The 205,733-nt window shown below is 36.5% G+C and overlaps 1 protein-coding gene and 1 long non-coding RNA gene across 15 annotated transcripts; both read left to right on the top strand.

Moving 5' to 3' along the window:
* Nucleotides 1-52,705: 52,705 nt before the first annotated feature.
* On the top strand, nucleotides 52,706-193,823 carry LOC105396474 (small conductance calcium-activated potassium channel protein). Of its 14 annotated transcripts, none has more exons than XM_048628783.1 (18): nucleotides 52,706-53,240; nucleotides 76,090-76,118; nucleotides 93,379-94,135; nucleotides 95,414-95,509; nucleotides 179,478-179,683; nucleotides 183,129-183,258; nucleotides 183,566-183,661; nucleotides 184,111-184,284; nucleotides 184,460-184,483; nucleotides 185,002-185,144; nucleotides 185,228-185,332; nucleotides 187,266-187,401; nucleotides 188,896-189,006; nucleotides 189,626-189,753; nucleotides 189,990-190,059; nucleotides 190,497-190,616; nucleotides 191,064-191,206; nucleotides 192,045-193,823. In XM_048628783.1, the coding sequence occupies exons 3-18, from the start codon at nucleotides 93,392-93,394 to the stop codon at nucleotides 192,208-192,210; spliced, it is 2,592 nt and encodes an 863-aa protein (XP_048484740.1). In that variant the 5' UTR covers nucleotides 52,706-53,240; nucleotides 76,090-76,118; nucleotides 93,379-93,391; the 3' UTR covers nucleotides 192,211-193,823. The 14 variants fall into 14 exon arrangements, with proteins under 14 accessions (XP_048484740.1, XP_048484736.1, XP_048484741.1 ...); XM_048628779.1 differs by having other exon boundaries at nucleotides 95,414-95,518; XM_048628784.1 differs by lacking the exon at nucleotides 188,896-189,006 and adding an exon at nucleotides 188,731-188,841 and having other exon boundaries at nucleotides 95,414-95,518; nucleotides 190,515-190,616.
* LOC125490230 lies at nucleotides 165,738-166,363 on the top strand. Its single transcript, XR_007267554.1, has 2 exons — nucleotides 165,738-166,084; nucleotides 166,259-166,363. It is a non-coding gene; the product is annotated as an uncharacterized LOC125490230 (long non-coding RNA).
* Nucleotides 193,824-205,733: the final 11,910 nt, after the last annotated feature.

Here is a 205,733-nt window from a genome sequence, read left to right as displayed (position 1 = left end):
GGCGGAAAGTGCGATTAAAGTGCTAGTTAATACCTAGTGAATCAAATGTAAACAAAATAAGTCCCTGTCTACCCTCAATTTTTATTTTGTGTGGTTTGTGAATTTAAAGTCTAGAATTTTTACACAAATCGCTACTGTTCCGCTTCCTTTGTTTATATCGGGAGTTTGAGTTAGTATTAATGTAATTAGATAGAGTCGTAGTTAGCAGTTTTGTTATTCCTAAGCTTCGGAGTATACCATTGCATCTATCCATTACCCTATCTCATTTTATTGCGTGACAATTTTTGTTCGTAATTTCGTTGATTTAGAGAGTGACCCTCAGACGTAACCTGGAAGAGGACTCCATCACCGTCGCGCTGGTCACAGGCCCTCGGAGGGATTAAGCCGCTCGAACTGCATCAAGGTATGTAATACTTTCTATTTTAATTATCTCTCCTCTGAAGATTATATTAAATTACTCACCTTCTGAACATTCACAAGTCCGAATTGACTAAATTTACTTTTAAATCATTTAACACAAATAAATCAAAAGCAATATTAGCTTACTAAAGTAAAATTCGGTTGTAATATTTATTGATCCGTAGGTATACGAGTACGGTACACACAAGCGACGGACACAAAGCATTTGAATGAATATTTTATTGAAAATCTGCCGGGGTACAGGAAAAACGACCTGAACCAACTTTATTTAAAAAGCAGAGCTCACTTTTTACGACCATCGTCATATTTTGACAATTATGCAACATACAGGGTGTTCAAATTGTGTTTGTATGAAAATAAATATATTAAAATAGTTCTATTGATAACATACAAAAATAACAATTTATTCTATAGTTTAAAAAAAAACATACATGTACGGTGGCCTGCGCCTAAAAGTATACAGGCGGAGTTTTTAAAATAGCGATCTCAAGCTCACATGCTGCTCAAACACATCCACATAAACACCACTGCTACACACATCACACACAACACGTCCCCGGATTTATAACAGATGTAGCTGGCCCCTTCATCATCAGGGATCGCTATTTTAAAAACTCCGCCTGTATACTTTTAGGCGCAGGCCACCGTACCTAGGTGATAGATTAGTAAAAATTTAAACTTCGGTTTGTTAGCGCTATAATAAACATAATATAAGTATACCTACATACACTTAAAGTCGTGGCACTGGGTGATACGGCTTTGTCCGCCGTCGTAAGTGGGTCAAACAACCTCTTTAAACTAGTGTCAAAAATGAATCCCTCGCGAGAACCCTGCTAGGTAACGAAGTAATGTAAAAGTTACAGCTTTCCAAGAAGTTTTCCAAACTTGAAGACTATCTTGATTGTTTGAAGCAGTGTTAGTCTTTATAGAAAGAACTTTTCATAGTTTGTATATAAGCAGTTAAAACTCAAATTCAATAATTAATTAAATGTGAATCTTCCCAGTCGTCGTTCGTGGTTCTCAACGCACCCACAACGCAATCATATAGGTACAAACAGGTTCATCACTAAACGACCGATCCCTTAAGGAATTATTTAAGTGCCATTAGTGATTGGTTGAGTATTGGTTAGAATAATTCGTGAACGGGTAAATATGCACATGGGACATATACATAAGTAAATAATATGACACGTCCTTATTTTCTTGATGTGTCCACGTGTTTTTTCTTTCAAAACACTGTATATGTATACATAAGTAAGTACCTAGAATAATTGGGAAGCTTGAATGATGTTTACGGCTGGGTGGTCAAAGTAGACATAACGAAAGGTTCATAAAGGGTATAGGGTCCCAAGTCCCATCCCATACAAAGGGTAACTTTGTATAGCGACATAATAAACAAAAGTCTGACTTTGTAAACATTGTACAAAAATAAATAGGTTGAAACTTGGGCACGCTTAGAACGTTTTCTTGTCAACAAATCTATCGAACAATATAATTATGTAGTATCTAAATAACATCCCTAAATTTAAGTATGAAGAGTCTACATATTTCTGTAAAATAAAAATATGATAAATTTCTATACTTCCGGATTATTCCGGAACGAATGTGACTGCCGTCGTTTAGGTAGCATAATGATAGTAATGTCGCAGGCATCTGGTTTAATCTCCTTTTTGATTGAACCACTAGCCCGTTCATTGGATGGCGCTATTTAGTTGTATGACTAAAGGACAACTCGTCAAGTCGTTGATTGTAACGTTCGACGTCTTGACTGAACGTCATTCAGCGAAGTCGTTGAATGGGATATAGTATAGCAACTTTGTAATGTCCGGTTAGGGTGAACATGACCAGACAAGAGTAAACAAAAGACTATGTTACAAAACTCTTATCTCACAAATTAACGAAACAATAGCAATAAACATACCTTCATATTCGTAGACGACCGAACGGCGTAGTGGTTAGTGTCCTGACTACTGAGCCGAAGGTCCCGGGTTCGATTCCCGGCTAGGGCAGATATTTGTTTAAACACAGATATTTGTTCTCGGGTCTTGGATGTGCCCGTAAAATGGCAATAGGCCCGCCCCCTATTACATTTATTTATTTATTTATAAACACTTTATTGTATAATAATAAAAACAGTTACAAAAATGGACTTAAAAGTAGTAAGTATATACAGAGGCGGGCTTATTGCCAAGAAGCAATTTCTTCCAACCAACCTTTGTTAGGTGGAAAACTAAAGTTTTTAAACTCCTTTAATACAATAAAAAGCTATACAAAAACAATGTGGAAAGAACCTAAACTAAAACATATCTAAGATAAAAACGAAAAATACAAACTAACTACCTATTTAACTTACATAAATAATAATAATACAAATACACATAATACCTAAATGACAAAATAGACTTAATATATATCCGCTATATTTATATAAATACATATATGACTATATAATATAATACATATTATTTACCAACCTAAGGTTTTATAATAGTGATCCTTTACGCTCTTTTTAAAGGTAGCAAGTGAAGGTGAAAGTCGCACGTCTACGGGCAAGGTGTTCCACAAACACGCCGCCTTCACAGCGAACGAGTCACTGTAAGAAGCAGCGTTGCGGTCAGGCACACTCAACATCTTGTTCTCTGTAGATCTCAACGCTCGGCCGTGGGAACATTGGAATGAAAACTTAGATCGGAGATATTGGGGGGAAGTAGGGTTATTCAAAACATTGAATAACATGTTGAGAATGTGGGTATTCCGGCGAAGGCGAATTGGGAGCCACTTCAATTGAGCACGATACTCTGAAATGTGATCATACTTACGTAATCCAAAAATAAATCGGATACATAAGTTCTGGAGACGTTCGAGTCTGTTGAGTAGCTCTTCAGTGAGGTCAAGATAGCTTACGTCAGCGTAGTCGAGAATTGGGAGCAGTAGAGACTGTGCCAGCGTAATTTTAGTGGAAAACGGTAGGAAATACTGCAAGCGTTTAAGGGAGTGGAAAGATGCAAAAAGCTTCCTGCTCACAGCGTCAACTTGCGGGATCCAAGAGAGAGTGCTGTCCATGACCACGCCGAGATTTTTTACTGAGGCTACATATGGTATGTCTGATTGGTCGTACCTGACTTTCCTCACAGCTGAAAAGTTAATTTTATTTAACATTCTGGAGCTGCCGAAAACAATCGCTTGAGACTTCCTGGGATTAAGCAGCAAACCAAAAGATTTCACCCACTTGGAGATAATCTCCAGGTTGGTGTTAATGAGGCTAACAGCAGAGTTGAGGTTTTCGGGAAGTGCACTAGTGTAGAGCTGAAGGTCATCCGCATAGAGGTGGTAGAGAGAAGTCAGTTTATTGGCTAAAATGTTTATAAACAAAGAGAAAAGCAGAGGAGAAAGAACGCCACCTTGAGGGACGCCCGCAAGTACTGGACACCAAGTGGAACTCTCACTGTCGGTACGTACACACTGCTTGCGTCCCTTGAGATAAGACTCGAACCAACTGGTGACTGCCGGAGATACATTAAGAGAGCGTAAAATTCCAAGGAGTAGATCAAAATCGACTGTATTGAATGCGTTACTGAAGTCCAGCAACGCCAGGACAGTAACGTGTTGTTTATCTATGTTGCTGCGAATGTCGTCAGTAACTTTGATCAGAGCGGTAACAGTACTGTGGTCTGGACGAAAGCCGGATTGGAGAGGATTAAGGAGATCGTTGTTGGAGAGGAAACTGGAAAACTGTTCAAAGACAAGACGTTCGAGGACTTTTGAGAGGAAGGGTAAAATAGAAATTGGGCGAAATTGCGACAACGATGTAGGATTCGGGACTTTTATTTATATTGACTTACATTGGGACTAACATAACACTCAGGCGAAAAGTGGGTGCAGCAATGCACCTCTGCCTACCCCGCAAGAGAGTACATTAGTACAAGGCGTGAGTGTGTGTGTGTGTGTGTGTGTACCTTCATATTGATGTTCATAATTATCCAGTTTCGCCACCATTTTTTTTTTGAAACTATCCGCCCGCGGCGTAACAAAAGGTAAATCCATGTTGTCACACTATTTTAACACAAATAACGCACTTTAAAGCTAATTTATTTGCAAAATACTAACAATATAGGTGCAGCACAAAATGTCAGCTGTTAGACGCCATAATTGTTTTATTCACCACCTGACTCATTTTAAGTCAGCTAACTAGTTGGATGTTTTGTGATGCTTGTACAATCAACGTTCGGCCTAGTCATACAATTGAGTAGCGCCATCCAATTATATAGTGATTCAAACAAAAAGGAGATTCAACCAGATGCCTGCGACAGTAATGTGACAATAAATGAAATCAATCTTTAAATTGAACACAAACTCTTTAGACACCGTCGAAACTAAAAAAGGTTAAGTAGGTATTCGTGAAATAAATAAACTAAATTATTATAAATCAGCTGTACTTACATAATATACCCGTATACCTTAAATCCTTTTGTAGATTCAATATCGTATGTTCCTTTCTACAAAAGAGTCAAATAAGCATGTAAGTGAAAGGGTAGGAAAAATAGATTGCTATATCTGTTATATCCCGTACAAAATTGGGTTGAGTGCCCAAGCGAGATTAATCCTGGAAAATCTTCAGCCTGCAAATATACCGAATATGGTTTTAAAATTTGTCTTGAGTACCTATAAACATACATGTTATTTATTACGAAAAACAGCTTAAAGTAATAATAATAAATATGTATAGTAGTAGAGTAGCAAATATTACCTATATAATTTTATATATTTTATTTGGTGTCTATAAATAAATTGCTATATATTTTTTGGACACCCATGCCAATTTTTATGATATAAAAGGGTCATTATTAAATTATGATGTAAAATTTATTGCAACATAAATATCAATCAAATATATATATAGCTGGATTACCACTGACACACTGACTGACATGATTGTTCTCCCAGAAGGAGCCATTTTTTGATATGAAAATGTTTTAGGGAAATGTACAGGGTGCTCGGGTGAGTAGAGAAAAACCTCGACTTTTTAAAAAAAGTTGTAAAAAAAAAAAAATTTTTTTGTTCCTCCATTTTGGTGACCATACATTTTTTCATATTTCGAGGGTGTATTTAGAATGTCTGACAGATTATAAAAAAAATATAAAAAAATAAAAAAACAAAATGGCGGCCGAGTTGCAGTCAAGTAAAGTTTAGGGCGTGTCAGACCCGACTTGAGGTGAATTGATCTCCCGGAAGGGGGGGAGGTGGGGGGATGGTGTTTTTTGTAAACGGTGGGGCACATGATGAAATTTATGAGAAAATTCCAAAAAATGTTTTTTTTTCATTTGCGGGGGGAGAGGAGATTTTTTTATAAAAACGTGTTTTTTCGGGGATTTTCAAAGCATTTTTTTATTGTGTTCGAGGCATTTGACAGGTTTGACTTGTATGGAGCGGTTGTGTAGTTTGACGAGTAGAGTTGCCATGTGAAATAATTTTCCCCATTTTTAGGGTAAATTTCGAGATTTTCCCCAAAAACATGAAAAGTAGAAATAACAACTTTTTATTTTAAAATTTGATGCAGTTTTGTCGGAAAGACCCGCACTAATGACATTTGACCATTTTTATTACTTTCGACTGGCAACCCTGGGCGATAGGCGAGAATATATTTTTTCCCATTTTTTTACGTCGACCCAACTTGAGGTGAATTGATCTCCCAGAAGGGAGGCAGGTGGGGTGATGATTTTTTTTGTACACGGTCTGATGTATGGTGCAGTTTATGGGAAAATTCCGAAAAGTTGAAAAAACAAAATGGCGGACTGCTTTGGCGGCCATTTTGTAAAAGTGACTTTTTTTCACGATTTTTGATTGGATTTTTGACCTATTTAGAGTGGTTGGGGAGATTTGTCTTGTATAGCGCATTTGTGTAGTTTGTTAAGTAGACTATACCTACTAAATAAAATTTCCCCATTTTTAGGGAAAATTTTGAGATTTTCCCCAAAAACATAAAAAATAGAAATAACCGTTTTGGATTTTAAAAAATGATGCAGTTTAGTCAGAAAGGCTCATACTAATGACATTTGACTATTTTTATTACTTTCGGCTGGCAACCCTGAGAAATACGGGAGATTACATTTTTGAAAAAGTTCGACGGCGATTCAAGTTGAGGTGAATTGATCTCCCAGAAGGGGGGGAGGTGGGGTGATGTTTTTCTTTGTACATGGTTGGATATATGGTGAAATTCATGGGAAAATTCCGAAAACTGCAAAAATCAAAATGGCGGATGAAGTGGTAGCCATTTTGTAAAAGAGAAATTTTACATGTTTTATGGCTATTTCACCTGTATTGAGTGGTCTGACAGTTTTGACTTGTATGGCGCGTTTGTGTAGGAGGATGCATTTAGTTTGCTTATGAAATAAAAACTCCCCATTTTTAGGGAAATAAACCAAAGTTCCCTAAAAACATGGGAAATTTTACATAAATATCCAATTTTATCGTTTTGTGATGGTCTGAGGGGATTCGAATGTATGGCGCGTTTGTGTAGTTAAATGCAAAGATTTTTAATTAAAAATAAAAACTCCCCCCTTATAGGAAAAAAAAACAAAATTTCCCTAAAAACATGGGAAAAATTACATAAATATGCAATTTTGTCGTTTTGTGATGGTCTGAGGAGATTCGAATGTATGGCGCGTTTGTGTAGTTAAATGCACACAATTTTAATTTAAAATAAAAACTCTCCACTTTTAGGAAAAAAATAATAATTTCCCTAAAATCGTATAAAAAATTACCAACATTAGCAATTTCACCCCGTTGAAGTGGTCAGACAGATTTATGGTATATGGCGCATTTGTGTAGATAAATACAAACAATAAATATTTAAAATAAAAACTCCCCACTTGTAGGAAAAAAATCAAAATTTTCCTAAAAACGTTGAAAAAGTTACTTACATTAGCAATTTAACCCCTTTGAAGTGGTCAGACAGATTTGTGGTATATGGCGCATTTGTGTAGATAAATACAAAGAATTCTTTTTTAAAATAAAAACTCCCCACTTCTAGGGAAAAAATCTAAATTTCCCTAAAAACATTGAAAAAAATTACCTACATTAGCAATTTAACCCCTTTGAAGTGGTCAGACAGATTTGTGGTATATCGCGCATTTGTGTAGATAAATACAAAGAATTATTTTTTAAATAAAAACTCCCCACTTTTGGAGAAAAAAATATTTTCCCTAAAAATATACAAAATGTGAATCAACTTTACCACAGTGTAAGTGCCGAGCGCAGCGAGGCCATAGTCCTTCTACAAGCTATACCAAAATAAAACTAGCCGAGCGCAGCGAGGCATCCGACAAGTAACCCTCCCATAAAAGAAAGAAATCCGAGCGAAGCGAGGCATTACGTATCATAATTATCAATATCAATAAAGAAAAACTACGGGAAAAGTCCCGTTTAAGAAGTGGAAAGCCGAGCGAAGCGAGGCAAAACAACCTAAACCATCAATCTAAAACCTAGAGAGCCGAGCGGAGCGAGGCAAAACTACTGAAACCAACATCCGAAAACCCGAAGAGCCGAGCGAAGCGAGGCTAAAGTACAATAAACAGCAAGTGCCTATGTAACTGCAGAGCCGAGCGAAGCGAGGCAAAACAACCGAGACTACCATTCCGAGACCTGGAGAGGAGCCGAGCGCAGCGAGGCAAAACAACCGAAACCATAATTCCATGACCTGGAGAGAAGCCGAGCGAAGCGAGGATAGACTACTTTAATCATCAACTGCCTGTTTAACTGGAGAGCCGAGCGCAGCGAGGCAAAACAATCCAAGCCATCATACCACACACCTTGGAGAGCCAAGCGCAGCGAGGCAAAACAATCCAAGCCATCATACAACAAACCTTGGAAAGCCGAGCGCAGCGAGGCAAAACATTTCAAAACATTATACCACAACCACTGAAGAGCCGAGCGCAGCGAGGCAATACAACTTAAGTATTACCTTACTGTAAAAGAGGAGCCGAGCGAAGCGAGGCAACACAATGAAAACCACCATACCGCAAACCCTGGAGCGCCGAGCGAAGCGAGACAACAATACTCAAACCCTCGTCAACACAACTATAATATAACCTGAGAGCCGATTGTGGCAAAGAAATACCTTGAATTAATGAAAAAGAAAGACAAAGGTTTGAACGCGTTTATAAAGTTCCAATTATGGATTAAATTGAAGTAAAACGTAGTTCTGTAAAAATAGTCTTAAACAGCGAACTCAAGTAAGAAATTTATGAATAAAAAAAAACCTGTGCATTGCGTTTCTATGAAAAAGTTTTTCTTTAGGACAGAGTAAACTAATAATCGAGACGCTAGAAAAACGCGCGAATGGAGGTGACTCAGATTTATGAGGTGTTAAAGAACCCAATATTTGTACACAAAACGATGTCGGCTCGATACTAGGTAAAGTTTACGAAACCAAAAAATGTTCATATAGATCAGTTTCTCTACTGTATTTGTGTGAGACAATCCGTAACAGGAACCAATTTTTTTGAGTACGGGTACGGGATGGAGTGTTGGGAAATGGTCCAAATTTTGGATCCGTCTTTAACTTGAACACCAGAAAGATCCGTTACGTCATTGTAAAGTATATCTACCTGAATTTTCCTACTGGTATTTTAAAGGCGAAACGAATACCACTAAGGTAATTATAATAGGAAAATCATAGGCATAAAGCCATAAGTATTCTTAACTCAAATTTGAATACAAAGCCAGAAGTTATAATATAAGTAAAATAAAGCCAGCTGACCGATTATTATACTTAAAAAACTTTGTTGAAAACAAAAGCAAAAGCATCAATACCGACGTGATATCTAAATTCATAATGAAAATAGTTTTAAAGCAAATATTTCCTGTCAAGTTTTTTTTTTATGTAAAGCCAAATGCCAGAAATATCCGTTGTATTATGGCAAAGTCATCTGTTACCATATTTAATACTGAAATTATTTTTCAGCTACGTTAAATGCTTCCATATCTACATTATACCCATAGCCGTACTGAAATTTGATTTCATGGGAAAACGAAACCCCATGAAATGTTCCATACGTTATGGTAAAGTTAATAAACTTTATCCCACCTGAAACAAAATTATCAGGTACCCCTTTAATAAAGAAATTCATAGTGGAAACAGTGTTTATATCATAACAAAATACAAGAAAGATTTGCTACGGTATGGTCAAGTCAATACTGAAACCTGCTGAAACCGAAATTCATATTGAAAACTATATCACCCCCTGAAATAAAATCATCAGTACCCCTTTTATAACGAAATTCATACTGAAGACACTTTTTAATCCAAAACAAAACATGACAAAGACTTGCTACGGTTTGTTCAAGTCAATACCCTGCTGAAACCGAAATTCATACTGAAAACTAATCCCACCTGAAATAAAATAATCAGTATCCCTTTAATATAGAAATTTATAGTGAAAACCGTTTTTAAGGCCTATAAAAACGCAAGATAGATTTGCTACGCTATGTTCAAGTCAATACCCTGCTGAAACCAAAATTCAAAGGCATCAAAGCCCCGCGCGGCTGCTTGCAGCCCGCGCCACAACGCAACCTCTAGTATCAAATATATAGCCCGATAGTCGTGTTGACAATTAACCAATATCGATGTCAAATTGGGTCCATGTTTCGGGGTCATTGGTTTGTGCGGGTTGATAATTCGCAAGTTCGCCTCGTTGAGCAATCATTATATTCCATTTTGTTTGAACATTTTGATGCAAAAGCATTTCCGTAATCGTAGATGCACCGAGGAATTCAAGGATAAGCTCAGCTAAGCTTGTTGGATAAAATCGATCTCACGATCGCTTCCAAGCAAAGAGCTCGTGGTATCGGGACTTGCAACAGGTTAGAATTTTATTAGTGAGCATGACTGATATTTGCAAGCTGAACACTGATAAATGTACCCGTGAATAATATTTTCTTAGAAAGTATGAACAGTTATCGTATAACTTATTTTAAGTAAAACGGTACCCTGTTTCATTATTTAGTCCGATTCTCTTCAGAGGGTCTAGTATAGGTTTGATACTTTGTCAAAAACTATAAAAGTTTACATTTTCTCGCATACTTAGTGGCGCCTCTAATGGAAAATATAATGAAACTTTCGACAGATAATGTATGTAGGATGATGAAAGGAAAAAACGTAAACTTAAATATAAATAGCAAAACCCGTACTAGAGGGTCAGGTTGTTCGCCGATTTATGTCTAGTTTTGACTAAAAAGATTCATATAGTATTCCGATTTTTGTTATTTTTATGCACTTCAATTCCTAAATTGTAAATAACAAGGAGTAATTACTGCTAGTCAATCTAGCGAACGACGGCTGACCCAGTTCAATTGTGCTAACTGACAAGTTAAGAGAAATAGCGAGCCTAAAAGCAGAGCTTTTTGCTTCAAAAATTTAACATGAATTTCAGTTGATTCTTCTTTTTATACACGTGTTGGGTTTTTTTTAACATGGTAGATACTAAAACTGCTACCATGATGAAAGGATTATCTACTAAGTCAGATGACCGTCAGTCGTTGACTCTGAAGAAACTTAACCCCAGAAAAGCGCTTTCCTTTCGATCTGCAGAAATAAGTTGGATATACTTATACTTTTAAATTCTTACTATAGTTTTATTTTTTATCATGCTAATATTATGTTTACCTTCACACCTAAGTTCAGCCGTAAAAAACACACGATTAGTACCAAATGAAAGTTCTATACAGAACCGAGCCATATCGGTGCATTTCAAGTATTATACGTAAACATCGTTATGTAGAAGAGCAAACAGAACAACAGTGGGTTCAAACGAATGTTGACAAAGCTTTCCACGGGATTATTTCCAGAGCTCAAGCTGACGTCGGAACATGTTGCATGGAACAGATATGTATATCTGTCCGAATACAGGCACCAGCCAGGCTTTGAGTTAAATGCATGCGGCAGTATGGAATTTGATACAGGAAAACGGGCAAACATTGATTTTGACTCACGTTCGTTACGGACAAAGACAGTCACTAGTTAGTGGTTTGACGAGGAAAGCCGCGAGCCGATCATTTTGATCAGATCTTGAAAGAGGTAATTTTATCATAAAATAAAAATAGTGTAAAATTAGTATTGGTAGCAGGATATTAAAAAAAACAAATTCAGTAAGTTTTTTTTTAATACCTATAAATAAAACATGCGTATATTTTATTTCCATGTTCTTTATGAAATAGTTCGTGGGGAGGCCTATCGACAACTGAAAACGATAAAACTCATTAAAGTTTTCTTCATCATCAGCCCGCTATGCTTCACTACTGGACATAGGCCTCACCCAACGGGCGCAACTGTCCTCGGCCTTTCTCATTTAGCAACAATTATTTTGCCTATTTAAAATCGTCGTCGGTCGGTATCGAAGGAGTTCGCGGCACCTTTGCCTATTCTATTCTATTCTACTCTCTGTGGGGGTGTAAGTATTTGCACCTGGCTCTCTCGAGTGGAACCTCTGTGCATATCCCCAAGGTCTAAACTGCCTTCCTAAGCTTGTACCATTTCCCACCACGCTTGTCCACTGCGGGTTGGTGGGTTCACATATCTAGATGTGCTATATCTAGATATGCAGGTTAAGGCAGGTTTCCTCACGATGTTTTCCTTCACCGTAAGAGCGATGGCACCTTTGCCTATATTTTATTATTATTTTCTAACTAGTAATACGTTTCTGCTACTAAGTGGAAATGCCAGAGCGAACTGTAGTTAATGTCTATCAAAAATGTTTTATTACGCCATATTTATTTTCGTGTATAGCCAAACCAGGAATATAAAAACCCTGTATTAAGAGCGCCACATTCGCGTTGAGGACTGCAACACTAAGTATAGTTATACCAATGTGAATTGGCCATGCTCAAATTTATAATAGTTTTTTTATGATTTATTTTGAAAAGAGTGTCAGTAGCTCAGTGAGAAGATATATTCTATGGGTTCTTTGGAACTTAAGTAACATGACATGTACTAACAGTCTAACGGTGAAGGAAAACATCGTGCAAAATCAGTCAAAATTTGAACCTAAATATTCAACCGATTGTATGTAGGTATTCATATGATATATATTTCAGATGTCTCGGATTCGCCGTCCCTTGATTTATTTATTTATTTATTAAAGATACACCAACAGCATACATACAGCGTCCCTTGATGAGTCGCTTTTACTGCCACCAAGATTAATAATAAATTTTTAAATTTCTGTTTCAATTATTATAATGTAGTTAATAAAAACTACAGTAATAATAGCTTAAAAAATTGCCAATTCATTTGCTCATACTATACTATATACCTACAAGTCATTTTGACAATAGCATCAGTTATGTTATCAAGAGAAATAAAGTCCCACGGACTTTTACTCCGACAAATACTCGTGGATGTGGTCAATTAGTTTCCTTTCACGGCTATGGATAGTTTTCGGCATTTTGAAACACAAAAAACTCACAAAAGCTATAATAAACACTACGCATTGACAGCACCACAGTTTGACAGCAATAGACAAATGATATTTTGAGTTTATGACACTTTGTGATACCAGTGCAAGAAAAAAGTTCTATTGCTTTTCCGCAATATGGCGAGGGTTTTTATATTCCTGGTTTTTGTATTCGATATCTTTTTAAACATCGAACATAACTTATGCATTGCATAAAGAGACAGCGCGGCCGCTGTAATTATTTCGACGTCTGCCATTGCCGACACTTGAAAGTGAAGTGAGTGGTAGGGCAGTATGTAAACACACACTCCTCTCAATCCTGCCACAGGAGTATTTAGGGAATTATTGCCGGCAGCGTGAGGGGCAGCGGCAGGGGCTGAATGTAAATGAGGCATAAGTAATGTTACAGTTTAAACATGGCCTCCATGCTCCTTACTTCGCCGTAGTGAGTATCGTAGGTATCTCTAAAAGTTTTTTAAGACATTGCACCTACAATGGTACTTATTAATGGGGTCGAGATTATAGAGAATTAGAGTTGAAAAACGTGCTGTTTTTTTTTTATTATTTTATCTTAACACGTTCACGGACAATCCGTCGAGGGCCGTAATTAAGTATCCTTGTAATATGACTACGCGCCTGTGGCCGTCCAACTTCTATTGATTGAAACGGACGAACCGTCAACAGCCGTATCATTTCCGTATTCTTAACAGGAGATGCATGATTTAGTGTCGTATTGTGCTAATTCATTTGTTTCTAGGTGTCATAACAAAGAACTTGTCGGGGTTTCTTTTGCACACACATAAGTGAACTTTATAGTGACATACCGCCTGTCGCCGTAACCGTTACAAATAAAAATAACCTTCCAGAAGTTTAGTGTCACGGCGCGCGCGTCGCGGAAATGTTGTGTAGTACGGGTGGTAGTCTGGTAATTTTTGTGGCAAATTACGAGGTGAAGTTTTGCATATAGGATACCTACCTATTCGATTCAAATACTATAATTACTTAAATGGAACAAAGAAAAGCAAAGATATAACTGTAATGAGGAACTAGAAAATTTTAGCTTTTGTCGATGAACCCCTTTGTTTAATCTTACTATATCAGCTTTATTTATTGTAAATAGCATGCTAAAAGTGGAACTTTGTATCTGAAAAACTTCCAAACCTATTTGAAAATGAAACGGTCCTTGAAAAAAACTGGCGGCTGCCGCCTGTAGCCGTAGATGTCACTATACGCATTGTTGGATATGCATGATGTGGCGGACCGCTTGTAGACGATACCGTCTATGGCCGTAACTGTCACATTACGTAAATAAAATATGTTGAGATACGGCAATACGTTTCAAGGCGGAACGATAAAATGTATGGGATTTTTAGGTGTCATATCAAAATATTTTCCAACAATCAATTGTCCGTGAACGTGTTAAGTAATAATTTTCCCCTACAAAGGTTGTCTGGTAGAGATTGCATTAAGAGAATGGAAGTTGTTAACTTTATATATTAGTTTATTGGTTGTCTCCAAAATTATGAACAGTACTCTACCTTTCTATCTAATAATCTTAGAGTAAGTTCACAAGTACGGATAAGTTGGATTGTTTAACTATGACTCAACTACTGCACAAGTCTCAAGTGTTATTACGAAATCGATCATAACTTGGATATAGAAATTGGTTTTAGTAATTCAACGGATTGGAGTGCGAGTACAGTATGAGACTCAGTTAGGTTAGGTTAGAATTTGAGCGCTCTTATTGGAATGCACTAAGCATGATAGTTTTTTTATTATTGATTTGTTTTAAAAAACATTGGGTGCCTTTTTGACGGTAGGTGACGTACCTGTAATAATGAGTGAATTCATAAACAATTCTGAAATCGCGAAAAAAAAAGTTTCCAACAAACCAGTTTTTTTCGTACACTAGCATTGAGTGGGTCTTATCTGTATCTTAATATTAACTGGGTAATACCAAGCATATAACATCGAGCTGAAACACTCCTTTTCCGCAACCGTCGTTTGTTTCTGAGTAATAAATTTCCTCTCCAGTTGCCATATGTATTGTCATTATAAGTAACGTCCTATCTATTATTTACCGCACTTAAGTTGCGTCGTAACTCGCAACCTCTGCCCTCGTGTGGTAATTTGGATCGGGCTCACTAATATTTAAGTAACAAACAGATTCGTACTACCATAATACTCTAGTGGTTGAGATAAGAAAATATAGGTTGTATGTATGTATACTTTACACGTAAACCCAGCAAGTTATATGAAAAATATGACATAAAATTTAGAGAAATACCATACAATTGTATCAATTGTATGAGGGAAATGAAACGCATTTTTCCTTAAAAGAAAGGGTAAAATTCCATACTCAAGTAACGTCAAATAAACGCTGACCTTACTCAAAAAGTCTTGTTCCTAAAACAAGGGCCCTGTTATCTCAATCCACAGTCTTTGTTCAAAATTGTCACAAAAACTTCCTCCGAGCGAAACGACACTTGAAAGCTGGAGAAATTTCAAAGAATAGGTTATCACATCCGAGGAACCACAGATGAATTTGATACAAAACACTGAATTTCCTAGCTGGTGCTTAGTGTCGCGGAATTCAAAGTATTTTTTTATACTGTGACGCTGGGATTTAGGTTAGTAGGTACATGCCTCTGAGCGTGGACTCAAGTTTTGTAGACTTCTATTGTTTTCTGTATACTTTAGCTTTTACAGCGCGGTGTTCCTCGCTACACTTAATGACTTGCATAAAATCAGCATTAATTATTATATAAATTATCATTAACTAGGTTAGTATTAACTTGCATTTACAAAATACTACCTTAAGAAGTTGCAATTAAAATCAAAATGCACCATTATTTTTATTACTGCGTAACAACCAATGAACCATTTTTTACTCTGCTTCATTCAATTGAATCTATCAATGAACTCCAGATTTATTGGATTAAGTATTTATACTCAATCAAGTACGTCGGGGCAGTGAGATGTGAGTAATACAAGATTCATCACGCGAGTCTCTCACTGAACCAGCCAGGCGCTTGATTTCACGCCTTTGATCCTTTTCAGAAGATGATAAGCCAATTAGAAGTGCCTGCCTATGGCAATTGTATTTAGGTACTTAGAATGTCATGAGCACCACTTAAAAGTAACTATCGGTGATAGGTGTTTCTTGCAAGTGCATGTTAAACGAAAATCGGACTTACAGAATATAAATTCAATAGGTTAATTTCAACATAATATAACTAAATATTCATTTTTGTTGATGTGTATTAGAATTCCTATTCTGTTAGAAGATATATTTTAATTTATATGCTATGTTTTACCTAAAATGTAACTGCCAAAAAAAATACTTCAACCGAAAACATTTCGCTTTAGCTAAAATGGACAGCTGGAAATAGGAAAACCACGAAATGGGCTCATTAAAGACTCATTACCCTGATAGTTTCAGTAGAGAAATTGTTTGTACATTTTCCGAAGACTTCATCATCACGACCCATTACGTCCCCACTGCTGGGGCACGGGTCTCCTTCCAATGAAGGAAGGGTTTAGGCCTTGTCCACCACGCTGGCCAAGTGCGGGTTGGTGGACAGACTTATAAACTGACATAATAAGGACTACCTTAAATTGAATTTTCCCCAATACATTCGCAAAATTACTAACTTGAAACGTGCTCAAGACTGAATCTAGGTCTTTAATAAGATGTTGTAGCTCTTTAAAAATCGCTATTACTCAATGGCCAAAGTATCTATTGAGTAATTTCGTTTCTACCATAAGCTCTTTGCAACAGAATCCTATATTGAGAGCGCCGTAAATATTAACAGTACAAAGGTTATATTTGCAAGTATTTCCCCCCATTATTTTCTTAAACGTTGATATCATTATCTTGTCATTAGTGAGGGATATTTGGTTCTCATCTTTCTGTATGTAGGTGTATATTTTTGAAACATTTCTTTAATTACGCCCACAATTTGAAAGGCCTCAAAGGGAATATTTCATTTATGAAATTCTTATTAACACTAGGTAGCTTTTATAATAATTCACTTTTGCTTATAAAATAAATGTTTCTTCTCAAAATTAAATATTACGAAAGTCTTGGTCAGTAAAACTTACTCATTGATGATGATGATGAAATCCTCTTATCCCTCATCAGGGACATAGGGCTCGAAGAAAGGATTTCCACTTCTCCCGATCCTGCGCGGCCGCTTCCAGGTCGTCCCAGCCGAGACCAGTTGATGCAGCCTCCTTTTCAACTGACCGCCTCCAGGTGGTACGGGGGCGGCCCGGCCTTCTCTTCCCCTTCGCTTGCCATTTCAACCCTTGTTTGGACAGGTGATTGTCTGGTCTCCGCAGCACATGCCCAATCCAGCGCCATTTCCTGAGTAGGATCTCCTTGTCAATGGGTGTCTGGTCAGTCATCTCCCACAGTCTTGCGTTAGATATGGTTCGTGGCCAGTAGATCCCCAGTATGCGCCTCAGACATTTGTTCACGAACACCTGAAGTCTACTGGTTACTTCATTCTTAACGAGCCATGTCTCGCACCCGTACAGGAGGACTGACTTGACATTGGAGTTAAAAACTCTGATCTTGGTACGCCGAGTGATGATGCGAGACGTCCAAACAGGCTTCAGTTGCGCATATGCAGCTCGGGCTTTGTTGATGCGTGCTTCTACATCCGCCTCCGCTCCGCCCAGTGGGTCCACGACGCTCCCCAGGTAGGTAAAACGCTGCACTTGTTCGACAACGTCGCCGTTCACATATATGGGGGCTGAATCGGAGGTATTTAGGCGCATATCTTTGGTCTTGCTACAGTTGATGCGCAGGCCTTCCTCAGCAGCAACGTTTGCGAGGTCATCGGTCTTGGACTGAAGATCGTCACGAGCTGTCGCGAGTAAGCAGAGATCGTCGGCGAAGTCTATGTCTTCGAGGGTCTTATCCTGCAACCATTGTAGTCCCCTCTCTTCTTTACTACTCACTCTGCACATCACGTCATCCAAGACTACAAGAAAGAGAAGCGGGGACAGCAAACAGCCCTGTTTGACTCCGGCAGTGACTGTTATCGGTTCTGTTAGTTGGCCTTTGTGCATCACTCGGCAAGAGGAACCCTCATAAAGGCATTTGATTATTTGTATAACCTTGGCCGGTATACCTCTTCGCCTAAGGATTCGCCAAATGCTAGACCATTTCACCCGATCGAAAGCTTTTTCGAAGTCTACGAACAGAGTATAGAGTTCTTTCCGCATTTCATTGCACTGCTCCAGAATCACTCGCAGTACGTTGATCTGGTCGGTGCAAGATCGCCCCGCTCTGAATCCACTCTGTTCGTCCCTCAGCGTGTAGTCAACTGCGCTTCTCATTCTGTCTAGCAGGACTTTGCTCAGAATCTTGGAGCACACCGGCAACAGGTTGATTCCTCGCCAGTTGGAGCATTGGGACAGGTCACCTTTCTTCGGTAGCTTAATTATAATGCCCTCCTTCCAGCTGTCAGGTATTTGGCCCGTTTCCCAGACCGCTGTCATCAGGGGCAACAGTATATCAGCTGTTACGTCCGCGTTTGCCTTTAATGCTTCCACTGGGATGCCATCATTTCCAGGAGCTTTACCACACTTTAGGCCATTGATGGCACGTGCAATTTCAGCCTTGTCCGGAGGATCAACTTTTATGTCTAGAACATTACATTCTAGGTCGACATCGCTGTCAGCCTCTGCTGCGGCTTCATTGTCCAGAGTGTGGAAGACCTCGTTGAAGTGCTCATGCCATCTGCGCAATTGTTCTTCCAGCGTAGTGAGCACCTTTCCTGCTTTATCTACTACTGGCCGCGTTGTCGGTGATTTATTGCAAAGCTCTCTTCCGGCACGGTACAGCTCTCTGGTGTGTCCTGCGTGCGCCGCCAGTTCCGCTCTTCGGGCTATCGATGCAGCTCTCACTCGTTTGTCCCTCTTAGCACTGCGCTTTATGTCGCTTTCACATACAAAATATTCATAGGCAAGGATCTCTTTGATGTTCTGGTCGTTTTCCGCATTAAGTTTCTCTTTGATGGATTTTCGGTGTAATATTTTATTCCATGTTTCAGCGGATATCCATTCCTTCTTCTGCGGGTTACTGTGGCCTAAGAACATTTCGCAGCAATTGAGCAGCACACCTTTAACAGCGCTCCACTGTTCCTCCACTGAAGCTTCTTCAACCCTCTGCGTGTGGTACTGGTTGTGTAATTCCACACTAAATTCATGCTTCCTGTCAGGATTCTGGAGTTTGGAAACATCGAAACGCCGAGATAATGTGGTTGTCTTACTCTGCACCTTTGCTATCTTCAGGCGGATTTTTGCCACTATGAGATGGTGGTCACTGTTCACGTCTGCTCCTCTTCGGTTGCGCACATCTAATAAAGAGTGTCGCCATTTCCTACTTATCATGACGTGATCTATTTGATTTTCAGTACGTCTATCAGGAGAGACCCAGGATACCTTATGGCAGTCTTTATGTGGAAATATCGATCCTCCAATCACCAAATCAAATTCACAGCAGAAGTCTACGAGCATGTTGCCATTTTCCGTTCGTGTTCCTAACGCATGCTTCCCTACCCACGACTCTATGTTGTGATTGTCGTCCCCAATCTGCGCGTTATAGTCGCCCATGCAAATCACAATATCGCCTTTCGGAATAGTTCGCAATGCTTGCGAGAGTTGATCATAGAACGCTTCCTTCTTGTCCAGTTTCGCTGCGTTAGTAGGCGCGTAACATTGTACTACTGTGATATTTCTCACTTTGGACTTGAAGCGTGCTGTGATTATTCTGTCCGACACCGGTTCCCAGCCAAGCAGACTGTTTCGGGCATTTCTGGACAGCAGGATACCAACACCGTATTCGTGTTTCTCTTCCTATCCCGAGTATAGCAGGGTATAATCTTCAATTTTTTTGTTCCCCAAAGTCTTTCCATCTCGTTTCAGAAATGCCAAGTATCTCTAACTGGTAGTCCCGCATATATTTGACAACTTGGTGTCCTCTACTTTCTTCGCGCATCGTGCGAACATTCCAACATCCAATCAGAGTCCTTAATTTCATGCCAAAAGTCGTTTGTTGAAAATCGGTCCGTGTATTCCTTCTTTGAGTTTCAATAATTTTAAGTTTCAGATATACAGGTAATTAGCCCATAGTATCCTAGACGGCTAGCAGGGCTGCTGCTTCAAAGCGTGCCGTCACACTCGGTTTGTTCTCGAAGTACCTTCTTCTATCGTCCTTTCTGGAGGCATTTGGACCTCCAAGGCCGCCGAGAGCCTCTTCCAGCCGAAGCCAGGTGAAACTTACTCATTATACAAAAATATTTTTTTTTTGTGTAGCTTACCCACCGCAAGCTTCGCTTTGTTTTCCTTCCCGTGAAGGAAGTTCTCTCGTCCCTTATAATTTTCTTATTACCTATTATATTTTGAAAAGATTTTGACACTGACAACTGAATTCGACATGTTTTTTGAGGAGCCTAGAGCTCTCCTAGAGCTAGAGATAGCGTTTCATCAAATAAGACATCTGACACAAACAAAAACTACCCTTATTCGAATGTACCTAGTAAGGCAGCGTTCCCACTACGCCGGACCGGCAGATCTGCCGCGCCGGTAAATCTGCCGGAAGAGCTAGTGGCTGTACAATTTATATGAAGCTATTCACATTATCCCGGGTCCGGCATTTTTGCCGAGCCCGGCATTTCTACCGAACGTTTTGTCACTACGAATTGCCGGTAGAACGACCGGGCCCGGAGTAATGTGAACGAGTTTGTGCCGGTATCTGTCCCCCGCTCGCCCCGCTCGTGCTCCCCTCGCCCCTGGATGTAAAATGAAAAGAATGGAAAATCTTTCCCGTAAAATAGGGTGTACCCAATGTTTTCTTTTATTTTGCCTTCTATTAAGATACCACCACAACACAACAATTTCGTCGTCCATTGTGCGCGCAGGTCCAAATTCAACTGAGGACTGTCTGAATTTCTTCCGGGATCCGATGTAATGTGAACACTCTGTCCGGTGTCCGGTTTTCGGCAGATCTGCCGGTCCGGCGTAGTGGGAACGCTGCCTAAGGGTTTTGTCAGTCGTCTTATTCGGTGAAACGATCTGTAGACAGTACGAAGCTGTGCTGCGATAATGTGAAAGAAACCCGTTCCCACCAGAAGGGCTAGCATGCGGTGCATTTAAGACGTGACAAAAGTTTTGTATCGCGCTCACTCACACCACGCAGCCTCAAGAGTGAGCGCGATGGAGAACTTTTGTCACGTCTTAATAGCGCCCCATGCTACAGGGCCAGTTATCTGCTATGTGGACTCAATTATCATGATTGTTCGATACCAAACGCATCCATAGGAACAAGCCTTGCATATCTCTAGTGGAAAAGCACCCTAGTTTTTGCGTTAATAAACTTTTTTAAATGCTGGCACTTGTTTCTTTTAATTCTTTTGCAAAAGTTAGCGTTATAAACACGGTGCAATACAGGTGCGATGAAAAACAAAGTGAATACGCTGTTTCTGTTAACAAAGACTGGAGGTTTTCAGGTGGATTCCTCAAAAGGCGGTAATTTAGTCAGTCCAGCGAGTGTCTAGACACTAGTATCTGCCGGATATCCGGTATCTATAAATTAGCTGCGGTTCAACCAAGAAATTTTACCGTGCTCTGTCAGGACTGGATACGATATTTTTTTTTTATAATTGCTGATTAACGCTGCTTACTGCTTTTTTGCCGGAAATCAATCCCGGGACCTTCGGTACAGCAGTCGGGGTCAGTAACCACTATACACCATTCTGTCCCAATATAATAATTACTTATACACCTATATATGTAGGTAAAACCTGAATAACCAAATAACCAAAACAAAAAATATTTAATTATGTTCCATATTACCCACTGTCTACTTAGTTTTACAATAGCAAGTATTTATTCAGGAAAGCTAAATATTTTGTATTATAACTTCCAGTTGAATGTGGAAATGGATTTGTAGATTATCTTCTCTTATTTTTATCGCATAGAAGACATTCGGCATTCATGACCTCAGAATTGCCTGAAAAGAGGCATGAAAATAAATCTTTTCATCCCTAAACAAAAATACTTTCTTGCAAACACTGTTTCATAAAATCCAAAAGAATGCAGGTTTCATCCCTAGGGTAACAATGTACTGTTACCGTGTAAACCTTTTCATACCGAGTATGCCACATCTATGCACTTCGTACTTGCATGTACCTGCAGTTGCCGGGTTATATCCGAACAACACGCGATGCAAGTTCAGTGACCTTCGACCCGGTACGCCAATCCATTTGGATTATCCCTCACCGAATGCGGTGTTTGTCAAATTTGATGTACAAACGATAACTTATTGATCGGTTTTTTATGTAGCAATCAAGGGTATATGGGGCGAATGGTCAAGGTAGTCTTCCATCATGTTATGGAAAAGCCACGGGTGTCCCGGTTAAAATAGGTTAAACTATGAAGACTTAGCAAATTGATCACTGCAGGGTTCGTTAGCCAAAAAGGGTATGATTAGGTACATGGATTCTTGAAAAAATCCTACCCAGTAAAAAGTCACATGAGCATAACGTTACTATAGAGTAGCACTTTTTGGGAATTTTCATTTGGTACAGAAGAACCCCTGAGTCACCCCCTTTTTAAGATCCTGTACTATAGGTTGGTATCTTTTTTTTAAATCTGGAAATCAATCTACTTGGTTAAAGCTTTTCAACTTATATGGAAAATTCTATTCTTAAAACAAAAGCTTTCTTAGGATTCTCTAGTTAGGCACATAATACATTATTATATCTCGTGGTCATTTTGTTTAAACTTTTCATAAATTGTAATAACATTATTCGATCCCACATAATATCATTATTATTAGGTACGTTATCCCTCATGCGAATTTACTTCTGCAGAACTTTTAAAGTGATTACTCATACTCAGCAGTGGAAGTTATTATTACAAAGTAGGTAAAATTTACGGTATATTTGGAAAAGGATGTGATGAAATCAACCACTTCCTTCATATTTATAGCTTTTTCATTATTATACTAACTTTTGCCGGTAATGTTCGCGTCGCTAATTTTTGTGTGAACAATCACCAACTGAGGATACTTCGAGAAAAAGTTTTTATGATGCTTAGAGTTTGATGACAATTTTAATTTCAGCCAACAGTATCGAGGGCACGTGTGATAGACAGACAATCATCATAGTCGCCCCGTAGTCGACCACTGCTGGAAATAGGCCTCTCTAGCGCCACAATACTCTGTCCTCGGCCTTCCTCATCCAGCAACTGCAGGTCATCTGTCTAAGATCGTCGTTCCAGCGGGCTGGAGGGCGTCCCACGCTACTCTTGCCTGTTCGTGATCTTCACTCGATAACTCGTTTGCCCCCCCCTATGTTTTATTTGTCTTTGGCTTATTTATTTATTTATTTATTTATTTTATTTTAGGAAAACTTACAGCACAATTTAAAGGTATAACAATAGAATGAGCAGTAAAAGGCCTTTTACAAGTTTCCACTGATAGAAATAACTTAATAATATTTACGCTAATACAAAGTAGCAAACTAAAGTAGGTACATTAACATATTATCTACGCCTAATCAAACGTACTAAACTGTATATATACAAAGATGTTTAATAACAATTACACTGTGAAATTATATTATACCTAAACTCTTAGACATCAAAAAAGGTACAACTTAGAATATTTCTCGCCTTATTAATGCTTGTATTAAATATATCAATGTCCAAATTATTCGATACGTGGTTAAAGTTGTTGCAAGCACGCCATAGATACGAATTCTGTCGGTAATTGGTAGACACTGTGGTGTTACTGAAAGTCGGATTGAGGCGACGGGAACGATTCGGAACATAAAATTTTAATTTTTCCAATAATTGAGGACAATCAATTTGGCTGGTGGCAATTCTTAGGAGGAATAATAAATCACAAATTTCACGCCGGTTTATTAATGGTAGAATATGAAACTGGCGGCAACCTTCCTTATAGTTTTGTAAGGGATACCTAACACGATAACTTAAATACCTCATGAACCTTTTTTGTATACGTTCGATGCGATCAATGTATACCGTATATCTGGGGTTCCACACCTGTGATGCATACTCTAAGTTACTTCTGACATAGGTGCAGTACAAGATTTTAAAGGTTTTTGCCTGTTTGAAGTTAGTTGAAAGCCGCATTATAAATCCAAGAGCCTTGCTTGCTTTAGCCGTAATCGCATCAATGTGGGCATCAAACAACAGCTTCGAGTCATGGATTACACCAAGGTCTTTGATTTTACTGTCTCTTCCGATGGCATGACCTTTTAAGAAGTAAGTAGTTAAAGTAGGTTGTCTTTTTCTAGTGAAGGTGATGGTAGAACATTTTGATGGATTTAAATCTAATTTATTGTCGTTACAGTATTTATCTAGGTTATTTAAGTCATTTTGTAATAATATAATATCATTTTCATTAATAATAGGTTTAACAATTTTCATATCGTCTGCAAATATGTAAATACTAGAGTTACTAAAGCACGAATCAATGTCGGAAATAAACAATAAAAATAGCAAAGGCCCTAATATAGAGCCTTGTGGCACACCACTTGGTATTTTAACCCAGTCAGACTGAAAGTTACTGGCCACGACAGCCTGGGTGCGGTTACTGACATAAGACGAAAACCATCTGAAGAGATTGCCACGAATTCCCACCTTGAAGAGCTTGATCAGCAAGAGCGAGTGGTCAATACGATCAAACGCCTTGCTATAATCTGTGTATACGACGTCAGCCTGGTAACCTTGGTCCATTGTTTCCGTAAGTAACTCATTATACAGCAAGAGATTTGTAACCGTAGACCTACCTCTTAGAAACCCGTGCTGAGTAGATTTAAAAACCGTCTTAAGCGCCACATTAAGGTCACGTTGTACAATTTTTTCAAAAACTTTTGCTATTATGCAAAGCTTGGAAATAGGTCGATAGTTTTTTACATCATTTTTTGGCCCCTTTTTATGGATAGGTGACACAAAAGCTGCTTTCCAAATATCTGGAACCTTGCCCTCTTTAAGTGACTTTTCAAAGAGGAGGTATATGGGAAACGAAAGTTGTTCAGCACACTTTACCAAGTAAATAGGAGGGATTTTATCAGGACCGGCGGACTTACAGGTATCAAGTCTTTTGAGATGGTTATGTATAATTGATTGATCTAGTTGAATTGAGGATATATGACAATCATGGTAGAGGTTCTCAACTTCACCAGGAGAATCAGATGGATTTAGTATATCAGGCTCTAGAAAAGTGGAATAAAAGTAATCCGAGAATAATTTACAAATTTCATCACCCGAGGAAGTTATGTTGCCTTCAAAGGTCATACAACTGGGCAAGGAGTTCGTTTTGGCTTTGGATTTTGCGAATGACCAGAATGTTTTTGGGTTGAGTTTGATTGACTCCTCAACTCGGGTGATATAAGCGTCGTAACATTCGGTTTCCAACATTTTAGCTCTACTTCGTAATATACAGTATGAATTAAAATCCGATTTATTACCATAGTTTTTAAATTTTAAAAAGTATTTATTTTTCTCTTTAAGAATTTTTATTAGTGCCGGTGAATACCATGGTGGATGTGATGTACTTTTTAAAACTTTAGATGGTACAAATTGATCTCGTAGTGAGTACAATTTGTCATAAAAAATTTCAACACACTCATGTAATAGTTTATCGTGAAATGCCTTGTTCCAGTCGAAATTTTGGATTCCCGTGTTAATAGAGTCCCAGTCCGACTTAGAATAGAGGTGCACAGTGCGTGGAGGTGATTTAAGGGGGTTGAAATCAGAACATTTATAAGTAATACATAAGGCTTTATGATGCGGATCTAATGGTACCAGGGGACTCTGACACTCTTCTACCGAAACATCACTGTTTGACACTACTAAATCCAGAAAACGGCTGTACTGGTTACTAATACCATTATACTGGCTAAAACCAAATGTGTCTAGATGGTCAACAAAATTTAACTCATCATGGTCACTGTAATTTGACGGTAATTTTAATAATGTGACAATTTAATATGCTTAGTCCAATTAATGTTACCTAAATTAAAATCGCCTAGAACTAGAAATTTGTCGGAAGGATGTGATAATATTATGTTATTTAGCTTCAATAAGAAGTTAGATAGTTGTTGTGATTTGGTATAGCCCTGGTTTTGCTTACATAAATAAATTATTCCTATATGTAGTACAGATTTCCTACTCAAGTTAATCGAGATCCAAAGGTCTTCCGCTGAGGAATTCCAATTTGGTCTTGGAGTTACCGATAGATGTTTACGTGTGGCCAAGAGTACTCCACCACCCAGCTCCTGATTCGTGAGGTTGTAGTCCCGGTCCCGCCTCCAAACACAATATCGGCCGTCGAACAGCTCACTGTCATATATGCTATCATTAAGCCATGATTCCGTCACCGCTATCAAATCAAATGAGTGTAAACATATATTTCGATAAAATTGATTAGTTTTAGTTCTAAGTCCCCTAACGTTCTGATAATAGACACTCAACATTTTACTATTCATTATTAAAAATGTTTAACTATACAAAAATAAAGTAATCGGAACATAAAAGTATTCAAAAAGTCTGTTATCAGAACGCAGAGGACCCATAACGCATAGGCAGCAACGTTAAAATTGGCTTGGCTGATAGTTATAGGTAAATTAGATAAGAACATAGGACAGCGAGTTTGTAGGTAACTGTGGTAACTTATCAGCAGCGAGATGCGGACTTTATAAGCAGCATGAATAGAAGCTAGTTTCATACCGATCCCGTCCAAGCGGCCCGGCCGGCTTGCAACAACAACAGGTACACGGACTGAGAATAAAAATAAGCGAGCGATAGGCAAATAGCAAATAAGGCGAGAACAAGTTATTACGATAAGTAATATGAATGCAAGGGTGGTTAACATGTAGTAAATAGCGAAGTTATCTGAGTTAGGCAATTTTACGATGACAATGAAGTGAGTTTTTTTATGAAAAAAGTTTAAGCTATTTAGGCATATAAAATTGATTAAATTATTTTGTTTAAATCATTAGCAGAGTTTATGGTAATTACATGTGTCGTGTCGCTTTTACGCATGTGGATTTTTGCGAACTTTACCCAAACGTATTTATAGTTCTTCTCCTTCGCCAGAGATTTAGCCCTAGTAAGTAGGTTTTTGTACATAGGCGACAGATGGTCGTTCACGTAAATACGTTGATCTGCTGGACCCAGATCCATATCTGAAGCGGTTATCTTCTTAGATCTTGCTGTTGAGATAAACTCTTCTTTCACATATCTATTTAAGAAGCTAATCAAGATTGATTTCTACTTGGAGTTATGTATCGGGATCCGGGATATATAGTTGATTTGGGAATTTTCAATAGGATAACCCACATGGTTGCTCAGCAATTTAGCCACGGTAAAAAGGTTCTCATTCTTCTTAATAGGTATGCCCTTTATCTCGACATTATTAAGTCGGGACCACTGGTCCTTTTGGGCAAAATCTTCCTTAAGGGACTCGAATGATGCCTTAATTGTAGAAACTTCATCTTTAAGGAGTTCTAAAGACATAATGCGTTTGTCGATACCATCCAGCTTAGCGGCAAACTCGTCAATTTTACTGCAGCTCTGCTTAACTTCATCCATGTTGGACTTAAGCGCCCCCACTTCGAGCATTAGCTTCGGAAGATCGTCCAGCTTGGCTGTCACTTCGGCCAGTTTCTGCAGGACTTCCTCCATATTGCCAGTGATCTGGCGGGTGCTAGTTGGCGCAGCAGGTGAAGAGATGCGGCAGCTAGGGCATTTCCATGTTGCCCTTCGATCGACACCTAATTTACGAAACCCAGCTTCGGTGACATTAGCGCAGCGAAAACAGAGGTTTTTATGACATTGCGAACACTTAGCACTATCATTCACTTCGTTATCGCAACTCGCGCACAACATTTTTTAAAAAAGGTTGAGAACCACTGATAGCCGAGAGGACGCGAAGAGACGTTAGACAACGGCGACTATTTGAGCGAGACTGACAATGTTGTTATACAACACTATACATTTAAATCCAGTGACCCCTTTTTCAGTATCAGAACTACTAAACCGAAAATGCAGGACCAGGGGATAATTTAACAAACAAAAACTTGAAAATTTAAAACAACGACATGTTCAGAATGATCCCATGGGTCACCCCCTTTCAGCTTACTATATCACTTTTCTAACACTCTGTTGATAGCCGAGTCAAAAGACCGTAAAAAAGCCGAGCGAAACATGGCCATACATCAGAATCTCAACCATGCTTTCCCTGAAGCCGAGTGAAGCGAGACAATACAAACCATACCGGTTTTTTTAACCGCAAAGAGGCGAACGAAGCGAGGCCATACCAACCAATCTTGTATAACCTAGAGAGCCAAGCAAAGCGAGGCAATACAAACCTAATAAGTATTTCCTTGACTGTAAAGGGCCACAGACGTAAGTTTAAACTTTAATTATATTAAATCAGATACTTAAAACTTGCCTAGCTACGCAACACTGTTGGACTAAGTGCAAAAACAAGTTAGCTAACTCCAATTTGCTACCTACGGGAAGTGACATCATGCGCAAATACGAGTAGCTATGTCACAAGAGTATAACTAAAACAACTTTGTTTACTCCTTTACTTAATATTAAGATAAATAATTTAATTAAAAAAAAACATTGCGGCGTGGCTTTTTGTAGGTAGGTATAATTCAGCGAATAAATTAATATTAACACTAGAATTAACTAAAAGTTTCATTTAATATTTGTGAATACAAAAGAAATAAATTAAGAATAGAAATTGATACAAACAAGAGATGTCTGGTAAAATTATAACAGAGAACACTGAAAAAAATTAACTCTACGAGTGCTACGTACGATAAACCTGCTACGCTAAGATGCTACGAAATGCTACGAGAAACGTTTCCTTGCTATTATAAAATTAAAACAGATAATATTTCATTTTAAACAATAAAATATATGTCTACAAATGCGAGTGCACGTAACTAGTAAATTCTTTTCTTACCGATAATTCAATAAATAAAAATAAACAAAACTGCCTCTTTTCATACTTGCATAAAAATTAAACAATCTTAGTGTGTTGATCGTAGTGTAGTGATCTCCTAAGATTATCCTATTAACATGAGAAAAATAAATTATACAAATACTTATCGAATATTCAGCCAACAACATAGAACAACGCGGACTCGGGTGTACCCTCGGGAAGCGTCATAGCGATCTTTCTTGATACAAAAAAGTCTGCCAATTTTTGCGGGGGGAAATTTTACCGTTTACCATCATTATGTCTCATGGGACATATCATTATGAGTTTTAATTCCCAGCAATAAGGGTTACGTGAAGTGACATTTAATAATGAACACAGTGTCTTCATTTTTCTTGCCAATGGATGTAACAATTATCGATAAGTGTTATCGATGAATTGGAGAACATGGGTTAGAAATACTAATTTCAAATTAATTAGGTATAGTTAAATTTAATTAGGAATGATTAATAAACGAAGTCGCTTTTCGCTGTACATTTATACTCACGTGATAGGTCGCGAGCCGTATCGCCGTTTTTGAATGAGTATAATGCACTGAAGTTGTCGAGTAAGTGGGCAACCCGACGGTCAGATGCTTTCAAGTCGCCCCTTCGGGCGGCCTCTGACTAGGCTTAACGACTGCTGCCGAAGCAGCGACCGGGACCCACGGCTTAACGTCCCGTCCGAAGCACGGAAGCGTCCAGAAAAGAACCATTTGAAATCGGTAACTCATGCTGTACCTACCAATGGCTGACCGTGTCAGTTGTTGCTTAACCTCAGTGATCAGTTACGATTACTGAAGCCAATTCGACTAAGGACGCTTCCCAACTATGACCTTTTTTGTCGATTAATACATATCTACATACCGGTACATCACTATTGCATTTTTTTGACATTGGTTGCTAGGAAACAGCTCATAACAATAAACCATGACCAAATCTGTGATCAAATCCGGAATCCGGATATTCTATGAATTGAAGCTGTCATTTTAGTATGTAAACAAATCATTTTCTATGAAACGAACGCTTACAACTAGATTGAGTCTAGTGAAAATTGAGACTGCAACTAGTTTTTATAAATCGGTGGACCTTTCTGGCCTACCACCCCGCCAGAGGGGAACGTCTGCCTATTTCGTCTCCAGACCATTCATACTCAATGGCCAACAACGATACAAATAACATAGTCATTTGCAATGATTATGACAGGTAAATAATGTAGGGATATAAAATTAAAAGTCCGTCACGCTTTCCCTAGTCCCACTCTATCAACTTGTTTACTTCAGAAGTTGTTGACTTTGACTTTGATTGTGTGTCTTGTAAATTTATGTAGAGAATTGTACTTCCAAGCACACAATTATGATAATTTCATGTAATTTAACATAGCTGTCTCATTATGATTTAAGATTTGTAAATTAACTTGGCTATTTTGGTATTGGGGCCATTTATTTTATTATTTTTTTATAACATTTACATCACTTACTTCTGAATTTGACATTCATTTTTACTAAAAATTTAATTTATTCAATAGGTAGGTATTTAATTTAAAATCCAAAAAGCACTTTTAGAAAATTACTATGTATTTTTTATAAATATCTTTCAAACTTGTTTATTTATTAGTGAAATATTAGGTGAAGATGAATCGTGGAAGAGGAAAAGGTCCTAACGATATTTCGTGATGCTTAAAAATTATACTAACATTTACTTTTGTAAAAATTTTGCTGCTGCTCATGTTTGATTGATTACGTATGTCTATCTAAAATAAAACTGAAGAACACAGCTCAATTATCAATTGGTACATGCCAGAAATTCAATATTAGAAACAATGTGAATTACTAAGCGTCAATTCACACGTACCACAACCACACCACGTCGCAGCGACATAATGTGGTCAAGCTGTGGTTACGTGTGAATTGTGTGACAGCGGCTTTTTGCAGTTGCGTTGTGGCAGCGACAAAATGTCGATGTGGTTGTGTTGTCGCTGTCTTTGCGATGTGGTACCCACGTGGTCGTATGCAGTTAATAGGGAGAGGAGGTGGCCGCGGTGCCGCCGCCGCGTGGCAGCGTTGCCGACGCGATGTGGTTGCGATGTGGTCGTATTACACAGGTGGTCGATGACAACGGCAAAATGTGGCACGTGTGAATTGGATTATTCATTGTCAATACAAAATATACGCCGGCAATATACAAATACACGGCGTGGTTGTCGTGTGGTTGTGGTGTGGTTGTGGTACGTCTGAATTGACCCTAAGACTGAAGGTTAGTATGAATATAAAAATGCCAAAAATAAATTCCAACTAAACTAAAATAGGAAATAGAAGGTACTCGTATATTTTAACTGTTGTACAGCTAAATATTTTGCATTCGTATGAAGAGCCGCCCTATATTCCGAGCGCATTGTGGTATTTCTAGTTAATTTAATATTCTTGCACCAAAATAACTAAAAAAGTTACTAACAAACTGGATTCTTTGGAGTTTTTATTTTTGTACTCGAATGTGGGTACAAAGAGGTATAGCCGAAGAGAAATACTCGTTCATTTGCGGATTTATTTTACCACCGTATCGAGAACAGTTGGGAGGTTAGTTGATTAACAGGCTTTAGAATAAAACGAATTGTTTATAGGTCTACGCAGCTCACCTGCGGTTTATTGTAAGATATAGAGCAGGATTTCTGGTAAATAATGGAAGGACTTACGGCATTTTCTTGTTCTGTACGGATTCAAGTATATTTTTAGAGAATGATTTAGAATGCGATTGTGATGTTTAAGTAGTATTTAAATTTACATCACATGCACAACACTTGTACGGGTACACTACATAATTCCGAATTACTTTTTTACGAATATGAAAATAACGATTTTTAAAATTTCGAATTTCATAGTTCCGAATAATTCAAAATCCCGAATTTTAAGTTTCCGAATAACGAAAATCACGAATAGTTTATAAACGAAATTTCAAACAACATATTTATTAAAATGACGAAAGTAATTTTTCCGAATATTATTATTTCGATGTTTCAAAAGTACGATTTTTTATTATATCGAGTTGTTAAAATTACGAATCCCGAAGTTTTAATATTCCGAAAATACAAATTCCCGAATGTTTCTTAGTTAATAAGAAATGGTTATATATTATGAATAGTGGGTTAATTAACAGCATAATCCGTATAAAAACAATATTTTTTAAGCTATATTATGTGTAACGCTCCGCTCCGCTTCGCTGCGCTCCGCTTTGTTTTTCGATATCTATGTGCACCTAACACGCTCCTCCTCTCTTTGCTCGTCGTCGCACCTATCTTTAGGTTTAGGTCCTAAGGTTTTTAAGTTTAAACACCATAAAAATCCTAGCAATTGTTTTGCTCTATATTTGAAACGCTCCGCTCCGCTCCGCTCCGCTTCGCTGCGCTCCGCTTTGTTTTTCAATATCTATGTGCACCTAACACGCTCCTCCTCGCTTTGCTCGTCGTCGCACCTATTTTTTGGTTTTGGTTCTAAAGTTTTAAAGACGTTTATGTTTTTTTTTCCAAATCACGAATTATCATATTTCCGATCGGGATTTGACTTTTTCGTGATTATAATAAATCGGTATTTTATTTTTCGTATTTTTTAACATTCGTATATTTAACAATCGTAATAACAATATTCGTGATTATAATATTCGAAATTATAATTTTCGTGATTATTATAATTCGGTATTTAAAAAAATCGGTATTGCAATATTTCGTAAATTACATATTCGGGGTTATCAAATTCGGAAAAAAGTTTTTCGGAATATTTGGGTGTTCCCCACTTGTACATACAAAATTATAATATGTGAAAAATCTGCTTTTTGGGTAACAGTTATGAGATAAAGTTTTCATTAAAACACATTTTGGAACGTCAAAGGTTAAACTTGTAAATCTATATTTGTATACCTAAAATAAACAGAGTATACCTACTGATAATTGAGCGAAAAAAGACCATGAATGTTTCAACACACACTATTCCACTTCAGAGATCCCTCCGTTAATATTTTATCGAGCGAACCGTAGGAAACCACAATGGCTCTCTCTAATTCGTCTATACATATTTTACTACCGGCCGGTCTAACTTAACTAGGTCAGAATGTCTTTAGTAAAAATTGGGGCCATCTCACATATCACCCGTGCTTCAATATAAACAAATATCCCTTTTTGAATGAATATATAAATATATGAGTAACTTAAGCTTTTTTTTATATGTAGACAACATTACACATCACGTCATTTAAGTAAGTATCCATCTTAAAATCCGTTATATCTTTCAGAAAGAGATAGCAGCAAGGAACACATAAGGAACATAATAATACTTCTTTATAAATAGCAATGGCAAAATAATGCCAAGTAGGTATATTGACATGCTTAAAATATAAAATGACAATTTTTATTATACACTTAACTTCCAAACAAAAAAAATGCTCTACGTGGCTGGTCTGAAAATGAAGCCGGCGTACTTTAACATTTTTCAACAAGTTGTTAAGAGATCGTTAGTGCTTATTATGTTGTTACTGTTTCAGCAAAGTAATACTCAGCTTCATTTTTAAAATTTTAGTTGTAAAAAAAGTTGAATTGTGTTCTATTCAGAGTGGTTGAACCAGGAAACGTCCACAGCAAGTCATGACCTCTCATGAGGATGTGGTATTCCTTGTCAGTCCTTGTCAGTCCTCACTGAGGTACTATGAATTTTATGTTGAACTTTAAATGTTTTAAGATATTGTCACATATTTTTTCTACGTAATGGTGAAGATAGAACTACCTGACGGTACAACTCGGGAGTCCATTGGTAATGTCTTTTCATCATTGTTACAGTAATTTAACAGTGTAACAAAAATCCAGACGATATTTCCTAGGAGCAAAGTAACGGGCTCTAGAGCTATTAGGTACTAATGTAAAGAAATGGGTAGTATCCTACTACGATACGGAATTAAAAGTAAGTACTTTTACTAAAAAAAAAATCTATTCGTATCTGAAAAAAATATTGCTTTATTTACAGTAATTTCGGTTTTAATTCATGTTACTTTATTTTAGGATTCAGCTAAATATGGTACAATCTCCTTTAGTTCAAAGTGTTTGATGACGTGACGGTGCCAACTGTCGTACCAGTGTCGCCTAGTATCAGCCGAGAGTTCACTATTAGTTTAGTGGCCGGCGCGGTGAGGCTGCGGGAAGGAAATCGATTTTCTTAATTATACCTCGGAAGGTGAATGTCCCGACAACGGGGTCACTATTCTGAGCATCGCCGGGTTTTCTAAAGCAAATATTTGCATGTGCATTCTTTTGTGTCTTCAAGGGCCCTTCGAGAACCGTGTACAGTCGACTCGTCCATAAATATGTGCACACTTTTGTACCTGTCATAACCCACAGAAAGATTTTGTCCTTGCCTAAGCAAACTACAGCTGCCGCTACACGGGTTCGTTATCGACGTAGATAAACGTCACTATATCGCGATTCGCCATAAATACATCGCTGTGATTGGCACGTTTAATACAACGTGATAGAGTCGTGGCTCGCGTAGTAGCGCTCCGAGCCTTAGTTTTTCGTCATATACAGGGTGTTGCAAAAAGGGTATACTAAGCCGAAAGGGGTCATCCCCTCAGGGGGCTATTCTGAACAACTTTTCTTCTACAAGTTTTGGAAATTCACGAAAATAAAAAAAATCTCAACATTCAACTATGTTGGTCACGTGACTTTTTACTATGGAGAACGATAGTATACTCTTGACCCCCCAGAATTGAATACGTGTTTATAGTACTGACTGTGCTATATACCTAAGAGCCTACTGTAGGCTCTAACTAAGCATTGTATGTTGAGTTGAGAGCCGCGCGACGGAGGGTGTGTTGCAGACAAATTTCAGCATTGTTCAAAGATTAATGGCTTCCATTTCTCCATATTTCAATGTTAGTTCAAAGTTAGAAACTAGGCTTTATTTATTTCACGGTAGGTCTGTTTGGTTCTAGATTGTAGAGGGAAATGAGTCTGGTATTTTAATGTGAAACTATATATTATTCGTATTTTTTAAATACTTTAGGAAGTTACAACAAGTTTTCGCTGGATTTACATCATCTCAAAAACAAACCCATTGGAAATCTGAGAAAAAACTACTACCTATTAATAAATATTTGTCAAAATCGATTAATCTCCACCAAATTTAGCGCGTATACTTAGGTATAACATCACATATACAGTTGGTAAATAAAACAACCATTATTGTATTTAACCAAAACCAATAAATATAATATTGTAATGTTAACCCACCGTCCATTTTTGTTTCGGGGATTAATAATGTAAATAAATTCAATAAGGATTACTAACCGCAGTCCACATAATCCTTAAGAGCGTATACACCTCGGTTATTTAAGTAAATATATTTATTGTTATGTATGTGGATTTGAAGCACCTGAGCACCAATGAGGTCGTTTATACATAATAATATTATTAATGTTGTATTTTTCCTATTAATAATTGTAATAGGAAACTCATTATACAGAATGTAGCAAAGGTGGTGGTGTTGGACAAAAGTTGTTCAGATTGGCCCCTGAGTCATCACCTTTGGCTTAGTATACGGCTATTGCAACACCCTGCTGTATACACATTTACTACAAATATGTATACACATTTTACTCGAAATATGTAAATTATAAAAAGTGTACTTTACACGTATAAATTATAAATATATTCAATACGCTAAATAGGACATGCTTGTTATGATTTTCCGCCCCAATACTAAAATTTAGGTCGTCATGGCGCAAACATCAAATATTTAAAGCACTAATGGTCACATAATTACGGTGTTAACAATCTCTGCAGTGTTATGCTATGGGCTGGAATAATTTTCCACTTTTCCACTGGCCGCACTTTATAGGCATATTTTTTCATACAAATTCTCTACAGATGGTTTAGGTGAGATTTAGATTTAGGTGCCTTACAGATAATAATAATATAGTACTTAATAAATATTTTGTGGTCATAATGCATTTTCTGGTGTTAATACGTGCTAATTTAAATTATAAAAAAGTCTATAGGTACAACAATAAAAATTGTATTTTGACATCATTATGCATTTTCTGCTGTGAATAATAATGTAATTTATAAAAGTTTGAACAATAATAAAATAGGTATCGAATAATTTACCCAAAACTTTATACAAGTTTGATTTATTTGAAAGGTATTCAAAGGCACATCGACAGAGTATTTTACGAGTTAGACTGAAAATAATACCAATGATACGTGATAAATCTTACTTTTCTGTGAAACTTAAAGAATACTTTGAGAGGTGTTATCGGTACAATTGTACTTAATTTGAGAGGGAGTTTGTGATGTTTCTGAAATTTTCAGAAATATTTTTGTACAATTCATTTTGGCATCTATTAAGCTGAAAAACTTCCAGATAAAATAATAAGAATTTAACAGGGTGATTATTATACTAATATTAAATTTGTTGAGTTAAATATATAGAATTATTTTAGATGATATTCTTGTCTGTTTCGAAACTTATCTGACAGGTAGTTTAATAGACACTTATTAGTAATTCGCAAAGCAAGCCACGTTTCTTGCACCGTAAAAAAAACATCAAAAATCATTACACACATAAAATCTAACACATTTCTGCCAAATCAGTTGTTTCATAACAAAATGTTTCTTTTGTAGCTGCATTTCGACTGAAATCGGACCGCTGTCGGTATAATTGGCATTCGGAATAGCCTGGAATGGGTCGGAGGCTCGGTGCGGGTAACTTACCCACGGAATGCTCTGCCATTTGAACCGTTTCATAGACGCGTGTTGGATTCACTGTCGAATTAGAATTCTATCATACAACCATACCATGTTGTTCTAATTCTCCTTTGGACTGGCTCTTTAAGCTCATGTAGGTACCTACAATGTTAAATTTAATAAGAATCATCATACACTCACGGGCAATGAAATAGTTCCTTGAGAAAAGCATCAAATTACTCATAGGTGGAAAAAGCTAGCTTAATGACGCCGTTTGCAATATTGCATTCAAAAGCACGCCAGAATATTGCCAATGGACAACATTTCATTTTCTTTACCCTATATTTTTATTAGCTATTCGGAAAGTTTATAGAAAATTAGTGGACCCGTATTTTTTAATTTTGTATATACATTAATTCTTGCATGCTATTTTTAACTTTAAAGTTAATTATTTTAAAACCGGAAGTGACGTCACATATTAGGCTAAATTTTTATTTTTGTCTATTGCCTGAGTCTCGAAAAAAAACATAAATGACACTGACAAGTGACATTTAAACTTTGTTTACATGCCAATCAACAAATGGGTCATTTTCAAATGACATTGATATTTCTGATGATGAAAAGTAGGTACTTATCATGTAAAAAAATAAGCAGAAGCATTTTTTCAACTGTGTAGGCGGTGGCATGCTCTGGGACATATTATATAGAGGTCATCTCTAAATAATAAATAAAAAAAATAGTCAGAAAGTGTCAGAACAGAATTAATGAAAATGACCCAAATAAACAACAACGTCACGATAAAACGTCAACGTCAATCAAAAATGAAAGTGACAGTTACTTTGTTTTTAAATCTATGGGCTTTGATCATCAAAATGCATCGCACCTGATGCATGAAGTCATCAACCCCTTTTTCTATTTTATGATTTTCTCGAAAATGATACATACAAAAAATACAAAAACATTTTTTTTGTGGCCTTTAGAGCTAAATCTCGAAATGGTTTTCGATTTATAGCAGCTTTAGTTTTTTGAAATGTTGTCCATTGAAAACGTATACCTAATCATTTTCAAATTGCCTATTAATGTTTAAAAAAATGAGGCTGTTTTGTGACGGAATATTGTAAATGGAACTGTTTTATTGCCCGTAAGTGTATAAGAGCAGCTTCACTTAAATTTTTAAATTTATTCCGTATGTAGGTAATTTCAAAATTTACTAATGATAATATCATTAGTGGTCATTACGTTTGACTATTACTAATATACCAAATATTTAATAATATGCTATGGAGCCTATCTTTTGAAGGACATAGCCCTTAGGATACACCACATTATAATACGAAGAAGAATATTATAAAGTCGTTCGACAGCTAGTCACTCGTATCCTATCATTTAATGGTGACGAGTTGTACATTCCCTACGCAGAAGAGGCCCTGGAATTGTGGCGGGCACGGTGTCCTAGCGGCACGGAGCCGGAGCAACCGCAGCGTCAACGGGATTGGGATGAGGAGATGTGCCGGGTCGCGGTGGATGCGCTTCTGGCACAGACTACATGCGCGGAGCTCGCACGCCTGCGAGCGGTGTCACAACCGGAGTCGGGTCTTTGGCTGCACGCATTGCCATCGCCGCAAATGGGGACGTTGCTGGATGACGATTCTCTGCGTGTGGCGGTGGCGCTGCGCCTGGGCTGCAATATCTGTGAGCCACACTCGTGCGCCTGTGGAGCGACGGTGGACCGGCTAGGCCGGCACGGCTTCCATTGTGTTCGCAGCGCGGGGAGGCTCTCCCGGCATCAAGCCATCAACGACATCGTCCGTAGAGCTCTCGTCACAGCTGGCGTTCCAACGGTTTTAGAACCGCCGGGTTTATGCCGTAGTGACGGGAAGCGCCCGGACGGTCTCACTCTGATTCCGTGGGAGCGGGGCCGGTCCGTGCTATGGGATGCGACGTGCGTCTGCACATTTGCCCCATCCCACGTAGGCCTAACCGCAGTAACCGCTGGTGCCGCTGCAGAGGCAGCTGCAAGGCAGAAATGCAACAAGTACAGACAGTTGATGGCCACCTACATCTTTGTCCCGTTGGCGTTGGAGACCGCGGGGGTCTGGGGTGAACAGGGAAAGGCCTTCGTAAGGGCGATCGGTCACCGCTTGAGGAGTCGAGGCTACGACAACCGCTCTCTCTGGGGCATACCTGATGCAAAGAATATCCCTGGCTGTGCAGCGAGGCAATGCTGCGAGCATCATGGGCACATTTTCGTCAGTTATGTCTCGGGGCGGTTTATTCACTTAATATCTAAGCCTCGTAAGTTTTATTTTCTTTTATTGTTGTAATTAGTTTATTTTATTTGTATATAGAGAATAAAGTTTATAAAAAAAGTTATTAAAAATTTAAAAAGTTGAGTTTAAGAATTTAATATCTAAAGCGTGCTTAAAATATTTGCATGTAATTTTAAGGTGATGCAATCAGGTGGACTTCATGTTAATTTCCGTTTGCTAATGGCTACTGTTGCTCAAGTAAGACTTATTAGTCGAGTTCTTGGGACGTCTTCCAGTCCATTGAGCCGATAACCTTAGACAGATGGGCTATAGTTGTTTGATGAGAAACACAGTATTGTGACGCTATACAGGACTTACGAAAGACCTATATCCAGCAGTGGACTATGACTGGTGATGGAATTGGTGGCATAGAACCATAAGAACATCTATATCCAATTTGAATAAAGATTCAACAGTTGTGTGGCTGTGATCATGATGAAGATTAAAGCTAAAACCAATTTTCTCCTCCATCTGATAAAACACTGGTTGTAAAATTAAAAAGAAATTTCGTTTTGCGAGAGATAAGTAGTAACATTCTTTCAAGCGAATACGATAAGCAGTGCTCAGTTGAGTTCATGAATTATGCATGTAACCATCTAGAATCTAGAGCTTTGCCTCCGGCAAAAAAGGCAGTAATCCCCGAAAATGCGACTTACATTCTTACGACTATCTCTCAAATTGAAGGGTTGAATTTTTGAACGATTCTATGTCAGACTGATGATCGTATTTGTGGTTCGTTAATTTATACACACGTAATCGTTTTATTTTCAGTTACATATATTATGAAGCTTATTTAATTATATTAGTTATGCTATTCCGTATCAACAATCAACATTTTAGATATAATACACTCACAGGCAAAAAAAAAGTTCCAGTGTGAAAAGCACCAAATAACTCATATGCGAAAAAGGCGTATCATATTGAACTACATATATATTTAAAGGCGCACCAGAATATTACCAACTAAAACATAAACTTTCTGCTATTATAAAAATATGGGCCATTTAGTGTCGGTATTTTGTAAGTGGAACTGTTTCTTTGCTCGTGAGTGTATTTAATCAATCTACTAAAGATAACCTGTTTAGGTATTTTATCTTGACAAGCCCTACTTCCTCACTTATACTTTTCCATACCTAATTACTTTGTATTCTGAAGCGGAAACCATTAGTTCTCGTGGAAAAATGTGACCGTATCAGGGGGTCACTCTATACTGGTTATATATTGGTTGTAGTAAACATGCTGACTGCACGAAAGCTCTACTCTAGATAACATAGAGTAGCCTTTCGGGGCGAAAAATAATTTCCTCTTGATTTTCCTGATTTATCCCCTTAGTCGTCGCGGCTGTTGGAATGGAACGTAATTAACGTAATACAACCACGTTTTGGGAATTAGGGCATGTCGAGTTACCCAGTGGAGAGCGCGTAAGTCCTTTCAAGATATATGAGAGAGTTTCACGTGAAGAAATGGGAAAAGTCATCATTATGGTGTATTGGTCATAAAGTTTCAGAGTATTATTACTTCTATTTAAAAAAAAAACTTTTAAAAGGTTAACAACAGAACGTAGGTATTTATGCAGTAAAATTTATGTGTCTCGTATGATGCTAACTGACTGGCAACCTTTGCCTGACCACCATGAAAATAAACATATTTTTCTGTATACTTAATATATATTTTTTATTCTTAATTTGTCGACGAGTTATGGCTTTTTTTAATCTCATTATGTACACGTAATTAAAAAATAACACACACACGCACTCACGCCTTGTACTAATGTACTCCCTTGCGGGGTAGGCAGAGGTGCAGAGGTGCATTGCTGCACCCACTTTTCGCCAGAGTGTTATGTTAGTCCCAATGTAATAGGGGGCGGGCCTATAGCCATTTTACGGGCACATCCAAGACCCGAGAACAAATATCTGTGTTTAAACAAATATCTGCCCCAGCCGGGAATCGAACCCGGGACCATCGGCTCAGTAGTCAGGGTCACCAACCACTACGCCATTCGGTAAAAAATAACTGATAATTCTTTATTTGTTCAATATGCTCTTCAATATGCAATTGATTTCAATAAAAATACACTATTTTCAAAAACACTGAAGCGATCTGAAATTAATGAATCTATTTATTTAATTCCCACTTAATTCAAACTTAAACTTTACGAACCTAAAGTACAATAGTGGAAAATCAACTGAACACTTCAGTTTAATAAAATGAACGTACATATGAATGTGATGGTGACTTGTGCAATTTTCCCTAGTGTACACTGAAAATATGTTTGCATCTGATTTCCCTGCAGAGGCAATGGGAGTGGATGAGGCTTTTGCTATTTCAGTTGCATATTCAATTTTACGTTTACAGCTGAAGTACGTAGAGTGTAACATGAACGTATGCAACAATTTGTCACACTGTTAGTATTTAAGTCTTTATTGTAAAAATATGTTTGATTAATAAATAATAATAATAAAAAGAAAAAAATTCAACATTTACAACTTTGTTTTGGAAGATTTGTTGAATATACACGCTTATGCATAGTGCATCTCGCATTCTTCGAAATTGGATGATAATGTGATACTTTTTAAGATGCATTATCAATTAGAGAAACCCTTTGTAGTTATAGGTATACGACTATAATAATTATAATCCACTCACGGGCAATGAAAAAGTTCATTTGACAAATTCACCAAATTACTTCTAAACGGAAAAAGCTAAGTTAATGACGCCTTCTGCAATGTTCAAGTACATTTTACGGCGCACCAGAATATTACCAAAAAAAAATCCTATTCAATGTATAAAAGAAATTGAGTAATTTGGTGTCTGCATTTTGTAAGAGGAACTGTTTCTTTGCAGGTGAGTGTATAATAGAATAAACCTCAACAGCTTATTAATAATATTCAAAACAAGATTGACTTTGATGTAAACGACTTGAGTCACGTTTAAATTAATATTTGATGTCGTCAAGGTTACAGATCGAGGCCTCTTATCTCTATCAGCCATAATTAGACGGAGTTAATTGTGTAGCTTAGTAGTTATGCCTACTATGTCTGGTTTGAGAGTGAAGATGTCGCAGGCTGAATCACTAGCTCGTTCACTGAATGACGCTATTCAGTTGTATAACTAGGCCGAACGTTGATTGAATAAGCGTCATAAAACGTCCAACTAGTTAGCGGATTTTAACTTAGCCGTTTGAAAAGCGCGAACGTAAAATCACAATAGCGTCATTCAGTGAACGAGCTAGGGATTCAACCAGATGCCTACGACAGAGACATTATTTAATTGATTTCTATTCGTTAATATGAGCTACCGGTAAGCTTTCTACCCGATAGAAATGTTATTAGTATTGCGTTTTTTGCGTATACCGTGATAAGTTTTATTTATATGATTAAATTGGAGTTACGAATACCTAAGTAATTAGCGGTTTCGCTAAATAAATTATTAATATTTGTAAATTTTTAGCTGCCTATTTAAACTCAATTTAGGTTAGGTTAGTATCACTGTAGAGATTGCTTAAATACCTATATATATGTAAAAAGAGAAGTTGTACTTCTACTTACTTGTGGAATCTAAGTAAAAGTTATTTAAAGTTAAGAAATTGAATTAAAACCAAACTTTTATCTTACTCAATAAAAAAGTACACTCAGACGAGACTCAATTTTGTACCTAAACATTTAATTTTTTGCATCCAGTTCATTGTCTTTGCTATCGTCTGTACCATCGAGAACTTTGGTCGCGATTCGACTTGTTGAACCATAATCTCAGTTTAACTACAAATTGAAATAAGGAGTTTCACAGCTTAGCTGACTGGTCTAGAATGTAATGGAAAAATGGAAAATGTACAGTTTTCACTCGTTTGAGGTCGTTGGGTTCAAGTCCCGTGTAATAAATTCCGGTTCGTCAGACGCACTTATATTCGAAAATGGCCGAACCGATTTGACTACTTTTAGTTTTGAATTATTTTTGGGAACCCATGAAAGGTTTGAAAGATAAGTGATGAGAAAAAAGTATTGCCTAAAGCTAGTGTGAACATCTCATACGTTAATACGTGTTTTAATATTTCTGATAAATCATACTTTATACGGACGACTTTTTATTTTTTCATAAATGAACTGTATGGCCAACCAAAACGGTCTACCTGAATCGTTACAGAATTTATCGCTGTTATCAAGGCTACTCGCCCGATACTGTTAGATTACACATAGAACCATTACGTGTAATTAATGTTCAGAAGGGCGTTACTAATTGCTAATTAAATTGGTATATTAGAACACTTTGTCGGTTTATTTTTATAGTTACAACAAAAATCATTCGTTCTGGGAATGGAAAAAAAGCATATGTAGTCGAACTAACCGTATGTACCTAAATCTTCTTCATACTGTACTTGCATATTCCTTTGTTTTGTGAAAATAAACAATATGTAAATGACATGCTCACAAACAAAATCACGTAATTACCTTATTGTTGTGGATATACTTTTTCGGATATTCCATATAAGATTTCATAGTAGGTACCTACTAAAACCTTGTAACTAAGGGAGAACGTAAAGAAAAAGTACACGGTATTTTTAACCGACTTCAAAAAAAGAAGGAGGTTCTCAATTCGTCGGGTTTTTTTTTTATGTATGTTCACCGATTACTCCGCCGTTTATGAACCGATTTTGAAAAATTCTTTTTTTGTTGTATTGGGTTGAGCTCCCAGGTGGTCCCATTTTTTTTTTTTAATTTTATCTCACCCTTAAAGGTGGGTAAAGGGGTAAAAACAGGGTATGAATTTCCATTTTGGACACATATTAACCGATTCTAATGAAATTAAGAACGTAAATATAGTTCTTATAACAAAAAAATATGATGGTGACCTTGAGCTGATCTGATGATGGAAACGGAAGGCAGTTAAGGGAACTCCTCAACGGTATATAGCAACTACCTCGTGTTTAGGCTTGAATGATTCGTATTGATAAGTAGGACTTTTTGGTATCATTTGCATCTTACTTTTGATTAAAAATTCTTTAAAATAAACTAAAAACTATAAAATAAAATAATAATTAAAAAAATTAAAAAACCGACTTCAAAAAACCACTAAAATGTAAGAAATAATTTAAGGTTTACACAAATTATATGTGACAGTACAAATATACCTAAGCAGGAACTGTTCTTTTTTGAAGTTGGTGCTATATTTCTTCAGATTACTTTGTAACCGCACATACGTGCCATATTTCTTCAGATTACGTGGGTGGTCTGAAAAGTTTCCGACCTAACATAGATACAAGTTTTTTTTTCTTAAAATTTATTTTTATTCTTCTACAGTCTCTCATATAGTAATTAGGCGGCGCCAAAACTCGGATTTATTGCGCCTAAACTGCGCCAACAGAGCATTGGAAATGTTCATTCGAACACGTCGTTGGTCTGACGTTAGCAAACACGGCAGCCAACGCGCGGACAGCCTTCTCATGCCTAAATCTTGATTTAATATGTGACAAACATGTTCTCTGGACATTTTCATTGCCTCTGCTATCTCTCTCACTTTAATTCGGCGGTCGTCTAATACCATTTGGTGAACTTTAGCGATGTTATCGTCAGTAGTTGCAGTTTTTGGACGTCCCGAACGTTCATCATCTCCGAAGCTCTTACGGCCACGTTTAAATTCGGCTGCCCAAAATTTTACTGTGGTAAATGACGGAGAAGAGTCCCCGTACACAGAATCTAACTCATCTTTGATTTGCGTAGGGGCATTCCCTTTAAAAAACAAATATTTTAAGACAGCTCGATACTCGATTTTTTCAATTTTCTCAGAAATGCTCACATCGACTCACTCAAACGACTGTAAAATAAAAACCGCGCGTCAAAAATGGCTGAAACTTTGAAGTGTTGCTGTCAAAAGATGCACAATTACATTCCCTGACTTTAATTGATGTGTGCTACCATCTTCACGTTGAGGTCGGAAACTTTTCAGACCACCTAAGTACTTTGTAACCGCATCAACATAAAAAAAGAACAGTTCCTGCTTAGGTATATTTGTACTGTCACATATAATTTGTGTAAACCTTAAATTATTTCTTACATTTTAGTGGTTTTTTGAAGTCGGTTTTTTAATTTTTAGAGACTTTGTTAGTTTGTCATCTACACGCTAATAAGACCATATTAAGCAAAAGTATTAAAATCAACAACTTATAATAACATTATTATCTATAAGAGTAGAACCACGATTTCTCAGACTTGACCGTTTTGTTTTTTTTTTTTATGGACACATTATCATAGACTAATTAGCTGTGATAGTCCATGATAGCCAATAATGTCAGTATTTTGTAAACAAAAAAAAATCTTCAACAATAAGGGCCCCTTGCACCAACAAATTAAATCTAGATTTAGTGTCAAATGTCGATTTAAGAAACGTCAGTCCATATAAAATTTGACACTAAATCGAGATTTAACACTAAATCTAGATTTAATATGTTTCTGCAAGTGGCCCTTATAGTTTATAATATCACGTGCCCGTAATGTCCGTAAAAACTACCTACATGAGCAGCAAATGTCAAGTTTCCCAGAAAATGGAGTCAGCCACTGAAGAACGTATTATTATTTTGCCTTTTCAAGATGGCTTCTTTTCTCTATTCACAATATTATTATTTGTATACCGTGTTATTTCAGCATTAATTTCGTACATTAAGACCGATAAAATGGTTTTAATATACGAAATTAATGTAGAAATAACACAGTCTCTATGTATACTTGGTTTATTTTGTGATTTTAATATAAATTTAACAAATGATGACCTGAAATAAATGATTATTATTATACAAAGTATACAATAACGGATACCCGATATGAATAAAAAAAGCTGACTTGCCTGGGTTTTATTCTATCTGTATTTTAAATATAACATATAAGGAAACTAAGGACTTTATTTAATGGTTTACGGGTACATTAAAATAAGTACGTGTATCTTAGATTATCAGGTATTATTAAAGTTCAATTATATATTTCTATTATTAATGCTCATAGATCGCTGAATATTTTACAGTTTTATTTTCAAAACCAGATATGAATTTTCATGATATGAATTAAGTATCATAAGTATTAAGTTTAGATTTCGCCGCGGGCTTTGCATGAAACTTTTTCTTTTATCTTTACTGCTATACATGATGTTGCAACAATGCCAAACTAAGCCGAAGGGAGTTCATAACAGGAGGCTTTTTCTACGACGAAATAAAATTTAGTTTTTCCATAGAAACCTTGTTGTTCACGTGACTTTTTACTATGGCGGACCGAAAATTTTGAGACAACAGCGATATGCTCCTCACTTATAGAGCGAGGGAAATGGACCTACTGACATTAGCACTAAAGTTTAATGAGTTAAGCACCAACTGCAAGTTATTCGCTCACGACACTAGTGAGGCACAAAGTGGACTGGGTCACTCTAAAGTGGTTGTTTTTACGAGTTTTACAGAAATAAGATAAGTTACTACATACGGCACCTACTACCGTCCTACATGTCCAAGTTCAGGACCACTAAACATGACCTATTCAATAGAAATAATGAGTTAGACGTGGAATGTAATATATCCGACACTTTTTAAGTGCATTACAAGTATTGCAAAGTTACCATGAAAGAATCCTCCTCCAGTGACGTTCATGTAGCACATTGCATTGCAAAAGCTCTACGGCAATTCTGTGATATGCTTTCAACGTTTACGTTACCAGCCCTTTAGGGGTCGAAGTGGTCGCCATGGCCGAAATCGGTCGGACCAATCATCATCATCATCATCATCATCAGGGATAGGTATACACTTGGGTAAACAAAATTTATGTTCAATTGATCACATTAAAAGGATGCGTTGCCCCCCAGACCTCTCTAAACTGATAGCCAGATCAGTGGTTGGATGAGGAAGGCCGAAGACAGACTGTTGTGGCGTTACTTGGGATAAGATATGTCCAGCACTAAGTGATTACTGGCCGATGATGTACAGTCTAACCCCTTTATTCATAAAAAAGTTACTGGACGCTTTTGTTATTGAACTGTTTTGTCACTCTCTGCCAAAGAACAAATTGTTCTCTGTCAGAGAGTGACAAAACAGTTCATTAGCTAAAGAGTCCAGTAACTTTTTTATGAATAAGGGGGTAAATAAATAATTCAGTTTAGTAAAAAGAAAACAATCCTGAAATTAAGAAAACTTACTAGACGTGAATTAGTCAAGTCATGCCCTGAAATGTTTGCCAATTAATTGTAGGACCTAATTCAGGAAATAAAACTATTAGGTCGGTCGTTTAGTAGATTACAACTCTGCGAGTCTAGCAATTTGCTCTATCTAGAGACAGACGTGTGATGTACCTAATTTGTTTAACGTTTCCTAACTTCCTGAAATTGTTGGCTGGAACAAAATGGAAACATTTGATCTAAATATACACACACTCAGTATGTATTTAACTCATGATTAGCATCTAAATTAACATTTAGATAGCAGTGAATACTTACAAAAATAAAACTATAGGTAATAAGTACAGCAAAATAACTAAAGTAGCAAAGTTTTAATTAATACAGATTGTTCGCTTCGCAAAACCTAAAATATGAGCATTTTATAGAAATATATATACAAACATATATTTTTAAATAAATAAAGGTTGATACGTAGATAATACACAATTACACAAGTGTTCCGAACAGCTTCGTGGTTACAATTATAAACTTAGTTTGATGAACTTAGTAGAAGATACTTTCATCACAAATCAGGTAAATAGTTACGAAACGAGAAATAGTTTGTGCAAACACAACTAGAGGAAAGTTACGAAACTTATCTGGATAGATAGAAAGCATTAATGACATATAAAAGTACCTATAAGAGTCCACTTAATAGAGCGAATTGAATGAAGTAAGTTTTTATAAAGTAACCGAATGTAAGTTACATGTCAATATTATTATCATTGCTATCTATTTCTTATAGAAACTGTCATGTTCCTTATATTCTTTTGTATAATTCTTGCGTAGCAGTCTTTGCAACATATAAAGCATCATAATATTATTATTATTTAATTGGAGTCTATATATGGAATATGTCTTATACGGAATATTTGCAAAGGACCAGCGGCTAACGCTTTTTACGCTTTGCAGGTGTCTGACCTCATTATAAAATTAATTACTAAGCAAAGTTTCTAACAACCGTCAAATTAAGGTTTAAATTTTAAACGTCATTGTTCGTCAAATTGACTGAACCAAATGGGAGCCAAGCGTGGGCGGGCTCATAAATAATTATCACTTTGTGCCGCATTCACAGCCCAACAATGAAAAGGATGAAATGAAAAACTGAAGCATTATTCCTGAAATTTTGCGAGTTTCTAATAAAAGAGTACAAAATTATTAGCAACCAAGCGCTAATAATTTTGTACTCTTTTATTAGAAACTCGTGTATAATATACCTACATACAATACATATAAAATTAAAAGAAACTCATGTCGGCAAGCGACAGAACCCGGGACTTTTAGCCCAAAAGTCAGAGTAAAATTGGCGCAATGTGTCTAATTTAGTTAATCTCGTTTTGAAAACTCTCATAGTTATCAGAATTGGCTGTGCCTGTTACAGTGACACGACGTATTTTTAACAAGCCTTTATTTGAAACTCGAGGTTACATGATCATTTATTAAAAAATTATGTGTATCTTTAGGTCTTTTTTGTACCTATACCTATATTCGTGTATTTGTGAGAGGATTTTTGTGTAGGTACCTATACATAAAATATAGTATGATAAGATAGCTGTAATATGAACAAAGATATTACAAGTTTTCAGAAAATACTTGATTATGCCATCTTATGTTTTATAATTTTGTTAATGCCCATATAACAAATACGAAAAACATAAAAAAAAACTCGTACTGTAGAGGAAGTTTTCAATACAAATTAATAATAAAGGTACTGAATAAAAAAATGATTGAACCTTTATTAAGCTGAAACTTTTTTCACATACATAGGTACGTGTATAAATGTTATCATTGCTTGTAGGTATTTTACTCAAATATTATTTTGATTAAAAAATTCTAAATTCTGGATGCAAATGCATAACTTTTTCAGTCTACATAGCCTTGTGTGTACTCCCAATCAGGCAGAGTTGTCTCTTGTAGATAGAGAGGTAACAGACGAGCCAACTCTGAAACGTGTCACTGAACTGAATACCAGTTCAGAATACTAATAAGGAATCCACAATGGAGACAGTAAACGCAAATTAGGCAAAGATTTTCAGCTAATGGAGCGGGGACTCCGGGATTTCGTACTCCGTTTAGCAGAGTGGCCTTCTTTGCGTGTCGTTGACAATATTAAATACTATCGGTGAAGTAAGGGTTTGTTACCGTAGTGAGAGGATTAGTGCCAATTTCTCCATATTCGGTTATCTAACCAACAGGGATTGATATATAAATTAAACGTCATCTCCATATAAAATTCATGACAGATGTGTCAAAAGTCAACCACTACTCCCTGGTTATGCTCTAACCGACTATGTAGAAATTGGCACTTGTCTAATCAGTTGTCAGTCTTTGATTGTACAGTAGTAGTACTCACACATTGAGCTATACATAGTAGTACACTTATCCTAAACTGCTGAGCTAGTCGGCATCTTCACCATAAAATACAGTTTACAAACTTACAAAGAACGTCATTGGCGTACTAAGTTACATTATAATTATGTTGTACATTAGCTGTAGTCTAAGTAGGTTTTTGTATGTCTGATTTATGTGGTGTTCAATAAAGCAATATTCTATTCTATTCTAAGTAAAATGAAAGTCTCAAGGTAGCTTTAAAAAAAACTGAAGCATTATCCACACATATATGGTTTAACACATGTGACCTAAGAGTTTAATTTGACCAGTACGTGTTTGCATTAGGCAGTTTGTGCTACCTTTTTGCCACTTCATCACCATTATGAAGTCCCTGGACGATCGTAACCGGAAAGTATATCTCGTGTTAACACAAAATTACATTGGTCTACATAATCTGCAATGATGATGTAAAAAGTAAAACTTTACTGTATTTTAGGACATTAAGAATTTAGATATAATATATATATTTTTAGTAATTTAAATATAATATATATATTTTTTTGCGTACCTACTATAAATACGTATTCTAATCATCTGTCATTTCATACGATACATTAAGTACAACCTAAATGCTATTCAGTTAAAATCAGAATGACAAGTTGTTAAACTAAAACTGCCGAGTAACGCCAAAACAGGTCATTAGAATAATTTTCGTCTGAAGTGTTTCTAACAAGATCTCGCTAATACGAGCAAATTCCCATAGCGGCCTATTAAAACCATTCCGCGAATCAAAGCCACGGCTCAGAGCAGCTGAAACAGCTTCAAACGCCTGAATTATTCAATATTCATGCGCACATACAAGTGATTTAGCAGGGCGCACCTTTATGAAAAATTTAAATGTGTTTTATCACTCTTAGCTCGTCTTTATTTATGAACTTAAGTGCCTGCCTGATTTTTTACAAAAAGCTCACGTCTTTAATCCCTGAAGCGGCATGTAAACGGAAATAAATAAAATAAAATAAAGGACTTGCTTTTTCAAAAGTTATCAAGCTCTCATTTTTTCAAAGTCTAAAAAATATTTATTGGAATGTGAACACGGCCTTAAGTACTTATTATTGATACAGTATGTTAGATACCAGCTATTTTGGTGAAATAGATTTTGGGTTTCGGTTTGATACTATTTATTTCCCAATGGACCGACTGTGATCAAGAAATTCCAATATGGACAGCAGTCGCATAACTAAATCACAATGTTTGTTAACACTAGGTATGAAATAGGTAAAACTATTTAGTTGAGAGGATCTTTCTTAAACTTAAGGCTTTCCAATCACAGCAAAAGAGTGGAGACGGAGTTGCGGCGCCGGCGGCGGCGGCGACACAGACCCCTTAGCATGAATTATCATCGTGAACGTGAAGTAAAATTCAACGAGAAAATATGAACAGCGCCCCTGGCGGTCGGTAGCAGAACTAAAATTTCCTACAAAATTCATCGAGTAAGTTTACTTCACGTTCACGATGAAAATTCATGCTAAGGGAGCGTGCCCACTACCCACCCTACGTTTTCTATGTGCGAGCCTAGTTCGACGCTCACTAAAGAAGTTAAGGCGGAGGCGCGACGAAAAGTCGACATTATAAGTGAGGCATAATTCCCTGCATCTTAAAGCCACCACCGCCGACATAAAAAACTAGTTTTTGAAATGAGGCTCAAAGCGCAGCAGTAATCAAGCCACTTTATTTTAATTGCAAAGTTTTACAAGTTACAAAGGATTTCATGACGATAATTAAATTAGGTATTTAATTTATGTAATATTATGTGTTAAATATTGTGCCTTAATATTTAATACGCTAGTTATATACCTCTAGATATTATTTAGTCCCATGCTTAATAATTTCGGCGTTAGCCCTGGAATCCTTGTCAAAATCAAATCTAATCGATATTTTATTCCCTACTGGTAATGAATTTACCTTATATTTTATTGAAGATATAGCCCAGTTTCAAAAATCAGAAAAATTACAGATCTGCATTTCATACTTATTTTCTGTTTAATATAAAGTTCTGAGTTGGTAAACAGGCAATAAGAAGCACTTAAATGTAAAAAATAATTATTCGAAAAGCAATCGGAAGAGTCTAACAAAAGGAAAGTCGATGAGAATGAAAGTTCCAGATAGTTGGCTTCCTTTCCAATTTAATTCTAGTAAATTCAAGCTAAATTCTATTTGTCTTTTAGTTCGACGGTAAAATAGTTAGGTAGGTACTTGTAAAAAAAGAAATTGTTTTATATTTTTGAAAAGAAATTGTTTTCTCGAATCTTTGGTGTAGCGCGATTGGCGGATCCAAAAAATATATAGGTACCTATGTATGAAAAATCTACCTATAGTGTGAAATATCTCATTAGTATAATATAATTATTATCTTATCATTATATGATTATGTTTATTGTGGCTTACTGCTTGAAATAGGAGCCAACATTCAACATAAAATATTGGAAATCAAAAACTGGAACACCATCTAACCTAGGGTTTATTCAAGAAATGCAAACATAATTTAGACTTAAGAAAGCTTATTGTAAATTGGGTAGAAGAGAAAGGTACAAACCATTAATAATGGTTATATTAGTAAGAAAATATATTTTCTTTTCTAAATAAAGAAATTCCAAATGTCAAAATAATGCCTCCGTTTTGAACGGATTTAACTAAATTTCACAATATTGCATGGCGAAAAAAGTATTGCTATTAGTTATCTCTAAATTGTATTTTTCACTGTCTATTATTTTCGACGTATACTTTGTTTTTTCCTCTCTTTTTTTTCCACCGTGGGCAAGTGACTTAGGAAAGAAAAAACGGTATGATTGCCACGCTGACGATTGTGCCACAAATAATGCAATCACTTTGCATAATTTGACCTACCAAATCCAGACGGCTCGCTGCATGTTTATTTTGATACGACCACCTTCCGTATTTCCTTGATATACGCCAGTCAAGCGTAGTTTTCAGGTGGAAGCTGCAGAAATATGTTTATCTCGCTCTCACCCACTGGAACGATGGCGGGATTTTTGAATGTGGAACACTGGTTTCAGAGAAAGGTAGGAAAGCTTTCAGTCCGCGCTCGTGCGGCGGGGCAGCGAGACGTCCTCAGCGCCGCTCTGCGAAACGCTCGTAATATTTTATACATCGCCGCTGCAACGAACGTATTAATTATTTTGCATGTTAATAACAGAACTGGATGTCCAAACGTGGTCTGGACGAACTTTCAAAGCTTATTCATAAACTTTAGCCGTAATCGAACTTTAATTAGATTTCAATAATTCTGATTCTATACATAATGATTATGTGGATGTGTTAGTGCCGGATATTCAGTAGAAGACTTAAATGATTTAGTTTAGTGTCAATTCGCTTACAAAACCCGCTTTATATCCTTGAAAAAAAACCCCCAAACTTTTTCAAACATTATCCCAACCCGTTGGTCCAAAACCGTGACTTAATGTAATCCAATATCAATTTATATCAATAAATATATTCCATATCTCTACTTCGTAGTGTTTAATAGTTCTTATAATATACCTAATAACTAACTATATCACTGGTGCGAGGACCAAAGCTGTGCTAAGTACTTTAACTCAACTATCGATTAGTTTGAACCTTTCCTAAACAATCGAAAACTTCAGTAGTGTCTGTAAATAGTGGCCAACAGTGTGTGTAGTGCCTAGTGATATTGGAAAACTCCTGAAAGTAACAAAGAAGTTTCTAACTACGTTGGTGGCGAGGAATATTGATTGCCGGTTGAAAAAGGTACATATTGTATCATTAATCTTACTACTCATAACATTATCTACAAAATGTAACTTTATTGCATTTTACCATCAAATGCCGAACTTGGGATAGTTTGCAGTTTTTTAGGTAAGGTACTTGGAATGAAATTATCTCAAACTTTGTCTATGGAAAATAGCTATAGTGCATACCTTTAGGGATAGCTTTAAGATAATGGCCTAATTCAGGTGATTTTGAAAATTTGAATTGTTTAGCTCACTGTTTTTAATTGTTTAATTGTTTTTTTATACTGAATAAGTATATCATATAAGTTTACAATCTTCAATGTAGGATTAATTATTAATGATTGATAAATTAACATTCATGGATTAGTTAACTATGAATTTATAACAAATTCATGTTGAAGACTCTTTTTTTATTACTCAATATTTTGTGGATTGTACGTAGATTAGGTATGCCCGATCTGAATCGATCTTTTGGAAGATCGATTCAGATCGGGCAATACGATCTAGCGATTTACTGAATCGATTCAATGGCATGCGATCTTTAGGAAAAACGAATCGTATGCAGAGAAGATCGTATGAAAAAATCGTATCATCAGAAAACGAAACTCTCCAGATCTTATTGGTTGGTTCAGACACTGTTTTATTGTTTCGTTCTCCAATAAGTTGATTAGTCAGATACACTCGATTATGATAGTAATTTCACTCGGTTTTCTTCCCCATTGAGGGGCTGAATCGTATAGGCTAGCTCCAGCGCGCAGTCAAATGCAGAGGTTGAAATCATACATGACTTTTAGTGAAAAAAAAATAAAAATCTTGCATGCTTAGTGCTTACTGTGTCTTATTTTTTTTATATATAACGATCTTTCGATATCGATTCAAAGCCATACGATTTATATCAAGAATCTATTAAATACTTTTTTATGATACGATCTTCCAAGATCGATTTAATCGATTCAAAGCCATACGATCTAGATCGAGAATCGATTCACGAATCACGATTACGATCCAAAAGATCGATTCAAGACAGAAAATCGGGCATCCCTAACGTAGATCCAATGTTAGTACATAAGGTACAGTAGGTGGTCTACATACTTTCCTGCAAATGTCAAAGTAGTTGAAGATTTACGTTCCTGTTCACGAGGTAATATTACCTATTTGATTACATTCGGTTTGCTATTTTTAAGCCAACAATGTTTCAATACGCATTCTGAGACGTATAAAATTAGAAGCCATTACTAAAACTTAAGTAGTTAGGTACTACCTATAAATATTTTGAAAAAATCGACATTTAAATTTCTTAGCATTTACTTACAGGTATTACGGAAGTTAACCAAAAAAATAAAACGATACAGTATATGACTACATTTGCCTGATTTTATTAATGCGATTCGTATAATACCAGTCATTCATCATCACGACCATAGACAAGTAAACAACATCACGACTCATCACGTCTCCACTGCTGGGGCACGGGTCACGGAAGGGATTTTTAGGCCTTGTATACTACTGTATACAGTATACAGAATGTTGCAAAAAGGGTATGCTAAGCCGAAAGGGGGTGACTCAGGGGGTCATACTGAACAACTTTTGTTCTACGAGTTTTGAAAATTCACGAAAAAATTTTTTTTTTTTCATTGAAAACTTTTTGGTGACTTTTTACTATGGAGAACGAATATATTTTAGAACAAAAGTTGTTCAGTATGACCCCCTGAGTCACCCACTTTCGGCTTAGTACCCTTTTTGCAACACCTTGTATAGTGGTTATATATTTGTTTTACAATAATTAAACTTTCCAATCTCAAGGATTTCAGGTTAATAGTTCTTCTATACGCCCACTTTACTACTTGTAGTAAGAAAGAAGGCATAATAAAAGTTGAAGGCGCGTGCAAAAGTAACATTAAACTGGATAGTATTGTATCTAGACACGAAAAGGTTTGTCAAAGGTTTTTTTATGTTATTTCTTAGGGAAGTTGAATTGATTTTAAAATTGTGTATCCATCACTAACTGTGTCAGTTATGTACCTAACCTAGGTGTGTTACTAGGATATGTAATAACGGGGGTAAAAAAAAAACTATAATGTTGGAGCGATGAAAAAATTGTCTGAAAATTGCATTATGGGATTTAAAAAAAAGTAGGTAGGTAATTGTATAAGGGAACCGATATATTTTTCACATACATATTACATTTCCAACAGTCGAACAAATGTTGGTTAGAATTCACTATACCAGTTTTGCAACACCCTATATATTGTGCGCTTAAACTGAGTCCAAACATCACTTAGTGGCAATGAAGACAGATACGTTGTCTTGGAATGTCTGATGAAGAACAATTATTTATGTCTGAAATGTGGAGAATCCTGCCCGACTTGAGATTAATTTATAGTGTCCACTGTCCAATAAGACCCTTTCCTCGGTTCACAAAAAAAGTCAAAGGTAAAACGAGCTTCAGCGCTTCTACATTGTTTCGTTCTGCAAAAATGTTAAGGAGCGAACCGTATCGCCGCTACAGTGTGTGATGGGTACACAGGCACAGACTTTCCAGAAGTTACGAACATGTGCAATTTCACGATTAATTTATTAACCGACTTCAAAAAAAGGAGGAGGTTCTCAATTCGTCGGGATCTTTTTCACCAATCATTTAAAGTTTGGTACAAAAAATACGCTTCAGTATTGATTTAAAATTATGGACACCAAAATAGAATTTTTTCTGACCTAACCCTCTCGTCTTCTTAGTCCTGTCCCAAACACTTAAATGTGATACACAAAGGTTCTATTCATGTTGGCCAGGTGCAGGAACTACCTCTAACACCTCCATGAATAACAGAATAGAATAGAATAGATTATTTGCCGGCGTCCCGTTCTATGTCATTTCAATTTGAGGTGTATAATAATAATAAGCACTCTTTATTGTGTGTGAGACGATACTACTTAGATACGATACAATATGGTTTTAAATATCTTGCTATTCCTAGGGTCTTACACGAAAGGGTCGCTGGGTCGGCTTTGTGGTTCATGTCATACCAATTTCCCTATCTTCTATAAAATAAGTATATAAGTTAACTAGATCATGTTTAACGTTTTCAATACCAAATGCTAAAACGAATTATTCTCAGAATTCTTTTCTTATCAGAGCTAGTAAATTATGTAATAAAGTTTGTAAAGATTTAGATTTATTTATGCTATCAAGCAATGTTCTCAAAAATATATTAAATAACTCACGTACTGACTGACATACCTTATTTAAAAATAGATAAAATAACTTACATACTGACTGACATACCTAATTTAAGTTATTCTTAATGTTTTTTTTTTGTATATCGGTAGGTTAATTAAAATTAAAATATACTTATATATATGTTTTAAACTGTCTTAACTATCTAAGTTATATTATAAGTGGAAACTGTTTTTGGTTTAAGTTATAATTTTCTGTCTAAATTAATTTTTTATATGTAACTGTTGGTTTTCCATAAATAAATAATAAATAAAATAAATAAAATTCTCATTAGGTAACTCAATCATATATGTTTTACGCAGTCTAGCCAAGTCTTTCTCGGTCTTCCTCTCTTACGCTTTCATTCAGGTCTCATGTTTTTTTTTATGTAGCCATTTCAGTGTCCCACTGCTGGACAAAGGCCTCCCCATGTTTACTCCACACATCTCTATTGTCGACCACCTGACGCCAATCCGGCAAAAATCTGTAAATAAAATTTTAAGATAATAATTATGTACTTACTTATAGGTCTTTTTATACAAAATATCTAGCTCCTAATAAACAAGTATTTCCAATAGAATCCCATCTGTTCTCCTCAATTACGCTCATAGCAGGCCATCACTCAAAAACACTTTCTGTAATTGATAAATTAAGAAGGAATATTACTGAAAGCTCCCTTTTATCAATCAATGTAATGGATCTCAGATAAAAGGCAACAGTGTTTGGACAGAAAATGGGCGCAAGGAAAATGAACTAAACTACTCTTTTAATAAGTATGATTACATTTTATACCTTGCCACTCCAGTGAGATACTTTCTTTAACAAAATACACGAATTAGAGCAAACTTAATTTAATAAAATTGATATTTCTCTTTTAAACCTAAAAAGTACACAGAAATACTAAAATATACACCCTACATAATAATTACTAATTAAATTACTTTTATCAATTACAACCAATTACTAATTAATATTTTAGGAATATAATAAAACATATTACATACTTACGTAAGTGTATTATAAAATCACTCTAACATTATTTTATTTAAGATTACGTGCACAAAGGGTGCCAAAGGGTCACTGTTACTAAACCTCTTATATTCAGATTTATTTAAAAAAATACCTTATCGGTTAGTACAGCTGTACCCCTAAACTTCATAAGGGACTCCGAATGGCACTTGGCATTTTTTACTGCTTAGTCTTTTCGTTTGAAGCTTGCTGAAAGAAAATCTCAATTTTATATGTTATCCTAAAGTTCAATTTATGTTATGTTGTAAAATAAAGGTAGCTGTGAAGATAGGGGATAGGTTCGTAAATCGCCTGTCAGACAATTTCGGTGAGTTTCGTGTAAAATCGTCTGGGCTGTAACCGTAGTCAATAAATACGATTTTATCTTTCAGATTTAGCGGAAAATCCGCGCTAGGGAATACATTATTCACGATTAGCGTAAGTACTTATTTAAATCCTGAAAGCAGTGTCACGGCCACTTTTACCAAACAATCGACGTATTTAAAATTGCATTTAAGTCAAGTTTTAAACACTTTGTATTGACAGACGTTTGACAAGCGACTAAATACGCTTAACATTAAAATAATTAAATAATTTGGTGAAAACCCACCTTAATCTGAGATGTTGTAAATCTATCAGTGACAGTGTACTTCATTACATGATTTGAATGATTTGATGAAAACGTACCTCAAAAACATTTTTTTTTAAATCCACTGTAATATTCCAATAAGAATGTACCTGTATTTATAAATATAGGTCTATTACATTACACTAATAGGTATATTATTAAAATATAGGTAGCTACTCATAGAGGTGAAACCAAGTCTAGTCACATCTGTTAGGTACCTACTTGCGGTCTATAAGGCAAACAGATATAAGTAGATAACAATTAATTATGTGTTGTTTAACTCTTAAATGTTAATTACTTTACAGAAAAAAAAGTAGGCTACTACAAAAAATAACTGGCACATTTTATTTATTACTCCATCTGCCTTGAACTTATAAATAACTATTTTCACACTAGTTACGGTACTATAAGGTGAAATAACCACATAAAGTATGTGTCATTAATTCATTATGGAAGTATGACGTATTGCCTGTGACAAATGTTATCGATTTGACGTCACTTTGAATGTAAATGAATAAATAAAATAGCACTTGTGGCAAATTTCTATATTTCTATATATCTTTATCTACATCATCATTTAACAGCATAATTTGTGTTAATTATATTATTATTATACAATAATATGTTTAGCTCTAGATATCCTCCGTTTGTTAATATAAATAACGGAGACATTTATTAGAACAGACTACTAGAGAGCGGTATTGAAGAACCGTTACAGTCATTCGTAATTAGATTCAATTTAAGTAGTTTTATTTCGTTTTTATCACCGGTTTTATGGTTATCTTGGTAGTTATTTTATTGATAGTGCCATTTCATATAATAATAATGTCCTCCTAGCCGAATTTCGACTACGGCGGCCAATCTCATTTGAGATCAGCCATCTACGCAGGAGTAGATTATAGTGCCCAAGTGTGTGCGCAGTACACAGGAGCACTCTCTGTTCCATCACTCTCATAACCCAATGGGACGGATTGACCGACACGACTGGAGAGAGCTAGGCGTAGGACCGACTGCTTTACATGCCCATCCGACAGCATGGATCGTTTCACTATTTCGGACATCAGGTGATCAGCCTTCTATGTCCTAACCAAACTTAGAACCACAATTTAGAAACACAAATTGATGGTCCCACCCGGGAATCGAACCCGGGACCTCTGGGCCATGAAGCGAAGCTTCTACCACTAGACCACAGAGGCAGTTTCATATAGGTAGGATATGGATAATAAACACTTCACTACCAACCAGATATTGATTTTTCGGTAAAAACTTTTGAACTTACGATCACGCAATCTAACAGTTTTGAATGGAGTATTTCACTCTAACTTTGGTAACTTTATTTAGTGCTTTATATTTTAAAAAACAGGTCGTTTCAATTTGTAATCTAATAGAAGAGCCGTTGGGTTTGCTCGTAGACCTCCAGCTCCTCCAGCACAATCGACATGTGCTGAAAAAAACGCTTCACTTTTGTACTACCCTGTAGGTATAATCTCACTATTACCAATATTTTATGAGTTGTGTGGTGCAGCATAAATCTTACATTAACTAATAATTATGGTTCTATATAGTTATAAATAAATAACCATAACGATAAAATCTTATGAGAAATGCTTAGTTCAGTGAATAAATATATGCTATAGTGTGTAGTCGTACGTAGTTATAAATAAATAATCACTATATATATCGTTATGGTTATTTATTTATAACTATGTAGAACCATAATTTTATTATTAGTTAATGTAAGATTTATGCTGTACCACACTACTCATAAATTATTGGTAATAGTACTCTTGTATACTGCACTCCAAGTAAACTAAGACATCGTACGTTGTGTACACCACAGTGTTAAGTTGCATTACACTTCAGAGCACAAAGTGTCTATCTTGCGAGGGACTAATATTAACACAGGACTGAATATTGCAATGTTTGCAATATCCCTGGAATATCTCATTTCCGTGTTACCAGTACAATTAATAGAAATATTTAGATAGATATTTGATGCAATATGTTTTGAGTGTAGCATTAGGTAAACATCTAGGTATATTGTCCAAAAAGTTATTCTATGCAAGGTCGCAGACGTCAAAATTGATCTCTGTCAGAGAGGGACAAAACAGTTCATTAGCTAAAATGTTCTGTAACTTCTCTATCAATTAGGGGGTAATGCTATAATCTGTTTTATTTATAATTACTTATTCAAAATCCCCACGGAAAAAAAGCTTTCGAAAAGCGGTCAGAATACTAACTAAGAGTACTTATATGATTGGTGGTTTTGTGTAATGTGGTCAAGACAAGCTCAGGTTGATCCACGATTTAAAACGTGAAAATTCATCAGCTATATGCATATGCTTACCTTGGCTGGACAAAATCTTTTCCGACCTGGCTTAAGAGGGACAGTCCTCAGAATTCATCGCCACGGTCAAGGGGCGACCCTTGTTAAAGTCCCGTATCTAAGCCTCGCAGTGAGTGTTCTTAAATTTAGAACGACCTGTCAGCCCTCAAAGAAAAAAATGTTTTTAAAGAACGTCGATTTACTGAAGCGGCGTCGTTGTAACTTTTCATTTTATGTGTTTTTAGCTTATTCCTGATTTACCGCTCGCGCACTGTACTATATCTATACTCAAGTTGCAGCCTGAATGTGCTTTATTTCCTAAACTTTGCTATTAAAATAACAAGGGAAAATTAGGTACCACATGAAATGCTCGCAAGAAAGTCACCCGCTTTTCGCTGTACATAATTTTGTACTCACGTGAATGAGTACAATGCACTAGAATCTAGATGTTCAGGTTTCCTCATGATGTTTTCCTTCATTGTAAGAGCACGTGGTATAAATTGAACTGACTAAATATCACAAATATCGAGCAAACAATAACCTAAGAACGAAAAATCATAAACGTTAAACTTCACTACGCTCCAAGTTTCTAACAATCGAAATAGGGCATCGCCACGCCCTAACCCGTTTAAATTTCATAATAAATTTCCATATTCATATACTGAACGCCATTGTTTCCCCTTGTCTGCCCGTCAGTCACCACTTTCATACATAAAGCTTCCATTTAAGGGAAACAGTTAAGTAGTACAATATGTCGACTTATAAAACATGAAAGGTGGCGTGTCAAAAATCAATAGAACCAACCGTTTTTAGGGTTCCGTAGCCAAAATGGCAAAAACGGAACCCTTATAGTTTCGTCATGTCCGTCTGTCCGTCTGTCCGTCTGTCCGTCTGTCACAGCCGATTTACTCGGAAACTATAAGTACTACAGTGATGAAATTTGATGGGAATATGTGTTGTATGAACCGCTACAAAAATATGACACTAAATAGTAAAAAAAAGAATTGGGGGTGGGGCCCCCCATACATGTAACTGAGGGATGAATTTTTTTTTTTCGATGTACATACCCGTGTGGGGTATCAATGGAAAGGTCTTTTAAAATGATATAAAGTTTTCTAAAAAACATTTTTCTTAAAGTGAACGGTTTTTGAGATATCAGCTCTCAAAGTCGTAAAAAGTATGTCCCCCCCCCTCTATTTTTATAACTACGGGGTATAAAATTCTAAAAAAATAGAGGTGATGCATGCTAATTAACTCTTTCAACGATTTTTGGTTTGATCAAAGTATCTCTTATAGTTTTTGAGATAGGTTGATTTAACTGTAAACGGAACCCTTTGTGCGCGAGCCCGACTCGCACTTGGCCGGTTTTTCTTCTTTATTCTAACCTCCCTTTTGTCCTATATACAATTAATTGAGTTACAGTTGACCTATTACTCGTGTGTCAACTGGTGATTATTTTTTTCTATTTTTAAACGAGTATTCTCAAAAGTGGGTTGAGATTCGAAAGTGGAGCGCGAAACTGAATACTGTAATAAGTTAACAGATTTTGCCTTCCAAATAAGCCTTTGGTAAAACTCTCGACGGAAAACTTACAGTCTCGGTGCAAGAGTTCTAGGAAAACTAGCTGTTTGCATAAACAACTTTATAACAGCTCTATTGTAATTCAATGTAATAAAATGTATTGTAAAATGTTGTAGCCCCTCACGTATATTTGAAACTAGCTGTTCCCGCGCGCTTCGCTTCGCCTTAAAAAGTTTTCCCGTGGGAATTCCGGGATAAAAAGTAGCCTATGTTCTTTCCCAGGGTCTAGACCATATGTATACCAAATTTCATTCAAATCCGTTCTGTAGTTTTGGCGTGAAAGAGTAACAGACAGACAGACAGACAGACAGATAGACACAGTTACTTTCACATTTATAATATTATAGTTAGGATGCGGCCGCCGAGTTCAGTTTAATCAATGTTCATTAATTTCATTATACAGACATACTGTTAATATAATGACGTAGATATTGGAATTAAAATATAAGTATTTATAAAAAAGTTCCGTATACGTGTACCATTCTAAACTAGAAAACAAAAATATGTACTTAGGTACATTTTATAGCTATTCATTAATAACTTAGTACTTATAATACCTAATAATTTATTACGTAGTTACAAAACGTACCTGTTACAGATTCATAAAGAATAAAAAACCCTTAAAATACCTTTTTGTACAGACACCGCTGTTCTAAAGGACCTTTTGCTTACAGAAAAGCTTACTTGATAAATAGTCCCATCTTTTTAAGCACGTTTTCAGGATATTCGGGGGAAATTACACGTAAACCTTTTGCGCGTGTGTAAACGAAGCAGGAACGAAAGCCGATTTGTCTTCATTAATTTACCGAGAGCCGAAACATCCGCCGTCGTAATTACATACTTGCGTCACTGTCCCGCCCTGTGACATTCGATAATCATTCATTTTACGCCAAATAAAACAGATGTTGCATGACGATCATTGCCAAAATACCTAATGTATGTATGAGCTTAGATTAGGAATACCTGTAGTAGAAAAATTCATCATAAGTTCACGGCAGGGGATAATTATGTATATTGTATATGCAGGCTACTATAGGCTTTTGGCAATAAAACACTTTGTCCGCCGAGTTCCTCATCCAGCCACTACCGTTGCTACCGTCCTGTCTAAGGTTGTCGGTTCTGTTCGTCCCACCGAACACTGGTCTTTTCATAGTCTCCACTGATAAAATCCGTTTAACCCAACTTTTAAAGAATAGGTTTATGGCTGGCTTGTAGATATCTGCACAATATACATAAGTAGGACTTTTCCAAATATTTCCACTTTTCCGAAACCTGCCTCATGTAACTGCTGTGGCTACCTCGTTCATAAGTAAAGGTAAGGTAAGGGTTCAGTTTATTATTTTGTATGATACCTATAATTAACGTGACTCTTTAAGAAGAAGCAATAACTAGTATTCGTAGCTATAAGAATTTGTGTGTCGGCCAATACCCGTACATACGTCAACAACAGCTTGTCTTAATATTTTATAGCGCCTGTTAATATTATTTTTATAGGGGCATTTGGCACATTTTCCCCGCGTGACATAAAAGAAGCCGACAGTTATAAATTAATCCCCGGGCAGGAAGTAAAACGAACAGCAATTTTAAACAAAACTGTGGCACATTGTTTGTCGTAAACATGGCTTTTGACGGGTGCTTATTTGTTATTCAAATTTTCTACATAGAAACACTATAAAATTACATTATTATAATAACATTGAAATGGCTAAAGAATTATTGATGAAACATACTAACCCCCTTATTCATAGAAAAGTTACAATACGTTTTAACTAATAAACTGTTTTGTCCCTCTCTGTCAAAGAACAGATTGTTCTTTGTCGGAGAGGGACAAAACAGTTTATTAGTTAAAACGTTCTGTAACTTCTCTATGAATAAGGGGGTAAGTCTATGGATGAAACAGCACTAAGAAGTCTGTGTCAATTATAATTTCAATTGGATATATGAAAAACAATTGAAAGTATTGAAAGTTATTTCAAAATTCATTAATATCAACACTCTGTTTTGGCTTCTACTACGTGTACAATACAATAAGTAAGGCCAGATTGTCCAAAACTCAGATACTTAAATGTAATGAGAGGAATAAACTTGTTGCTGGGACTAAAACATAATACAATAATATAAGTTATATAGTTTAGTATAAGTAGATTTAAATTGTATATTTATGAATACTTAGTTGTATAATTTTACTTGACTGGAAAGTTTATTATACCCATAATATATATCATACTTGCAGACTGTCATGAAAGCATCAAAACTAACATAGAATATGCAACATTGTTACTAACAAATTATGGCTCTTGTTGGCTGAAATAAATGGTTTAATAATAAAATAAAAATATCCTTATTCTATTGGACTATTGAAAAATCGGTTCTTAACCGTCGAAACATGTCATGTAGGGAGTGAAACAAAGTAATTTGACTAAGCTAACAGCGTGAGGCCGGTCGATATGGCAACGTATGATCAATACACGTTTTGTTTGTTCTATGGCGCGCGAGGCCGACACTGGATTAGGGCTCGGAGGGTTCCGTCATTATCACCCGTTTATCCTTCACACAATTAGGTTTACTGAAGCGTTAGTATGGAAACCCAAAAAGATTGTAAGTGGCTTTAAGCGCCGCTCTATCGTTGAGCGCCGGTTTCGAAACGTTAGATTAACCGTAGATTAATTAATCGATTATTGGTACTGCTGTGCTACTAAGCGACTGAGAATTATGGATATGACCGAAAAATAGCCATGCATAGTACATTGGGATAATCATAACAACGGAAAAAATTGGGTTCGTAAGGGACTAAGAAAGTGTTTGTATTATATAAGATAGGAGAAAAACGCAAAGATTTTCCATCAGAATATTAATAACACTCTATCTATATACCTGTATAAGTCGAGACTCCACTATCGCGATTTCACGATAATCTGTGTTTTAATCAATGTGGTTAATTAATATCGTTGTCAACTGAAACAGTAGGTCGGTTTCTATGGCAAGTTATTTACTCTGGCGGCGTGGTTAATATCAGTGACGCCCACAACACGCGCCTAAATTGCTTCGTCTGGTTAACATGGGGATCTAAGTGTATGATGACATCATTGTTTTCGGTAGCAAAGCTTTACTTGGGGTGAAATTTCAGATTTATCAGCTATAAATAATATCGCAATGTGTTCTAGACTTGCCTTTAGATATGGGTCAGAGGAAGCCACTTTGAAACAATAACAACTTTATTTTTTGACGTAGCGCGGTTTAAAAATACAATTCTGGCTATTTTCGGGTTGTCGCACTTTCAACATAAAGTAATTTCATCACGATAAAAAGTTATATTCAAACAAAACATATAAGTAAATGTTCACTAATATGACTAATTTACTTTATATATTATTTAGCAAAAGTTATGATTTAATTCAACACTAACCCGACTACGATTATAACACGTAAAGTGCAGCGAATAAAAGTTTATTAAATTGGAACTGGTATGCCAAAATATAATTAGACCAACTGGATCGTAAGCGCTTTTAAAACAAGTGAACTCGTTAAAATGTTTGTGGATAAAGTAATCGAACCTGCGGTGTTTTATTTACGTTTTCAAGAAATGTATTTAATTTGAATTCGTATGATGAATACAGGGATGATTATTTTGTACTATCTTTTCTGCGGAGGGTTTTGGGTTCGATCCCTGCTGGGCACATATTTGGTCTCGGATCGTCTTTGGTTGCACGCAATTAGGCACGCTTTACACTAAAAGCAATTTTGTTCAGAAAACCCAATCCGAGCCACCCAAATTAGAGCAGCGTTTAGGTATTCACTTTATCCTCTAAGTAGCCTACTCTGTACGCTGTACAGACATTATGTAAATAGTAGCTTAGTGGTAAATTGGTGGAATAGATTTTAATGCAGTACTATTCCGAACTTACACACTAAACGAGAGGCTTGTGTGTGTGTAGAGTGGCTACTCTGTCGCATCATCTTCAGTATTTAACGAGTGTTAGGTACAATGAAAATAGTACTAGAAATAGTAGTAGTAGAACTGTAAAATTTATCTTTAAAGAACATAACTAATTTATTTAAAAAAAAATCAACACTATCCCCGAATATATAGTTACAAAGTAGATCCCAGATTGAAAGTGGATCGTGACGGAAGTGACGTGGGAATTTTCTACATTCTTTCATGACTACTGAATTACGTGCCCTGGGGCGTATGGATTCAATATAGATTTCTTGGGATCGTGCACTAGGATCGAACAATAGAGCGAATGTCGGAACGTATTAATAGACTTCAATTGTTTTATAGGCAACAAAAGAAGAGAATTACGTCGATGCTCACATGTTTAACTCATACTACTCACCCGAGCTCGTAGGTTTCAGGAGGTAAATGCTTATTTAACTGGCTTCTTCTTCCATCACAGCGAAAAATCATAGTCTAGTCAGTATAGATTTGGTCAGAGACTAAGTCATTAGAAAGAAGATAAGTATCTACTGTATTATCACAAAATTGAAAAATTCAGGTCTAACCTAGTATATTTTTATCACACTACCATATTAGCCTTTACAAATAGAGTATGACATTTGAGAGAGAAATCCAATGTCATCTTAAATATCTGATGGATATCTGACATTGACGTTGTCCGTCTAACTCTCCTTCATTCATTACAGTGCCACAAACTTATGTGTTCCGGTGACAGCTCACGTAAATGTGTAATATTTCTTCATTCTATAAGATTTTAAGTTTGCAAGTAGTGGTAATTCGCTCTTGTGGTTTCAATAAACCCATCTAATCTATATCAATATTTAATTCATTAGTAAATAATGAGATATGGATCAATTTAGTTCGCTCTCATCGGAACAGACAAGTTTGTCGCACTATATCTATTTATCTACTTATATTTAAAAAAAACTGCCTACTTTTACCGATTGCAAAGTTATAGCGTTGTCAGTTACCCACTGTCTCACATAAAAAGTACTGCATCAATAATCCATACTTGTCACGTCAAGTCTATTATCGTTGAGAAACCTGCCAAGTGGGGTAGAGTGATCCACGACATATACAACTTCAAAGAGACATATTCAAAGGCTCGTATGTCAAAAGGAGTAAGGTTTGAAATGCTTTGAATAAACTGTAAATGTGTTGTCTGGTCACGTGATCTAAGGCTGACATAGGAATAGCCATGTGTTTGAATAGAGGATCTTATACATACTATACTATAATGTGGTTTTAATTTTACCCTCAAATGCATAGACCATATTTTATTCTAAATTTACAACAGGGTTAAAATTAACTTCAAAACACACGAGTTTCGACTCTTTACGTCAGTCAAAAAGTTGAAATTCGTATACCACAATGTCAATTTTAAGCCAATTGTAAAGTGTCAAAAAGCTGTATCAATTTGGGGGTTAGATTTTAAATGTTATGATTGCCCTGAATACCTGTAACATAATAACTAACTAAGAAACCGTCCTAAATTCAAATTGCAATTTTTAAAACCTTTAAATAAGTACAGCAAGATAATTCAGATGAAGCATTCACTCCATTAAAAAACTCGACTTTGCAGTCTCCAAAAAAAGGTAAGTCCATTATTGTCCACGGTGAAACTTCATTTCCTCGTGTATAAAGAAGGCAATATTGGAGCAAAAAGACTTATTTTTAGCAAAAACCTTGTTTTAATTAAGTTTTCTAATTAATAACGATTCAGTTCATAATTATTTTTAAATCCTGCGGCTTTTGGCTTCTAATGGGATGATACGAGGATCTCGTTATTATTTTTTTGACAGTGACAGCATGTAGGTAATTTATCTCACCGGTAGCCACAAACTAGACATTATGAAACAGAGACTAAAATCTATTTATATTCATGACTTCGCAGTGGGATGCATACACTATTTTATTTGTTGATGATATTAATCTTAGTACCATTTGTTATGATAACTTTATTAGAAATATTTGGGTAATTGTACAATAACCTGTCTTTTTTCCTAAATTTAAATCGGATCGGATCGGATTTTGAACCCTGGGACTAGGAATGTAGAACGATTGCCACAGGCAGCGTAGGTACATGTAAGCAAACCCTTGACATTTGTATTCTGTAGGCCAACGCTTCTGTGTGGGTCGGTCAATTACGAGTGTATACTTAGCGTTATTTTTATATGTACAAACAGGGTGAAATTTTATTAGTAGTCTACCATGACATGTCAAAATATCCATTATATTGTCAAGTAAGACGTTTCTTCCCTTTATAAAAAATATCGATGAATGTTTCGGCTCTAAAAAGGAGGATCTCAGTTTGATGTATATTTGTTCGCGATTATCTTTACTTTTTTCTACATATTACATGCGATTTTTAGGGGACATTTATATTCTTATTATAGGACTTGAACTTCGAACACTGAAAATAAGTATGTTTTATGAAGCTATTCAAAAGCTAAACAAAGCATTATACAAATAATTAAACAGTGCTTAATTTAAAATTAATGCCTTCTGAATCGATCCATTGTTCCAGCTTATTGAGGGGAAATACAATTAGATAAATAAAGTGTGCTTAATAAATGATAAAATTCTACATCATATTGTTCAGGTAAAAAGTCCTTCCTATTTACCGGAGAAGTGTAACCTTTTCACTGGAGAAACGTGATGACCTAACTCTACGTGACTATTTCAAGCCACATTCAGTTACTTATGTAGAAATGTTTACAATTTTACATTGTACGATCTCCATTCAATAAATTGTAATTCGTATTTTTTGTAGATATTTTATTTTTAGAAAACCCAGACTTTTCCGACAGTCTGTGTCTCCACTGCCTCCTTCAAGACTCATTGCTGCTATAATCGCCAGCTTTGGCAGGCAAGATGGACGTATCACCCAATGCATTTTTTTAACACACATGATCCGAGAACCAATATTGAATTTGGGAACCTCAGCAGTCACTTTACCGCTGCATTATTCGGCAGTCAGCGACTGACATTTATTCTGACAGTTGAATCCTTCCATCCGGTTGAGATGTTCAATTTTCGTTATCTAGATGGCTTTGTCACCACCTAGGATGATAATAAATTTTAATTCGTTTCACTTATTCTATCACAATATCATTTTATTTTTAACTTAGTATTATTGCTTAGGGAATATACCTACCTGTGTTTCAATCACAATATTGTATTTATACTCTCATCCTGAAAGTTATATGAAATCTCTGACGTGGCACTAAAGTTTTCTGGGAAAATATTGAAAATTTAATTGAGATATTCACCTGAGACGTGGCTCGAATCTCGACAAGAAATCAGGTTTCGTCAGTCAAAGTTTAGATTTTGCTGTACACTCATGGGACTTTATTGGAAAGATAACTTTATAACATCAAACTAATCACATTAATATTATATAGGCCAGATTTTGAGATTATAACTAATGTATGTTTGACTCTATCGTTATACATAAAAAATCTTAACCAATTTATTCACTGGATTAAAGAATGAGCTACCTTTTATTCCACAAGCAATACCATTCAAGATGAAGCAAGGTTCAGATATCTAAAAAAGACAAGCAAAAAAGCGCACCGAATTATAAAAACCTCATTCAGTGGCGTAGCAAGAGGTGCAAAATTTGTAAAGCAACCTTGTCGCATTACTTGTACGAGTGTAGATTACTCTCTGCCGCCTTTTCATACTCGTATGAAAAGTCACGTATGTGTGTCACTTTCAGACTAATGAAGACTTAGACACGGGCCGCCGCCGCCGGTTCTATGTTGTAACAAGGCCGCAACTTGTTTGGTTTCTTAATTGAAGGTTTACGTTTTTAATTAGGATGCGTACTTTCCCGTTGTCAATGGGGACTACCGTTTTTTTGCTCACCAGTTGGCGCCACTGTCGACTGAGGTAAAGAGGTACCATAGCTGTCAAATTTATCAAAGGCGACTTTATCAAATTGGCGCCAAATAAAGTTTTTAAGTCTTGAATCTTATAAGCTTATTAATTATAAAATAACTATCATCATATCGAGTTACTATGCCGCAATGTTGTTCAGATCCGTTATATTGGGAAAGAAAAGGAGGACATATGTTACCAAGTGATAAAACTGTTCTAAAACAGTGGCTTGTGAAATAATTATTATCCGATAATCTCGTGTTTGTGAAAATCATTATAACCAATTTCAGAAAGAACATAATGTAAATAAGGATTAGGCATTTAATAAATACACTAAAAATAAAAGAATTACACACTGATTTAACTTTTATTTATCCTCTCCGTTTAAACACACTGCTATACAAAAAATATAACACATTAGTAATCCACACAATGAATGCTGGTTGAGTTGTTAGTTGAAACTTAATAATGGTAGTATAGTATACTAAGTATTCTATTATTTGTGGGGGTGTCAGTACCTGCACCTGGCTCACTCGAATGGAGCCTTTGTCCATGTCCGCCTTAAGGTCTAAACTCCACTCCTAAGCTTGGACCATTTCCTACCACACTGGTCCTCTGCAGGTTGGTGGGTTCGAAAATCTAGATATGCAGGTTTTATCACGATGTTTTCATTCACCGTAAGAGCGATAGTATGTACGGTGGCCTGCGCCTAAAAGTATACAGGCGGCGATTTTAAAATAGCGATCTCAAGCTCACATGCTGCTCAAGCACATCCACATAAACACCACTGCTACACACATCACACACAACACATCCCCGGATTTATAACAGATGTAGCTGGTCCCTTCATCATCAGGGATCGCTATTTTAAAAACTCCGCCTGTATACTTTTAGGCGCAGGCCACCGTACACTGTACATAAATTCCAAAGTAGTTACTCATTGGTGACAATATCTAGATCTGGAGTTTCATTTTTAGTGTTTACACTGCTATACAAAGTTTCTTAAGGCCACTCAACAGTATACACTGAATCATTTTGTTGTATGATGCTGTCCTCTACGTTAACAACCAAGTTACTGTTACGGTCATAGTCTTGGTGTCTGTAAAAAGCAAAAACATAGCTGTTACCTAAGCAAACAAGCATACATTTCGTAAAAAATAAGTTTGTAAACAGTAAACAAACTAACCTCTGAATTAGCTGCTCTTTGAGACCGCTTATTTATACGCCTCTTTTCCTTAATTCAGCTTTCAATGCGTGCACATTCATCGATAAATAATCCATATTTGCGATAATTTCGCGAAAAGAGATCACTTTTCAACAGGGAAATGAACGAAAATATAATTTATCACGAAGCCCGCCAAACAAATTATATGAAAAGTAAAATGTCACTTAACCTCAGTCGACACCAGCGCCCCTAGCGGCAAATTCACACGCGTTACTCCCCATTGGTTTATTTAGCCATTTGACGTTAAAGCGGAACTTTTATTTATAGGTTCACTCTGTTGATCCGTTTGTCTGTCTGCCTGTCAAAATAGCAAGTTATTTGAACCTGTCTTTTGAAGCAGTGAAAAAATCAACCTTCTATGTGAACGTAAAAAAACATATAGGCATGTATTTTTCTTAAAGCTAAGCGTCCAACTATCGGTATCGTACGTACCGAACCAAACGGATTGTGATAAATGTATGTGAGACCTTTGATCGCCGTTTCTTACAGTACAAAAGACATAAAAACGTCCCACAATTAGAATTTCTTCAAGCGCTTATTTCCACACTTAATTGGCCGATAGCCAATGGCAGTGCAGGTTCTATTTTTATCATTCAACCATTTTTATCGCTTGTAGATTGCATACTAGTCCTATGTTCATTACCTAATCGATAAATAACTTCATAGTAGTATTATTTTTCATAATTTCACAATAATGTCAATGTGCAAAAATAGTAATGTGTCGGTGGTGGTACGGTAGCTGGTCGTCTCACACAAACCGCGATAAGGCAGCAACTGCTGTTAGAAAGAAAGAAAGAAATTTTATTTGTGATAAAAACTAAACTACATAGCTCTAGCTTTCCTAAGATTATGTGCCCAATATACGGCAATAACACATCTCTTTGTATGGCAATACAAACCTGCCTACCCTTGTAGGGATTACAGCCGCTTGATCGTTCAAGTTTTATCCTTTATACTCTCAACCAAGTACTTTGAAAGGTAAATGGTACCGTCTATTAGACCCCAGTTTAATAAAGCGGGGTTAAGAGGAATTTGTCAGATTTATTGGAGACACTTTATACAATGCTCGGTGCTTTAGAAAGGGGTACCTGAAGGTGGCACCAGTTCTTGATCTGTGGATTTATTAAGTTTAATACTCTAGGTTCGCTGAAAAGCGTTAGAATAAGGCATATTAATACATATTATCGATACTATATGTATAATACTTATTATATTATAAAGGTGTTACCTACCAGGCCGAAAGGGGGTGATTCGGGTGGTCAATCTGGACAACTTTTGTTCGACAAGCTTTGGCACTTTAAGAATAGAAACTTTGTTGGTCACGCGACTTTGTATGAACTAAATTATTATTTTTGCAATCTTTCTAAACTCGTAGAATAAAAGTTGTTCAGAATCACCCCCTGACTCTTTTAGTTATAGGTATTACGTTTAAAGTAATCTATACTTTACAGTACTGGCTCTATAAATAAATAAATAAATAATCACAATGACAATATTTCCATACCAGGCAACTAACATTACTTTCAGCCAAGGTTTGACCTCGTTTCCGATTATACAAACAAATAAAACAAATCATATTGCAACCACTTTGCATAACGGGTGAGTTCATGCACAAATAATCTATGAATCTATGTAGCTAAATAAATACAAAGGAAATACTATTCAAAAATACACAACAGCGTACTATGAAAGAGGGATTACTGTGGCATTCGTTCCAATTCTTCCATCCTCAAATACCACGCAACCGGATTCACATTTGACATTTAACAAAACCGCCCACATTTTCACGGTAATGGCACCGAAAATTGTGAAAGAAACGAACAAGAAAAACGTTGAATACGCAAACCCCTCGGGACTTAGCATGGAAACACGTATAGTGCCACAAACTTATCTGTTCCGGTGAGAGCGAACTAAATTGGTCCATACCTCATTACTTACTGTACTAATGAATTTCATATTGACATGACATAGATTATATGGACCAATTTAGTTCGCTCTCACCGGAACAGATAAGTTTGTGGCACTATATCTGCGAATGACATTCGAATCTTGCAAAAATATAGAGATAAATTTAAAAAATAGAACTTTTTCATTCCTCGTGAGTACATTGTGTGTGTTTCATATAATAATTAATATTTTGACTAAAACCATAAGAAAAGTACCATACGAAAAAATATCCATATGCATTAGGTATTGTGTGCCTATGTACCTATGTAACTGTAAAAGGTCCAGTGATCGATAAATATATAGGCCAGGACTGCCAGGAGCGTAGGGCATTATTTATTTTTAAAGAAAGGTGTTTCAATACTCGTATATGAATATAAATGTACTCTCACTCATACTCACTTCAAATTTGTTTGGGACACGTTTTGACGGTAAATTTATCTTACAAAATCACTCATATAGCTAAACTTTTGTCAATTTGAAATTCGTGATAGGTTTAAAAATAGATTGCTGAATTCCGAAACATTCTTAGGGCTGAATATTTTTTTCTGCAATCTGTTAGTTTAATTCTAGTACTTATGTATCAGGAGAAATTTAAATAATATGTAGATACCTAGTACTTAAATGGATTACTACCCAAACTCTCATTCAGAAGTTTAACAATCCTGAACAAGAAATAGAGTTATTGGGGTAATAGTTTAAGGATGATCCCTCTAAGGGTCTTACAATTTGTGTTGCGCTAACAAGTAACGCAGAAATGGTTTTTGCCACAAAATTGTTCCTTGTATGGCCATAAACTATGTCCTAGACCTTCGTTATTCAACCGCTGCTGGAGACGGTAAAGTGGAGGGTGTCCCACTTCTTAATCGATGGTATGATAATTATTCTTGACAATCCACAACGAGCTTTCTTAAGTTTTGAGGCAAGCACCTTAAACAAGTAATTATTGTTTGAGTGAGGTATAATATCAACATTCGACTACTGAAGTATTCTTGAACTTTCTCAATTATAAACTTAATTCGTTGTTTGAAAGGAAACTGATCTCGTAATTAAAAGTTAAACACAGCCTTGTAAAGAAACAATACTGCGTAGTTTTTAAAGGATTTGTAGCTCAATTGCTAGATAATTTACTACGTTTCCCCGTATTAACACAATTCGTTATTCTGAACAACTTTTATGCTACGACTGAAATTCGTGAAAAAAAAATTACTCTCTATAGAGACTATTTTTTTACTAGGTACAATAAAAAATCACATTACCAACAAAGTTTATATGAATTAGCAAAAATAAAATTCGAAAATATTCAAAAGTCTTAGTAGAAAAGTTTTTTAGTATTACGAGTTGTGTCACTATGATTCGGATGTGCACTTTAACCTGGGACACCCTGTATATAAAGAGTTGGCTAGTTTGATTATCGTTTTCGTCATCGTTAGCCGATGGTAATTCTCTAGGAACGCCACAATACTCTGTCTAGTGGTCAACGACGACGATCCAAAAGCGGCCTTCACTACTTTTGCTGGTTTTTGCTCTCCAAATCGAGAGTTCAAATAGTACCAATATAATTTAGGGCTGATTTTTCAATAGCTAAATAAAAGTTATCCGGGGTCGCGTCTGAGTGTTTGTTTTAGACAGTGACAGCAACAATTTTATTCATCAGATAATATTTATCTGACTATTGAATAATGAGTCCTAAAATGTAATTATTTAACAGATAGGTAATATGAGAGTTCTGAAGAAATAATAAACAAGATTAGCCTTCCAGCGCAGTCGTAATGACAGGTCTACAACTGAAGTTTAGTTGCTTCACAATTTGGTAGCAATAAAGTTCCATTAAGTTGTCATCGTTACGTGGTTACGTTGACGTTACCTGTAATCCAAAAGGTCAATTTATATCGAAAAAAAACTTTAAATTTGGTATCAGGCGCTCGTGCAAGTCATGACACGTGCTACTGAAAGTTTCTCCTTCCAGTCTTAAGAAAAAAAAAACAATTTTCTGGTTCAAAGGCACCTGAACTCTATGGCGAAATGAAAACGAAATGACATTGAATAGTGTACTAGTCGACAGAACGTGTAATAAAGAACTTCGGCACACGTATTGATGTCGTACCTAGCTGATTTTGGACAACGGGCGATAATTCAAAGACGGCCGCCGATGGCATGACATGGTTTATTTTTGTCCAGCAAGAGTAACTCTCGTATCTGCTTCCGTATCCACTTTTTGCTTTTCCTGAAACAATATTTTCAGTAACAGAAGTATTAGTGAACTAATGAAATTAAGTTAAATACAGTACAGTAAATTGATGGTTCCTCCTTAATTACGAGTAGCAAAGAAACAAAAATAGCAGACTAAAGTACATAAAAGATTATTCAAAAACTTTTAATTGGTAGAGTCGTGGTGGTGTAACTGATAAGGTTTCGGGTCTCATTCATGAGGCCGTGACTTCGAATTCTGCCATGTACCAATGAATTCTTTAGAAATTAGAAATTTAGGTACAATCATGCCACGTACTCTTATAAGTATAAGTAATTATACGGTGAAAGAAAACCTGTACATCTACATACTCGTATATTGTAGATGTGTACCCTAAGTGCATTGTACTCATTCAAAAACAGCGATACGGTTCGCGATTTATCAAAGTGAATACAAAATTTACGGTAAAAATTGGGTGGCGCTTACGATTCACCTCTGACCACGCCTTCCGGGATTACAATTGTGAGCATTGTGTATGTATGTTATTGGTAAATAATGGAAAAATATGATAGCATCATTAATATTACAAATTAGTTCTCGGGTCTTGGATGTGCCCGCAAAATGGCAATAGGCTCGCCCCCTATTACAGTGGGACTAACATAAACACTGGCTAAAAGTGGGTACAGCAATGCACCTCTGCCTACCCCGCAAGGGAGTACATTAGTACAAGGTGTGAGTGTTTATATTTATATTATTATTTATAAATTAGGAAATTCAATGTTTAACTTTACTATTTCCGACCAAAACAATGGACTATTAATTTTGACAGAGTATAGACGTAGTTAATTAAAAATTTCGACTGATTTATATTGTTTTTATCATTGTGATCAATAATATTTTGTTTGTTTCAGGTCACCTAAGTCTTACAGCTAGACCAAAAGTAAGTTGCTGTTATGAAACCTATAAATCTATACATGTGTTTGTTGAAAATACAGTCAGTTAAAGGAAAATCACAATTTAAATAATACTCAACCCCAATCAAATTATTGTCATGTTATGACACGATCTGTCAGTTTCACTTCAGAGTTCGTAAAATTAGGTAGAAATTTAGTATTGAATGCACCGCTCTGATTGGCTAAAATGTCATTGAGTGGGCTTAGCTAAATACTCAAGTAAGCAATTGGGTTTTCATAACTTAGGTACCTATACATAAAGCTATTAACTGCTAATAGTGCTCCACATAATGAGCAAGTATATACTATAGACATATTATATTGTTAATAGAACCATATTGTTTCCATTTGAACTTACGTATAATACCTAATATGTAGCTCAGTGCTTGGCTGAATTATTATTGTTGTGGGAAACTTTAGTCAATTATGGTAGGTAGATATATATAGTCAAATGATGAACTGGAAAATAGAATCTAGATTATGCGAGTTTCTCACTGTTTACTCTCCCAGAATATCTCGTCTGGCTGGTTGACGGAACAATATGCAAATGAGGCATTCTCTGTCTGTTCAATATTTCACTGGATTCAACATTTCTTCACCCTTTGTGTCCGTAAATGTATGCTAATGGCTTCCGATCATTGCTTAGATCAGCGTGGTTATTCTTCACTTAGATTTTGGGTTTGCTTTGATTTCCGGCCGGGCTATATACATATTACATATATTTTATACAATAATACGCATATATACAAAGTACACTGGAGTCCACAGCAATGGAAAGGTTCCAGTTACAAAATGCCGACACCAAAAGACCTACATTTTTCACATCATTTATATTTTGATTATATTCTGATGTTTTTTGACTACTTTACCTATGTTATTTCAATATTACCGTTTAAGAGTAATTTGATGCTATTATTGACACGAACTTTTTCATTGCCCGTGAGTGTATAATTCAAGAGTATTCCTTTTCATCAATAGGAGTAATCATGTATGGATTAACAGACCTGCCAGCCCAGTCAGTAATAAAAATTGCGTAGGATCATTTTTGAATATATTTTAATACAGAAATTTAAATTTTATGAAAAAAGTGAACGGTGTGTTTGGCCTTTTTCCATAATGTAGGTATAATAACTTAATAAAAATACCTACCAAAAAAAATATCATGAACTGAATTATACACTATAATAATAACGATAAAAGCAGAACATTTTAAGTAACTTCCACCTACACAAATAAATTGTTGGAAAGCACTCTAAGCGGTAGGTAATTGAATTTGCAAAGGTAACTATTTCTTACGTTATTTGCTCAGCTAGCAAGAATTATGGCCCGAGCTAAATTAAACTACCATACATTTAAACAGAATTCTAAACCATATGGAAATTTCTGGGACCTAATTACTGTTTAAGCTGTAGATTTAGGTAAACAAATTATATTTTAATATTTAGTTACATTTAGAGGTTTAAAAGCGATGCAAAAAGCAGCACGTATTCACTATAAATTGTGTATTGCTGAAATAGTTTAGTAAGCTAAATTCAGTGAAAAATTGTAAAAAGGCATACTAAACAAAACCAGTAACAAGCCATACCTACTGAATTTTTTGTTATTGTTCCGATTGTGTTATCGGTCAGCTAATACGATGACGACCTGATGCTGAAAGGAAACAAATTGGTTCAGTGCTTTCATTCAGTTCAATACCCCTACTCTTGAAAGGTAATGTATTGCGTCTGTCTTGCGTTCCCAAAATGAAAACAATCATAATAGACATAGACCGTGCTTCACTTAATATAAGTAAATGGATACTCACGATTAACTTATTAAGGCATTGGATAATATTATTCATATTTTTATTTTTATTTTTAGATTTATAATATGACGACCTACATTTTTATAATATGACGACCTACATTTTTATAATATGACGACCTACATTTTTATAATATGACGACCTACATTTTTATTAGATTTTCATTTGGAAAATACCACGTATTCTTTCCTTAACGGCCTCTTTGTACTCATAACGTACCTACACGATTAGATTTGGGGATCAAGGAAATCTTTTCATGTTACCTATGTATGTACTTACCTACAAAAATACAGTAAAGATAAGTAAATAATTGTGATTTTCCTTCTACAATAACCTTTTAGGTTACAAGGTATTACCTACTAACTTTATCGCATATAATAAGATTACATAGGGTGTTGCAAAAAGGGTATACTAAGCCGAAACCTACATGTGCACGTGCAGCATAGTAAATCTTAGCCCAAAAATGAAAACAGAATTTCAGAATTCGCGAAAAAAATTATCATTTTCCATAGAAACTATGTTGGTCACGTGATGACTATGGAGATTGACTCAATGAACATCCTGTATTATTTTAGGTAAGCTAGCCTTAATGTTTATACAAATATGACTTGCATTAACTCCTGAACCACTTCAATTTACTTAACAGGTCCAAATGCGGGCACTTATTTAATTAAAAGTTGTAGAGTGTATAGATATTTCTATGTCCCTAGTAATTAAAACCTAAATGCTAGGTAAAACATCATTTATAATTAATAATGAACGCACGTGACAATTTTAATCAGTGAAGTGGTTTTAGCCCGTGAAAATATAATTCAATTATTACGGAAAATACAAATGTTATAGTATACATGGTGACAGAAGACATCATTAGCATCAATATGATTTGAGACGATTCGCCAACATTTTATTTTCATAAAATCAAATTGACAAACAAGTTTAGGTAAGCATATTTTTTTTTAAATGGCAAGTTGTATCTACCACCATTTTTGGCTTACCTACAGTACCTTAAAGTATCTAATTTGCACCTAGCAAATAACACAGTTCATAAAAAACGAATTCGTTCATCATACCTAGACTAAAAACTACACAATAGCCATTCTCATAAATATTATTTCATGGAGTGGGGAACCTCAAATTACTACAAAGCACCGGAAATTAGCCGCCATACTTCTTTCATTCATTTTATTTAAAAGGCTTTAAATAGGAATTTGCTATCGGCTGCGGTGGAAATTTCCTGTTCATCAACTGATATCTTTAATCTTCACGTCAAAGAGGAATAAGTAACTAAGTAAAATACAGAGTGACGTTTTATTAGTGAGCTCCCAATCATGTAAATACAATACTGCAAAACAAATTTTACTGCTGACCTATCTATATTTGCCTAGAATAGAATAGAATACTACTTTATTGACTTAAAAACAATTTACACAAATATAAATTTACAATAGAACGCAATAGGCGGCCTTATCGCTAAAAGCGATCTCTTCAAACTTTGGGTGGAGGAAAGACTTAAAGAATAAATGAGGAAGGTGTACAAAATGCTATAGTAAACATTCATGTTTAAAAATAAATACTTAAATACATACATACATAATATAATCAAAGGTAGGGGAAATAGTTATATAGATTTATATAATATAGGTAGGTACTATTGCCTTGTAGCAGAATTTTTGCTTGTAGTATGTAGAATATAGTATTCGACGTCTAGAAATTCATCTCGTAGAATACAATACCAGTACCTACTGTTTTAAACTTTTTAAGTAGCAGCTATGCTTATACCTCATAATATTAACACTGGTTATAGGTACTCAAATTATTCCACCTGTATTATTTACTGAAATCGTCTTACTTCTGAAATAGGAAAAAAAAGGATTCATTTATTTCGTAAGCACAGGTTCGGTTTTTTAATAAACCGAGAAAGGCAGCAAATACAAAATTTATGTCATACAATAAAAGTGTGGAGTTCAATATAATACTTACGTGGAGTAAATTATGTAACATTTCTGCGACTTCATTTTGTGATCAAGACGACGCTGCGACTCCAAGTTTGAATTGTGTATTGTAATGTATTATTATGTATTGTGTATTATACGGTAGGAGGTATGCGTATATTTATTTATACTCGGCTGAAACTTACAGGAGGAGATAATAATGTTCTTCCGCTGAAATGTGTAATGAAATCACTAACTATCTTCAAAATGCTGCTTTTGCAAAAATAAACTGCTGTTCCATACTTGTACTATTCAAGTATTACAGGCAATGCTTAGTTTTTTCAAGATTTAAGAGTTAATTCTGTTCAGAAAGTGGACTATAGAATAAATAATTACGTGATCTATTTTAGGGAATTAGGTAAATAAAAATAGCGATGGTAACAAGACTCTTAGCCAATCTATTTTCAGAGCTGAAAGTGCGATGCACTCTGTAAACTCAATGACATCACGACGAGTGGAGTAAAAATACTCGCGGAAATAATAATACCAAACGAGAATTCACACCCTACAGAATTTAGAAATTGAAATAATAATAAAAAGTGTTGAAAATAACAACTATCTGCCAGCGTCACATTTGTTTTGCATTGGGAGAGTTCGGTTTCAGCGATAGGACAGCTTAAAAATGCGATTTAAGAACATCAGCAAATAAGCGCCAGAACATCAATGTTTTAGTTTAAAATAAGGTATTGTACACATACGTTATTATTTATGACTGAACAAAATCGTAAACAATATTCAACAACCCAAATTGAAAAGTAAATTGGGGCCTATTGTCATTGTTCCGAACACGTTTAACGGCAACACAATACAATAAAGGTATAAAACGAGCAAGTTTTCCCGCCATTTAGAGCCTTTTCGTCGTAAATAACATTTTACCCGTACACGTTTCGTTCCTATTTCGCTCCTAGAAAGATCTCTTGTGGCGGAAAAACCTTGTAATGAACTTGATATCCACGAAACGGCTGCAGACGTCCCGTCTCGGTTGATGCGATGTTTCTTTTATTTTCTTTTTACGCTCCTTCAAGTTTCGGAAACGTGTGTTGTGTGTATCATTCGGAATACAACTTTGGTTTTCTTGTAAAAGTTAGTTTCTTTGATTAAGTAAGACTTAAGGCTCGTTGACACAGTGCGAGCTGCTGCCTGGCCAGTAGACAGCTACTCGGTTTGTGTGCTCGTACGCCAGTAGCTCGGCACGCCTTTGCTGTCTACACGACACCCAGTCCCAGGCCGAGTCGAGTCGCGGCGTAGTACACAAAAAATACGGGTTCCACTGACAACTGTCCAGCTGGCACTGGCGAGCTACTGCCGAACGCGTCCAAACGATGCGAGCGACGGCCGAGCCGCTGTCATGGCGAGTTGCTGCCGGGCGAGCAGGCGAGTTAAAACAAAAAATGTTGAAGTAACTCGGATGCGAGCTACTGACCAACTTGCACGTACGATCTCGTAAGTTACGTCCAAACAGTGCGAGTTACTGCAGTGCAGCTACTCGGAAGGCTGACTCGTACGCTAGCTCGCACTGTGTAAACTAGCCATTAGTGAATTTCTTGTACAGGGTGGAATTTTATGAGTAAACTTCCCATCGGCAGGTCAATGTACGCAACAATTTATGTTTATCTATACTACCTCATAATTATATCTCATACTACCATGTAGACGACTCATTTTTGAAATGGTACTAAAGAGCATGCAATGCGACTCTAATAATACTGTACAGTAATCTAGAAAGGGGTACAAAGGACTGTAAATTTACTATGCAAATGAATATAACCCTGCCCTGCAATTCCGCCCTATATGTATTTCTTCTTATCCATACCTTCTACTACGATAACGGCAGTAGTTGTAAAATATGCATTAGGTATAATTGCAGGAGCAGCAAATTGTGGTGTTGTAGGCAATCGTCCACATAATGGTACAGTAAAGTGCAGATAAACCTGACCCCTTTCAGGAGCATTGTTACTATGAGAGGGGGGTCAGGTTTCTCTGCACCTGACCGTACCTTAAGGTAACCTATCGGTATCGTAGGTAATTATCGGACCAAACGGATTTTCATAAATGTATGGAAAAATGGATTCAGCAATGCCGATGAAGTGGAAGCACTTGTGTAAATTTCCTTACAAAGAATACTTTCATAACGGACATCAGTCGGAATCCCAGTTTGAGGATCCAGTAGGTAGGTATAACTATTAGTTTTTCAGGTTGCTAGCTGAGAACTTGTATAGATCTAACCTACTAGCAAGTTGTTGTACAGGGAAATCTAATCGAATTGAGTGAAGTCCCAAGATTCGATTTAGTTTGAGTGCAATCTAGACGACAATTTGTGAAGACTTGTACAGTCTGTGAACACATAGAATTGGTTTCGTCTTCATGCTAACTCAATTTTATTTATCTTTTATGTACAAACTTAGTGTAGCATTCGTTTTTTTCTTCTTTCATACACACTCTGGAGCAATGAAAAAGTTCCACCGCTGACACCAAATAAATATTTCACAATTTGAAAAAAATACATAATTAAAATTTTGAACACTATTTACGTTTATAGTTTGTAATATTCTGATGAGCTTTTCATTTAGAAGTAATTTGGTGCTATGTTATTACTGGAACTTTTTCATTGTTCTCTAGTGTATTATCTTCAAAGAAAGATTCTTGGTAGCTTGAATTGATATTAAGGATACAGTTATCGTTATAAAAGTTAAGGTTAATTAATTGATTTATTTAAACACTTTATTGTATACCAAAATAAACATTTACAAAAAATGGACTTAAAAGTAGTTTATACAAAGGCGAGCTTATTGCCAAGAAGCAATTTCTTCCATCAACCTTTGTTTGGTGGTTTCTTAATACACATTTTAAAATAATTCATGTCAATTTGATATTTATATCGCGTGGCCGACCTTGGCATACAGACATACATCCATGAAGCCGTCCGTACACCCCCGTATTTTAGATTTGATATTTCAACGTCAGTAAAATAATCAATACTAATTTATCTGTATATTTAAGTACGTATACTGCATCTAACTGGTAATATTACTGATTTGTGGACGTGAATGCCAAAGAAATAACAATATGACTTATGCCTAGAGGCTGCAAGGGACTGAAAGCTAATTAATATAAAAAAATACCACAATAAATCTATATCTTTCTGTCCATATACTGTAAGAGCAAGGCAGCAATATGCTTTAAGTTATACATTAGCTTACAGTTCTCCTCTGCAAGAATATCATTTTATTGGACGTAAAATTTTACAATTATTTGTCAATTTTCATAATGTTACTCTACCACCATTTCAAAGGCTCAGTCACTGAGGAGAAGAAATGGCGAAAGAAACAAACAATGTGAATATGAAGGTAGGTCAATAAAAGCTTGACACATACATAGTTTTACTAAAGCCATTAAACATTTTTTAACCTAGATCAAAGATAAATGTTTTCTAGCCTACCAAAATAAAATTTCACTATTGGCTGACATGACAAACATCCGTAGTTAGGAATCAGCGTGCATATCGGGTGGAAAGGGCCTCTAGCGATCTGGACTGGACCATACACAACTATGTAGGCCTATAAGCAACGGCCATTGAAGAGTTCAGTAGCCTTTCGCATACACATATCATCACCCACCCCAGTTACTGTCGTATCTACACTCACGAGCAATGAAAAGTTCCAGTGACATTTTTGAACGGCAATACTGTTGCCCGAGCACAGGATTCGAAACCTCCGTTTACGTTGCGTATTGGTTGCGTATCGTCAAATGTCACTGTCAAAATGTAAGGAAAATTTGTTAGTTTCAAAAGTGGCATTTGTTTTTTCCATGTTAGGTGGAATTTCACCAAACGCTAAACGTATTTAGTACCCTGTCATACGTCTGTCAGTTAGTACAAAATGTATTTAAAATTCGATTTAAATACGTTTAGCGTTTGGTAAAAGCGACCCTTCGTGTAGATTCGAAAATAGTATCGAATCCTATGCTCGCGCCTCTGGTAACTTTTTCATTGCATGCGAGTGTAAATTACTGACGTATCTGGAGTAGGTATCTGCATCAACTTTGTAAACGTATTCATAACGTTATTTTCACAAAGTTATACCTAAAGTCACAGCCTTACCGTGCTTAAGTTATTCGATAATTTGTATAATCGATAGATATACGGTAGAGTACCAGATAATAGTTGCAACTACAGGAATACCATTCAACGATTTATTAACAGTAAAATGAATGGACAAAAACTTTCTATATGCCAATTTGTTCTAACGACTTAAAGACAAAACTATATTTATCAGACAAACTGTGGCTCTATTATTTATAACATAAAAACCTGCAGACATTTAAAAAAACTACAACGTGTCCGGAAAAACTATGAATGTGTAGATACGTCAGATAGCGCCGAGGGTGTCGATCACAGATAGAGTGAAGGTATGAGATAGCTAGGAATATATACCACCTATCTTCTACACTACACGTTTGTACAGGACATTGGTTCACAATTTGTGCTCACTGCTAGGTAGTGCTGCAGCAAGATGGTTAATGTCCTATTCAGGGAATCTAAGCCTCTGTTTGACAATAATTCTAATTCTAAAACTAAATAATAATTTATCTTTCACCCAATCGAAGGTTGGCTGGAATAAATTGCTTTTGGCAATAAGCCTAAAATAAGTTGTGAATTAAGATGGGTAGTGGAGAGTAAACCAATTTATTCAAAAAAATATATATACACATTTATGTATAATGAATTAGATGACCTATGTATTTATTTTAAACCTAGAATAACGCTTCGCGCTTATTTGAGAACATCAAAGAATGAGATTCTGTCTGTAATATTCCTATTCAAAAATACCGACCTGCTTATCTAGCACTAAATTATTTATTCCATTACCGGCTATTATAGAATAAAATAATATGAAGGTCTAGACTACTCTACCATATAATACCAACATTAAATTACACGTTAACGACGTCTAATAGCATCATTTTTTGTGCTATTTATGGTCTAAGCGTAAAGCGATACGAAAATAGACTAGACTCTTTTATCAATATTAAACCCACATACATATTTAGGTCACGGTAAATAATGAATAATGAATTTGAACAAGGAACCATCCAACAGATATAAACCTAAGCATTAGTCTATGCTTAGCTCCAATTTCTCCATAGTCGGTTAGATCGTAACCAGGGAAAGGTTGATCAATTATATGTCATATCCATATTAAATTCTTGACAGATTGCTTCCTTGCTTTCACAGATTATGAACAGAACGAGATAGACACAAACTTAATGCTGACATTAGCTCAATGTTCTTTTTTGCAACTCGGCATTAACATTTTTTTTTTATTTACTGTAGGTACATAAAAAAAAGTTTTTACGCAAACATGGTTGAGGGAAAAATAGTTTCAACGAAAGGAATTTAGAGCAATAGGTAGGTATATCTTTTTAGACTATTTGTTTAACGGCCCACTTAAAAAATCGTAAACTGCCCCATGTTTTACCGTCTTTAAATCTGAGGCTGTTATTGGACAATCATAACGTTAGTTTTCTTTTGTACGTTTTGAAACATAACTATATCCTTAGTATTAAAAAAAAACAGATTTGTTAAACAAATGTATTTGATCCTCTATATCTGAAATTATTCGAACTTGTCAGGCAAACATTGTGGTAGGCTCCGAGAACATTACCTTGTAGTACATCTCACTATCAAAGCTGTCCCCCGACATACAGAGCACCTCACGTGCTCACCCTACATCCACAATGCATCGACATGCATGTTGACTAGCCATAACCCTTATTCTACACGTTAGGGGCACTCAGCTCTACATTGAAATCTGAAGATAGTGTTTCTATTGTTCTTAGTATGCCATGTGGAACTGATATCCTTCATCGCAGCATTGTTATGAAGAGTACGTTTTCCTTTGATGGTTATTTTCAGAGGTGCTTTCGGTAAAAATATTTGTTTTTGTCCTTTAGTATCTATGTTGCTCTGTATTCAAGTAATGTCATCAAAACATGAACATGTTTTTAAAATGTTAATTGGTGATTTCCTAATAAAAGATTATGAAATATAGAAAACTAAACTGTGGTAGGTAAATATGTATTGTAATTTACCTAATTATATAATCATTTTATTAAACAATTCTTTGTGCTTTAAGATAAGTACATGAACTTTTTTTTACATTACTTACGTGCTAAGCTATGACTATTTTATCAGCTTTTGTACTCGTAGTGAAAGTACATTTTACGCCAAGCAATAACAGTCAAATTTGTCAAAGAGCGCCGTAACGGACATTGTAGCAACATTTACGTAATAAGTTCTTTGAATTTTACTACTTGACCGTAAAAAGAAGATTTGGTAGATCTATTCTTCTAGAATCAACGTCATGTGTTTCTTTGTGAGCAAGAAATAAGTATATAGGTAATTAAAAAAGTTGTGAGATTCTGTAAATTAGTGAAAAATTATGTTAAACGTTTTATTAAATTATTGAGAATGCCTAACTAAAACTAACTAATATAAAATTAAAATTAAACTAAAAAGAAGATGAAAACGTTTTATTGAAATTAAAAAATGGGATGGTAAATTTTTATGTGAGTGTATGTGATGAAGGTATGAAAACGTACTGATATTAATATAAATTCCAAATAAGCAGAGCCAAAAGGAAAGAAAATGTTAATAAAATTGAAAAGTTGAAGATCCGTCAAGACACACCAACTTAAAACTTTTTCCTTTTTTGGGCGCAGAAAATTGAAGCAATATTTTTGTTCTACTTATTTTACCATCCATTACATTCCATTACGTTAGAAAAGTTTGAAAATACAATTATTTTTTGTGAGTAACTGTCGGTTTTGTAACGAATTTAATGTTTCATACATGTTTGCTCACAGTATAATTATGGAATTGTGACCATTAGGAAATTGAACGTTACTTTGAAGATAAAAATATGGTCTACGTTTTAATCCAGGTTGTCAGTTTCCTGCATGATAGTATTCCATATAAATCCGTAACTGTTTGATTTTCGCGTGAAAGAGTAATAAAACATCCAAATAGAGTTTCACGTCTATAATATTAGTAGATTTTACAAGCCAATATGTCACAAATAAAAAATGGCACTTATAGTGCCACAATCTTATCTGTTCCGGTGGTCAAAATGTGCAACAACGAGACGTCATTGTCAAACGTCATTTCATACTCTGTGCGTTATTTGAGTTGTCAATTTCTGTGAAGAGTTATTTAATTTGTTTTGTGATTTTCTGGGTGAAATAATGAAAAAAGCGCTGTAATGTGATGCGAGAAAAGTAGTACTATATATATTGGCTTTTATGCAGGAAGAATAACATATTCAGGCGCCTTTAATTCCGTTTGAAAAATTGGAAGAACGAGTTGCAGCGGCTACAGGTTAGTGTTGCCAAATATGACGAATAATTTTACCCATATACTCCATGTATGTAATTTTATTAAATATTTTCCCGAGAGGCACGTGCCCCAGCAGTGGCGACGGGATGGGTCGTGATACTCGTGATGAAAAGTATATAATCTTTATTTTTCTTTGATTACAGGTGTGAGGACATGACATGATACTTTAAATCTAAGGCAGTATACCAAGAAGAATTTCGCGCACCTGCAGCGATTTTAGACGAAATAATGATGATTTATGACATGTCATTGTTTGACATTGACATGTCTTGTTTCTTGTTACTTTAGAAAATGTAAAATAAAGTGTTCAAAAATAATAATTAATAGTTTTTTTAAGTCGTATCTCGATATTCTCACGACCCACATAATTATATTACCTACACCATGTAATCTAGATTTAATCTCTTATATCAGAACATAATCAGAACTAGTTTTATTTCTGTTCGCCGTGGACAAATTTTCCATACAACAAATGTCGTTTGATATATTATATCCTCTTTCATTTACTATCGATCGACCCTATATTTTGATTTATCTATACTTATGAATGTACCTAATTATAACAATAGGTAATAGCAGAAATCGCATTGTCGTTTAAACCAGAAATAGGCAAAATTTAATCGAAAGCAACACTGGATTCGATCACAGCGATGTCGCCACCGGAACAGATAAGATTGTGGCACTATACATTATAACATGTAAAGCCTACCTCAAAACCATATGTCAACGTCAGTTAGTATTGGTTCAACCCTCATGTTGACCTTATTATAGAGAGTCACGTTTCAGCTTCATCAATCATAAGCTGAGAAGTATTCTGACATTAATGAGATTCAATGATCAACAGACCATTGAGATTTTCATTGTTTCGAGACTCTTGATGAACAGTACAGTTCTGAATTTTATTGTATTAACATTAATTATATTTGTGTATCCGGAAAAATAAATTTCCGCCTCCATCTGCCAATGAATAGCAAATTTCCTGAAGTATGTACCTGAAACGTTGATAAAATACCAATACAATCACGAAATTGTAATAACAAAACTAAATTTTAGAAAAAGAAATATTATTGCACTATGGATGAATTGAAATCTTGAATCATAAAAAAACGGTGAAATGTTAACCGTCTGATTTTATCGTGTATAAGTTTGTGATTTTATTACACACACAGACACTCATGTACATTGCCCAATTACAACACTTACAAAGGTAGGCGTACGTATTGAACTATATCGTTTATTTGAAAGGCAGTATGCATTTTGCAGTCGTATTATTTTTCTTTTTCATGTCATTAAGATGGCAGCCTGTAACATGATCGCCGCGAAAGCCTCACGCTGCGCCAGTGAAGTCAAGCTTAAAAGGCTAAGTCCATTAGGCAAAAAGCTAGTTTAATGGAAATGGAACTGCTAAGGTTATGCATGTGGACATGACACAGTTCAGTTTATCGCCTCGTTTGTGGGACAAAGAAAATGGAGGGAGTTTTTGCAGTTCCTGTTTTTTACTGTAAAAAAAGTTTTTTCTATTGTTTTTAGGATTTTGTATTTTGTAGCAACGATTCTTCTTTTCTCGGTTCGTTCTATGTGTAAAAGTTGTTAAGTGCTTTCTCAAAGTAATTTAATGAGCTTATTATTTTTGACGACTGAATGGCGTAGTGGTTAGTGACCCTGACTACTGAGCCGAAGGTCCCGGGTTCGATTCCCGGCTGGGGCAGATATTTGTTTAAACACAGATATTTGTTCTCGGGTCTTGGGTGTGCCCGTAAAATGGCAATAGGCCCGCCCCCTATTACATTGGGACTAACATAACACTCTGGCGAGAAGTGGGTGCAGCAATGCAACTGTGCCTACCCCGCAAGGGAGTACATTAGTACAAGGCGTGAGTGTGTGTGTTTTTATTTTTTGTTTTTTTAGGTATATTTACTTAATATTTAACGTTTTCATATTATATCTTATCTACGAATATCTAAAACTAGTTATTCTTGCTCCGAATTCCGAATATTATTGCATCAGAAATTTGCGTTTTTTATAATAAAAAAAATCTGCAATACGTTTCCGGTGCAAGAGCGTATCGCTGTTGGCTTTTTGATTTCATTTTTTAGACTGCCAAAATGTTTTTTGTTGAGGAAACTCGCGAAATTGCATTTTGGTGATGGTGAGCAATCGTAAATATCTAGATGGGATTTTTATTCCTATTGCATACAGCTTTTGCGATAGAACGCTTTTAGTTGTTTTATTTTTAGTTATGATGAGTTAGTTCATTTAGGGCGTCTTGCACAACAAAGTTAAATAAAATTAAATCTATGACCTCTTGCTCTGACATTATACTGTCAGAGCAAGAGACAAACTATTTAATTTTATTTAACTTTGTTGTGCAAGACGCTCTTAATGTAGACCGTAACATTTTTAAAGCCAAACTAAATTTATTTTAAAAGTCCATGCACGACAAGATTTATCACTTGTTACTTCTATCGTACATACCTTTTGTTTACAAAATACTTTTATTATGTTTATACAACTACCATATCTATGTACTTACTACAGTAACTATCAGCTAACGGGTCACTTCACTTGCTAACACAGATAGCTTCACAAAATCTATCTATGTAATTAAAAATGCGGAAAGTGCCAGAGCATTATGCAGTGGCCTATCGAGTGTAAATGACACTTGACCGAGTTTTATTGCTTAGTCTGCCACAGCAGTGTATAAAATAAAATGCTTCGCTGGACCGACGACTTTAGATAAGTAGCTGGTATTAGTTGGTTGAGGAAGGCCGAGGACCTTAGATAAGTAGCCAGTAATAGCTGTCTGAGGAAGGCCGAGGAGAGAGCGTTTAGTTGAAGACGACGTTGGGATGTTGGTGATGATGATAAGTTCATCTAGCGAGCGATGGTAGACAAAATGGAATTCACAAACCGGCAAAAGCAGCCCTTCGGCATCCTCTGGTCATACTAAAGTTCGTGATCTACGATATCACTTACCTACTTCTCTACGGTTGATAGATAAAAAAGGCTTTGACTTCTTAATTATTCATTGTCCTTTTCCATACACACCTATTAAGTATTTTCGATTATAAATACAGTAATGAATCATTTGTAATCTACTTACAGAAACAACTCATCTATAAATGTTTATAGGAGATCTCGAAACTCCCGGCTTTATTACAGTTCAGCACCTCAAGGGCAATAAATTTGCCAGTTTGTCCTGTATTCGGTGTCTTCTCATACCCTCAGAAGCCCTGTGTAATCTGGACTGACCCTCGGGAATGCAAGAAAAATGGTTCCTTGTGCGGAATGTCCCGTAGACAATATTAATATAAAATACAACACAAAAAGGAAAATATAAGGTGGCATGTGAAAAAATAAATGTATGAGCTTGACGTTAAAGTGACGTGGGATTAGGTACCTTTGTTGGTTTGGTTTAATAAAATACGAAACGTTATTATTCTTATAAATATAATAATAGTATCATTTTGAGTAAAACCGTATGTAAATAACCGTATCTATCTTGCCGGGTACCTAGCCTACTATTCTGTTATTGTTATTGTTTTGTAATTATCTCAAGATCCGAAATCCGCAATCTCAGATAAACCCTGCGGGTTTTTGTGATTGTTGCATGACTGTAATAGAATAAGCTTATGGAAATAAAAAAACTAAAAAGAAAACTTTTAACCTGCTCATGGGTGTTTTATACTACTAAAATGAATTTGCCCTACTGTAATATAATAGAAAGAAAGCTTATCTAAATATCATCATTCTAGTTTCTTATTTTAGTTGGTAAATATCTTAAAATGAGAAAATTCACAAAAAAATGTTACGGAATTTAATGAAACTGTGCAAAATAATGTTATAAAGTGGAACAGTAAAACATAATTTGCTGGAATGATAGCGAGGTCGATAAATTGTTCGCAATGTCCCAAAATGTTTTATGGGCAATCCATTGTAACAAGAAAGATCGCAATGTATTCTAATATCTAAAATTATTATTTACGCTATTTGAACAAAATATGTATTTATAGCATAGTAAAACTGTAGGACGAGTGGGTATATTTATAAATTAAAAATGTATTACTTGATCAAGTGAAGGATATAATGTTACTTGTAATAGTTTAGTGAATTTCATTTAGTACTGTAGGTATTTAACATTAGAAAATGTAAAAGCTTCATTTTCGTGTCCAACAGCTTCCGGAATTTTATTTGAAATAATAAATAAATAATATAAAATAAATATGTGGGGACATCTCACACACGGCCATCCGACCCCAAGCTAGGCAGAACCTGTGTTATGGGTGTCGGACAGCTGATATATCTACACAAATACATAGATAGATAGATACTAAATATAAATATCAACACCCAAGACTCGAGTACAAATATCTGTCTTTAAACAAATATCTGCCCCAGCCGGGAATCGAACCCGGGACCTTCGGCTCAGTAGTCAGGGTCACTAACCACTACGCCATTCGGTCGTCATTTGAAAGGAGGATATCCCGGACAATAAACTCATTAGTGAGGGGACTCCCCTGAGTGACAACCGTTTTGAATCACGATTACGGGGTCCAATTCTGCTAAATATCAGTATCAAGATTGTATGTAGTGCGACGTATTTAATTCCCGTATGGTAAAGCCATCTATTTTTATTTTATTTTGGTAAATCGATGCTTGATAGATATAATTAATTAATTATGGTTGTTCGAATCCCTGCCACGATGTGTAATGAGTCTTTGATGTATATAAATTGTACCATTGATCTTACCTTGAAGGAAAACAACGCGAGGAAACCTGCACACCTAGATCCGTGAACCTACCAACCTAAAGTAGACCAGCTTTGTAGGAACTGATTCATGCTTCGGAGTGCAGTTTATGCCCTAAAAAGATATGCATAAAGGTTAAATTCGTGAAAGAGATACAGGCACTACTCCTGATGAGAATATAGTATCTGACCCTCCCTCATGTAGTAGTGTCATCGAAGTGGCGTGGTTCCTTCATGTACGGACCAGAACCAACACCGAGGAGGGTTACTCTATACTGACAAAAAAGGACCGAACCGGAGCTATCGTGCAATCGGCACGTTCGCACGCAGTAGTGCTCCGTAACTTAGTTTTTCGTCATATAGAGTGACCCCAGGTCCGATTCAATTAAGGAAACACTGAAACAGTTTGGTGGACGCACCTTTGGGGACTGATTAATGCTATGATCAACTATTGGCGATAAAATAATACGACTTAGGTCCAATTTCACTATTGCATAATCGTAACTTTGACGTATGACGTTGCTTAATTTCGAGTTAATAGACGACTTATTCTCAGATAAGCCTTATTCTTCAATGGTGAAATCGGACCCTACCCTATTTATCGTGGTATTTAATCAGCTTACGCAAATGATTGAAATTTCCAGATTATTATTTGCCTTCGATCCGTGATTATTCATTTGAAAGTTAAATTATTGTGTGATTGATTAGATAAAATTTAAATTAGCTTATGAATATATTCATTAATAGTTTCAATTATGGTTTGAATGTTATTAATGTTATGTAATGAAGGCCTATGCTTTGAAACAAACATGCACTCAGGCACTAATAGCCAAATTAAATGTTTGAATTTAATATAACATAGATGAGGGAGTACGTATAATACCTGAATAGCCTAACTAAATATTCCACCTAATGATAAAAATATAGCTAACAGGATTGTTTAGCAACCGTTACTATTTAGCTATATACTACGATACCCTACCTACGTAAAAAAACCAAGGAATCAATATAATTACCTGTGACCGAAATTGTGCCAAATCGATAAAAACATATAAGTGACCTTCTCTAATATTCTATTTTGTAGGTAGGCTCTATCTTTCCTCGTGTTACTTCATGAAATTATAATGTGTCTTCTTTAATGAAGTCGGCCATTGAGCTAGACCAAGTGAACATTACTGAAATAATAAATGGAAGGTTTATGATTCGTATATTTATATGCGGTAAACACGCAGAAAGGTACATCTAAAACTTAATAGGAAAGTTTATTGATACTAAATCCAGTACTTTATTAATGTTTTATCCCTTGTTTCAGATAAGAAAACATCATGTCCGCCCCAACCAACGACAGTACAGAAGCCATCACAAACTCTGGCTACGGGAGCAGCGACGAAACAGCCAGCCTCCTCATTGCGGGCCCCTCCGTCACCGTCATAGTGCCACAAGAGAACAGGACGGTCAAACCTGTTCTCCAAAGACAAGACTGTACTACACATCTTCGACCACAACTCTCCGGAGGGCCGGGCAGCGAAGAAAGTGCCACATCCATCAGAGTCGAGGAAGTGTTGGCGCGGAGTGTCCCTGATATTGAACTGCAGTGCCGGGACCAGCCCGTGGCAGACCGGCCGCAGACGCTCGTGTCCCCCGTCGCCGCCTGCTCGCACCGCGGGTCAGTCACCGGCTGCCAGCTAGTTCCGCACGCGTACGCAAGATGTCGCATCTGCGAGCGGAGACAGTCGACGGCGCCGATCTCGGCGCTACAACTAGCTCGCTCTATTTCACGCGAGAGCGTTCGCTCGGCCGTGCACTACCCGTGCGGCTGCAGCTCCCTCCACGCCGTCAGCACGTGCCCCGTCATACAACCTCCCGCCTTGCTACTGCCCACGTCTAGTTCGAGAATCATCCGCCAGAGCTCGCAGCCGGAGTCGAGCGCATGCGCGGCGCACTGCCCGCACCACACCCACCACCACCCCAGCGCCTCGCTGCGGCAGCTCCGGGAACCAGGCGACGGCATCGCGGGCATCGCCGCCGACTCTCTGAGGATCAACGGCGGAATGAGGCCGTTCAAACAGGTTAGTCTGCCCCCCGATAGATGTCGCTGATAACACAAATGAATGCGGTACGCGATAATGCAAATAAACACATAATTAGATGTAGGTATCCTATACCTTCCACACTGGCTGATTCCACGTTTTACATGTTCATCTTTATTCATATTTCTGCATGCGCACATTTTGATGTGAGCAAACATTCCCAAAATGCGACTCCAAAATAACGTTTGTAGCAGGCCCATTTTTCATAACATGAGAAATAACTGCGAAGTCAGCGTATTTATTTAGATATGATGGAGAATTTGCGGAATGAGGAAAAATCGGCTAGTAGATTAAGTAACCCTACTTACGTACTTACTAAAATTATGTACTTACTCTATTTACTTTACAATATGAATCTAAAGCGCCTAGGTACATAATACTCGTAGTGTAGATGTAGATATTTGTAGATGTTCTTTGCCAAGGCGATCTATTTATAATTAGAAACAAAATTCTACCAACAAAACCTATGATTTACAATTAGAGAACGAATGATTTATACGATATTTATATTACCTAGTTACTTGAAAATATTTAGGCAATGAATTGTACTATATTGATTTTTAATAAAAATTGCTACGTAGAGGTAATGTTTTTTCTTAAAGTAGTTAGAAGTCAGTAATACAGTGTGTAGCTAGAATGTATTTTAAGAAAGAGCAGTTTTTCAGTAGGTCTCGTCCTCACCAACTGTTTCAATTAGATTAGCGTTTTTTTATAGCTGCTCACAGCTTAAGGTAAAGTATTTATCTTATTCTCGCTCGACTTTTCTTTCACATTAAATACGCTATGCTAGCGGTACCTTTTCATAAACATCAATAACAGTTTTCGGCAAAAAATAGGTATTTAATATTATTATCATGAATTATAATGCTAGAAATACAAACTGTTTCACATTATCGTCATCAAATACATTTCACACACCCAATATACATCCCATAATAAACTGAAAAAGATAACTAAATACCATTCTCTTATAGGTAAAAGTAGTTACACTCGTTATTGCCTAAATCGGCAATATATTTTCATCGCAAGTAAACCTTACGACGTGGTAATTCACCAACAATCTTATCACGGTTTACGATGATCCAATTTGATACATAGAGATCCAATTTTAGTGTTTATCCCAATGGGACCTTAGCTTCTTTCGACGGCTTTCTCGTTAGAGCCCAGAGTTTGGGCTTCTACGAGTAGGGTGTAAGTGCTGTGTGCGAGCGGACCTCTCAAGGCAGGTTTTCCTACTCTGTTTGTTTTTTCCTTCAGCAGGGACTGCTGCTATGTCCACAAACCCTGTCGCAGACCCGACGAGCCCGATTGAGACGCGCGTTCACAGAAGCGACGGGCGATACCGTCACCTACGTTAGAACGGTTTGCCCCTTTACAGTCTGCACTGTCAGTTAAACATCGGCTGTACAACCTCGGGGCGTTCTACTCAACTGCATCACACACATACTTACTACACAGACATTCTATTTGTGTGACTTTTCAGTCTTTATTGTGTGTTCCCTTTATTTTGTTCTTAGATAGCTCAATTTTAGATTAGGCTTCCAGTAAGTCTGCATCTCCCCCGTAGTAGGTTGTACAGTCGACGATAGCATCTGTGGATTTATCACCAAGTAATTGTTAGTTGTCGATTGTGGTGTCCTTGTAGCGTCGCCTAGTGACCGCAATAGTCGCCCCCCGCGCCCCTGACATCTCCCCCGCACCCAAATCGCTTTACACAGTCAAGTCGTTATCTGTTTCACTCCAACAAGCAAAAATATCACCCAATCATTGGCACTTCTTATTGGAAACGTTCTTGACAAATTGGCTTTTGAATGTTACCTGTTTTTCAGAAAACGCCCTAATTCCGGTTTCGTTGCTATAAATGAGGCAATAGGATTGGTTATTTTAAGGTAACCTCGTCCAAATTGCCCATTTATTTTGTTCCGTTGAGAAACGTTGGCACCGCTTTGGGGTATTCATTACTCAGCACAAATACTCGTACACAGCACCTACACGATCATAACTGGAGCATATTCACCCCGCAATGACCGTTTTGCCGTGCACTTTAGATCAATAAATAGATTACACACTGAGATATTGCTTTTTAAGATTAATAGAATCGTTGTAGATGTAGCATTAGCTATAATGTTGATAGAGTCTAGAGCTTACTTAGACTTAGACAATATTAAAAGATGTAACTAATATACAATGTACTATTCTATAAATCCAAACCTTCATCATCACAATTATTTTTCAAAATTATGGAGACAAAAAATATCAATTACACTTCATTTCAGCTACTAGAGTCCTGTGGCTAACCGTGCCAGTTGTTGCTTAAGAAGCAATCAGTCAAAACAATGGTCAAGGAGCAGTTTATGTTGATCTCGACAATATTCTGTTGAGCATCGCTCATACTCATAATAAATATGCAATAATCTGCACAGCTAAGTCAACAACACATTAGTGGCTAAGCTAGCGTAAACTAAGTAAAGCCAGAACATTAACTTCAACTTAAGTATTAACCGTCGCAAACCGTTAGTGCAACAACAAATGCTCGGAAACTGTTAGCGAAACAAACTACTTTGAACTTGCATTTCTAAATACAGTTTGTAGGAACGACTATTGTACCTACACTCACGAGCAAGGAAAGAGTTCCACTCACAAGTGCTAAGTCCAAAAATATCCTGATGCAATCAAATGTTATTTTATATTGCAGGGGTCGTTTTTTTTTCAATTAGGAGTGATTTGGTGCTATGTCACTGGAACTTTTTTATTGCCGTTTTTAGGTAAAAAATAACTATAGTCTGTGGTTCTATGTCAAATATAAAATAAGTTTCAATTACTTATTAAGTACGTTCTCGGAACTCCATTGTACTTATGGAAAGGTTATCGTTTCGGGATCATGAATAGAAATTACTTTAGGTAAGGTGAGATATTCAGTAATACTAGGTTAATGACGTCCCGTGAATATTGAGGGCTAACCCTTTACCAGAAAATGTAATACGGTTACCTTATGTTAATCGAAAAATGACATTGAATTAATAGAATCCGTTTTTAATCAAATTAATGCAGCTAAGCTGAAATGATTACGAGCTTTTCAGGGACTTGTTAACTTACAAGGTAGGCATTTTTAAGATAAATAGATAAAACACCTACTTTTAAAATAGTTTAGATATGAAAACAGGCATTTATGTGAAAAGTGAATATTTTAGAGTCAGTAAATGTTAAAGTACAATTAAGTTATTCGTCAAATTGGACAGACACGCAATTTTGTAGTAACTGTGCACGCAATGTCAACGTGGTTTTATTGCAACGTAAACAAAGGCTGGTCTATTTTTTTTGTCTAGTTCGTTCATCGTTCGTACACTGACCTACCAAATTTATCTAAACCCATACATATTTAACTTTTTTACATATATGTATATTCCATATTGCCATAACTCTATTTTTTAATCTAAGATCCTAAATTGACAGATTCTGTACGGTTCATCAGCAGTCGATTGTCACGCCAAAAGAACGATACGTTAATTAATCGCGGGACAATCGACTGCTGATGAACCGTTCATAATCTGTCAATTTATTATCTGAGATTAAAAATCCGACTTTAGCGGAAGTTTTGACACTGTTCGAACAGTTGAACACTTATACAAAATTTGTTCGTAAAATGAACAAATAAACCTGCTTACTGCTTATATTGACTCTGTTGCGGAGAATCATAGGGTGATGAACATCCTATATTCAACAACATTTTTACGGTAGACTGTAGGTTATATATATCTATATCGTAGCTACTCAAAAATCTTAGTTCTAATTTAATTCTTACGGTAACGAAATAAAGTGCTTACATCTAGTGTCAAAAGTTTACACCGTACGAGTCACGTCTGAGTCTAGCCTAAGGTCGGATTTCAAGTGACTGACTGAAAGTTAAGCAGAGGTGAATATGAAAACCTTGTTTGTATGCATTTTTCAGTCGTGTGCAGTTTGTATGCATTTTTGCATTTTTGATGCGTATATTATGTATGTATGCATATGTTTTCATATAGAGCTTGTTGGGATACACCGTAGAAATGCGGTTGATTGTTTTGAACTTGTTATAGATAATACCTATATATTTCCATGAAAAGTATTGAAACAGATAAGAAATATCTACATTGATAAAAACTGGTAATAAATTGACAAAGTAACGGACATATCTTAATGTATATGAATTGTAATAAAGGTACTCATTTCGTATTATTTTAAAGCTCACGCGCTTATAGGATATGTAATACTCTTATAGCACACTTAAAGGTGTACACTTAGCAGAATAAAACATTGAGTTATGAACCCTCCCCCTTCACCTTGAGCGAGTAACGTGAGTCCTTGACCAAGTTTGACTATTGTAGAACGACACTGTATGTGCCCTTAGTTTGTTGACTTTGACATGACAAAAACGCAATTTAAATACTGAATAGGCTTTTTGTCCGATGTGTAAAAAAATAATATATACGTAATACGTACATTATGTTAGTACATTTTATTTTATTATGATTATTTTCAATAAGAAATAACAAAAGTTAGTTAAATACAGAGTGATGTCACACCGTCTATAATAATGTATGAATTTTAATAGAATAGCGTAGGTTTTTCTATGCCACTACACCACAACTGGCGACTCTCCCTCCTCCACGCCATACAAATTCGCATATACTCGCCACAACTCGATCGGATCCTTAATCCTTGGCCGCCTGTAGTGTAGGTAGGTACTATCCTCTAGTATCCTGTTTTCGCGAGATTCCCGCCGTAATTTAATTCCGGAAAAACTTAGACCATTATCTTGAGACGAAAACAGGATAACCATAAAATAACAATTTAAACAACGTTTAAAGTACTTTTGCGTACTTTTTTCAGAAATCTTAGACGCTTACATCGATGGGTGTCCCATTTTAATTAGAAAATTGGCTTCCCGTTACCTCACTCGACCTACTAAGCGGAATGAGTAATAAAATGAACATGAACCGGAGTGTGTAAAACGAGATAATGCCAAATAAGGGAATACCAATGCCGCTTTTAATTCCGTACTTTGGTTTTCTCTTTTGGGTAAATTCGATACGCTACTGTAAACTTAAAAGGGTTTTGCTGACCATGTAGGTACATATTAAATTAATAACCAGTTTATTCATTTGAATCTGTTTTCACAGTCCCGTACCTGCCTGTTATCTCTTTATTATAGAGAGGTAGGAAGAGTGTATATATGTATAATTGTTATTCTGCTGTAACTATTTATTTGTCACTTGTAATATTTAATTATGTCCTGCATTAGAACTATATTGTGTTTTAGGAATATCTAAGAACAAGAACAGATTGTTTTCATATGTTTTGTTTTTCATTGCATTGCGCCCGTTTCGAAATTTACAAAATTAGTATATTTACAAACACGAAGAAATACAAAATTCTGCTGTTTTTATTGTGCAATTTGCATATTTATTGTACAGAGAATGCTGTTTTTAATTCGCGTTGTTTGTTTTATTTCGTTGTTCTTGGGGAACGAGTTTCTTTTATTTTTGCTTGCTTAGTGACATTATTGTTTACAAGGATTAAAACAAGCATAGTAAGTTTAAAAAAACTAAGGGCGTTCTTTTTGATATTAAAGGGGCAAATATAAAAAACAGATGTCTTTGTAATCCAATACATTGTAATGTAATACAATGTAATGTAATGTAATAATGTGTTTTTTGATACTATATTCCGATCGTTCATTAACAAATCCCACCCTTTGCAAATCATTAGTTATTTGTTATCTTTACACAGTGCGTATTAGGTACAAAGTGCAATAAACATAAGACCCCGAATCCGAATAGTAGAGGATAAACCAGAGCCGACTCGATCGCATTAGCCCAATGTAATGGAACGTATTATGCGGTCGCATTGAAAACTAATTTATATGACAAGGTCCGTCCGGCCACCCCATTGTGGGCAGTTGGAACCGTGCCACACTGAGAACGAATAGCCGATGATATCTCTCTGATGGTCGGATTACGGCTATTCTATTCTATTCTATTCTCTGTGGGGGTGTAAGTACCTGCACCTGGCTCTCTCGAATGGAACCTTTGTGCATATCCCCAAGGTCTAAACTGCCTTCCTAAGCTTGGACCATTTCCCACCACGCTGGTCCACTGCGGGTTGGTGGGTTCACATATCTAGATGTGCTAGATCTAGATATGCAGGTTTCCTCACGATGTTTTCCTTCACCGTAAGAGCGATGGTATACATTGTACTTAAGGGCCTGCACAGGGTGACGTGCCGCGCCAAATTTGGGTTTTCAATGCTCTTCACACAGCACACGCAGTGACACGCACACATGTAAGTTTGCACAGTGGTTCGATAAACTTTTACTCGCCAACTTTATTGAAAATTATGTTCAAGTACATTTTGGGTGATTTTAGGGTACTTAAGTATAATTTTTACTTACACTGATAGGCACCAGGAAAGAGTAGAAATTAATAGGAGTGCCACTTTACTCCATACTCGGAACCCGATTAACTTTTTCAAACAAATATGGTATTTACTTGTAGAAAGGTAACTACAAGTATTAAAGTGTACATATAAGTTTCGGACATCCTTCAGCCAACTGAACCCCGACGACGAAGCAAAGTAAATTCATAGTGTCGCAAAAGGGCTATACTAAGCCGAAAGGGGATGACTCAAGGGGTCATTCTGAACAACTTTTGTTCTACGAGTTTTGCAAATTCGCGAAAAAAAATATTCGTTTTCCATGGTAAAAAGTCACGTGTCCAACAAAGTTTCTATGAAAAAGGTTTTTTTTTGTTAATTTCCAAAACTCGTAGAACAAAAGTTCAGAATGACCCCCTGTCTTACTCCTTACCTGCCGAAGGAGGAAGGTAATGTTTTTTGATTGTATGTATGTATGTTTGTCTGTTTCTTTGTTGACTCCTGTAGCCTTAACGGCTTGATAGATTTTAATGTATGAGGTATTGTTAGACGCGTATTGATTGCGCGATGGTTATAGTTTATGTGACGTTACATTAAAATGTACATAGCACCCTCTAGAGGACATAACGTGATGATCGAAAAAATAATAATTCAACATTGCCGTGTAAGGTATCAAATGAAAGGGCTTGATTTTCACATTACAAAAATATGCATATTGAAGGTACCTATTTAAATAACAACAAAATTATTGAAATAAAAAATGATCATGAACTGACGTAAAATTTCATAAAATAAAAACAACTAAAAAGTTAGAAATAAAAATATATAATTATAAACAAACAAAATACCTTTTTGTTTGTTTATAATTTGTTTAGTACTATATACCGCTTTTTCAATACCTGTAAGTACATTTTTTGGTAGCAGCATAATATTTTTTCTTATTTTTAGGGTTTCGTACCTCAAAAGGAAAAAAGCAACCGTTATAGGATCTCTTTGTTGTCCGTCTGTCTGACTGACTGTCTGTCACCGCCCTTTTTCTCAGAAACGGGTAAAGATATCAAGCTGTCATTTCGCATAGATGGGGAGTACCCCAAAAAAATATTGTGGTACTCCCTGTCCCATACAAGTAAATTGGGGCTGATATTTTTTCCGGTTATTTTGATGGTGTAGGTAGGGTATCGTTGAATAGGTCTTTTAATATAATAGGTATAAAAAAGGTTAAAATATAATTATTTAGCTTTTACCCTTAAATTTGGGGATTACACCATAGACAAAACCTAATTTAAAAAAATGATTTCAATAGATGGCGTGATTTTATGTTGGGTAACTCAGAATAAGAAGTGATGATATCTCAGAATAATAATGGTTAATGGTGCTATTCCGCTGAGCACCGAAACCGGTGGGACACTAGTGATAAGTGGTCATGGAAATGCAGCAGGGTAGACCCTGCTCCTAGAACAAGGTATGAGTTTGTGATGTGTGTGCGTGAAAAGCGAGGATGGAAACTTTGAATATTTTCTTGATTTTGGTGCTCAGCTCACCGATCAATCAAGTGCTGTGACCTTACTGTCCACAGCTCATGCTGAGCTGGTGCCGTTTCGACACTCCGGACAGCAAGCCGTTGTGTTATTGTTTTGTATTTTGTCTGTATTTTTGTTTTTGTCTCATGTTCTATTTTTTTTTTCCTTGTTGTTTTGTATAAGTATGTATTTCTTTTTCTTTAAATCTGTATTTTTCTTTTTGTTGTTGTTGCTGTCTATGTGTCGAATAAATGTATCTTTATCTTTATCTTCAAATCACGCAATCTATCGTTGGTTTTTTTTAGTGGCCACTGTCTATAGAAGAAATTCAGTCATTGACAATTTTACGTTACGAATTTATTTTTATTTATATTATTTTTATTTTTACATTTTCGTGGAGAACCAACAGCATTTTGTTAATCAATAATTATTACTTATGAACACATAACAACTTGATGCCATTAACAGAATGAACTTAGTAAACCCAGTAAACCTAACACATCATCCAGAGGAAAAATAAAATCTCTTTCTCTCTCTCTGAAAAACATACTTAATAGCCCAAACTCGATGCTTTTAGCTATTAACATCTTTGAAATAAAATTGAGCCACCACCGTGTTACTGCCCTCATCAGATCCTCACGAGACCATACCTCAACCAGCACCAAGAGACTGTATTTTTGATCCCTAACCTAATGTTAGTGCGTATTGTCATCACTTAGATCCATTCGCTATATTCCTGCTCCTCATCAGACCTTTACGAGACTGTAATGTCACGAGAATATTGCACACTATCTAATTTAATTTAATGTATTGAATATACTGGAAGAATTATGCTTCCTCAATTTCAAATCAAATTATGTTGGTGTCATAAAAGTTGAAAAAGTGCAATGACAACCAATGTGCAGTGATTTTGTATCTGTACACGAAAAGATCGCGAGCTGTCAGTGCTGCCTAAACCGACGTGACCCTTCTTTGGAGGCCAGCGGCCGACTGAGTCAAACGTTGCTTGTGTTTATGATTTTATAACACAGAAAGCCGCCATAGATATTTGTATTAAGATTTGAGGGAAAAAAATTGCTCAAGTTTGCGATTAATTTACACAAAATAAGTGTGTGTTTATTAAAAAAACAAGGTATTTAGCGCCTAGTCCAAGCATTTAACTTTATAATATGATAAAAATCATATGAAAATTCTTGATAATTACGACACAGTTGTTACAATACGGGACTGCTTTTTCGTGATATTCTGAATTTTATTTACAGTTATCCATAAGCATTTACTTGAATTGGAATCATTCAGCACCTAGCTAGACTCTTCGGCTACCTGTGTGATTTTTTTCAAGGTTGTAGAGCATCGTTTACTACATAATTCTATGACAATGCCAACCCTCGATTGCCCCTTGCGGACCCTTAAGTTAAAAGAACTCATTGGTACATGTCAGCGCCGGAATTCGAACCCGCATCTCTTGATTGAGAAGCGGGCGCTCACCCGACTGAGCTACCACCGCCCTCCGGATTACGGCTTTGGGAGATTATAAGTTTTGGGACAGATAATAATAATGGAAATACTACTAATATTATAAACACAGTTTCTAAATATATATGGATGGATAGATATGTTTATGTTAACCTTTATTAAGCTTATAATGATTTTTTAATATGCAGGATGCTGACTGGCTGTATTTATCCTGAAATTCTCACAGAAAACCCTATAGCTAAGCGAAGCAAATCTCGAGAGAAAATATTAAATTATAGTGAAATCGCAATTTAACTAGGTAGGTAGGTAAAATATAATATGTTGCTAGAGAAATGATATTGGTGTGTTTGTATTAAGATGTTTCTTGTAATGATAATCTTATAATTTTTATAATAAATGACACATATACACATTTGCCCATAGACCTTTGGCAAAATACAATGTTCATACCTACCAAAAAGATAAATATATTTATGCAATATTATGTCTACCGACAAGATTTTCAGAACGATTAAAATGAATACTGAAAGTGCCGCTATTTATTCAGAATTTATTGTTGCCGTACTTACAAACTATTGCGGAATATTTAGGTTGTTTTTGCTATATGACGTAGGTAGTAGCCTAAAACGCTTTAAAAGTCGTAAAAGTACGTTTGGGCATAATTGTATCAATACTTCATTGCTATGAAATTTATACAGACATGTAAAATTTATAGTAGGTACCTAAATCTACACAAAATTATGCTGTGCCTAGCACGTTCCTACGATGCAGTATACAGGCGCATTAATTTTGGGAAAGCCGTAAAATCGTGATTTGATGGCCACCCGTGCCAGATATGGGCAGCGGCAAAATAAGGTGAGTGAAAACTATGAGTGATTTTTATAGATTAACTATGTCGGTATATGTTTTGGGAAGATGATTTCGCTCTCGTTTCTAATTTGAGTAGTTATTGAAAGTATGTAGGTATACATACGTAAGTAAACTTTTAATTTTTTACTTGGGACATTACAAACTCATTAACGTAACGAACGTCGCGATCATTCATGAAATTTCTTACAACAAGTTACACTTACAAGTGTGGCCTTAGCATAAGGCATTTGAGCTAAACGTGTATCTTGTTTGTCGGTACGATATATCTCTATCTGTTTTATAAATTTATTGAAGCTACGAGTACACAAGGCTTTACAATATCTAGTAAAAAGACAAATAAATTACTTTATATGTTTAGTATCCTATATCTCTAAAACTTAATACATCGATAACTTCTTGGTTAGAACAAAAAATATAAACCTATTGTTTTTCTTGTATTTTCTCATATGGCGTTCGATTGACTATATCCAAAGATAGTATAAACATAATAATCGATAAATGGTTCTAATGAAATGGAAATCAATAATCGGCATACTATGCGGTTTGGGCTGTTACTCTCTGATGCTATAAAACACCATACCTAATTATTGTTATTGTGTTTTTAAACGCTACATAGTTCAAATTAACACAAAAACACGCACTCACGCCTTGTACTAATGTACTCCCTTGCGGGGTAGGCAGAGGTGCATTGCTGCACCCACTTTTCGCCAGAGTGTTATGTTAGTCCCAATGTAATAGGGGGCGGGCCTATTGCCATTTTACGGGCACATCCAAGACCCGAGAACAAATATCTGTGTTTAAACAAATATCTGCCCCGGCCGGGAATCGAACCCGGGACCATCGGCTCAGTAGTCAGGTCACTAACCACTACGCCATTCGGTCGTCAATTATTCATTCATGAAGTTCAAATTATTCATATAAAATAGCTATATGAAACCTCTATCAACCGTGACTGAAGCTCGCGGGTGAAATGAAGTATTTGTTTATTTGTTGGTTCAGTATAAGTTGGAAAGCTTATGATAATAGCAACTTTATATCATGAAATAAGATATCGGATATGCGTAGTAAATTCATAACTATGTATTCGTGCGTAAGTTGAACGGAAGCCAAAAAATCTTGCATGATTTATGAGTATGTTGTGACAAATATAAAATTTATCTTACCCACTTATGGATCATCATCATCATCATCATCAGCCTATGTCAACCCACTGCAGGGTATAGGCCTCCTCCATGTTATGCCAAGTCCCACGGTCCTGTGCTACACTCATCCAGTTTGGTCCAGTCACTCTCCTAATGTCATCGGACCAACGGGTCGGCGGTCTACCGACTGATCGCCGTCCTTCCCTTGGCCACCACTCCGACACTGCCTTGGTCCATCTGCCGTCTTGCTGCCTTGCCAGATGGATAAATATTACATAATCCTTTTTCTATTATTTTAGTTTATATTTAAATTTCCATGAAAATTTGCACCATAGTTGAACAAATACCTTTATTATATAATATACACTCACGGGCAATGAAAAGGTTCCACTGAGAAAAGCACCAAATTACTCCTAAACGGAAAAGGCTAGCTTAATGACAACTTCTGCAAAACTGAAGTACCTACATTTAACAGAGCATTAGGATATTACCAACTTAAAACGCTAATATTTTATTCAAATATAAAAGTAATGAAAATGTTTGAAAAATTTGAGGTTGTTTGGTGCCCGTTATCTAGGTATACCTAATAAGTACATAATACTAACGACAACCGCATACAATACCAATCTCATACTTTTACGTTCAAGACCATTAATTTCTTCAGCGATTCGGTTCGTCGGCAATGGAAGAGGAATCAGCTGAAATTTATATGTACCTCGGGAGCAATCGGGAGACCGCGGTATGAGCCAGACGGAACACGGCCGAGAATATATTAATAATAACTGCTTAGTTATTGTAATTATTATCTGCTTAGTAGGTAGTACGAAAATTAAAATAATGCCATTCAAAACTTATAGGAAAGTATGTGTAGGGTAGGTAAGTAGTGATGTGAGTCATATCTTGGCTATGACGCCATATTATGGCTACTTCGGCAATTATAACGGGCAGCTTATATTATATTAGATATTATTATGATACCAGAGGTAAGGCTACACTTGCCATTATCAACTTGATAAACGTCACCATATTGCGATTTGCCATAAATACGGTACTGTGATTGGTGGAACTTGCATAAAACGAGTTTATCGATGTAGATAAAGAACCCGTGTAGCCGTGACGGAAAATTTACCAGGAATCGAGACTATGGCTGTATGGTGCATTTCTAACACCTTAAGCCTGATTTCTTAAGGATTGCAGCCGCCGAAAACTAAGAGTTGCGAAGTTTTTGGTCTCAGGGTCTCAGGAGGTTAAATATAAATTTTGGATTTAGTTTCCTAATCTCAATTTTAAAATACTAATAGCCTATACCGTGAGCTTCGGTACCTTTAAAGGATTTCTGGTGGAAATTCCGGATGAAAACTAACTCTCTTTTAGTAAAAATATATCTTTTCATCGCTTATGTAGTTTTAGCAGAAAAGAAATACAAAAACACGTTCTTCCTCATAAGTCGTACCCTAGCTGTTCACTTCACCTACTAAGGTATATAATATTACCGAACTTAAAACTAAATCAAGGTTTTGTATGTTCATAATCTTTAAATTGTATCTGTTTATCACAAAATTGCATCGCCACAATTAAGTTCTGTTCGGGTTCAGACCCAACTTTGCTATCGTTGTGTGAAGTAATTTAATTATAATATGTTGGCTCACCGCCAAATTAGTCGTTATATTGAAATAGCCAATAACCAAATTGTTTTGTATTAATCGAATTTCAAATTTCAGCACTTGATAATACCATGCAGGTTTTGGCTACAGGTTTTGATACATTACAAATCTAGTTTGTGGCAAATAACACCTACTAAATTTATACTTAATATAATTTAAACGCCTAGTACTATATTCCTCTTTTCAGCTAAGATGATCGCTGTGAAAGTGATTTTTTTTCAAAATAGTTACAAATGAATTGTTTTTAAATTATATTTCATTGGATACTACTAAAAAAATAAGTCAATAAACAAAATTGATAGGATATCTTTAAAACCGTAAAACTCAAAAGCAGAGCGGGCTTCAGTGATCGTAACTGATCACTGAGGTTAATATTACTGGAATAAAATTGATGACAAAAAGGTTTGTATCGGAATATCTAATTAAATAATCTTATATTGTGTCTAAATTAAAAAAATGTGCCACTCTTGATCATGATCATAGACAGACATCCTTTTCCAGTGGGTAGAGTTAAAGCACTGTCATTAAAATAATTATAAACATGACTGTAAAAAAACTTTATAACCTTTGCCATTAATAAAACTTGAACTATTCAAGTTTGGAACAGAACTGTCATCTCAGATTTCATTTTTACGCGCTATTTACTTCCATCAGTAAGAACGTCCGATCCTACTCAACTACGCTCAGTTGGATCCAGCCTTTGATCCAAGATATTCTTTCTTTTATAAAAAAAATCGAAAAATCTAAATCTTTTCAATTATTGTTTAAAAAGTCACGAAGAACTCAAATCGATTTTATTTATTCAAGTGGTGAGAGTGACTTTTTTGGGACGTAAATTGATGAAAACTGACAAATTACTTATACCTATTTCTTTTGCCAAATATGCTTTAATGACTTCGAAGTAAGTATTCGAAAATATTATCACCCGTCGTAGATGTCTAGTTACTTTTTGAACATTTATTACATACCTACCTAATTATTACGAACAGTAACCTGTTCATTTTAATTTGAGAGCTCTTGCGGTTCTAAACTAAAACACAATTGTACCGGTAAAAGGCTGCTGTCCGGAACTGCCGACTAACACCAGTGCTCTTCACATTATGACACTCGACAAGAGTACAGAGTAACATCGTTGTGCATAATTCACGTGATTATTCAGTCGTACAGACATAATATAATTATGATAGCAGCGCCCGACTCTGCCGCCATTTTCGATGTCATTTAGCGCTCTTGAAATCGCATTGCATTCGAAATTTTTGGCTTGGAATTTCGACTGGTCCAAACAGTTAAATATAATATGATTGAGTGGCGTTGTTGCGCGAATATGTAGCCTTGCGCTCCAAGACAGTATACGAAAGATTTTTATACAATTAAGTTTGGATACAGCATGTCGAAAAAACTTTGAAATAAGATAACACGTTATTTATACGCTTGAACTTAAACTTTTTTTGGTTTTCTTTTTAGAAATACAAAAACTTGTGACTGTTCATTAAAACCAAATAATATATATATACCTAAACTTTAGGTTGTTATTCGCAAATCTCAATAAACTCAGAAGTATTAATTTGTTTGATGGATTTATGGCGTAACTAACTTTAACTTTATTTATTATTTAAACTTGAAACAGTAGAATTTTTATGAATTAAATTTTGCTTATTATGTAGGTTCCCAAGGCAGATATTTATTAAAGGACCACTCACTACCAATACATAACGATTTAAGACATTATTTGTTGCCCATAGAACAACGCGGACTCAGGTGTACCCTTGGGAAGCGTCATAGCAATCTTTCTTGATACAAAAAAGTCTGCCAATTTTTACGGGGGGAAATTTTACCGTTTACCATGATTCTGTCTCATGGGACGTGTCATTATGCGTTTTAATTCCTAGCAATAAGGGTTATATGAAGAGACATTTAATTATGAACATAGCGTCGTCATTCTTTCTTGCCATGGATGTAATAATTATCGATAAGAGTTATCGATGAATTCGAGATCATGTGTTGGAAATAATAATTTTAAATTAATTAAATTATGAATAATTCTCTTTTAAACTTTTTTCTTAAAATATAGAGTGTAGATGAAATGCTTCCAAAGAGTTAACCGTATGATTTACTTGTCAAACTAAACAATTTATTGCTATACGACTATAATGGTTTTTCTGCTCCATAGAAACTTGGTTGGATTTTACATCTTGAATTTCCTGAAAGCGTTTTTGTGGTCATCACAAAATGTTCAGAATTACCTCCGAATGGCTTACGTTCACCACTTTTGTAATATGTCGTATATCATAGTTAGCAATTTTTTTGAAAAATAAAACAAACTATGTGAACCTTCAACTGTGACCTTTTTGTCGATAAGAACATAATTTACATACCGGTACATCACTATGGCATTTTTCTGACATTGGTTGCTAGGCAACGGCTAATAACAATAAACCATGACCGAAGGCGATTAAATCTGTGAACAAATCCGGAAATCCGAATATTCTATGCAATGAAGCTGTCATTTAGTATGTAAACAAATAATTTTACACGAAACGAACGCTTTGCCAACTAGATTTAGTCTAGTGAAAATTGAGACTGCAACTAGTTTTTATAAATCGGTAGGCCTTTCTGGCCCACTATCCCGGCAGAGGGGAACGTCTGCCTATTTCGTCTCCAGACCATTCATACTCAATGTTATAGCCATACGACAGTCAATGCGACATGACTGATAGAATAAGTAGGCAAGTATAACTTTGAAGACCTTATCCGACGCCATCTTTCGATTTAGTGTAGAGCGGAAAAAAGCGGCTAAAATTTACTATTACCCAAAGCTGATTTTAAGACTATAGGTAATTGAAATACACGTACACATTAATAACAATTAGGTAAGGTATTTAATAACATAAATAAGTATCCAAAAGCGTATATTAAAGTAACGACAAACTAATTTAAAATTTAGTTTTGCGCCGAAAATCATCCCGAGTGCTCGACAGTAAGCTCGCGCGTCAGATTAAATTTGCCCAAGCAGAAAATGTGTTCCTATGTTTATGTGAATCCAGCGGCTTAATATGGAAATTCAGGCCAAATTCTAGGCTTTCACAAATAAATTATATACTTAGCTTAGTCTGGCTCAAGACTCGAGACTAAATTGATTCTAATGAAACATAATTGTGCTGTAATGTAACAGTTTATGTGTTTGTTATTAGTACTTTCAGTTACTTCAGCTGTATCACTTAAATGTGGGTTTTCGATAAATAAACTACCTACTTGATATTTAATACAAAACAATGTTTATGTGCAATCCCATTTTACCATATTCCTTGTTAACGACGACGATCTAAATACACAGGGTAGGTGTTAAATTTCGGCTTTGTTGACAGAACGGAAACAGAGGAACGCAAATAGAACCGGAAGTTAAGCTTCACGTAAAAATAAACGGCATTAATCTGCAAACACTGAAAGGAAACACGAGAATAGCCATTATGTGAATGCTTTAAGAGCTACTTGGCTAATTTCACCTGTAATCCTATTGGTGACCAGCCGGCCGGTTTGGAATTACGTTTATTTTCGTTTGAATAATTAACAAAAACCATTGAAGTGGTTAAGCTGGACAACAGTATCCTTGTTATTTATAGATTCCCTGTCATACATATAACTTCGGTTTAGATTTCTGTTCACACATTCTCGATCTCCATCGTCATTATCATTCTGATAATGAGTGAACTAACCAGTATACCTACTTACATTCAACGGATGAAGTTGTGGTAAAAAACCTATAAGGAGCGGTGGTAGCTCAGTCGGGTAAGCGCCCGCTTCTCACGCAAGAGATACGGGTACGAATCCCGGCGCTGACATGCAGGTACCAATGAGTTCTTTTAACTTAAGTACAATGTATACAATCGCTCTTACGGTGAAGGAAAACATCGTGAGGAAACCTGCATATCTAGATTTAGCACATCTAGATATGTGAACCCACCAACCCGTAGTGGACCAGCGTGGTGGGAAATGGTCCAAGAAGGCAGTTTAGACCTTAGGGAAATGCACAAAGGTTCCACTCGAGAGAGCCAGGTGCAGGTACTTACACCCCCACATAGAATAGAAACCTATGACATGATCTATAGTTATTTTTGTAACATTGATTGATCAATGGTTTTGTTTTGTCTGAAAATATAAAATGAACGTTAAAAAAGTTGGAAAGAAAAGATTGCTCGAAACCGAATGAAGTTTTACATTCCCTTCGGCATGGGGTGAAAAATTCATTTTTCTTTAAACCTTTTGACGGAACGGAATTAAAAGTTTCCGGAACTTTTTAATTAACTGCATTAGTGACGACACTGACGACCCAAATCTGTCAGAAATTGTCACCTGGGAAGTTAATATTCATCACAATAGGGACGTTATCGTGAACGACACTTTTCAACTTAGAATCTCCTTCGTGTTTAAATGAATAATTTAGAAATGATTTGTTGAGGCGCTCCTTGCTAGGTAAGTAATTGTAAATCAAAGTCAATAATTTTATGTAAGTATCGTATATTCTACTATATTAAAAATACATAATAAGCTCAGTACATCTTACGTAAATATAATTTAATCGTCGTGCCACAACATATTCTCATTTTTTTTTAAATAGTAGATACATTATTTCCCATATTCCCAAATGCAAATATGCTACCTAACCATTTTTTAAAACAAGTAGAGTAGGTATATGAATAACACCCCATGCGTTTGTATTTTACTATATAACGTATCCTAACTAATATTATAAATGCGAAAGTAACTGTGTCTGTCTGTCTGTCTGTCTGTCTGTCTGTCTGTCTGTTACTCTTTCACGCCAAAACTACTGAACGGATTTGTATGAAATTTGGTATACATACTGTCTAGACCCTGGGAAAGAACATAGGCTACTTTTTATCCCGTAATTCCCACGGGAAAACTGCTTAAGGCGAAGCGAAGCGCGCGGGAACAGCTAGTACTAAAATACAAACGATTAAGATTTTATTTGCAGCGCTAACAGTATACGCTGAGCTAACAGCCTGCTCCTTTTTTTCTGATATTTTTATAAAGGCTCTTAAACGTCAGACGTGGTCGTATTGTTATTATATATATATATATATATATATATAATAACATATATGTATTATGATGGTTCATTCATATACTAATAATAAACATCAAACCAATTGAAAATACTGAACGATACGCTTGTTATTGGCAGTTTAAGATTAACTACATATACGTTTTTACTCTCATTGTTTCAATCCAAATTCCTGATAACAGCAGCTGGACATACATAATTCGGGAAAGCGTATAAATCTTCTTAGTACATGTTATGTACAGTACATGCCACTTAGGCGTGCGACTGACTGAAATCAGTTCACCCATTGTGCAAATGCAGATTCCTAGCGAATCACTCCCGTAGTTAGGCTGATCATCATTCTTGTCTTGAGCAATTAAGAACATGTGAAACAAGCTCTATAAAAAATATTGAAACTAGATATTTGTATTAACTAAATGCATAGTTTAATTAAATCCATAGTTTTTAACTGACGTGTAAATACGAGTAAACCATATTTGTATACTAAGGGCGTCTTGCACAACAAAGTTAAATAAAATAAAATCTATGACCTCTGACAGTATTATGTCAGAGCATGAGACAAACTATTTAACTTTGTTGTGCAAGACGCCCTAAAAGTAATAAAAATAATGTTTAAAATGTTTGCTGGCAAGAACTATTTAAGTACATACTATTTATAGATATACAGAATCCTTTGTGGCCAAGTTCAGCTCGCACTTGGTCGATATTTTCACTCTACCTTACATGTATTGTTTCTATACGAAGTATCATAAAAATCTCTTCATGCAAAGGATTCGCATTAAAACTTTAAGTTTTCTTGAACCATTACCTCGACTTGCCGCGTGGAGACCATAAAACGAGAAACTTCGAAGCCCCGACTCTTTAAAAAGCAAATGCATCATTTCCTAACCGATCATAAATTTGGAATCATGACCTGTTAAGAGTTTTGGGCTTGGCTTCATGCCAGAACATCTACCGCGCAAACACTTAGCTTTAAAAGGTAAAACTCAAACTTCTCTTAATGTTACCGACAGCTTTCAAGTTTTCGATAGTTCTGGACTTAACTGTATCACAACTTAGACGTATCTTAATAACTGCTTCGGAAACTTACGGTCACCAGCTAAGTACAATTGTGTAGGTACATATTGTTCTAGAATGTAATCCTTCGAAACTTGAAGTGCCAAAATAAATGTTAAGTATGGCATAACATCATTCGTAGGTAAATTTCAGACATTATGGACTAGCCCGAGGAAAAAGGCAAGTCTAAGCAGATTTTAATATGGAGCTGACTCGTTTTATTTGCATATCCATTTTATGCTCAACGTTAGACCGGATATTATCTCCACAGAATAGCTTTCACAAGATAAATATTTGTTTGAAACAATAAAAAGGTTTTCGCTTCAGCTTTTGTTTATCTGTATTTTTCATAAGCAAAATACGAGTTATTGTATTTTTTTTAACAAGGAATTTAACTAATATTAAGACGTTTAATTCGCTGTGTGGTCTTAATAATAAAACTGCTGATCAGGTTTCAGTAAGTGGTGGAAATTATTGTTAAACCTTTCAAGTTTTAATAACCGTAACAAGTACACTCACGAGCAATGAAAAAGTTCCAGTGACTAGCAATATTGAAATATGTACGGTGGCCTGCGCCTAAAAGTATACAGGCGGAGTTTTTAAAATAGCGATCTCAAGCTCACATGCTGCTCAGGGACATCCACATAAACACCACTGCTACACACATCACACACAACCCGCCCCCGGATTTATAAAAGATGTAGCTGGTCCCTTCATCATCAGGGATCGCTATTTTAAAAACTCCGCCTGTATACTTTTAGGCGCAGGAGCGAACCGGTTTCGCGGCCGCCCGGCGCGGCGAGCGATGCCTGTGCTGTGGTGATATGTTGTCGAACTAATTATTATTTCGTGACAATACCTACTTGTATGGACAAGCGAGCCTCTGTACGAAACGCGTAGATGACGCGTTCTGTATGACACCTAGTATCTAGTATGTACTTTTAGCATCTTTTAGTAATCCGCTCTGTCCACAAATAATGTTAACCTATGTATGTTACCTTAGAAATGAAATTGTATGAGTATCTAAATAAGTAATGTTAATACCTATGTATAATTAATACCTATTGTTATATTCATGTTACTGATTTGTCGACCACGATTGTATTTAGTGTCAAGACAAACCCTTCAGGTTTAATGGCACGTAAACTTCAATAAAATAGCTATGTTACACAATGTTTGGTATAAATAAAAATAAATAAATAAAAAATCAGAATATATTATAATATTATTAATTAAATTAGCCGATTTTTTAAAAAACATTTTAAAAATTTCGGCTATTTATAAGAGAAACTTTTTATTTGCTCGTGAGTGTATTAATAATCTAACAAGCATTAAGACTGTTTCTGTCCTTATTACTTGAAAACACAGAAAGGCAGCCATAATAACATCTTATTGTTGTATTTGTCTGGCTTCCGCTGAGACCAGGTGCGGTTTCCGGGACGAGCAAACTGAGTTATACCGGACACTTTTCTTGCGCGAGGTTTGAAGAAAACTAAACTTCTTCCGATTTTCTAGTGCATGTGGTTTTGAAGTGGTTTTTGGTTTTTTTAAGTTGGTTGGTAGTTGTTGCCAAATACTTTTTGACAAAATATTACCAAGTATGTATGGCATAGTAACATGTAAACACTAAGGTTCGTGATCAAGAATCTTGCTTAACTTTTGAACAGTGAAACTGATTTTAAATTAGTTAATCAATTTCAGATTGTGGCCATGAAAAAGGTACACATATTCCATAACATTTAAAATTAAATATGGTCTTAATATATGTTTTATAATTATGTAGGTTAGTTAACATTTTAATAAAATTATTGTTCGTCCCGAAGGAAAGTCAGCAACAGCTGTTTCATATAAAAGTTACAATAACTTTACCTACCTATTTAAGCAATTTGTCAGGTACTTACATAAGTACATTGAACTGCCTTCGGAAATGTAATTTTTAAAATATCACCCTGTATAAGGATGGTCACTTGCAGTGAAACGAAGTGTACATTGTTGTGGTTTATATGTGATATGTCTAGACTCAGTCGCGTCTAGACAAACGGATCTTATCATGATAGCAGGCTATACTTACTCGTCCTTACATCATCTTTTTAAACACTTCATGAAAATTTAATCGGCTACATTTATTTTATTTTATTTATTTATTTATTTATTTACAAAAGACATGCCTTAACAGTAGTTACACCAATGCGACATTCTTGACTTATGCTATAATTACAATATTTACATTACATTAAATTTCATTATACAAATATAAAAATAACAAATTACATTTTCAATATAAATATAACCACAACACAATAACATTGCTCAAAATAATAAATTATAACTTTAATATTTACACAGTACTACTTTGGATTTCCATAGCATAGGAACGCGGTTATTGCTCTCTCGAGTTGGTTCATTGTACAAACCAGGATGTCGACCTCATCAGCCAGTAAATTTAACAGGCGAATGCCTCTAGTAAGGGGTGCGCTGTTGACCAGAGCCGTGCGACCCCGCGGCACCTCGAACATCCTGTTCTTGCGGCGCCGGAACAATCTGTTTGGGACTACTAGTTTTAATAGCTTCAGCACATTAGGGCTGTATTCCAATCCACGAACTACTTTTGTAAGAAATATGACCAGGGCTACGTTTCTTCTCACTTCAAGTTTATTGTACCCAACCATTCCCAGTACAAACAATGTTGGGTACATGAGGGGGTAGAATGGGTAAACACCGTACATTTTTAGATACAAGAACCTTGTGAACTTGTTCTGCATGCGTTCCAACATCGCTGTGTACTTCTCTTGGTGAGGACTCCAAACGATTGCATTGCATTCGAGTTTACTTCTTACCAGGGCATTGTATAATGTTCTGATGGCCCCGGTATTGGAGAAGCTCTGACATCGCCTTAAGATGAATCCAAGTCTTTGGAACGCTTGCTTGCATGTACCAATAATATGATCTCGGAACGTTAAGTCACTCCTAAACTCCACCCCTAGATCTCGCACGGCAGAGACTCGCGCCAATGGGGCAGCCCCCGCTCTGTACTCGTGGAGCATAGGGTTCCTGCTTCGGCCGTAGCTCATAACCTCGCATTTATCAACGTTAAACTGCAACTTATTTAGTCTACTCCAATCAAAAACCATGTTTATTGCAGTCTGCAGGAAATCGCAATCTTCGACATTGGTTATAATCCGTAACAACTTGAGGTCGTCTGCAAATAGCAAGCATTCGGCGTTAACCACTGTTTTTGGAAGATCATTGATCAGGATCAGAAATTCCAGGGGCCCAAGGTTACTTCCCTGACTCACGCCAGAATGCGTATAGTACGGCGCAGATAGACATCCGTTCACATCGACCACTTGACGTCTGTCCTTCAAATAGCTAGCAAAAAAACTTAGCACTAGCGGGGTACAGCCGATTGCTGCCAATTTCGACAGTAGGACGTCATTATCGACTAAATCGAACGCTTTCCGGTAGTCGAAATAAGCAACGTCCACCTGTAGTCCAGAGTCCACCGCTGGGGCCACCACGGACATAAAATCCAGTAGATTGGTATTAGTACTTCGTCCCGGCCGGAATCCGTGTTGAGCATCCGCTAGTTGAGGCGTTACCTGTTTCAAAATACACGCTTGTAGAGCGGACTCGAACACCTTCGGGAATGTAGAGAGTACTGCAACTGGTCTATATTTCTGCACGTCCTCGCTTATTTGACCTTTCGGAATTGGAGAAACTTTGGATATCTTCCAACCATCCGGGTAGTGCCCTGTTTCCAAGCACATGTTAAATAGGTAGTGTAGAGGAGAGGCGAAAACCCTACTACAATCCTTAACAAGAAATGGTGGGATACCGTCGGGACCTATTGACTGTTTAGAGGGAAGACGATTAAGCGCCTGTAGAATTTGTAATTTTTCGAGAGTTGGTATGTGTACTCGGGCACCGCCGCCGCCGTCCGCTGCGCTGCAGGTAGAGCTAGCGCGCTCTACGTTCAGCTCTGGTCTTGCGGGGTCGTACACTGACTGGAAGTAGTCTGCAAACGCCTGCGCGACCTCCTCTTCTGGTATCTCTACACCATCTTTTTGAAGCCGCATTTTGTTAATTTGCGTCTTTTTGGATTTAATCATTGTCCAGAAAGTTTTCGGATCCCTACTTAAATTCATTTCAATACGTCTATGATATTGGTTATAGGCAGCAGATATTTTACTTTTGAGAGTAGTTCGGTAATTGGCAAATTGGGTATAGTCATAGTCTGATTTGCTTTTCTTGTACTTCTTGTGCCATATAGCCTTCTCTTTCAAGTCTCGTATAATATCTGCATTAAACCACTCGGGATACAGATGATTAACATTTGTATTTTTGCTTTTCCTGGGAGTACTACGGTCAATAATGCTATTTACCTGTGTATAAAAATACTCCAGAGCTACCTCTACCTGTGTTATACTGTATAGAGTAGTCCAATCAACTTCTGCCAATTCCGCGTAAAGTTGTTGGAAGTTACATTTCCTGAAGTTCCATCGCGGTATTTCAAGTGGCTGTAATTTGTGATCAGCCGGCTGCTTGGCCGTTGAGATTGTATTTGAGGCTGCCGTTGTCCCTCTCGGAATGTGCCTTCCCTTTGGAATGGTGACCACTAACGGAGGATGAAGTACATCTATTGGCACCAATGGCATGTTCGAGGCCGACACCACTGTATCTGATAGTTTCCCATCGCAAAGGGAAAAATTTGTCAACACGAGGTCTAGTTGCCTGTTATTACAGTTTGGTACATGATTTAATTGAATAAACTCTCCAAATGCTACGAAAAATTCAAAATAATTATTTATATCTGCTGACGCTGAGTGCAAGTTAAAATCGCCAATTACTAACATCTTTTTATACTTTGTACATAGCTGCTCTACAATCCTAAACATTTTTAAATATTCAATATCTGGTGCAGCTGGCGGGATATACAAAACACAACAAACAAATAAATGCCTATGTTTCAGGTATACAGAGGAACATACAATTTCGAATAATGAGTTATTCAAGTCAACAGTAATAGGTATTTGTTTAAGTTCGTAATTAGGACACGCTGCAATCATAACCCCCCCCTGTTTGCGCCCATCTGTCCTATCACACCTGTACACTGTAAATCCCTTGATAAACAATTCAGAATCACTGATAGTCCCGTTGCAGCCCGTTTCTGTTATGGCAAAGAGATCACTTTCTGATGCTGCAAGACCTTGCTGAAAGACGTCTAATTTTGTTCGGAGACCGCGCACGTTTTGGTAGTATACAGTGATCTCGTTATTCTCATACTGTTTATTATATTTGCTTCTCACCTGTCGATGTTCTGACCCCTGAGTCCTGCCTGCCTGAGTCGCTCCCCCGCGGTTGTTGGTCGGCGCGGGGGCGTCGGAGAAACCACTCAGCAAACATCACTCCCTTCGGCCACGCTGAAGGTGAGTTGAACACGGGATATATTGATTCCGGTATACCAATGATGAATGATGCATGCCGGTCAGTCTTTATGACTCGTCTTGAGACGAAGTACTTATCTGAAGGGTGAATTTTTCCTAAGTAGTTTTTCAGAGCTTCCTCAGTGGTATCAGGTGCAAAGCGCCACGCCTGTATATGGATTGTGCGTTCCACCGCTTTTATCTGAGTATCGCTGGTTCCTGTGCCTCTCACTATAGTACGATCCGTGCGCGGTTTAGCTGGCTGTTTCTTTTTCTGTACTATTGTCCACCCCGAATCGTCAGTATTATCATACGATACTTCATCTTTTTCATTTGAAAGTGCAGATCGGGGCACTTTGCTGTGGCTCGTAGGCTTGGCCACCGCTTGTGAAAAAGATTGATGAACGCTAGATTGTTGGGTCGGTTTATCTATTGCTACTAGTGATTGTGCTGGTGATTCCGATGTTGAAGTAGCGGATGACTGAGTTTTATCCGGGCCAGGTTGCTCTGATTTTTTAATAGGTTTCCCGGCAGATAATTTTGACCCGGCGGCGGCGTCATCTTCTAGTTTTTTAACACTAGTTCGCAATTCCTGTATGACCTTTTCTTTAGTTTTAACAGTATTATTCAACTTATTTATAGTATCCGACATAGTATTAATGGTCAGGTTCATAGTTGGAATCATATTAAGTATTGTTCCGATGCTGATGTTATACTCATACATACCTACCTTATTACGTATATTATTATTAGACTTCCTTTTTAATCACTCTATGAAGGTTTATAAAAAAAACGCATGACAACCACTTATTAAAGGTATCAAATTAAGGCCCTGTTTCACAATGTCTGGTTAGTGGCTACCTGTGAGATTAAATAAATGCTGTCACTCTCTGTTATTACCTATTTTTTTGTCCATGACAGCATTTATTTTATCTCACAGGTAGCCACTAACCAGACATTGTGAAAGGCCTAAGCATAATCTAAAAATACACCTAGAAAAGTGACCGTGTGAAACTGTGGACACAAGTTTTTTTAACTGCAAGCAAGCTAAAAATAACCACTGACCCAGTTAAAAAGACAACAATTAAATTCGAATATCGAATTTCAGTCCGACTATAGTTGATCATGTCATGAAATTCGAAGACATGGATGGTGGCGCCCGGCGAAAGTTAAAAATGGAACGCGACGAGCAATCGAATACGGATGACCGATTAATTATTCGTTTGCGCCTGTGAATCGAGCCGCTCCCCGTCGCCAAGCACGCGACGGGCATCGATTGCCGATAGACATTCGTTACGTAACCAGCTAGTCGTCGGGAATAGCGAGCCATACACCCACGGATCTGCCCGACAGATCTGCCTGACGGTTTCACCTGGAGGATAAAACTTGGTAAATAATTCGTGAATGTCACAAAAAGGCACAGTAGTGCCTGCTTCATATCTGTCCGTGGTCAATACGAACAGACAGGGCGCGGGGCGCGCATATCAAACTTCGCATCAAACTTGTGTGGTCGAAACGCATATACTCGTCAGCTCGCACCGCAGTTGCACCCTGATTATAGCTAGATTTTCCTGAGACGATAGCCCACCATTCATGATGAATACGTACTGAGAACTGTTGCCCGGATAACGTGTGTGCACAATTCACAGGATCGGATCTGAGAGGCGCCTGTCGGGTAGATCCATGCATGTATGGCTGGGTAATAGACGATCTTGGAATTGTCTACTACAGAATCGATGCGAATGAATGTCCGCGATAGGAATCAGACGATTGCATTTTTGCTCCCAACGCATTCTTATTAGGCAGTTAAATTTACTGGGCTGGAAAGGCATAAATTATTCGGTTAGAGCGGGATGTAGAAGCGGCCAGATTTATTGCACAGAATGTAAACGGCTACAAGATTATTCGTGTTTTTTTAGAATGAAACTTTATTTTTTTCGAGAGCAATCCTTATATGAGCAACGTATAACTCAGAGAAAACATACTTCCTACCGAAATTTTCAGTAAGGTTCATGTTAAGAATTTTACTGTAACAAAACAACGAGGAATTATTAACGCGCGAATGCGTAGTAGGGACCTTCCCTCATTTAAGCCAAGCGTTATACCATGAATATTATATTAAGGAAATAGCGGGATAAATGGCTGCAATCCGATGAAATCCTATCAGAAAGAAACAAAAGGGTGTTCTACAAAAAGCCTTTTAAAATTTCAGTGTTGTTTCATCCCCTTTGGAATCGCTGAGATGAAAATCGTTGCAATACAGTGGAGTATTTTCTATGCATTCTCGATAGGATAGGAAGCAGTGGAGGCGTGTTAAACGAATCGAATCGATGATTCGATTGTCCACAAGAATACAGTGTGATGTTGAATCGGCCTGGCAAGCGATTTACCCTATTGGTATTAACTTTTAACTCGTTCTGCAGGTGCTGGCTGGAAATTAAACGAAAATAAAACTTTCAACTGTCGATTTATAAAAGAGTTTTTTCTTTGAAGTGGATTCCATTTAAGTGGGAAAGTTTTTCTATTCTTTCGTTTGCTACATTTTCTTGTTCCTTGTTAAAAGTGAGCTAATTCGTTTATATTATGTATATGTCCGTGTTAAGGCTCCGTTTCCAACGAAAAACGATGTCTTTTTTATTACAATGTCGTGGTGTTTTTATATTCCGTTTCGATGGTTTTTCAGTATTTTAAAATGTTTTTGATAGATTTCTAAAAAAGTATATATTTCTATAATGTTCCATAAGTTTCTTGGATCAAAGTAACTCAGTAGGTACTTAATCAAAATACACATCATACAGAATTCCATATTCTAATACAGGGATATCTAGTCCAGTGTCAGACCTAGTTATTTCGTAACAGTTAGATGTTTGGTGATGTGATATCCTACAAAGTATTAAAATATTTGTCAAAAAGTGCTTATCCGGTAAATGAACTGAGAAACCGTACAAGTAAGGCGTACCGCTTTATTTACATTTTCGTTCAATGACTGGCTTTGTTAGATAGTATTATATTTTTCAACGACTACATGAAAATAATCTGTACAGCTCTGTACTCTAAAGATCAACTTTGATTGAGCGTTACTTTGTTTATGAGTTTTTTATTTGTATGGGGGGAAAGCGTCGGTGGGTTAGGTAGTGTGTAATAAAACCGAATTCTTTCCTATGTTTCATTCGAAGTATTGTATTGTATTTATTTATTGAACTAAAATAATCCTTAAAAACTAATATTTACCTATACAATATCAGCCAAACAACTGAGCTGTTTATCGACTGGTAATACTCCTATTTAAATTACAATGATCTTACACTAAACAAGTACCTAAGTTATAATACATGCATATATAATAATAGCAACTTATGAAATAGATCTATCGTAAGCTGTTATTTTATTTGTTTATTATTATTATTATTATTACTCGATAATTATACGGAAGTGAATTGATGAACACTATATTTCATTTCATACCATTGATTTTGTTCAATATGATTGATTATAAAGATAGTAGAACAAAACTCCCGGTAGAGCTTTGTGTTTGCCGTCGAATTTCCAACAACGCTGGCCGAATATATAATGTACCTACCAAAAACTATTTATTTCTAACTTTAACATTACACAAACTGACCACTAAACCTTGGTCTAACCACCAGTTAAGCCGGGTTCCGGCTTAAAGCTGTCTAAACCTGTAATACCGATGCTCAAGGGATACGAAAATTATTTTAGTTTTTGTTATGTCGACATTTTTGAAATGTAGATATTTGTAACAAAGTCAACTATTTTAAATATTAATAAGTACTTCCTTTTAAGCATAACTTTATTCTAATTTATGAAAAAAATACTTAAATATCACTTATATCAGTTATACAAAGAATATTATACCTGAGTACTTTTATTTTCCCTGTCAGGTTGCAACACAAACCTTAAAATCACGAACAAAATTTAAAACTCGCGTTGGAAACCACCAGTGATTTTAAAAGGATTTAAAATGACTGCTACCTGAGTATCTTGTTGACAGGGGGGTCACTTTATATGGAGAAACCCGATGTTTCGGAGCGCCACGACTCTATCCCATTGTATTAAACGTGCTGATTGATCAACAGCTCTTGTTCTTTCGTTTTTCTTCAGTATAGAGTAACCCCCAGGTCAGGTTGCGGGATTTGTGGGCTGCCAACTGAATTATTACCAATGAATTTTCACGACAGCCCCTTTGCTTACCAATTTTTGGGGTCAGCAAGCAATATTTCTGAGCTCAAAATTTTCCAATTTCATCACCTAAATCTCTGTAGAAACCGTTTCTTAAGAACTAGTTAAAAAAAAAACATGAAACAGCAGTGGGACACTATCCAGGCTACATAAAAAAACATAGTCACACAGAGCTTGTGATATCTTTACTAAACTAAACTTGTTTCAGCCTTACTGGTACTTTACTGCTGCCATATATTCCTTATTTAGTTGATAAAATTAACCCGACCCGTAAACCGGTTGCTGACGCCTAAGTACCTACTGAATTAATTGGTTGTTGAAACGTAAGAGTTTTGTCAATGTAGTGTTTATGTAATTATATTGAATACAGTGTTTTTTTATATTGTACAATTAGCTATTTAATTGCTTGCAAGGCTCGCTTCACCTCACAAAATTTTCCAGGCATGCCAAACTTTTTGAAAGTTCGTTTTTTACGTGTATGAGTAATGAACATCCATTCCTACTTACAATATAGGTATATAATTGGTATTCGTATATATATATATTTATTGAATTTATTATGTATATTTTATGTATATCTATTAAGTTAATTATTTTGTTTTGACTTTATTTTGTTTTTGCTTTTTCAATTTAGTAACTACTTTTTTTTGTTGCACCTTTCTACTAGTTTTTCTGTACCTCCTGTAGGTTGGCTGGTAGAAAATGCTTTTAGCATTAAGTCCACCTTTTGTACACTTATATTTCATTTTTGTGCAATAAAGTATCAAATAAATAAATATAATGAAATGAAAAGTGCCTTTCTTTCTTCCTCTCATGTTGGATGTATGTACCTACGTGTCATATAATACGATGATGGAGAAAGGCTATTATATATACAGCTATACACGAACGTGTATTTTGGGCAACAATAGTTGGATAGGACAACGGATTACTATGATTGATAGTGTTGCCTGCCAGGCTTTCAGAGTGGATCGGTTATCCGGTGTCCTTTTGATACTTTACGCAGTATACGAGTACTTAGGTAGGTTCATAGTTGGGTTAGGTGTCAAGGTATCCTTCAGGGTATAATTATTAAATATGAACTATTTTGAAAATTGCGTCTTTCATATTTATTTCTATAGAAAACTTTACTATTGTGCAAAAGAGTAATAGTGGAATTATTACGTTTAAATTTACTATTAATAAGTATATATAACTATATACTTCTATTTAACAGTTACAATTTCAATATTTTTAAATTCCTATCAACTTTATTTTCAATACAGTTTAAACAACATTTATTTTTTAAAATCATTACATTAAGCTGGAAACCCACTCGCAATAAACAGTTTATCAATGTCCAGCAAATATCGGTATTAAATTTGATTCATGTCCAATCCTTTTATGTCCGGTATTCGTATCGTGGCGCGTAAAAAAACTGTAAATATCTGGCGGTTTTTTGTTTTTAAATGTGAAATGTTTGATTCGTTTCGGACGGGATTCGGAAAAGCAATTTTACGTCAACGTGGAATGGGAAATGTGAGAGGGACGTGCAATATCAACCGAAATCTCTCGATATCTATATTTTTTTGCTTTCGTAATTTTAGACGTGGGTTTTTAACTATTTTTTTATACCCAGTGAACTAGTGAGTGACTAGCGATTCGGGTGAGGATTTTGTTTGGGATTTTGTGAATATATACATTCAACTGTATTTAGGATACACAATAATACCTACACATTGAACTGTACTGATTATACCTATGATGAAGGGTAACCATTACTGAAACAGTGCCCAGTCAAAACTAGATTTAAAAATACTCCGTTATCATATTCCGATAAATACTCCATCTTCTTATAAAATATAATAAAATCAATGTAGTTAATTTAAAAACAAAACTGATATGATTACATAACAATGTAAATTTAGTGAACGTTAGCAATATCCTGGAGTTAAAATAAAGTATTTTTATTTTTACTCTATGAAATGTAGATGACAGCTTTCAGCCCAAAATGCAAACTCATGTTAAAAGTCAATCCTTTACGTGAATGTTTGATGATCTAGAATAAACCCTTTCATTACTGTTGATGGACAAATTCATATATGTACCTAGTATGTTGTAAGTATAGTTATATTTATACATATGCATTTTTGTTGCGGCAAAAGTTGATGCGCTGAAAAAGCCGCCTTTAGTCTGTCTTTTGCTGCATCAATGCTATAAAATGGAAAATGCCAACAGCCCTCACAAAGAGTGGAGTACAATGCGTTATGCGGGGCAGCCTCTATTGACGACTGAGTAATGAGATGGCTCTAGATTATTATCACCCACTTTATCATCGTATGAGTTGGCTAGAGGTAGGTTTTTTGTATGAATAATTATTATAATTAGTTAAATTACTAGTTAATTTTAAATTAGTTCGATTGTAGCAGAGGCAATTAATCAGGTAAGGAATTTGGGAATATTTTATTTTGAAAGGTAGGTAGGTATATAATATACGTTATTATTCAAATTTTAATTAGCGTTATTTATAACTAGATAGATACTACTAGTTTGATTTTTGCCGCCTTTTGGCTTACTATACCTTTTTTGCAACATTTATCCATGCCATGAGAGTAACCCTACTGAAACTGACTAAGTACTAGCCCGATTATTGGAACAATTTAAGGTACAAATTTTGTGTTGGCTCAGATTGAATAAAATATGTACGAGGCACAAACCGTATTATACATTTAAAGGTTTAATTTTACCCGTGGCCACTTCCAGGGGCAAGAAAGGTCTTAAAACTGTCGGATAGTAACAAATCAATTTGGCAGTTCGACTTTTTATTCCGTCCGAAGTTAATTCGCCGTGGAATCACCTTGTTGCTCCATTATTGGAGAGGAGTTTTTTGCCCACTTTAAAAATGCATGGAGCTAAAGTGGTTCTTATTCCTTTATACTGTTTACATTTACGGCCAACTGCAGCTATGTTCTAGGGAAAAGGGATTTTACCTACAAAGTAAGGTTCCCTCACCAATTTCCATGCTTATTTGATTTCCGATGTCTGCGTAGAGGGACGGTAAATGTTTTCATATAAGGACAACTGTATCTAGTAAAATCTTTACTACGGTTGGTTATACATAATATGTTATTATTATACCTGTATACTTGACTTTAATATGAAACTGTATTAAATGTTGTGTTTTTAAGAACCTATACTGATATCTTAACTATTTGGCTACTTAACTTACCAGCTACACGATGAAAGCTCACACCTTGTCTTAATTTTTTATTTTATTTATAAATAGATAAAATTTTTGCAATAGATTTTAAAGTCACCAAAAGGTACTTAAAAACATGCGAATAATTTAGAAACATCCGTAACATTCACTTCGTTATGAGTAGCGCTGTTTTAATCTTGCCAATTATAATTAATGAGCACAAATGAGCTCCTTTGTTCAATCAACGCAAGGCCCAGTGGGGAATCTCTTATATTAATTAAAACGTATATAGATTGATCACTTGGTCATTAACTCAATCGCATTCCGGAATCAAAGCTAATTCGATCGATTGACGGCGGCGCTGCGACATCACCTGGCAGAGAGCTGATAGTCGGGGTTTCAGTGATGGATTAATTAACAGATATTACGCAGTAGGTAGGTACTTGCTCTGTCATATCAAGCGTAGACACTAGACATGATTAAATGCATTTACTTATGAGGTATATCACCATTCAGATAATCTTTTTTAACAGAAATATGGCCTGATACTGTGTGTGGCTGTGGGTGCATTGATGCACCCAATTTTCATATTATGTTCAAGTAAGTATACCATGCTTGCTAGTAAATAAAGCCAATAATCAATGATGGCCCTACGATATTTTAGAAATACGATAATGATGTTTCATTATAATGATCAATGGTGTTTGTTGTATAACATTGTTTGTATAAACTCACCATGAAATGTATATCATTTATGTTTTAATCACTTTACCGTAATTACTTCGTTAGCTAATGTTTCGTTGCGAATCGCAGCCATGTGGTTACATGGAGCTCTGTACCGCACATTATACCACACAATAGTGGATCTAATAGGTTACTGGACAGGAAGGTTACTCTATACTGACGAAAAACGAACGATCCAGTGCCGTCGAGCAATCGACACGTTTAATACAACGAGACAGCTCTGAGTCGCAACCCCCGCAGCTACGCTCCGAAACATAGTTTTTCATCATAAAAGAGTGACCCCCCAGAGTGCAAGAAAGAACTAGAGAGAAATTTCAAATGAGCACAAACACAACAAACATTATTGAACAAACGAATGCAGTAAGAAAATTCCGAGACTTCTGGTAGGATTAATAATTTGCAACGAAATAGTATCTAGAGTAATGAATTTAGAGTAAGTATTCTAATCAAATAAGTTCACACGACTCTAAAATTAATAAAAACTGAGAAACTGAATTACAAACTAGAAAAGCTGTGATACCTCTTCAAACTTACGTTCATGAGAATTTACGCAACAGAATAGTAAAATGCCAAATGTTTACTTGTAAAGTAATCACATTATGTTCTTTATTTTCTATCTATGTAGGTACGTACATATTTCGAAATTCCGTGAACGTGTTTTTGTTATGAATTTATCTGTTTAGTAAACAAGCCAGACATTCGTTGTTTCCTCTTGTAATGCAGAAAAACAAAAGTAGAGGAATATTCTTCTTTATGGTTCACAAATAGAACCGCGGAAAAGTATTCATTAGGTTGAAAGGTTCCCGAGGAAAAGTTATACTTTTGGATACCATTTTTGCGTATTCAGTGAGCTTCGATAATAATCATAAACAAATTAGCGTACCTACTGTTTCAAGTTTGCTTTTTTATCTAAGTATATATAAAATATGTTGATGTACCTACCTAATATAAAAATTAAATTATTTCATAATCATTCTATAAATATAAATCAGATTCAGAGAATTGTGGCAGATCAGTGCAAGATTTGATATGATGTAAAAAAAAACAATTTAAATTTGCGATATTAATCAAGAATTTTTAAATTAAGAGATGAATACCAAATTAGTTCAAAATTAGCTCAAAAGTCTGAAATTGATAAATTAGTCCTTGAACTTAGGAAAACCAAAATGAAGGAAACTATGCTTCTGTTTAATGCTATATTATATATTTTATGCTACTTATATTATATAGCCGAGCCGTGGACATGCGTATTGGCGGCCTATACCAACTCAGAGCGGAGAATCTTCGGAGCCAACGAAGGAGTATTCCAAATTGCTCTTTATTGGGGTGTGAAAGGGTAGGTTTCAGGTTTTCAACAGAGTCGGGCAAGCGCTGTGTGTTGGGCGGAGGCGAGGGCTGTTCAGTCGAAACCTCGCCGCGAAGGGGACACGCCGCTCGTGCACCCGCTAGAACCAAAACCAATAAGACAAACCTTCCGAAATGCCATCGTTGAGTTCAACCAAAAAATATACTTAACACGTCAGTACCCTTTGTAGGGTTAACCCCAAACCCCCAGCCGTAAGGGTAAAATTAATATAGAAATGTACCTACTTACCGGCTGTCATAAACAATTCTTCCGATAACGAGAAACGTGTCATTTCGTGACTGTCACACACGGATTCCGCTATTTAAACACGAAAAATACAGTCAAATAAACACTAGTAGATATAGCATTTTTTTGTGTAACTGTACGACATTGATGGTACCTAGTGCTCTTCTGAAAGCTCACGACACTTTGAAACACTTTTAGTGCCTAGATTAGGTTTTGGTGGTCGGTTTGTTGCAATAACATTGTATGGATATCACTCATGTCGAGCTGCATCTGCAATGGCTGTGATTTAAACCTTCGTCACTGGGTACAAGTTTCAATTTACCTTATTTTAAATTTTGGCATAAAACGCTTATAAGCTTCAATAGAAATTGGCACAAAATGTAAAGGCTTTAACATTTTAAATTGTGATAAAAACTGTTGTATTTAATTGGCTTAATTGTCGTTAGTTGTTGTTCTAAACACCAAAACCATTAAAGTGAATAACGAAGTAAATAATAAATAGCTTTCATGCATTGTATTATTATCACCTAATTTGAATAGGAGCGTAACAATAGCAGCACTTTCATGGACCTGACTAACTAACGCTTTGAATAAAATAGCATTTCAACCTTTAGAATTTAATTGTTTAAGTGTTTTTATGGAAAGGTCGCAACCGTATTCTTCGCAGCGGTTTCTACAATTTGGCTCCACCCAGAGTATTGTAAGATGTTTTTAAATTATTGTTTAAAGTATTTGCACATAAATCTAAACTCATAAATATACTTAAATTAGGTCACAGAATAAAACATTGAAATATGTTACAGATATAGTTAAATCAGGAACATTAAAAATATACCGATACCATTTATAAAACAGAAAAAAAACGGATCGCATTCATTCAACATTTAGTTTGAAATTAAATTTTTGTTCACTCAGTTATAATTATATATTATGTTTTTATTCCTGGTATATTATTTTATGTTATTTCTGTTATGTTTATATACAAAGTATAAAAACCTTTTCAATATTATTTTTGTCAAAATTATATTCCTGCCTGCAAAATCCTGAAAATAGTCTGTAACAATAACATTAATACCTCGTATAACTTGACGCTTTGCGACCGCCTGATATGTTTAGAGAATTGCGTTACAGTTGACGATTTAAATAATAGGTTTGTGGAAACTGTCCGAGAGGTAGGATCGAAATATTTTTCGTCCCGAACCAACCGAGGACCTCAAAAACTCTCAGATGGGACTCTGAGTCTCATAAGAGAACGGAGAGAAATGAGGTTGCAGTCTTCAGTTGATATGGTCGAATACAGACGTCTAAACAGACAGATCGCCAAAGCAAGACGTTGCGATATGAGACGCTACAATTGCAAGCGCATTCAAGACGCAATAGAGCAAAACAAGGGCTCCAAAGTCTTTGCTAGAGATCGACCTGTTCGGCAGACTCTGTTGACCCAACTGAAGACCGACACTGGCAACACCGTTTCATCAGTGCCCGAAATTCTGGGAGAAATTGAGAGATTCTACGGACAGTTATACACCACAACACAAAACCCTATTACCAGCGGTGCTCACGACAGCCGAGCGCCACTCACCCGACACTATACCGAAGATATTCCGGACGTCAGTCTAGACGAGATTAGTATAGCTCTCAAACAGCTAAAAAACAACAAAGCTCCGGGAGATGATGGAATAACGACAGAACTTCTGAAAGCCGGCGGTAGACCGATTTTAATAGCACTTCGGAGGCTGTTTAATTCCGTCATACTCGAAGGCACAAGCCCGGAGGCATGGAGCAGAAGTGTAGTGACTTTGTTCTTCAAGAAAGGCAACAAAGCCCTATTGAAGAATTATAGACCCATTGCACTTCTGAGCCATGTGTACAAGCTGTTTTCGAGAGTTATTACGAATCGTCTCGAGCAAAGACTCGACGACTTCCAGCCACCCGAACAAGCCGGGTTCCGAAAAGGCTATAGTACTGTAGTGGCACAACACGCTGTACTGTGATTCCGCTCCGCGGTACTAATATTGGGGAATCACACGAAGTCGTCGCAGGAAGAAATATGAACTTCCGGCGGGCGCTCGAACTTCCGGCGGGCGCTCGAAAACTGGCTCCTTGAACGTAGCCATAGACACTCGCCCGCCTCTTGTTTTTCCCGCTTAGATTTTTCTTCTGAATTGTAAAATGGTTAATTTTATAAATACTTGTAATTTGTTTCGGTCCACAATATAACAAAGTAAATTAATTATCAGTCCTTCATTTCATACGCTCCGCATTTCAGACTGACAAACCCACATTGGTGACCCACGACCTGGACAAGAAATCAACCTTCAAAAAACAAGAAAATGGCCACGCAAAACGACGGCGAAATACTCGGATCTCCGAGCGGCAATGGCGGCGGACTCGGCGGTGGTCCAAGTGAAAATTCCATAACAAACGCAAACGCAAGTAACGTGCTCGCTGGTTCAAGTGAAGTTTGTCGTGTGAGTGTACGCATTCCTCCATTTTGGCCCGATGATCCTGAGGTATGGTTTGCACAAGTTGAGAGTCAGTTCATATTGTCTGGAATTACTCAAGATTCAACTAAATTCCACTTCGTGTCGTGTCAACTGGAACAGGAGTATGCCCGGATCGTCAAGGATGTGATTGCCAAGCCGCCACCCACAGGCAGGTACGATAAGCTTAAATTAGAATTAATAAGGCGCATATCAGCATCACGGGAGAAAAAGACGCTTCAGTTAATGCAACACGAAGAGCTCGGCGATAGAAAGCCGACTGAATTCTTGCGTCATCTCCGGCACCTAGCAGGCCCCAACATGCCGGATGATTTTATCAGAACCGTATGGTCTAGTCGCTTGCCCCCACACGTGCAGCCTATCGTAGCATCACAGCGTAGAGTAGACCTGGATGAGGTGGCGGAACTCGCAGACCAGATATGTGACGCGGTGCAACCCTCACACGTCGTCGCTAGCACTTCAGTCAGCGTTCCAGCCGCCAGCGTTGCTCCGTGGGAAGCGAGAATCGAAGAACTGTCTCGTCAAGTGGAAGCGCTAGTAAAGGTACAGTCCCAGAATCGTCCTTTCCAAAGAAACTTCAACAGGCGTAACCGATCCAGATCAAACTCACAACCCCGACACCGTCAGCGATCACGATCCAGAGAGTACCCTGAAGGACACTCATACTGCTGGTACCATTTCCAATTTGGGCCAAAGGCAAAGAAATGCTCAGACCCGTGCACTTATAACTCGGGAAACGAGACGGGCAGCCACTAGAGGCGGCAAGCATCTGCCCTATCACTACAGGCCGCCTGTTCATAACCGACCGGAAGTCCAAGATACGCTATCTTATAGACACGGGTTCAGACTTGTGCGTTTTCCCTCGGTCAGCTGTTCGGGTGCCTCATCGCAAGAAAGCCAAGTACGAGTTATTCGCAGCTAACGGTACAGTAATACCCACATATGGATACATTAATGTCAACCTAGACCTTGGCCTACGACGCGCCTTCCAGTGGCGCTTCACAATAGCGGACGTCTCGAAGCCAATAATAGGAGTCGACTTTTTAGGTTTCTACAACCTACTCGTCGACTGCCGCAAGCAATGTCTCATCGATGGACTCACATCACTTACAGTGGCAGTCCCACGTCAATCAGGTACAGAAAGTATCGCATCAGTCCGCACATTCATAGACAGCACACCGTACCACCATATTCTGAGAGAGTATCCTGAAGTTACCCGTCCAGCCGGTAAACCTGATTTTCCCAAGCACAATACAGTACACCACATAAGAACAACACCCGGCCCACCAGTATCCAGCCGCCCAAGACGCTTAGACCCAGAGCGATTACGAATAGCCAAGAAGGAGTTTGACGACATGCTCGCTAGCGGTACAGCTCGAACCTCAGACAGCCCATGGTCTTCACCTCTCCACCTCGTCCGCAAGAAGGATGACGGTTGGCGTCCATGCGGAGATTACAGATCGCTAAACGCTCGCACCATACCAGACCGATATCCGGTACGTCACATTCATGACTTCGCGTATCAGCTGTCAGGCAAGACAATCTTCAGCACGGTAGACTTGGTCAAGGCGTACAACCAAATACCAGTCTTTGAAGACGACATACCCAAAACAGCGATCACCACACCATTCGGGATGTTTGAGTTTCCATACATGACCTTCGGACTTCGAAACGCAGCTCAAACATTCCAACGATTCATCGATGAAGTCCTACGAGACCTAGACTTCTGCTACGGATATATCGACGATATTCTGGTCTCTTCAGCTACAGAAGAAGAGCACAAGCAGCATCTCCACCTACTCTTCCAGAAGTTGAAGGAGTATGGGATGTTGATCAACACATCAAAATGCGTCTTCGGCCAATCAGAAGTGAAATTCTTAGGATACACTGTATCTGCGGCCGGCATTAAACCACTTGATCTCAAGGTCCAAGCAATAAAGGATTACCCATCACCCAGGAACATCAAGGAGCTTCGTCGATTCTTGGGTATGATGAACTTTTATCGACGTTTCATCAAAGAAGCAGCAGCCATACAGGGTCCACTCAATTCACTCCTAGCAGGGCCCAACTCAAAAGGATCACAGCCCATCACCATGACACCTGAGCTGCAAACGGCATTTGACGAATGCAAGGTGAGCCTATCCCAAGCTGCACTTCTAGCTCACCCGGACATGAAAGCCGAGCTGGCCATACAGACCGACGCCTCCGACGTGGCGATAGGAGCGGTCCTCCAACAACGCAACGAGAGCGGGTGGCAACCACTCGCTTTCTTCTCACGAAAGCTGAGCCCGGCACAGAAGAAGTACAGCCCGTATGACCGCGAGCTGCTGGCAATCTACGAGGCTATCCGATACTTCAGGTACATGGTAGAAGCCAGAACCTTCACAATATATACAGATCACAAACCGCTCACATTTGCGTTCAGCACACGCCGCGACAAGTGCTCGCCACGCCAATTCAGATACCTGGATTTCATCGGCCAGTTCAGCACGGACATCAAATACATAGCTGGTAAAGAAAACGTGGTAGCCGACTCACTCTCTCGTATAGAGGAACTATCATCAACTTCCATAGATTACCAGTCCTTGGCTCAAAGCCAAGAAGGCGACGCTGAGCTACAAGACCTGCTGCAGAAAGGTTCGGCCCTAAAACTAGTCAAAGTTACAACTCCACACGCAGATCTACCTGTCTACTGCGACACTTCAACGGATGATCATCACCAGCGGCCGTACCTCACACCATCTTTCCGGCGCATCGCATTTGACACCCTCCACAACCTCAGTCATCCTGGTGTCAAAGCAACTGTCAAACTGGTCACACAACGATTCGTATGGCCAGGCATAAGAAAAGACTGCCGACAGTGGACCAAAGAATGTCAGCAATGCCAGCGTAGCAAAATTCAAAGACATACTTCAGCACCTCTGTCTCAATTCAAACTGCCTTCTGCACGATTCCAGCATATCCACATGGATATTGTTGGCCCCTTAACTCTTTCGAATGGTTACAGGTACTGCCTCACGATAGTCGACCGCTTTACTCGTTGGCCTGAGGCGTACCCCCTCGCTAACATCACTGCAGACACCTGCGCAGCTGCCTTCGTCTCTGGGTGGATCGCGCGCTTTGGTGTTCCTGAGCGCATCACCACCGACAGAGGGCGCCAGTTCGAGTCCCGGCTCTTCAAGGAAATCGCATCCTTGGTGGGCGCTACCCATCTCACCACCACAGCATACCATCCTGCAGCCAACGGCCTCGTCGAGAGGCTACACCGCCAGATGAAAGCTGCAATCGTCTGCCACGACAACCCAAGCTGGACAGAAGTTCTTCCTCTCGTTCTCCTCGGCATCCGCAGCGCATGGAAGGAGGACGTCCAGTCTTCAGCAGCCGAGCTGGTCTACGGGGAACCACTCCGACTACCCGGCCAGTTCTTCTCCACATCAGACGACGCGCCCTGTGACGTCCCGGACTTCGCATGCAGACTCCGCAGACATATGAACAAGCTCGCACCTCAACCTACAGCCTGGCACTCCAACAAAAGACCCTTCTACATCCCGAAGGATCTCAGCACAGCATCCCATGTGTTCTTGCGTCAGGGTCCAGAGCGACGACCACTTGAAGCTGCATACCAGGGACCATACCGAGTACTGAAGAGGAGTCCCAAACAATACACGCTCGACGTGAAAGGAAGAGAGCTCACCGTCAGCATAGACCGTCTGAAGCCAGCATACATCATGAAAGAAGATGTCAAGACGTCTCAGACCACACTCCATCAGAGCAAACCTCCACTCCAACCAACGCAACCTCCACTTCAACCAACGAAGCCTCCACTCCAACCAACGAAGTCTCCACTCCAACCAACGAAGTCTCCACTCCAACCAACGAAGCCTCCACTCCAACCAACGAAGCCTGCAATCCAGCCAACCAAGCCTGCAATCCAGCCAACCAAGCCGGCACTCAAGCCAGCCACAGCAACGATGCCAGAGAAGAGGACCAGGAGTGGACGAGTAGTACGATTCCCGTCGCGGCTACACACCATCGACCGTAGTCACGGTCTCGGTGGGGGAGTATATGTAGTGGCACAACACGCTGTACTGTGATTCCGCTCCGCGGTACTAATATTGGGGAATCACACGAAGTCGTCGCAGGAAGAAATATGAACTTCCGGCGGGCGCTCGAACTTCCGGCGGGCGCTCGAAAACTGGCTCCTTGAACGTAGCCATAGACACTCGCCCGCCTCTTGTTTTTCCCGCTTAGATTTTTCTTCTGAATTGTAAAATGGTTAATTTTATAAATACTTGTAATTTGTTTCGGTCCACAATATAACAAAGTAAATTAATTATCAGTCCTTCATTTCATACGCTCCGCATTTCAGACTGACAAACCCACAGTACCATAGATCATATACACACGCTTCGGCAGGTTATACAGAAGACCGAGGAGTATAATCTACCTTTATGTCTAGCGTTTGTGGACTATGAGAAAGCCTTTGATTCTATTGAGCTCTGGGCGATGCTTCAATCCCTTCAGCGGTGCCATATAGACTATCGCTATATCGAGGTGTTGAGATGTATGTACAATGCTGCCACAATGTCAGTTCGATTACACGAACATAGCACAAAACCGATCCAGTTGCAAAGGGGCGTGAGACAGGGAGATGTTATTTCTCCGAAACTGTTCACCTGTGCACTGGAAGATGTTTTTAAGCTTGTAGAGTGGAAAAGACTGGGCATTAACGTCAATGGCGAATATATCTCTCATCTACGATTTGCTGATGACATAGTTATTATGGCGGAAACGCTGGAGGAGTTAGGCGAAATGCTCACAGACCTCAATGATGCCTCTAAACAAGCTGGGCTGAAAATGAACATGGACAAGACAAAGGTCATGTCGAACGAACATGTTTCATCATCGCCCGTAACTGTAGGAGGTGTCACCATCGAAGTTGTCGATCAGTATCCCTACCTAGGACAAGTGATCCGATTAGGTAAATCCAACTTCGATAAAGAGGTAGCTCGTAGAATCCAACTCGGATGGGCAGCGTTCGGGAAATTACGACACATCTTCACTGAAAACATACCTCAGTGTCTGAAAACAAACGTTTTCAATCAGTGCGTGTTGCCAGTGATGACTTACGGAGCCGAGACGTGGTGCTTCACCAAAGGGCTTATCCACAAGCTCAGAGTTGCTCAACGTGCTATGGAAAGGGCTATGTTAGGCGTGTCCCTGCGAGATAGGATTCGTAATGAAGAAATCCGCAGGAGAACTAAAGTTACCGACATAGCCAAAAGGATTAGCACGCTGAAGTGGCAATGGGCTGGCCACGTAGCCCGCAGAGCCGACGACCGCTGGAGTAGAAAGGTTCTGGAGTGGAGACCCCGTGTCGGCAAACGGCGTGTCGGTCGCCCCCCAACCCGTTGGTCTGATGATCTGCGGAAGGTAGCGGGAAGCCGCTGGATGCAGATGGCGGGTGACCGTTTGGGGTGGCGATCGTTAGGAGAGGCCTATGTCCAACAGTGGACTACAGAAGGCTGAGAGAGAGAGAGAGAGATAACTTGACGTAATAATGGCCTAAACTAAATAATTCATTACACAATCTTTTCTTCTAATCATATATATTCCCAAACATTCATTATATGAAAACTAAACCATAAAAGTCAGGTGATGAATAAATTAAAAGAGTGTACACTCAAATAAAGAATCTACATGTTGCTACGAAGTAATATTACTATCTGACCTACATTTTAGTTAGTAAAATATGGAAGCAAATTATATGGTTAGTCTCTATTTTCATTCCTGATTACCGATATGTCATAGGTTCGTTGTGTACAAAAGTTTTAAGTTGCATTATGCTTTATTACGTAAGCTAATGGTTTTACCGAACGCCTGTGGAATACACCACACCAGTTTCTTAAAAACCTATATATTAATGTATCCACATACTCGTAGAGAATAAACTTGATACTATAATTTTCTCAAGAATAGAATAAAATAATTATTACGGAAATGGAGACCTAAACATAAAAAAACATGAATTTCAGTAAAAGCCTCAACATCCCTTAGACTTAGAACCTGCAAAGTGTCACATCACATTATGACGATCGAGCGCAAACCACGAAACGGAAGAACAAAAACGTGAAATTTCTTCAACGGACAATCTTCTTAATTCTCCAAGTTAACGAAAAAGCTTTACTTTTTTATTTACAAAGGCGGCCCTAAAAGGAAGAGATAATAAGGCGACGCGACTCGCTCGATGACGCTGTCGCATTTTAGATTGACATTGACTAAATAATGACTGTAGACGTGGAATTATACATACATCTTCATAGCTCACAGCTTTATTTATTCAAGCCTATTGTCTATTCTATTCGAAGTAAAAGACGCGACGGTTGTACTCGTATGTCTTACTAATGTGACGGAGGTTCTTAGAATAGAGGATATTACCATGAAGTGCGCTGGCTGCGGTTTCAAAGGGAGCATAGGTTCAGTACCCGACTACAATACTACGGACTGAATTAGCTACAAAACACTATCATAGTGTGTTTTATGACGGTGAGACACGACAGATCCAACCCTGTTTTTGGTCATTACCGGGTCTTTGACATTGTCATACTGAAATTTAGATTCAAATAGAACTTCCGAAACAGAAAAGTTAAAAATGGACTCGTTTATAGTGTCCTGTCTGCGAAGTTCTCTCGTCAATGGTACATCGACCGCCGGCGTCGCCACCGAGTCTCCCGCAATCTTACATTTCTGCTATAAAACATAGCTATAGTAACTACTAGAGTTGCAACCGTATTTTATTGAGAGTCTTCCTGCTGATACCGTCATCAGCCTCAACTTTATTACTTAATTCGATTTGTAATTCTGTGTTATTTGTCTAGTTGAGACAATGTATTCGAGACATTAAACAGAGTTTATTACTATAGGTGTAGCTAGTTTGGTTTTCTCGTGGTAGGAACTTTTGTTCTATTGTAGTTTGTAGCTGGTAGAATAAATTTTACAGTGTGCTTTAGTTATCTTGTGTACGTTACGCTGGAATAGTGTGTTTGTTTAACGTCTGACAAAATAATTTACTGAAGCCCCTCTTTGTTTAATGGATTTTGTTTATGTTCATAAGTACGTACTATGTACTTATATTATGTACTTGTACATGTACATAGAGGTATATACTCGTTATAGATAATATGCGTAGACGTTGATAATTTTTTTGCCTGCGGATTCTTTGGCAACACGAAATTTATTTGTGGGATTTATTCAGGATACACCCGAGTCCGCGTTGTTGTGGGTGTCATCAATCATCTGCCAATAATCATCCACTGCTGGACATAGGCCTCTCCCAAGGAGCGCCACAACACTCGGTCCTGGGCCTTCCTCATCCAACCACTACCGGTTAAAAAGAAGAAGAATTTATTAAACATTAATTTCATCTGAAATTTTAATTATATTTATAACAAAGTATTTTTTTCCATTTATACATTTATTTATTTTGTGTTTCGATTTCAAAAAGACTAAGTATATTTATTATATTTATATATTTTACGGTAAAACTCATACATATTAGTTTGTCTTTGTACCAGACAGATAAATCCAAAGGAACCACATACATTTTCGTCCAAGTAAGTTATTTAGTAGAGTTCTCCAACTTTTATGTCTTTGAAAAGATGGTGATAAACTTAACCGTAAAGTTTGCAAAAAACATATAAGTAAAAAGCTTATAGGTAAGTTACTTAAACATATGTTTTTGTGGACATACAATTGATTCAATATAGTTTAGGGATTTAGGGTAGGTAGTTTATGAAAACGAATATTCCGTAAAAACTTCTTCCGTTTCCTTTTTTATATTTGTTTCTTATCAATATAATTTATAAAGAACTAGCTGTTCCCGCGAACTTCGCTTCGCCTTAAAAAGATTTCCCACGAAAATTCCGGGATAAAAAGTAGCCTATGTTCTTTCTCAGGGTCTAGACCATATATATATATAATATATACCTAATTTAATTCAAATCCGCTCTGTAGTTTTGGAGTAAAAGAGTAACAGACAGACAGACACAGTTACTTTCGCATTTATAATATTAGTTAGGATGCATTTACTTTATTGCAGTACCTACTTCACATTATTAAAAAAAACAGGTTCTAATCATTTTGTAAATTATTATAATTTTGTCGACTCCGAAAACCGAGAAAAAAATTTAAAAAGGGGCGTTCAACGTTTAATACTTTTTACAAAGGACATTTAGCCATTTAGCCTCACCGACCGTTGCGCTCTAAAAACCACGTAGTAATTAGACTAAAACAAGAGGCTACAAGTTTAAAATTGCTCGCTTGTGTTTAAAAACTTTTAGTTGAAGTACCAATTCACTGTACAAAACTGTAAAATGTACCTACATACACACAGAACACAAGAATGTTAAAAAATAAAGCCGTTTGCATAGATTCGTTACCGTTACTATATTAAATTAGTTACATAATTAATATCATTGATAGATGCCATTTGTTATTATTTATCCACTCACCAAATTTGACTAACGTATTTTTTTTATTTATCACGTCTGAGTCCGGGTTGTAGAAATCCAAGTCTCAATTACTTTAGTTTCCGTAGGCCTACAATCTAAGATTAAATTTAGATCCATATATCACACGGGGTTCCGTCCTAGCTGTTGGCAGCAATTCCATTAACATCCATGCGTCTATGCTGGCCGTAGTCCTAAAGCCTGTTGGCAAGCCGTTAACTGCGGGGCTCAGACTTGTAACATCTTGGCTCAATTGAAACTTGTTTCTCATGCCGATGCTGTGCCTATAGTACCTATAGGTGCCTGCCTATAGTATAAGTGCCTATTGTGTAGGCACGTGAAAACAGCCTGTGCCTAACTCCTCTGAAACTTGGTCTGTATAATTTCTGAGGTTTCTTACAGTTTCTAGAACTTTGGTGGCTACTACAGGTATATGTGTTTATTGACTTGATTGTTGTAGTTTAATTTTTGTGCTTATTGGTTTTTGTATTTTTAACATCAACACCTATTTGGTTTTGATGCTGCCTTAGTGATCTCAATTGAGATTGGCCGCCGTAGCCGAAATTCGGCTAGGAGGACATTATTATATTATTATTAGTAGTTTCAATTATTAGGTACATACTTTTATCTTGTGGGTAAATTAACTGAACTCATGGAATGTAAATAATACCTTAATGCTATCATTAATAATATACACGAGGTTTTAAACACTAATCATTACGTGAATACTTAGGTAGTAGCGTGTACTGGAGCAATTATCACTAAGAAGTACGCAATTTTTTCAAAATTAATAATCTCCAAAATAAGTAAATTCAAAATTCAAATTCAAATTCAAATGGTTTAATCGACGTAAAATTTTACAATTATTTGTCGATAGTCATCTACCACCATTTCACAAAGGCCCCGTCATTGAGAAGGAAAGAAATGGCGAAAGAAACTCCTCGAGCATCTTTTCAACTTTTTCCTTATAATCTATTACAATTTTTACTTATATCTAGTACCTACAATTTTACTTAAGTACCTATATCCATTTCATTTTTTCAATAGCCTTAGCTGAGGTGGACAAGACCACGCGTTTTTGTCGTTTAAATAATCATTTATACTATAGTAAGCTTTACTACATAATGTAGCTTTAACATAATTCTTAAATTTTTGCTCAGTAAGGTTTATTGCTTCATTTGATAATTTATTATAAAAACGTATACAGTTCCCCATGAATGATGTGTTTGTTTTCGAAAGTCTGAGTGTGGGGAAAAGCAACTTATTTTTGTTTCTGGTCTCAATACCGTGAGTGGCTCCTACTTTACTAAATGAATTTAAGTTTTTACGAACATACATAATATTTTCATAGATATATTGGCATGGAACAGTTAGTATACCTATTTCCTTAAACGTATCTCTTAATGAAATTCTAGACCCTAATACATATATGGCTCGAATTGCTCGTTTTTGCAGAACAAAGATTTGATTAATGTCAGCCGCTCGTCCCCACAATAGAATTCCGTAAGACATAACACTATGAAAATAACTAAAATACACAAGCCTGGCTGTATCTACATCTGTTAACTGTCTAATGGTTCTAACCGCATAAGCTGCAGAACTCAATCTACCGCTTATCCTCTCAATATGGGGTCCCCATTGCAACTTTGAGTCAATTGTAATACCCAGGAATACCGTTTCATTTACTAACTCTAGCTTATCGTTATTCAATGTCAAATATGTCTCTACTTGTCTTACATTAGGCAAAGTGAATTTAATACATTTTGTTTTCTTGGAGTTAAGAGCTAAATTATTTACAGTGAACCAATTAGCAACTATGGAAAGAGTACTGTTTGCATTGTCAAAATTGACTTCTTGTCGCTTCAACTTAAATATAAGTGAAGTATCATCAGCAAACAGTACTATCTCACATAATTTATCTACCAAAAACGGTAAATCATTAACATATACAAGAAACAAGAATGGTCCTAAAATCGAGCCTTGGGGAACACCCATACTGACAGGACAGCCAGCCGAACGCACTCCATTTATGTCAACTAGTTGAGTTCTGTTGCTCAAGTATGATTCCAATAATGTAAGAGCTTTGCCAGTTAGCCCATAATATTTAAGTTTCATAAGTAGAGTGGCATGATCCACACAATCAAATGCTTTCGATAGATCGCAAAAAACACCCACAGCATCAAGACGTTCCTCCCAAGCACTAAATATGTGTTTGACCAACGCGACACCAGCGTCAGTTGTAGATCGACCTTTGGTGAAACCGAACTGTTGGTTATGGAGAAGGCCGTGAATACTAAAGTGCGAAAGCATTTGATGCAGCATAATTTTTTCAAATATTTTACTCAGTACTGGCAAAACTGATACAGGCCTAAAATTATTGGGATCATTTTTCTCACCAGATTTAAAAAGCGGTATTAGTTTACTAAGTTTCATCAAATCGGGGAATACACCGACCTCAATGCATCTGTTAAAAAGATTAGCCAAGTGGGGTGCTAGGATATCAATAACATGACTAATAACTTTAACGGACATGCCCCATAAATCTTCTGTCATTTTTAAATTTAATTCTTTATAAATTTATTATTATTAAAAAAACAGGTACCTAAAAATAAATAAACAAGTACGTATTTTACGGGGCCGTAAACGGACAGAACCAACCTTTCAACCTTTTATGAAGTACCCTAACCAATACAAAAAGCATATTTATGATGTTGGATTTTGAAAATGTTTGTTAAATTCTACAGACTCTTGACTAGAGTCCTGGCTCATGAGGTGTTCCGCTGAAAATCATTAAATAATAAACAAAAATAAACGCAATGATTACACTTTTCAGGAATTTATATATACATCGGTGGCTACAATAGAACATGCAATACAATTCTGGGTGGGCCATGTTTATTGCTACGAAAGAATAGACACTGCTTGTTAATATATATTATAATATTTATCGAAAAAAAAAGTTGGCTTAAGTATTTCTCCTTATGCCGTATTACGTATACCTCACAGCAATATTACCTAATCATAAATAGAGAACTTATAATACATTCAGTCTTCCACTTCTACAGAACACTTAAACAATGCATCTACAGGGTGCATCATAAATAGTGACGTGTACCCCGTGGGCCTATTTGTGGCCGGAGCTTACGTCAAATCGATAAGCTTCGTTAGCTGTCGTCTGCAGGAAATCACGTGGTGACGTCGGCTCTACAACAAATATTAATCTCGGTTTTGTGGCTTCGGTGCTTAAATAAAGAATCACTCTGTATATTGAATGAGCATTTTGTTGAGACAACCTAATTGAACAGGGGTTTTCACTTACATTTGCTATGGTTAGAACGAAATTGCGGGGATGTTAAATTAGAAATGTGTTAGAAGGAAGAGTTAATGCATTTTTGTATTTCATAAAATATGTGGTGCATTAATAAAATTGACCTAAATAAGCTTAGGTCAATTAATGCACCACATATTTTTATCTGAGTGGTTGTTTACTTAAGCGCCATATTTAACTGTACGTATTTTAATGTAAGTTAAATGTATGTAACATTAAGCTATGATAAAATCTCCATCTCATTCTAGTTTGCCACAAATATTCAGTTTGACTGCCTTAAATACGTAGATATTAAAGTTAAAACAGCACATAGGAGCCAATAAAATATCCTAATATTAAACCGATAGTGTTCAAAATGTGTAAACGCATACTGTGACAGACGATGCTCATTCGAGAATCGAATAAATTCAAATTGACCTACGGAAGCGATGTCACATCACCCAGAGCGGTGATTGGACGAGAGCGGACCAATCGGCGTGCACCGGATCATGCGTTGTCGACGCCCGCGCCGACTCATTTATACATCTAGCTGATGCAGCCATATAACTCTGTCGATGATAGTCTGCTTTGTCGCTGAACTCACCTCGTTACAGGTAATTTTTTATACTTAGTTGTGTCTATGTTAGTAGAATGCTTCCTGTGTGTAGTTTAAATTGTATATTTAAGTTGGTAGGTGCATTGTTGTACCTATACAGTTATGTGTCTTTCTTTACAGGTGTAAGTAACTTAAATTACCTACCTATTTACAAAATGTTAAGATATATAACGTTTTCAGAACGAAAATAAGTTCATAATGCATTTCTTAACGAGCAGCCTATAGGATCACTTTGGCTTCATTCCGTCTGTCTGTCAAAACTATTCAAGACCCTTTATTTCCTAAATCTCGCTTGAGCGTCGATGTACTAAAACTCACATTCGCTTTACCAACGTTGAACTGAGATGACAGGAATACGGCACCAGATGGGTCGTTTCTCAAGTAGGACATGTCCCGAAATTTAGGTTTCAACGTTGATCAGACGCCTTTGCAACGTGTGTCCACAAATTATTACACATTTGAATACATACAATATACATATTTTGAAGCTCTGGAGTGCCCCATTTCCATTGTTCTCTGCTTGACGCCTGTCACATAACTGGTTTATTTGTGGAATACTTAAGTGATATTCAAGCAGGAATTCTCAGTAACCTTGGCCCATATTTCTTTGGTTTCTTACTTCCTCTACAAAAACAAAAGCTAAAGTTTCCGCACTCGCTTCTCGAGAGTGTAAATTTACTTGAGACTAAACAATTAGGCCACATGAACATTTAAACAATTTCAAGGTAATTCAATAGCTCGAAGTTGTACTGAGTTGTGTACATACTTTTTCTTGGCAACCGGAGCTTAGGTACTGCGGACCCACTCTTTTGTAAATTGAAAGTCCTCAATTTCACTGTTGATTTTGGCACGAAAATTTTCGTGAAACATTTTTTCCGGCAAACAGAAGGACTGTGTTTTTAGTAAATTGAGACTTCAAAATTTTTGCTGAATCTTCTAATTGTGTAACCAAGATGTGGAAAAGTCCATGGATGATATTTAATTAGGTACAATGATTAATATTTTTCTGTCTACTCAAATTTACATGTTAATGCAGATAGTGTAAAAAAATATTATGACGGCACCGGTTTTAGTCAGGCATCGCATTTTATACTGGTGTACTTTATAAAATAGGTTCTATAATAATTAGGCATAAGTCATAATAATGACGTTGTTTTCAAGTTGGAGCAGCGGGGAACTTTGACTCATGATTTATAGGACGAAGCGAGAGGGAAACTTGCCGAATTCAAATGCAAAAGTTAAAATGGGTTACGAAATCGTAAACAGCCTATAAAATTGCGTTTAATTTCTAAATCCTATGGTTGCCTTAGTAATAATGTAGGAAGGTTGTACTTGTACAATTTGTACATGTAACCATTTTTTTCAGCTATACCTAGGTAGCTAGGTACACATATAAAAACCTACCACTACAAATCCCTACGGTAGAGAGCTCTGTACATCTAACTCAGCAAAGACAACCTGATGAATGGTTTGTTTGCTCAAGCTGAATAATTTATTGTGATGAGCACAATAGAGTAAAAATCTCCGAATAGGAGGAAAAATACACCTTGACACTAGAAACACTGGAGGATTGAGTTATTTCTCTTTTTTTTTTTTCAAAGAATGACATGTTTTATGTTTTTCCTATAAGTAGATGTTGTTTAAGGTGAATAAAACACCTTGGCGTTCCGTTCCTCAAATTTTATTTTATTTTATTTATTTGGGAAAACAAACAGTCTTACATTGTATAGTAGGTATTGTAAGTATATATGTAAAATTATGTTAGTTAAACATAAGACCCACAGCGTTATCCACAGATAGGTAAACAGTATAAAAATATATGCGTGCGTTGTGCAGACGCCGACACGACAACTGTTACGCAGTACTGTATAGGTACGGTGGCCTGCGCCCAAAAGCACACAGGCGGAGCTTTTAAAATAGTGACCCCTAATGATGAAGGGACCTGCTACATCTGTTATAAATCCGGGGACGTGTTGTGTGTGATGTGTGTAGCAGTGGTGTTTATGTGGATGTGCTTGAGCAGCATGTGAGCTTGAGATCGCTATTTTAAAAACTCCGCCTGTACACTTTCAGGCGCAGGCCACCGTACATGTAAAGTGCTAAACTCGACACGTGCCGACGACTACACACTACTTACTACTAACATGCAACGTGTCGTACAGTATTTTTTTAAACATAGGCTTGGAATAACTAAATATATCAATATCAGAAAACATACTATTAAAGTTATTGACCAGTCTGCGTAAAGGGACGCGCTCGCCAGCGTTCGTGCGGCAAGTGCCGGGCGCGAACAGCTGGCGAACGCGCACCTCACGTCGATGTACTGTTCTAGGTACTAGATAGGCAATTTGGCTAGTTAAGTCAATACAGTCAAAGAAATTGTGACATAAACCGTACAGAATCATGGCTCCAAAGACTGTTCGCCTAGATTTTAGTGTGGGCAAGTTGTATCTCAAATGGGAATAGCGACCCTTATAGGACCACTTATTTGTGTCCGTCCGTACGTCCGTATGTCACCTTCCTTACCTACTTATATTAACATTCCAAAGCCTATTTATAAAACAATAACAAACATGGGAAAGTGGTATGCAAGAAATAGTTGTGGACTAAAGGCCCAGTAGGATTGCGTGCTGGGGACATCCCCGGTACAAAATACATAGCTTGTGCGTGCCGTTACCTTTATAATGAATATTTTAAGACAAACTCCCTCTGTAAGGCACTACTATGTATAATTTACTTTGCCCTTTAATTAAGCCCTCTTAATTAAAAAATATGAATTTTTAATGATATTGCGAGTTTAAATGAGCCGGCACACTTTTGGTCTAGAAGTTTTTATACGATTTTTATGAAGTTTTTTTTATTATAATTCATAATTTAGCCATTCATAATTTATTACACTACTCTTTTGTCAAATATAATATGAACATGCAACATGGAAAAGTTACTTGACAATTCATTCTTCATTATCATAAAAAATATATATTTTATTTTAAGGACGTTTTGAAACTTAAGAAGGTATTTAGTAGGTAGTACTTAGGTACTTTCTTTACATACATACATACCTGAAGGTTGTATCTACATCAGTGCCTGGGGAGCTCTCTTGTTTCCCTCCGGGTTCCTATTACACGGGAAAATTAAAGGTCGAGTATTTACTAAATATTTTAACCCACGGCAAGGCACTTTTATTACGTAAGCATATTGGCCTGCTATTTTCGTCTTTAGAATTCCTACTGATTACACAATAGGAAAAAGTAGTATTATGTATAGAGAGGTAATTAAAATATAGCTATACTAAGCCGACAGGCAGTGAGTGACCCAGGAGGTGAAAACTTTTGCTAAAACAAAAATATTAGGAGAAAGAAGATTTTTTTTTGGTTCATTTTCACATGGATTGCGTTTTCTGACTTATCTTTTAGCATTAGCCTGTATTTATTATTATGTGCTATCATAATTTTATGTACCTATTACCAGTTTGTAATAAACTCTTCTTAGAACATATTCGTACATGACACAGTGAGCCAAACTAGGCAGAACGGTGGTTGGACTTAGACTGGCCTTAATAAAACTGAAATGTGCTTTGACGTGAGTTCAACGTCGGTCCAGAGTCCGTCTAATTAAGCTGGAACTTCCAATTAGTCTTTACTTTGTGTTTTAGTGGGACGTTCTCCGTATTGTGTCTATCTGCCACAGTTGTAACTTTGAGGTATCTATGAGAGGTTCTAATTCTACCTATTTATTGGGCGGTCATTAGACTCATTAGTCTTGCCATTCTATAATTATCACAAGACCAATACAAAAATCGTTATATTTAACCGCAAGTTTTTAAGACATGTCATGCAAAGAATGTGGACTACCTATTTAAAAAATACTTTTTTGTCATAACTATGCTGCAATATACTAGTGTTTGTATCTATCATGCATAAAATAATATTAAATAATTTTCTATAAAAAACCCGTACATTAGGTACACAGAAGTTTAATGATTAAATTATAGTTTTTTCTAACTGTATTGCAAAAAATATACATGGTTAATTTACTTATGTTTATTAATTAACCCTTAATAAGGCAAAGGAAATAAAGTTCCTTGCTTGTTTTGAACTCAAGTACCCTGATTTATGGGCGAAATAAAATGAAAAAAAATGTATTGCTATTAAGGCTTAGTTACATTTATTTTGATCTCAAAAAAAACTTAATCGTTTTAAAGAAATGGGAGTGAAGACGCTTATTATGCAAAGATATTAAAATATTCAAATTTAAATTAAACATGATGCTCACATTGTCTTAAATTCTGACTTTTAGTTTCATTTATTAACTTAGATAAATAAGATATTTGAAATGTATCGTAAAACCATTCATAGTATAAAAGTACCTACCTACATATACTTCGGCAAACAGTTGGTATTACTGAACCAAATATTCCCCACTATTTTAGCCCCAAAGGGAAAATGGGCGAGTCAGGCTATTTCGCATACAATCACCAGCTCTTAATAGTTGGGTAAAGCAAAAATTTACCAAAAAATATTTCCGTTAAAGCCATCAGCAGCAATATGTCATCACATCAATTTTGTCACGAGATGATAAATTACTTGAAATAAAACGTTAAGAAATTGCTTGTGAAATTCCAGCAAACTCAGTGTGTTATGTAGGCAACATATCCTATTTTAAACACTCTTTTAAAGTAAGTAGCTATTACTATACATTGATGAACCTAAAATCTAGTTGGTCAGAGTTCCGATTCCAGTGCCGAAGGTCTTAGGTTTAAACTCGAACTTAAATCTTCAATGTGTGTGGTATTTGTGTTGTGTGGTGTGTGTGACTTAGAAAAATAGTTTGCACACACCTACTTTCATAAAAAAAAGTTTTATTTTCTTTTATCATAAGTTCGGTTTGGTTATTTTCCATACATAAATCACAGGCAAATTTACGTGATGTCTTCAATTTCCAAATTGTAAGGTGATACCTGTAATGAAGTGATCCGAGCATGAAGAGACGAGACCGTTCCTTTTGTTCTTTGTTCAAAAAAAGTGCTTGTTTGAAGAGCCATAATTTTTGTACAAGTGTCGAAAAACGCCGTCGAGTCGTAACAAGGTGAAAACTCTCTCATGTTTATTCATCCCTTGGTAATATCCTTTCTGTTTTTGGCAAAAGACCACTTTGTCTTTTTAAAGGTAGCTTTGTCCACGCTATTACGTGATATTTTCTGTTGATTAGACTCTGCCTAAATTACATGAAGGGCCGCATTTTTGACGAAAATATTCGTGTGATGGTTAAAATTAAGATAAAATGTAGATAAGGTTTCAACCGTCTTCTCTTATCGTGTTGGTTGCAAACACAAGACCTAGACTAGACTAGGGTTTGTCACCATGGTGAAAGGATTAGCCAATCGGATTAGCACCAGTATCTGACTGCCCGGAGTGCGCCGAATGTAGAGGTATACATGTAAGGAACGTCATGGTGGCAAGATGCATCAATCCAGGCTTCTTTCGTGAATCCAATTTATGTGAAATCTTTAACAAGATTAATATTTATTATTTAGATTTAGATATCTTGACATAAATTGACGGAATATTGATATCAATACTTCTTGTATATAAAAACAATCATTTTATTTTAAATAAATTTATAATATTTTATAAATACCTGGCGATTCACATCAGCCACAAAATTGTTTAAGTATCCGGACTTATTACAGATTGTATACCTTTGCACACAAAAAAGTGGTACACTGCTGGTAATCCTTTAAATATCTCCACTTCGTCAGCACTCACTTTTTTTCCTCATCTGAAGGCCCATTCATTAACTCGTACGTGTGTTTCCGAGACTACTGGTCCTTAAGCGACTGTAAATCCGCCCTTTGAGATCTCTTTTAGAGCCACTGTGAGAGTGTTGCCAGTTTAACGGTGTGTTGGAGCCTTGGTACAGGATTTGGGGTAGTAAAGTACTGTTTTTTTGTGGTGAGACCTACTATTTCATGAAAATAGATTATTTAAAGTGGTTATGATAATGTTGCAGAATTTTGGTTTCCCGATGGTTGGTATGAGTATGGGAAGTGCAAGTAAATTTATTGTTTACACTAAACAAAACTGTGGTATTAGCTCCTCACTTTAGTGAAACCGATATGACTTTTAATTTGCAAAACTGTAAAAGAGAGATAGATATTTTTTTATATTCTGGCAACACTCGCGCTCTCCAGTTGTATGCTTGTTGACTCTCTTCTCATTACCTGCTTCATTTAAGAAAAAGCTTCTTTCCGTTATTATTCCAGCCTCTGACGTTGTTTAAATCTTAATTCATAATAAACGTTCCAGTATATTTGTACCTACAAACATTTATATTTTTATGAACACATGAAAAAAAAAACAAAATAAAAGACATTAAAACGTACTTAGTTGATATTATTTAATGCACTATATTTTTATTTCAAGTTGCCTGTATTACACATAAAATAATAATAATAATAATAATGTCCTCCTAGCCGAATTTCGACCACGGCGGCCAATCTCAATTGAGATCAGCCATCTACGCAGGAGTAGATTATAGTGCCCAAGTGTGTGCGTGTCTCATAGCCCAATGGGACGGATTGACCGACATCGATCGTTTCACTGTTTCGGACAACAGGTGATCAGCCTTCTATGTCCTAACCAAACTTAGAACCACAATTTAGAAACACAAATTGATGGTCCCACCCGGGAATCGAACCCGGGACCTCTGGGTCATGAAGCGAAGCTTCTACCACTAGAACACAGAGGCAGTTATTTATACATAAAATATTATATACATAAAACAGGTGAATGTCTGTATGTTATTGATTTAGATCACATAAGTCTCACAGATATTCCTTTGTTATTTCTAAAACAGGTCAGCAGAATTTACCAAAGTTTAGGAAACCACTGTTTTTATCGTATAAATCACTCGACGGAAGTTTTAGGACTGTTAAACCATCCTTTCTGACCAATGAGTCGATTAGTTTGGGTAACAAAAGTTTTAGGTTGTTTTGAACTAAATTTGTTACTAACTGGGATAGTTATTTCCCTTTATAACTTTATTTTCTCATCCCATGGTATTATGATAAATAGTTACGTAATATGAATCAGAACAATAAAGTATCTTGAAATTGAAGTGATGAATATTTATGAGTTAAACGTTAATTCACCGTGTTTAAAAATATATAAAGCTCGTGGCTATATTGCATACATTGTAAACAAACTTGATTGTAACCACTTAATATAATATTGAAAGCTGTAGGAGATATCACTGCACTTTATACCTCATCGAATGCTTCAACATGTCCTCTTAGAGCTGCAACATCTGTTCTGGGGACGTAACCATAAAGATATGTAGATATAAGGTGATATTTTAAGGAGAAGAAGGAGTATTTCATATATAAAATTGTATTGTGGGCGTAAGTCCCAGAAGCATAGTTTATACAATAACAAAAAGATTCAAAACAGGTCACACAGTTGCTTTTGACACAGCAACGTTATTAGAAATTTCAGCACAGCGGTCAACATATAAAATGTTATTGTCGTCAGAGTATAAAGTGCAAATTACCTCACCAAACAAAAAAACTTTTTGTCCGCAATAAGGCGTAGCTGTATTTGACACCGTTGTTAGCAATATATTGTTGCAGAGCGGTCAACAAAAGTTGTTTTTGTGAGGCAAAATGCTTGTTTTAAATAGCATTCACAATTACATAGATTTTCCTTTACCTAATAGGTATATCATAGGTATTAACTATATCATATTTATTTTATTATGTAAACGCCAAGTGGCTGGATGGGTAGTAACGAACGAGTTATGCATTTTAATTACATCATTTGGGGTTAAGCTCCAATTTCTCCATAGTCGGTTAGATCGTAACCAGGAAAAGGTTGATCAATTATACGTCATCTCCATATTAAATTCTTGACAGATTTGTCAAAAGTCAACCAATAATCCCTGGTTATGCTCTAACCCACTATGGAAAAATTGGCACTTAATCTTCCAATAGTGTGATTACCTGATTAGTCTAATTACAATACGGTTGCACTAAAGCCTTCTGAAATGACGTATAACCTGTTCAGCAGGGCGATCACGAACAATATAGAATCGAATGCGAATGCGACTAGTGGCAACTTGACAGCACTTTCGAACACTTTTTACATAATATAAAATTGACAGTTGTCGAACTCGCATTCGATTCTATACGTTAGCTCGAATTTTCGTGATACGGGTACTGTTCCTTATTTATTTATTTATTTCAACTGGAACACCTGGGCACAGGGCAGTCAGCGACTGACGCTAGTCTGACTGGCCAATCTCTTCACTGCGGTGACAAACCCTAGTCCAGGACCGCAAGTCCGCTTAATTTTATTGATGTCAATAGCATGGCAATCAGACATAGGTAATTTTGCTTACCAAATAACTATCAAATAATAATATTACATTTATGTCTTGTAAATCAACCTGAAATCTTTAAAATTGAACAGGTCAGTCGGGCCCAGCTAGTGTGTTTTTCACACGGTAACAAGAAGAATGATAGCATGTTTTATCAAGATGATATTCTACATGCGCAGTGCACATAATATGAGCATTCTATGTAGTTTATGTACACTATGTTACTCTTTGAAATTGTGTTGCTCGTTGCTCGTATGACTCGCAATTTCACTTGACGCAACAATTTAAATGAAAATGCATGATATGAAGTTCTCAGCAAAAAGGAAACACGTTTGAAACATGCTAGTCTGAAACCAGCACAAGAGATGCAAAAGTTTTGCTTGGTATGAAAATAAGGATTGAATAAGTTGAGCTTTATTACGTTTTGTTGGTTTGGGAACCGCTTTGAAAATACTAACTGTTTATGAAACATTCTATGTAATAAAAAAACTTATTTATTTTTTAAATATCCTACTAAAGAGGCTACTAAAGGATGAACCATCCCTGGTCGGTTAGATAACCGACTATGGAGAAATTGGCACTAATGGTGAATGACTGACCTACAAAAAAAATGACTGAACCAGACGGCGTATGACTCCGATCAGCCATTGATGATGAGAGGAATATGACAGAAATAATTTATCATCTTCAGCTCACAGTACGTCAACTGCTAGAATTGCAGTCCGCAAGGCCAGATTCACCACAACCACAATAATCTGTCCTCGACCTACCTCATCCAACTATTAAAAGCGGCATATTTAAGGTCGCAGGTTCACCGGGCCGGTGGGCGTCCCACGTTACATTTGCCCGTTTTTGTCCACCAGAGATCTCGTATAACCACAAAGCATTGTGCGAATAACCCAAACCCCAATTGAGCGGTGGTAGCTCAGTAATTGAGCGGTGGTAGCTCAGTCGGGTAAGCGCCCGCTTCTCACGCAAGAGATGCGGGTTCGAATACCGGCGCTGCATGTACCAATGAGTTCTTTTAACTTAAGTACAATGTATACCATCGCTCTTACGGTGAAGGAAAACATCGTAAGGAAACCTGCATATCTAGATTTAGCACATCTAGATATGTGAACCCACCAACCCGCAGTGGACCAGCGTGGTGGGAAATTGGTCCAAGCTTAGGAAGGCAGTTTAGACCTTGGGGATATGCACAAAGGTTCCACTCGAGAGAGCCAGGTGCAGGTACTTACACCCCAACTAAGAATAGAATAGAATAGAATAACCCAAACCCCATTCATAAAAAAGTTAAAAGAACAAATTTTTCTCTGTCAGAGAGTGACAGAACAGTTCAATAGCTTAAGCGTCCATTATTTTTTTTATGAATAAGGGGGTATAATTATGTTAAACTTTATTTATTTTGTGGTATGAGAAACCCCGACCAGAGCTCTTTTGCATAGATCGCTGTGCAACGTTAGTAGGGCAGGTCATGTTGGGTAAAAAACACTATGAATTTAAAGGCAGACATTAGCGTAATGCAATCCACAGCTTAGTGTTCTCGTAGCCAAGAAGCGTAGCATTGAATAACACGATGGGTTCTAGCTGTAAAATAGTACTTTAGTACCTACCTAACCATTGCACAATGCACAGTAATGGAAGTCAGCTTAACGGAACGGAAACCTATAGCTTCTAGATCGCATCCAGTGGCGTGCTTTGGAAAAGCCTACGTCCAGCAGTGGACTGCTATAGGCTGATGATGATGATGATTTTACAATAATGTTTTCATGATATTCATTACTGCTTACGATGTCTTATAACTATATTTTTATTATTAAATTTATAAATCTCTCAAAATATAAGCTTCGTAGCACATTGCTCGTAGCTCGTAGCATATGCGTAGCGTCGCGTCGTAGCACTCGTAGCACACACGTAGGACTCTATTCGCCTTATGTTTTTTTTATTATTAATGGAAAGTTTTGATGTTTTTAAATAAATCCTAATATAAATAGAGAGCAGGTTTGATCGCCCGCTTAGGTACGAGAGCAAATATCTACTCAATACTCAGTCATTTAAGAATTAATTCTATGATATCCATAGTTGTAATATTATACTTACTATGATTATTATTACATACCTATATTATATTAAAATTATTATGATTTATCAAATATTTCATTATTTTTATAAATCTACGGCGGTAAATTTCTCGTCCTTTATTGAGTGTTGTCAAATGCCTTACTTCAGTCGATATGGATATCTTAGTTAATTTTTTCATCGAAGTCCATATATTTCAATGTTAATGGCTACTTCGAACATATTGAACCGAACTCGGAGCTATTAGGAATGATGAAGTGTTCTTCTGGTTATTAATTTTCAAACACACCCTTCTGGCAGGTTGGAAATGATTTCGCATATTGTTGATCTGTAATTTGATTCTTATTTCATTTTTTTTAAGTAGGTACCTAAATGTTTAGTAAGAATTGGAGTCAATAATATAGACATATTAATTTATTTTATGAGTGGGTGTAAAAGGGGTTGCAAAAAGGGTATACTATACCGAATCAAACTGTTTTTTTTTTCGCGAATTTTGAAATTCTGATTTTGGATTCAGGAGTAGATATAATATGCTTCACATGCTGGTTTTGGCTGAGTATACCCTTTTTGCAAGACACTGTATAAAATATGCGACCGAAAGAATTAATTTTGTCGGACTATATTAAAGTGCTAATACATAATATAAGACGGAGCGTGAAACACTCGTGTATTCCAACAACTTGATTCTAACTATAAACAATAAATTAAGTGTCACATTCATGATCGAAGACAGTTTTATAAAGTACAAAGTAACCCATCAATATGATTGATGTTGTTTTTGTTGGGACCCAATAATTATTATTGAAAGAAACACTTATTTATATAATGTGATGTGAGCAACCAATATTTATAAGCAAAATTTTGTTATTATTACTATGTAAATAATAATATGTGGGGACATATCACACACGGCCGTCCAACTCGTAACTAGGCAAAGCCTGTAAAATGGGTATCGGACAGCTGATATATCTACACAGATTTATATTAGGTATATACATAATAATAATATGTATGTACAAATTTTAATATCCGACTTTTAACAAATATCTGCCCCGGCCGGAAATCTGGTACAGCCACCGAAGTAACTAACCACTACACCATGTTGGTCTTCAATAGTACGTAGTAGTAATAGCAGTATTATGTTGTGATACTTTTTGAAACTTTGACAAAGACGATGTAGCCGATATTATGTTAGGAAATAAGCTGAATATGGCCCAAACTTCTTTATCAGTTCGGCAACGGAACTTTTGGAGATACCTTCTGTTAAGGTAAGTTTTATACCAGTAAATTTATTATTTGCTGCTAAGTATATTTGTAATCTACATAGGATAAAATAATTTCTAACACAAAATAGTAAAATAATCATAGTATTAAACAAAAAATCGTGTCCCGGTATTAGCTGCCGTTACTGGTTTTAACCCAGTGTAATGTCACTAACCCAGATAATTTATTGAGTGACTGATATCATCAAGGGACCACCACCGAAGAAACACATAAACTTTGAGATAAACTTGTTGTCACTGAAACGACCGATTTCCAAAATGGGCAACCTTTCTGAGATTATAATCTTATTGTTATTAAACGATATAGCTTAAGTAGCGGTTTACACAAAATATTTCCCGATTTTAATAATTTTAAGATTATGTTTCAATTTTTTATAAACTATCGTATTGTAATATTTCTGATTTTTTTTAAATCATAAAACAGAAAACATAAGAAATGCATAAAAAAAGATTGTTGTCTTCGCATTTGAGCTCTAATTTCACGCAAGATCGATTATATCAGCCGAAAGAAAAGTAGAAGCCTCAAATGAATTTGCCGCTCACTTCCTGTTTGCCGCCTCGGAACGCGAGGGCCAGATAAAACCGAAGGCCTCGCCCAAAGTTTTATTTATTTTACGACCAGCCATTTGTTAAGGCCAAGCCGACTGGCGGCGTATTACGGTAAACTTGTTAGGGCGAGAGGATTGCGACTGTTATCAGTCGAGTTTGCGACACAATCCCAGCAATGGCGTCCGCCCGACACTACACTTCCCATGAGATCCATTGCCCTTATCAAAACGAGGCTCTAAACGGTGGCTGCCCTTAAACTGCAAATGAAAACGTTTCTATTCAAAGCCAAGGCTTGCGAAACGATGCAACTTTTTTATGGACACAGCTTAATACACTTATTGGCAGTAGGGCAGTAAAATCCATCAAGTTTGGTAGTTAATATCGGTCGTAAATATTTATTAATATTAGCTGTTTCATTTCTGCTTGCCTTGTGCATATTCATAATGAGAATAGCTACTGTGTCTGGTGAAAAAATATGTGTCCAAAACTACCATTATTTAAGGAGTAGAGAAGCGCCCTCCTACGTTTTTGTCCCTTGTAGAGGTAGAACATTGCGAAGATTGAGATAAGAGTTGAGCACACTTTACGCATTCCCCTTTTTATTTTCTTTCTATGTTATGTGTGTTATATGTCCTCTGTTATTACAGAAGCCAGTGCCAAGTTTTTATACGACCGTGCGATATACCGATTTGTTAAAGTCGGCATATAGGTCTATATATTTATTTTGTATGAAAGGTTTTTTCCTTTCTCTAGTGTTGTTTCAGATTTAGTATTGAGTTTTGTTGTTACCATTTTATTTGTGGGTGCGCCCTTACCTAGTTGCCATGTGTCACATAAAACAAAATTAGTTACGACGCATTTTCCAACGCAGAAAATACCTGACCCGATTTTTCGGTTCCCGCGTAAAATAGCCTGCGACGTATTTAAGCCAATGGCCTGTTTTCCTGTTATTGTAGCTCCTTCTACTTTCTCATAATTTAACACTTAACTTGCAATGTTTTTTTTATATCTATAAAACCTTTTTTGTTTTAAATTTAAGGAAATCATACATCCTTTATTATTTAATGCACCGCAAATATAAAACAAGTGAATGCAGTCGATACCACAGTCGATATTATAATAACCTTTTTATGAAGAGCTCTACTGTGTTCTCGCTTTGGGTTGATAGGTGAAAAAAAACCAGATGACCGTAACTGCCATGAAATGCCTGATAAAGGTACCTACACCTACAGTAGTATTAAATTTCGGTTTGGAAGTGTTTTCGGTTGACTTTTCACCGTATAAAGTTTCAACCCTTTACTTTTAGTACCACTCACCAAAAAACAGGGGTAGGTGAGGAGAAGTGTAAGGCAATCTCTTTGTCTGTATGTGGCTCTGAAACAGGTGAATTTTTGTCAGTAACATACAGTCAGATAAATGGCAATCTATGAACTGTCGGCAAACTAAATCGATACGCATCGAACTCAGTTGGTGGCTGACAGTTTGAGTACTGGGAACGCATCTTTAGCGTGTCGACGACAAACAAACAAATTCACTTGATAGTATAATACCTTACTAGAATTGTGCACCCCATACCTTCTGAACCAAAATGTATGAAACAGTTGTTTATCTAGCGATTGCTGTGTTGGTCCCATTCAGGTACATTCACCGACGATGCGGTATGTCACTGAAAATCTCATCGTGTCTAACGCCCTACTGAAAAATAATGGAAATGGGTTTGTGTATTAGTTTGTGGTTTTCAGTGTGTACATACCCAAAACACTAGTACATTGGAATGCTATTATTAAGTATTGTTAAAAACAATTGCCTTATTGACTTTTTCTACTTAGAAATTTAAGTAAAGGATAAAAAAAATATCTAAGAAGAAAACCACGATTTTCGAAATGAAACATTGCTTAAATTAGCCTAGGTTTGGTCAGGTTATTTTGGATCGAAATAGGAGGGGGAGATAAGTTCGTTTGACCTTTCCAGCTCTATGCATTTGGTCTCTATTTCGAATGTAATTTGATTATTCACTGAAGTGTCTGTATTTATTTTTAGAATCTTTCACGTGGACGTTGGATTTTTAAAAGTTTTACTCTTCTATTTAAGTAATAGGTAGTTTTGTGTCTTCTTATTCCATTACTAGATTTACCTTAGACCATCGCTATGCTTTATAGTGCGGTCACCAGTGCGAATATGCGTTTGAAATGTGACTGTGCGCTTGTTCATGGCAGCTTTGTTGCTTTGTAAATTCTGAGTCAATATAACACGGGAGGTATCGGGAGGCATGTTGCGTGTAGGCAGGAGTGGATGTTGAAGTTTCATTCAAACGGTCCCATTGAAAAATTAACAAAATAGCCTACATATCTACAATCTTGACAGTGGAATATCCTGAATAATTCCACTACGTCTTACCTATAATGCCTATCCAGACTCAAGCCGAGAAGACCCGAGAACATTTTATATGGGTAGGCACTTTCAAAAGACTTTGTGAAACAGTAATTAACACTAATTAATAATGTATTGTATACTAATTAATATGTAGGCATAGTTTTCATAAATGTAAATATGAGTCATGAAATATTAAAATAAATACAAAACAACTGAAAACATTATAAAGATAAATAAACGTATTACAAAAACTCGAAAAGGAGTAAGTAACAAAAGTATTATCTCTGGGTCCAAAAACAAAAGACGGAGTGATCAATAGAAGCAATTAAAATTATGAACCCGAGTTTACAAAAAGAGCAGAGATAAATTGCAATGGAATTAATTGGCTCCTTGTTCCGTTTCATTTCTGAAGTTGAACTGACAATCGCTCTTTTACTTCGCTAGTTCTAGAATAATCGACGGTAAGTTCTCGATATCGTTCTAGAATTATGACATTCTCATTTCGTTAGCCGCTCACCTTCAAAGGGTTCATTTAAATAGGGATTGGCTTGCGGTTAGAAGTATAAAGGCTTTCCTATTCACGACTAGATGATAGATTATGATACGAGTAGATTATTCATCAATGTTAGATCTATCGTTTTTACTATTATTTAAAATAGCTGTTCCCGCAAGTTTCGCTTCGCCTTAAAAAGTTTTCCCGTGGGAATTCCGGGATAAAAAGTTCTTTCTCAGGGTCTAGACCATATGTATACCAAATTTCATTCAAATCCGTTCCGTAGTTTTGGCGTGAAAGAGTAACAGCAGACAGACAGACACAGTTACTTTTGCATTTATATTATTAGATAGATAGATAGATGGATAATTCTTTATTGCACACAAACACAGAAATTACACGAGAAAATACACAATATAGATGGTACAATTGGCGGCCTTATTACTAAGAGTAATTTCTTCGTTTAGTTATTTTATTAGTTATGATTATAAGCGTAGTAGCACGTGTATTAGTATAAAATCATGCGAAAACTTAATGGAAAAACATATTTAACCAAATAAGCTGTAGATTGATACTGTGATGTTACTTTCGAGAAGTGACTCGCAAGTGAGCCACTTTATTTTAGCTGTAATTTTGTAAAACTTATTCTTGTTCTAAGAAATTTAATCTCATTTATTTACATGGATCTCCTAAGTTCAATATATGTATATCAATATCAAATATATATATCAATCCATGAAATAAATCTTTACATTGAAAGGAACACCTGCGGCCTAATCCCCCAGTTGTAGGTAATAAAGAGAAGACGAAGATTTTCATAATAATATAACCCAAATTACATTAGAGCTGGATTTCTTCGCTGCCTACAGAACCAATTCAAACAGGGGCGTTTGGTCGGGTCGCGGTAGGCATTTTTGTTTGTGGTAGATTCAGGTAGGTACCTCTCTAAATGTAATAATATTATTTTGTATTCTATTCTATTGTATTCTCTGTGGGGGTGTAAGTACCTGCACCTGGCTCTCTCGAGTGGAACCTTTGTGCATATCCCCAAGGTTTAAACTGCCTTCCTAAGCTTGGACCATTTCCCACCACGCTGGTCCACTGTGGGTTGGTGGGTTCATATATCTAGATGTGCTTAAATTATTATGTATTAACAACATATTTACCGAGGAATAGTACTAAATGTGAACTTATTGAATGTATACGTACGAAAAGTGGGATTCTGTGTTTATTCGTGCAATCTCATTTTAATGAGAGAAGTTGTGCATTGAAGTAGTTAAGTACCTACCCACTCATATATTTTAATTATTAAACACTATTTTTTAAATATATCAGCATAAATGCAGGACGCAACTGAATTGCGTTTTCACGTTCATTAAGATTAAATAATAATATGAGTACTAATACGTAAATACCTATACAATAATAATGATTGTTAAAAGATATCCTATTTATAGTTAGCTTTAAATAATATTTTGTGTAGGTACCTATTTAGTGATAATTAAATTTCAGAAGGATACACTAAAATACAAAGAATATAAACATCTTTATTGGAAAAAGTAGTTACTATTTATGTTTTTTTAACTTTAATGCATCCATCTGCTCTGTATGTTTTCTTAACAATAATAAAATAATAATAATAATAAAACATCGAATAAATAATAATACATTTCGCCGCATATTCTTGTGTATCAAAACCTTCCGAAATGAGATTTTTGACCCTCTCACTTCGTCGTTGAACTTTGAGCTACTTTGGTTTCGGTTGAGATATAAGATTTCAGGAAGAGATTTCCATTTTTATTCCGATTTTCAGTGTCTGATAAGTACAGTCAGCTGCATAAGTAGCTATACACTTTTGTACCTTATCAATCTGAAACTGCCTATCCATTCATTGAAATATTGACGGTTTGTCAGTTTGACAAAGTACAGAAGTGTATAACGACTTGCAGCTGACCGTACATAAATACTCATGAAAAAGATTGAAAAGATTCTAAAGATATCCATAAATACCTATTATCATACAGTACAATAAATTCAATCTCGTAAAGTTATCTGAAGTGTCCGGAAGTGAAATTCTAGCACCGGACGATTATTGGCTCACATCTAATAAACTAAAACTCGTTCACGGCAAAACTATTTGTTTCCACTAAATAAAGCTTGATGCACTAGCTTTTCCGACCAAAGTAATAGAAAATCATAAAGCAGATACTACTGTATGGGTGGTTATAGCCCGGGGCACGTTTGCAACTTCGCAAGTACCCGTTATGAGAACTGGCTTTCTGGTTGTATCCTTACTGACAAGCTTGTTACAGGAATACAGGTTCCGAAACCACTAGGTACTTATAGTATCCACGACATTATGCATCTTACGCTGAGTTGCAGAAAGGGACTGTCGACCTTAACTCCCAGTTTCAATAACTCTATCTATCGATAACTGACAGTTACTTTGTTACGATTTTGACAGAATGCAACTTTTTACGTGCCAAAGTCGTATGATACTACTAACTGTCAGCTATCAATAGATAGAGTTTTGAAACTGGCAGTAAATGTAGGTATAACTGCCTTGCTTTGAGAAATATGGATAGAAAGAGAAAGAAATGGATTTAATGCCGACATTAGCTTAATGTACGTTTTTGAACTCATCGTAAGTTAAATAGAAATTTTAAAAGTCGTCTAAAATATCGAGGCCACGTTTCACAGATTGTTACATTTTCATTTAATAAATATTGCCTTCAAGACACATAAATCCAAAGTACATTCTGAATCATAAATCATACAACTTGTCAGCAAATAAACGGTTACGTAAACACACCGCGACACTACATTTTTCGGTCACGTGCATTCAGAAACGTGCAGTTTGATTTATGAACTCTTCGTAACAAAAACCACAAATGAATCCCATCTTTTAGCACTGGCAGGTTGCGGTTGCACGCTATAAAAAAAGCGGCGCCATTTTGGAAACGCCCAGTCTCATGTTTTCACTATTACAAACCGCTGCACTTTAAAATGTGTTTATTTTCTTAAATTATGTTTAAAATGTTTTAGACTGGACAGTTGTGAGAGTGAATATCATTTAAATAACCTTACTATGCTGAAGTTGAAGTTTATTAATGCTTTTCACTGCATAGCTGAAAATATGCTGCGGTAGTTATTTGAACTTTGTTTATCTCAGTATAGTTACGAGTCTGCGAGTTGTTTACATACTGCAAAACAAATAAGTATCTTTGCTTCAACAGTTAGCCAAGTGAAACATGGAACGTTCCTACAGTATACCTACGTATGGAAAGATTATAGGTATGTATAGAAACTTTTCCAGTAAAAAAGTTTTGTGAGCGTAAACGACGCATGAATATTATAAACGAGGGTAATGAGCCATGTTATTTTTCAAAAGAGTATTTCGAATCCAAACTTTTCAAAACGTTAATTGAGTAGGCAAACGAAATATAGGTATTTTGAGTAAATATTTGCTCATGAGCCTAGTAACTACATTATGTAGCTGGTAATAGATACATTCTAAGAGGATTTAAAAATGATCATTGTTGTTCACTTATTCTATGTGAAAATGGTAATCATGACAAATCATTATTTTGACTAAGCACAACTTACATTCTTAATTTTCTTCTTTCCTTCTCTCATCTCATTTACTTCCACAAATATATTTTTGACCTAACTCCAATTCCATGTTTGAATTAGGTGATGCGACATAATGTGACTTAGGTCTCCAGTAGGGCTCACTCACATCGCACGGCTTTGAGAGCGAGTGCAACGGAAAACTTTTGTCACATCTTTCGCCCCGTGCTAGGCCTATAATTCAGTTCTTTTATCACAAGCTACTCTTAGCCTTTACCAAAAGAGCGAATCTATCGTGTTCCACTGTTTTATTCAAAATGTAGGTACATGAAACGGTAAATTGGGTAGTTTCACTGAGTTACTCAAAGTTCCTGGACAGTTTATATCTTCTTAGTATTCCGCGTGTCTTCTTGCCAGATATTCTTTCTATTTAGATGATCGCTCTTCTGCGCTCAGCTGTACTTTGGGGACTTGGTTAAGATTATTTGTTCATGGGTTTATTTATTTGTTCTTGAACAATAGAATAGAATGGAATGGTCCAATCCTAATTCGAATCATCATTATATTGTCGTTTGAGATAATATCGAGTTTTTTTTTTATTGGAAACATACAAACTAACATTTTCTGTTCCCTCGTGTCTTAACAATAATTATGAAAGTTTAAAAAAACTCGTCTCATATAACTCTATCATTTTTATACAAACCCAGTTTGAAGCAAGCGCTGTTAGTGAACGCCATACTTCATCCGTGGACTCGTTAATCTCACTCGGCGGCCAAACTGAACTTACTTCCAACTTCTCCAATAAAGGTGTCCATGAAAGGATGATCACGACTGCGTTAGGACGGCCGAACTAGAGTAAACTGGAGCAGTAGGTTAACTTCATCAACTATTTAGGTATTGACAATGGGTAATTGGCTGACTCTTTTATAACTAGTCTTTGTCACAATGTTAGATAGTGGGATCGATTGGGGATAGTTTTTTTGTTAGGTTAGTGATAGACTGAACTGAAAGCACAATATATCAAAATCCATGTAATTTACTGCAAATTTTGCACGCATTCTGTCAAGTTGCCTGCAATAGGTACCATCATAAAGCAATACAACTAGTAACGATTTGGCAAAGACTCATTCATCTCAAGCATAGTTACTACGCAAAAGACGGCGGCTGAGTGACGGTGGTATAGGCTCAGAAAGCATGAGTAGGCATTAGAAGACTCATAAAAGCGTATTTATTAATGATGTTTGTAAGCGTACTTTTGACCCTACACTAGAATGAATATATCACTACTTCCTGGGTTTTACTGTAGCTGAACTAACAAATAAACTTTGCCCCTGTTGCAGCTTTATTAAATGAGTTTGATATCATCCTGAAAATTAGTATGAAACTACTCGGCCACTGAGTCAATTGGAAACTTTAAATTGGTATTGCAGCGGGCATTAATTGTATAAGTTCAGAGCTTGTTACTTTATGATTTCTGCAATCTAGTTATTGGGGTGGAAAACAGTTAGTTGAATTAACTAATGTACCTAAGTTGTGATCATTACATCTATAGGTTTAAAAATGGCTCTCCTTTCTTGCACTTTGTAGGAAATGATTGACAGTACCTCTAAAGTCAGCAGACTATCAAATTTATAAAAACCTATTTATACAAAAAACACAGTATTTTTAATTGCCTCACGAAATCTGAACACCCGAAAACTTTTCCTAATAAGCGATTGTGAAACAAGTTGCAGCTAAAACAATCTGTGCTCGCGGAGCCAGGGGGAGGGGAGGGGGTTGTATGTTCATAATAACTTTGCATCAAGAAAATAGTTAGGTAACTGGCGAGGAAACTTCGTCTCCCGGGAACGGCTTTATAAGCGGTCTGATATCATCTGCTTACTTGATTTTAAGTGAAAATGAGCAAGAAACACGTTCGCTGGCGTCTTCGGTGAAAAGTTTTTAATTTGAAAAAGCTCCTGTCGTGTTTATCAATAATTTTTTTAGGGAGTTAGTAAGAAACAATAGCTATAGCTCAGGGTTCGTCACCGTGGCGAAGGGATTGGCCAGAATTTGCATCTGTTCATTCACCATAATAGAGCACATGTTATAGTAATTATTGTACTTAAATTCGTATTTAAAACCATGAACTCTCGACTTAAAGGATGAGTTCATATCCGCTACTAAAATTATTAATGTATACGAAATATTTATGGTAGTATTTCGTTAATATTTTCAGGTAGGTATAAAGGTTAACAGAACTGATATAATTTTTCATTGAGCTACAACAGCAACTGGACAAGTCAAACCATGTAACTAAATAATGATTTGATTTGCGTGGCCAACGCAACTAGGTTAATCAAGGCTTAAATCGAGCCGTTATCAATGTAATAGACATAAATTTAAACGCTCGATAAAATCGTACTGGAGCGGCGCACAATTAGCAGTGAACAGTCGCATCATACGGCACGGCTGCGGGAGCGGAAGTATCCGTGGTGGTATTCGCGAATAATTCACCACTTTCATACCAATGGATCGTGCGATTTATGAAACGATCATGAGAACATGAAATTTAGTTCAACGCGATATCGAATCTAACAAAATGTAGTTAGGTACTATGAATTAAGATATTTTAAAGTCAGCTTACGAGCTGTTGTATGTATATGGTATTTTTTGGCAGTTAGTTAAAATGTGACAAGAAACCGATTCGATGGAATATTATAAAATAAAAACTAAATTACATAACAAAAAAATGGACACCTTTCTGCAAAGTACTACTTTATGCAAAAAATTCAATGAAATTAAATACTGGTACTTCTTTATACTAAAGAACGGTGGTGCGCATCGAACGCCTCCATTTCAAATGCAGTGAGTATCACGGAATTTCAACCCTTATCGTTATCGACTTTAATCCTTCTCGAATTTCAACGCTAATCCTTTGGCGCCGATGTACCTACCTATGTCTTAATTCTCTATTTTAAAACAAGTTATTATGTATACCCAATTCCACATGAGAATGTTACATTAAATAATAGGTAATGTTAGGTTAGGTTAGGTTAACCGTTAAAATTTGCTGTTTTAGAAAAAAAATGCTGAGCGTTTCTATTGTCAGAGAAAGGTAAGTCAAGCCACGATAGGACTCCAGACCATAATAAAATGATGCACTAAGGTTCCCGTCGTTTGAGCAAGGTGTAGGAAGTAAACTCCAAGAATATAATGGAAAGGTTACCACCTCAAATATTATTTCTAAAAATGTTTCTGCTCCATTGGTGCAACATAGATCGTGTAACTTATTTTCCTCTGGGTAACTGAAAACTCGACGATGCAGCGAAGCTTTCAGAAAATTGTTTTCATGTTATAGTGGCAGACTTATATTTAGAGATTTCAAAACAGATATGTACCCTTAGCACGAACATTTCATCGTTTCCGTATTTCATTACTACACGTTAACTTTGAACGTATTGAAATGGCAGCATAAGCCTTCGTCGTGTGCCGGTCGTTACAACGTTACCAGAGTTAAAATAAGGTTGTACCACACTGAGATTGTTAAGTTCAAAACCTTCATAATAATTTCAAAGTAAGTAGCGATTCCTTATAAACGCACTTTAACAATTGTCTATGGATGATAACTATGATTTGAACGCACATCCTAACTTTTTTTTTGACATTTGTCATCTGTCATCTGTCAAATTATCAATCTATTGACACTGACAGGTCGGCTTTCATAATTATTTGTTAAATTTGTTTATTGTTTTATTGAATTCAACGCAGTGATATTTGCCTACGGATACCAACGCCAAGGCCCACGGATGGAGAGGTCGCCAGTGGTGCCTTAATAAGTGGAAGGAACTAGCCAAGCTCAATAGCGAAGGGACGGGACAAGGAGTGATAAGCAAAGGAGAAAATTAAACATGAAACATAACATTAAACATAAAAGGTTGTCATGACAGATTATCCCCTCGTCTCTCAATGATTTCCTAATACTTAGGTACTCTTTAAAAAGCATTAACTAGTTACCTTGAGATAAAGCATCGGCAGTACTCATGTTTCTTTGAAATAGTTAGTACTTATATTCTTATTCTTAATGATGCAATTATCATTTGTTTTGCAGGTATGGAGTGATTATAAGAATAATACAAAGAGAAAATGCTCCCAAATTGCCTAAGGGGGCACAGTGAATGGTTGATGGTTCAGCCCTAAAATGGATATGTCAGATTGAGAGCTGCCGGTGAATGCTATATAATTGATGTGATGAGATATAGAATCAGCATGGAACATGTGCCTGGTACGAGGAGCCAGCCCAATCCAGCTATACCAGCGTATCCTGTACCCAGCATCACGGACCAGGCCACCGCCTGCAAGTGCACCCCCGTGAAGGCATAAATTATAAGTGTGCATTTTGATTGCTCGGTGAAGAATACATTTAGGAGAAAAGATAAATCATACATTTTGTTATACTATGCTGATGTTTGCAAATGTTACATGATACTACCTACTACGATAAATATGTTTTTTGTAAAATAAAGAATAAAAAACTGTTAAACAGAATGTAAATATGTTATTTATTTTGTGGTAATTTCATTTATCCAGAACATTATACCCATTAGTAAGTGGGCCCAGAAAGTTGATGATTTATCATTAATGAAGTCTATTAATCCTGCCTACCAAGAGACTTATTACCTTTAGTTAGGTTAAGTGCCAATTTCTCCGTAGTCGCTTTGAGCATAACCAGAGAGTAGTGGTTGATTTTTGACACATCTTTCGTGAATTTTATATGGATATGACTTATAATTAATAAATCAATCCCTGTCAGTTAGATAACCGACTATGGAGAAATTGGCACTAAAGTTTATAGTCAATAACTAACTGTCCTTAACTATTCTAGAGAGGGTAGAGTTCAAACACATCTAGACAGTAGCAATACAATTACACATAACTACAGTTAGGTACATTAGAATTTTACGAATTATAGCTTACAAAGCAAAATGTGAGTAAGTATAGGTGTTTGTGTACTGTGTTGCTACTTCTTACTGCTATTGGTGCCATGGATGCCATGGATCTCATCCGTCACGATGGATTCTCGGCACTTCCAGTCTAGTAGGTATTCATCACGAGCTTCAATCATCACGGTCAGACACGCCAAAATCGAGGGCCACGTAATGCAACATACGGCACGCTATACTTATAGATTTTGCACACTGAACAGTTGTATAATGGTCTTGCTCCAAACAGCGCCATCGATTTTCAATTACACACATCACAACCCTACATTTCCCATGAATTTTTGTAAATTTTGCCTCTGGGCTACCCTCCTCATCTACGTCTCTTGCTGCGTGTAATAAATACTAGTTTAGTTTAGTAGGGTATCTACGTGGTCGTAGCATATTGGTAATGCATAAAAAATACGAAAATCAAAAGAAATAAATGCTCTAACTTCCATTTTAAATAGTTGTCACTGAATAATTTGCAGTGAGAAAATCTTCGAGTAAACTCACGATACGATATGTCAAAATCAAATTCATGCTACCATTTCCTATACAAACCGCAAAATACTTCACGTTACCATACACGTTACTACACGACGAAAAGTTCCTGCTGCCGATTTTAGTTCTGCTACTGCCCGCCAGGGGCGCTGTTCATATTTCCCTACAAAATTCATCGTGTCAGATTTACTTCACGTCCTCGACGAAAGTTCGTGCTAAGGGCTATGACTGTATGTTCTGGCGGATGTTAGCGTTATTTTATTTTTCATTATGTTTTCTTTATATCTCGGTTTCCTAAGGGGCAAATATGCGGTGCAACGTTGATTCCTTTTCCCTCTGTATCTTTGCTATAATTACACTCAGCATTACGCGAAACTCACAAATTACATTTTATTGACCCGTGGTCTTGTGAATCTGTTAATATTGACGTATCTTTAAAACATATGAACCATTTTACGAGTCATTCACACAACATCTTTTTTTATCGTAATACATTTTTATTCGGAAGTTGCGTATGGAGTTCAATGAACGAGTTCATAAACAGCACTGTATACATACACACTCACTAACATTACGAATAAATTGTGCGAATAAACACATATTGTGTAAAACAGATCCTATAAAACAAATTCTGTGTTAAGCAACCCTTTCTTTACTAATAGTTTTATTATTAATTAATTTTTTATTTATTAACACATAAAAACACTATAGTAGAGTTTCTTCGTCTACTTTTAAAATTATGTTTTTTATTCACTGTGGTCTGGTCATGAACTGCACAAAAAAACTTTTTGACATTATTAGGTATGTAATAATTATTAAAACACATGTGAATAGTTGTATACTCTCTTCTAAATAAATAAAATGAAGGTATTTTTATAATTTTCCATAACGTTCTTGAAAATAGTAACGTTTTCTTAAATTATGTCAATAAGTAGACTGGTTTGAGGTTGATGATGTATGTATACCATCGCTCTTACGGTGAAGGAAAACATCACGAGGAAACCTGCATATCTAGATTTAGCATACCTAGGTACATAATGTGAACCCACCAACCCGCAGTGGACCAGCGTGGTGGGAAATGGCCCAAGCTTAGGAAGGCAGTTTAGACCTTGGGGATATGCACAAAGGTTCCATTCGAGAGAGCCAGGTGCAGGCACTGACACCCCCACAGAGAATAGAATAGAAGAATAGAATAGAATAGAGGTTGATGAGCCTATTAGAAGGAAAAGTTTTTTTACGCAAAAAAACTTTACTGCCTACTTTGCCAAATAGAATTGCGGCACAGATACTTGAAGAGGCTGTCTTACTGCAAATTGTATCTCAACTTTTCTTCCCTTTAGTGATTCGGTAAAACAATTGGGGAACATTGGATTTGTATATATTGAATCCAACTTTTGTTTCGAAAAGGTTGCGATAGTGCCATATCGAAAATATCATCAAAAGCGGTCGATTATTCGAGTTACAAGCAACTGCAACCATTAGCATACCAAGAAACAATTTTCACTTACGTGAATGGTATTTTAAGCCAGAAAGGGGTCAATCGACTTTCATCGTTACAACATTATGCAACGATGGACAACACTTACAAAAACGTAATAATTCCAAACCCCAACTGATTTTCCCTACCACGATGGGAAATAATAATGTTTTGTCATCAAAGCTATCTGCTATAAAGTCAGCTACTTCATTCCACACCACACCTACGTCATAAAAATATATGGGCGTTTCCTGAAACACAGAATAGCTTTGTCGAATATGACCTATATTCTTATGGCTACAAAAACTAATTTCCAACACATCTTGTTGGGCCCTTAACGTCCTTTCATAATAATATTATGATTACCTACGCCAAGTCTTTTATGAAAATGGCGGAAATAAAAATATAGTATTGTAATTTGGTTACCTAATACAGTAATTAGCATTAAAAAAGGTTAAGGAAAACTGCGGTGTTGTTCAAGGATATGCTTGGTTTTATCGCAGATGTTAAGGTTAATTAATAATATCATAGGTAATATGATGATATCCGAGAGGTCGCAGTATGATTATCTAATACCTAATGGATGATATACAACACAGTACTTATGTATAGGTTAGAATATATTTTTAAATGTGTGCATTGTTACAATACACAATTCATTAGTAAGTAATGAGATATGGATCAATTTTGTTCGCTCTCACCGGAACAGATAAGTTTGTTGCACTATACAGAGCCACAATTTTATCTGCTCCGGTGAGAGCTCACATAAATGTCTAATATTTCTTCATTATTTAAGATGTTAAGTTTTCCCATAATGGTAATTTACCCTTGCGGTTTTAATAAACCCATCTAATCTATATCAATATACAATTTATAAGTAAATAATGAGATATGAACCAATTTAGCTAACTGTGACCGGAACAGATAAGTTTGTCGCACTCTACATATGTTTTTATCTGAAAGTTTAGTTATGCACTTCGACACAAAATGTTAAAAAAAAACACGCACTCACGCCTTGTACTAATGTACTCCCTTGCGGGGTACTGCTGCACCCACTTTTCGCCAGAGTGTTATGTTAGTCCCAATGTAATAGGGGGCGGGCCAAATATCTCTGTTTAAACAAATATCTGCCCCAGCCGGGAATCGAACCCGGGACCATGGGCTCAGTAGTCAGGGACACTAACCACTACGCCATTCGGTCGTCAAAATGTTATGAGTAGGAAATTTGTAGAAAAAAACTATACGTGGTGGTGTTTTACTAAATGTCACAGGCTAAAAATAAAATATGCAAACATTCATTTTACATAACTGAATGAAATCCAATATCGAAAAATGCAGCCAAGCCAGAAGGTGGCAGAAATATAGTTAATAAATATTTTATATCTATGTGTGGAAGGTTTGCAATTTCAGTAAGCTACCTAGTTTAAAAAAAAAAAATAGTATGATATACTAGGTATCAATCAATGGTACTTCCCCATTAAATATATCTTTATACCTAGGTATTTTGTAGAATATACGAACTTAAATATGTAAAATTATAAATTTATAAGGCACACATATTATTTTTACCATACCTAAACATCTTTCAATTGAAACTCCTTACCATATTTGAAATTTGAATTCAAAATATTCCAGACAGTAAAATTTGATGATACCTAACTTTGTGCTACTTTTATGATCTCATTTCGTTTTGAGTCCGACCTATAGAAGGTTACAAAGTTATAATTATTTTACGGAAACCTCGGATTACGTAACGGATTTCCTGGAATTTTAAATTTATTGTAAAAATAAAACACGGACACATTTTCAATGGTGGTGGTGATTTTTGAGAATATCCTCGTTATAGAGTATTTTTTAAAAGTTTTAATACCCTATTATTACAAAGAAACTCTTAACAATTAAATCATTGTTAAATAAATTGCATCACAAATCCGATTCCAAACATAATATCTGTTGTTGCTGAGTATTAATCTTAAAACTGAGAGAGTGGTTTGAATCTGTCGCCAATACTTCAGCTGTGAGGCCTACAGCTTGGCACGAATCCAAATTTCCAATACTGCTAGCATTGCTTTTCATTCTTAAACCATTGTACTGCTGTTAATGGACCCAGAATTGACTGCTTTTGTTGCTGTATAGGCTACGGGTGGCAGAAAATTGTTGGAATAGCGACTTAAAGTGGGTTTTTTTGTGGTAGGAATGATTTATTTTTATGTATTTATTTCAAATGATCAAAGAACGGTATTACGTACGTTACGTATGACTTAGACGGTCACATAGGTACTTAAACATATTGTACTGGGATTGCATTTTGATTTTAAGCAGGATTGTGTGGTCGAATAAATACAATAAAATAAATATGTATCTTATTATTATCAACGGATTTCTGATGTTATTTCTACATTTCAACATTACCTAATAATCCCACTTTTTGAAAGTTTCATAGTATGTAGTTGCGTAATGTTGTGTATATTGCGCGGTCATATTGGCGGTACATTCGAGACCAATTAAAATTTAAAGAAGTAACCTAAAGATAATAAAAATTACTTACCCATTAAGGCACCTACTCCACAATAAAGAGTAAATTTTGTATTTCCGCTAAACTCTGAGAGCTTTCGAGACGTAAAGAGTTCTTTGTTTCCTTTTCCCAATAACATTGTACTACTTTTCGAGAGCTCTGCAGAGATTTCGACGATTTTATTACCCGTCCAATTAACCCGAAAAGAAAAATACAAGTCGGAATGAAAAACAGTGCGCGAGCCTGGTTCTAGTAAATTATTTATTTCCGTAAATTATTTTAAACACTTTATTGTGTGCAATATACTTACATGGGTATAGTAAAAGATGAAGAGATTTAAACTTAACTACATAGTCACTATGTAAAGTAAGCGGACTTATTAAATTTATCTTTGCTATATTAATGCTTATTATTTCCGAATGGTGGTAACTTTTAGGTACTTATATCTATCTTCATATTTATTTTAGTCGTAAATAATAAAGAGTTTATTCACCTCCGACTCCGATGGAACCATACGAGAAATCATAAAATTACTATTAAATTCAATAAAGAGACACGCTTCGGCTATGTCATAAGTAGTATCCACGACATGCTTCGACATAACTTAAATATTATCATTTACATAAACCAGCTACATGTTTCGTCAAAAATCAGTCCAATGGGCTAATTAATTTCATTGAAATATTAATTTTATTGGCCGTTGGTCTGATGATCTGCGGAAGGTAGCGGGAAGCCGCTGGATGCAGATGGCGGGTGACCGTTTGGGGTGGCGATCGTTAGGAGAGGCCTATGTCCAACAGTGGACTACAGAAGGCTGAGAGAGAGAGATTAATTTTATTGAATTATTCCTGAATCCTGACCTAACTATTCAGCATGCCACAATAATTTTCTAACAACTCGGTTGAGTTTACAAGGGTTATTAAATTATTATTGGTCATAATTATATTGCAACTACCTACTGGGTTCAAAGCAAAAATGAATATTATAAGTAAGTATAAATTCGTTTAGTCTATGGTCACAATCCAATTGGCTACGAAATACTTTTTTTTACTGTTATTCTGTTATTAAATTGAAGCCAAAATGAATTGAAGTAGTTTGCGCAAAAAAGTTTATAAATAACACCATTCAGATTCAATTGGTATATTAGAATCTGCCTCCACTCTCCAGAAACTCAAGATAGGGAAGAGAGACATTTGCGTCACCATTATATATTTTATTTTATGGGCAACTGGAAGTATCGGATCTTCAGCCGAGTGGGTCGTGGCCGAGGCATTTGCAGCCCTATGGGTTGTTTACGACTTAGACGGTGTACTACGTTTCCCATCATTCACACATGTTCACAAGCTTATTTTTCTATCTTATAATACAGGATGTTTTAAAAGGTGTAATAAGCCGAAAGATGGTGACTCAGGCGGATATTGCAAACATCTTTCTTTTGACTTTTTAATATACGTGAAAAATCTATTTAGAGACTTAGTGGGTCACGTGACTTTTTGTAGGTACCTATTTGACTACCCTGTTTTTACGACTATAATCCCCGAATGGTTAATTAGAGGTGACTCCCTTGCGAGTCACCTCTGACAACCCCTTCGGGGATTACAGTCGTGAGCATATGTATGTATAATGTATATTGTATGTACATATGTACCTACTTATATGTGGGAGTAATCCAGAATTTCAATCAGTGAATTGAAGTTTAATAGTGGAGGCAACCATTTAATCTACTCAAGTGATCTCAGAGCCATTAATGCTTAAGCATGCTATTAACCGACAGTACTTAGTCTGAAGTTAATCTAAACCTTAGAGTTTCAGGTCTTCTAATTAATATTCTACAGAAAACACTTACGAAAAAATATACGGCTTTTTTGTTGTAATTGAAACTTACCTCACCATAAAGTACCGTAGAATTTAAATACCATATTAATATTATATAATGCCATAATATTGAACGAGTTTTTAACCGTGTGGTAAATACGAGCATAGTTTACGACTCCTAGCGACCCCTATCGGACATTATTTTCCGGTTGATTTATGGAGGCTATCCGTATTTCAGATGATACATTGCTTTTTCGAGATACGATACCTATTGTGAGAGTGGATAGGTTTCAGGCTTTAAATGATGGACCGCGTGATTAATGATTGTGTGGTTCTAAGAAGTAACAATAAACAAAACAGAAGTAGGTGAAAATTTTCTTTTAAATGTTGTTGTAGAGGGATAAGATGTACCCTGGAGGGACCTACCATAATTCTTCAAGATAACTCATTTTTTTTAATTTCTATCGTATTATACTTATTCGTGATTTGCCCACAGATACAAAAACATGTTTACGAATCAAAGATCAACCAGCAATCAGGAAACGAAGAACAACTATCAAAGTTTCCTCATAAATAACATTATGAAATGAGCGAGACACAATATTCATCATTGGGCGAAGAGTGAAATGGATACAGTAAAAGGGATTTGGTCCAGTAATTCTGTGGGAAAGAGCTTGCAAATTACTTTTACAAGTTTCATCATGAATATAAGGGCCATACTGTATAGACCCGTAGTGCTATGAATACTCTGTGCCATTTTCTACTCAGCTGTGTTATACCTAAGTTCCCGATAAATATCTTGTCAAAATTAATAACCTGATACATGAAGATATAATTTTGTAGTTCTTTTAAAACAATATAAATAAAGGTATGTTCTCTATAAATACTTATTTAAAATTTTTAAAGTACAAAAACAGGTCATACAGGAAAAACCTAATATTAGGCGAACTCCCACTGCAATAAAGTTTATTAATATTTTTATTCCCAATGGTCAGCGGTTAGGTACCCGTTTTTATTGCTACTTAGCGGAAAAAAAACAAATGTGCGTGCTGGGCCGGGTTTTACTTATACACACAATGTTATATTATATCCTACCTTATTTTACGTTTCTAGTGAAAATACATTCATTTACGTAGAATCATAGATTCATCACGGACAAATCTCTGTGATATTTGTGATGCAATTTTGATAGGTAAATAATAATAAATAAAAATTAAATAAATGAACTTCAGGAATAGCCTACAATTTAGGTAGAAAGATTACTCAATACACTAATTAAAATAATTGATTTTTATTAATTCATCCCAATGGTTAACGGTCCTTTTATCCTAAACACTAAAACAAAAAAACATCAAGTGGCCTGTATCTTCACCGCCATTCTCGATACTATAACTGCCACTACCACTGCATGATTTTGTTTCATTGCTAAGTGTTCCCATACCCAGTACTCGTATCCACTCAAACAAACAAGGCCAGACATCAATAAAAGCTTCATTATGCGATTGTAAGCGAGACATTGACATACGATCGTCCCAAATACAAATACGTAACGGATTCCTTCGAGGGTGAAACAATACATTAATTGTTCAACTAAATCCATTCGTAAGGCAACTTCGAATTTCATTATTAGATTCGTAAGTGAGATCATTGATTTGTGCGATGGCTAGTGATTCTGATGTGGCATTAATTTATACAGGGTGTTGCAAAAAGGGTATACTAAGCCGAAACCAGCATGTGCAGCATGTGTAGGGTATAGATATAAATATACCCTTTTTGCAACACCCGGTATAAGTACACACAATAATGAGTACACCAAAAACAACTCACAGAGTGCGTTGATGTAAAGACTGATTTTATTAGCTACTTGAGTTCTTACTGTTTCCATTATTTTTTTCACGAAAAATTCGATGGAAAAACTTTTAAAACTGATGAAAAGATTTAGAGATCGGGACAGGTTCATGTTTATGCAATATACATATATATTTTTTAAACAGCATGCATTTATGTACCTATTATCATAACCGATGCAATCCCAAATATAAACAACATACATAACAAAAAATGCATCTTTCATCCCGGCGCGGTGAAAAATGCAATTAGTAGCCAACAGGGCTCAACTCTTTCACTCAACTCTATAATAGAGCTGGAAAATTACTCGACAAACATTTCTAGACAAAGATCGATGGGCCCTAGTTCGAACTATCGGCACAAGGAGTTTCAGAGAAATGTGAGAGTGCCCCGCTTCAACAAAATAAATTTTAAACTATTACAGTTGTTGTTTTTATAATAGGTTACAGTGGGGAAGTTGATGGATTGCTATTGAAATTGTTAGGATAATGTTTGTGTTCCAATGTTACGTCTGTTTTGAAGTAATGGTCTTTAGTTTTCTCTCTTTTTTAACTGAATCGGATGCCTTAGTTTTCTTCCATTCATCATATTGGCACAAGCGTTAGATACTGATAGTTACTTGTCAGAGATTGATTTCGTAGTAATCAATGATATTGTACGTACTACGTAATAATAATAGTACTTAACTATTGTATGTATAATTACTCTACTGATTATTTAATTTAATTTGGGTATTTTATAAATTTTATTGCATCAAGACAAATATGCTTTTATTATGACTACATAAATATGTACATATCTATTCTATTCTGAGAGGGGGTGAAGTTCCTGTACGTGGCTCTCTCGAGTGGAACCTTTGTACATATCCCCTTGATTTCAGCTCATCCAGCCTAGCTCCCGAGTAAACTGGAGTAGCAAGCCTGGGTGTTGCAATAGCTGAGATAGGCGCTCTGTTGGTCAAAGAATAGTTAATCTTGTAAATGTAAATGTAGGTGGACAAGCAAACATAAATACATCATGTCATTATAAACCCATTTTTGTATAACATTTAGTTATGCAATTTAAAAACATGGTGAGAGTGATATCAGTTTAGCGGTTGCAGTGGAGAGCACGCCACTGAAAACATTTTGGTTATTGGATTCCAGCCGTCACCAGAGTGAGTTCAGTGGACGAATTCCTGATCTGTGTTGAGTGAGACTCTGGTGAGGAAAGTTTGGTGATTTCACAAAATTTCTGCACTAATATACTTCGTATACCTATTTGTAATGAAATTTAGACATTTCAGACATGACACCGTCCTTAAAGTCTCACCAGCAAATTCGAGCAACTATTTCAAACCCGTAGGACAAAACAAACACATGAATTGTGTGATGTCTGTGACAATGTCAATTAAAACACCAATCTTTGTAATTTATTTTACTATCCTACATACATTTTATAACTTTGTAACACAATTCACGCACAAAACTGACCGAATTTCAGAATAACTTACTTGTGTCATTTGGTTGCGGCGCGGCAGTGGTAAAACGCTTGTTGATTTCCAAATTTAATTTCGTTTGTTTGTATCAGGCCTCTGATTCAACGAACGATTAATTAACTGCCGTCAATGCAAACACATTTTTTGCAACTGTTGATGATAAAAAATAAATAAATTTAATATGGGTTTGATATAAATTTAATATGGGTTTAATATAAATTTAATATGGGTTTGATATAAAAGCTGAAACAGGCTGACTCTTCCGTAGGTATACATCCGACAGGGGGGTCTAACAACTTGTAATTCCGATGAACTTGTGTTATTGTTATAATATTCCTTGGGAAATATACAATTTACCGGACGTTTTAGGAGATAGAATATAGAAAACATACTTACTATAATAATATACTTACTTCCTTATTTTCTTATTATATATACCTATATCATATAATATATATTATACATTACCATGACGGTAATTGGTGAAATTGATCATGGAACTGATATGCAGAATTGCAGAAACTGCCCTTGGATTAATTCAGGTTTCATGAAAGATTGAGTATCGTTTCTACAGCATAAACTTGTAGTCCGAGTATCGATCCTCCTCGTTAGCTCTGTTTCTTCTCTTCCATTTCGTATTTGTAACACTGCCAAATTATAAAAAAAACTACACTAGATTTTAGCAATATATAAGGTTGCCTGTAAGAGATCGCTCTCAGCGATAAGGCCGCCTATTGTACGTTAGTTCTAGTCTTTTAGTATGTTTTTTGTATGTCTGATTTATGTGGTGTTCAATAAAGCAATATTCTATTCTATTCTAGGTTTGATGACCATGGCAATATAACCTCAATCATCATGGTTCAAGAAACATAATAAAATGAACGGCAGAAATGATCCACTGTATAAAATATGTACGATGTAATTATCTGAGACTACTTGGTCGACATTATACTTTTTTAAATTACTTCTTTCTAGGAAACGTTGAAATTGGTATTGTGACAGGCTGTAACAGATAAAACTTGTTTAATTCTATGTTATCGAGGGAGTAACCGTTAGACATTGAAGTAATTTCTAAGTGAATTGGCAGTAAACGTTTGTACAGTCAGCTGCATAAACATGTTATTATGTATGTTGCAAAATCATAACTTTATATAAACAACCTCTTACTTTATTGAAGGTCAAAATATATAATTTGACTATACATATAGAGATGTTTAAGACGATGACCTTATGCTGAAAAGTTGGTTTTTGGGTTGAAATATAGGTGAGTAGAATAATAACATTCTGCATTTATCCACTTGCGACGACGGTTAGACCTTCCTATTTTTATAATGTTTTAGAAGCCAAACTATACCTAGATACCTATGTATTCTTTTCCTTAAATTTACAACCGTTTCTATTCAAGCTTTCAGTAAGAAGGACCATTATATGGGTTGCGTAATCTTCTCACGTTTATCGCATCGGCGATTGCATTACCATTGAATTATTCTTATTTTATTGCCAAAGAACGTTGACCCAAAGGTAGTAGGTAGTATATGAAATGGAGCCATTTCAGTATATCAGTCGGCCCCCTTAAAGGTATAGGTACCTTACTTTTATACCATTGTATGAATAGCCTTACAATTTTCTTTGACCCTAACATAAAAGTATCAATTAACTATAAAATATTCTTCATATTTTAAAAGGGTACAAGGAAGAAAGTAATTGAATTATACGGCAGATTAATTTGATATGAATTTTATTTTTATTAAATTTCCGTTTCGTATAAACGAAGACAAAATTCTTAAGCAGCAGCGATTGACGCTAAACGTTCAATGAAGTTAAATTACCTGAACAGTAATGGCAGGTCATCATTTTAATAAGCGTTTCAATTGATCACATGGATAAATCTATTATTGTCATTCATAAATTAATTATCGGCTAAGCTTATATAATGGGCTACCTTTATTTTTATCTAGGAGACATACATTATGTATAACACATCACATTTATTTAAGCAAAAAATCTGTTCCAATTTACTGCAACTTGGTCTTGTATAGCCGTAAATTTCTACCCTCATCATATTTTTTGTCCTTCGGCCACAAAAGATAATATTTCACGCCAAATGAATCACTCGCGGCTCGGGAGTCTCGTGACCAAGATCGAAAACAAGATATTCCAATCCAATATAACCGGGAACTTGAATTGCCTACATAATACATACTTTTGCATATATCAGCATAATTTTGATCCTTCCATTCGTCCTACTTGACAGCGATTTAATTGCATTGTTGTGTCTCTGATCGAATGGAAATTGATGAATCTTAAGAATACCAGTGTTAAAGATTCTACTTCATTAGGGTTTTTGTTCCATACCAACAGTTCTAATCAAGGTTTACTTTCGATATCTCTCCCAATTTATCTTTTTCTTTTAGTGATCATTCAAACTTTCTCAACCTATACCTTTCTTGGTTGCCTGAAAAAGATTTCGCAATAAGAGATATTAATGTTCTATGATTGCTTCAATTACTTTATATGTGTATGTTTCTTCTAATGTATTGTTGGCACGGCATTGCATTGTATGCAACTCCAACTAGGTATCTGTCCAAAAAATATTCCCATATCATTCAGAAAATTCAAAATCTCAATGTAAGTTGCAGATTTCCACTGCCTTTTACTTCCAACTTACCCCCTTATTTCCTCCCCGTCAATAACCTCGTCCATTGGTGGTTTCAGCTGCGAAAGCCGGTGTCGACGCTGTCCATCCCTGGAGCTATGAAGGCGTACTCCGGGGGGGGGAGGGACCCGGCAGCTGAGGAGGCGGGGGTGGCGCTTGTCGGCGTCCACAGCGAGTATCCCAGATTCGGCGAAGAGCGGGCGCTCGGCGGAGGCACTTACAAAGGCGGGGGGGCGGCCAAGCACAAACCGAATATAGGATATAGGTAAGGGGGTAATCAACTCGGGTTTGGGCTAGGTTTTCGTGATTAGAGCATGCTTGGTGGGTCGGTCCGAGCTTGGGCAAAAGTTAGAAATTATTCGGTTACTGATTGGCTCTAGTCGTCACATTGCTTGCATTACGTGTACACGTAAGGAGTATATTCGAATAATCGCTCGGCCCAAGCATAGTCCAATCGTGAAAACCCCGCTTTATAACAACGAGTGTTTCTGTTGTAAGTACTATTACTTGCTACTATTATTATTATATACTCGTACTAAACTATGTAGTACGAGTATATTATGTATTAGGTGGATTGGTTCACGATATATTATTATAGTTATTTTCACTCAATCCCGAGATGCAGGAGTCGAGACACGGAACCGTAAAAATTATGTATTTTGAAACCATGCAATAATTAGAATACTGTATTTTATGATCACTGCAAGCGTAGGCTTCATTTTAAATTCCTTGTGCAGAGGCCACATCTAACACTGAGTAGCCAGCCGTAAAGTTCTAATCAGATGAACACAGTTACACAGGCTCGGAACAATGCTCTGTAACACAACGGCAAGTCTTTTGAATTCGTAAAGCTACTGGAGGCCCAATAGGGTTGTACTAGATGTATATTTTGCTATTCTTGCAGTGGAGGTGCAGCACGGAATGTTCTATTCTATTCTATTCTATTCTCTGTGGGGGTGTCAGTACCTGCACCTGGCTCTCTCGAGTGGAACCTTTGTGCATATCCCCAAGGTCTAAACTGCCTTCCTAAGCTTGGACCATTACCCACCACGCTGGTCCACTGCGGGTTGGTGGGTTCACATATCTAGATGTGCTAAGTCTAGATATGCAGGTTTCCTCACGATGTTTTCCTTCACCGTAAGAGCGATGGTATACATTGTACTTAAATTCAGAAAAGAACTCATTGGTACATGTCAGCGCCGGGATTCGAACCCGCATCTCTGGCGTGAGAAGCGGGCGCTTACCCGACCGAGCTACCACCGCTCCAGCACGGAATGTTTTTAGTAGCTATTTTAAATTTGGAACTCCTAAATTGTATATAAGTAGCTACCGTTATGAGAGCTAAGTTAAGAAAAACACAAATAAATGTGAAAGTCACGACTGCACCCGGGTGTAAAATATCTCCAACAATAGTAGTTTAATTAAAAATATATATGGTTACTGAAAATTTTCTCAAGTTATACTTTTAATTATAATTTCTACTCTTGAATAGTTAACTACATACATTGTATTTTAACCACCAATTAATCTACTTGAATTCTTACACAATACCTGATACATTAAGGTTTATAATTAAATTCCTCCTCCAATGCCCCTTTATGTTCGACTTTGTAGAGCAAAATTAAAGTTACTTCTTCATAGTTAACGTAAGAGAGTGCTTAACTATTTTTATTAATTTAAAGGGTTGCATTTTAATTGTTTCTTAAAAGCTTTTTACTTTTTTGTGTATTTTTGAAAAATATGTTGTGCAGAGGTAGGATTTACCAGCACGGTAAATCCTACCTCTGCACAACAGATTTACTTTGAATTTGTTTTGGTAAAATGAGGCATTGTTCAAATACCTAAAGTGGCTTAGGGCAATATCATCTCTCACAACATTATATTTTTTTTAGTTTACATGTTTTGAGCGTGCCCCTATCAACGCTATATCAGCGTTGAGATACCCCATTTAGGAGACCTTTTCGAGTTGAGAGCGATATGCAAACAAAGTAAGTTCCCAACTGGAGTTCTTCAAGGGAAAATTGGGTGCACGTTCCTATTTGTATTTTATTTCTGGAATGTTCTCTTACATTGTTTTACGGATGCGTGGATCGTGACGTTGACGCTGTACTCTCCATACAGTGTATTAGGCCCGGGTCTCCTATTTACTCCGTAGGTCGCGTCAAGTGTCACCGCCGTAGGCCGCGTCACGATACTCACTACGTCTACGCGCCAACGTCGGCGTGTGAGGGAGACCGCATCAGTACATTTCTATAGTGAGCATCGTGATGCGGCCTACGGCGTGACGCTGGACGCGACCTGCGGCGAAAATAGGAGACCCAGGCCTTACCTCAAAACAAAGTGTACAGAATAATCCACCTTTTGTATCTAAGTAATTAAATGGTTTTGTTTTACGAATATTAATAATATCATTGAAACAATAAAGTGATAATTTCAAGTAATTTTCTACAAAGTCATATTTATCATTCAAAACACTTCCATAGTGTTACAACAATATTGGGTACTTACATAGTATTTTTGCTCACAGTAAAAAATGCTTAAGCATGTAAATAAAACTAAAATCATTTCCTTTTATGTTTGACAAAAAAAATAATGGGTTTGTAACAGCCATCGGAAAACTGTTTAATAATGACTGCAACCTTGGACAAAGACAAAAATAACTTGCAGTAGCACCACATCGATTTTGTATCTGTTTAGAAATTAATAGGCTATCAACGTGAATTTATACCCACAAACTAACATGCGAGTTAAAAAATATAAAGAAAAAAATACTTGGAGACCACATCAGTCTAGTCGTAATCTGTTCTATTATAGGTATAGGGGTTTACTAATATAATATAATGATCCTCATTTCAAATTCTACATATTTCTTATCCGATTCATTATTTTTCGCTGCAATTTACAAACTACGAAAGCTCTATGAATACGGGGGCAAGTTTAATTTCATTCAAAGTATCAATTAACAATATAAACACCGGAAACTCAAAGACTCACAGAAATACATTTCGTTAAAGAAAAGCGTTTATGCAAATACCAAAACACTTATTTCGCATTCATTAACATTTAATAAGATGTTACCGCTGTTGGTGAATCAGCATAAAATTGTCGTTTCTAGCGCCCAACACTTTGTTATGAATAGTAATTGTAATGTTTTGCAAAGTACCTAAAGCAGTAAAAGTTATAGGCGTTAATTTCCGGACGGTTCATAATTTTACTGTCTTAATTACGCACTTCTCTTCAAATTTAGTTGCGTGTAAATGGTAGGAGATTGCACGTGACTTATTAAAGATAAGCCAAGTTATCGTTACAATTTTACAGTCGGTTTAAGTACAAAATAACAGCACTTAAGGAACAACAATGAATTATAACTTCTAAAAACTTTATATTAGCCTTACTGCATATTAAATACAACATAAGAAGGTACTGGAAAATAAATACCTACAACAAATTTGCCAGCGTATAACATGATGCATTTTATGTTGGAGATAAAATATAACCCCCTTATTCATTGAAAAGTTACAGAACATTTTAGCTGTTAAACTGTTTTCTCTCTCTGTCAAAGAACAAATGGTTCTTTCACATATTATTATATATGAAAGATGTGTAGATGAATGTAACCTGTAGAAATTGGGTATGCATAATCAATACTTTTATTATAAGCTACAACTTTACAACAATACAGTACCTAATCAATTTCATTTTGTTCACAGGTTAGGTAGACGAAAGGCATTATTTGAAAAACGAAAACGAATAAGTGACTACGCTTTAGTAATGGGAATGTTTGGTATTATAATTATGGTTATAGAAAATGAACTTGCAAGTGCTGGAGTTTATACTAAGGTAAGACCCGCATCCACAGTCATTGAAATTTGCAAATACACTCACGGGCAATGAAAAGGTTCCACTGAAAAAAGTATCAAATTACTTCGAAACGGAAAAGCTACATTAAAGTAAGTACATTAAACAGAGCATCAGGATATTACAAACTAAAAACTGTAATATTTTGTTCAAATTTGAAATCAAATGTTTAAAAAAATTGGAGTCCTTTGCTGTTGCCATTTTGTGAGTGGAACTTTTCCATTGCCAGTGCGTGAGTATTTTAAGATATAGTGTTTGAAATTAATGCTTAAAATAATTTCTGTTACAGGCATCAATTTATTCGCAAGCGTTAAAGACGCTTATATCAATGTCGACTGTGATTTTACTTGGCCTAATCGTCGCGTATCACGCTTTAGAAGTACAGGTACGTTTTCAACATATTAATTCAGTTTGAAAGCGTCGGTGAACACATGCTCATAAACTAGAAGCATTTTTCAATGTCGTGCACCATACAATGGCAAAACAATTAAATAAAACAGAAGCAGTGAAAGTGTATTGCAGTGCATAATATTGTGTAAACCCATGTATTACTCGTAGGTAGGTATCTATAGAGACTTGGACACTTTAAGATTTTATTTCATCATCATCATCAGCCTTCTATCGCCCACTGTTGGGTATATAGGCCTCCTATTTTGTACGCTAATTCTTCTGGTCCTGTGACGCTCTAGTCCACTGCTTCCCCGTGACCCTGCAGATGTCATCGGACCATGTAGCAGGTGGTCTACCAACAGCTCTACCACCGTCTTTAGGCCACATATTTTAGATTTTATGTCAATTTATATTATAACAGCGGTAACATTATTTGGTTTTCAGTTATTTATGATAGACAATTGCGCGGATGACTGGCGGATAGCAATGACGTGGCAGAGAATAGCTCAGATTACGTTAGAACTTGCAATTTGCGCAGTCCATCCCATCCCTGGCCAGTACACCTTCACTTGGACGACTAAACTGGCGAATAAGGGAGGAGTCATTGGGGTTGAAGTTGTAAGTATCGATCGTAGTATAAATTATACATTTATATTATGATTCTATTATGAATATCACTTAGAGAGAGAGAGTTAGATTTTATTATAATTTTCATAATTGGTTGGACATTGTAAGTTTTCGTAGGCATGGTTGCTAAATCGCAATAAAAATTCAAACAAATTTTTGTCCTTAGGCCACAATGTATAAGCAAATTCAGGTCTGTATTAATCTAATCAATTGAAACGTGATGAGTTTGATATACTTACTGTTAGAGTCCGTGTTACCAGCATGAGCATTCGTTTACCTTTCGTGACGTCGAAATTTATAAAGTTTTTTTTTGTATTATGATTGGTCGTGTGTGTTCGTTAATGAGTTCTTTCACCGATCATATTTTAAAAACCTGAGCCATCTAGTTGATTACAAAATACCATCACCCTGTGATATTTATCTAGATGTATTAGGTTTCCAATAACACGATTGTGTGTCCATTAACAGATATTACAAATCTTTGTTTTGTGCGATACTAATTTAATGTTCGGAATATTGAACCAAAGCACCAGCACTGATCGTTCTATGTTTACCACTGTAGAGAATTATCCGTGTTAAAAATAATGTTACAAAATGGTTATTGTTATTCACTTATTGTTTGTTGACTGACTTGTTTCTAGACTGTAAATTCTAATGTTTCTTACGTATTATGTAGATGAAAATAATGTTCGTATTCTCTGGTTTCAGGTGCCGTATGACGTCACGCTGTCGTTGCCAATGTTCTTTCGTCTCTATCTAATATGCAGGGTCATGCTACTTCACAGTAAATTATTTACAGACGCTTCATCAAGAAGCATAGGTGCTTTAAACAGAATTAATTTTAACACTAGGTAAGTTAGTTACGTTGACATAACAAGCCACTCGTATAAACTGTAAGTCTATTGAATCTAAAAAAAATGCAATTGGTTTCCAGATTTGTCTTAAAGACCCTAATGACAATTTGTCCAGGCACAGTTTTACTAGTATTTATGGTGTCGTTATGGATAATTGCCAGTTGGACCCTAAGACAGTGTGAAAGGTTGGTATTCTTTCTATTGTATCCTATGATGTTGTGGTTTTTAGAGTAAAATATGGCTTTACGGTTATTGAATTTAGTTATAAGTGAAGTGAATTAAATATTAATGTAATAAATGTTTAAGTAGAACATCCCAATGATGAATTATTTGAGGTTAAATGTATATATGAAAAGAATAATTTATGTCGGAGTGACTTTAAATACACTCTTTCGTTGTTTAAGTTTAGCTTTTTTATTCATTTTACGTCGTCTGTGTTGAGCTAATTATATGGTAAGAACGTGGTAACGCTATCGCCTATGTGGGCATGCTATTGCTTTATGTACTGTGGCGTTGTATATCATTATTTGCTTTTATGTACCTCACTTGTGTTTTTATTTTTATTCTTGATGTTTTTGAACCTTTACATTTATAGTTACGGAATATTTTTTGTAGTGATGCCAGGTTCATGATCATTACAATAAATACAAGAGTTTGACTTTGACAAATTTCAGATTTTACAGTAAAACAATCATTAAATGAACTATAATTAATGAAACGTTATTATAAATACAACATTTAGTATACCGATTTAATTGCATTGAACATTATCTTATCATCAACTCGTTAGCAAAAGTGGGAAATGTATAATTCTCATAAAAAAATATGGAATAGAAATATTTTGGATGATTTAAATTCATTTATAACTGGATGATCTGAGAAACGCAATACTGTAAAACAAATTAACCCACTGATTTAGTCACGCACAAAATGGCTCTAATACACAAATACACTTTTAGATGAGCTTTGATATCAAACTGCATTTACATGCACCAAGCGATTGCACCCATCATGATCATACAATATGAAGTCTGATACTATTCATATTGAGCGTACTGCTTTGATTTCCTCACTTTCTATGTGTACTTCTTCTTTCTCTCTATCATGGTCCTCTGTATCGAATGTTTGTGATGTCTGTGTTTTCATTAAGTACCCTCTTCATCACGAGCCAGGATGACGCAAATCCATGCATGGCTAACGGTAAAATTCATATTGAAATCAGATAAATGTTTAGACTGCACGTTACATTTGAGAAACTGTACTGTATTATACGAGAATAGATCTGTCTAATTGTGTAGTGTCAAATTTATTTTTATTAATTATTCCGTGGGCATGCTAAATCATAATTTAATAATTTTCATTTTGACATTAATTACCTCGTAATTTTTGAAAAGTTGAGGTATCTAATACCTTTATCAAAATTATTTCAACTGGTTCTTGCTAAATTTCAACTGAGTCCTTGCTTAGATTTACAATTTTTATTGAATGATTGGTTATCGTGTGGTTCTTGTTGGGCTTTTGGCTCTCAGGTTCCATGATGAAGACCATGCCAATTTGCTTAACTCAATGTGGCTGACAGCTATAACCTTCCTCTGTGTCGGCTACGGTGACATAGTCCCCAACACTTACTGCGGCAGAGGCATTACTCTCACCTGCGGTATGGTGGTACGTATTACATGTCGGACACCAATTGTGTTGATTTAGATCAAATTATTCACAAACGGTTTTCTCAAATACAGTTTGGCCTTACTAGGCAGCGCAAGAGTTTTTGTACTTGTTATACCTAATACATTCCTAATTGAAAACATCTTGCAATGTCTAGAAAGCATAGACTAGGACGGTAAAGGTGAGCCATTTTATGTGTAATGTTAAATCACGGTTTAATGCAAATTCAATTTTACATTTCTAAATCAAAGTCAAACTCTTCGATATATTTGAGATTCTACCTATTTTATTTATGTTTTCTTTCTTATTCCCTAAGGGCGTTCGTACTTGTATTAATAGCCGCTCTACCATGGCTTATTTACTGTATAAGTTCAACAGAATGTACTTATATGTCCGGGTTATCGATTAGTAGAAGTTCATTGAGTAAAAGGTTGACATTTATTGACGATTCAGGTTTCACGATGAAGAACACGCTAATCTTCTGAATGCGATGTGGCTAATTGCGATTACGTTTCTATCCGTCGGCTTTGGTGATATTGTGCCAAACACATATTGTGGCAGAGGTATTGCTGTAAGCACCGGCATTATGGTAAGTTCTTTACACAATACATAAAAAATTATCGTGTTGACTGACAATAAAATATAATAATTTAAATGACCTTGATTTTACACAAGGACACAGGGACAGCATTAAATTTGTTGCACTCGGTTGTTTTTATCACTTTGCAAAAGAATTTAAATATTTTTTTAAACCTGTCAGTCAACACCGCTGTTATACCAACATATCGAATTACTGTTACTTGTCATGATTATTGTTCATAATGTTGCTTAGCATTGAAAACTAATAAATAAGTTCACAGCAGATGTTTCGATGTTTCAATGTAAATGTTGAATTTGTCACAAATAACTGTTTCTTGTTTGTATTATGAGTGTGCCGATTCGATGTTACACCAAGTTACTGTTACACATATTTTCATGACTCACACGCTACACACACAAATTGAATAATATATTTTGTTCATATCAGAATGAAGTGTCCACCGTTTTTCCGCCCGTAAAATCGTTTTTATGCTGTTATTTTTTAATTACGTCGAATAAAAATTTAAACGGTGATCGAAATAAAAAAAGTAACGTCCATTTCCCTGTTAAATTGAGCTATTAGTACTAACATCTGTAGAATGGAATGCTTCTTATCTTTTCTCCTTCCTGTTTCTAGTCCTCTTTTCACTTCAATGTTTCACTGAAATGCACAATAAGTTTGTTTTTAAAATGGCTCACTTTTCCTAAAGTTGTTTTAAATAAATGTAAAAATATACCTACACGGTTACTGTTTGCACCGTCGTTGTGCTGTAATTGTTAAATTAAATAAGAAAGTCAATGTTTACTAGCTAAATACGATATAAACAACGAGTGTTTTGCACTTTGGTAGTGATTTTGCACTAACTGTATCACATTACTCATTTACTGAGAGAATTTACGTAAAAATATTTCATACCATCTTTATGGGTAGTTTTCAGTAAATGAGATAAGCACAATAATTTACCATTAAATTATATCATTTAACTAATAGGAATTAACTTTAATAATTACTAATTTAAAAGTTTAAAAAGAATGACGTTCCTTGCTTGATTTTTGGGGTAATTGACTTATTAAGATTTGGATCTCTACAATATCTCGAATGTTCTATTTCTAAAATAATTACAGAGATTAGAATATAATGAACTCAATTGCCCTATAACTAGAAAACTAACTAAAGCATAAATCAAAGTTTTAAAAGTGATAAACCTAAGCACATAGTCCAAATAAATAGAGTTTCTTTTAATTTTAGCCTTCAAACTGCGTTTTGTTAAAGGAATGGAAATTCTTGAATGCTTCTTCACGTTCGCTTGCATTTTACATTAAGATATTCACTTAACAGGGAGCTGGATGCACAGCGTTATTAGTCGCGGTTGTTTCAAGAAAATTAGAATTAACTAGAGCAGAGAAGCACGTTCATAACTTCATGATGGATACACAACTTACTAAAAGAGTAAGTATGGCGGCAATATCAGTTCATCACAATTATTGTTAATCTAATTAACAGGGGGCAGGCTGTACCGCGTTATTAGTGACCGTTGCCTCAAGGAAATTAGAATTAACTAGAGCAGAGAAGCACGTACATAACTTCATGATGGAAACTCAACTGACTAAGAAGGTAAGAGTGGTTGGCTCGCCAGCCACGAAGATTGGGAGGTAAGGCGTTATCGCTAGGATATTTTCATTTTCTTTTCCGGGCGATTTTTCAGCATCTATTAAAATGCTATCCAACGACATTGTCATGTTGCCAGTGTGCATAATATTTTTTGATTTCAGGATAGCTTTTATCAGTGTTGAAAAATTTGCCATATTTTTTTGGTTTCTTCTTATTAAACTAATAGCTGTTGTTTCGGATGTAAAAACGTTAACGTTTCATGAGCTAGCAATTTTTTCCTTCTTCTAAATAAAATTCTATACTTATACAAAAGTTTTCAATATGTATCTGTGTATTGTATAACTTATTCTAGAATACTAACTTAGAATAACTACTTACTGCCTTACTATCCTATTATTATTTTGGCTTTTGGCCAGTGTGCTAATAAGACTAAATCTATAATTCAAATGTAAACCGTAAACTTTAATAGTACTTACTATAAGTTAAAGCTAAAACTGAACTAACAAAAGTAGTTTTTAAACAGTCATGCTCCCTTCTAGCTAACTCTTATAGCGCTAAATGAAATATAGTTTTGCTGAACAGTAGAATGCTTTACTGAATTCTTTTGTATGAAATGTTTCAGCTGAAAAATGCGGCAGCTAACGTGTTAAGAGAGACGTGGCTGATATATAAACACACTCGACTGGTTAAGAGAGTGCAACCTGGCCGAGTGAGAACGCACCAGAGAAAGTTTCTGCTTGCTATTTATGCGTAAGTTCGATAACTAATAAAACTATTTGACCTGATAGTTATCTGTTAAGATATGCACTATTCACATTTTAGTACTTTTGTCCTCTAAGTAACGTGGTTTAGCTATTCGGCACATAACCTACATTGGTAAATATTTTACAGCGAGTTCTAACTTTTAAAATTTATATACTAAGACGAAATTATAATTTAATTGTTTGAAAATGGCTAAAATGCGGACGTATGTCTCTTAATTTCAGATTGCGGAAAGTCAAAATGGATCAGAGAAAGCTGATGGATAATGCCAACACGATAACAGACATGGCAAAAGTAAGTTGTATCGACATTCACATCACTTGAGTAACAACACTCATCCAAGCACACTCATTATTATTTGCCAGTAGCACGTTTAGTATATCGTGAATCAAAATTACCTTTAGATCTCATAATTTTAAATTCTGTTGATAATATTGTGTTTTGATTTTCCTCAAAACATATTTGAATTGATAGAGTTACACTATTTTAGTTTTATTTCAATAATAAATAAGTTATTGCTTGCAGCATGAAATCATTACGTACCGTAGAAAACTGTAGACGCTATAATTTAGTAGTTCATAAATATTCTATACAACAAAAAAACTTCAGACTCTTCCTTTTTTTATTTAACATTGACACTAGAAGAAACATTTAGTCACAACAAACACTCCACAGAAACTCTGATACTACATCTTGCAGTGACGATTGGACTGCAAAGCGATTGATTTCAGGACCCGTTTCTATTTCAGACTCAGAACACCGTGTATGAGATCGTGTCTGACATGAGCACACGACAAGACACCATAGAAGAGCGGCTGACAAGCTTAGAAGAGAAGATAACAACGCTACAGGTACGTAGAATTTCATAAGCTTTTATAAAGTTTAATAAACTATTGTCAATATATTATATGGCCCTGAAATATATATTGTGTACTGAAATGCATAGAAACATGACCTCATGAAAGAGTGGCAACTGTGTTTGCACCTAATTAACCCATCAAACAAACTGTTTTTTAAAAGTGTTGATAAGTGTTTGTACATCTTGAATGTTTACATGGTGATGGACGGTCAGGCCATTGTATCATTTAAATCAGTCCAATTTTTAAAAACTAATTTATGCACATTGGTCGTCATTTAATTTTTTATTGAATAAACAAAATAATTTTCAGTAGACTTTTCATTCCGAACAGTAGAGTTATTCCATTTAAAATGAAATATAACTGACTTATTAAATTTGCATTAGCAGTAATTTAAACATACTTATCATTTTACCATCGCAACTATTCCCAACATTCCAGGAGCAAATGAACAGCCTGCCCGACGTGGTGGCGCGCTGCCTGCAGCAGTGTTGGGAGCGCGCGGAGCAGCGCCGCCACTTCCTGCACCCCGACACCGCTGCGGTGCCCACTCCGCCCTCCTCCACCATCACGCCTCATGCTAGGTAACCATACCTACATACTAACTCCTTATGGACCTTGACCTTAGACACAAGAAGTCGCCACTGGTCTTTATCCTGCGCAGTCGCTCTCCAGTCGCCTGCCTGTGATTGGCCCAGGTCCTTGCCGACTTCATACATCACCCAAATACCACTGGAGCGTGGTATTTGGGACGGCCAACTGGTCAACGCCCGCTTGGTACTCAAAGATAGGCCCTCTTGGGTTCGCGAGCCTCCCCCGTCCTTTCCAGACCAAACCATTTTTTATTTATTTGCACCAAAAGGAAATATTACATAAAAACAAACTCACTGTATAAACAAAAAAAAGTACACAATGGCGGTTACATTGTGTTGCATTTCCAAAGTAGTACACCAAAAAAAATCTAGATGGCGCTGAAACGACATCAAATAATGATAACCTTTCAGATGTTTATGGAATGCTTACAGCCAGACCACCCCTTTGTAAGGTTTTCAGAAATAATCATAAGATGGCGCTGAAAACTGTTTTTTAAATACGCATTCGTAAACTAACATTCCACCGCATCCTATACCTTATTTTGAACTACTACAACGAAGCGAAAACGAGGGTTATGATTTTTGTCTTGATCGTGCTGAATTTAATACCTAGATCCTAGACGTGCTTACTCCAAAATAATACCTACATTTAACGCGATAACCCCCCCATATCCGGCTTTATAGTCGTGACCATATCTAAATCTACACTCTTGAGCAATGAAAAAGTTCCATATGCCATTGCCGTTCCATATGTCAAAGGAACTTTTTCATTGCTCGTGAGTGAGTGTATGTCTCCCAAGATTCAAATATTTTTTTCACCCAATTCCAGGTCAATAGCGACAGCGGCGCACGCGTGGCCGCCCAGCCCAGTCCTGCAGCCGGCGATGACGCGGACGCACTCGGCCTCAGCAGCGGAGACCCACCCCCCCGCGCCCGCCGCCCTCACCCCCGCCAGCCCCGCGCCCCACATCGCCCGCCCGCCGCTGCCCAGCTGAGTACCGCCCTCCAACTCCGAACTGCTGTGCTGAACTCGACGAATGACGGCGCCCCTCCTCTGATTCCCTTTCTACTACGCGCCAAAGACCGAAAGTTCCGCTAGCGCTTTCTGGTGGTTCCGTTTTTTGCTTTAATTAACGTGGTCAAATACAGTTCAACCACAAATTAAATTCAGTTACAACTCGTAAGTCTTATACAGTTTTGAAAATAGTACTAACAGTAAAGTGATTCAATCGATGGCACATTCATCTGGCTCGTAAGGTGTAGAAGCAAAACGCAATCGTTCAGAAGTCACTAGTGGGACGGAAGCAGGGCTCGCTTCACCATGGATCTTCAAATGTTTGGTGCTTCTAATCTTTGTTGAAGTGAGTTTTGCGAGTCACCGACCACGCCAGAGCGAGGTCTGCCGTAGTTTTCTTCGCTGTTCCCCAAGTTTCGGAAGTGACGGACTGGTTTAATAGTGATACAGTTAGATAGTGAATGAATATACCTAGAAGAAAAGGACTTGCTGTTGTGATTATACATGCTTTATCTATAGGCGCTTTAGCTAATGTTAAGATTTGATCGGTATTGATAGAAGAATAGACGGCACACGACTGTACATGCGTACTTCATGAAAGAACCAAATTCGTACTCTCCTGTATCGTTAGATTGTGAGTGTTTTTACAAATGTTTATTGTAAATTTCATAAACATTTGTAATTCATAATGGTCTGTTGCAGTGAGGAAATCTCTTACATGTGAATTTATGCTTTATATAGTTTAAATAATTACCCATTGGGATTTCTTTTAAGCAAAAGCTTTCACTAGTTTTGAACAAAATCATGATATACCAATAGAAGTTGTAAGAACATCAACATAGTTTAAATATTGAACTGCTGCATTTATTACCGTCAATAGAGTTTGGAAAGGTTTGGCTTGATGCAAACTAAGTATCGATAGATAAAATTAATTTGATACTTACACAACTAGAAGTAATTAGGATGTGACTCATAGAATTGGATTGGGTTCCTTGTTAGTTGTACTGTATTGTATTAAAATGTTTTAAAGTATCAATTAAATATCACTTACAAATATTAATGTCGGATTGTACTTGGACTGTACTCATACTAACACAAGCAAACTTATCAAATAAACCGAGTCCGTCTCAGATGGCACACTTTATCATAATATACTACTATTGAAATAAAAACAACAAATGTAGGAAAATAACCTTTGTTATGTACTTATTTACCTATACACTAAACGAAAGGTTTCGATAGAAAAGCCTGTCAACACCTAGTCATAAATATATTTTAAGTTAATCGTAAGTAAAGCTTTGTATAAGAATAAGATTGATGGCTGTCTAAATAGTGCCTAACACACTACGAAATTTCGATAGTTCAGTTTTTTATCTTAAAAAAGTATAAATATGTAAATAGTAAAACTAAAATTTGAGAGTTAAATATTTAGAATTATTGAATTTAGTAGCTGTACGTAACTTTATGATGGGATCAATTTCTTTGTGCTGTTTTCTCCCTTCTGTTGAATGTAACGGTTTGACCGATTGTTGAATTGTCCACTAGCTTTTTAATGAGGAGAACCAAGCTTTAATACACAACATTTTATTTTTATTTTGGCTTGTTTTGACTTGCATTACACGAGTAAAATATTGACAACTATAATTCAAAAATATGGCTGGCGACCATCTAGGTATTGTACAAATAATATACGGCGATAATGATGATTGTGACGTGATAATGAGTAATAATCGCGTGATATCTTTTGTCCACATTTCTTATTTATATTTAGTACTTACTCATATCAAAATAAAAACAGACTTTAGTCTGTTCAGAGATCAAAAACATGAAGAATTAAAGAAAGAGATAATATAATTGTTTTAAAATATTTGTCCATGTAAAACGCAATTTTGTGAAACTATCAAAGCGGGCATCTTACATAATAATAATAATATCATCGACTATAACAATATAACCCCGCGGATTGCTTGCATGTCACCTCTGATTATGAGTCAGTTAGCCTACAGTAGTAGTTTATTAGACAAAATATGAAATTCCTGCAGCATTTTTTTGTTTCCTACGATTATATATATTTTCTATTTTTATAAAAAAACGGACCTGACACTATAATTATTATGACCTTTATTTAACAAAATTTTATATAACTCTTGACTATAGATAAAATAAAACTTAAACATGACCATTTTAAAGTCTGCCTGGATAACATTCTTAATCCTTTGAATTATTTAGATATAGCTTTAAAATTAGTCACTTTGTATAAATCAAATAACTGATAAATAATCGTACACAACACCAACTAGTTTATAAATAGGATAGTAAATAAAAAGATTTTATATGATATTGTAACTATGTATTTCGAAGTCCTCTTTCTTATATATATTTTTGTCCTTCCAACCTTTCCTCTCTCATTATAATTATATAAAAATAACTACTTTCTTGTAGCTATTTCAGTGTCATCCTCTAAAAGATTTAATTATATTCCTAGTATTTACCGCCTAAAACTTGCACATTAATGAAGCTTGCCATTATTATATAAGTATATTGTACGCACGGTTATTTTTAACTTATCACATCACATAATACAAAATAAATAACTGTATGCAGAATGAAACGAAGCTATCGTATTTTTTTCGTAAACGTTTAACGATATTAATAGGCCGAGGCCTAATAATTGTTTTATAATGTTGCGTGAAATAAAAATATCTAAATAATTACAAATGTCTAGATTGATATGGTTTTACAGCAAAAATTGGTATATGTATCTATTTTATGTCGTACATAATACGAGTATATATATACATTTTTTGATATAGTTCAGAATTGAGGTTCTAAGAAATAAACGATATCCTAGTTTAACATAACATTCAACCTCATAGTTTCACACATCTTTATAACTACTATATTTTAGACATAAAAACATAATGATCCTAATTGCATTGTACATTTTGTATCTCAAGCAAAATCGTTAGGCGTTGCAAAATTGGTTGCTCTTTGCATGTTGTCACTATGTAAGTTGTGTAACATTATTGAGGATATATATGTCAATTCTGAATGCACAATATTAAATTTTTCCTATGTCAAGCTATAATTTCTACAACTGAAAAATGACATTTACGGAAACACGGATTTTAATTATAAACAAATTATTTAAGACTTTAACGGTACAAGAATTACAATTTGTGCCTTCAGAATCGACATCATTACATATTTAGATAGTACATTACGTAGTTAAAATTCCAAAGTATAAATTATTTAATTGTAATAAGAAAATGACCAAATGTTTTGTAAGATCGATAAACATAGGATTTGTAAATAGAAAATATTGACTTTATTAGAATAGTGTGTAAATAACAGTTGTATTTGCGAATTTTAATGTAAATATTATACTAATAGTTACCTTATTTAATCGAAACTATGAAATTATTTTAAAAAACAACGTTAAATATTTCTCTATGATTTGAATTCCAACGGAATGTTCTATGCGGTGCGTTAATAAAAAAAAGAAAATTGTGATTATTGTTGATGAAAGTATAACTTCGATTTATTATAATGAGTTGTAGTATTTTTTCAAATGACTTTTATTTTTTTCCATTTCTCCTATATGCCATACGTTAACTACCAACATACCCATACATTACCTACGTCTGACTAATTAAAATTCTTTCACAACTGCCTCGGACTTAACCGGAACGGAAAAAGATTTAAAATTTGCTATCTAAATTGGATCATATCATCCACATGGACATTTATCCTCCCCATGGAGTGGTACGATACACCACAGCACTCTGTCCTCGGCGGTGTCAAGGTCGACAGTCCAGCGGGCCCAAGGATCTGAAGGGCTAGCACAGCGCGCATTTAAGACGTAACAAAAGTTTTGCATCGCGCTCACTCACATCGCGTAGCCTCAAGAGCGAGTGCGACGGAGAACTTTTGTCACGTCTTAATAGCGCACCGTGCTACAGGGCCTGGTAGGTCACTCTCCAAGACGAAAAACGAAGTATAGGAGCACCAACCACTCTACCTCTTTTGCACGACAGCACTCGCTCGTTCGTTTTCGTCAGTATAGAGTAACTCTCCTGTCACTACTAGAAACCAATACATGGTTCTGCTTACAGAGTGCCAGTCACGAATATTGTAGAGTTGTAGACTGTAGTCAATATACTGTAGTCGATCGATTCGATTGCAATTTGTATGTTTTTTTTATATCTCTTATAGGGCTCAGCCACAGCTTTCAGCGGTGCGGGATGAGGTGCGGCGTGAGGGGCGGCGGGCGGTGCGGATTGCGGTGGTATGCCACAGCTCGACCAGTTGCGACCGCTAGTCCGTCCACTTGATGCCGCCGTGCGCGCCGCTTTGAGCTGTGGCCGCCTCGATACTCTCTAGTACATTTGTTTCGCTCGCACACCGCGCCGCCCGCCGCCGCCGCGCACCGCGCCATGCAACCCGCGCCGCTAGCCGCGCCGCATTTCGCGCCGCGGCTAGCTGTGGCATACTTCGTACGTTGTCTAGCGTTTGTTTTCGGCGCTCACCGCTAGCCGCGCCGCTCGCCGCGCCGCACGCCGCGCCGCCATTGGCTGTGGCCAGGGGGTTACGGTTGCCGAGATAAAAGCCAATGAGTGAAATGTGCATGTGTAACACAGAACCGATAACTAAATTCAGTAGCAGAAACATTATTAAGTAGGCTTATGACCTAAAACGATTTCTTCCAGTCAAATTTTATTTGAACAGTTTAGAAAAAATATTTAAGAGCCCCCTCTTAAATATTTTTTCTAAACTGTGAAATGAAATGAAATGAAATCGTTTACTTTTTGGACGTAGAATATTAGATTTACTTGTCAAAAGTCATAATCTACCAACATTTCATTGGGTGGTAGTGTAGATACCTATCTATGCTTCTCAGCTGCACTGCCCAACTCCAACCGTTGGGCAGCTGCCCGCCAGGCCACACCACCCGGCCTGGTCAGAGGATCCTCCCTTTGCATGGGGATGCTACCACCCTTGCATCTCCATAGTAGTAACCTCGCGAAGAACATCAGCGCAGCCTTCTGGAGACCCGCAGAACAGATTCCTCTCCTCACCTCAACAGCCGCTCAGCAGGACCCTCAGATATTTATACAGTCACATTCAAAGCGCATTAGGTACTGACTTCACAACGTGATCGAAATATTCTAATAAGCAGGGGTCACTCTGGCTTACGAAAAGCTGCGCTAATCACGACGACGCGCATTAAACGTAGCGTCTGCAAATTAGATCTCATTCGTTCATTTTCGTATAGGTACAGTACCCCTCATGAAGGTAGCAAATACTTATTGCTACGTGGAAATGGGAACTGTGAGCATTCACACTTTCTTACTTCCTCTAGTAAAATCTGTCAATAAATATTCTCAAATAAAATGAAGGAGAAAATTCAGATTCCCGTAAATTTTAAAGCTTATTATTTTAAAATTTATGAAAAAGAACTGGCAATAATTGACACTAAAGTTTCGTTTAAATATCATCTCTGCTTTAAAAAGCACTTTACATAGACCGATATACGAGCAAATAATCTTATACTTAGTCTTTTGTTTCTGTATTGATGGATCGGCTTGGTGGTGTATCTGACCCAAATAAATTGTGTGAGATAACTAAGCCCTTTTATCTTATCTATTACGTGACTGACTGAAGATCTCGGGAACAAGGGTGATACGGAAAAATCTTAAAGGTTACACGTGTGATATTAGATGCTTAGACATCATGATGTGACATAAATGGCACAAACTTTACCTTTCCAAGTATATTTCTCAGTAAAATAGTTTTTTGCAAGTATATTTTAATGAATTCTTAAACCTCATTTATTAGAGTCTACTCTTGCGTTTCTTCAGCTAGCATACATACCTACATACTACATTCAGTAATTAGAATGTTTTGCGTGAAATTCTTGTTAGTATGTTAATGTATCTGAGCTTAGAAACTTCGATATTGAGCAACTTTCATTGCAATTATTTCACTGTATTTCAACAAATTTAAAAAACCATTCAACCAACCAATTTAAAGCACCTATTCAACCAACCACCAGAGTTTAAAAGAACATGCCATAGATAAATTTAAGACTTAATTATGAGGAAAATCATATATAATCTTATACAATACATACATTGCATACACCTAGAGAGAATAGAACCTTCAAATAACGAAGGTATTTTCGATCTGCGTTGGATACCTGCTACGTCAGTAGCTAGTTTATAAAGCTATTTAAATAAATTTAGAGTAGGATAAGATGAAAATACGTAAAATACTTCGCATAAAATCTCCCAAAGGTACTTGTACATTTCTCATTTCAGACAGTACGCAAGTCAAATACATTTTTGTAAAAAATATACCTATATTTATATACATTTATGTGCTACAAGGCAATCGCAAGGTCCATTGTATAAGAATTGCTCAAGCTTTCTTACCAATTTACCCTTTTTCTCAGGAGGTCAAACGAGCGGAATGACCTTTCTTTTGCTACTTTGTAGTAGGTTACTTGCCTGGTTTTATTTACCTAATAATTTATTGCTAGGTACGTTTGTTAAACTGTATACTTGTAGATATTGATGTCGATTCTGAAGGCAGAAATTCTAATTTTAAAGCTGTCAAATTAAAAAATTTGCTAGCATAAAATGACATTTACGGAAACAATCATAGAGTCGAATTTTAAACAAAGACATTAAGGTTTTGACAGGTCTAAATTTAGAATTTCCGCCTTCAGAATCGACATCATTGTGACAGTATCCAGAAAAAGAGGCGGAAGTTTTTATCAAGTAATTCCGGAGGCTCATAATTCTTTCAACTCAACTTTACTATTAAGGATATGTATTTTTTTATTAAAAAAAAACTATAGATCCTCTCTCCCTCAACCAAAACAAATTACAATTAAAATATTTTCTTGTTCATATCTCAATTTCTGTGTTTATCTGGCGAGCTATATTGTTAGTTGTTGAGGGCCTGTCAAGATGTCTCGCTACTTGAGCGATCGCGAGATCTAGGTAAATTAAATCTTACGTTCCTACTCGAAATTATTTTACTGTAAGTACCTAGTTTCTTTTGGTTAAGAAAAAAACAGTAAAAAACCTCGTTTCTTGTTTTTTTCATCATCATCAGCCAATAATCATCCACTGCTGGACATAGGCCTCTCCCAAGGAGCGCCACTACACTCGGTCCTCGGCCTTCCTCATCCAACCACTACCCGCCACCCGCCTAAGGTCGTCAGTCCAGCCGGCAGGAGGGCGTCCCACGCTGCGTTTGCCTGTTCGTGGTCTCCACTCTAGAACTCGTCTACCCCAACGGTTATCGGTTCTTCGGCAGATATGACCAGCCCACTGCCACTCAGCTTGCATATTTTGACAGCTAAGTCGGTAACCTTAGTCCTCTGACGGATAACCTCATTTCTGATACGATCCATCAGAGAAACCCCAAGCATAGCTCTCTCCATAGCACGCTGAGCGACTTTAAATCGGTGGACCAGTCCTACCGTCAGTGCCCACGTCTCTGCACCATACGTCATCACTGGCAGGATGCACTGGTTGAAGACTTTTGTCTTCAGGCTCTGAGGAATGGCCGAGGAGAATATGTGACGAAGTTTCCCGAATGCAGCCCAACCCAGTTGGATGTGCCTTGCAGCCTCCTTGTCAAAGTTACTTCTGCCTAGTCTGCCCGAGGTGGACATATTCTTGCATGGGAACACCCAAATATTCCGAAAAACTTTTTTCCGAATTTGATAACCCCGAATATGTAATTTACGAAATATTGCAATACCGATTTTTTTAAATACCGAATTATAATAATCACGAAAATTATAATTTCGAATATTATAATCACGAATATTGTTATTACGATTGTTAAATATACGAATGTTAAAAAATACGATTATTTTAATATACGAAAAATAAAATACCGATTTATTATAATCACGAAAAAGTCAAATACCGGATCGGAAATATGATAATTCGTGATTTTGAAAAAAAAACATAATCGTCTTTAAAACTTTAGAACCAAAACCAAAAGATAGGTGCGACGACGAGCAAAGCGAGGAGGAGCGTGTTAGATGCACATAGATATAGAAAAACAAAGCGGAGCGCAGCGAAGCGGAGCGGAGCGTTTAAAATATAGAGCAAAACAATTGCTAGGATTTTTATGGTGTTTAAACTTAAAAACCTTAGGACCTAAACCTAAAGATAGGTGCGACGACGAGCAAAGCGAGGAGGAGCGTGTTAGGTGCACATAGATATCGAAAAACAAAGCGGAGCGCAGCGAAGCGGAGCGGAGCGTTTCAAATATAGAGCAAAACAATTGCTAAGATTTTTATGGTGTTTAAACTTAAAAACCTTAGGACCTAAACCTAAAGATAGGTGCGACGACGAGCAAAGCGAGGAGGAGCGTGTTAGGTGCACATAGATATATATAAATATATATATAAAACTATAGATCCTCTCTCCCTCAACCAAAACAAATTACAATTAAAATATTTTCTTGTTCATATCTCAATTTCGGTGTTTATCTGGCGAGCTATATTGTTAGTTGTTGAGGGCCTGTCAAGATGTCTCGCTACTTGAGCGATCGCGAGATCTAGGTAAATTAAATCTTACGTTCCTACTCGAAATTATTTTACTGTAAGTACCTAGTTTCTTTTGGTTAAGAAAAAAACAGTAAAAAACCTCGTTTCTTGTTTTTTTCATCATCATCAGCCAATAATCATCCACTGCTGGACATAGGCCTCTCCCAAGGAGCGCCACTACACTCGGTCCTCGGCCTTCCTCATCCAACCACTACCCGCCACCCGCCTAAGGTCGTCAGTCCAGCGGGCAGGAGGGCGTCCCACGCTGCGTTTGCCTGTTCGTGGTCTCCACTCTAGAACTCGTCTACCCCAACGGTTATCGGTTCTTCGGCAGATATGACCAGCCCACTGCCACTTCAGCTTGCATATTTTGACAGCTAAGTCGGTAACCTTAGTCCTCTGACGGATAACCTCATTTCTGATACGATCCATCAGAGAAACCCCAAGCATAGCTCTCTCCATAGCACGCTGAGCGACTTTAAATCGGTGGACCAGTCCTACCGTCAGTGCCCACGTCTCTGCACCATACGTCATCACTGGCAGGATGCACTGGTTGAAGACTTTTGTCTTCAGGCTCTGAGGAATGGCCGAGGAGAATATGTGACGAAGTTTCCCGAATGCAGCCCAACCCAGTTGGATGTGCCTTGCAGCCTCCTTGTCAAAGTTACTTCTGCCTAGTCTGCCCGAGGTGGACATATTCTTGCATGGGAACACCCAAATATTCCGAAAAACTTTTTTCCGAATTTGATAACCCCGAATATGTAATTTACGAAATATTGCAATACCGATTTTTTTAAATACCGAATTATAATAATCACGAAAATTATAATTTCGAATATTATAATCACGAATATTGTTATTACGATTGTTAAATATACGAATGTTAAAAAATACGATTATTTTAATATACGAAAAATAAAATACCGATTTATTATAATCACGAAAAAGTCAAATACCCGATCGGAAATATGATAATTCGTGATTTTGAAAAAAAAACATAATCTTCTTTAAAACTTTAGAACCTAAACCTAAAGATAGGTGCGACGACGAGCAAAGCGAGGAGGAGCGTGTTAGGTGCACATAGATATCGAAAAACAAAGCGGAGCGCAGCGAAGCGGAGCGGAGCGTTTCAAATATAGAGCAAAACAATTGCTAAGATTTTTATGGTGTTTAAACTTAAAAACCTTAGGACCTAAACCTAAAGATAGGTGCGACGACGAGCAAAGCGAGGAGGAGCGTGTTAGGTGCACATAGATATCGAAAAACAAAGCGGAGCGCAGCGAAGCGGAGCGGAGCGTTTCACATAATATAGCTTAAAAAATATTGTTTTTATACGGATTATGCTGTTAATTAACCCACTATTCATAATATATAACTATTTCTTATTAACTAAGAAACATTTGGGAATTTGTATTTTCGGAATATTAAAACTTCGGGATTCGTAATTTTAACAATTCGATAAAATAAAAAATCGTACTTTTGAAACATCGAAATAATAATATTCGGAAAATTTACTTTCGTCATTTTAATAAATATGTTGTTTGAAATTTCGTTTATAAACTATTCGTGATTTTCATTATTCGGAAACTTAAAATTCGGGATTGTGAATTATTCGGAAGTATGAAATTCGAAATTTTAAAAATCGTTATTTTCATATTCGTAAAAAAGTAATTCGGAATCATGTAGTGTACCCATTCTTGCATAACTTCGATTGTTGCCTCACCAACGGCGACCGGCTCCGGTTTGATGTGAGCATTGTACATGACTTTCGTCTTGTCCAAGTTCATACCGAGTCCTACACGTCGGGAAGCAGCATTTAGGCCACTTAGCATCCAGCTGAGTTCCTGCAGAGATTCTACCATAATAATGATGTCGTCCGCGAAGCCGAGGTGTGACATGTACTCGCCATTTATACATATGCCATGTCCTTTCCAGTCCAACGTCTTAAAGACATCTTCCAATGCATTGGTGAACAGTTTCGGAGATATCACATCCCCCTGTCTCACTCCACGTTGCAGTTGGATAGGTCTTGTCTTGTGGTCCTGTACTTGAACAGTCATAGTAGCGGCATTGTACAGACATCTCAACACCTCGATATAGCGCCAGTCGATTTGGCATCTCTGCAAGGATTCCAAAACTGCCCAGGTCTCGATGGAGTCGAAGGCTTTTTCATAGTCCACAAAGGCTAGACACAGAGGCTGATTATACTCTTCGGTCTTCTGTATAATCTGCCTTACTGTTTGGATGTGGTCTATTGTACTAAAGACGAACGAATGGCGTAGTGGTTAGTGACCCTGACTACTGAGCCGAAGGTCCCGGGTTCGATTCCCGGCTGGGGCAGATATTTGTTTAAACACAGATATTTGTTCTCGGGTCTTGGGTGTTGATATTTATATTTAGTATGTATCTATCTATGTATTTGTGTAGATATATCAGCTGTCCGATACCCATAACACAGGTTCTACCTAGCTTGGGGTCGGATGGCCGTGTGTGAGATGTCCCCACATATTATTTATTTATTTAAAGCCTTTTCGAAACCCAGCCTGCTCTGGGGGCTGAAACTCGTCTAACCTTTGGGCAAGACGGTTCGTGATAACCCTTGAGAACAGCTTGTATACATGGCTTAAAAGCGAGATCGGTCTATAGTTCTTCAGAAGGGTTTGGTCACCCTTCTTAAAGAATTCTCCACGACGCTCTCAGACCATGCCTGCGGTGTAATGACATTGTGAAGAACCGAATTGAAGAGCCTCTGGAGCTGTTCGAGGATTGAAATACCTCCAGCTTTCAGAAGCTCTGTAGTAATTCCGTCTTCACCCGGAGCCTTGTTGTTTTTAAGCAGCAGCTTGAGCATAAGGGCTATCCTAATCTCGCCTATGTCTACGTTAGGGATGTCGTCAGTGTAGTGGCGTATTAGTGGCGCTCTGGAATCGGTGAGCTGAGCCACAGACTTCTGCGCGTGTGAAGCATAAAGTTGTCCGTAAAATCCTTGGATTTCGGCAAGAACCTCCGGCTTAGAGGCAACGATATTACCATCTGCAGACCTCAACTTCGTCAAGTGGCTTCTCCCAAGTTGCTAAACGAAGACTTTTGACCCCCGATTTTGCTCAATTGCTGCTTCTATGGCGCGTGTGTTGGAGCGACGGAGATCTCTTCGTATCAGCTTCTTTATACGCTTGTTGAGTGCCCGTAGTTCTGACGAAGTGTCACCTGCCGACGGAAATTCGCGTCTCTGCCTCATAAGCTCGAGTGTCTCGCTTGAAAGTTTGGACTCCTTGCTTTTGCTTCTCATGCTAAAATTTCCGTGGCCCACCTCACGAAGAGCCTTCACTATTTGGATTGTATCCGAGTCAATATCCGTAGTGGTTTCCAACGATTTGTAGTTCTCTCTGAAAGCTGGTCTTGCCAGCTTTAATTTGGTGCAGTGTGGGACGAAGGGTCGACTTCACCAGACGTCTTCTCTCCAGCTTGAAGTTAATATTCAGAGTACCTCGGAGAAGTCGGGGATCACTCCCAGTTTTAAACCTATTGATCACTGAGACATCTCTGAATATGTGCCGCTTGTCAGTTATAATGAAGTCGATTTCGTTTTTCGTCCTACCATCGGGGCTTGCCCATGTCCACTTCCTCTGGGGCTGTTTCTCAAAGAAAGAATTCATCAAGTACAGCCCCTCCCTTTCGAAGAAGTCAACAAGCATTTGCCCTTTCTGGTTTCTGCTACCAAAGCCATGAAGTCCTACCCTCGATTCGTCGCATTCTTGTACTCCCACTCTGGCGTTGAAGTCCCCCATCACAACGGTGTATTGGGTCTTAGCAGTACACTTGATAGCTCTTGAGATATCTTCGTATACTGTTTCGACTTCTGTGTCAGAGTATGCCGAGGTTGGTGCGTATACCTGTACGACCTTCAAGGAATACCTCTCGGTTAGTTTTAGTACCGTTCGAATCGGGTAGCGTACCTAACGCTACCCGATTCGACACACTGCTGATCTCCACTACGTTGACGATGAATCCTACGCCACCTTGGGACAGTTGGTCGCCCTCGCGATGGTAGAGCATGTGGCCGGACTCCAGGGTCATCGTGTCTTCGCCCTCTCTACGGACTTCTGATAGCCCTAGGATGTCCCATTTTATTTTGCTAAGCTCTACCTCGAGTTCTACCATCTTCTCGTCCTCTCTCAGTGTCCGTGCGTTGTATGTCGCCAGTTGTAGTCGTTGATGGCAGCCATTCGCAACCCGAGGATTCTTCGCACCCCCTGCCCTACCGTTACCTAGACCGCTGCCGTAGTCAGGAATAGTAGGGAACTGGGGGCTGGGGCTTTGGGTGTGACTCCATGGAGGATTTTGCCATAATCACCACGCTTGGCAATGCGGGTTGGTGATCGCAGGGCTACACTTTTCGTACCGGTGACGCTGCTGCCCATCGCCGGCCTATGGGATTTAGTGTAGCTGTTTTTGGATGGTTATACCGCCATCATCCGGTCGCCAGAGCCTCGTCTGTTATTTAGCAGGGTGCACCACGGGCAGGTGAGGTTGGTAATTGGTTCATTCGGATGTTCAGAACCCTTACACCCCTTTTTTTCATATACACAAGGTATCTTCGGGGAAACCGGAATCAAACCCCGGATATAGTACACACGACAAATACAGCTCGTGCAGTCAAACAAAGAAATCACTAACTTAAAATGTTGGTACTAATGCAGGGTGAGTCTTGATGTACATCGTACATCCGAAAGTAGGTCACAGAGCTCTACATTCTGAATAACTTTCATAATGACCTTGTGAATCTTGGGATATCACAAAATTAAATGATTCCCCATACAAAAATGTGTGGGAACATCTCACCCACGGCCATCTGATCCCAGAGTATACAGAGCCTGTGATATGGGTATCGGACAGCCGATAGTATCTACACAAATTGGTAACGTACC

The sequence above is a fragment of the Plutella xylostella genome, chromosome 21, assembly GCF_932276165.1.
Source record: "Plutella xylostella chromosome 21, ilPluXylo3.1, whole genome shotgun sequence".
In the NCBI taxonomy this organism is placed as follows: Eukaryota; Metazoa; Arthropoda; class Insecta; order Lepidoptera; family Plutellidae; genus Plutella; species Plutella xylostella.
The sequence above is the reverse complement of the archived record's forward strand: the minus strand, read 5'-3'. Positions and strand labels throughout refer to the sequence as shown.

Excerpts from the sequence above, each read along its gene's own strand:
- LOC105396474 (XM_048628779.1), top strand. The coding sequence starts at position 93,392 with ATGTCCGCCCCAACCAACGACAGTACAGAAGCCATCACAAACTCTGGC. Across the intron at positions 179,684-183,128 it reads AAACCGAATATAGGATATAG|GTTAGGTAGACGAAAGGCAT; the intron begins GTAAGGGGGTAA and ends TTTTGTTCACAG. Across the intron at positions 185,333-187,265 it reads ACCCTAAGACAGTGTGAAAG|GTTTCACGATGAAGAACACG; the intron begins GTTGGTATTCTT and ends TTGACGATTCAG.